General features: G+C 35.5%; 12 protein-coding genes and 3 long non-coding RNA genes across 27 annotated transcripts; 7 read left to right on the top strand and 8 right to left on the bottom strand.

Moving 5' to 3' along the window:
• The first annotated feature begins 16,343 nt into the window (after positions 1-16,343).
• LOC126810901 (uncharacterized) lies at positions 16,344-27,020 on the top strand. Its single transcript, XM_050536260.2, has 8 exons — positions 16,344-16,600; positions 18,573-18,831; positions 19,325-19,384; positions 19,669-19,864; positions 22,445-22,552; positions 22,970-23,186; positions 23,587-23,714; positions 24,317-27,020. Exons 1-8 carry the CDS (start codon positions 16,417-16,419, stop codon positions 24,548-24,550), a joined length of 1,386 nt encoding a protein of 461 aa, XP_050392217.1. The 5' UTR covers positions 16,344-16,416; the 3' UTR covers positions 24,551-27,020.
• A 667-nt stretch (positions 27,021-27,687) lies between these two features.
• On the bottom strand, positions 27,688-32,634 carry LOC126810905 (zinc finger C4H2 domain-containing protein). Of its 2 annotated transcripts, none has more exons than XM_056098735.1 (5): positions 32,510-32,634; positions 30,182-30,353; positions 29,237-29,409; positions 28,738-28,897; positions 27,688-28,196 (listed from the first exon to the last, which is right to left on the bottom strand). In XM_056098735.1, the coding sequence occupies exons 1-5, from the start codon at positions 32,566-32,568 to the stop codon at positions 28,083-28,085; spliced, it is 678 nt and encodes a 225-aa protein (XP_055954710.1). In that variant the 5' UTR covers positions 32,569-32,634; the 3' UTR covers positions 27,688-28,082. The 2 variants fall into 2 exon arrangements, with proteins under 2 accessions (XP_055954710.1, XP_050392225.1); XM_050536268.1 differs by having other exon boundaries at positions 28,738-28,894.
• An 89-nt stretch (positions 32,635-32,723) lies between these two features.
• On the top strand, positions 32,724-56,817 carry LOC126810892 (DNA mismatch repair protein Msh2). The gene is made up of 27 exons (XM_050536235.2): positions 32,724-32,779; positions 34,680-34,729; positions 34,981-35,016; positions 35,485-35,572; positions 36,416-36,561; positions 37,272-37,382; positions 38,167-38,253; positions 38,592-38,712; positions 39,181-39,267; positions 39,482-39,540; positions 40,095-40,215; positions 40,649-40,762; positions 41,110-41,246; positions 41,797-41,913; positions 42,292-42,406; positions 44,165-44,220; positions 44,548-44,637; positions 45,280-45,451; positions 46,157-46,282; positions 46,866-46,961; positions 50,412-50,476; positions 51,124-51,291; positions 51,483-51,574; positions 53,392-53,546; positions 54,871-54,938; positions 55,504-55,617; positions 56,296-56,817. Exons 1-27 carry the CDS (start codon positions 32,746-32,748, stop codon positions 56,470-56,472), a joined length of 2,802 nt encoding a protein of 933 aa, XP_050392192.1. The 5' UTR covers positions 32,724-32,745; the 3' UTR covers positions 56,473-56,817.
• Positions 56,818-69,115: 12,298 nt separating this feature from the next.
• Positions 69,116-77,770, top strand: LOC126810910 (chromatin modification-related protein MEAF6). The gene is made up of 7 exons (XM_050536269.2): positions 69,116-69,209; positions 70,942-71,057; positions 71,289-71,376; positions 74,094-74,127; positions 74,526-74,718; positions 75,102-75,189; positions 76,575-77,770. Exons 1-6 carry the CDS (start codon positions 69,135-69,137, stop codon positions 75,139-75,141), a joined length of 546 nt encoding a protein of 181 aa, XP_050392226.1. The 5' UTR covers positions 69,116-69,134; the 3' UTR covers positions 75,142-75,189; positions 76,575-77,770.
• An 8,757-nt stretch (positions 77,771-86,527) lies between these two features.
• LOC126810912 (baculoviral IAP repeat-containing protein 7) lies at positions 86,528-105,560 on the top strand. 5 transcript variants are annotated; one of them, XM_050536277.2, is made up of 9 exons: positions 86,741-86,985; positions 87,288-87,404; positions 96,638-97,778; positions 99,536-99,699; positions 100,444-100,495; positions 101,673-101,783; positions 103,066-103,191; positions 104,878-104,922; positions 105,302-105,560. In XM_050536277.2, exons 3-9 carry the CDS (start codon positions 96,677-96,679, stop codon positions 105,499-105,501), a joined length of 1,800 nt encoding a protein of 599 aa, XP_050392234.1. In that variant the 5' UTR covers positions 86,741-86,985; positions 87,288-87,404; positions 96,638-96,676; the 3' UTR covers positions 105,502-105,560. The 5 variants fall into 5 exon arrangements, with proteins under 5 accessions (XP_050392232.1, XP_050392236.1, XP_050392234.1 ...); XM_050536276.2 differs by having other exon boundaries at positions 87,285-87,404; XM_050536275.1 differs by lacking the exons at positions 86,741-86,985; positions 87,288-87,404 and adding an exon at positions 86,528-86,623.
• Positions 105,561-107,922: 2,362 nt separating this feature from the next.
• LOC126810915 (uncharacterized) lies at positions 107,923-120,030 on the bottom strand. Of its 3 annotated transcripts, none has more exons than XM_050536289.2 (3): positions 119,385-120,030; positions 114,436-115,415; positions 107,923-108,997 (listed from the first exon to the last, which is right to left on the bottom strand). In XM_050536289.2, the coding sequence occupies exons 2-3, from the start codon at positions 115,247-115,249 to the stop codon at positions 108,846-108,848; spliced, it is 966 nt and encodes a 321-aa protein (XP_050392246.1). In that variant the 5' UTR covers positions 115,250-115,415; positions 119,385-120,030; the 3' UTR covers positions 107,923-108,845. The 3 variants fall into 3 exon arrangements, with proteins under 3 accessions (XP_050392246.1, XP_050392247.1, XP_050392248.1); XM_050536290.2 differs by lacking the exon at positions 119,385-120,030 and adding an exon at positions 117,869-119,376; XM_050536291.2 differs by lacking the exon at positions 119,385-120,030 and adding an exon at positions 115,945-116,077.
• LOC126810913 (uncharacterized) lies at positions 116,735-168,041 on the top strand. Of its 5 annotated transcripts, none has more exons than XM_050536283.2 (6): positions 116,735-117,025; positions 149,636-149,827; positions 150,371-150,913; positions 156,349-156,417; positions 157,607-157,732; positions 157,873-168,041. In XM_050536283.2, the coding sequence occupies exon 6, from the start codon at positions 161,679-161,681 to the stop codon at positions 162,645-162,647; it is 969 nt and encodes a 322-aa protein (XP_050392240.1). In that variant the 5' UTR covers positions 116,735-117,025; positions 149,636-149,827; positions 150,371-150,913; positions 156,349-156,417; positions 157,607-157,732; positions 157,873-161,678; the 3' UTR covers positions 162,648-168,041. The 5 variants fall into 5 exon arrangements, with proteins under 5 accessions (XP_050392240.1, XP_050392239.1, XP_050392242.1 ...); XM_050536282.2 differs by lacking the exon at positions 116,735-117,025 and adding an exon at positions 120,001-120,052; XM_050536285.2 differs by lacking the exon at positions 116,735-117,025 and adding an exon at positions 120,767-120,880.
• On the bottom strand, positions 134,601-140,274 carry LOC130010742 (uncharacterized). The gene is made up of 4 exons (XR_008786026.1): positions 140,200-140,274; positions 138,394-138,443; positions 137,363-137,456; positions 134,601-137,173 (listed from the first exon to the last, which is right to left on the bottom strand). It is a non-coding gene; the product is annotated as an uncharacterized LOC130010742 (long non-coding RNA).
• On the bottom strand, positions 140,435-142,959 carry LOC130010741 (uncharacterized). Its single transcript, XR_008786025.1, has 3 exons — positions 142,394-142,959; positions 141,182-141,225; positions 140,435-140,506 (listed from the first exon to the last, which is right to left on the bottom strand). It is a non-coding gene; the product is annotated as an uncharacterized LOC130010741 (long non-coding RNA).
• On the top strand, positions 145,096-147,962 carry LOC126809647 (uncharacterized). The gene has a single exon (XM_050534317.2). It carries the CDS (start codon positions 145,638-145,640, stop codon positions 147,960-147,962), a length of 2,325 nt encoding a protein of 774 aa, XP_050390274.1. The 5' UTR covers positions 145,096-145,637.
• A 124-nt stretch (positions 168,042-168,165) lies between the features above and the next one.
• Positions 168,166-201,623, bottom strand: LOC126810911 (receptor-type tyrosine-protein phosphatase eta). Its single transcript, XM_050536270.1, has 35 exons — positions 201,504-201,623; positions 197,718-198,393; positions 196,875-197,138; positions 195,701-195,958; positions 195,265-195,549; positions 193,083-193,343; positions 192,672-192,860; positions 191,413-191,499; positions 190,511-190,696; positions 189,302-189,388; positions 188,393-188,578; positions 187,971-188,057; positions 187,267-187,469; positions 186,217-186,367; positions 185,897-186,058; positions 184,284-184,403; positions 183,820-183,981; positions 182,539-182,658; positions 180,874-181,019; positions 180,138-180,233; positions 179,576-179,819; positions 179,188-179,304; positions 178,576-178,669; positions 178,202-178,269; positions 177,402-177,504; positions 176,388-176,474; positions 176,120-176,201; positions 175,736-175,826; positions 174,973-175,049; positions 173,232-173,366; positions 171,977-172,099; positions 171,663-171,814; positions 171,024-171,159; positions 170,229-170,325; positions 168,166-169,969 (listed from the first exon to the last, which is right to left on the bottom strand). Exons 1-35 carry the CDS (start codon positions 201,549-201,551, stop codon positions 169,950-169,952), a joined length of 5,400 nt encoding a protein of 1,799 aa, XP_050392227.1. The 5' UTR covers positions 201,552-201,623; the 3' UTR covers positions 168,166-169,949.
• A 12,908-nt stretch (positions 201,624-214,531) lies between these two features.
• LOC126812571 (uncharacterized) lies at positions 214,532-234,722 on the bottom strand. 2 transcript variants are annotated; one of them, XR_007675990.2, is made up of 7 exons: positions 234,507-234,722; positions 227,310-227,411; positions 225,960-226,040; positions 220,880-220,969; positions 216,818-216,877; positions 215,899-216,003; positions 214,532-214,671 (listed from the first exon to the last, which is right to left on the bottom strand). It is a non-coding gene; the product is annotated as an uncharacterized LOC126812571 (long non-coding RNA). The 2 variants fall into 2 exon arrangements; XR_008785970.1 differs by lacking the exon at positions 234,507-234,722 and adding an exon at positions 233,689-233,711.
• Positions 234,723-246,624: 11,902 nt separating this feature from the next.
• LOC126809652 (probable inactive peptidyl-prolyl cis-trans isomerase-like 6) lies at positions 246,625-253,208 on the bottom strand. The gene is made up of 8 exons (XM_050534322.2): positions 253,097-253,208; positions 251,233-251,328; positions 250,920-251,108; positions 250,726-250,788; positions 250,109-250,259; positions 249,032-249,088; positions 248,629-248,764; positions 246,625-247,290 (listed from the first exon to the last, which is right to left on the bottom strand). Exons 1-8 carry the CDS (start codon positions 253,178-253,180, stop codon positions 247,173-247,175), a joined length of 894 nt encoding a protein of 297 aa, XP_050390279.1. The 5' UTR covers positions 253,181-253,208; the 3' UTR covers positions 246,625-247,172.
• Positions 253,209-255,088: 1,880 nt separating this feature from the next.
• Positions 255,089-271,464, bottom strand: LOC126809653 (staphylococcal nuclease domain-containing protein 1). Its single transcript, XM_050534323.2, has 22 exons — positions 271,161-271,464; positions 269,616-269,762; positions 269,251-269,374; positions 268,813-268,894; positions 268,290-268,450; positions 267,360-267,451; positions 266,743-266,901; positions 266,213-266,319; positions 265,933-266,023; positions 265,673-265,761; positions 264,591-264,708; positions 264,151-264,233; positions 263,369-263,552; positions 262,927-263,068; positions 262,441-262,550; positions 261,867-262,055; positions 260,542-260,677; positions 259,433-259,559; positions 257,952-258,018; positions 257,496-257,603; positions 257,028-257,279; positions 255,089-256,788 (listed from the first exon to the last, which is right to left on the bottom strand). Exons 1-22 carry the CDS (start codon positions 271,218-271,220, stop codon positions 256,723-256,725), a joined length of 2,694 nt encoding a protein of 897 aa, XP_050390280.1. The 5' UTR covers positions 271,221-271,464; the 3' UTR covers positions 255,089-256,722.
• An 89-nt stretch (positions 271,465-271,553) lies between these two features.
• On the top strand, positions 271,554-277,795 carry LOC126809655 (transmembrane protein 216). Its single transcript, XM_050534324.2, has 6 exons — positions 271,554-271,691; positions 274,414-274,430; positions 275,108-275,201; positions 275,616-275,708; positions 276,453-276,654; positions 277,609-277,795. Exons 1-6 carry the CDS (start codon positions 271,658-271,660, stop codon positions 277,622-277,624), a joined length of 456 nt encoding a protein of 151 aa, XP_050390281.1. The 5' UTR covers positions 271,554-271,657; the 3' UTR covers positions 277,625-277,795.
• The last annotated feature ends 10,525 nt before the right edge of the window (positions 277,796-288,320 follow it).

Below are 288,320 nucleotides of genomic sequence, written 5' to 3'. Positions count from 1 at the left end.
AGCAAAAGCCCCGGGGATCGTTAAACCAGTTTAACTTAAAGGGACAATAACACTCTTGCTGGGTTGACAGCTCCAGAATATAAAAAAATAGCCTTATTCTAAGTACTAGATGTGTTAGTGTCCTACCTGTTTAGTAAATTATCCATTAAATCCTATTTTACTTGTCCAGAGGGTTCAAAAATATTTTTAAATCCAAGTCACATTTGAAAAGCTTTACGTCAGGCTTTTCAAATCATTTAGTTGAATTTTTCCAATTTTTTAAATTAGGTGTGTTAAAATGAAATTTGTATCATCAATTAATTGGAATATTGTAAAATAGTACAATTTGTTGACCAGAATAAAGATTGGGACATATTATTCAGTTACAACAAGAGTGGTATTGAGCCTTTAAGCGTCTGAACGCAGATGTTGGGCAAATAAACCAGTTTTAAAAAACCCAGCTAGCGACCTGTCTTTAAACTGGTTCATCTTAGCCGTCTGAACGGGTTGGCTTAAAAGCCTCGGCGGCTCCAGCTTGCTTTGAGCATGCGCAGTACGCAGTAAGTGACAATATCGGTGTCAGAATCCTGCAATGGGGATTCCGAATTTCATCCGAAAATTTCATCGGATTCACCCGACACTGTCGCCCGCAAATTTACTAATTATTAAGTCACCTGCACTCTGTGAGGATACGCCAGAAACGTCTGTCGATGGTTCGTAACTCCCCCAAAAAAATTCAGTTTTAAGGCCTCGGCAAAATTTGGTGATAGCTGGTCTGTTGGCTGACTTTGACAGAGATTATAATCAGATATGCCATCAAATCGCATATTTGGGGTTCATATTCAAAATTTTCCCGGGGGAGTGCACCCGGAGCCCCCGTCCGTGCTCCGCGGCCAGTAAAAGGGGCCGCTCCGACACGGGAGACCGGGCCGGTTCCCGGCTCCAATCCGCCCCTGCTAGATAATATACGATATATGACGTAATGGTGCGAGCTATACAATTAAATAGAACCATTTCTATAATGGCGCGTGCATTGTTTACATGAGACGTAAATGGTTCGGCCAGAATGGTGTATTTTACTCATTTTAATACCCATTTACACCAAATAGGAGATAATTTTTACCTACAACTACGTCAAATGTATTTCTAATACATAAAAAAATCTTTTAGAAATTAATTTGTTGGAGGAAAAAATGTTAATAATATTTGTGGCTCATTAAGTCGCATCGATGTCATCCTTGTCAGTAATCGTAGCGGGCCAATCTGTTTCACAGAGGAATACGAATATTAGGATATATATATATACTTTCGTAATCATAGAGGTATATATATATCTTCTAATATCTCTGTAAAAGACGACTATCTTCAACACGTGACGTCTCATCACGCGGCGTCAATCATTGGCTCAATGGCGTGTGCATAAACATAAGACGTTAGGCCTACTAGTTCGGGCGGAATGGAGTCTTTTACTCATTTTAATACCCATTAGTAATAGTAATCATTTTCTATAGCGCTGAACATTAGTCTGACTGCTCTTTGGGGCTCTATATAGGCTTATACGCACAGATGTCGCAATTCTAATAATTTTCGAAATTTAGCGATCTGTATATTATAATATACGAAGCTGACCATTCAGAAAATTTCGGAATTTGGAGATCTGTATAATATACGAAACTCGAAAATTCAGAAAATTTGGGCATTTGGCGGTCTCTATAATATAATATATGCACAGATGTCGCAATTCAGAAAATTTTTGAATTTGGCAATCGATATAATATACGAAGCTCACAATTCAAAAAAATTCTGAATTTTACGATCTGTATAATATATACGGTGGCTTATATCTGGGGACACCTCACTTTCCCCACATCTATTGTTTAGGGTCTAAGTCCACCCGGCCATGACTAATCAACCAACAAAGGGGGTTTAAGGGGATTTAAAGTATAGTCTGTAACAAGTTTGTGACACTTCAACATAGTAAATAAATAGATAAATACATTTTTTATAGTATAAATATTTATAAACAGTTTGATATATGATAAGTACAAATATATAATGAATAATTATATATGCATATATTAACTAAATAAATAAATATAGTAACTAAATAAATACATAAATATATTAATTACATAAATACATAAATACAAATATTAACTATCTAACTAAATAAATACATTTTTATAGTATAAATATTTATAAACAGTTTGATAAACATGACAATTCACAGTCCAACAAAATTCTTAACAGTGTTGAGGTATTCAATGGGGGTCTTGGCTATGACGGGCGGATGCGGTCACAATGGGCCATTTATATGACTTACTAATTCCATTTATAAAGCTTTATAATTAATTACTTACTTAGGCACGTGCGAACGCTGAAACCCCTCGAAGCGTGTGACTGAATTGAATATTATTTTCATAGCTTGATAAATGATTTATAAAGTCTTGTAAATAATATGGTAGCTATATAAATCTATTTTCTAAGTCTTATAAATGAATTATCTAACGAACTAAATATTCGGGAAAGTTCGTACATCTGCCCGGAAATTTCCGAGGATGCTTCGGCCAGCCAATCACAGGTCGTCTTACTGAATGGCAAGCCCCACTCCCGTCCGCGGTTTTCGAGTTGTGTGCGTCGGTGTCATAGGGCCTACATCATTTTATTCGTACATTTTTTCCTTTAATGGAATTCGGACGCACTAATCTTCCTGCAGAAGATGACCATGGTCAGGATGAGGGTATGTTGTCTTCAAGGGCTTGGGCCCACGCGTGCCGCACGGCACGTTCAGAAAACTTCCCTCGTGGCCCACGCGTGCCGCACGGCACGTTGTACACCCTCTCATACGAAACCTTCATTTTTTCGCCTAATGCTCCAAGTCCGAAAATTATAAAAAAACACAGTTATCTTCCCCTACTTCCTGTTTACATTTTCGCTATTTATAGCTAAGCGATCAAAATAAAAACAAAACTACAAATTGCAATCAAAAACGGATATTATTATACGAATTTACGTCAAAATGGCTAACCGAATGACGTTAGAGGAAGTCTTACAAGAAATTGTGGCTGATAGGGCCTAATGATTCGGATTACGGAGATTTTGATGACGAAGCCGGCGGAAATTTTGTCGCAAAAAACTCCGTACGCATCTCTAGATTGACTAGAACCTGCGGACATGGAAACACAGTCCGATCATGGTGCCAATGGTGGTAGTGATGATGGTGAGGGGTATGGCCCCCCTCCCCCCGAAGTTCAGCACCCCCATTTTTTTGTGAGGGGGGTAAATATGGAAACAAATTGTATTGATGATGATGATGATGATGATGATGATGGATGATGATGATGATGATGATGATGATGAATGATGATGATGATGATGAAGGATTTGTCCGACGTGTATCAGTCATGTCATGTCAGTGGGTCGGTGGGTGGAGGGGGAGCGGTGACCTTAGCAAAGTAAATTGACGCTAGGATAACTAAAACATGCATAAAACTTATTCTCGTCATTTTATGTTTACAATAGCCGCCATGAAAGGTAAAACACCGCAAGATGTAACGAGGGATTTGATTGGCCAATTGGCCGACTCAACGAAGGAGTACGGAGATTACCGATTATTTTCTAAGTTAAATAAATGGATTTATAAGACTTGATAAATAATTACGTAGTTTCATAATTATTTATCAAACTATGAAAATAATATTCAATTCAGTCACCCATTTCGATGGGTTTCAGCGTCCACACGTGCCTAAGTAAGTAATTAATTATAAAGCTTTATAAATGGAATTAGTAAGTCATATAAATGGCCCATTGTGACCGCATCCGCCCGTCATACTTGGCACCAGTTATTAATAAATTCTTCTCTTCTATCATTCTCTCATCAAGGCAACAGTACTAAATTCTGACCACCTTTAGTATTAGCAATGTATTTAAAGTTAACCAGAGCGTTTGCCATTTTGGAATGACCATTTGCGATTCAGTGGAGATACATAATATATCAGCTGATGAGCCGTGATTAAATATCAGTAGTTTATTTCTTTTTATTTCAAATTAATTATTACATCAAAACAGCTCACAATGTAAATTTATTTGTAAACTGATTTAACTAATTTGCCCAATCTACTGATAGTGGGAAGTGTTCACCAGTAACAATAATTGGGATGTTCTCATCCAGCTCAAAATATTGATTAAGGGGATTAAGTGTTTAGGGCTGGGGATTATGGTCTGTAGCTGAAATGTGTTCACCTAATTAGATATGGATTAACCGTTTAATAAGTGTCATGTGAACTCCGAATATCTATAAACTTGTTACTGTGCTGAAAAGAGAGCAGACGCTGACTGAAATAAGAATTGTACAGCTCAGTGCTAACGGCATTTCCAGGCCAAAGAAGAAAGCCTACCGTGAACTAGAAGAGAGACTTCAAGCATTGAAAGATCAGTTCCAAAATGGTCAAAGAGACATCATGCTTTATGTAGATGCGGTATCTCATCTTGTCCATTTAGAGTAAAAAGTATGAAATGTTTACTTGCCCATATGAAATATATATTTTTAATGTTGATGCTCATTTCATAGTGCTATTTAGTTATTTATTTTTTATATTAAGTTTTTCCATTTACATTAAAAGTGTTAAAATAAACAGGTTTTACTATAATAAATGTTGAATAAAACATTATCAAGTGATTTTGTTTTACTATTAGGTTTAACCAAAGGTACATGGGGACAGGAGCGCCTTTCTTATGCCTATGGCGCACCAAATGACCTATGTCACATGTGATGTTTTCAAAGATTTTTACATCGTTTATTTTCTTCATATTTTTAATAATTTTTTTTTTAATCTTCTTTACTTTTCTTCCTATTTGTTGTTAAATCATATAATATGTACTATCAAACATGGTCGTATTTAAAAAAATACCTGCTGATGTAGGCCTATATAATAAAAGAGAAAGGTAAGACACTTTCGGTTGACATTTTTTTCTCCGTGAGGTACTCCTGTCAATATTTAATCTTAATCTCAAGGTAACAAGTGACAAACCAAGCAATGACCTTCAAGAATCTCATCATTTTATGGTTACTTAAAACTAATATATTTTGTTTTAGAGTCATGCTGAATAATTTACCAGTTATTATACAATATATTATAGAAAAACTATTTGGACTGATTAAAATTTTTTAAAAATTACTTAACGAAAATACAGTTAATTAACTATAGTTTTGATTCATTTTTCAAGTCATACAGTGAAAATGTCAGTTTTTGTCACCACTGCCCGTCACTATAAAATTTGCCTTGATGTTATAATTGCTAGAAATAAAAATTCATAAACAAATATCTATTAAGTGAATCAAGGATTATTTTGAGTTTGATTTTGTAGGTACTTCATGGAAGAAAAATAAGGTTGTCTTTTTAATTTCTATGAAAAATGTTTTTTTTATTTATATAGTCATAAAGTAATGGTAATTAATTACTTTCAATGTATAATGGGTAATGGTAATTAATTACATTGCTAAAAATGAGAAAGTAATTGTAATGATTGCATTTAAAAAGTAATGGTAATGGTAATGTAATTAATTACTTTGGCAATGTAATGGCCCCAGCCCTGCTTCTTAGATTTGAAAGAAAGCAATGATAATTCGACGGAAACAAACAGACAAAAACTTACTAAATCAAATTGCTGCAATATTGAAATTGAGATTTTAAAATAATTACAATGCAACTTTTTTTTGTAATAGTTTATTTCCTTCATAAACTACACATACACACACGATGTAAAATGGTCTTAATATATATTCACAGTTGTTACTGAATTCTGGGGTAAATGAATACAGCGGCCTTTATAATATTTACTAGAAAATCTGTCGATAAATACATGTATTATGAATAGTCACTGTGATGTTATAATAAACAACTTTATAGGATACATATTGCATAATATTAAAACGATAGTCCTTATATATTATCATAAAAAGCTGCAAATGTACTGATGAATAATTGCATACAATTAAAGAAATAACTTCTATGAGTTATTATAAATTATCGATGAATACTATATGTATTATTAAAAGAGCTAGCGCAATATTAATATAAGTATTAACCCTGCGACATATGCATTATGAACAGTTTTATATTATTAAAGCATGTCTCTTTTCAATATTATGGGATGAAGATTGTATACTTGATAGCCCTTATGAGATTTACAACTTTATAGTATGAATATTACATACAGTTAAGATATATTATAATACTACACATATTTAAAATGGTAGACATCATGAGATATTATAAGTTATAACATTATAGGATACATATATTAAGAAATTTAAAATGATAGTCCCTATGCTATATTATAATTTACAACTTCATTGGATGAATGTTACATAATATAGTTAAAGTGATAGTCACTGTGTGTTACAATAATATAGGATGAATATTACTTACAGCTTAAAGTGGTAGATACTGTGTGTTACAATAATATAGGATGAATATTACTTACAGCTTAAAGTGATAGTCCCTTTGGGATAATCTACGTTACAATATTATAAGATGAATATTACACAGTTAAGTGATAGTCACTGTTTGCTATAGTGGATCAATTGTATATACATAAAAGTGATAGTTCTATCGGGTATTATAAGTTACAATAGTAAACGATAAATTTACATTTGGAGTTTTTTTAAAACAACGCCCATTTATAAATCGTGCCAGAAACATAATACTATAGGTAATCACATGATCAGAAAAACACCAAAAACCATAAAACCTTGGGCATCCTCGTGCAATTATTCAGATAAAAAGCTTTGCATGATATCCTCACATATTTTGTACCTTATAATGTATCTAAAAACATTTTTATTAATTTATTTGTTAGCACCCGTTTTAGTATAGATAGTATTTTAAGTTTAAATATTCTAGTTAATAACCATACATTATGTTATAACCTCTATATATTTATGTATACTTATATCAGGGGAAGTATTCACATAATCTTTTTTAGTATGAAATGGCTAATCTGACAATAACTTCGTTGAATGCTATTGGTATATGCGACAAAAGGTTAAACGCATCAAGCTATTTCATTGGTTGAAAGAGCAAACATCAGACATATTCTTACAGGAGACGTATAGTATTAAAACTGACGAAATTAAATGCCAGCAGGAATGGGTGGGGGTGTCTATAATTTATTCCCACTGTACGTGTAATCCAGCTGGCTATTCTCTTTCGAAACACGTGTGATGAGAACATATTATCAAAAGCAGTATATATACTGCTGTTGTAATTCTCAATACTTCTCAAGAAGTATAGCCCTATCTCCGACATTAGATCAATATAAATATTTTATCAGTCACTGTGAATTGATGCAAAATCTTGAAGAAGAATGATTCCAACACATTTATCGTGTTTGTGTGGGTTGGGGGGGGGGGGGGGTTAACAATGTAATGGATGTAAATTACAGGGGGAGTATAATTATAAAATTAAGAAAAACGGCAGACAGGCAATTAATATTATTCAAAAATTTAACCTTGTAGATATTTTCCGAATTAAATATAACAATGTAAAGAAATATACTTGGAAGCAATGGAAACCCTTAATTGTTAATACAATAAACGACTATTCAGTGGGATTATAAAATTTTAAAATAAACATAGTAATATTAAATATTGCAAGAAACGGAAACGCCTTAAAATGGGATTTAAAAGTGTATATTAGATCAATTAGAATCGCTAGAACATGAAAAATTAAAATTTATTACTACCGGTTGAAAAAGAATATCAATTTCTGTTTAACAGACTAGATCAAATTTATGAAGATTGAAGCAAAGGGAGCCATATTGAGATCTAAAATTCAATGGTATGAACAAGATGAAAAGCGTTCAAATTTTTTCTTAAAATTTACAAAATCCAGAAAATAATATAACTTTGAATAGAATAACCCGGTCTAATGGTGACGAAGTTAGCCATTGTAGTGATATATTAAGTTGAATCCATGATTACTGTAAAACATTATATTCTCCGTGTGACAAAAGCTTAAATTTTAATCTTAATATTAAAAATGATCAATTTACATAAATTGACTAGAACTTACCAAAACTGAACGAATGCAAAAATCAGATGTTAGAATGCAAACTATAGATTAGGTGGCTAGGGCTTAACAGTGGAATTTTATCGAGCATATTTGGACATAATTAAAATCTATAATACGTTTTAAATTCATTACAGTACCGACGCAAAGAGAAGCAATAATAATACCTAAACCCGGAAAAGAAAAATTCTGCTATTGATCAATGTAGATGTAAAAATTATAAGTAAAGTTCTTTCAAATAGATTAAACACTTTTTAAATTTATTAATACATCATAATCAGACAGCTTTTACAGAGCGTAATATACAGGAAAATATAGGAATAATATAGATGATTGTTTCTATCTGTCATAATTGAAGACAATAAAAGGCTTTGTCTTAGCTATATCGATTTTATAAAAAGATTTCGACAGTATTAGTCATAAATGTTTGTTTAAAGTTCTATCTTCCTTTGGATATAAACGTAATTTTAATATTAGATACAAAAATGGCTGAGAAATTAAACTATGACAATAGATTGATTGAGATTATATGATTACATATTAAACTTGGAGAAAGGGAAAACTTATACATTAATCGGCAAGATTCAAATAATAAAAACTTTCTGTATATCAAAAATACTGTCCCGAGTCAGCTTTAGCAATGTCGGAGTATGTAATAAAGAGATTTAATATTAAGATATTTGCGTTTTGATGGAACGGACCAGGTAAACGTAAAGGAAATGTAATCAGTCAAATGAAGAATATGGGGGGATTAAATACGATAAATTCGAATAAAAATATGCAAATTAAAAGTTAACCGCATCCATCCTCTGATATAGATATCACCCCAAAGTTCTCAGCACCCGGATTTCGGACAAACTTTTTGGGTTGATTTTTTAAAGGGTGCGTCCACGCTGCTTCAAAACCCATGAACTGAATGAATATGTTGTTGATAATGATGTGGATTTATTTATTGCAACTGAGTCGTGGATTCGCAATGAAGACACAGTTATCATCAACAAATTAGTTCCTACCAACTTTGACTCAATATTTGAAAATAGAAAACATTCTAAAGGAGGTGGAATTGCTTGTCTCTTCAAAAAGTCTGTAAAAGTTTCCCGAGTAAGTAACTTTTGAAATACTACAATTAAACCTACTCCTTGGCAAGAATCATGTAAGAATAGTGTCAATATATCGGCCTCCTTCAACAAGTGTTGAGGATTTCCTGACAGAATTTACTGAACTACTCAATAATCTGAATACTGGACCTGGACATTTACTAATTCTTGGAGATTTCAATCTTCATGTTGATAAAGCCAATGATTCGAACATTAAGAAATTTTTACTATTGTTAGACGCATTTAGTTTAAAACAGCATGTGGATGTGCCAACCCATAGACATAATCATATTCTTGATCTCGTGATAACGAGAGAACATGATTCCATTATTCAAACATGTGATGTTGTTGATCATCAGACCAATAAAGAGGACAATAAGTTTCAGAAAAACAAAAAACATTTCTATTGATAAATTTAGAAGTGATATTAATAATTCATTACTTCTGAGTACCATTGCCACCAAGCCGGATACCCACCAACAATATAAAACACAAATTTATATGGAAAGCAATCACTGGGTTTATTTCACACTACGTTTCAACATGTTCCTCTTGAACAAGCAACACCCAAGAATTAAGTTCACGATGGAAAAGGAAGTTAACGCAGCCATACCCTTTCTAGATGTGCTGGTGAAGAGAGAAGATGGAAACATTAAAACCAGTGTCTATAGGAAACCCACACAGACAGACCAATACCTAAATTTTCATTCCAACCACCCACTCGAAACAAAAAAGGGGATCATCGCCACCCTCACCCACCGGACCCTCAACATTTTCAGTGATGACCACCTAAAAGAGGAGTTAAACCATATTAAGAATGTCTTTATTAATCTAAATCAGTACCCCAGTGAGCTCGTTGAGAAAATCATTACATCAACCATCAACAACAGAAACAATGCCCGACCCCCTAAAGAAGATCTCCCGATAGCCATTTCAGTACCATTCCAAGGAAATATATCTTACAAGATAAGAAGGATCCTCAAGGAAGCCGGTATCAAAGTCTTCTTCAAAACTGGTAAAACCATAAAAGATATCCTTGGTGCCAATGGAAAGACGGAATCCTCAACAGGTAAACAACCCAAGGGCTGTGTGTATCAAATTACGTGTTCCTGTTCCAAGAAATACATCGGTGAAACTAAATGTCCACTAGTTAAGAGGTTGAAACAACATCAATCGAGAAGCACAGACAACAAATCCGCTGTTTATGAACACCTGAAACTGAACAAACGCCACCAGAAAACTACAAGAAGCCATCCAAATCAAGAGATTTAAACCTGAACTAAATAGAGACGAGGGATTTTTTCTCCCAAGGAGTTATGATATCTTAATTTATCCTTAATTAATAACTTTCATGTCCATTTTGTAATGTTATTACTGCTCTGTTTATTACCCCTTGGATGGATTCAAATCTTAATTAATTAATCCTTAATCAATATCTTTGATGTTCATATTGTTATTACGACTCTGTTTGTCAGCCCTGTGATGGATTCACATAGTAATTTTTAATTAATTGTTTAATCAATATCCTCTATGTTTATTTGGTAATGTTATTATTGTACTTTTTTAGCCCTTTGATGGTTTCATATTAGTTATTGTTTTTTGTTACCTTGTTGTATATAATTTGATTTCTTGCCATTACACTGTCATTACTTACTTGAGAACGACAAGAGGAACTTGTTGAAACGTAGTGTGAAATAAACCCAGTGATTGCTTTCCATATAAATTTGTGTTTTATATCATATGTTCAGTTATGTTCAGCCGAGAAAACATGGAGAAAAACCAATCTGGAAATTCACAGACAAATTTACAATAAGGCTCGAACTACCACTAATAATTTAATTGACTTGGCTAAACGATCCTTCACTAAGATCAAACAAGCATAATCCACGTGAAGTCTACAAAATTACAAACAGTCTGCTAAAACCAAGAGAAGTAAAGGTTCTGCCATCGGTTCAAAATGATGCTAGCTTATCAGATCAATTTTCTGAATTTTTCCACGACAAAGTCTCTACCATTCGACAAGGACTCAGTGTAAATAAACCAACAAACATATTCAATGAGAAAAAGTTTGAAGGTTGCACGCTTGAGAGCTTTTGTCTAGCAACAGAAGATGAGATAAGAGAAACAATTCAGAGATCAGCCTCAAAATCATGTTCCCTCGATCCTCTGCCAACATGGATACTAAAGAAGTCTGAAGTGGAGTTAATTCCAGTGATCACCTAAATCGTGAACACGTCATTAGTAAGCGCAGAAGTTTGTGAAACGCTTAAAACAGCCCATGTGACACCCCTCATTAAAAAATCAACCCTTGATCCTAATGTGCTAAAATATTATCGACCTGTGTCTAATTTATCTTTCATTTCGAAAATTATAGAAAAAATTGTCCTTAATCGTTTTAAATATCATTTGTGTGAAAACAATCTCCACGAAAAATTTCAATCAGCATACAAAAAACGGCACAGTACGGAATCCGCCTTACTTCGTGTTCACAATGATATCGTATGTAGCTTGGATCAGAAGAAACCAGTGTCGCTAGTTTTATTGGACTTGAGTGCGGCATTTGATACGATAGATCAATCAATCTTACTCGGGAGACTTGAAACTCGATATGGTATATCCGGAGATGCACTGAAGTGGTTTGAGTCCTATCTGAGTGGAAGACAGCAGAGTATTGTTATTGACGCATGTCAATCAATGCCTAAAGTCCTTGACTTTGGTGTTCCCCAGGGATCCGTATTGGGACCGATTTTGTTCACAGCATACACTGCACCAATTGGAGATATCATCCGTGAGATGGGTCTTAATTACCACCTCTATGCGGATGATACCCAGTTATATGTTGAACTTGATCCTTCACCAGATACCACTACATCAGAACTGGAAGCATGCATTGAACGAATTAGAATGTGGATGCACTGCAATTTTCTGAAATTGAACGATGACAAGACAGAAAATATAATAATCGGGAATAAAAAGAACATTGACATCAACCATGTGATTATTGGAAGCACAGCAATAACCCCATCCAACTGTGTCAGAAATCTTGGTGTGTTCTTTGACTCGTCCTTAGATATGAAAACCCATGTATCAAGACTGTGCAAAAAGGCGAACTTTCACCTGTATAACATTGGCAAAATTAGATCCTATATTGACCTTGATGCCACTAAAATGTTAATAAACGCTTTTGTTATGTCATCTTTAGATTATTGTAATTCATTATTGTATTCTCTTCCTAAAACTCTTGTAAGTCAGCTACAAAAAATCCAGAATAAAGCAGCTCGAATTGTATCTCTCACCAAACCATCTGATCACATTACACCTGTTCTAAAACAGTTACATTGGCTACCGGTTAATCAACGCATCATTTTCAAAATTAACACAATCACTTTCAACTGTTTAAACGATCCTTTGGCACCATCCTATTTATCCGATTTGATTAAACAATATGTACCTTCTCGTTCCTTACGTTCATCTCATAAAAACCAACTTGTATGCCCAGTACAGAAGTCAAAATTTGGCTGAGAGAGCTTTTGCGTACGCAGCACCAAAAGAGTGGAACAAATTGCCTCTGGAAGTCCAAAATAGTCCAAACTTAGCTATATTTAAACGACGTTTAAAAACCCTGTTTTTTACCCAAACTTTTAAACAATAATTTAAATGCTTCACTTTCCATTTGTATATTGTAACTATTCCTTTGTATTCTTTTGTTTATTTGTATATACATGTATGCTTGTTTTTGTTTTTTATAATCATAAGCGTCACAGAGCAGTCAGACTGACTGAATGTTCAGCGCTATAGAAAACAATTATTATTATTTATTATTATTGTGCACCTGTTCGGGACCATTATCTATATATATATTTGTGACTGTCGTTTGTCTGTCTGTCTGTCTGTTCGGGGTTGGCGGCTACACTAGGTCTGCCCCGAGTCTGAAATTTGGGGTATTGGGTTAGCTCGGACCGGGGAGTAACATAGGCCAGGTGGCGTTAGTCTACCACTTCCGGTTTCGGAGTTATGACCCCCGGGCGAAGCCGGTCTGTTCGGGGTTGGCGGCTACACTAGGTCTGCCCCGAGTCTGAAATTTAGGGTATAGGGGTAGCTTGGACCGGGGAGTAGAATAGTCCAGGTGGCGTTAGTCTACCACTTCCGGTTTCGGAGTTATGGCCCCCGAGCGAAGTCTGTGTGTTCGGGGTTGGCGGCTACATCTGCCCCGAGTCTGAAATTTGGGGTATAGGGGTAACTCGGACCGGGGAGTAACATAGGCCAGGTGGCGTTAGTCTACCACTTCCGGTTTCGGAGTTATGACCCCCTAGCGAAGCTACACTAGGTCTGGCCCGAGTCAGAAATTTGGGGTATAGGGGTAGCTCGGACCGGGGAGTAACATAGGCCAGGTGGCGTTAGTCTACCACTTCCAAACAACATCGAACGTGATATGGTTTGCAAAATTTAATACTATTTCAAATATAAGCTAAACAGCATTGTAAGTGTAGGATTTGGAGAATTTATTTGATTTTTTTTTCAATTGAGCCAATTATTATTTATATACTGTTGGTCTATATTAACACAGTGTACAATTTTATGGATACACAATTACTGAGTTTATTAAAACTGGGCGACGTTTCGACGAGGATACACTCGTCTTTATCAAGCCCATCTCTCTCTCTCTCTCTCCCCAAATGGGGTTGAACGTCCACTCGACACAAACTAGGTCATTTCGGGACTAACATATGGTTTAATTTTATTTCAATAATTCGCTTGCGCGTAGGGGTCTTTAGCAGTGGGAGGAAACCGGAGGACCCGGAGAAAACCCACGAGGTTGGACAGGCGACCCTACTCCTTGTCACGTACAACGGGGGATTCGAAACCACGCCAGTCGACTCAATGACAGACTTTATGATACAGCGCACGCACGCTAACCATTCAGCCATCCAACCCCCCTGCTAGGTAGAAGTATCAAAATTCTAAATTTGTTTGACGTTCATGCTTAACATGTAAAGCGACAATGAAGTAGACATTTTTCGAATTAATAATAAAAATAAGATGAAACAGAATTAAAATTTACACTGAACAAATAAAGAAGTTGGATTATACGTTGTCTTAATTTAGAAATTACATGAATGGAAGTTAGAAATTACATGAATGGAAGTAAGAATTTTGAATCTAATATACCGCCATATAGGGCAAGATCACTGCACATACAGTTACTTCTAAACTAGCTTTGGTGGCTCGAAGATGTTTATATCTCCACATTGACAGATGACTAAGGATGAACATGAAAAAGCTCATGAACTTTCTATGTTGCATTATCCAGTTATCGCACCTCAACGTTACAGCATCAGGATTCGAGGCGAAGTTGGTGGGTTCGGTAAACAAAGGTACGTCCACGCGGCATCAAAAACCACCTAAAGGGGTCTTTAACAGTGAGGGAAACGGGGTAGGCCATGCGACTCTCTACTTGGCACGTACTTGCGGGGAATCGATACCGCGCCACTTGATTCAATGACAGACCTCAAATGCAAACGCTTTAAGCATACGACCACCAAAGCCTCTACTGTTCTTCTCCCACCGGGCTAATGAAGACGATTATACGCCATGCAGTGTACTATGAGGGCCTACTCTTATTTCGAATTCCAAATGTCAATGGTTCTTTTACGTACACACCAATGTGTACACGGGATCTCGGGTTTTTTTGTCACATCCGAACAACTATACGTTGTCCCTTCTCAGGCCTTCCGTTCTACACCACTGACAAGGGTGAACCTAGCTACGAGAACGTAGCTAAAACGTTGAGATAGGGTTGAGAGATTAAGGTTTGTTATCTAGGGTGAACCCCGCTAGAAAAAAAACCGTAGCTCCGACTTCATTTCGAATCCTGGGCACTGTTTCACGAAATCTTATTTAAAGCTAAAATCCAAATTTTAGTTGATACGTCAATTTTGATTGGCTAAGCACTAAAATCAATCTAATATTATCCAATCAAATTACTAAAATTTGGATTTTATCTTAGTTAAAATTTCGTGAAACAGACCCCTGATGCTGGCATACGGGTGATACATTCCGCGCGGTCAGAAATTTGTTGATCCTCTTCATCTGATTGGAAAGATAGATTCGACTGAACAGAATACAATAGGCCTACTATTCGCGAAGATCAGATTAAAGACGGCTAAGACTATTAAACTTTCTAAAACCACAAATACTCCCGACTAATGGAGTCCATGACCAAACATAAATGGACATGTCATAGTTGGAATTCAGTTGCTGTCCGGTAAAAAAAAATCCCTCATTGATAGCACACTGTGTGGCGCATCCCGTCTTCATTAATAAAACCATTGACCCGTGAATTGCCGTGTTTTTTCAGCAAATCGGAGCCGTATACATTATTGATAAGAAATTTACAATAAATTTTGAAAATTAATTGTAAATCGATTTATATTCATTCATGTTGCATTAATATGATCTTTTACAAACACCATTTCTCATTTATTCATTCATTAAAATCGTTGACCCCAGAAGCCGTGTTTTCACACTGATCCGCAGTGAATATTCGCTTGGCCGCTACAATCACTGATAAGGATGACATCGATGCGACTTAATGACTACAAAATATTAACTTTTTTCTTTCGACAAATTAAATTCTGAAACATTTTTTTTTAGTATTAGAAAAATAAAAAAAGGTGTTTGAAGTATATCTTGATAAAAAATATTCCATATTTAGCGTAAATAGGTACAGAAAATAGTACGCGGAGGCGTAAAATGGGTAAAACGATATAATTCTGCCCGTACCAGTTCATATTACTACGTTCGATGTAAACAACGCACGTGTGACCATCAATTTGACGTTTTTTCTGTTTGTTTACTCTGAATTCTTTCAGAAGTACATTTTTTACCGTTTAATCTGATTGACCTGCTCGTGTTTGTTTTAAAACAACAAAAACAAGCCACAGAAGTAATGTTTTTTGGCGTTATCGATGCCATCTTGCTTTGTTGGTAAACATTGTGATGTGACGTCACCCATAGAACTCCAGCGGCCTGACCTTTAAAAGGTCAGTCATCTTGGACAGAGATAAAAGACGGATGTCGCATTAGGTCTGTAAAACAGATTGCAAATGACCCCGCCCTTTCTAAGCTCCGCCCATTTAACGTCTTGTTAATCGTTCTTAAATAATCCGGGGAGACTACTCTTTTCGATTCTATTTGTTTTTGTTTTGTTTTTCTACCCAAAGCCGATTCAATTTTGAGAAACTTATTATAATTTTATAATAATCTCCATGTCTTTAGAAAGCGCAACGACCTTTCTGCTAAAGATTGACTCTCTACGGTGCCAAGTTATAGATCACGAAAGTGTGTCTTGTAATGGTACGATTTATAAATTGGAAGAGAAGAAACTTGATTATCTTGACGAACAATTTTGGATTTATTTGTCAATTTATGCAGGACTTGTTATAATTGCAGGTATAATGTTTTTATTTTTTGTTATCCATATTTCAATAATCTATCACTTCCCACTGATGTATCATTTCTTAGGTCGTTTAAGAATTAGTGAGCTCACAGTATTGTGTAGCTACGAGAACGTAGCTAAAAACGTTGAGATATACTGATGTGTTTGTTTTTAGCTACGATTGGATGCCTTTAGTTCCAAGTGGCAAACTCAATTTCTTTATTAATGCATGTAACATCTTTAAAATAGATAAGTTTATGATATTATGATTAATTAAACTTACAGAGGCCAATGTAGTGGCACAACTGGCCTAACTTCAAATATTCGCGTTTAAATTAATGAAGCGTTGTTTTTGTCTGACATTTCACCGCCATTGAAATCCATTCATAGTTACTGTGCTTTCGATTGTCCTTTTGATTGGCTGTTATAAAAGCCTTATATTAAGCCCCGCCTTCATGATGACAGCGTATCGTTTAAAAAGATGGTGGTCTTAGTAACGGCTTAACGCCTCAATTTTAAAAACGACAATTTATACCCATTTCAGGTAGGATTTTATGCTTAATTGTAGTTGGGTGTTGTAGAAATATTATAAATAACAATAATCAATTGTTGTTTTGATTAAAACTATTGTCAATTTTGTTTAAAAATGCCGGGTGTGAATCGCTCCCGCGGGTGCAACATTATAGGTAATGGCCTCATGTCTTATCTTGAAACACGGAGGTTGAGAGATTAAGGTTTGTTATCTAAGTATTGTGTAGATAAGAAACCTCATCATCTCTATAACCCTCTGGCACTGCAACAAATAACCCCATATCAAATATTACATGTCAGTATGAGTATAATTACTCATAGTTCAGCTCTGAACGTAGGTCTCATTACACTTGCCCTGTACGCTCAGGAACTGTCTGATTGAATCCTTGTCGAAAATCTAAAACCAGTATGACGAGACAACACGCTGTTAAAAAATACAGAAGACGGAGATGTCTTTTTAACAGCATGTTGTGTCGCTCATACTGGTTCTAGCGAGGTAAGCAAAGTCTTATTTTCTCAGGCATTCACAGGGACTGACACGTGACTGTTTAGTAGTAAAAAAGTTGCCCAGTAAAATTGACTGGGGAGCCATTAGATTTTCGACAAGGATTCAATAGGACTGTTCCTGAACGTACAGGGCGAGTGTAATGAGACCTACATTCAGAGCTGAACTAAATTACTCACTGCAGCGATTAAAAAAGTATCATCAAATAGTAGCATACCAGTATATTTACTGCAATGTATCTGCGGTAATATGCAATTAATGAAGTTGAAATAAGGAAAGACAATTGTGCTTTGTATAATATTTTAATCATTAAATAACTAGGAATGGTGAGAGAACATTGTCCATCACTAGTTGGTGAATATGAATAGACTATTTTTTTGCATTAATTATCAGCTTATTTCTCCTATGGAAAGGGTAAGATATAGTTTATAAGGAGGTATTTGGGTAGAGTTTCACTACCAGGTATCGTTACATCAAAACCTTGGCTGAGTTCGATTGTGAATATTTTCTGCTTAGTTAGACTAAGTACAGATCAGTTTGATTGCTTGATGCTTTTCAAAAAGATACATAGTTACATGTGCAATTAATGGATATGTATCATCTATTTATTTGTGGGATTGCGGCAGTGGACAGAAGCCTCACTGTTGGCTTATTTTATTCAGAATCTGATGGAACTTCTCATTCAGAAGTACATGTACATACATGTAGGTTCTTTTATATAAATCAAAAAATTTTAGACATCTTCAAGTCACATTTGAAGACACATCTAATTGATGAAAATAAACACTAAAAAATCTGCATAAACATTATTGAACTATTTTTTGCGCTATACAAATTCTGTGTTGATTGATTGATTGATATTAAAAGTCCTATCATGTTGGCATTTTCCCTTTGTTTTATTTACTTATAATTTTTGAAAATTTTAATTGGTTAGACTTTGTCTTTTGTAGGTTTGATGTCTGGATTAACAATGGGGTTATTGTCACTGGATATGATGACACTGAGAATATTAAAGGAGAGTGGAACTAAAATGGAAAAAAAATATGCATCAAGAATTATACCATTAGTGAGCCGTCATCATTTATTACTGGTAACCTTGTTGCTGGCTAATGCAGGGTGTGTTGAGGCCATGCCGATATTTCTAGACCGTATATCCGATCCAATAATTGCAATATGTGTTTCGGTATCAGCTGTGCTAATATTTGGAGAGTAAGTTGTTACAGCTTTTTAAGTTGCTAAATTGTAGTTATTCCCCTTCACTTTAATTCCAGACAGTTAATTGTATATGACTGTAAATAATTGAATCATAGAAATGATTATGTTTCTGTTGAAATTTTGAAAAATATAATGGGCAAGCATCTTCTGGCTTGCAATCAAAAGATAACTGATTCTTGCCCATCTGATAAACTGCTATATAAATTAAGGTTGTACCTGGATGACCAAGATGTAATTAAGTAAATAACTGAATAATCAAACAAAACAAATTGCTTGTATAATTTTAATTATACTGATAGGCACAATCTTTAGATAATTTATCTATTTTAACTCAACACATGGTCTTAAATAGTTCATTTTCTTTTTGAAAAGGTCCAGTTCTAAATCATGTGGGTCATGCATTCCTATTTTTAGAAAATCATTTAAATGTATTGAACAGATATCTGTCTTTTGATTGTGTAGAAACAATTCATTTATTTATTTATAGGGTTATACCACAAGCTATATGTACACGGTTTGGCCTTGCAATAGGTGCTACACTATCACCGTAAGTTAATTAATTGTCTTTCAAACTTATGTTAGCTTTTATAATTGCAAATCCATTATTTATATTTTGTAATTATTATGAAAAGGTAAATTGAACTGTGAGAATTTCTGATGGTTTTAGTGTTTGCCAGATTGTATTTTAATTTTGTATAATTTGTCAGCAGAGCCCTGGGATTCTGAACCTTGAAATTTAATTTAGAAATTAGAGAGCTTAAAGATCTATGGACAAACTACTAATCTTTTCGAAGATTATGTGATTGAATACTGGAATGTTTTTCTTCACAGATTAGTTTATTTCTTGATGGGTTTGTTTTTCATCATCTCCTGGCCATTGGCGAAATTGTTAGATTGTATATTAGGAAAAGATCATGAAACATTTTATAGACGTGGTCAGCTCAAAGCTTTAGTAGATCTGCATGGTAATGGTGAGGAGACACAGGGTGTGGATCCTCTTTCTGTTGATGAAGTTTTAATTATAAAGGTAAAAGAAAAAGTTCCTTATTTCAGTACAATGTGAGAAGAGCTTTGTAAATGAATTCATCTGGTTCTCACCCTTTTAAGGTTTATGATCAATACATATGTTTATTTGCAATATGATCCGCCCTTTTCCAACTCAACATGTCTTACAAACCCATCCTTTGTGGAATCCTTGTATCCAGAGTCGGATTAAAATATTTTCGACACCAGGGCCCGATTCCTAGAAAATTCTTAAGCACGTTTTTGTGCTTAGACTTTAAGTAGATTTTGCATTTAAGTAAACTTATCGTATTTTGTGTTCCCAGAAAATTCTTAAGAACGTTCTTGTGCTTAGATTTTAAGTAGACTTCAGTGTAAGCACAAGCACGTTATTATGTGTTCCAAAAAAAAACTTAAGCACAACTTCGTTTTTAAATGTGTCAATCTAAGCACAAGTCCCAAGCAAGGTATACGGCTTGCTTACCAACCTTAAGCCTGTTTCTGCTTCAAACAAGATGACTGACCATAGAGTTATTCGACAGCATTTCCTACATCTTTTGATACCAAAGAGACAATTGAAAGACAGAGAAAATCCTTTAGAAACATATTCTCGAGAAGAAAGCTATAGAAAATTTCGCTTCTACCCTGAAATCATTATATTTTTTTACAAATTAGTAAACAACACAAACACAGGCTACTTTAAGATCAGGCGCTCTCACAATTATTCCGTGTGAACGCTCTAGAAGCTTGTGAACGCTCTAGAAGCTAAAGTTAATATACGATTGACTTTAAATTTATACTTAGTGTTTAAGGTTATGAAACGAAGAAGCCGTTGATTTTCAACGATATCCGATAATTACTGCCAGAGTTACGACCCTTGATCACTTTGAAATATCTTGTGGACGCTCTAGAGGCTAAAGTTAATATCCGATTGACTTTAAATTTATACACAGTGTTTAAGGTCGTGGGACGAAGAAGTCCTGTGATTTTCAATGATTTCCGATAATTACTAGCAGAGTTATGGCACTTGATCACTTTTAAAAAATCTTATGGATGCTCTAGAGATCAAAGTTATTATCCGATTGACTTTAGATTGATAAACAGAGTTAATGTCATTGATCTATTTATAACTATGCAGCCGACCAATTTATGACGTAATTCGCATATCAAAAATGGTTTTATGACGCTAGAGAGCATCGTAGTCTTAGTTTACCAGTCACAATGTGCTTAGACTCGTACTTGACTTGTGCTTATGTATAACAGTCTTGAGAATTTTCTAGAGACGGTATTTTATAAAGTTTCTTACGTAAGCAAAGGTGAAGCATGACTTTGTGCTTACTTTTAAGAATTTTCTAGGAACCGGGCCCTGTTCTGTGACGACCCCGGTATTTATATTTAGAAGCAGTTCTGTGCTTTATTTCCTTCCCAAAAAATATCTTGATTCAGTATTCACAATTGAAATGAATTTTCACTTAATTTCTGGAGGCCATACAGCTGTCAGAGGCCCTGGGCTGCCGCATATGCCTTAATCCATATTCAAGAAGCAATGGCCCAAGAAATCCCCCTCTAGCCATTGCTGTACTGAGACTAAAATCTTGTGTTTTTGACCGTCAATCAAATCTCTCCTCATGGGAATTTTCACAACTAACCACTTAACGGGAGTGACCTCTTAATAAAAACTCATAGTTTGTTAGTAGGCCTACTGATTCAAGTAAAACTGGATGCTGGAACGAAATTTCTTTGACTAAAATCTCGGAAATAAGCCTCTGATATAAATTCTGTAAACTTTTCTTTGTCTGTTTGTACCTACATCAGTTACTGCCCATGTACCTTTGTTATGTATTCAAAAATATTTATCCATACTTGTGAAGAAAATCCATGAAATATTATTATTTTATCAAAAAAAGCACAAATAAATAAAATTAACTGTTGGAAGTTGTATTTCCATATTATGCTACCTAACATGATAGTCCGTCTCTTTGGTCCGGGGTTTCTCTAAATCTAGGACTGTCACTTAAATGTGTTCAAAGATGGTAGAAATATTGTTCGTCTGATGTGTGGTCCGACATATTATAAACAGACTCCATGTGTGGTGGTTATACAATGTTTATGTTTGTAGCTATTTTGAATAGCCTTGTTTGTCACACAATTAGTATGTGTGAAATATTTATGCACTGGTTAATTGAACATAATAAATGTAACCGCAATTTTCATTATATACTTTTACATTAACATAGTAGCGCTCTGGTAAATCCCAATTGATTTGTTACTCTGTAATGTATTGGTTGTTGGCAGGACTGTTAACCAGTCAGAATTTGGAACAGAAATTTGCTTTGAGTCTGACAGTGGTTGGTGGGATGAGGCCTAATAAGTCGAAACGCTGCAAGGAGTATGGCCTTAATCCTACCCAGCTTTCTCTTATCACTCATTAGTTATATATTATTATTTGTAAGGGCAAAAAATTTCCAATTGCCTATCTTCAATAAGACAACAAATCAATTTTTATCACATTTTATAATTTACCGGTATAAGTATAACTTATTTGTTTATGCTTTCCATTTGAAATGGAGCTGAAGTTAATCACTATCTGAATGTCTCATAACAGGGTGCTTTAGATATGAAGTACAAGACTGCCATTGATGCTATGCTTCCACAGAAGAAAATATTTATGCTAGATGTAAATGCTAAAATGGATCACAAAACAATGACGGAAGTAAGTTTTCATTTGATTTTCATAATTGAACATTCAATTCCAATGAAGAGTATCTCTTATTTCGAATCAACTGTGGTCTAAGGGGAGACAACTTGTTGACTGTATTAAAGTACATCAGCTTTACTATTAAGTCTGATATGGCATAGCTGTTTTTATTTGTAATGAAAAAGATTATTTTGCCAAGGCAGCAGTTTTAGCATGAGAACTCTTTGGTCTCAGACGCTCAGGTACATTATGGATTTCAGTATTTTTAGATGAAAGTTAAATTGATAATCTATGGATTAGAGGATTAAGTAATGCGGTCAGTGGAGAACAATGGAAATGATATCAACAAAATACTACCATCTAATAATTTTAATTTACAAAGAATTTTTCCCAAAATATTTCTATACCTATGATGTTGTTTATTTTTTTCAGATTTTGGAGAAGGGCCATTCTCGTATACCTGTATATGATGGTAATGATAGTAATATAATAGGTTTATTGATGACAAAAACATTAATTAAACTAGATCCTGATGATTGTGTACCAGTAAGAACTCTAGTAGATAGTCCAGTACATGCTAGAGATGTTATATTTATTAAACCAAATTTACCACTCTTTGATCTGCTGAATCTTTTTCAAACTGGAAAAGGTTTGTTAATTTAATTAATTAAAGGGGCAATATCGCTTTCACCATGAAAATAATTTTATATGGTTCCATATTGAAAAAAGCTCAGATTCACCTAATTATTGAAAATTCAAGCACTGGCTCACTTAGAAAATGGTAATTTTAATAAGTGTTTGTTTAACTTCTAAAAACCACTAAAGAAAAACTGTTTAAAAAGACGTGGCTCAGCAATAGTGCCATAATTTGCATACAGTCTAATCTGAACATCCCCAATGTAACCAAATAATCAAATCACGGGTTGTTTTTTTACCAATCTGTGAATATGTCTCATCTAACAGGAAACAAATTTGGTGTCATTGCTGTGATATTATGAATATTGTATGTATTTAATATGGTTTATTATTATTATTATTATTATGATCAGGTCATCTAGCTATAATTAAAGGTATAAAGAAAGATGTGATAGAATCTAGTATACAACAAACAGATGACGATACATCACCTTTATTAAGAAGTGAAGTAATCGATGCAGCATTAGACACAGAAGATCAAGTTTGTATTTCTGTCTCTATATTTAATACTGGTAGATTATACTCTCAACCGATATGATCATTTGATGAAACATTGGAATTTGAAACTATATTCTTAAAAGTCCAAGTACACAGTCAGATTTTATGTTAATGGTTTTGATTGGCAACTTGTTAAAATTTGTTATCCTTAAAATAGTGTACTTTAGTTATTTATATGGTTTCACTTTTACCATCTGCCCTCTTACTGCTATTGTTAGAAAATATTGAGTGGGGGCAGCTTTTTGTTATAGCATCATTCTATATGAATCGTGATTAACAAGGTTTTTAATGAAAATTATTGGTAACATCAGTTATATGTTTATATATTTATTAGATTAAAGTCTGACCCTGTGTCATTTGTTTTTGTTTTTGTTTTATTTCTTTCATCTTTTGTTCTGTATTTTATATTTTACCATCTGACACGTTTTATCACGGAGTCATGTTTTTACTTGTGTAGATTTCAACGGCAGTCATTCTGGATATAAGTTAGATTCTATATGTTGTGTAAAAAATGACCCATAAAAAAAAAAACGAATTAAAAGTTATGAAGATTAATGTTATTCTTTTTTGTGTTTTTTGTTACAGATCTTAGGAATTATAACACTAGAAGACGTTTTAGAAGAACTACTACAAGAAGAGATAGAAGATGAAAAAGACGTGGTTTTGGAAATGCAACGGAGATTAAATCTGTCTAAATCAAGATTACCAAGACAGTCGAGTCGGCAACAAACATCAACATCGGGCGAATCAAACATTCTTCTAGATACATCTACAAATAATCGGCCATCATCATCAGATACTAATTTATTAGTACCATGAAACCATTTTAGTTATCAAAATGACACAAAACTCATAGTTCTTGTGTATTTGACTCATGAGTTAATATTATCATATGTACAGCCTATATATGACAGTAAAGGAAGAAAAATCATGATTTTTTTTGTAATTTAGATCTTTAAGCGATGTTTACATTGAATCATTTTGTTATTGTTATACTGTATTTATCATCTATTCTATATAAGTAATGTAAATGTTATTTATCAGACAGGATGTATGTCAAAAAGGTAACTCTGTAGTTTCAGTCAACCAGAACCTCCTAGTCTTCATCGAATGGAGGGCCATGCATAACCAATAGTTTTTTTTTTATGTGGTTGATTATCCAGTAAATTAAAATCATAGATATGCTTCATGAAGAGAGAAATTTTACAATACAATAATTAAGAGTGTTGCATATTGAACTGGCAATGCAAATAGATTTGTCTGAATGATAGAGACTAGTAACTCTGTGCAGTATCTAATGCATTTATAAAGCTGTCATTTGGGTAGATGGCCTGGGATGATATTAAACTGTTTTGATCTAATACTATTCCACATTTCAGATCCAGTGAAACTTACTGAAATATATTTTGTGTGACTAAGCCAATGAAATGCCTTGAATCCCAAAATATCACCATAACAACCTGGATAGTTCCTGTTAGACTATAGTCTCTGTACTGTAGGCGTATTTGAATACTAAAAACGATGAAAAGAAATATCGATCAGACTTTTTTCACCATACACAAACTTTGATGAAGTTTATCAAATTTCAGTACTCAACTTGATTGTCGTCTCCTTTGACCCTAATCCACCCCTTAATAGTATTCTTCCAGTGTGTAGAGTTATATTTTTCCAGGGTATTCTAAATTAAAATGCATCAAGCTCTGATTAATTTCTTGGATATCTTGGACCAACTATCAACAAGGGTTGCAAAAATTTTGAAAAAGGACAATAAGCAACATTTGAATTTCTGTGAATAAGGGTCATTTTATAGAATATGTGTGATGCAGTCATTAGTGATAACCAATCAAATTAATCAATATTTAATAGTTCAAAACTTGTAGCCACATTTTATTGTAGATAATGAAAGATGTCTGTTGTTATATACAATCTGTCAAAAAAGTAGAGCTTTTTTCCGCTTGGAAGATTTTCTACCGGTTGGGAAGTGTTTTTTTATTTCCAACATTCATAATCACATAATCTTGTGTTGAGACAAAATATATAAATAGTTTGTTATGTATCATTTTTATAATAATATAATTCTTTGTTAATATTTTATTGTGATAATGTTATTATGTCTATGTGTCAGTAAGATATTTTTAACTGCAGTGCCAAAATTTATGAGGGCCTTTTGCTATTTTCTCTAGCTAGTGTGTACGGACTACTATAAACATGATACTACAGTATGTTTCGGTCCAATTGAAATTATACTATCATTACATTCCATTTTACTTTTTGGTTGTTAACTCCACTTTATCTTGGTCGAAAGTCATTTCTTTATTAGAGGATGTGTTCAATAATGCACAGATCCAGTGTGGCTGAAGTAAACCATAATTGAGCTTTGATATTGATCTATGCAAATGGTGAACTCTTTTTTTTTATGCACATTCATTTAACATCAGTTTAAGTAAATATGGGGGTTGGATGGCTGAATGGTTAGCGTGCGCGCGCTGTATCATAAAGTCTGTCATTGAGTGAACTGGCGTGGTTTCGAATCCCCGGTTGTATGTGGCAAGGAGTAGGGTCGCCTGTCCAACCTCGTTGGTTTTCTCCGGGGCCTCCGGTTTCCTCCCACTGCTAAAGACCCCTACGCACAAGCGAATTATGTAAATAAAATTAAACCATACGTTAGTCCCGAAATGACCTAGTTTGTGTCCAGTGGACGTTAAACCCCATTTCTCTCTCTCTCTCTTTAAGTAAATGTTCTGAAAGAGAGTGAAAATTTGAAAGCTTAAAACACTAAGATGAAAGAGGTTAAAAAACTTGAATCTTTTTACACAAGACATCTTTGTGAATGTCTTGTATTTTAAAAAGTTGTAGTTGTGTCCTCAGGAGTCACAGTGAAATGTCACAACTTAATGCAGCATCTTTTCTTCATGGAATGTAGTGTAGATACAGATACAGGCTGCACTAGTGATGTGGAGTTTTAGCAAAAGGTTTCAAAAATAGACAAGCTGTAAGAATGTGGTACAAGTTTTATAGATAATATTCTATATCCACTGTCTGTTTATAACTCTCATCTGGTATTTGTTTCTATGTACATTTGTTATATCTATTTATATATTCTGTGTTTTTGACCGTATCCAGTCTTTGTAAATTACATTTGTAATTTTGAAATTACATTCAATCATTTCAGAAGTATTACTTTAATGAATTACCTTCATTAATCAGAGCCATATTTAATTAAAATCAATTTGAGGACCTTATGTATATGATTTGAAAACATGCTTGAATTAAATATTTTTTTCTATGAGCTTGATCTTTTTTTTATTTGAAGTCTCATATTGTTACTTGCAAACAACAATATTGAATCCCTAAATGGAAAATCAAACAACAATATTGAATACCTAATAGTAATAGGAATATCAGTCCAAAATGGTTTCAATCCATTCAATATTTACAACTATATGATGAACTGAAAATTACTCAACATTCTGCAGAGGGTATAAACAGGATATGGTCTAAACAAGCAGGTGCCATCAATAGTCTTTGTTAAAATCTTTTGATGGGCCTCTTTTTAATCGGATTAAATCCAAGTCTAAAGATCATCTGCTGTTGATATTTTGATTTCAATTTCCTAATTATATGTTAATTAACCAATCCGAACCATATGTTAAATCCAAAATGACCTAGTTTGTGTCAAGTGGGCGGTAAACACATTTCTCTCTCTGGTTGGCAAGAATGGCCTCAAGAGATTATGCCTCTGCTTTACTACTCAAGCTTTGGGCCAATAATCACACTCATTATTACAAGAAAGCCCCCATGTTCAATATTTTTAAAGCGTAAGTTCTGAATTTCTTTCTGTACCAAAAACAAAGCATCAGGCTCTGCATACTGATTGTGTTACATAAAATCAGAATGTAATCTAATCTCAAGGACATAACAAGTGGGGGCAACTGGTTCTTGAAAAATTGAATGACTTGTGACTATTTATTTTGTTTATTATATAATTCTAAATGCAATAATATAACATAGACTCTATCACTAATACTAATACAGTAATACTAATACTTGCTAAATTATGATGTAAATAAACATATAAATGGATACAACTTGATGAGTACCAAACCAAAAACGAACTTGTATACTCGATGAAAAAAATGTTCTAAAATGTGTACATGTAAATATACATTTATGTACAAAGAAATGATGAAAAAAAACATTAAACATATGAATTGACTTACATGGAAAAGATAGAAAAGTCATTACACACACTCACAATATGCATTCTTTATAAAGATAACAAAGTCATGTTTAATCTTGACACATATATCTAATGATGACATATCTCACTAACACCTAATACACTTCAATCTTATTCATCTAACTTTCTCTTTGGTTTCTTTGGATTGCGTGATCGACTTTTAGCTTTACATAATGGACATATTGGAGCATTACGATGAATTTGTTGATGACAAGACAGACATGCCTGTAAAAATAAACACAGAATGAAAAAAAATTATTCCTATTGTCAAATATCTATCAGTTTCATCAATTTACATGTAACAAGATCAGCTTCTAGATAAAAATATCTAGTATTATTTTTACATGACAATAACTATCTTACTAGAAGTATAATTTTTACCTGATAATAACAATCTAGTAGTAGTTTTGTCTGAAAATTATCTTTGCTTGATAAGAATGTCCAGTATCAATTATGCCTGATGAGAACTATCAAGTATTATTTAGGAGCATGTGATAAGAACTATCAAGTATTATTTAGGAGCATGTGATAAGAACTATCAAGTATTATTTAGGAGCATGTGATAAGAACTATTTAGTATTATTTAGGAGCATGTAATAAGAATTATATAGTATTATTTAGGAGCATGTAATAAGAACTATCTAGTATTATTTAGGAGTACCTAAAAACCATTATACTTCAACTTTACCTAATACAACAGAAATCAAAAAATTCTAATACAGATACCCATTTTAATACTAACAGTAAATAAGAAAATAAAACTTACTTTCATGGGAGGGGGTTGTTGACGGAATGCTTGACGTTCAGTTTTAGATCTAGGAACCTGAATATTTTGTGCTGCTGCTGCGGCTACTTGTAGAGTTTGAGGGAGAGGAGGTTCTGGGGGTTCCTGCTGCCAATCGCTATTCTGTTTCTCAAAAAACCTGCTAAAACACATTGTAGATACATGTGCCCGGTACACAGCTTTAAACAAATTATCAGGGTGCCCCAAGAAATTAAACAAAATTTCAAAATGTACAGATAATTATGCCACTATAATCACATACATAATAAATATAACCCTGATTCTTGCATTTATTATCAATAAATATCTGACTGTGCTGTACTTCATATGTAATAACCATTTTAATGTGGACTTCAACTTGGAAACAAAAATAGTACAGTGAAATTGCCTTGTGACTACAAAAACTCAGTTCCCCGAAACTAGCAACCAAATATATAATAAAATTGTCTTGTGTTTTTCTCACTAATTACCCTACACTTACTCAGAGTTTAATTTTTGTTCTTCTTCCTGAAGATCAGGTAATCTATCTAACCCAACATTAGATCTCATAGCATCCACTTCATCTTTCAAAGGTTTATATTCCTCATACAATTTTTTGGCACTTTCCAAAGCTCTATTCCTTTCTTCTTCCGCTTGCTTAATGGTGGCTTCCATCTTTAAAAAATATAATTTATTTTTAAAAGTTAAAGAGGTGTTAGCTCTTTAAAGAACTTCATCAGTCAGTAAAAAATATTCACATTAGACAAAAAAAAAGAACGAGAAAAGCATTTAATGGTCGACCTAGGAAGAAATTAGCAAACAAGGAAAGGCTTAAAAATACATTATGCAAGAGCTTTATCTGCCTATTACAAGTCCTTCTTTAGGCCTGAAATGTTTTCTAAATTATTAATTAGACATTAATTAACTTATCCAGGCCATAATCAACTCTTGATGGCATCAGATTTCTCCGATATTAAATAGATTAGAACAGTTCAGCCATATTTTGATTTGAGCTAAAAATGGAGGAGCGAGACTTAGCTTCGAACAACCAGTACGATGGTTGAAATTATTGCACACGTCTTGTCAAACCTTCAAAAGCTAAATTTTCAAATTATTCATTTTACATTATCTATTTGTGAACTATTATAGCCCAAATGGCTAGCTCTTTATCTAAATCTTACATAATGTATCTTTAACTTGAAACAGATTTACACTGTATTAAATCGAGTGAAAATCTAGGAATTTTTGTACAGGGAAACCATCTTGAAAGGAAACAGTTGCTTGAGAATCACCACAATGTAATGTATACATTCGTCACAATGTAACATACAAAGTCCCTGTCTTTACCTGCTACAAAACTTCCAATACATGAACATAATTTTTTACGTCTAAAGACTGATTTGTAATTACAAAGATATGTAAAAAAATTAGTGTATGGAAAACTTACAAGATTAATATCAGCATGGATTAGACGTAATTCTTCGACATGTGCCATCTTTTCTTGTAAAAGTAATTCCATTTCTTGCTTGTATTCATGAAGATATTTTTCTTCGTTTTCAGTAATGTCGACATCTTGTTTTAGCTTTGATTTTACCTTTTCAAGTTGAATAACTCTGGATCTATAGAATAGAATTAATAATAATGATATGCAATTTTTTTCTGGTTTGATGAGCATGTATGACATTACTATGCGTTCCATTTACAAACAAGACACGTCATTATTGAATCTACATGTATATATTGCATGTACAATGTATCTCAGGAGTCTCCGTTTTCAAGATCACTTTATAAGTAACTAGCTGGATACCCGTCTTTGTCCGTCTTTCTCGGAACTATTAAAACAAGAGTAAAGTTTAGCTTAAGGAATATAAATGATTACATGACATTTCAGACTCAAAAAATTATGTCCCTAGCCATTCGGACTCAGGAAGATGACATTTCGGACTCATGTACATGTACATGATGTTTTGGATTTGGGAATAAGTTGAAAGGTAGAAAACAACAGTGAAATCAGTTTATAATAAGCCAAAAAGGATATTATAAAAATAACATGCAGGTAAAATTTACTATTCATCATCGAGTACAGTACATAGATTATCCATTGTCTCTTTTGGCAGGAACGGCAAAATATCCAATGTTGAATGTTTTATATAATATGTATTTCTTTGTACATGTATCTTTTTTTTTTTGTATATTTGATTTTGAAAAAATATCTGATAAATTTATTTGAAATAAGCCAACTCAAAACATGAAAGAAAATATTAACATGAAACATGTGGTTATCAAAAGGCTCTATCAAACGATAAAACATTTGTTGCACTTACAATTCTTTGATAATCATTGTTTCCAGTAAAGCTAATATATTTTAAAGAAAGGAATATGCTGATGAATTTATTTAAAAATGATCTACTCAAACGCACAAAAAAATATATTTACACGACATGCACAGTTATTACAAGTCCCTACATATCTTTAAGGCTAATCTGTAAACTGCACTTTGACATGCATTCGACGAAAAGCGTGCAAAAGAAGGCAGCACCAATCGAAAAATTAGTGGGTAAGTTTACAAAGAAAAGTCTTTTCGGAAAATATTATATATGGCAAGGACCAAAGTGGAATAATAATAAATTAACGCTGATTAACCCATAATTCTGATGCTATTATAGTATGTGCAAAGAAATCTTGTGGTTCTTTGGTGGATGAGGAAAAGCGCAAGTTTTCAATCGTGGATAACCACGGCCATGTGTTGATAGCAATTATTTAGTTTCACATAATTGACATTAAAGTAGCTATGTCTCTAACTCAATATCATCCAAAGTCTTCGACATTGAAAACACGAATTATTTGACAAATTAAATCAACATTGATGTTGTGATCTTACCAGGAAAAGGTGGACTTCTGATATCCAATATTAAAGGTAAAATAAACATTTTACCATTGGTACACAAATCGTGTGCCATAATGCGAAGAACGAGGCTAGACATATCAAACAATAGCGCTATATTCTTATCTGGAGAGCATGCACAATAAATACTAACAGTGTAGACTGGAATCACCAGACGCTAGAGATTGCCATTCGATTAAGACTTTTGGCGTATTTCGCTGAACATAACTGATTAGAAATTACAGTTAAAGTAGTAACAATTGAATGTATATCACTTTATATACATTCATATTACATTATTATATGCGTTGCGATCCATTTGCAAGTGTCAATTTCTAGTTCCCAAATATCAGAGAGTTAGCTCCTTTTAATAAGGCTTTCACAATTATACACTGGCCGTGATCTGTCAATCAAACTTGTTTACTATTTGATAAAAGAAAAACAACATGACTAAATATACATATATTTTCAACAACGTTTTAGTTAATCATCGTTTATTATTGTCTGAAACCTCGTTTATTATGATTTTGAATTCTGAAAAATCGTCAGTCAGACCGAGTTCGAAACGTTGTTTGTGTGCCGAGTCTGAAAAGTCAAGCTACCATATATAAATCGTCTATAAAAATAAGGAAGAAAAAACATAAAAGTATGTTGTTTTAAGAAAAATAGATGCTTTTGGGGGTAAATCTTTGCCATAGACACTATGGACCGAACGAATAAAACGATGCTGAGATTGAGATTGTCTCAATGATTGTGCACAGCTGCATTTCGATTTCATAAACATTTTTCACTTAGAATCTAATTCAAAATCTACTGTTTCTGTGGTGGGGACCGAGTAGAATATTGGTGTTGTCTTACAAACTAAATATAACAACATAAAAATACTTGTACCGTAATTCTTTCAGGCTATCTAATCTGTTCATTATTTCGCTTTCTTTTTCATCCGCCATGTTTGTTTAGATGGCTTCGTTGTTTTTGTTTTCCCGGAAGAGAAGAGTTTTCGAAGTCGCGATTATCCAGACGTTAATAATACCAATGGTGATTACTATTGGAAGAATAGTTGAGCTGTCTGGATAATTAGGTCTTGACATTAAACCGCGCCAAATTTAGCTACTTGTAATTTCAATATGGCTGTGCAACCAAAACAAGAATTACAACTTGGTAATACCATGATCGCCCATTTTCAGACAAAAGCTTATCATAGGAAAATATTTTGTTTAATTTACTGTTCTAATTCGATAGATTTAAATGTCATATAAGATTTTTATTGGTTGATCGTAAATTGCAATATACATGTAGATATCAATGAATTAAGAAATATTGAAGTAACACTTTAATAGTTTAATCCTTATATAATTAAATATAATATATATATAAATAAAATAGATTACTAAATGAACACACTTAAATATATATACTACTTCCGAATTTTATTAACATGCTTAATAAAATTCAGAAGTAGTATATCCGTATAAGTGTGTTAAATTTAAGTAACAACTTGTTGTGTAGAACACTGAACAGTACAGTACAATTAAATTAATATAGTAATATTTTTCAATATTTGTACTTAGAGTAGACTGTAATTAATTTTCAATTTCAATTGAATAAATGAGATTGTCATCAAAGATTAGTGCTAGTTAGTACTCAATCAGTCAGTTTGATTAAAAGCCAATTAGAAAGTCCCATTACAAATTAATCTCAAGATGACGACTAGTTCAGCTCTGAATGTAGATCACAATCTCATTACACTTGAGTGTAATGAGATTGAGATCTACATTCAGAGCTGAACTACACTTGAGTGTAATGAGACCTACATGCAGAGCTGAACTAGGTGACTAGTAGCACGTACCCGTATGTTTGGACATCTACATTGTTAATTTTTTTATGTCTTGTTGAGATTTATCCAACACAGCCAAAATTTGAAATTGATAGTTAATAAATAAAATGATATTGGGTGTAACATTATACCTTTCAGCCCTATCTGGGTTGCTGGTCCTGGGGACCTTTTCGTGGGCCCTGGACAAACTCGAGAAACAAATATATACATTGACTTATAAGAGTGACTTAAAGGAGCTAAATCGCTAATATTTGGGACCTAGAAATTGACCTAAATGGGTCGCAACGCATTTAATAATGTAATCTGATTGTATATAGACTGATTTACATTCAATTGTTTCCGTTTTGACTCTAATTTTAATTCAGTTATGTCCAGCCAAATATGGCATGTGTCTCAACCCTATAGCAATTTCTAGCATCTGGTTATTCCAGCCTATTGAGCAGGCTCTCCAGTTGAATATGTCTAGCCTCGTTCTTTCTGGTCACTTGTTGCAAAGGACGCTAAATCGCACTATGGTACACGATTTGTGTACCAATGGTAAAATGTTTATTTTGTCTTAAATGTTGGATATCAGAAGCCTACCTTTTCCTGGTAAGATCACAACATCAATGTTGATTTGAATTGACAAATAATTCGTATTTTCAACGTGTAAGACTTTGGATGATATTGAGTTAGAGACTTAGCTACTTTAAGTAATGGCTACTGCCCTCCAGGGCCAGTTCTATAACATTGATTATCAAATCTAAAATTCATTTTTGGTATTTTATTGAATCTTTGACTTGTCATTATTATCAAGTAAGGAGGGCTCTTCAGTGTGAATGTACGTTTTGACCACTAGAGGTTATAACCCCAACCCCGATGCGATGGTTGCAAACCATCACTGTCCGAAACATTGTTTCACCATGGAACATAGAGAGCTTTAAAGTTTGAACAACATTTCATTACCCCACATCCATTGTAACTACTAACTACAGGCCTACTTCTTACACAATAGTTAAGGAGATGGCAATGCACACATAAATTTGTCGTAGCCATCCTCCTGTCAGTATTTTTGTTTAATTTATCAGACTAGTTTTGCTGATACATAATAAATAAAGAAAACAAAGACTTAGTGAGAAGTCCCTATGCTTGGAAGACTAAATCAAATTAATGTATCTATGCAGATATTCATTAGATCTATACCAGTATACATGTATATTGATTTATGCATTCTATTAATTGCAGATTTTTCACAGGAACAAGGATTTCTAGCTTTTCATAAAGGATTGCCAGAGGTAAGTACAATAATGTCAAAATTAAGCTAAGATATACTGAAAAGTATGAATTTAGTGATGGAGTCCCTTTAAAGAATTTCTAACACAATCATATTTTCTGCATATCAGACTTGGGTAGATGTCATTTGTTTTTTTTAGTTGTTCTTAAGTTATAGTTTTGAAATTGTGAAATTTTGTCGTTTTAACGGCACTAACTAGCATATCATGAATTGTGTGTTAGGTCGATATTTAAATCAATCTTTATATTTCAGAAACCAAATACAACATTACGTGTGTTTGACAGATCAGTAAGTTAGGGTTTTTTTTATAGTAATTTATGTAAAACCCATGATATTATAAATTAGAATATAATTTAACCCTATCTTTTTCTCCCAGCCATTAATATTTTTGACACTATAACCCCCTGACAAAAATTCTGTGACAATTAACATTCAAAAAGTGTGGTCTGAAGTACCACTCTCTGTGTAAAATTTATATCCCTGTAGAGATCCTAAAATACTGTTTATCCCCAGAAATTAATTTTAATCCCAAAATAACAAAAGTATTTTTTATTGACACATTAATCCGTAAAACAGGGATTCAAACACTTAGATGTGCTTAAAAAAGTATTTTAAAAAAATGTCTGAATAAATGAAATAGGTTTTGTGCATAAACATATGACAAGTCATCTTACTTCATGTTTTGATCCACTATACTCTATTCCTTTTCTTTAAAAGATTTGTGGTAAATGCAGTGTGTATACATTTTTATTTCAGGATTATTATACTGTTCATGGTCAAGATGCTTTATTCGTTGCGAAGGAAGTTTTTAAAACAACCGGTGTTGTCAAATACTTAGGAGGAGGTAAGTACCTCCATTCAACCACTCGTGTTATAATGTCTTGCAGCAAGGCTTGCCACAAGATGTAGGTACTTAAGAACACTCACCCTACCATTTTTGTGACAAAACAAAAAGATATATACACAAACAGTTTATTATTCGCCAAATGATATGGTAGTTTCAGATGGTTGTACTCTATTAATACAATTGTAAGATTCTTTCACACAGAACTAACCAACTTTATTCTCTAAAATATATTGGAGCAGACTCCTTTAACATTACCAGTAATTCATTTTGTAAACAAGTTTGAACATACTGTTGACCAGGAACCAAGTATGATGTCATCACAGCCATCTTAGAATTGTGACATCACATCAAAAATCCACCATTCGATGTGCAATTGTCCCAAGGAAGATGCATTCAAAGTAGTATTAATGTTACGATGGTCAAAATTTTGAGAATTTACTGGACCCTAGAGAAAAACATGTATTAGGGGAAAAGGGTAAACCAATATAACAATGTCCTTCTTCAGGATCTACATAACAATAAGGTTATGTAGTACATGTTGACCACAGACTCTTTTAATATAGTGATTTGAGCATGGGTAAATAAATGGATTATTGAGCGCATCATAAATACATTAATATGATTATAATTAGAAGCCTGATGGTTACATAGAATTGTAACCTGCTTTTTTTATGTTCCATTTCTACATGTCACTGAAAGAATTCCATAATCCCAGTAATTTAAGTTGAATTGATGACCTCAGAAAGTGGAATTAAAATAAGCTCTAAATAAATGATATCTGGTTCTTCTGTTAGTAAGAAAACAACTTATGTTAATAAAGCATGTTATTCTATTTTACAGGAAGTAAAAAACTAGAATCTGTGGTACTCAGTAAGATGAATTTTGAATCTTTAATGCGAGACCTGTTATTGGTTCAACAGTATAGAGTAGAAGTATATCGTAATAAAGGATCTTCTAAAAATAATGACTGGACTTTAGCTTTAAAGGTAAATATATCCAATATATATTATATATAAAATGGACTCTAGCTTTCAACAAATATTATATATAACATAAAAAGTAAAAAAGTTCCCTGTGGTGTGTTAATATGACACCATGACTCGTTATTCTGTTATTACCAAGTGTCTATTTTGAATATATCTTGTATCTTATTTCCAAGTTACTTTTGACAGAAGAGAATATATCAGCGGATGGTTAGATTGATTGAAAATAAATTTTACCAATCAGAGATCTAACCTTTAGTACCCTTTAAATAGTTTCAGAATAGTTGTAAGAAGTCAATATCTTTCTTGTTAATGAACTGAATTTTACTGTAAGTTTGAAAAACTTGTTGTTTTGTAGAAGGGAGCCACACTGGCTCAGTGATTAAGACATTGGCTCGCTAACCTGAAGGACCTGTGTTCGATCCCTGCATTGGCCAAGAAAGTTCATCTGGATTTTCCAGCGTGACTTCTCCATTGTCAGTGGGCCAAACAAAAATTATAGTTGTTCAGATCGGACAAAAAATTGAGGTCCTGCATGCACGTAAAAGATCCCTTGGAAGTTGGAATTCAATATAAGAGTAAGCCGTAGTGAATATGTCCAATCAAGATTTCCCTCATAGCACAATGTATGGCGTATGCCCGTCTTCATTAGCCCAGCAAGGAGCAGAACAGTAGGAAGTTAAATCCCATGTCATTTTATTTTATGTTTGTAGGCTTCACCAGGTAATCTAAGCCAGTTTGAAGAGATATTATTTGGAAATAATGAAATGGCTGGATCAGTAGGTGTGGTCGCTATTAAGATAGCTACAGAAAATGGACAGAAGGTGAGAAGTATTTTATGATCAATGGACAATTTGTCTAAATATGTTAAATCAGACAGGACAAATATTATTCACCAACCAGTTCTTATAAATAGAGTTGATACTGCACAAAACCTATAAATCTGTTCTTGACCATAATTATAGGATGAAGCTGGTTAATAAATGCTTGTATGGTGCTTCTCGGACTACAAAATAACAGTATACATTGTATGGCAACTGGTCATGCATTCATAGAAATAAAAATACATTGCTATTAATTAGATTTCTGTAAGTTTTGGCACCTGATCAAGGAATCAGAAGAATGGAAAGACATTTCCATTAATCATATTTTTGTCTTACCCTTAAGTTTTGATCTCTGGGTTTTGATAATGGACTCCAGGACTTGCAGGGTTCCCGCGGTCCTTGAAAATCCTTGAATATCCTTAAATTTAAAATTTCATTTTCAAGGTCTTGAATATCCTTGAATTTCGCGGAAATAGGAAAATATCCTTGAATTTCTGTTGAGATCCTTAATTTGGTTTCAAATGTCTTCAATTCCTTTTAAATATGAGATTATAACGATAGTTGGTAATGTTTTGGTTATTTTTAAGATGAACAATTGTAACTTTAGGCTAAAAATTGTCCTTGAAAATCCTTGAATTTGACGTATATTTATCCTTGAATATCCTTGAAAAAATGTTTGACGAAGCCGCGGGAACCCTGACTTGTACCCTGCTATGCTCTTGGCCTTGTGGGCACCGATTTGATTGTCCTTTATATGGCATGTATTTTAGTTTTTTCTATTAAGATGGTTGGTGTTGGATATGCAGATGCCACTGTGAGAAAATTTTGTGTCTGTGAATTTCATGATAATGACCAGTACTCTAACTTAGAGGTAAGATGCTGTTATAACTATAATTGGAAATTTAAAAATAGATTCTTAACAAGTTTGCCTGCTATGTGAGAGTTAATCATGCAACTTTTTTTTCATTGAGTGGCTGTTACTTCATCATTTACAATTTGTAATAACTTCATGGCTAACTTATTTTAGACTCTTTTGTATTTAAAAGATCTATTATATAATGTGCTTAAAGAATGTTTTAAGAATTTCGTACAATTGAATTCTTATTTAAGGGTACTTTTATCTTATAGTGCGTGTGTTAGAAAAATGCCGATCCGATCAACGATTTTAAGCATTCAGATATATCATTATAACGTGTTTGAAACTTTCAGGCTTTGTTAGTTCAACTTGGACCAAAAGAATGTGTTTTAGGAACCAGTGAATTGACTGCCGATACGAAACTGAAGCAAGTTTTAGATCGAAGTAACGCACTCGTAACTGAGAGAAAGAAAAGTAAGTGATGTGGAACATTTGAAAAACTTATGATAAAAGCGATATGTCTTTAGATTTAGACTTTTGGTGGTAACTATTTACTTCAAAAATAAAACTGACCACTACTTATTTGATTTATATGTAGAGGTTATTTCTTCTCAATGTATGGCCTACTCTTTTTGGAACATCTGATGCCACTTCTCATTTGATTTATGAAAATCAGGCCCTTTAGTGGCAGTGTTTTCATTACTCTTTCAAGAATATACAAGACCATGTGAACATTGCACTACTTTACAAATAAATAGAATAGGTATTAACTGAGCAGAGTTACTGAATAGTTCCAGCTTTTATTGAAGCAGCTATTGCAGGTAAAACTTAGGATATAGTCACATATGAATATAAAGCACAAATTCAGGCTTTATCAAGCACAGTCTGCCATTTTGTCTAGCAGAGATTATTGATATTAATGCATATTTTATTTTCTTACAGCCGAGTTTAATAATAAAGATATAGTACAAGATATGAATAGATTATTGAAAAAGAAAAAGGGAGAACAAGCTAATAGTGCTGCTTTATGTGAGTTACATTTACTGTAATTCTATGACTTCAATAATTTGACTAATGCCTCTTCCAAAAACGAAATTTCACAAATTTGTGCGATGTCTGAATTTGCATTCACCTTGGAAAAAATAGTTATCTTTTCTTATCACTGAAAATATGAACAATTTCCTTTCAATTAACATATAGTATGATATATTTGACAGTTATGTATTGTATATTTATCTTTTAGCTGAAATGGATAAAGTGCATGCTGTTGCAGCTTTAGCTGCAGTTATCAAATACTTAGAGGTAAATGTGATTTAGTATTGTTCATGAAGTCTATGAATTTAAATTTGAGTTTAAACTCATGCTGCAAGTGGGTGATCGAGTATTGTATTGTGTGCACTTTACATCATAAGGTCTGTCATTAAGACAAATTGTACATGATGAGGTGTAGGGTCATCTGGTGACCAATCTGGTTGCTTCCTACGTCTAAAGCCCCCCCCCCCCCCCCATGTTCCTGAATCAAGGACTGCAAGTTTTACAACATCTAGCCATTGGTACATTAGTCTGAAATTCCTGATCGCATAGGTACATTATCTCCCTTTACTGCAGACACCTGAACAATAGCGTTGTCCAATCAGAGGTCATGACACAAACACACTCAAATCAAACATAAAACCTTGACTTTGAACGCACCATAATTTTCAACTTGATTATCACAGGAAAACATTTTACCTGAAAAGCGTGGGACTTGATATTCATGATGATATGGAATGAAAGTGAAATCAAGCCTTCTATTGATAATGAAGTCCCCTATGCACTAACAAATTATTGAAATAAAATCTTACTTGTAATTTCAGGTTTTGTCGGATGAAAGTAACTTCGGTCAATATACTTTGTTAACCTTTGACCTCAAACAGTATATGAGATTAGATTCAGCTGCTGTTAGAGCTTTAAATCTGCTTCCTAATCCAAATGAAAGTAGGTAACTCAATAAATAAACATGTGTTTGTCTATAAACAGTCTTTGTAATCAAATTGGATAAACTTGTTTCTACAAAATAAAAATTAATGGTAGCTTACATTCCCTGTTGACTAGATTTATAGGTGCCAGGTGAGCAAGGATTTTCCAGCCTTATTTCCTTAGTCAGTGGTGTAGGACAGACTACCAGACATAGAAAAGTGCAAAGTTCTTAAGATGAGACGAAAAACCAAGGTCCTGTGTATACTATAATTGGCAACATGTTACAAATCCCACGACTAGTTGGAAATCTAAATAAGGGCTGGCAGTAATCCTGCTTATACTGCACAACATCTGCCTGTGTTTATTAGCCTAGTTGTAAGAAATAAAACGTTAAACCTTGAGTGAAGTTTTATCAATTGATGAATGAAAGAGTGAACTTTATATTTTACAGGTGGTAATAAAAATCAAAGTGTGCTAGGGTTACTCAATAAATGTCGTACAGCTCAGGGTCAAAGGTTAATAGCACAATGGGTAAAACAACCATTAATGGATATAAACAAGATAGGTAAGTCTTTTAATTGTAGACTGTATATCATGATTCAACTGATTAGGTTTGATCATCTAGATGGTGTAGGATTTTACAGACCAAAAAATAGCATGAATTATCTTTCAGGTTATGCAAACATTTTATTGAACAAAAAAAAAACTAAGCAAAAGGCTGCCCATTACCCTATTTGTGTATATATCCATCTTTGCTGGCATATTCATTAAACTAAAGGCAGGTGCTATTGCTCCAGAAATTTATCCGTCTTCAGGTGCATTGAAACTCTTGTTTTCAATGATTTATATTCCAAATTTCTATGTTTTAGCAATTCCTAAAGAATAAAACATTTATTTGTGTTTAACTTTCAGAGGAAAGATTAAATGTTGTAGAAACTATGTTAGAAAATACAGAACTACGGCAAACACTTCAGGAAGAACAACTGCGTAAAATACCAGATTTTCAAAGACTAGCGAAAAAATTCCAGAGAAAAAAGGCCAATTTACAGGTACATCCTAATTACTCCCTCTCCCTCTCCAAATTATTATCATTGGTAAAGCACAGCAGATAATAAATTGTTAAAAAAGTATATTCAAGAATACTTCTTATGATGATTTATATTGGTAGCATTAGCTAGCAGAAGACAGGGAAAAATCATCAGGGTTGAGGGGTCATCTCTGACCATTACATGCAATATAATAGGAACTATCAAAGCTTTGATTGAATGTTGATATGAATTTTGTATATATTAGAGGGAGAAATGGGGTTTAATGTCCATTAAACATTAACTGTCATTTTGGGACAAAAGGATGGTCAAGTTTTATTTTGATAATTCACTTAGCACAGGGGTCTTTAGAAATGGTAGGCAGCCGAGAAAAATCAACTAGGTCAGGTATTTGACAATAAAAATGTGGAATTAAACTCATAGCTTGCAAAGGTAAAATAGATTATAATCTACATTGCAATGTGTTACATCACTTAGCCACCCAACCTATCATATAAATTATAAAATGGAAATAACATTTATCTAATGATCTATGTAAATATTTTTCCACTAGGACTGTTATAGAGTATATCAAGCTATAGATAAGATGCCCTATCTACTAGAAACATTAGAAAAACATGAAGGAACTCATCATGCATTACTCATGGAATTGTTTTCAAATCCATTAAAGGTAAATGTGCCAATAAAGTCATGACATCCTATTAAATGCAGAAATTGAATAATTATTGTCCCGCAATATTATGCTGTCCAAGGTAACCTGAGAAAATTAGTTAACTTTTATGCTGTTCAAATGATTTTTGCAATACAAAAGTTTAGTAATTGTAAAACCTTAATCTGTTGTACAGATTGAATTCAGAAAATCTTTGGTTAAGAAGAGAAAAATTCTGTTGGTTTCCAAATTTCATGACCGATCTGACTGACCAATTAGAAATAATATTCTTGTAAGAAGTTTAGTAAATGGTAAGAGATAGAGCTCTTTATTTGCAGTCAACAATGTTTTAAGATTTGGTCTTGCTTAGTATTTTATTCATATCAATATTATTAACAGGAATTGTTGATGGATTTTGCCAAGTTTCAAGAAATGGTTGAAACAACAATGGACTTAGATCAAGTAGAAAACCATGAATTTGTTATTAAGTCAGATTTTGATGAAAACCTTGCAGGTAAGATATATCAACAAATGTATTAAAGGACATTTTTAAAAAGAACATATTTGGGATACTCAGTATCTTATATTTTCTGATTTTTATACACCCACATTTTAACAGATTTTTTTCACAATTTGGTGGGAAGCATTGAGATCAGATTTTCAGAGTCCCCCCATTGGGCTCATAAGAGGGTGAACCCTATTAATTTCCAACCTTTTGGTGACTTTCCATTCCGGTGTTATCCTCCCTTTACCGAAAACCTTGTGAACATGTTAAAGGCTGTAGTTTAAACGGATAGGTTTCAAATTTGGTGGGAAGCATTGGTGTCATGAGAGGAAGATCACTTGATTTTCAGTGGTTCCAGAGTTATCCTCCCTTTCCTGAAAACCTTGTGAACAATATAGAAGCTGTAGTTTTTAATAAATGGTTTTCAAATTCGGTTTGAAGCATTAGGATCATGAGGAGATGAACCCTTTTGATATTCAGCATGTTGTGACTATCCGTTCCAGAGATATGCCACCTTTTCCACAACCCTTGTGAATGTGTTAGAGGCTATATATATATATAGTTTTTAACAGATCTTTTTCAAATAACATCTTCATTAGCCCAGTCGGAGTAGGACATTAAATTTCATTTCATTTCTTTTTCAAAGTGGCTATCTTTTGTTAATATTTGTGGTTTAAAACTTTTCAAGAAAGTGGGAGATCTTGCAGATAGATTTAGAATATCATTTAAAACAATATATAACGAGGGCTGTCGGTAATTTTTCACAGTTGATTAATAGCACTGCTAATCAAAAAGTCCAATTTTGCCAAATTTGATTAGCAAATTTAAAAATTGATTAGCAGTTTTTCAGTTTCAACGTAAAACACCTAAATAACAAGATATTACTTTAATTCATAACAAATATGATTAGATTCCATTCTGACTATTCTTTAAATTCTTAGATTTTTTAGCACTGCCACAAGTACTTGTGACAGTTTGTGAATGTGATGTAGACATTTAGTTAGGTTTATGTCTGAAGCCAATTCTTGACAGTGACTTCCGAAGCCCCACTCATTTTAATTGTTATTTTTTGTCACGTTAGAAATCTTCATTAGAAAACAATTTGTCTGCTTTTTATCGTGTATTAGTCGTATTACTATTTTTTCGTTCAATCAGGCGCACCTCGATTAACTAGACACACGCGATATAAACAATAATATCTTACGGGAATTTTTACTTTGATTTATCATTTTACAATACGTTAACATGTATTTATTTTTTTATATTTTATTTACAATGCGTGGGGGATACACTGGATTTATTTCTTTCAAAATGAATATGATATAATTACTTGATGTCTCGCAATGTGAGTGGTACTACTTGATTCCCTATTTCCAGTTTAATAGTCCCTATTCATTGAGTTATGTCCCTGTGTTATATAGTGTTGTGTCTGGATAGTTCGAGAAGAAAATGTCACGCGGAGAATTCAGTTTTGTTTATAAAATTTTATTCAACATTTTATACACGTTGAAAGTGTTTAGTAAGCCTTCTAGTCTTCAAAATGTGGATTATTCTTGTGTCAATATACAAAATGACAGGCATATTAATGATTCGCAGTAACTGCGAATCAAAAACGTTAGATTTTAATTTTTGGTTAGCAACAGACAAAATATGTGTCGCAAATTGCGCTGCGATACTGGTTGTTGGCAGCCCTGCCTGTAACCAGTGTAGATTAGACGAACTCCATGGTTAGAATAAACAATAACTATAAATACATTTGCTTTTCAGAACTAAGAGAAAGAATTGATTCATTGGAAAGTGATATCAAGGCTCAAGTAAACAAGGTATAGTTGAAAAGTTATTTTAGATGTATATTGCTTACAAGAACAGTCCAATATGTATTTCGTGAATAAAACTGATTAATTAGTGGTGAAAGACTTTCGCAATCCTGTATCCTAATTCTGTGAAACTATTTATCTTTGTTCCCTATTACTCTTTGAGAAACACTTGGTTACATAGTTAAACCCACCATTTCTTGACATTGTTAAGTGAAATCTAGGATGGCCTGTTTAATGCTTCTGGAAAAGCTTTGAAATATTTGGATGTTGTATGAAATGATAAAGATAATTTCTTTATAATGAGTGTAATGGTTATATTTTTTTTTATGACAGGTTGCACGTGATTTGGGATTAGAAGCAAATAAAACTTTAAAACTAGAAAGTAATAATCAGCTAGGTTATTATTTTAGAGTTACAAGAAAAGTAAGTTTATTCTAAATTTTATTTAAGTTTGAGTTGCATCAATTATTTTGATTAGCAACATAACTGAACATAAATGTTAGAAAAACTGGCCATGGTACACCTCCTTTCACTATGTTAAACAACCATAATTAACATAACATATTATGTTCCCATTACATCATATTTTCTGTCTTAAAATATTTGTCAGCTACAGAAGAATTGCGTATTTCTATCCATGCACAGGGGGGCTGTGTGTCATGAAAAGGAAATGGGTCGCCTTTCCAAGGAGATGGGTTTTCTCTGGGTCCTCTGGTTTCCTCCCACTTCTAAAGATCCTTAAGCACAAGCGAATTATGGAAATAAAATTTGACCATGTGTTATTCCCGAAATGACCTAGATTGTGTTGAGTCGACATTAAACCCCATTTCTCTTGCTCTATCCATGCACATGAAAATCAAGATGGCCTCTAACCTAGCTAGTTTTGTTTATTTAATTGTCTAGATTGTTATTTAAAGAACATATATCAGCTCTTATTTGTGTTAAATTTAGGTAAGGCAAATAACTATTAGCTTTTTGGCACATTAACTTAAGGCTTTAAATGTTGAAATAAAATTTAATTTACATGTATTATTGATTTAATTGTATGTATTGTTTTATTTCAAGGATGAAAAGGCACTGAGAAACAATAAAAATTATAGAACTATTGACACAAATAAAAACGGTGTTCGTTTTCGTAATTCAGCTGTTCAAAAACACAACGAAGAATATCTAAAAGCCAAAGAAGAATATAACGAACAACAGAAAAGTGTTGTAGCTGAAATAGTAGAAATAGCAGGTTTGTGTTTGGTAGTTGTTTCTAGAAATATGTAGGAGGGAGGTTAGGTTTTTAACATGCTTTGCTGTTGATCATTAGGCTTGTCATATATAGTCTTTATCCAAATCCTGTGCAACTATTCTTCATAGCACCCAAAGTAACACAAGGCTTATTGTTTTTCTCTGGGTTGATTGGTAAAATTCTTAAATATTAAAAATTCAATTTTTATGAGCCATTTACAGAAAGCATCAACCCATTGCAATGTACCTTTTCTAAAAAAAATAAAATAAAACAAATGTATTTGTGGAATTCCATATACTGTTGGGTGTTTTTATGGATAGATCAGTGTTACTGGTAGTATTGGAAGTATCGCTTGCTATTTACACACACAAAATAAAAAAAAGTTTCTCGGTAACTACATAAAATACATATGCGATCAACACATTTTTCAAGACAGATATGCAACCAGCACATTTTTAAAGGCAGATATGCTGTATGCAGCCAGCATATTTTTTTTAACACAGATATGCTTGAAACTCAAACTTGGTGAAAATGTTTCTTTACTATTCTCTTGATTTATCTCACATAATTATATAATTATAATAACTACAGTATTATTTTAGCTGGCTAATAATATCTACAGTATTACTTTATTGTTCTTGTTTTAGCTGACTATGTTGAACCTATGTTAGTTATAACTACAGTATTACTTTATTCTTATTTTAGCTGGCTATGTTGAACCTATGTTAATAATAAATGATGTGGTAGCACAGTTAGATGTATTAGTTAGCTTTGCTCATGTCTCTGCCAGTGCTCCAATTCAGTATGTCAGACCCAAGATGCTCAGTCCAGGTGAGTATTTCTTAAATTTGTATAATCTAATCTATTGAAATGCTTCATTGAATCTTTAAAACCAAGTTTGATATGTCATGTTGGTTGTATTTTGTCTTTAACCTGTCTTTCCATCCTTCTGCGCTGCTTAATCTGTAGGAGAGGCTAAAAGTTATCATTCGATTAACTTGACTTTCATACACAATGTTTCTGTTTATGATCAGGTTTTGGTGTCTTGTAAATGGTTCAAATACCTAAAAAAAAAAAAAAAAAAAAAATGTGACAGCCTACCAATGATTCGATGTCTAGCCATCAATGTATAGTTTACTTGATAGTGTCCCAAATTTAGCATGTGGGTTTGAATATGCAATTCAAATGCCAAGATGTAATAGTGACCTATTTACCCTGTGGAAAGTTCCAGCTAAAAATATTGACCTGTTTCTAATAGAAGTGCTCTTTCTGGGCACAGATATAGTAAGCAAATATGGAACCACTTGAAAGATTCCCAGATAATTGATATACAGATTCGCAAATATTTCATGTAATAAAATACTTTATCATTAGATCCATTGCTAACATTTTATGAAATACATATATTTTCCAGGTAGTGGAAGTTTGAAACTTAATGAAGCAAGACATCCATGTCTTGAAATGCAGGATGATGTCTCATTTATTCCAAATGATGCTGTCTTTAAGAAAGGTTGAATTTAAGTTCTTTTATGTTTGAAAGATTAATTAATCAAGCGGTTGTCATGCAAGATAGAAGTAGGACTCGTCCTCATTGTTTCAATGCTTCACATAGGATTATAAATAATTCAGTCATAAATTGAAGCCTCTATCGCATTCACAAAAAGGTAATTTTGGAACAGAATATCATGGATTGATGACTATTGATAGGGTTAATCCTCTTATGAACTCAATATTTCACACCAAATTGGAAATAAATCTGTTAAATATTGGTTTTGGCTAAAAGGAGTAACTCTGGAACAGAAGGTTGCAGAATGCTGAATATCAATAGGGTCTGTCCTCTCATATGAATCAAAAATCTGAAAAAGATTGGATAAACACTGTGGCCTCTATCACATTCACAAAATTTTTTGGCTATGGTTGGGCTGTTGGGGTCACTCTGGAACTAAAGGTCACAGATCACTGATATTGATAGGGTTCATCCGCTCTAACAAATTTTTAAAAATTCTGTAGAAAACTGTAACCTATCCTATATCGCAGTCACCAGGTTTTTTGGCATGGGGGATAAAACGGAAAGTCCGATCTACACTTAAGGGCGTTCAGCAGATAAAATGCATATTTTAAAGCTAGCACTGTAATTTTTGTTCATAAGGCAATACAAATAAAATAACTTGTTTCTCGGGCACCGCCCGCACGCAAAATTGGTTGCGCGTGCAGTCTATTTATTAGTCTTGATGAAAAAAAATAAATATGTAACGCCCGCCCGCACATCGACAAGCAAGTCGTAAAAAAAATATCCCGCATGTACCTACATCCGCCATACATGTATATCTATTCGAATGTATTAAAACTGATTCAGATGAACATGCTGTCTTTTTTATCCGAACAATGGCGAAGTTTGGCAGATTTGCCTTTTTTATTGATATCGAAAGAACCTCCATTTTGTATCACGTGATATTAATTACCTCCCCTGATAAACTAGAATTTGATTCGTGTTAAAAGTCATTGGCGACAATATTTCAATCATTCGATCGTAATCGGCTCATTATTGCCGGCTTCAGTCGGTCCTTGTTTGGAAAATCCTATTGATAAAATAATGAACCGTAGAACAGGTTAATTAATTATAGCTAAGAATACGATACGATGACGATAGTCGTCATAATGCATACCTTAGAATCTGGGTCATTATTAGCACATTTACGGTAGTTTCGATAATCCGGAAAATAATAATTGGATTACCGATTTGATGGTTTTACTGACCAGTTGTTAGTTAGATTTAAATAGTCATTCAATATAAACACCGGATAGAACACCGAATATCCTGAGAAACACACCGAATATCCCAAGAAACAGTATTTCCGGCAATCTCCAATACCGATGACACGGTGTGACATGCATTGGTTGGAATTCGGTAAATAATTATAAATAAACCGGCGATACTAGATTGAGTTTTAAATACTGTTTACCATGATTATTATTTTTGATACACCTGGTGAAAGAGGCTTAGTTTTTAAAAATGTTGTTGTCTTTATGGAGGGCTATTACATAGTCGTATGGAATTTTATTTTAAACCAATTTCAATGTGAATTAAATATGGAAAATTATTTTCCTTTCAGTCAGTGTTCAGTCTCAGTGTTTTAGTAGACTTGATTTTGGGTTTATGTTTTAAGTATGTACAATAAAGTTGAATATAACGGAAAGCAAAAACGTAAACAAGTAATGACTTTCTCATTTAAAAAAAAAAAAAAGAAAGACCGCCCTCCCGCCCCAACAATTTTCAGCAATAGCCAAATTTTATTTTGCACCATCAATGAGTAAAAAAAAAAAGAAACCGCCCTCCCTCCCTACAGTTTCAGCTGTCAGTTGCCCGAGAAACAAGACATTTATTTTGTGTGGCCTAAGATATGTAGTTTATTTGGGGTGATAAACTGCATATTAATCACCAAAAAAATACCAATTTTATTTAACAATAATGTTCCAAACTTGGCCCAAAAGCATGATAATAAGGGTATTGATGACAACAAAAGTCGAATTTTCTCAGTTATGCCTGTATGGATTTGCGTCAAGTTTGGCATGAACAATGCTAATTGCAACTCCAAAAAAGCCACAGAACAATTTTTGCCTATAGGCTGTGGTTTGTCTAGTATCCAAAACGATGAGTTTTCTTGGAAATCTTATTAGTACATGCTAAAAAGAAATATCGATAATCCCTTCGGTTGATTGAAAGTAGAGGTTATAAACAACATTTCGACATCAAAAACGTTATAAAATATCAACTCAAAGTATTTTAAAATCTTTGTTGATTATTTACCTTCAAACGAGATTTTGTGATTTCCGGTAAATTCTTTGTATACGTCTACGACAAGTTTTAAAATACAACAATTCGGATGTAAAAAGTAATATTTACTTCAGTGCACTACTCCGCCGCTCTCTAAATCATTGTATACATTCAAAAATTATAGTATTCGACCATCAAAAAATGAAATTCAGCCATGTTCCAGTCCTGATAGATAGTAGACCTGGATAATCATGTCATAGAGGCAATTCCTTCTGACATCATATATAGATAGATGTCAATGAAAATCTATTTCTATGATGATCCAGTGTGAAACTGCAGCTGGAGGCAGCCATGATTGTTTATTGCAGATGAAGTGAACGATGTGTACCATGTCATAATTTATCCAAGAGCTGATCTAGGTCTGGGAACCTTCTCGTTTGCTATAAATATTTTTTTTCTTTCCGCTTGTACCCCCATTATTACACAACAAACGGTCGGCCTGTTATGTGTTCTCTGGGTTATTTTACACATGGAACAGGTGTGCAAAGTCTTAATAAGATTGGTATTGAAAAGTTTGTGTGTATCTTAAGCGGCCCATACACGTTCAATTCTTTTGTCAAATAATTGATGAAATTGACTTTACCCACACACAATCAATGTTTTAGAGTCAATTTTCATTCTGATCGAAAACATCGAGATGAATGCATCTCTGGCACTAGCACACACGGTCAATTTAATTGACGAGCCGTCAATAAATATCAAAGGAACTTTGATCCGTCAATTAATTGATTCAGTTAAATTGTTTCAATTAATTCACCGTCAATGTCCTCCATACACTTTTAATTTCTTCGTCAGTTAATTGACGGTGAATTAATTGAAACAATAGTTTTGAATGGGAGACAATACTGGATGGAGGAGGACTTTACAACAAAACAAATTAAACAAGACCACAGCAGAATTAGAAACATATTCCAGTAGAAACAAGTTGCCATCACTCAACGATTTCTTTTTGCTAATGCTCTATAAGAGAAATAACTGTTGTTACCAGATCATTTTACACAAATATATGAATTTATTTTCATTAATGTGTTTGTCATCATGCTAGGTTTTTTAAAAAGTTACTGTATTGTAAGGCCTACATGTGCAAATATTCATCCATATCTTCTTTTTTTTAACCACCAATAGATGAACAAATGTTTCATATTATTACTGGACCAAATATGGGTGGAAAATCAACATATATTAGATCAGTAAGTGTTTTTCTTAGTTATCTGGGGAGCCACAGTGACTAGGTGGGTAAGACGCTGGCTTGCTAGTCTTGAGGTCTTGTATTCAATCCCTGCATTGGCCAAGAAAGTTCATCTAGATTTTCCGACGTTTCCACGTGTCAGTGGTGCAGGACAGAGGGCTTGACAAGGACAGCTGTCTAGTCATTCAGATGGGATGAAAAACCTGTGGATACATTGGCATGCATGTAAAAGATTGCTTGGCAGTTGGAATTCGATATAAGAGTAGTGCCGCTGCCCGGGCAAAATTCCCCTCATAGCACACTGTTTGGCGTATGCCCATCTTCATTAGCTCAGTCGGAGTGACTCGGAGCAGAACAGTAGAACGTTAAACCCCATTTCATTTCATTTCTTAGTTATAGACATGAATTCAAGTCCTAGTATGTAACAAAACTGGTCCCTTTTTTCATATTCTGAACTATTTAACTTCATGACGTGTCATTCTGAAAAATATCTATGAATTCTGATATTTAAAATGAGAGATTGATAAAATAACTTTTATTATTATATTCTGTAATGGTTCTTAAATTTCAAAACAGTTAATTTGTGAATATCTAGAAATCAAACAGTGGACTGAGTGGAGTGATTAGATCAGATATTTATATTAATAGGTTGGAGTTATTGTATTAATGGCACAACTTGGTTGTTTTGTGCCATGTTCAGAAGCAGAAGTAACAATAGTTGATAGTATATTAGCTCGGGTTGGAGCAGGTGATAGTCAACTTAAAGGTGTATCCACATTCATGGCAGAAATGCTAGAAACAGCTTCTATACTAAGGGTCAGTTGTATTATTATAAAGTGTTATTTCTTCTTTTAGTTAATCGGAAAAACAGGTTTTAAAGTGGAATTGTATCCTAGAATAATTAAATGAATAAAAACCTCCCTTCCACATCAGATATTTTGGAAGGATTGTCTGCGAACCAGAATTTATTTGTTTGTATGGGCTAACTATTGTCTTTTCTTCTTTAGTCAGCTACAGAAGATTCACTAATTATAATAGATGAATTAGGGAGAGGAACATCCACATATGATGGATTTGGTTTAGCTTGGGCTATTTCAGAGTAAGTAGCTAACCCACGCCCTGTAACAAACATTTAACTTCAAAATAAAGAATCAAGTTAGTCAAATTATTTTCAGTTGATTAACATCAATTGTCTCTCATTTGAAAATCTGAGAAAATTTTAATGAGTTCTTTAATTTTTAAATCCTCAGCAAGATCTATAGAGCAGCCTTTCTCTAATTTATCTACTAATAATAATAATAATAATAATAATATATATTGTTTATAGACCGTTACACACAAATTGTCTCAACCGTCTTTACATGGGCGTACTACACATAGTATATACATAATAATAAATGAATAAACACTATCAATAACTCATAAAAAATCTCAATTCAAGATATACAAATGTATGCCTATAAAAACATTAGATTGACTAGTAGTTATTGCCTAATTGAATAAATATGTTTTGAGGTTGGATTTAAACAAGCTGAATTTGGTGAGTGATCTAAGTCTTAGTGGCAGCTCATTCCAGAGAGTAGGCGCGGCACGACTGAAGGCGCGATCGCCATACAACTCACTGGTTTGTTTTCCATGTGTTTTGTGGGAAAAGCGTCGCAACTTCACCCCATCACTGCTTCTAGTCCGATAGGATGGAACTTGAATACTAATGATATTAGTGAGGTAGCAAGGCGCTGACTCACTATGGCGTATTAACTTGAAAATTATACATGACAGTTTGAAATGAATCCGCTTCTCAACTGAGAGCCAGTGTAGTTCCCGAAGAATGGGCGTCATCTCTGCGTGACGCTCCAGCTTCCTTCGGATCACCAGTCGAGCAGCGGAATTCTGAACATGTTGTAATTTCTTTAACTTGTATTTCGGGAGACCATAAAAAAGACTGTTACAGTAATCCAGTTTTGATGTCACAAAGCCATGCACCAATTTCTCAGTACTGGCCTGGTCTAACAAATGCCGGATTCGCCCTATACGCCACAGTGAGTGAGAAGCCCTGCTACACACACTCTTGATCTGATCATCCATTAGTCCAGCCGAGTCCATCATCACCCCCAAGTCCCGTGCGGAAGCCGATGGCGAAACAAGCACCTCACCAACTCGTACATCACCCGCGACAACCTGCGGACTCGCATTTTTCCTGCACGATGAGAAACGGACAATTTCAGTTTTATCATCATTGAGTGCAAGTAAGTTTGCACGCATCCAGAGACGAATCTCATCTATACAGGCCTCAATACGACCGGCAGAAATCGAGTCCGTTCGCGAGTCACAAGTGATGTAGAGCTGGGTGTCATCAGCGTATATTACGGCATTTAAACCATGGCGGCTGATAATATCCTCGACTGGAGTCATGTATAATGCAAACAGAACCGGTCCTAGGACCGAGCCCTGGGGAACTCCAAATTCTAGGGGGTGGTCCTCCGACACCACCGATCCAACTGACACTCTTTGTGTTCTTCCTCGAAGAAAGGAATTGATCCAATCATAAGCCTGACCACAGACGCCAAAACGCTTACGCAATCTGTTCATGAGGATGCTGTGATCGATGGTGTCGAAGGCAGCAGAAAGATCCAGTAATACCAATATGACATCATGTTGCCTATCAAGAGCAAGCACAACATCGTTCAGGACTCTAAGGAGCGCCGTCTCGGTGCTGTGCCCCTCTCGATAAGCAGACTGAAATTTGCCATAGAGTCCACCACTGGACAAGTACTGGTGTAAGCGTCTTTTCTAGAATATGAAATTCTGGATGTCAATTTTCAACCATCATCCATATATTCAATGGAAAAAAATATCAACTTATGTGCTAAAAATACTGAAATACTAAAATACAACTTGCTAATTTTTGCTTTTCAGACATATTGCTACAAAGATCAAGGCATTTTGCTTATTTGCCACCCATTTTCATGAATTGACAGCTTTATCTGACAGTGTCACTACTGTTAATAATCTTCATGTGACGGCACTGACAACAAACAATACATTAACGTTGCTATATCGAGTAAAACCAGGTAAAATCACTCAACTCAATTTTTGTCCCCCGCCTTTCGAAGAAAGCAGGGGACTATTAAAATGGGTTCGTCCGTCTGTCTGTCTGTCCGTCTGTCTGTCCGTCACACTTTTTGGGACACAATAACTCTCTTCCTAATTGAGCTAGAATGTTCAAACTTGGTGTATGTGTTTATTAGGTCAATGCCTTGATGGAGTTCGAAGATGAGCATTTTCCGCTTAGGGTAAGCAGAGATAAGCAATTTGATTGGTTGATGCTTTGGGACACGATAACTCTCTTCCTAATTGGGCTAGAATGTTCAAACTTGGTGTATGTGTTGATTAGGTCAATGCCTTGATGGAGTTCGAAGATGAGCATTTTCCGCTTAGGGTAAGCAGAGATAAGCAATTTGATTGGTTGATGCTTTGGGACACGATAACTTTTAATTGAGCTAGAATGTTCAAACTTGGTGTATGTGTTTAGTAGGTCAATGCCTTGATGGAGTTCGAAGATGAGCATTTTCCGCTTAGGGTAAGCAGAGATAAGCAATTTGATTGGTTGATACTTTGGGGCACGATAACTCTCTTCCTAATTGAGCTAGAATGTTCAAACTTGGTGTATGTGTTGATTAGGTCAATGCCTTGATGGAGTTCGAAGATGAGCATTTTCCGCTTAGGGTAAGCAGAGATAAGCAATTTGATTAGATGAGCATTTTCCGCTTAGGGTAAGCAGAGATAAGCAATTTGATTGGTTGATACTTTGGGGCACGATAACTCTCTTCCTAATTGAGCTAGAATGTTCAAACTTGGTGTATGTGTTGATTAGGTCAATGCCTTGTTGGTTGATGCTTTAGGACAAGATAACTTTGATAGAGAGTGATGAAACTTAAGTGTATAGTTGATAATCAGTTTGATTGCTTGATACTTTAAAAAAAATAAATGTGCGATAAATTAATGTGTCATCTATTTATTTTGGTATTTTGGCGGGGGACATCAGCCTCACTGTTGGCTTGTCTTCAATTCAAACAAGGGAAAATACCTAAAGTTCCTTTGACTAATATGATATACTGTATTAAACATACCAAAGAATATAAATTAATTCGGTAGGTTGGGCAGCCAACATGTGCTATATATCATAATTAAAGTTAGTAAGAATATACCATACATTAGTCCTAAAATGACCTAATGTTTGCTATGTGGCGTTAAACACAGACCATTTCTCTCTCTCTGAAATCAAGTGTAACTTGGAAGAAGTTTTATTATAATTTTTAAAAACAATGTAATTACATTATTAGACACTCTTAGTTGGTTGTATTAAAAAGTATTACTGATGTATTTCTCTTTAAGGTGTTTGTGATCAGAGTTTTGGTATTCACGTAGCAGAACTGGCTCACTTTCCTAAACATGTTATAGAGGTAAGTTTACAGAACTAGACCACTTCCCTAAACATATGTTATAGAAGTAGGTCTATCTGTCAGAACTGGCTCACATCCTAAACATATGTTATAGAGGTAAGTCAGAACTAGCTCACTTCCTTAAATATGTTATAGAGGTAAGTCCGCCTGTCAGTCGAATAAATGTGACTGGCTAAAAGAGTTACATGGGTCAAAAATTAAAAACTAGTCATAAATTTAAATTCAGTATTTAAAGCCCGTAAATTGTTATATCCCAAATCCTTTGGAGTTTTATTGAATCTCTGCCTTGTCATTGTTATCTATCAAGCAAGATGGACTCTTGAAGGTGAATGTACAATGTTTCCATGCAGCTGCTACAATATTCGACCGTGAAGTTGTTACACACCATAACATTAAGAATCCGAAGAAAAAAAAGTTATTCAAAATTACTAAAACAAAGCGAGAATCAATAGCAGTCAAAAACAGTAAATTTTGTGCATTCCATCACAATATATATTGGATATATAACAATAAAGATGTCTATGTGATATTTATTGCTTAAATAATGTAAACATGTATATTTCAGTTTGCTAAAGAGAAGGCTAATGAATTAGAAGATTTTCAATCAGTCAGTTTAGAAGGAACAGATTTTGAAGGTGATGGTGAACCTGCTATTAAGAAAAGAAAATTGGCAAAACAGGTTTGTACTGATGCGATCATAGGTGTACGAGCCAATTTGCCCCGGATATGATTAGTTATGTTGGATTTTTCCCATTTCAAGATATTCAATATCGGTGTCATTGCCAAGCACCAAGCTTTAATTAACCGCAAAAATACTCATTTTTCTGTAAAAGGAACGAAAAAATAAGTTCCTGAAAGGTTTCATAACACTTTAAGCAAAACAGTACAAAGGGAAAGAAATGAATTTAATATTTTACTATAAAAGGATATTTTCCCCATATACGTTATGGCCTACACTTATTTTAATTTTAAACTGTCATGCTGCCAATGGTATAGTAAGTGCAGGACTACCGCACTACACACAAAACAAAACCAACAAGATATGGTGGGACCTCAGTTTATCATAACATTAAAACAACTAGAAGCTTCTACATTCCAGGCCCTGCACCACTGACAATGGGAAGCAAGGCTTGAAAATTCTGAGGAACTTTCTCTGCCAACATAATGATTACTCCCAAGACCCCCTGATTCGTGAGCCAGTGCAATACTCAATGTGCCACTATGGCTCCCTCAAACAGTACATGAATACAAAAATAAAGTTACAAAGCATCAAATTGAATCAGCTTTTCACAAGTCCTACCTTATCTTGGCTCCTATTACAAAGCATGAATAAATTTAATTCAATCTTACTTTACAGGAGGGTGAAGAATTAATCCATGATTTTCTACAAAGAGTGAAAAAATTACCTATCAATTCTATGACAGAAGAAGATTTAAAAAAAGAAGTTGATAAATTAAAAGAAGAAATCAGTGCTAAAAACAATCCTTATATAAAAGACATACTAGCTAAAACAAAAAAACAACAGTGCTCATAGCCATTGTCGTCTGCTATCTTTATCATAGGTTAAATTAGAAAGACTTGTGTGCACTATCTGTAATAGGGTTACATTTCATATCAATGTTCCATACAGTAGAAGATGACATCTGACCCCCAGATTCTTGCAATGTCCATGTTTTGCCTGTGTCTTGTATGTTTGTATTGTATTTTTCTAGATTATAATTACCAGTATAGAAGATTCTGTGACATACTATGAAAGTATTTTCTAAGCTAAAGTATCATTAAATATGGTTATACATTATTGTTATCTATATGAACAAGCCAACAGTGAGGCTGATGTACTTTACAGCAATGCAAATAAATGGATGACGCATATTGATAATTACGCATTTATCTTTTTGAAAAGAATTGAGCAATCAAACTGCTAAGGTATCTATACTTCGCCTAAGTAGAAAGATCTTATGATCGAAATTGGTCATGGGGGGTTGGATGGCTGAATGGTTAGCGTGCGCGCGCTGTATCATAAAGCCTGTCATTGAGTCGACTCGTGTGGTTTCGAATCCCTGGTGTACGTGACAAGGAGTAGGGTCGCCTGTCCAACCTCGTGGGTTTTCTCCGGGTCCTCCGGTTTCCTCCCACTGCTAAAGACCCCTATGCGCAAGCGAATTATTGAAATAAAATTAAACCACATATTAGTCCCGAAATGACCTAGTTTGTGTCGAGTGGACGTTAAACCCCATTTCTCTCTCTCTCTCGAACTTGGTCATGGTTTTGATGTAGCGAAGCTATACATCAAGATTCATCATTCTCTCTTAAACACACATAATGCAAGAGCTAAATCCGCCTATTGCAGGTCTTTCTTTAGATCTGGAATGTCATATAAATTATTGATTTCAGCATAGTCTCATTTCATTATCTATTTTTATATTTCCACACATTCAATATGTGGATGTATGTTGTCATCACCCCTGTCTGTGTGTCGCCTACAGGCCACAGTTCTTAACTGATCGTCTTGAAACTTTACATACAGATTCTTATACCCCCAGAATGATCCCTATTGTTTATGGTGCATGCCCGACCCCCAGGGGCAGAGTCATGTCCACTTATTTGTATTTGTTTGTTCCACAGGTCACATTTCTTACCAGATCATCTTGAAACATTTCATACTTTTTCCTTATACCCCAAGGTATATCAATCATTTCATGACAGGTTTGTACCTATTTATATTGTCCCATGTCCAATCCCCATGGGCAGACCCATGTCCAATTTTATTTATTTTGGTGCATGCCCCAACCCCCTGGGGTGGTGTCATACCTGCTTTTTGTTAATATTTAGTCTGTTAATTTGGCAAAAAAAAACCAACGTCTAGCCTTCTTTGCCTCTTGTCATATTAGCCATTTAATAATTCAATGACTTAATTTTAAAAAGTTCCATATAAAAGAATTGCGGACGTATATTGCAGCGATAGGGATGCTCTTGTTTAACTATTATAGCTAGAACTGTAAGCTCTTAATTATCTAATCTTACCTAATGCTGCATTAATTAGAATAAAAGTTATATTATCCCAAAGGATCAACCAATCAAATTGTTTATCTCTACTTAGCTTTAACGGAAATTGTTAATTATGACTACTATAGGGTCCACAATCAGGGGCCATAATTCAAGAAGTTACAGTCCGATATGCGCGATTATTGAAAGGAATCGATATCTTTGGGTCATAAACTTACATTTCAGTTTCATCAAAATAGGATTAAAATTGTGACCTCTATAGGGTCCACAAGCTAAAAACGTGATTTTTCGTACAATCAGGGGCCATAATCCATGAAGTTTCGATCCGATACATGCCAATATCGAAAGCAACCGAGATCTTTTGAAGATAAACCTATATCGGATAAGAATTGTAACCTGTAGAGTGTCCACAAATAAATTGTGGACGTCGGACGGACAGGGGCGACGACAATATACGTCCACATGAAAATGTGGGTGTATAAAAAGTAGGGGATATTCAGAAACAATAAAAAACTGCGGAAAAGACACTGCTGCTTTTATTAGTGGTAACTAGTGTATGTTAATAACAGGCCAATTGCCTACACATGAACATAAACAGTTCATATGGGCGGCTTATCTGACGGCCCCATTTCACTGGCAAAGAGATACACCGTCAAAAGTGAAAATGGACGTTTTTATACGCCCACATTGAAATGTGGTCTTATATTGTCGTCGTCCCCCGTCCGTCCGGCGTCCACAATTGCTTGTTGACGCTCTAGAGGCTAAAGTTAATATCCGATTGACTTTAAATTTATACACAGCGTTTAAGGTCATGAGGCGAAGAAGTCTATTGATTTTCAACGATAACTTTGAAAATTCTTGTGACGCTCTAGAGGCTAAAGTTATCATCCGATTGACTTCAGATTGATACACAGAACTTTATACGCAGAACTTTATAAAAAAAAAAACCAACAAATTCTAATGGTTTACTGATAATTACTTCATGAGTTGTTACTCTTAATCAGATTTTAATGTATTATAAATGTTTCATTACCGGAAAAAAAGTAAAAATATGCGACAACACTTGTTGACTACCCGGTTGATTTAGCTGCTGTGGGCAACCTATCTTTGATTTTTGTCTTAATGAGTAATTACTCCACCAATCCTCAGACATTCAACAATTCGTCGTGGTATGCTCCTAATCAACCGTCCAATCACGATTTGGGGCAATCTGACCCATTCCCCTTGCAGTGCCATGGTCAATTCTTACTGTGTTGCCCGTTGACGTCGACGAACACGTCTCCCGATGAAAATAAACGTAACACACTAAAAGCAAAGATACGCTAAACAGTAAATCTTATGCAAGAACCCGTAGGAATGCTAACATGGATAGATAAACCAGCACGCGGCAGTTTTCATCAAACCTTCCTTGAAGTGTCAAATTAGGCAATGAACCCCTCTCACGTGTATGGCGCTATTGCGCGTCACATGTGCAGCTCAGTGGTTCTTCATCTGTGAACATACTCTCAAAGCAAGTCAAGTGTCCAAGACTATTTATCATATCACAACCTGCATAGGTATTTGCATTTCAATATCCCCTACTTTTTTTGAAGAGTATAATATATTGTCGTCGCCCTTGTCATTGCTTGTTGACGCCGTTGAGGCTAAGTTAATAACCAGTTGACTTTAAATTTAGACATATTGTTTAAGGTCATGAGATTCTCAACGATTTCACTTTGAAAAACCTTGTGGACGCTCTAAAGGCTAAAGATAATATTCGATTGACTTTAAGGGGTCACGGTGCCTAAGTGGGTAAGACGCTTGCTCGCTAGCCTGGAGGTCGGGTGTTCGATCCTTGCATTGGCCGACAAACTTCACCCAGATTTTCCGGCGTGGTTCCCCCATATCAGTGATGCAGGACGGAGGGCCTGACAAGGCCAGCTGTCTAGTGCTCCGGTTTCCTCCCACTGCTCAAGACACCCATGTGCAAGAAAAGTATTGAAATAAAATTGAACCATAATGTTAGTCCCGAAATGACCTAGTTTGTGTCGATTGGACCTCTCTCTCCTTACTAGGTCTCCAGTATTTAACATATTTTTGAAGTGTTCGAGGGAGTAAAGATGTGGAATCCGACCCCGAGTCCCGACACACTGTCCTTTAGATCCGTGTTTCCCAGTTTGGATAGCCCTGCCCCCATCTCTGGAATTACTTGTTACCACTTATACGAATTTTGTTATGTTATATCAAAGCCTTATTGCAACATTAGAAACAATCGCATGTTGGTTTTTTTTATACCTATAACGTTTAGAGACCCTGTAACAATAGTGGTGGGTCCTTTTAATTCATATGACGTCATAATGGAAAATCGTTTATGACAACGTTTACTGTTTATTCTTCGAAGCAGTGTCGTTTGGAAACTTGGTTATATGCCTGGACAGAAAGCTAGCAAACGTAAATGGTTTCGTAAATTGTTTAGCTGTTTGTTGAGAAGGTCGGATAACTTCACGTTAGAGAACGAGTATTCAAGAGAATTTTTACCAAGCGTAAGCTCTACATCTGTTAACAGTTTTGAGCTTGCATTGAAAGAGGAGGGCCTCCTATATTTGAGTTCCACTGTGGATACAGAACCAGTACTAGACTTGTGCTTTGGTTTTACTGAGAAAGACCTGACATGTAGAGTTGGTTTCTTTTCTTTAAGCCCATCTTATCATCGGTCTACGGAGTTCCTACAACCTGGTTTTGAGAAGATTGTAGAAGAGTTTTATTTTAATGAACCTATTATTGATGGACTGCCAGCCACTTTATGGTTAGAGTGCATTGAACCAACTTTATCCATTTTAACAACCTTAAACAGTTTGAAACATCGAAAATCCAACTTGAGCCTCAAACGCCAACATCCACCTATTTCTGATAGTCAGTACAGTCGTCATGGAGATTTTGAGTTTCTACCTATGGCTTTGCTAGCCGTGCCAAGAAGACTTACCATGAGATTAGATTTGGTTCATCTTGGACAGCGCACTGATGTCGGGACAACATATCAGGTAAAATAGTCCACCTGTTTCTATATTTTTACAACAGACAGATAGCATTAATCATGTCAACTAATAGAATTCTGGAGAGGAGTCAACTTATAGCCTGTTCCCCAATCCATATTCAATTGAAATAAAATATTGTTTATAACAAAAAAATAGAACCAAATTTTAAAAACGTTCTTGGCGCCTTTGTTCAAACGCCTTAAGAAATTCAAGACAGCGTTCATACCGTCATAGGAAGAATCAGAAAGTTTTGAAAAGTATGAATAAATGACATGGGGTATGACTCAATTATTTAAACGTGCAGTATTTTGAACGTCAATAATTGGTGTAATGGTTGGGGACATGAGAGCATGAAACCTCTTGATTTTCGTAGGGACTTTGCATTCTACGACCTTCTCAGAAAACCTTGTGAAAGATGCTATATTTTTTAACAAGTTGTTTTTCAAATTTGGTGTGAAGCATTGAGATCATGCGAGGACGAATCCTATCGATATTCAGCGTCGCGGTTCATTCCGTTCTGGTGTTAACCCCAATCTCCTTTGCGGAAAACCTTGTGAATGATGGTACAGTTTTGAACGGATTTTCTTTTTTTTTTTCAAATTCGATGTGATTAAACATTGGGACGAGAGGATAAGCACGATCGATTTTCTCTTGTCATCAGTCCATCTTTTGGAAAATGCGGGTGTATACTGCATGGTAACCGCTGTAAATTTAATTTTGAAACCCTTATATAAGTTGTTTAATTTTTTATGTATTGAAACATTGGTGTTGCAAGCTTAATTTTTTTATTTTTTTTTATTTTTTATTTTTTTTAAGATACAGGCTAGGTCTCTGGACAGGCCTCAAAACAGGAGACGACCCAGAAGATATTCAATAGAATTGTTAGATATTGTGTCGCTTACTCGTAGTTTGGAATTGGATATTAATCAGTCTGCCAATTCTTCTAATGACGGAGCCACTAATCAATGTACAGTATACAGTAGAGTTCTTGTTCCAAGTGATACTCGCCAAACTTCGGTCGCCCATGAACCATCAGATGATGTAGACGATGAGTCAGCCCCTATTGATGTTATTGATGATTACGACAATTCCTATGAAGAAATAGAAGAGGAAGATATTCGAAGAATACCGATGTTCTCAAACCCCAGAGATTTGGTGAGTCATCTTTGTGAAGCACGCTTCGCCAGGGAGGAATTGCGGCAACGTGCGATGGAACTTTTAAGCCAAAGCAACATCAATCACACCCAAAACCGAAGTAGTGAAATAAGGCCAAATATCACCTATACCTTTCAAGCCAGTGCAAACACGTCCAGTCATCATATTCCCTACGTTTATAAGTGGAACGCCTCTGCCAGGTTCTTCTCTCGTGAACATTTCGAAGATTATAAGTTGGATTATATGAAAATTGTTAAAGCCGGAATTAAATATTTCCTCCAAATGACTCCAGATTGTGATAACTATATCGAGTACAGTGATCGTGTTGCTATTTTTGTCATTAATGATTTCTTTTCAAGACGACTGTTAATGCTTAGTGCACAAGAAGCTTCCGGTGTGAAGGTAAGCATGACCTGGTCTCTTTAAAATAAACTTATCGAGTAAAGACAAATGGAATGGGATTTAACGTCCTACTGTTTTGCCCTAACTGGGCTAACGAAGACCGGCATACGTGTACACTGGCCTGTGTAGGACATTTTGCCTGGACAGCGGCTCTATGGCCTACTCTTATATCGCATTGCACGCCAATGTGTATAAGGGACCTCGGTTTTTCGTCCGATCCGAACGACTTTACGTTGACCCTAGACAGGGTCTCTGTGAACTTTCTCGGCTAACACCTGGATCGTGCACAGGACCTCAATGTTAGCGAGCCAGCGTCTTGCTCACTAAGCCACCCCTGCTCTCAAGTGAAAATATTGAAATCAAATAAAGAAGACACAAAGAGGAAATGGGGTTTAACGTCCACTGGTCACAAACTATGTCATTTCGGGACAAACATTGTACATTTTTTCTTCAATAATTCTATTGTGCATAGGGGTCTTTAGTTGTGACCGTGGGGCAGGCGACACTACTCGTTGTCGCCTACAAGAGCGGAATCGAAACCAAACCATTTTTACGCGTTAAAATGTGGCCACTCAATACTGGGATATATAAGATTGTGGGGGTAGGACAATGCAGGAGGGATAGCTGCCGACACGACAATTGCCGGTCATACCGTTTTGTTTTATACTATTCAAAAAAAGTAGGGGATATTTGATTTTTAAGTGTTATTAAAGTCACCTAATGAAACTGACGAAGAAACAAATGACAAAATGAAATGAAGTTCACATTCATCGATTTATTCCAAATGATCGTTAGACTATGTAAGGCACAGACTGACCATTATAAGGGTAAAATGATACCCGGGGTCAAACAGCAAAGTTACCACAGCATCACAACCAAGTCAGTAATGGGTAAATCCTCCTCTGTTTGCCAAACAAGCATTGATCCGACGTGGCATACTCCTAATGAGACGTCTAAGGTCATTTTGGTCCAGATTGTCCCATTCCTGTTGCAACGCAGCAGCAAGTTCTTGGACATTGGCAGGACGTTGTTGACGTTGACGTAACCTCTGTCCAAGCATGTCCCAGACATGCTCGATGGGGGAGAGGTCGGGACTCAGTGCTGGCCAAGGTAATGTGGTGATGTTCATTTGTTGGAGGTAACCTGTAACGATCCTGGCCCTGTGACATCTTGCGTTGTCATCCTGGAAGATGAAACGGCGGCCATGACGTCGTGCGAACGGCACAACATGGACTGCCAAGATGTTGTCCCGGTAGTACTGGCCTGTAACACGCCCTGCAACAACATGTAAAGCCGTTCTTCCAGCAACAGTGATGCCTCCCCACACCATAACAGAACCACCCCCAAATCGATCATGTCTGATGACGTTAACGTCTTGGAAGCGCTCGTTTCGACGACGCCACACCCTCCTACGTCTGTCCAAAAAATCAACAGTGAACCTTGACTCATCTGAAAATATCACATTGCTCCAGCGTCGATTATCCCAGTGTTGACGATCCCTACACCAACGACGTCTTGCCTGAATGTGATGATCTCTCAAACAAGGGATCACGCGAGGACGTCGGGCGCGAAGGTGACCCCTATGCAGTCGATTCCGAATCGTCTGGCCACTCACTCTCACACCAGTGTCTGTTTGAAGACGAGCGCTGATCTGATTTGCTGTGATGACACGATTTCTCAAGGCCAAGGTACGGATAAATCGATCCTGGGCTTGAGCGTGGTCTGTCCTGTACAGATTGTGTATCACGGTATCTGGACTATAGCCTGCTTATGACAGACTGAGAAACATTCATCGTCCGCGCCACAACCGCCTGTGTTGTGCCGATCTGTAGCGTGCCGATCTGTAGCATGCCAAGGGCACGTAACCTTTCATTTTGGGTAAGCCGACGCATATCAAAATTTGTTTTCTGGTCACTAAAACAATTAAACTGATGTTTCCACCCTGGAATTCAATGCCACAATGACTGTAACATTCAAAGTCAGGGTCGTGCAAATCTTGGGTTGGACCCCCATGATGATCCCAAGCATCACCTGCATTCCATGCGGTAGCTATTGGTGCGTTTGGGCGTCACATGTAACTGGAAATGTTTCTTCTGTTAGGTTCTATAGTGACTTTTTTCGTAGTCATTTGCATATTTTAGTATTATGCCCCCAAAATCAAATATCCCCTACTTTTTTTGAATAGTATATTTTGTTTATAATATGATGTTTTTGTTACCAGAATAAATTGAGAATAACCATTATCATATCATTCACATCTGACAAGTCGTGTAGAAAGCATTTCAATTTGGAGCACAGGTTCAACTATGTTTTTGTTTGAATTTATTTTTTAGAAGAATCTTACGGACGAAGAAATGGTCGACGCAAAGTCATTTTTAAATCTAGAGGAATGCTTGGATTCTAAATTTACCTTAGTAGAGAAAATAACACCAGTATCATCAACTCCTGCTAGTAGCGATAAGAGTAGCACTAGTGTACAATTTGATGAACACCAAAGTCGCTTTGCCAGAGTTAGAAATCAAATAAGACAATTTTTCAACCGATTTCGGGAACGTCTCCAGAGAAGACGGCTATTGCATCCATGAACAGCAGTTCGAATAATGAATTTGGACAAATATACAAATATAGATTTATTTTATGTGTGAATTTTTGAGGTATTAAAAGTAGGGTTACGTGTCAAACGGAGGATTTTGACAAACACAATGACCATCTCGGGCTGCACACACTCTAGGTACTCCAATTAAATAGTTAAATATGAACCAAGATACAGTATTGTCTGCTAACATAATTTAAATCTGTAAAGCCCATTTTATACCACGTCGGACTCGTTGCAGTCACAGAAATCAGTTTTGAAGATATTATTCAGCTACTCAAACACATGGACCATATTGAAATTCGGAGATAGTTTAGCTAATGATAGATATAAAGATGAAACTTATTGAGTGGCATATTAATTATTTAGTTATTGTCCTTACAAAACTTTCAGATCACTACAATTCTTTTCCCAAACTGGAACTCTCCGATTGGTTACGCATCAAAGTTGGAAATGTCAACTTATCTCTTTTTTTGAGAAATCACACCTTTCCATCACCGCAACTGCGCCACACCACATGCTACCCGCTGTTAGGAACTAAGATACACTATTATTAAATATTTCCACTGTCCACAATAATGCAGGGTTTCCCCTTGTCAATGGTGCAGGGCGGTTGGAATTCAAGAGTAGGCCCTAGCGCTGCTGTCCGGACGATATTTACCTCATAGCACACTGTGTGGTGTATGTCCGCCTTCATTAGCCCAGTCGGAGCAAAACAGTAGGACGTTAAACCCTATTTCATTTCATACTATTAGGATGCCAGTCTATTCGTCTGTCGGATGTCTTGGAGTGTAAGAGTGTGTTGTTGATCTGTTGGGTATCTTGGTTTGCCAAAATTGACGATCGACAGTTTTCCGAAGATGAATTAAGGGCAACCTTATTTTAATTGAAGAAAACGCGCGTTCCTTGCGGTCCGACAGCCATGTAAGTTGTTTGCGTTAGAAATACTACAAACTGTTTTCTCTATTGGTTCAAAGGGTAAAAGTTACGGCAGCCATGTCAATTTCCAACGAAACATCATCTTACCCTAATATCCACTCGTCCAGGTCAAGGGAGGGAATGGATGACTTTGCTTCGGATATTTCAGTATATATTGTTCTTTGGGCAAAAATGCCACAACCAAATTGGTTGCATTATTGTTGCAAAAATGAAAAGAAATGAAAGCGGCACTACGGCCTACTCGTATATCGAATGCCAACAGCCAAGGGATCTTTCACGTGCACGCCAATGTACACACGGGACCTCGGATGAGATTGCTGCCCTTGTCAGGCACTCCGTCCTGCACCACAGACAAGGGGAAACCACGTCGAAAAATCCTGATGAACCATCCTTTTAGTCAAATGGCCTGCAGTCTTTACCCAACCTTAATGACATAAGAGGCCTACAAGAAATCTTTTATGCTTGATAAATTATAAGGGGGTTGTTTACAGTATTCAAGAAGCTTAGAAAGGGCGGGGCCAAAGAATTCAAGCATTTAAACACAGTAACAATATTTTGTATTCTGTAAGAATGTAGTGATATGCACGTAATGAGCATTTTGTTCGAGAAATCTTGCAGTCATCATGTTGTAGGGAATTCTCCAACTTGACGCCGGTTTTGACTTTTTGCGCCCCTTCGCAAAGGCTAAAAATCACGCGGTTTCATTGCGGTTTTGGACATTATAATCATAATCATAATGGTCAAACATATACCGCTGGTCAGATATGCTACAAATCGACTCTAGCATGTACCACACGATCCAATATAACCGGGTGGCAATGGGAGGGACTGTCATCCGCCACCCCCAGCCACCGCTTCCCCCGCACACACATAAATATTGTTGGGGGGGGGGGCGTACGGAATCTTGTTCCTCACGCAAAATCGTGGGTCACCACGCCACTGAATGAAGATTAACGTCCCTGCACGATGTAGACTAGGTCGGTCGGTTCAATTGTCAGGAAATGTGACCTGTCACCTCCATACGCATATATGCTAGAAACCCCATAGATAATAACTTGGGTCGTTCGCTAAATCATGGATCTGAAAAATTATTCAAAGTTGAATTCTGGGGAAATGGATTGTGTACTCATTGACCATCGACTCTAAACAACAGTTACACAAAACATCCTATGCTTTGATATGATATTCATATTACGCCATCGTCACGTTAAGGCTGGGTAATTCCATTTGGTGTTCAACATTACATGTATTCATTTATAATCGGCAAAACGTACACCAAACAAGCTATCTCATTTTACACATATTGTACTATCTGCATCGATCACCCCGGTGATTCTTAACCAGTGTGCCACGACACACAGGTGTGCCGCGAGATCTTCCTTAGTGTGCCGCGAAATTTGAAAATGCGAAAAACCAGGTGATCCTAATTGAGCATTTACTCGAGCCGGTGTCTACTGGTAAGTTCATAGATGTGGAAATTTTTTTTTTATATTATTTTTTATTTAGTTTGAGTCATTCTATGTGTCTGACTAGTCTGTGTCTACGGTTGCATGCCGTGTTCAAAGGTGTGTCGTTAACAAAAAAAAGTTTAAGAACCACTGATTTACCTGTATCCTTTAGACTTGAGTTTAAAGCATTTCCTCATAGATGCTGAAACACACGTTTCCCTCATTAATACATTCTGAAAACTTCTCCAAATATTAGAAGCTGTTCGTCATTTTGGTTATTCAAGAAATATTTGAAAACGCCCTGTTTTTAGAGGCCTTTCCTCAGTAATGTATAAGTCATTTTATATGTGAACCACGTTTTAATTTTAAAAATACACAGGCCTACATAGCAAATAAGTTTTAAAATGATTGGTTATTGATTAGTAATGCTGGCTGTAGCCTAAGTGTTATAACATTTAAGTAGATAAACGCCCTGTTCTTAGAGGCCTTTCCTCAGTAATGTAAGTCATTTTATATGTGAACCACGTTTTACTTTTAATAATACACAGGCCTACATAGCAAATAAGTTTTAAAATGATTGCTTATTTATTAGCAATTCTGACTCTAGCCTAAGTGTTATAACATTTAAATAGATGAAATGTAATTTACTTTATCTTTTTTATTTGTTTACTTTATATGTGTATTCCATTAATTAAAACACGAGTTGGAACTTAATCGTTTAACATATTCTTTTAGTGGCATTTAGCGATCGGGGAACACATTAACAGAACACAGTTTTTAAGGGATACAATCACTAGTTTATTCTAAAAGCACGACGTTTCTACAAGTATCCTCTTATCGTTATCAAGCACAAATGACAATTTAGTAACTTGTGGACAATATATATGAAAATTAATACTCTTATATATTTATCTTCAAGTTTACTAATCTGGCGAACACACTTAGTTGCCACATCCCCATATTGACGTTGAACATATTCTTTTAGTGGCATTTAGCGATCGGGGAACACATTAACAGAACACAGTTTTTATGGGATACAATCACCAGTTTATTCTAAAAGCACGACGTTTCGACAAGCATAGGCGTAGGAGCCGGGGGGGGGGGGGAGGCAGCCCCCAAAAAATAAATTTATTTTCGGGCAATGAAAAATTCGACGACCTTTTTTTTTTCTATTAACGTTTAGAGAAAAAATATAACTAACTTATTTCTATGAGATCCACACTGCCCGAAAAGTATTTTCTCGTCTTTTTCTTGTCCACTGCATGCCCAAAAATATGCCCGAAGCTCTCTTATGATATGTATGCCCGAAAAAAGCACAACGTCAATATGGGGATGTGGCAACTAAGTGTGTTCGCCAGATTAGTAAACTTGAAGATAAATATATAAGAGTATTAATTTTCATATATATTGTCCACAAGTTTACTAAATTGTCATTTGTGCTTGATAACGATAAGAGGATACTTGTCGAAACGTCGTGCTTTTAGAATAAACTAGTGATTGTATCCCATAAAAACTGTGTTCTGTTAATCGTTTAAGGTGTGTGGTATGAAAATGTGCTATAGATATAACAACTCGCACCAATTAATGAGTGGGTCGACACGGCGTACGTGCGAGTTACCTCCCCTTATTAATTATCAAAATGGCGACGAAAAATTCTCAGATTGATTCTAGGAGCGAATTAATCGAATTGGTCAGAAGGCGTGCTGAGATTGCGGTATGAAATGACATTGAAATGCTACAACAATAACGAATATATAATTTTATTTCCATAAATCTGCCATTTTGGTATTTTACACTCGAAAATGTATGTGCTATCTCTATCTCCTTGACGAAAAGAACTTTTCTCCTTTCCATTTCCGTCAATAAATGGCGCAAAAATTTGAAGTGAGGAACACGTTGACGTAACACCGATCATTGTTGCTGTATTATTCTATTGCGATTTGTCAACCTGGACCTGTAACCCGATGAGGGAGGTAACCCAACCAGTTTGGGCCAGAATTTGTCCAGAAAAGTAAGACGTTTAATCCCCACGGCCACTTCCTGTAGGGTAGGCTGTCTGTAGTGTAATATCATTTAGTGACCAGAAAGTTCAGAGTTCAGTGACGGTTTTGGCCAATAAAGTTCCTTGGGGGCCTATCATACCATGGAACATCGTCCAGTTTTATCTTTCCTTACAAATAAGTCCATGTAATGCTGGCATGCCATTCTCCACACAAATCTCGCTATCCAGCATTTAACTCTGCTCGCGTACTACACCGGTGGACCTAGAGGTCATTCGTCACACTCACATGATTTACTACATGATGAAAATGGCATTTGTCAGAAAGGTTTCTAGCATTATAAACACGTAAACTAATGAGTTTTGGTCAACTTTAGGGGAAAATGTTATCAATTTCTACCCGAAAAAAACCCCACAATCCCAATCTAAATTTGCATCTTTCGTTTGTAAATGTATTAGGCCTTACGATCGCGTTATAAGGGTAAACAGATCCATGTGTACATGATTCTAAAATTAACAGGATGACATAATAATATGCAGTTTGTATTTAGGCTATAACCCTTTAACCTGTATATTTGTAAATACTTTATTATTACGATAAATATGACCCAATTTCTATTTTATTATAGTAATAGAATGAAATATATTATCACTTATTTGGTTTCAATAGTATTGTTTATCATTGAGTATCGATGCCAAGAATCTTGGTGGCGTAGTTAAATGAACCGTTAGCAGAGGTTAGTGTGGACTGCAAGGGAAGACAACTCTGTTTGGGAGATTGCTGGCATGTCCAAGAAGGAGAGGACATTCAAATTCTAGTCAAAGATTTAACTCCCCTCATTTATGCTCCCAGAGCTGTATAGTTATAAGATGTTGTTAACTGAAACGAAAGTACTATTTTTTGTTTAACAGGCAATCTTAAACTTATTTTATACCAATCTGATTAAAACACTGATCCGATTTCTTTGTTTCATTTTCTTATAGTTCAAAATTTTGTTTTACTTGTCTTTACTACACTAGATAGGACCTGGAAGAGTTGTTATACATGTACAGACGTATAATAACCCACATTCTTTTTGATGTGAGGGACTTGCCAATGAAACGATCTGTTACGGTGGGTTCTTGCCTTGGCGTGCGATGCACAGAACTTTGGGTAACCCACTAGAAACATCAACACTGATAGATTAATCTTTGTCTCACGTCATAGGTCAAAAGCTGCTCGTTTGACCCTTGACGCGACCATCCACTACAACAGGTCAGATATTCATGTAGTGGAAGTCATCGAAAGTATAAAAAAAACGAAACAAAATATAGATCGGTATTTTAATCAGGTTGGTTTTTATACAAAGAAACTATTTTGATGTAAGATGAACATTTTGTTTGAATCTATGTTCAATAAATTTTAGATTTTGGTTATTTATATTCAAAGAAACTATTTTATTTTCAGGAAACATTAGCCAATCTAGAAAGACAAATATATGCCTTTGAAGGAAGTTATCTTGAAGATACCCAGTTATATGGAAACATTATCCGTGGATGGGATAGATATCTCACAAACACAAAGTAAATTAACACAAAGTACAATTAAAATTGTAGACTACCTATTATTAAGAAGAGAACTAGATCTTTCGTTTTGAAAAAAAAAAACCCAAAAAACTTAAATTTTCTTTCTCATTAATATTTTTGTTAGGTTGTTGTCTGTACATTGGTAATCCAATATGAAAATTAATTTTCGTTGGTCATGTTACAAAATTTGGATATGTGTAATGAACTTCAGTTTCCTTTTATTTTCAGAAATACAAATAGTAAGGCAGATAAAAGAAACAGAAAATTTAAAGAAGCAGATCGTTTGTTCTCCAAATCATCGGTAACATCTGCAGCTGTAAGTTTAATTTTTTTGGCTATCTTTAAATAAGGTCAATGGGTGCATTTTTTTTTTTAATCCTCTGAGCAAAAATAAACGCATACATTGAATATAGATCAAGTGAAGTTGGTACTGTCATATGCTAGGGAAAAAGCTTAAAGCTGCATTTTGGTCTCAAATGCTATATAAATTATTTATTGGACATTTTATGTCAATCCCATAAATAATCAACTCGCTAGATTACTGGATGGTTGTGATTTTGTACAGATTGAAACCCAATTGCAATTTAATAATTTTATTTAAAAATAGATAATCGGTAGCAATTAAAAAGTAAGACTACACTGTATTTGACTTTCCAAATATTCCTTATTATGTTATCTATTTTTAAACTTATGACAAAAACGGCCAGCTCTTTATCTTAATTTTACATAAGGCAGTGGTCATTAAGGGATAAAATTTACTTACTATTATGCTCTTATACTCTTAATATCTAGAACAATTGGACCAAGGGGTATTTTTAATTACCTAATCACTGACTATTGGGAATAGGGGAGTTAAGGGGCTTTATGATCAAATATAACTTCAGGTCCAATGTGTTCATATATTGCTGTTCACAATAGAGGCTGCAATATTTCATAGATCTTTTTGAAATTACAATGAAAAAGCCTTTTGATTTTCAAGGATCTTTGATGATAACTTAACTTCTAGAGTTACATATATACTTACTTTTTTATGAAATCTTATTTACACTACCCATTCCTCCATTCCAAAATAAAACAATTAACTTTCGAATATCATTATTTAATGAGATGATAAATTACATGACCCGGAACATTTTTGCTTAATTAATTTTGGTATTTTCTTAATTCAATAATCCATTATTCCAACTTATTAAGTAGACAGAGAGAGAAAGAGAGATTGATACAACTTTTATTTATTTAACTGGATGATTATATTATGTTGAACAATTTATTTATTGATAATTATCACACTTCTGTTGTTGGTGGTTGTCATATAAAAATATATACTGAGCGCGCATAACTTTTTTTCCCCAAATATTTTATTACTAGGTGGTTTTGTATGTATAATATTATGCAATACTATGAACTATTGTTTCACACAATGCTCCCAAACGCAAAAAAAATATCGGCCCGTGTGCAAAAAAAAAAATTGCACGAGATGCACATGAAAAACCCAATATTCACGTGCAGCATTGTGTGTGAGCCCTTTAAAAGCATGTTTTCAACTTAATGTGCAGTACATGAACTGTGAAACGTCAATCTGTCGCAATCTGTTGTTGGACGTGTGAAGGAATCGAGCTAGAGATGCTGAGACTTACTGAAAATCAACAGAATGAAGCCATGGGAATGTCCAGGGCTGGCATGTCTACACGTGCTATTACCAGACACTTCTATTGTCATCAGTCCACTATTGTAAGGTTGGTGGAACGTGTTTTGAGTTACTGGATCCACACGTGACCGTCAACGTCCTGGTCCACAACGCGTTACAACCCAGGCTCAAGACCGCTACATCCGGGTCACTCATCTGCGTGACAGATTCCGCCCAGCGACTGGAACAGATGCAGCAGTCGTCAGAAGACAAGGACCAGTAAGTGCCAACACTGTAAGACGTCGTCTAAGAGAAGTAGGACTCCGTGCACGACGACCTTATGGAGAAGAGTGGACTGGCAAAGTGTGCTTTTCAGTGATGAGAGTCGCTTTCATCTTTATCATGCTGATGGCCGTCAACGTATGTGGAGATGTCTTGGGGAATGTCTTGCAGACTGCTGTGTCTTCAAAACGAATCGATGGGGTGGCGGAAGTGTGATGGTGTGGGGAGGCTTCATATTTCATCACCGTACCGCCCTACACATTTGCAGGGGTTGCGTTTAATGCTGTAGCCTACCGTGATGATGTCTTGCAACCAATTGTTTCGAGCGCACCCACAACTTCAGCACTTCCAACAGGATAATGCACGTCCGCATACCGCCCATTTTAGTATGGACTACCTGACTGCTAACAACATCAATGTCTTGGACTGGCCAGCCATGTCTCCGGACATGGCACCGATAGAACATGTCTGGGATGAGATTGGACGCCGTCTGTATCGGAGACCACAGATGCACACCATTGCTGCTTTAGAAGCTGCTCTTGTCCAAGAATGGAACAATTTGCCCCAGGCCTTCTTTCAAACATTGGTAAATTCCATGCGACGTCGCTGCACAGCGTGCGTAAGAGCCTGTGGAGGACACACGAGCTACTGACATCTGTGTCATACTTTTGGTTTTGACCCCTCTGACTTTGTACCGTTGATTACAGATTAAACATCCATAAGTGTACAAATGTGTTCCCATTTGATTATTGTTCACAATAAGAAGCAAAATAAATAAGATATGTTTACAGGATCATTTTGTTATACGAAAAACTAAGTGATGCGTTTTCCATGGCGCTCAGTATGGTGTCAGAGCCATTCAAATGTAAATTCGGTTGATCATGGGTCTGACAAAAAAACTGGTCTCTAAGGGTGGGACACCCTTTTTTCTGGAAAAGCACAAGAGTTCTTTAGTTCATATACTGGTTCATTGCCTGGCAATCTACTAAGAATCTGCCATTTCTGACTATATCTACAGTTAATGGTCACGGAATCCTTCATTAAAGATTATGAATGGCTAATTTGTCACTTTCACATTTTAAAGACTTTATAAATTACGATTTATTATTTATCTTTATTATCAGGCTGTCAATGGTGTTTCAGATCAAGTCGATAGAAGTAAGTCAAAAATAGCTTCTTTATAATTTCATATTATGTTAAATTGCTGGCATATATATTGGATACATGTTTAGAGCTATTACTGATAAAAAACTAAATAGACTTTTTTATGATGTGTTTCTTTCAACAAATTGACTATTGTCCAGCTCAAAAGATCCAGAAAAAGAATGTCTAGAATTTCGATATTTTAAATATATCTTTAAAATGATTCTTAACAACTTCCCTGTACAAATTAGAAGCTTTAGATGTTATGATGAGTTTAAAAAATTTTAAGTGGTTGATTATATCTTTGTCTTGCAGCCTATCTTTTCATGGATTTTCTGGCATAGAAATAACCTTCATAATATTCTCCATTTTGACAGGTTAAAACTGTGTGAAATATTTTTTATGTTTTACAGGACAGTCCCCTAGTCCAGATCCACCCAATATTCCATCAGGAGCCAATACTCCCAGCAGTCAGACTAATGGAAGTGCCTCGCCACCATCTATTACTAATAATGGTTCACACATACCATTACAAACTAATCACTCAGGCAAGGTTCAGAAAAATGCTCTTCGACACAAAAAGAATAAGAATAAATCAAGACATAGGTAGGATTTTTATGGAGTACTTATTCATCTACATTGTTGGGCTCAGACTAGGGCTTTCAAAACTCTACAGTACAGGTTTTTAGATAGACTGTTTAATTGTTTAATTATGTTTGATATAATTATATGGAAACATGCTTTTTTTTTTATCTATTTCATTAAAATACATGTAAACACTAAACAGTTGCATGATAAAAGATTTTTGTACAATATTGATGATTTTATATATTTCTTGTTAAAAATTTTGTTACTGTATTGAAATCATACCTTACATCTCCATGATTCTAATTCTGATTGAGTTGGATTTAATAGATATCGGCCTACCTATACCTTTATTCATATGACAGCATCTGAAATATATTCTTTGTTTTGACTGTGAATTTTAGGCCAGATGTAAAATTAAGAAAAGGGAAAGATGTTAAATGAGAGTTGTTCATTGATTGAAGAAATCAAATAACTTTCCGAATAAAAGTGGTAAGTATAAATTCATTTACATATTTATAATTATTTTAACCCTCATTAAAGGAAAAGTCCAGCTGTTCTAGATTTGTTATATTAATATCTTCAATGATTTGAAATCACCCAGTAATGATTTGTGTTTCTTCAAATTCCTTATTTATATTATTAGGCTATAAGAAGTAATATGGGTGTGATGCATGTGTTGGTATTCTTACTGTGAATAGAACCTCACACCACTTCTCAGTTTAAAGCAATAATTGCATTTTAAAATAAAGCCTTAAAATACATGGCATCTATACACACAGACCACACAATCCTACATTGTTAAAGAATATTCCTAAATCCTTTAATTCACTTGTGTCAGTTGAGAAATTGGCAAATATATCCTTTTCTTTTAAAATCCAACTTTGCTTTTTTATACGCCCACATAGATAGGTGGTTGTATATTGCCATCGCCCCTGTCCGTCCGTCGTCCACAATTTCTTGTGAACGCTCTACAGACTAAATTTACCATCTGATTGTTTTGAAATTAATATATGTTGTTTACATCAGTGGGATGAAGAAGCCTATTTAATTTCCATAATTTTCACTTTGTTGAACCTTGTGAACACTTAATTGACAAAAGTTATTGTCCGATCTGTATGAAATTTGTATGCACCATTTAAATTAGTGAAATGAAGAAGCCTATTGAATGTCAGCAATTTTCATTAATTACAAATGGTGTTATTGCCCTTGTTTCACTTTGTTGCTCCTTGTGAACGCTCTTACGACAAAAGTTGTCATCTGTTCTGTATGAAATATATGTGCATTATTAGAATATCAATAATTTCAGTACTTCCAGAGTTAAGTTCTTGTTTTAGTGTGTAGAACCCGTGAACCTTCAAACAACGAAAATTAAAATCTGATCTGTATGAAACTGCCATGTAAATGACCGCTTGGACGATTTAATGGCAACCTATCTTTAAGGTTTGATAAGTCTTGCTCAACCAGGCGTTATTATCCTTATCTGTTTAACCACGGACCTTGACAATCGAGACAAGTCACGCTTCCATTGTGTAGACTTAGTTTACAATGATACAATTTCCAAATACCGCCAGCAAGTAGAAATTACATGTATTTCATATTTTTATGTGAATGTTTTAAGTGCTAGACTGATTCCTATGATTGTATAGTAGTGATTTGACAATCTATATCGATGTGAATGTTTTTTAAGTGCTAGAATGATTCCTATGATTGTACATGTATAATAGTGATTTGACAACCTATTACATCTAAGTAATATAGAAATAATTATGTTTTGAGTTTCTTAGAAAATATGCAATTATCGCTTTAATAAGAGTTCACACAAGTTAACAATTATTTTTGTATTTCGGTCAGGTTGTTTTTTTTGTGTATTTCAGTTCTGTCAATGCCCAAAATTTGTTAATAGAGATGATTGGTGAGATCAAGATAGTCGTTTGGTGTACAGATTTTTAAAAACAAATACATCATGTTATACTGTTTACAGAATGATAATTTAATAGTTTGAGACATGGCCATTGGCTATATATAATTTGATCATGTGATATATGGCTGTTATAAATTGTAATAAAGATGTCTAAAGGAATTTAGAATCAAATATATAAACTGAAATTCATTTATTGATAAAATTGGACTAGGAGGGACTCTTCTAGTCCAATGTTGGGATTTCAAAATTTTTCTTGTCAGTTTTACCGAAAATAAAGGGACATAACTCTTATCGTTATTTAAGCAGTATTTAGTATATATCAGTTATCTCTATCTGTATGTGATAATATACTAAATACTGATTTGCATAGACCGCAGAACATCTGGACACCTCAAAGGTACAATTAGTACAAAAGACTCCCTAATATCATGTGAATATTAATAGGACTGGTAGCTATATAGCCCTTTGTAAACAATTGTTATATTTTAGAAAAGAGAATAGGATGTTAATCCCATTTCAATTTCTATATTTTAGAAATTCAAAATTCTTTAAACAAGGTTGAGATTCACTTCTTTAAAATGCAATCAAATGTAATATTTATTGTGTGTAAATTGATTGTTATCACCCTTTCTCCTGTATTCTATTATAGTTGTTGGGTATAACCAGTAGTATTTGTTTTGTGCAGATAGCAGATTTTTTCTAATGGCATGTGAATTACCTACATCCCTTCATTATCCCTCATTTACACTTATATTTGTCTGTTCATCCACTGTCCACAATTCATTGTGATGGTTCAAGCTGAAAATTATTTACAGATTAATTGAACACGCTTGTGTTCTTGGGGACCTTTATAGACTGTTATTTAAAAAAAAAGGTGTAACCTGGTCTGGTGTGTACTCAAAATTGTTTGTCATATTTTTTGTTTATAAAGTCTTTCAGTGACAAAACTGTTTTAATATTGTTTACTGTGTGTACATATTTTATATATACCTACCTACCTACAATACTTATTGACCATGTTAAAATAAACTGCTAGATATAGCATGTAAGATATGTGTCATGACAGATCAGATTTTTAATCTCAATTTTTAAATATTCATTGTAAAAACTATGTTACTTGTCATGTAAATAAATTGTTATCTTGTTGAATTTTTGTTAGTACCAGTCATATTACTTAAACATGCATTATGCATGTGTTTCTTTAGGCTTGAAATGTTATATAAACTATTAATTCGACATGTATTAACATAATCAACTCTCGATGCCATCTTATATGTCCAATTGTCATTGGATTTGTTAATTATCTTGACAGCGCTAACGATGACAATTGAAGCTACAAAGATTTTTAGAACAGGACTTTCTCGACTTAAGTGAAGCAATTTGACTGAAATTTTCAGCTTATTCCCTTTACATTATCTAGTTTTGATGATTAAAAATAGATAATCAAGACTTTGTTAACAAGCCAACACTGAGGCTGATGTCCCCACTGAAATCCTCAAATAAATAGATGACACATATTAATAAAATTAATCGCACATCTTTTTTTTTTTCAACAGTATCAAGCAATCAAACTGATTATCAACTATACACTAAGTTTCATCACTCTCTATCAGATAGAATCAAAGTTATCTTGTCCCAAAGCATTGACTAAGGAAATTGGTTATCTCTGCTTAGCTTTAGCTCGATATGTTAATCATTGAACTCAGTCAAGACAAACATCTACATCCAAGTTTAAACATACTATCTTAATTAGAAGCAGAGTTATGTTCCAAAGTCTTAACCAATCAAAATGCTTATTGCTCCTTGGCCTAAGCAGAAAATTCTCATCATCGAACTCAGTCAAGGTATTGATGTAATGAAACTATACACCAAGTTTCATCACTCTCACTTAATTAGAACTAAAGTTATCGTGTCCCAAAGCATCAACCAATCAAATTGCTTATCTCGGCTTACCCTAAGCAGAAAATGCTCATCTTTGAACTCCATCAAGGCATTGACCTAATAAATACCTACACTAAGTTTGAACATTCTAGGTCAATTAGAAGGAGAGTTATCGTGTACTAAACAGTTTGACGGACGAACGAACCCATTTTAATAGTCCCCTGCTTTCTTCGAAAGGCGGGGGACAATTATCGTGGCAGCACTAACAATGACAATTGAAGCTACAAAGATTTTTAAAACAGCAATTTGACTGACATTTTCAGCAAATCCCATTACATCATCTAGTTTTTATCTATTATAGCGAGAACTGTCAGCTCTTTATCTAATTTTCCATAATGTATCTTTAAGCTGTGGGCACATTAGCTGAATCATTCGGCCGAATCAATTAGTGCCAAATTTTATTCAGGCGAAAGTGTGGACACATAGGCGAAACCTTCGGGCGATTTACCAGTCAATTGCATCACATTTCAAGTCACGTGATTAAACATGGCAGCAACCATGTCTTGAAACAATCACATGACTTCTCAATACAAGTGGTGATTGGCTAATGAATAATAGAATCAGGCGAATGCTTCAGTGAAGCGTACACATTAGACAAATATAATTCGGTTGAATTAAAATTCAGCCGAATATATCAAACATGTTTTCTTTGGGCAAATCATTTGAGGCGGATTGATTCAGCTGAATCATCGGCTAGTGTGTCCACCGCTTTATGTTATCACTTCTGATATCTAACATGTTTTCAGGTAGACTTCAAAGTATATAGCGATTCATGACCAATGAATTTAAGTAATAATGGCAAAGATAAAGATAGGTTGCCAGGTAACGAAACATACGCCCACAGCAGCTATATCGTCCGGGCAGTCAACAAGAGTTGTCGCATATTTTTACTTTTTTCTGTAATGAAACATTTACAATACATTAAAATCTGATTAAGAGTAACAACTCATTAAGTAATTATCAGAAAACCATTAGAATTTGTTCGGTTTTTATAAAGTTCTGCCCCATGCTAACGTTTAGTATACAAAACTTTTAACATCATGGATTTAGCTGTTCAAGTCATAAAGATTCATTGAAAATCAATATACTTGTTCGTCTCAAGACCTTAAACACTGTGTATAAATTTAAAATCAATCCGATATAAACTTTACCCTCTAGAGCGTCCACAAGATTTTTCGAAGTGATCAAGGGCCATAACTCTGGCAGTAATTATCAAAAATCGTTGAAAATCAATAGGCTTCTTCGTCTCATGACCTTAAACACTGTTTATAAATTTAAAGTCAATCGGATATTAACTTTGACCTTTAGAGCGTCCACAAGATTTTTCAAAGTGATCAAGGGCCATTACTCTGGCAGTAATTATCGAAAATGGCTGAAAATGAATAGACTTCTTCGTCTCATGACCTTAAACACTGTGTATGAATTTAAAGTCAATCGGATATTAACTTTAGCCTCTAGAGCGTCCACAAGATTTTTTGAAGTGATCAAGGGCCATAACTCTGGCAGTAATTATCGGAAATCGCTGAAAATCAATAGGCTTCTTCATCTCATGGCCTTAAACACTGTATATAAATTTAAAGTCAATCGGATATTAACTTTAGCCTCTAGAGCGTCCACAAGCAATTGTGGACGCCCGACCGACGGACGGACGGGGGCGACGACAATATACGACCACATTTCAATGTGGGCGTATAAAAAGGGCACTAGTTGAAAAATAAATAACAAAACAAAAAACATGTACATACATTAAGACCTAATTTAATCAGAATTACACTCTTCATAACAAAAAGAAGTGAATTTAAACACTTATTACACATTTCTATAGCACACAGCCACATAAATGTTTTACAAAGACATAGAGCAAAACAATATTACATTTAAATAAGAAAACCATTTAACAAAAAGCATACAATTGTACTTGATAAAATATGAAAGTAAAAATTCTTATTTAAATAAAATTAGATGTAATTCAAATTATAATAGCTCTGGATAATTTATTAAAAAGATAACTGGGTGAAAGCCTCTTTAAATAAATATATACTGAGCGCCATGGAAAACGCATCACTTTTTTTTTCCAAATATTTTATTACTAGGTGGTTTTGTATGTATACTGAGCGCCATGGAAAACGCATCACTTAGTTTTTCGTATAACAAAATGATCCTGTAAACATATCTTATTTATTTTGCTTCTTATTGTGAACAATATTCAAATGGGAACACATCAATAACAACACATTTGTACACTTATGGATGTTTAATCTGTAATCAACGGTACAAAGTCAGAGGGGTCAAAACCCCATCCCCTTTCTTCGTTCATATCATATATAGGGACTCTATTCTTTTCGAGGCGGACAAGGACAGCTGTCTAGTCTTTCGGATGGGACGAAAAACCGAGGTCCCGTGTATACATTGGCGTGGACGTAAAAGATCCCTTGACAGATGGAATTCGATATAAGAGTATGCCGTAGTGCCGCTGTCCGGGCAAAATTTCCCTCATCGCACAGTGTATGGCGTATGCCCGTCTTCATTAGCCCAGTTCCAAGCAGAACAGTAGGACGTTAAAACCCCATTTCATTTCTTTTCATATCTTGAAACTAGTTGGGAAGCCCCCCGGTCCCTACCCCATGCCCCGGCTCCTTCAGCTATGTCTACGAGCATGATTTGCTACTATATTATGTTAGCCCGCTGCCACCGCTGCTTAATATTGAGCGACTTGTTTATTCGACTGAATTATTCGACTGGATTATTCGACTGAAGTATTCGACTGAACTTTTCGACTGAATTATTCGACTGGTTTATTCGACTGGATTATTCGACTGAACTAACTGACTGATTTTATCGACTGGACGAGGCCACATGAAAATGTCAAATACCTCACCCCCCCCCACCCCATCCCCTTTCTTCGTTCATATCATATGTAGGGACTCTATTCTTTTCGAGGCGGACAAGGACAGCCGTCTAGTCTTTCGGATGGGACGAAAAACCGAGGTCCCGTGTATACATTGGCGTGGACGTAAAAGATCCCTTGACAGATGGAATTCGATATAAGAGTTTGCGGTAGTGCCGCTGTCTGGGCAAAATTTCCCTCATCGCACAGTGTATGGCGTATGCTCGTCTTCATAAGCCCAGTTCCAAGCACAACAGTTGGACGTTAAAACCCCATTTCATTTCTTTTCATTTCTTGAAACTAGTTGGGAAGCCCCCCGGTCCCTACCCCATGCCCCGGCTCCTTCAGCTATGTTTACGAGCATGATTTGCTACTATATTATCTTAGCCCGCTGCCACCGCTGCTTAATATTGAGCGACTTGTTTATTCGACTGAATTATTCGACTGGATTATTCGACTGAACTATTCGATTGAACTATTCGACTGAAGTATTCGACTGGTTTATTCGACTGGATTATTCGACTGAACTAACTGGCTGATTTTATCGACTGGATGAGGCCACATGAAAATGTCAAATACCTCACCCCCCCCCCCCCCGCTCCACCCCATCCCCTTTCTTCGTTCATATCATATATAGGGACTCTATTCTTTTCGAGGCGGACAAGGACAGCTGTCTAGTCTTTCGGATGGGACGAAAAACCGAGGTCCCGTGTATACATTGGCGTGGACGTAAAAGATCCCTTGACAGATGGAATTCGATATATGAGTATGCCGTAGTGCCGCTGTCCGGGCAAAATTTCCCTCATCGCACAGTGTATGGCGTATGCCCGTCTTCATTAGCCCAGTTCCAAGCAGAACAGTAGGACGTTAAAACCCCATTTCATTTCTTGAAACTAGTTGGGAAGCCCCCCGGCCCCTACCCCATGCCCCGACTCCTTCAGCTATGTCTACGAGCATGATTTGCTACTATATTATCTTAGCCCGCTGCCACCGCTGCTTAATATTGAGCGACTTGTTTATTCGACTGAATTATTCGACTGAAGTATTCGACTGAACTTTTCGACTGAATTATTCGACTGGTTTATTCGACTGGATTATTCGACTGAACTGACTGATTTTATCGACTGGACGATACCACATGCAAATGTCAAATACCTCACCCCCCCCGCCCCCCCGGCCCCATCGCATCCCCTTTCTACGTTCATATCATATATAGGGACTCTATTCTTTTCGAGGCAGACAAGGACAGCTGTCTAGTCTTTCGGATGGGACGAAAGACCGAGGTCCCGTGTATACATTGGCGTGGACGTAAAAGATCCCTTGACAGATGGAATTCGATATAAGAGTAGGCCGTAGTGCCGCTGTCCGGGCAAAATTTCCCTCATAGCACAGTGTATGGCGTATGCCCGTCTTCATTAGCCCAGTTCCAAGCAGAACAGTAGGACGTTAAAACCCCATTTAATTTCTTGAAACTAGTTGGGAAGCCCCCCGGTCCCTACCCCATGCCCCCTGGCTCCTTCAGCTATGGCTACGAGCATGATTTGCTACTATATTATCTTAGCCCACTGCCACCGCTGCTTAATATTGAGCGACTGAAGTATTCGACTGAACTTTTCGACTGAATTATTCGACTGGTTTATTCGACTGGATTATTCGACTGAACTAACTGACTGATTTTATCGACTGGACGAGGCCACATGAAAATGTCAAATACCTCACACACCCCCCCCCCCCCCCGCCCCATCGCATCCCCTTTCTACGTTCATATCATATATAGGGACTCTATTCTTTTCGAGGCAGACAAGGACAGCTGTCTAGTCTTTCGGATGGGACGAAAAACCGAGGTCCCGTGTATACATTGGCGTGGACGTAAAAGATCCCTTGACAGATGGAATTCGATATAAGAGTAAGCTGTAGTGCCGCTGTCCGGGCAAAATTTCCCTCATAGCACAGTGTATGGCGTAGGCCCGTCTTCATTGGTCATATATAGGGACTATTCTTTTCGAGGTGGGGGCCAACAATAATAGTATCTACTTAAGTACAATTATCTCCTGCGACGGGTGAGGACCAAACCCCGCCCAAGCCCTCGGCTTCTACAGCTATGGCAACGAACATTGAGCAACTCAATATTATCTTGGTTCGCTGTTGGGCTGTTTTTCCGACTGGTTTCATCGACTGAAGTATTTGACTGATTTTATCGACTGAGATATGTGTGGGATTTTATCGTCTGGACGAGGCCACGTTAAAATGTCAGATTTATGTAAGATGAATCATTACTTGGAAAGACCTAGGAAAACTATATACTACATGTAATTGGGGATCCGATTTATAGGAAGTTATAAGTTGTTTAATTGTTGCTGTTATGTGGGCACTATTTGCTCCTGAAATAAAGTGTTGAAGATCCAGTCCAAGAAACTGCCAAGGGATCTTTTACATGCACGCCAATGTGTACATGGGACCTTGGTTTTTCATGACACCCGAAAGACTAGACAGCTGTAGTTTTTGTCACACCCTCCGTCCTGCCCTACGGTTAGTCATTAGAAGCAGACAGCAATTAATTTGTCAGTCGATTTAAATAACTAAAGTGGGTGGTCTGTTAAGTTTCTTTTACTATTGTTTAAATGACTTAATCCTTCAATAATTATATGTTTATGTCAATACTTTCATAGTAACTAATTTATATAAAAAGAAAAATGTATGTAAGATGAATTATAGTTGGAGAGACCAGCTGAGGGAACCTATATACCAGTTGGAGGACCAATTTATAGGAAGTTATAAGTTGTTTACTTGTTGCTGTTATTTATTTGCACTTGAAATAAAGTGTTGAAGATCTATTCGAAAAATCTGTATTCATTTCCGATACTTAGAGAACACTCTCGACCAGATACATTCCCTGAAAGTGGAACCGTGTTATGAGCATGAAAGGGCTACTCAATGAAATAAAATGGGCTTTAACGTCCTACTGTTGTGCACCAACTGAGCTAATAAAGTCAGGCATATGCCATACAGGGGATCTTTTACATGCATGCCAATGTGTACATGGGACCTTGGTTTTTCATCCCATCCAAACGACTGCCCCACTGACAGGGGGAAACCACCCGGAAAATCCTGAGGAACTTTTTCGGCCAATACCAGGAACAAACCTCCAGGCTAGCGAGCCAGTGTCTTACTCACTTAGCCAATTGGCTTCAGGCTACTTATTGTTATCTTAGTTCACTCCAATTAGTGATTCATAAAGTATGGTCCTCCACCATCAAGTCAAGCGACTGCTTTTTTTCGACTGAAATATACACTGAAATATTCGACTTGACGAGGTCACAAAAAAAACCCTGACTCGTCCAATACCCCCAGCCCCTGACTACAGGCCTATGTAGGATTCTATTCACTTAGATGACGGGCCAAAAACATTACTCTCCGTTTAGTACATGTATCAACTAAATACCTAGATCATAAGACTTTTGCCCGAAAAATCTGACTTTAAAGTAGTTGGGAGGGGCGGGGGGTGAGGCCCCTGGATACGACCATGATTGGGCTATTCTATATTACCTTAGCTCACTGCCACCGGTACTTAATATTGAGCGACTGGTTTTATCGACTGGGATATTTGACTGTTTTTTCGCCAGGATTATTCAACTGGTTTTATTGACTAGATTATTTGACTGTTTTTTTTCAACTGGATTATTTGACTGGTTTTGTTGACTGAATTATTCGACTGGTTCTGTCAACTGAATTATTTGACTGATTTTATTGTCGAAAAAAGTCAAATATCCCAGTCAATAAAACTATTTTCTTGTGGCCTCATCCAGACGATAAAGCCAGTCAAATATCTCAGTCAATAAAACGAGTCAAATAATTCAGTCGATAAAACCAGTCCGATAAAATAAGTCGAATATCTCAGTCGATAAAACAAGTCAAATACCTCAGTCGATAAAACCATGGACCTTATAATACCATGATAAAACCAGTCGAATATCACAGTCAATAAAACAAGTCGAATATCTCAGTCAATAAAACTAGACGAATATCACTGTCGATAAATCCACATCCCAGATCAAGTTGGGTCTTCATACCAGATCAAGTTGACAAAATGTGCTTTTGACAGTTATATGATGAGAAGTTAAAAACAGCCGTTCAATAATAAGCAGGAATTGCAGTGAACTAAGATAATACCGAGTAGTTCAGTCATACCCATAGCCATAGCTGTAAAAGAGCCGGGGGCTTGCACCTCCCTCCCCTGCCAAATAGTTTCAAGTTCAATTTATGGGGCAAAAGTAGTCTGATAATTAGGTATTTAGGGCCGGGGATAGCCGAAAAAACAGTCAAATAATCCGGTCAAAAAAAAATCAAGCAGATAATTCAGTCGAATAATCCAGTCGCTCAATATGACGAGGAAAAACGTAAAGCTTGACTTTATTAAGCAGTGGTGGCAGTAACTAAGATAACAACATGTAGCCTACTCCTCTATAAATCCCTCCACACGGTTGTTTTTATTCCGAAGCGACTAGATACTATGCTGTCATCAGTTTTATGCATCGGACACAGACTTAATTCAAGTTGTTTACATTAGTACGGCCATTGTTTTCAGTTGATGACGTCAGTCGTTGACCCTTAACCCTAGATGACGACCTTACTCGCAAAGAGAGGTCAACACGTTGTTTAGGGGATTGCTATTGGAAGGAAAATCTCAATAAAGTTGTGACTTCAACTGTCAGATTTGAACTTGGGGGAAAATAATCAAAATAGACAAAAAACGATGTAATCATATTTGAGTTAGTGCGTTTTTTATTTCAGTCAAACAAACTATTCCCAAATTTTAGCCCAACCATCGACCGAGTTTGTTGACTGGAAATTCTAGTGGTACTTAGGGGTAATTGCTAATTTTAGTCAATTTAATACCCATTTACACTAAATCGGAAATAATTTTTACCTGCAAATACGTCAAACGCCTTTATTTATTTTTCCAATATATACAAAATATGTTTTAGAATTTAATTTAATATTTAAGTTAATATTTCTAGCTCATTAAGCCGCATCAATGTCATCCTTATCATTAGCAAATATTCACTGCGGATCAGTGTGGTGCGGTCCAACTGTACTTAGATCTATGATTGGACAAGAGTCTAGTATAGTTGAGGCGTAATTTGTTCACGGAAGTATTTCCAGTGCAACGCCAAGTAGGCCATTTTCTTACTAGAATTAGCAATACCTGTAGGACTAGGAGTGTAGCCCTTTTTATATAACCTTCCTTGAGGTTTTATATCCTTCCTTGATTTGGCAAATAACTTCAAAACAGAAGATGAATGACAAAGACTGAAGAGAATGATATAGATTGATCAGATGCCGACTCATGAATTCTCGACGTTATGTTGCGAAACGCGTGAAACGGCGAGAAAGGTGGTTCATCACTTCCGGTCTTCTGTTCTCGCTGTTTGTTTACTATAGGCCCAGTAGCGATATTTTTATTTAGCGCTTTCTTGTAGTTTAAATGTGGCATCATCTGGTTAAATGGAAACGAGAAATAGAAGGAATGTTCGAGGTAAGAATAAAAATGATTATCTTATAATTTTGATATTATATTGTATTATAAATAAGTATTACATTTCATGAAAATCTCGACACGTGTGTTGCCCAGTTAAGGCAAAGTTTGACAGCTTTGACCTACTTTTAAAAATCGGCAAAATAGAGTTTTCAATTCATTAATTTGTAAAATAATACTTGCAGATCATTAATAAATCGTAAATACATAAAATACAGTTTGGTATGAATAATAACATTGCTATATATAATATAAGCTTTTAATTACACAATTTTTTTAAAAATCTTTTGTATTTTCAGCAGAACTGTACTGCCTGGTAGCCTACCTGTCTTTTGTTTGCTACCTTGGGGCCTAGGGGAGTACCAGCTTGTGAAGCAAATATATTTCATGATGATTTATTGTGATACTGATAAATAATTGTATGTTTTATTTATGTTATTTACTTCTTTTCATATTGTGTGGGTGGGTGGGGGGTATAAATATTGAGACATTAGACACTAATATATTGATAAAGTATTTTATTTTATGTATCTATTTATTTATATTTTTATTTATTTTTTTTATTTCATTTATTTTTTTTTTGGGGGGGGGGGGGATATTATTATTTTCATTATTTTATTTGTTTTATTTTAATACTCAACAAGGGATTTGGTTTCAATTGTTTGATTGTATTATATCATTATTGATTTTAATTTTGTATAGTTGAATTAAGCATAATTATTTAATTTTATGTATTTCAAACATCAGAAAATAAACCATTCAAGCTATGTGTAATGTGTTTGTATGGTTATGTTGATGGTTAAATAGGTTGAGAATTGAAGTCAAATGACCCAATTTTCGCGAAAAAGGGTTCTGCCAGTTGGTGTTACAGAATTCAGTCAATTTTGCTCCGATATTGATAAGATTGGTTTTGTTACAATGCTGAGATGTATGGCTTTTTAGGAAATAACACGGTTCTGGAGAAAAATTAATATTTAAAAATAGCTGCCATTCGATATTTAAGGATATGGGTTTACTGTTCCATGTAATTAAATTAATCATTAAAAATATAACCTACAATTTTTGTTTCAATTAAATAAGTTAATCTTAACAATAATATTAGGCTATTGCATTTTTTGATTTAAATAATTTAATCTTATCAGTTGAGGAAGAAAGAGTTGGTATTTCAATCTAATAAGGTGCCTATAAATTATATAATTATTCATCCAATTATGTAACATTAACATTGTTTGATCGCTTTATTTAATAATACATTTATTAATTTATCATAAAAGTATTGTTAATTAAAGATGCGTTTTTAAATGTTAAACAGGCATGATGTAAGAGCTAAATCTGCTTATTGCAGGTCTTTCTTTGGGCCTTAATGTTATGTAAATTATCAATTAGACATTTATTAACTTGAAAAGACCATAATCAACTCTCGATGCCATCTGATTGCTCAGATTTTAAATAGATTAGAACGGTATGGTGGTAAATTTTCAATATATTCAATTTGCATTATCTATTTTTGAAATGTTATAGTTAATAGTGAGAACGACCACCTCTTTATCTAAATCTTACATAATTCCCCTTCAAATTTATGTCTATTGTTATTGTATTATTTTAATTTAGGACATAAAGAAATATATTTTGGTTCTCGCTTGGATGACGTGTTTTAATTTTTTTTTTTTTTTAAAAAAACCCTAACAAAACAGTCTTGTTAATTACTGCATGTAAATAATTTACCCCGGTTACACGAAGTAACTCTGTAAAAAAATTTGACTAGATCTATAGGCTAATTTGTCAAGTATGCAAACAAGTTAAATGTTAATGACATGAATGATATTGGATACCGTAATCATATATTCATATAAACAACATGATGAGATAAATGTAGTGCCTTACAATTTTTAAAAACTCATCTGTTACAAACAAGTGATAACTTAGAGCTAAAGACTTTGTGTAGGTATGTTTTGCCAAGCGCTATGAACACAATTTTTGCGGAATTTTGGCGCTATAGAAATGGACGTTTATTATATTTATTTATTTGGTTCTTCTGGAAAAATACATACATCTATTTAAACACCAAAAGTACTTGGCTGTTCTGTTCAAAAGCTTATAGTTCCAAATTTTTAAACAAACCATCTTTCACATGATTTAATTAGCTATTTATTTTTATATCGAAGCCCGAAGAACAGAAAATCAAATTGGTGTGGCCAACATTGAAATATCAGATATCAAGGATGAAGTTGCCTTTATCAACTCTTGTAAATCTTTTAATGTACAGGATTCCTGGAAGAATCTATTTTAGAACAAAAATTCCTTTTCATTGATAACTAAAGCAATAATTCCTTTTTTATTTAATACCAATAGTGTTTTCTTTTTCCTTATATATAATTGTTATATCTACTGAAGCTAATTTAATTTCTCAACAAAGCCTAGATCAAAAAGACTATGAAATAATTGCTTACATTGGGGTGGATTTATATAAGTAAACTTTTTTCCAGTTGTGCAAGCTGAAAAAAAAGTATGTGTGTATTTTTTTTATTTTTTTTTTGGGGGGGGGGCTGCATTTATAAAATTAACTAAATTAAATGACAGAGGGACTTAAAATAAATAAATGGCCATTTTCTAAAATTATTAATTAGGCCTAGATTGGAAAAGAATTTTGTAGGGATATTTACATCTTTATCAACTAAAGTATACAAACAAAGCTGAATTTATTTAAAAAATGCACATTTGAATATAAACAAGATTTTTAAAACTGTTCTAATATACCATGCAATTGATAATAAAATGCAACATCTAATTTTATTAATCATACTATAGATAGGCCTATACCGTAGGCCTGTGTGTGGCACAGAGGTGCGGGTTAGTTAGCTCGCAAATTAAATTGTAGAACATTTTTTTTGAAGTATTAGAAAAATAAAAATAAAGGTGTTTGATGTATTATCTCTATATCAAAAATATTTCCTAATTTTAGTGTAAATTGGTACGGTACATGAATGAAGAAAGGCATTTTTTGCCCATTTGTAACCTTTTTGTCCCCCGCCTTTCGAAGAAAGCAGGGGACTATTAAAATGGGTTCGTCCGTCTGTCTGTCTGTCTGTCCGTCTGTCTGTCCGTCACACTTTTTGGGACACAATAACTCTCCTTCTAATTGACCTAGAATGTTCAAACTTGGTGTAGGTGTTTATTAGGTCAATGCCTTGATGGAGTTCGAAGATGAGCATTTTCTGCTTGGGGTAGGCAGAGATAAGCAATTTGATTGGTTGATGCTTTGGGACACGATAACTTTAGTTCTAATTAAGTGAGAGTGATGAAACTTGGTGTATAGCTTCATTACATCTATACCTTGACTAAGTTCGATGATGAGGATTTTCTGCTTAGGCTAAGGAGCAATAAGCATTTTGATTGGTCAAGACTTTAGAACATAACAACTCTTCTTCTAATTGAGGTAGAATGTTTAAACTTGATGTAGATATTCGTCTTGACTGAGTTCAATGATTAACATATCGAGCTAAAGCTAAGCAGAGATAAGCAATTTCCTTGGTCGATGCTTTGGGACAAGATAACTTTAATTCTATCTGATAGAGAGTGATGAAACTTAGTGTATAGTTGATAATCAGTTTGATTGCTTGATACTTTGGAAAAAAATAGATGTGCGATTAATTAATATGTGTCATCTATTTATTTGGGGATTTCGGCGGGGGACATCAGCCTCACTGTTGGCTTGTTTCAACTTAACGTCACACAGTAGCTATTTAATCTTTTGCAATAATCTAAAAATATTTTGGAAGGAGATATCTTGTTCTTTTTTTCATATAATTTTTATATACGTTTTCATTTTATTAATTTCATAAACCTAAGTTTCAAAAACGTCAATTTCGCGTGTCACTGTGCGTACGTACATGTGCTGTCGAAAGCTAGACCGGAAGTAAACAACCCCCCCTGCGCAAAAAAATATGCGCACGAACCAGAACGCAACATCACGTAAGGGCTAAAGACGAGTCGGCAATCATACGGTATTATCTCTATGATCAGATGAATTGACTCACTTAATGTAATGTTGTTATCAATAGGCCCTAATATTAATTGTCGGATTTTAATATTTGATACATTTTGACATAGCCAGAGACAAGGCACATTGACATACCGGTAGCTACAGTTCTTTAGATTTTTTTATCTTCGGAGATATTGTAGGCGCCAAATTTGAAAATTTAAATTTTTATGAAAAATTTTTTTATTAATGAATATTTTTATGTGGTATTTTACCCAGGGTTAAACAGCCCTCTGATTTGACCTTGGCCCCCATTGGCTACTTCAGTTTTTCAGTCCTGGATTATTTATTTATTGTTCGATTTGTATAAAACAAAGTTCATATGCTCCGTTTTCCGAAATGTCATTTTTTTTGTTACCTAAATATTTTCCTGTCGGCACCGAAAGTGATATAATTTTACCAAAAACTACAATTTTAACAGTTCGGAACCACTTTTTGAAAGCAATATACAGGTCACAATTCTATGGAATACTGCTTTTTACTGAGCGACGTTTTGACTGGGCTTCTCTAGTCATTATCAAGCTATTATATTTTTTTCAAATCTGGTATAACTGAAAGGGTGTGCCATTTAAAGGTGCACAAAATGTCGGGCTCGTTTTTTTTAATTTCGATTTCATTTTCGGGCTATTTCGATTTAAAGGTGAAAAAAGGTGTAGAATTAAGCTATTTACAACCCATCCAGCGTTTTCATATTTTGAAATATTTCTTCGTAACTTTCATAAACTCGTAGCAATAATCTATACGGAGAGAATGTATGTGAAAATTAATTTGTAATATGCGCAGTTGCCGAGAAATAAGCAATTTTGCATGCGTCACTTTTCACGTTATTTAGCCTGTAAAAGAGTCAATTATCATTGATTTCAATATTTTTTTTACAATTTGATGCCTAATGCAAATTTTGACTAGGTCGAACCATCTTAACATTTACACTGTCACCGGAAATGACCTCATGTGGGCAAAAACTGTATTTTAAGCATTCAGAACAGATATTTCATTCAAATGAGTCTGATTTGTAATGTTTTTCAAATTATGATATTTAATTGAAATCGGGGGATCACGTGGCTAAGTGGGTAAGGCGCTGGCTCGCTAGTCTGGAGGTCAGGTGTTCGATTCCTGCATTGGCCGAGAAAGTTCATCTCGATTTTCAGGCGTGGTTTCCCCTTGTCAGTGATGCAGAATGGAAGGCCTGACAAGGACAGCTGCCTAGTCGTTCGGATGGGACGAAAAACCGAGGTCCCGTGTACACATTGGCGTGCACGCAAAAGATCCCTTGGCAGTTGGAATTCGATATAAGAGTAGGCCGTAGCGCCACTGCCCTGGCAAAATTTCCCTCATAGCACACTGTATGGCGTATGCCCGTCTTCAATTAGCCCAGGTTAGGTGCAGAAGAGTAGGACGTTAAACCCCATTTCATTTCATTTCATCATTTAATTCAAATCAACAAACAGAATGAACCCATACGATCATACAGATACCACAAAATGGTTTCTAACTTGTACGGTTGCAGAGAAATGGGCGATTTTCTACAAGTCACTTTTCAAGGTTTTTGGTCTATAAAAGTGGCAATTATTATTCGATTTTCATAAAATTTTCACCATGTGATGCCTGATGCCGTTTATGATTTTATGGAACTAATTTAACATTTTCATTATCACCGGAAATAATGTCGTTTTGGCAAAAACTGTATTTTTAGCCTTCAAAACAAATGTTTTTTTAAGTGAGTTACATTTATTATTCGTTTAACATTATGATATTTGATTCCAATGGAGATATAGATTGGATCAATATGATCATATAGATGGCCAAAAATTGCTTCTACCATCTTTCTTTGTCGAGAAATAACCAATTTTGTCAGGATCACTTTTTAAGACTTTTTTCACATTTTAAGTTCCCATTAGCTAGTCAGCTAACTTAATGGTAATTTACACCCGACAAACCTCAACAGATTCCAGTACCCTACATCTAATCTCGGCTGTATGACAAAGTCCGCCATTAGAACTACTTTTAAGTTCCCGGATTACAATGGCATTGTCCATGACGACCAATGACATCATTGATGACGACGTATTTGAAGAATGTTTTATCTTACAAAATTTTCAAAGTTTGAAGCTGTTTTTCTTTCAAGTTTATCCGATTTTCTTTAGAAAAGGACAAATTTGCACTGAAAATTCACACACTCTTCGAAAGACGCAATTTTGAGAACTTCTTTCTAAACGCGGGCTAGTTTCCCTTATAAGTAAACCGGTGCCGCATCGCAAATGTATAGGCGTAGGTACATATCACTTACTGTCATACAGCCGGGGCTAGATGTAAGGTACCGGAATCTGCCGAGGTTTGCCGAGTGTGGTAAGTTAGTAATAAATTTTGTCATGATTACTTTTTTGACATATCTAACGCATGGTAACAAATGTATAAATGGAAATGATATTGCTGGATTTGGTTGATTCTGCGTCCATTTCATAACACGTGTGCAATGCTTATGTGGAAATCTCTTTAACGGTTTCATTGGTACCGAATGTGACATAAGTTCAAGGGTAACGAGGCACCGGAAGTGACATAAGTTCAAGGGTAACGTGGCACTGCAGTTCTAGTTCCTTTTCTTTTGGTGTCTCTTTCATTCACCTGATGTGGGCGGGGGTGGGTGGATGGCCGAATGGTTAGCATGTGCACGCTGTATCATAAGGTCTGCCATTAATAATAATAATAATAATCATTTTATTTCAAAATTGAGTCAACTGGCGTGGTTTCAATTCCACGCTTGTACGTGGCAAAGAGTAGTGTCGTCTGCCCAACCTCGTGGGTTTACTCCCGGTCCTCCAATTTCCTCCCAATGATAAGAACCCTACGCGCACGCGAATTGTTGAAATAAAATTTAACCAAGTGTTAGTCCCGAAATGACGTGGTTTGTGTCGAGTGGATGTTAAACCCCAATTCTCTCTCTCTCTCATTCACCTTTTCTGCACTCTCTTTATTATGCACACCTAATGAATCTCTGCCATTTGTCATTCATCTTCTGCCAGGGCTTTAGCACTATCATTGTCATATCCATCTACTGGTAATGAATTGTCAGTCATTCTCTTTGTCATTCCTCTGGTGAACTTTGTCAATCTTCCAGTGGGCTACTGTCATTTGTGAACCTCTGTCTTTCCCTAGAAATGGTTCCACTACTGATGTCTTCCGCCTTACTCCAGCCACACTAGTGGCTCGTCCTACGGAGTTCCTTTGCGCAAGTTTTTTTAGTCAAATGACTACATAAAGGTTACTGGCCTATACATGTAGCTCCCTTAATTTACACATAAACTGACCCCAAACTGTACTGTACATAATTCCCATTGAAATAAAGATGAAGCCTTACCGCATAATTATATGATACAATTTTTTTACCCCATCCAACTACTTTACCGTACATTGTCCATTTTAGGACTAGCCGTCCTACACAACTGGGGGAAGCAAACCAGAGAATCATGTATAATGTATCAATGGGTATTGTTTAAACAAAGTTTATTAAAAGTCATATCTTTGTCGGTCTCTTGTAAAATTTGCTTTGCAAATCCACTTACACAAGGCTACAATCACTCTTTTTCGAACACTAACCAAACCATAGGCCTTGATGCCCCCATCATTGGCCTTGGTGCCCCTAAATTTGGCCAAAACCCGAGGCCAAAATGGCAGGGCCCTAAAAAGATTAGAATTCGAGGCCTGTAGGCGTAGGTACATATCACTTACTGTCACACAGCCGAGGCTAGATGTAGAGTACCAGAATCTGCCGAGGTTTGCCGAGTGATCTCAGCCAATATTAATGCTTAAGTCATATAATAACTTTGCAGTTTTACATAAGTTTGTACCGGTATGTACTATAGCATGAACTTTTTTCATAATTTTTGGAGGGGATCGCCTAACAACTTTCTGAGAATTTGGTCCACTTGACAGGAAATGACCCAAATGTGCAATTAATTAATATGTATATGTCATCTTGTTTGGGATTGTTGCACTGCAGGGCTCATTAGCACTGGGTATTGCCACTGCAGTCACGCCACAATATGTTTTGCGATTAAAGTGCTACAATGCGTTCGTATCACGTACCAGGTGAATATATACCAAGAAGACAACAGGATAAATGAATAATTAATATTTTTAGTCCTGTCGATGTCGAAGAAATAAAACTGTTTTATAACACAATATTGTTTTGGATCGAAATAAGGATCAAAACTATTGAAGAGTGTGTACCTATGGATAATGTGTGACATTGATAATTAAGAGTGACAGGTTATTTACTAAAATGACAAAAAAAAAGCAAAAAGAAAGAATTGCGACACATCGATTCAACGGTATATCGTGCCGACACTAGGGTACATACACCTCACTCTGGTTGTTAAGACTGTAATTTTCCTTCCTCAAAACATCCAACATATTTCATAACTCTTTGCAGTGTTAATTGTCTCCTGACTACCTTTCGAAGAAAGCAGGGGACTATTAAAATGGGTTCATCTTTTTGTCCGTTAGTTCTAATTAAGTGAGAGTGATGAAATTTGGTGTATAGTTTTATTACATCAATAACTTGACTAAGTTCGATACTGAGCATTTTCTGCTCAGGGTAAGCAGAGCGATAAGCAATTTGATTGGTCGAGACTTTGCAACACAATAACTCTCATTCTAATGATGAGCTAGAATGTTCACACTTGGTGTAGGTGTTTTTTAAGTGAATGCCTTGATGGAGTTCGAAGATGAGAATTTTCTGCTTACAGTAAACAGAGATAAGCAATTTGATTGTTTGATGCTTTAGGACACGATAACTTTAGTTCTAATTTAGTGAGAGTGAGGACACTTAATGTTTCCTTTTTATCACATCAATACCTTGACTAAGTTTGATAATGAGTACTTTCTGCTCAGGGTACGCAGAGTGATCAGCAATTTGATTAGCCGAGACTTTGGAACACAGTAACTCTCCTTCTGATTGAGGTAGAATGCTCAAACTTGGTCTAGGTGTTCATTAGGTGAATGCCTTGATCTAGTTCGATTATAAACTTTGTCTGCTTACAGTAAGCAGAGATAAGCAATCTGATTGGTTGATGCTTTGGGACACGATAACTTTGGTTATAATTAAATGAGAGTGATGATGTAAATGGTGTAAATGTTCATTAGGTGAATGTTTTGAGCAGAGCTAAGCAGTTTCATTGGTCTGTGCCTTAGGACAATATAACTTTGATTATATTTGATAAAAACTTAGTGTATAGTTGATAATCAGTTTGATTGCTTGATACTTTTGAAAAAAATAAATGTGCAATAAATTAAAATGTGCCATCTATTTATTTTTTGATTTCGGCGGGGGACATCAGCCTCACTGTTGGCTTGTTTTATTTCATACTAGCAGGATACCCGACTTCGCTCGGGGGTCATAACACCGAAACCGGAAGTGGTAGACTAACCCCACCTGGCCTATGTTACTCCCCGGTCCGAGCTACCCCTATACCCCAAATTTCAGACTCGGGGCAGACCTAGTGTAGCCGCCAACCCCGAACAGACAGACAAACGACAGTCACAAATATATATAGAGATTTTCCTTTTACTTTGTAAATGTAGCCGAAATTATTTTTTTTAAAATTTTTCTTCCAGATATAAGGGAAAAATAAACAGATCTTGTTGGCTGACAAAATGATGACCGTAGATTCAAGTTATGTTGCACCTTTTACATCGGCAACAGTGTTTCCAGAACAGTCCCATGAAGAAATGATGGCGTATGAAACTTGGAGACTGAAATCATTTGATGAATGGCCACCTGAAGCATATGACAAGGCACGACCTATGGCATTGGCTAAAGATGGTTTCTATTATACTGGTACTGAAGATATTGTAAAATGTTTTAGTTGTGGTGTACAAAAAGGACAGTGGATTTTTAGATCCAAACCAAATGTTGAACATCAAAGATTAAATCCAGAATGTCTGCACCTACGTGGACAAGATGCCAGAAATATTTCAGTTTATTTACCTGACCCTGAAACTCATCAGACAATTTTGGCAAATCTTCATGAAAGATATTGTTCAGGAGACTCTTCACATTCTAATTCTATTTCTCAATTAGAAACAATTTCTTTTAGGACTAACAATAACATGGATAGACCTAATAATATTAGTAGTCAAAATACAGTGATGAATCAACCCAGTCTATTATTACAGTTAAATACCTCTTCATCTTTTAATTCAAATGTTATTAATCGTAGTGATAGCTCGGGTAGAGGTCCTGTAACACAACTTAGTACACCTTTAAGAGAAGATAAAGTTATTATGTTGTCAGAAATGGCCCGTTTACAGACTTTTAAAGACAGCTGGCCTCATTGCAGTCCTTCACCAAATGACTTGGCTAAAGCTGGTTTCTCCTTTACTGGTGCACCAGATAGAGTTCAATGTGTGTTTTGTAATGGCATTTTAAAAAACTGGCAAGATGTAGATATACCTATGATAGAACACAGAAAACATTTTCCTTACTGTCCATTTGTTTGTGGTCAACAAGTAGGTAATATACAAATAGATGTTAGAAGTCCTGTTAGTACAAGTTATAATGAAAGACTTGATGCAACCCAATCTCATGGAACAGGTGCCACTAATCAATTTACTCCAGTATCTGGTATTCATACAGAAAGACCACGTCATCCTAATTATGCTACTGAAGCATCCAGAATTGCTTCTTACACTAAGTGGCCTAGTGGTCTTTCACAAACACCTCAACAGTTAGCCAAAGCTGGATTCTTCTATGCAGGTATATTTTATATTTATTAATTTTTAATAGCAACATTTTCTTTTTTTCTTTGGGTTTTGAAAATAACAGCCGCATTAAATACACTTATTTTATTATATGCCCACATTTTCATGTGGATGTGTATATATTGTCGTCGCCCTTGTCCGTCCACAATTTGTTTGTGGACACTCTACAGGTCATAATTTTTATCTAATTTTGACAAAACTTGAAATATAGGTCTATCTTCCAAAGAGCTCGGTTCATTTTGATATTTGCATGTTTCGGACCTTAACCTCAATGCCCCTGATTGTACAAAAAATCACGTATTTAGCTTGTGGACACTCTAGAGGTCCCAATTGTTATCCGATTTAAAAAAGCGTTTTACTATATCACTGTTACACCCTAATGATGGTTGAGTTCAAATTTTGTTAAAATCGGACCAAAACTGCCGGACAAAATGGCTGCCCCTTGTACTCAAATAGTGTAGAAATATGTTATATCGAGGTTGTAGACACTCTAGAGATCACAATTTTTTATCCGATTTTGATGAAACTTGGAATGCATGTTTATGTCCCAAAGATCTTGGTTCCTTTCGATATTCGCGCATATCAGATCGTACCTTCCTGAAATATGGCCCCAGATTGTATGTAAAATTGCACTTTTAGCTTGTGGTCCCTCTAGAGGTCACAATTTTTATCCAGTTTAAAAAAAACGTTTTAGTATATCACTGTTACACCCTAATGATGGTTGAGTTCGAATTTCGTGAAAATCGGACCAAAACTGTTGGACAATATGGCCGCCCCTTGTATGCAAATAGTGTAAACATCTGGTATATCAAGGTTGTGCACCTCCTACTCCTAGAGGTCACAATTTTAATTCAATTTTGCTGAAACTTTAAATGCATGTTTATAACCCAAAGGTCTTGGTTCCTTTCGATGTTTGCGCATATCGAATCGTAACTTTCTGAATTATGGCCCTTGATTGTTGTACACAAAATTGCGTTTTGAGCTTGTGGTCCCTATAGAGGTCACAATTTTTATCTGATTTGAAAAAAAATGTGTGAATATATCACAGTTATACACTAATGATTGTTGAGTTCGAATTTTGTGAAAATTGGACTAAAACCGACGGACATAATGATCGCCCCTTGTACGCAAATAATACAAAAATATGGTATATCAAGGTTGTTGACCCTCTAAGAGGCTACAGTTTTTATCCGATTAGAATGTATATGTTTTTATCATAAAAATCTTGGTTCCTTTTGATAATCACACACATCCGAACGTAACTTACTGGATTATGGCCCCTGATTGGTCGAAAAATCTAATTTTTAGCTTGTGGATTCTCTAGAGGTCACAATTTTTTTTCCGATTTTAAAAACCGTTTAAGATATCACCATTCCACCATAATGAAGGTTGAATTCGAATTTCGGGAAATTCGAAATGAAACTTCCCGACAAAATGGCTGCTCTTTGTACGCAAATTGTCTATACTGTAAGTATGTAATACAAAGGTTATGGACCCTCTAGAGGTCAAAATTTTTATCCGATTTTGATGAAACTTATATAACATATCTTTATATTCCAAAAATCTCAGTCCCTTTTGATATTTGCACATTTCAGGCCATAACTTTCTGGATTATGGCCACCCTGATTGTACAAAAAATCGTTTTTGTTTTTAGCTTGTTCTATATCCATCTCTTGCAAAATGTGGGCGTATCCTGCCTGGCAGCCCCTACTTGTAGTTATATCATGAAATGAAAATGTTGGTATATCTTAGGATTTGATGATAGTGTAAAGTGTTTTTATTGTGACGGTGGATTAAGGACCTGGGAAAGAGGTGATGACCCATGGGAAGAGCATGCCAAATGGTTCTCCAGATGTCCATATGTACTACAGGTCAGAGGTGAAGCCTTTGTTCAACAATTTCACAATCATAATAATGTAAGCATATGTTATCATTTAAATGATTGGCCAATAAGCCAAATTGTTTATATAAAAAAATTTCATACAATTAAACAAATGTTTACCTTAACAGAACACAATTTTTATGGGAAAACAGGTTTTCCCATAAAAATTGTGTTCTGTTATTGTGTACCCCAATCACTAAATGCCACTTAAAGATAAATGTTTACCTGTTTGGAACAATTTTGTTTTAAATTAAGTAATTTCAAATTTCTGTAGAAGTCCCAAGATAGTCTGTTTAATTATAAAAATCAAATGCCAGAAAAGTAATAGAAATAACCTTTTTACATTTACCTTGTCTCTAAGAGTTTCAGCTCAAAATATAAATCCATTTGGAAATGATCATTAAAACAGTGAGCATGGGCTCCGGATTAATTACCAGGGGGTGTTTGCCAAGAAAGTTCCCCATGATTTTCCAGCATGTTTTGCCTGGTCAGTTGTAAAGGACTGGCAAGGAAAAACTGTTTAAAGTCATTTAAATGGACAAAAAAAGCAAAATCAACACTTATATTTGACATGCAGGTAAAAGACCTGTCTTCATTAGCCTTGTTGGTCCCGAAAAGTAGGAGGTTATACACAATTATTCAAAACAGTTTATAGGCTGCTTTTATACATACATGAATATCGCTAGCAAGGGTTGGCACCCGGGATCTTGGTCCAGTCATATTTACCAATTTTGTCTGACAGTCAGAAGATAAAATGTAATATTTTTGATTTTGACAGGCATCACAAAATACAGCTAGTGGAGATAATACAAATGATCCAAGTACCATAGGTAATTATATGTTTATATATTAATATTATGTCATACATTTTCTATTGCATTTGCACTGAGATCCAAATGTCCAAGCCCATTTTTGGCAACAACAAAAAATCATTTGTAAATATTGTAATAAGTCATTTTGTCTTTAAAAGGTTAAAATTGTAATTCTATTGTTCCAGAGTTACTTTCAGTTGTCTTATCTGACAATACATTTGGTCTTATTCTATTAATAGAATTTATTACAATAGACTAAATAGCATTAGTTTGTATTTGATTCAATCTAATTAAAATATACATTTATATCTATATTTCGTTTCGTTTTTTATACTTTCGATGGCCTACACTACATGTAGATCTAACAAGTTATAGTGGGAGTTCGCGTTCTATGACGTCAGGTACCAAGCAAGCGACATTTGACCCGATTACGTCAGTCATTCGATTAACCAATTAGCGACCGACATGTATTTTTTATCTACTTTTACTTTGTTTTGATTTCTATTGCCACTAATGTCTACCCAAAGTTCCGCGCAAAAAAGGTCAAACACTCGATTTGACAGACCATTTGATTGGCTGTCGCTGACCCCTCATTTCAAGCAGAACACGAGTTAAATAACAACGCTTCCAGATCCAAGTGTTGTAAAGACAAGTAAAATCGAAATTTTGAACTATAAAAACGAAACGAAATTGGATCTGTGTTTTAATCAGATTGTATTTGATTACCAGAAATACCTGATACCACATAAATCCTGTGGCAACTGACTTTTGTTTTACCTTGAAAATTAGGTTGTTTTAGATAATTTGTGTTTTTTTTGAGGGGGTGGGGGGGGGGGGGTGTAGTGCTTAGATATAATATTACAATTTTCTATTAAAGATATCGACAGCTTGTAATCCATTAAATATATCAAAAGCCTATAATCAAATCTCTAGCCATTGAATGGCAGAGATTTAAACGGGTTGAAAGATGGTCGCCATTTAATGATTTAATTTAAGTGTCGAATAACAAGTTCCGTTATTCTGAAACAATCTATGCCACATCTTTCAAAATTTCAAATAGTGATAACTTCTCTCAGAATAAGTAATTTGAATGAAATTTTCAATATATTCATTTTCCATTATCTATATTTGAATTATTATAGCAAGAATGGCCAGCTCTATCAAAATTTTACATAATGTTTTTATTTTGTTGCAGATCGTAATGTTTCAGCCAGAATTGATTTGCCTGTAGTGCAAAATGTATTAAAAATGGGTGTTCCTCGAGAAGTAGTGATAAATGTTATCAAAACTAGATTACAAAACACAGGTAGAAAGCCATTCCTCTATTGGTGAATTTTTATTATCCCCCTGTGACAAGGGTGTTATTAATATCTTGCTATGATGTGTAATATAATACCCTGCTAAATATCACTGTCCGTCGCCTTTTGAAAAAAGAAGGGAACTATTAAACAGGGCATCATTTTTGACGGGCGTTTGCGCGCTCGCGCCCGTCTGCGTCTGTAATCTTGAAAACACAAGCGCAGGTTAAAGCTCCTGCTAAAAATTCAGACAATTTCGACAGTTTTATCAAGAGAGTCGAGCTTGAAAAGTTAAATAAAATATTATTGTATCCGAAATATCGTGAAGAGTAGTTTTGTTATGGTATCGAGACATTTGGGTTGAAGATTATTAGCTCAGTTGTCAAGTCTCTCCATGACGATAGATTATTATTTATTAGTGATAGACTGATAGTATTACATTAGTAATAAACGATTGATCGTTTTTAAATTAAATGCTTTCCGTGTTACGGCGTTAGTTTTGTAAGAGTTTTTGATTGTGAAATTTGAATAAATATAACGTTATGAATTTCTGTCGTGGTCATATAGAAAGCGTCTGGATAATCACGATATATATACATTCCTTTCCCGCCTTTGGCATTGAGCCAGAGATTTACTCGAACGTCCCAGGTAGTGTTTTCTGTTGTAAGCATAACACCGGTAAATCGAGTACTTGACAACCAGTGGCATGTTGAATGAGCGTATTCGTCTGCTAGAATTTGGATACAATCAATAGAAATATTGACTAAAAGATGGTAAAAAAAAAAGCTCTTGCGAGCAAATTTGCGGGTGCATTTTTATGTGCTCCCGGAAATTTAAGTGCAAGAGCTTTTTGTGACTCCTGCATGTTTTACAGAAATAATGCCCTGATTAAAACTATCTGTCCTTCACAACTCTGCTTCTATTTGAGCTAGAATGTTCAAACATTAGATGAATTTATTGACATGATTTCCATGATGAGCATTTTCTGCTTAGGCTAAGCAATATGATTTGGTTGATGCTTTGGGAGATGATAACTTTGATTCTAATAAAGTGGGAGTGATGGAGCTTGGTTTATAGTTTCATTACCTCAATACCTCGACTAAGTTCGATAACAAGCATTTTCTGCTCAGTGGAGTGATAAGCAATTTGATTGATCAAGACTTTGGAGCACAATGACTGATTCTGAGTGACATTTGTGAATCTATGAGTTCTTATTGATTCTTCTGGGTGTAGGTGTTTATTAGGTACGAACAATTTGTATGCTAAAAATTGTGTCTCCTTTATTTTAAGGTGATGATTTTCCTAGTGTGGAGATGTTATTAAATGCTATTTATGATGCCAATGAAAAGACCACTTCAAAAGCTCAAACACCACCCCCACAAGATCAACAGAAAAATGCAGATGATAGTAATAAGGGTAATTATAAGATACAAGATGTAAACAGAATAATTTATCATCCGCAAACAGACCATTACCATACTAATTGTAAAATATAAGCTCCATGGTTATTTAGAAATAGAAATTAAGCTTAGTGGTATCTCTAATAGTGCTAAGTTCATCCTTATGCTTTCCCTGTTGTCATTGCTGCAGGACAGAGTCCGGGCTCTATAAAAGTTGAGTGTGCCTGTGCACACACTTGAAAATGTGCCTGCAGGGTCATACTGAAACACAGGGATGTAGCCAGGATTTGGTGAGTGGTGTAAAAATATATTTTGGGAGGGGGGCGTGGTCTTTAATGAAAATTAAACCCTTCTTAGTGTATTTTCAGAGCATCTGCTGCCTTTTGTATTTGGTTCAGTGCAAATCAAATTTCCATTTATATATTCTAATTTTACCAAATTCACTTAACTTTCATCAATGATACAGGGATCTAAAAACTTTTTGACACCACCCGACCGAGCATAAAATTGTCCCGCCCCACTCTGTTTCTCTGGATAGATAAGTTGAGGACCTTTCGGTATTTGTTGGTTTTTTTTTCAAATATTACTTTATTACTTTGAGAGTAAAAATTAAAACGATTCTTAAAACGGTGTTTGTGTTTTATTTGAGCACAACGAATTATGACAACAGGTAGATATTGATAATTAAAACACGTTGTATTATTTGACTTGTTTGTAAAGTTGTTGTACGTGTCTCACGAATATTATTATTATTACGGTGGAATGAGAATCAGGTCAGGCAGAAACTGAGAAAGCTCTCATCGTCCTCCTAGTCCTACTCTCGGGCCGTAGCAAATCCACGGTCAACACAGGTAAGAAATAAAATAAGAAACATCGTGAAAATTTGCAGGCACGTGTTGGACAATTACGACATTCAAACCTTTAACATTGGAGTGCCGGAAATTGGTCTGGGTGACCTATTTACGGCAAATAAACAAATATAAAGACCGTAGAATAATTGTAAAATGAATAGACCTAGGCCTACACATCTTCTAAGTATGAATAAACAAAATACCAATACATAGATCTTTAAACTAATTTGGGATGATAGGGTCTACTACGGCACACAAAAATAAATTATGCCGTGACAGACATGGTTTGCGTACGTCGGCTTTTACCATACCATGGCTTTGCCGTTTAATTGCCGTGGTAAATTTCGAGCGCCGAGTTTGTGTACAGAGAAGGACGAAGGGGTTTAAATACGGCTGGGCGACTTTCTTCGATTTTTTCTTTGTGCTGGGCGGCAAAAAATAGTGCCGGGCGCAGGCGCCGCCCGGCGTGGCTGCATCTTAAAAATGTGCCTGCAAAAAAGGTTTTTTAAAGCAAATGTGCCTGCGCAAGCCGTGCGCATGTGCCCGGAAATATCGATGCCTGGACAGAGTGTCTGGCAAGTAACAACATCTAGTCGTTCTGAGGGACAGAAATATAGCTCTCGTCTACGCATTGACTTCCAGCCAAAAGTATCCATGTCAGTAGGACATGTATGCCTGTCTTAATTAGAAAATAACAAAACAGAAGTGTTTTACTTATTTCTAACCAATTTCAAGTAGCCTAACTTCATAGACCATAAAGAAATTCTGTCTGGCTTGGTGAAATATTGGGAGTTCACAAAACAGTAAAAAATGACAAAAGTAAATTAATTCTATATGTGTCTTTTTATTAGATTTACCTAACAGAAATGATGAAGAGATAAGTGGTGAATCTAATGGTAATTGTATTAACTTCATGTATATATATCGGATGAGCTGCAGTAGACATAGCTGCTGTGTGGATGTGGCTATCTTTTTAATTACGTAAAGCGCAAACCCAGCTTTCATGGAAACAAGAACGTATCCTGGCAGACGATAAATCTATTCCATGTGACAGTATTATTCTCATTGTTAAACCTATCAATTGTTAAGCAGAATATTGAAGCTGTTAGAAAACAAACCCTGTATATTTTCTTTCCATCGAAACTATGCATGGTTTTCCAATATTATATGCATATTTGGTACATGATGGGAAGTCTTTTCAATTTTCTGATTCAGCAGTGTCCTAAGAAGTGTGTAGATAACTGAATTTTAAAAAATGTATTTGTTTTATTACAGCTGATCATGAATCGCTGATTTTAGAGAACCAGAGACTAAAGGAACAAAGAACATGTAAAATTTGTATGGATGAAGAAGCTAATATTGTGTTATTACCGTGTGGTCATTTGGTTAGTTGTGCATCATGTGCACCAGCTTTGAGAAAATGTCCCATTTGCCGTGCTAATATTAAGGGGACAGTGCGTACATATCTCTCTTGACTGTTAATGTTTGTCATTTTTGAAAATAAAAGAGGTATTGAACCTCATCTCTGGAGTAATCCCCCCTTTTTCTATGCCCACATAGAAATGACATGAAATGGGGTTTAACGTCCTACTGTTCTGCTTGGATAGTATGAAAAACCGAGGTCCTGTGTACACTTTTGCGTGCATGTAAAAGATACCTTGGCAGTTGGAATTCGATATAAGAGTAGGCCTTTAGTGCCATTGTCCTACCAAAATTTCCCTCATAGCACAATGCATGACGTGTGCCCATCTTCATTAGCCCAGTCAGAGCAGAACAGTGAACATTAAACCCCATTTCAATTTGTTTCTGACAAAGGAGAATCCATGAATTGATTTCAGGATTAAAATTAAAAGTTGTACTACCACTACTATCGGGGTTAACATCCATTTCCAGCCAGTGTGATATTGCAGATAAAAGAAATTCACTAAGATTAAGTAGTCAACCAAGACAGACTTGCATAACGCTAAATTACTTTATTAATCCTCTACATCAAATTTTTATACGCCCACATTGAAAAAAGCCTGCAAGAGTTATGGCCCTTGATCACTTTGAAAAATCTTGTGGACGCTCTAGAGGCTTAAGTTAATATCCAATTGACTTTAAATTTATACACAGTGTTTAAGGTCATGAGACGAAGAAGCCTATTGATTTTCAGCGATTTCCGAAAATTACTGCCAGAGTTATGACCCTTGATCACTTTGAAAAATTTTGTGGGCACTCTAGAGGCCAAAGTTAATATCCGATTGACTTTAAATTTATGCACAGTGTTTGAGGCCATGAGATAAAGAATCATTGATTTTCAACGATTTCGGATAATTGCTGCCAGAGTTATGGCCCTTGATCATTTTGAAAAATCTTGTGACGCTCTAGAGGCTAAAGTTATCATCCGATTGACCTCAGATTGATATAAAGAGTTTAAGATCTTGAGACGAACAAGTATATTGATTTTCAATGAATTTTTATGACTTGATGAACAGCTAAATCCATGATGTTAAAAGTTTCGTATACTAAACGTTAGCATGGGGCAGCAGAACTTTAAAAAAACAAAACAAATTCTAATGGTTTTCTGATAATTACTTAATGAGTTGTTACTCTTAATCACATTTTAATGTTCATTACCGAAAAAAGTAAAAATATGCGACAACTGCCCGGACGATATAGCTGCTGTGGGCGTATGTTTCGTTGCCTGGCAACCTATCTTTATTAAAAATAAATGAGATTGGTAATAGTTTAACTATCTGTAGACGGGCATTCCTAGTAGGAGATCGATAAAAAGAAATCACTCAAGAAAGGAAATAGTTGGGCTTATAATGCTTTGCAAAAAGGTGTAAGCCGCTGCAAGTTAAAATATAAATCTCTCCAAAACTCTGACCATTGGGAATTTGTGGACTGACAAAGAAGTGTGACTGCAATATAGGATGAAAAACAAGCTATTTCATAATAACATTTTAATATACAATTAGGGTTTTTCTTGATGATGAAAGAATTGACCCTTCAACTCCTTAACATAGTTGTAGTGTTTATGTATATAATAATAATAGTTTATTTTCAATAAGTATTCAGGCCATATATGTACTATGTATATAATAATAATAGTTTATTTTCAATAAGTATTCAGGCCATAGCTAGTACACTCAAGAAAAGATCATAAAATTACAAACATAACAAACCAACACTATTTACACAGATTCAACATGACCTCCCATCAAAGCATGGTTAAAAATTTCATTAATTTAGTTTACTCAAGTAATCTCTTCTTTTTATAGTATTATAAATAAACGCACTTATGTTACAGATTATATCACAGCAGTCTGCAAGGATAGCGTTTTATATAAAAGTAATAAAATAAACAACAATAATGGCATTCAGAACCTTGGGTAAACAATTTAAATTTGGATACAAAAATATCAACAGAGAATAACAGAAACTTGATTTGTTTACAAAAGTATGAAAAATATATTTGTTTAGCTATTTGCTCCCATCTTACATGTACTTAATGATATCAATTTAATAAATTCCATATAAAAGTACCTTACATGATAACTTTTGTTCTAATTAAGTGAGAATGATGAAACTTTGTCTGCTTAGGGTAAGCAGAGCGATAAGCAATTTGATTGGCTGATGCTTTGGGACACGGTAACTTTAGTTCTAATAAAGTGAGAGTGCTGAAACTTGGTGTATAGTTTCACTACCAGGTACTTCAAAACCTTGACTAAGTTTGATCATAAACATTTTAAGCTTAGACTAAGTAGGCCTATAGATAATTAGTTTGATTGCTCGATAAAAGTACAATTAATTAATATGTGTCGTCTATTTATTTTTGGATTTCGGAGGGCGACATTAGCCTCACTGTTGGCTTGTTACACATTAACATTACATTGTGTCACACATTTTGGACAAGGATTTGATGTAAAGTTCCACATTTATTTTAATAAGTATGTATGTGAGTGCAATTTTGATTCACATTAATGTCAGTGTATCTAATATTAACATTTTCATTGCTTCCCATTTTTAGGCAAAATACTGAGCTAAGATTTAATAATGTTTAGTACATGTATATTGTATTTTATTATCAGTTAATTCAACATATTCTAACAATTACCTCAATAAATTATGTTTACAAATGTACATAACCACAGAATTTCTTTCAAGTTTCCTTGATGGAATTTGACATTTACAATTTAGCACATAAATATCTAGTTTCAGAGTACTGAGAGTAGGCAACTTGCCATTCATCTTTGATACTCTACAAGGTTTTGCTACTTTTGATGCATATTTCTTGATAGAAATTTGGCTAAATTAAAAATTTATGATTTCTCTCATGAAGCGACTATAAGATTTAGTCCCAAAGGGTCCCCACATTCTTCATATTATATTGACTAGTTCATATTCTTTCAAATCTCCAGTAACTCGGGGGATCTCAGCTTCATCACTACTCATATTCATAATCTCTGTAAGGCCATCTTGCATACATACACATGGATAATCAACACCAAACATGTTTATGTCTATTACACATGCAGGTTTGTAAATAATTTCACCATCCTGAAGATAACCTCAATCTGAAGTGTCCCACATAAATATACTTTCTGAAGTGTCTCACATAAATATTCTTGATGTTTATCTTCAAGGAGTAATTTAGCCAAATGAACACACATAAAAGTTAACCATGTCCGAAACCAATTATAAATTGTAACATGTGTCCAACAAATTTCTACCAATGCCACAATAGAATTTATAAATTGCATCCTGAATCGTCTTCGGAAAAGACATAACCTTTCATTCCATATTGATCAGTTTATACAGGAGATTGTCGTGACTAACCAGACCGTAGAAGGGGAATGCCAGTTACATAAAATATATGATTAATGTGATGACAGTTTGGAAACTCTTCCTTATGTTTTGTATATGGATTGTCTCCAGGAAGCCAGTCATCAATCACACCACGGCAACTAAAGCACTGAACAGAACCTGTAATATCAAAAGAAAAACAACAGAAATCAGACTTTAATAACACAAAGAATTAGCTTTTATTCAAGTCTCATGTGACCATGGATTGCTGTTTTTGCAATAATTAAATATATTGTCTTACTCAAAACATACTGACACTCCACCAACCTTGAAAATGTGAATTGTTGAAACCCAAAAGGCTTCTTAAGATCACTAATCTAAATAATGCATAGTATGGATATTAACTTTTGTCACTAGATGTTCACAAAGTGTTCAAGGGCAGTAACTCTGGAAGTTAATATCAGAAATGGCTGAAATCCAACAGGCATAATCAAGGGCATAATCCATGAAGTTATGGTCCGATATGTGGCAATATCAAATGGGACCGAAATCTTTGGGTTATAAAAATACATTTTAAGTATGGATGAAAACTTTTGCCACTAGATGTTAAAGTATTCAAGGACAGTAACTCTGGAAGTTAATATCAGAAATGGTAGTCACGCTCACCCAGAACCTCCTAGTCTTCAACATACGGAGGATCTGGGAGGTTGTCAATATTTGATGTAAAGTCCATTCCCATGCGTAACCGGGAGTTTTGGTTTTAATGTGGTTGATTATCCAGTCTCTTTAGCCAAGTCAAGTAAGAGTTGCACCCCTTCCCACAATAAATCCTATAATTCTTGCATTAATATAAACAAACATGAATCGTGACGACGAATTAGGATTAATTTTAAACCATAGATATGGCCCATGAAGAGAGAAATTTTACAATAAAAAATTAAGAGTGTTAGATATTGAACTCGCATGCAATCAAATGGATTTTTTGAAATGACATTCTTAAATTAAATAAATGGGCGTAAACATCTTGTTTTAAGAGGAGTTACCTCCCTTAGACATTGTTTATGATAATGTGAAAGACCGGATTATCTAGCCAATTTTTCTCAAATGTTGACAACCTGTCCAGACTAATATTCGTAGAATATTTTTCTGGATGATAGAGACTACAGAAATGGCTGAAATCCAATAGGATTCTGCTCATTAAAGTAGCAGTTGCCATGCCAGATACACTCAGATTTTGCAATAGATGGACAGAGAATTACATGCTTTTACACTATTTGCTACATGTACATTGATAGAAAGTTTCGGTCTGATTTTCAAAAAAAATTGTTACCTCTAGAGAGTGTCCACAAGCTATAAACATGATTTTTCGTACACTTAGTTAGGGGCCATAATCAAGGAAGTTACGGTAAATATGCGCGAATATCGAAAGAAACCCAGATCAAAAACAGATGAAAATTGTGACTTGTAGAGTGTCCACAAGCTAAAATATAAATTTAAAATCAATCGGATATTAACTTTGTTCACTAGAGCATACACAAGATTATTTAAAAGTGATGAAGGGCCATATATCAATGTAAAACTGTGTACGATATTAAACTCTTTCTATATTCCACCTGTATTCTTGCATGTCAAGGCTTTAATCATGTTTCACACCACTGTCATTTTGGAGGTAGCACAACATTTCGGTCCCGCGACCTTTCAGACTCAACACAAATAACTTTTCAGACTCAGTTTGACGACGGTTCGGATTTACCTGACGATTTTTCAAACTCGATTTGGCGACATTTTAAACACAATCAGGGGTCATAATCCAGGAAGATGCGGTCTGATATGAGCGAATATAGAAAGATACCGAGATATTTCAAGTTTCATCTAAATCAGATAAAAATTGTGACCTCTAGAGTGGGTTGGATGGCCGAATGGTTATCGTGTATGCTGTATCATAAGGTCTGTCACTGAGTCAACTGGCGTGGTTTTGATTCCTGGGTTGTACGTGACAAGGAGTAGGGTCGCCTGTCCATCTTCGTGGGTTTTCTTTGGGTCCTCCAGTTTCCTCCTACAGCCTAAGACCCCTACACACAAGCGAATTATTGAAATAAAATTGAACCATATGTTAGTCCCGAAATGTCCTAGTTTGTGTCCACAAGCTAAAAACGTAATTTTTCATACAATCAGGGGCCATAATCCATGAAGTTTCGATCCAATACATGCCAATATCGAAAGAAACCAAGATCTTTCTAGTCTGTAGAGTGTCCACAAACAAATTGTGGACGGCCATCTAGACAGACAGACTGGGGCGACAACAATAAAATACATTAATTTTCATAAACATTCAACACTGGAAATATTGCTGTTCCTTAAGAAGTTTCTCGTAGAGACTCTCTACAGTGTATGATCCAGGTGCTGTACATGATGACAAACAGTAAATTTTATTGCATGTTATTTTTAAACCACATTTCGCAAGAGATGGATAGAGAACAAGCTAAAAACAAAAGCGATCTTTTGTACAATCAGGGGCAATAAACCAGAAAGTTATGGACTGACATGTGCAAATATCAAAAAGGAGAGAGAGAGAAACGGTGTTTAACTTCCAGTCAACACAAACTAGGTCATTTCGTGACTAACACATGGTTCAATTTTATTTCAATAATTCGCTTGCACGTGCCACGTAGGGGTCTTTAGCACTAGCAGTTGGAGAAAACCCACAAGGTTGGACAGGCGACTCTACTCCTTGTCACGTACAACCAGGGATTCAAAACCATGCCAGTTGACTCAATGACAGACCTCAAGATACAGCGCGCGCATGCTAACCATTCGACCATCCAACTCACTATATCAAAGATAGGTTGCCAGGCAACGAAACATACGCCCACAGCAGCTAAATCGTCCGGGCAGTCAAGAAGAGTTGTCTCATATTCTTACTTTTTTCGGTAATGAAACATTTATAATACACTAAAATCTGATTAAGAGCAATAACTCATGAATTAATTATCAGAAAACCATTAGAATTTGTTTGGTTTTTATAAAGTTCTGCCCCATGCTAACATTTTGTATACAAAACTTTTAATATCATGAAAATCAATATACTTGTTCATCTCAAGATCTTTAACTCTGTGTATCAATCTGAAGTCAATCTAATGATAACTTTAGCCTTTAGACTGGAAATCATTGAAAATCAAGGGCCATAACTTTGGCAGTAATTATCGGAAATCGCTGAAAACCAATAGGCTTCTTCGACTCATGAACTTAAACACTGTGTATAAATTTAATGTCAATCGAATATTAACTAGAGCGTACACAAGATTTTTTGAAGTGATCAAGGGCCATAACTCTGACAGTAATTATCAGAAATCGCTGAAAATCAATAGGATTCTTCGTCTCATAACCCCAAACACTGTGTATAAATTTAAAGTCAATTGGATATTAACTTTAGCCTCCAGAGCATCCACAAGATTTTTTGAAGTGATCAAGGGCCATTACTCTGGCAGTAATTATCAGAAATCGTTGAAAATCAATAGGATTCTTCGTCTCATGACCTTAAACACTGTATAAATTTAAAGTCGATCGGATATTAACTTTGGCCTCTAGAGCATCCACAAGATTTTTCAAAGTGATCAAGGGCCATAACTCTGGCAGTAATTATCGGAAATCGCTGAAAATCAATAGGCTTCTTCGTCTCATGACCTTAAACACTGTGTATAAATTTAAGGTCAATCGGATATTAACTTTGGCTTCTAGAGCGTCCACTAGATTTTTTGAAGTGATCAAGGGCCATAACTCTGGCAATAATTATCGGAAATCGTTGAAAATCAATAGGCTTCTTCGCCTCAAGACCTTAAACACTGTGTATAAATTTAAGGTCAATCGGATATTAACTTTCGCTTCCAGAGCGTCCACAAGATTTTTTTAAGTGATCAAGGGCCATAACTCTAGCAGTAATTATCGGAAATCGCTGAAAATCAATAGGCTCCTTCGTCTCATGACCTTAAACACTGTATAAATTTAAGGTCAATCAGATATTAACTTTGGCCTCCAGAGCTTGTGGACGCCGGAGCAACGGACGGGGGGGCGATGACAATATACGACCACATTTCAATGTGGGCGTATAAAAAGGACTGACATCTTTGGGATATAAAGAAATGTTTTAAGTTTCATCAAAATCAGTTAAAAATTGTGACCTTTAGAGGGTCCACAGCATTCGTATTACATACTTTTATGGACAGTTTCATTTCGATTTTCACGAAATTCAAAATCAACCTTTATTATGGTGTAATGGTGATATATTTAAACGGTTTTTAAAATTGGAAAAAAAATTTAGGACCTCTAAAAATGCAATTTTTCAGACAATCAGGGGCCATAACATAATCCAGGAAGTTACGTTCAGATATGCGTGATTATCAAGAGATATGCACGATTATCAAATCGGATAAAAATTGTGACCTCTAAAGGGACCACAAGCTAAAAGCGTGATTTTTTGTACAATCAATGGCCATAATTCAGGAAGTTACGATCCGATGTGCGCGAATATCAAAAGGAACCAAGATCTTTGGGTCATAAACATGTATTTCAAGTTTCAACAAAATTGTGACCTCTAGAGTGTCCACAACCTTCATATACCAGATGTTTACACTATTTGCGTACGAGGGACGGCCATTTTTTCTGGCAGGTTGGGCCAAAACGTGATTTTTTGTACAATCAATGGCCATAATTCAGAAAGTTACGATCCGATATGCTCGAACATCGACAGGAACCAAGATCTTTGGGTCATAAACATTTATTTCAAGTTTCATCAAAATTGTGACCTCTAGAGGGTCCACAACCTATACCCGACGTTTACACTATTTGCGTACGAGGGACGGACATTTTTTCTGGCAGTTTTGGACCAATTTTCATGAAGTTCCTACTCAACCAACATTACGGTGTAACAATGATATATTTAAAAAAAAATTTATTTCAAATCGGATAATAATTGTGACCTACATGTATAGAGGGTCCACAAGCTAAAAACATCAGGGGCCATAATTCAGGAAGTTACGAGCCGATATGCACGAATATCGAAAGGAACCAAGATCTATGAGTTATAAACATGATTTCAAGTTTCATCAACATCGAGTGTAAATTGTGTCCACAAGCTAAAAACAAGATTTTTCGTACAATCAGGGGCCATAATCCATGAAGCAATGGTCCGACCATTCCAATATTGAAAGGAACCGAGATCTTTGGGAGATAGACCTAAAAATCGTATAAAAATTGTGACCTGTAGAGTGTCCACAAACAAATTGTGGGCGGACGTCCGGACAGGGGCGATGGCATAATACGTCTGGATGAAAATGTGGGTGTATAAAAATTGGCGTATATAATTGGCTTATTATAAATTGATTTTATGGTTGTGTTCAACCTTTCCTTTCAACTTATTCCCAAACGCAGAGGCCATATTTTTTGAGTGCGAAAGGTTGAAAGTCTGAAATGTCGCGGGAACAAAATGTCCATGTAATCAGTGAAATTAAATATGCGGAGAAAAAATTACTTAAAAGTTCAAAGGCTCGTTATCGCACTAAAAGACAATAAAGAAATTCTTAAATGTATTAATAAAAAACTCTGTTGAAATTCCAAATTACCTCGCCCAATACAGGAGAAACCGGAATAAGCCATATTTTCTGGATTGGGCCATCGTACATGTAGGTCTTGGAAAGTTGACAGCCTCTGTTGCAATGTAGGTTGTTGTTGAGATAACCTTACATGTATGTCCTGTGCTGATATTGGAACTGCAGATACATTTGATGTGATCACCAATTCTAGGGATGTCTCGTTTGTATCATTTTCTCTAACTAAATGATGATCGGTTGGTATATTGGTACTCTCTGAACTATTATCATCTCTAGTTCTGTCTTGATCAATATTTATACCGGTGGCAAGTGTTTCTGGATGATCAATGTCCCTTAAATATCCATCTTCATCACTAATGTTGGAATATAATCCAACATTATCTGGAGAATTAAACAGTGACTTTTGAAGTGCCAACACTATTTGAGACGGATCATTCTCATAATCTCTACTATGAAATTCATCTAAGAAATTTTTGAAGTGTAAAGGAGACAATGTATTACGATGTCTACTCAATTCTGTAAATGCCTGTTCTTGTTGCAATGGTGTGAACTCAACCGGTACATCGTCCTTGTATTTCTTGTCATCATGACAACTTAAATGACCAAACTCAAAATTTCCTGTCTTTAATTTTGAATGGCCATTGCAAAACATACATCTCAATGATACTTCAGTTTCATTGTCTGATTCACAATATAAACCCTGTTTAGACAATTCTAGAAATGATGAGGGATTAGTGGATTTAAACAGTTTGTCAGGTAGTATGAAAAAAGTAAGCAATCTTGCTAGCTGTCTATTATAAATCATTTTTGGTTGACTGCAGGCCATTTTGAGATCTTTTCTGGTAGACGTTGATTCCAAACTAAGACTGGTAAAATATTAATGGCAAAACATCCATAAAAAAGAGAGTCAGACTAGTCCTATAGTCTACATGTATAGGCCTACCGTACACAGATAATTTTGAATATGGATATGATGAGGTGGTAATGATACACTGAAAAACAAAGAATAGTAAGTTAATGAATGAAATTAAATTGATATGTGTCGTAATGAATATTGTCAGATTTTGAAAACATGGCTTGTTCAAATGACTCTCCCCTTGCTGTTTCCAGTGACCGCCCTAGACTCTTAAAACCTTTAGCCAAATTTTTAGCCAAATCAAAATTTTATTAGCCAATTCAGAAAGTTTTAGCCAAATATTTTATATCATTTTTATTCATATGTTTGTTAATTAAAAATGAAAATAAATGTGTGTGTGTTAGTTGTATTTTACGTCTGCTTCCACCGAGGTGATATCGCAGACAAAATAAATGTTTAAGAATCCTAGCGTATTCATTACCAGGCTAATTCATTACCGGTAAAATCGGCGTATTCATGACCAGTATATTAGGTGCTAATTAGTAATCATCAGTGCCAATGTCTATGGGTGTTAATTACTGTCTGTTCCAGGCGACACTACGACTCGAAAATTGCTTGCTATTTCTTCAATTTTTAATTAAAATTGTTAAAACTTAACGACCTACCTGGAATTGTCATCCCTTTACTTTCTACCGCACGTTAACTAATTTCAGATCAAGCTATATAACATTTCTGTCTTGAAAAATCGTTGTTTATTTACGTCGCGGCATATATTGAAGACAGGGGTGTGGATTTGACTTTGGGTCGTTTCGTCCTACTTGCATGTTTAAATAGTTGTTTCGACCCAGTAGAATATAACTTGCTTTAATGAGCTATTTACGGGAGGTTATATATGAATTTGCTATTTGGTTTCGGACCACACTTGTTTGCTCCACTGCCTTAGATATTAAATTGGTGGCTTTCTGAAATTGATATAAACTACATACAAAGTGTGACCTAATATTGTTGTGACACGTCATGGAAATTTAGAAGTATCTAGCTTTGGGATAATAGATATATAACTGTCGCTTTTATTTGGCTTTGTACGACTTTTAATACTATTTTCTTGTTTTGTTTTTTTTTCTTTTTTAAAAGTTTTAATCGAATTGAAAAGGGGGCGCTCCTAAGATATTTTTATAGATAGCCTACTCTATTTCTTGTTTGATTTAGTTTTTTTTTATTTTGTGAAATGCCCCTAACCAATCGATAATATGATAGAAAACGCAACGGGGTAGTAGCCACACAAGGTCAACTCCTGATATTTACAATATTTACACTTTATCAGAAAGGTTACCATGCCATCTAATGCTGAAAATAAGTGTTCTGTGAGGAATATTTTAGGAGACATGCAGAACTATGAATATCTCTAAGGAATATTAAATACCGATAAACCTAAACACACACACATACGCACACAATCACACGCACACACATACACTCGCACACACATACATTCGCACTGCCGCAAAACAAACCTGCGAATCCTCCCAGGCTAAGCATTATTAACCGAATGCACCCGATTGTGGAATACCTTATACCCCTACATGATATACGAGTGACCCAACTTACGCAAGCGCAGTGATAATGTTTATGTTTTGAGAAATTGATTATTGTCGAAAAATGTGAAATTTACAAGAGAATAAAGGATTTTATCGAACTTATAGGCGTTAAGGCTCGACGAAGAAAGTAACGGGGTGACAATTCCAGGTAGGTCGTTAAGTTTTAACCATTTTAATTAAAAATTGAAGAAATAGTAAGCAATTTTCGAGTCGTAGTGTCGCCTGGAACAGACAGTAAATGAAATGAAATGAAATGAAATGGGGTTTAACGTCCTACTGTTTTGCTCCGAACTGGGCTAATGAAGACGGGCATACGCCATACAGTGTGCTATGAGGGAAATTTTGCCCGGACAGCGGCACTACGGCCTACTCTTATATCGAATTCCAACTGTCAAGGGATCTTTAACGTGCACGCCAATGTGTACACGGGACCTCGGTTTTTCGTCCCATCCGAACGACTAGACAGCTGTCCTTGTCAGCCCCTCCGTCCTGCATCACTGACAAGGGAGAACCACGCCGGAAAATCAGGATGAACTTTCTCGGCCAATGCAGGGATCGAACACCCGACCTCCAGGCTAGCGAGCCAGCGCCTTACCCACTTAGCCACCGTGATCCCCCGGAACAGACAGTAATCAATTAAGACAAGACAATAGAAGGATTAACAAGGTATTTATTATATTATTTAGATAGTCATAAAACAAACAACAGTTGAAATATTTCATATTCGAAGACTATATTTACATATAAAACATCGTATTCAGTTGATGCGATTAATAATAGCCATAGTTTCGTATTCATCTTTGAACTGTGTATTGTGTATAACTTAAGATGTTAGGCCCTACACATAAGAATATTGAAGTTGACTAAATTAAAACATCAAATACGGTGGTAAGAATATTAAATACGGTAAGAATATGAAAGATGTTTCGTTGCTTATAGAAATTGATGTTTCGGTTCTGTTGATTTTTTAAAAGTTACTTATTTTACGTACGGCTTTATACAAGGAGTACATGTCCATTTAATCTCTTCTAACCCTTTCACCGCTCTTCTATATGCTGCCTGAGATATATCTAAAGAGAACAAAATTATTTAAAATTTAGTGAATGGGTTCAATATTTTATGAATATAAGTTCGAGTAAGTATAGCTAGCAAAACTTGTATAATTATTTCAATACTTATGATTTATTTCAATACTAATGAAAGCAAGCAAAATCTGTGAAATTATAAATACATACCTGTACATTTTCTATGCTGCTATAGATTACACTCTTCACACTGAAGACCTTCTTGTCTGGGACGCACGGTGGAGAGAGAGAGAGAAAGAGAAATGGGGTTTAACGTCCACTCGACACAAACTAGGTCATTTCGGGACTAACATACGGTTTAATTTTATTTCAATAATTCGCTTGCGCGTAGGGGTCTTTAGCAGTGGGAGGAAACCGGAGGACCCGTAGAGAAAACCCACGAGGTTGGACAGGCGACCCTACTCCTTGTCACGTACAACCGGGGATTCGAAACCACGCCAGTCGACCCAATGACAGACTTTATGATACAGCGCGCGCACGCTAACCATTCAGCCATCCAACCCCCCTGACGCACGGTGGAACGGCAAGCGATACAAGGATCCATTGGAATTAGGCTATAGTTAACTTGATATGTATCTGAGATATCGATATCAAATGGTGAAAGTTTCATATTTTATTCGAAATATATACAAATTCCAAGCTTGCATCGGAATTGGTTTGAAGTTTAAAATACAAAATAACAAAGCTGGGATTTACAATCTCAAGCTTAAGATTAAATAATTTAAACAACTCAATAATAAAAAAAAACAATTTTAATACATCAAACACCAATCATTAATTAATAATTATCGTATAGGCTTCTATCCACACTGATGATTACTAATTAGCACCTTTATACACCGACCAATCAACCCTATAATATACTGGTCATGAATACGCCGATTTTACCGGTAATGAATTAGCCTGGTAATGAATACGCCTGATACCAATGTTTAATATGTACTTTTATTTTATGATCAGTAGTGGAATACCGCGTTTTATCAGTGAAATAAAAGTGTTATTCCACTGGCTAGTTGTTTTTACCTAAAATGATTGTAAAATCATAAAATAAATAGAACATTTGTCGTTTTGTGAAAATATAAGTTTTCTTGCTTCTCGATGAAATAAAATATGTTATTTACTCTAAAACGACAAATATCCTCTATATATAGTACACAAGAATATTATTTTATCTCCTTGTCCATGCAAAAGTTCACATTATTGTAGGGCTATGGCGGGGGAAAGCGGCAAAAACCTAATGCCATGTAGAAATGTCTAATTCAAAACACACATGTAACATAATGCCATACCAAAGACCTAAAACGTCTAATGCAAAAAACAAAATACAAGAAACCTCTAATACAAAATACCTCATACGTCTATTGCAAAAGACAAGAAACCTCTAATACAAAATACATATAACCTCTTATTAGGGTGACCCACCATAAATAAATATCTCCATATATCTCGACAATTTCGCCACAATATTTATATATATGCTTAGCCTCAAATCAGTTTCACACAATTATAGTCACTAAATAAACGATCATGTTGTACTTAATAAGCTATGACCATTAATCATCTATAAATAATAGACTGAAAACTGGTTCCATGTGTCGTCCATAGCATCCAGACACTTTTGGCACAATACTGGATCTTCAATGAGTTACATTCTATTTTTCACTCGGCAACCGGCTGCAGATTTCACTCGGCCAACTTCGGTTACTCCTCTACACCAAACCATGTTTCCAAACAGAGTTATCTTTCCGTGACCCGCAAATTATATTTTTAACTGGTTTGCTTTTGGCGCGATATTCTGATGTTTAGGCTAACACTGTTTTTAACGGCGTCAGCTTCTTATCCCAAGCTATAACTGGCAGACATCAGACAAATGGCTGCTAGACGTCACCAAAAGCTAGCAGACAAGAATAAATATAGGTCAAAATATTCACCTCTTTGCACAATGGATTGATCTGCTCTAATCACGTGATCAATTCTGTCCAGTGGTCGCCGTCGATACTGATTTACAGTAGAAAACGCAGAATATAACAAAAAGAAACGAAACGAAATACAATATTAATAGTAGTTTGAACCTTACAATTCACCCTAAAGTGAGTAGTGTACCAGGATAATGTTTATATTAAAAATAAAACACACTTATATGGATATACTACTTCTGAATTTATTAACATGCTACGTTTCGATACACATACAGATATCGTTTTCAAGCAAATAATGATAATCAACAATAAATGTGGTACAATATATAGGTAACAAGTGGAAACCATTTAACAGAATAATCAATACTATCAACAACGCATTATCAAGATCAAAGAAGTTATATGAATTAACATGATGAAAGAATAACACTAATAATACAAAAGGAAGAGATTAGAGGATAATTGACTACTAATAATACAAAAGGACATTTCCTCCCAAATCTTTGGGTTGATTTATTTAATTCTTAATCAGTGTTAGTGATGAGAAGTGTCTGTGGTCATAAGTGTATGACACCCCCCCCCCCCCCTTTATTTCATCTTGTAGTTAAGGTTTCACTTGTGATGATTGTTTCTATCTCTGACTTTCATCTCATCTTATAGTTATGGTTTCATATAGTTAATTAGCGTCTTGATGTTACGGTTTCATGTAGTCAATCATCCTCTAATCTCTTCCTTTTGTATTATTAGTAGTCAATTATCCTCTAATCTCTTCCTTTTGTATTATTAGTGTTATTCTTTCATCATGTTAATTCATATAACTTCTTTGATCTTGATAATGCGTTGTTGATAGTATTGATTATTCTGTTAAATGGTTTCCACTTGTTACCTATATATTGTACCACATTTACTGTTGATTATCATTATTTGCTTGAAAACGATATCTGTATGTGTATCGAAACGTAGCATGTTAATAAATTCAGAAGTAGTATATCCATATAAGTGTGTTTTATTTTTAGTGAAATCTATTTCTATATGTCTTATAAGGATAATGTTTATATTTTATGAAAGATAATAAATTGTTCTTTCAAATGGTATGTGATAATATAGTTGGAATTTGATTTTTCATATTGCATTCCACTGCGACAAGACAGCATCCTATATCAATATGGCCTCGAGGTCTGCTACCCCACCCCTCTTATACTTTACAATTCACCCTGTAGATATTAATGTGCCAGAAAAATGATTACATTTTATAAACGATAATAAATTTCTCTTTTAAATAGTATATGATATTATACTTGGAATTTGATTTTTTATATATCATTTCGTTGCCGCAAATGGCAGGATCCCGTATAAATACCGTCTCAAGGTTTGCTACCCCACCCCTCTTATACCTTACAATTCACCCTGCAGATATTAATGTGCCAAGAAAATGGTTACATTTTCTGAAAGATAATACATTCCTCTATTAAATGGTATGTGACAATATACTTGGAATTTGATTTTTCATATAGCATTTCGTTGCCGCAAATGACAGCATCCCGTATAAATACCGTCTCAAGGTATGCTACCCCACCCCTCTTATACCTTACAATTCACCCTGTAGATATTAATGTGCCAGGAAAATAATTATATTTTCTGAAAGGTAGTACATTCCTCTATTAAATGGTGTCTGACAATATACTTGGAATTTGATTTTTCGTACAGAATTTCGCTGATGCAAATGACAACATCTTATATTAATATAGCCTCAATGTCGGCTACCCCCACCCCTCTTATACCTTACGATTTAGAAAGAAGATATCAATGTGCCAGAAAAATGTTTATATTTTATGAAAGATAATATTCGACTGAACTTTTCGACTGAATTATTCGACTGGTTTATTCGACTGGATTATTCGACTGAACTAACTGACTGATTTTATCGACTGGACGAGGCCACATGAAAATGTCAAATACCTCATCCCGACACGCCCTTCCCCCCCCCCCCCCCCCGCCCCATCGCATCCCCTTTCCATGTTCATATCATATATATTGACTCTATACTTTTCGAGGCGGACAAGGACAGCTGTCTAGTCGTTCGGATGGGACGAGCATGAACTAACTGACTGATGTTATCGACTGAACTAACTGACTGATTTTATCGACTGGACGAGGCCCCATGCCCCCGGCTCCTTCAGCTATAGCTACGAGCATGATTTGCTACTAATTATCTTAGCCCGCTGCCACCGCTGCTTAATATTGAGCGACTTGTTTATTCGACTGAATTATTCGACTGGATTATTCGACTGAATTATTCGACTGAAGTATTCGACTGAAGTATTCGACTGAACTTCTCGACTGAATTATTCGACTGGTTTATTCGACTGGATTATTCGACTGAACTAACTGGCTGATTTTATCGACTGGACGAGGCCACATGAAAATGTCAAATACCTCACACACCCCCCCCCCCCCGCCCCACCCCATCCCCTTTCTTCGTTCATATCATATATAGGGACTCTATTCTTTTCGAGGCGGACAAGGACAGCTGTCTAGTCTTTCGGATGGGACGAAAAACCAAGGTCCCGTGTATACATTGGCGTGGACGTAAAAGATCCCTTGACAGATGGAATTCGATATAAGAGTATGCCGTAGTGCCGCTGTCCGGGCAAAATTTCCCTCATCCCACAGTGTATGGCGTATGCCCGTCTTCATTAGCCCAGTTCCAAGCAGAACAGTAGGACGTTAAAACCCCATTTCATTTCTTTTCATTTCTTGAAACTAGTTGGGAAGCCCCCAGGTCCCTACCCCATGCCCCCGACTCCTTCAGCTATGGCTACGAGCATGATTTGCTAATAATTATCTTAGCCCGCTGCCAGCGCTACTTAATATTGAGCGACTTGTTTATTCGACTGAATTATTCGATTGAACTATTCGATTGAACTATTCGACTGAAGTATTCGACTGAACTTTTCGACTGAAGTATTCGACTGGTTTATTCGACTGAATTATTCGACTGAACTAACTGACTGATTTTATCGACTGGACGAGGCCACATGAAAATGTCAAATACCACATCCCGACACACACCCCCCGCCGCCCCACCCCATCCCCTTTCTTCGTTCATATCATATATAGGGACTGTATTCTTTTCGAGGCGGACAAGGACAGCTGTCTAGTCTTTCGGATGGGACGAAAAACCGAGGTCCCGTGTATACATTGGCGTGGACGTAAAAGATCCCTTGACAGATGGAATTCGATATAAGAGTATGCCGTAGTGCCGCTGTCGGAGCAAAATTTCCCTCATTGCACAGTGTATAGCGTATGCCCGTCTTCATTAGCCCAGTTCCAAGCAGAACAGTAGGACGTTAAAACCCCATTTCATTTCTTTTCATTTCTTGAAACTAGTTGGGAAACCCCCAGGTCCCTACCCCATGCCCCCGGCTCCTTCAGCTATGGCTACGAGCATGATTTGCTACTAATTATCTTAGCCCGCTGCCACCGCTGCTTAATATTGAGCGACTTGTTTATACGACTGAATTATTCGACTTGATTATTCGACTGAATTATTCGACTGAATTATTCGACTGAACTATTCGACTGAAGTATTCGACTGAACTTTTCGACTGAATTATTCGACTGGTTTATTCGACTGGATTATTCGACTGGATTATTCGACTGAATTATTCGACTGAACTATTCGACTGAAGTATTCGACTGAACTTTTCGACTGAATTATTCGACTGGATTATTCGACTGGATTATTCGACTGAACTAACTGACTGATTTTATCGACTGGACGAGGCCACATGAAAATGTCAAATACCTCAAACCCCGCCCCCCCCGCCCCACCCCATCCCCTTTCTTCGTTCAAATCATATATATGGACTCTATTCTTTTCGAGGCGGACAAGGACAGCTGTCTAGTCTTTCGGATGGGACGAAAAACCGAGGTCCCGTGTATACATTGGCGTGGACGTAAAAGATCCCTTGACAGATGGAATTCGATATAAGAGTATGCCGTAGTGCCGCTGTCCGGGCAAAATTTCCCTCATCGCACAGTGTATGGCGTATGCCCGTCTTCATTAGCCCAGTTCCAAGCAGAACAGTGTAGGACGTTAAAACCCCATTTCATTTCTTTTCATTTCTTGAAATTAGTTGGGAAGCCCCCCGGTCCCTACCCCATGCCCCGGCTCCTTCAGCTATGGCTACGAGCATGATTTGCTACTATATTATCTTAGCCCACTGCCACCGCTGCTGAATATTGAGCGACTTGTTTATTCGACTGAACTATTCGACTGAAGTATTCGACTGAACTTTTCGACTGGTTTATTCGACTGGATTATTGAACTGAACTAACTGACTGATTTTATCGACTGGACGAGGCCACATGAAAATGTCAAATACCTCATTCCGACACGCCCCCCCCCCCCATCGCATCCCCTTTCCATGTTCATATCATATATATTGACTCTATTCTTTTCGAGGCGAACAAGGACAGCTGTCTAGTCGTTCGGATGGGACGAGCATGAACTAACTGACTGATGTTATCGACTGAACTAACTGACTGATTTTATCGACGGGACGAGGCCACATGATAATGTCAAATACCTCATCCCCATATGCCCCCCTAACCCAACATATCATATATAGGGACTCTATATTCTTTTGGAGGTGGACAAGGACAGATGTCTAGTCGTTCGGATGGGACGAAAAACCGAGGTCCCGTGTACACATTGGCGTGCACTTAAAAGATGGGGGCATATGGGGATGAGGGAAAAAGTAAAGCATGACTTTATTAAGCCGCGGTGGCAATAACACCTTAAAGTTTTAATTTGAACAATCAAATTTGAACATGAGGGGACGTAAAAAAATAAACAAAAACAATGATAAAAGATATTGGAATTAGTGTGTTTTTTCTTTAACTTATACTGATTACAAACGATTCCAAAATTTTAATAAGCCATCGACCGGTTTATTCGACTGACTATTTGATTTGGACTTAGGGTCGAAAAGATAGGTTACGTGTCCTTGTTTTGAAATTAGTCTCGCTTAACCAGTCTATCGACCATTCTAGGGCTGATTGACAGGTCGGGATAATCAAGACTACTTTTTTACGAAACATAACAGAAAGCTAGAACAAGAAATTGAATTTAGAAATGAGCAGGTTAGCTAGCTCAACAATTGTTTTAAGAAGCTTTTAAAAGTAAAATGAAACTACTGATAGTATCATGTTCCTGTCTAACCCGAGTGTTTCAGAGATATTATTTGTACTAAACCAAAAGATGCCGCTCTTAACGGTACAGTTAATGATAAAGCGATTTAAAAAATGAAACGAACGTAATTTCTAAATCTGCTGTAATAACCAAGAAGCTTAATTTTACTGCTTTTCAAAATCGTCAACAATAATTTTTTTACGGCTGTAATAGTTGATAGATTTGTAGAGAATTGCACGTGCCATGGCTATTTATAGTATCATACTGTCAGAAAGTTGGCCTCGACACGGCGAATGTGCACGCTTCAGTGGTAGTCTCGAACTATCAGCGGTTGACTGTATTTCTGTAGGTGCGTGGGTCACCCTACTCTTATGCACAATTGATTTTACAATCTGAAACATCTACCATAAGCATTAGATGACGTTTCTCCACTGAATTATCTTTATTTAGGTCAATGTCAAGGTCGAACTATTTTCTAATCGACACAATGATTTCTCCCAAACGAAGGGAGCTAACTCTAGTTTATTGTTCTCGTCATGGCTGTCGAAATTATCAGCGAACTCAAACGACTGATAACAAATTTGAGTCGACCCTAAGTCCAAAACAAATAGTCAGTCGAATAAACCGGTCGATGGCTTATTAAAATTTTGGAATCGTTTGTAATCTGTATAAGTTAAAGAAAAAACGCACTAATTCCAATATCTTTTATCATTGTTTTTGTTTATTTTTTACGTCCCCTCATGTTCAAATTTGATTGTTCAAATTAAAACTTTAAGGTGTTATCTTAGTTATTGCCACCGCGGCTTAATAAAGTCATGCTTGACTTTTTCCCTCATCCCCATATGCCCCCATCTTTTAAGTGCACGCCAATGTGTACACGGGACCTCGGTTTTTCGTCCCATCCGAACGACTAGACATCTGTCCTTGTCCACCTCCAAAAGAATAGAGTCCCTATATATGATATGTTGGGTTAGGGGGGCGATGGGGATGAGGTATTTGACATTATCATGTGGCCTCGTCCAGTCGATAAAATCAGTCAGTTAGTTCAGTCGAATAATCCAGTCGAATAAACCAGTCGAATAATTCAGTCGAATAAACCAGTCGAATAGTTCAGTCGAATACTTCAGTCGAATAATTCAGTCGAATAAACAAGTCGCTCAATATTAAGCAGCGGTGGCAGTGGGCTAAGATGATATGGTAGCAAATCATGCTCTTAGACATAGCTGAAGGAGCCGGGGCATGGGGTAGAGACCGGGGGGCTTCCCAACTAGTTTCAAGAAATGAAAAGAAATGAAATGGGGTTTTAACGTCCTACTGTTCTGCTTGGAACTGGGCTAATGAAGACGGGCATACGCCATACACTGTGCGATGAGGGAAATTTTGCCCGGACAGCGGCACTACGGCCTACTCTTATATCGAATTCCATCTGTCAAAGGGATCTTTTACGACCACGTCAATGTGGACACGGGACCTCGGTTTTTCGTCCCATCCGAACGACTAGACAGCTGTCCTTGTCCGCCTCGAAAAGAATAGAGTCCCTATATATGATATGAACGAAGAAAGGGGATGGGGTGGGGCGGGGGTGGGGGGGATGAGGTATTTGACATTTTCATGTGGCCTCGTCCAGTCGATAAAACCAGTCAGTTAGTTCAGTCGAATAATCCAGTCGAATAAACCAGTCGAATAATTCAGTCGAAAAGTTCAGTCGAATAAACCAGTCGAATAGTTCAGTCGAATAATCCAGTCGAATAAACAAGTCGCTCAATATTAAGCAGCGGTGGCAGCGGGCTAAGATAATATAGTAGCAAATCATGCTCGTAGCCATAGCTGAAGGAGCCGGGGGCATGGGGTAGGGACCGGGGGGCTTCCCAACTAGTTTCAAGAAATGAAAAGAAATGAAATGGGGTTTTAACGTCCTACTGTTCTGCTTGGAACTGGGCTAATGAAGACGGGCAGACGCCATACACTGTGCGATGAGGGAAATTTTGCCCGGACAGCGGCACTACGGCCTACTCTTATATCGAATTCCATCTGTCAAAGGGATCTTTTACGTCCACTCCAATGTAGACACGGGACCTCGGTTTTTCGTCTCATCCGAAAGACTAGACAGCTGTCCTTGTCCGCCTCGAAAAGAATAGAGTCCCTATATATGATATAAACGAAGAAACGGATGGGGTGGGGCGGGGGTGGGGGGGGATGAGGTATTTGACATTTTCATGTGGCCTCGTCCAGTCGATAAAATCAGTCAGTTAGTTCAGTCGAATAATCCAGTCGAATAAACCAGTCGAATAATTCAGTCGAAAAGTTCAGTCGAATAAACCAGTCGAATAGTTCAGTCGAATAATTCAGTCGAATAAACAAGTCGCTCAATATTAAGCAGCGGTGGCAGCGGGCTAAGATAATATAGTAGCAAATCATGCTCGTAGCCATAGCTGAAGGAGCCGGGGGCATGGGGTAGTGACCGGGGGGCTTCCCAACTAGTTTCAAGAAATGAAAAGAAATGAAATGGGGTTTAACGTCCTTCTGTTCTGCTTGGAACTGGGCTAATGAAGACGGGCAGACGCCATACACTGTGCGATGAGGGAAATTTTGCCCGGACAGCGGCACTACGGCCTACTCTTATATCGAATTCCATCTGTCAAAGGGATCTTTTACGTCCACTCCAATGTAGACACGGGACCTCGGTTTTTCGTCCCATCCGAAAGACTAGACAGCTGTCCTTGTCCGCCTCGAAAAGAATAGAGTCCCTATATATGATATAAACGAAGAAAGGGGATGGGGTGGGGCGGGGGTGGGGGGGGGATGAGGTATTTGACATTTTCATGTGGCCTCGTCCAGTCGATAAAACCAGTCAGTTAGTTCAGTCGAATAATCCAGTCGAATAAACCAGTCGAATAATTCAGTCGAAAAGTTCAGTCGAATAAACCAGTCGAATAGTTCAGTCGAATAATTCAGTCGAATAATTCAGTCGAATAATCCAGTCGAATAATTCAGTCGAATAAACAAGTCGCTCAATATTAAGCAGCGGTGGCAGCGGGCTAAGATAATATAGTAGCAAATCATGCTCGTAGCCATAGCTGAAGGAGCCGGGGGCATGGGGTAGTGACCGGGGGGCTTCCCAACTAGTTTCAAGAAATGAAAAGAAATGAAATGGGGTTTTAACGTCCTACTGTTCTGCTTGGAACTGGGCTAATGAAGACGGGCAGACGCCATACACTGTGCGATGAGGGAAATTTTGCCCGGACAGCGGCACTACGGCCTACTCTTATATCGAATTCCATCTGTCAAAGGGATCTTTTACGTCCACTCCAATGTAGACACGGGACCTCGGTTTTTCGTCTCATCCGAAAGACTAGACAGCTGTCCTTGTCCGCCTCGAAAAGAATAGAGTCCCTATATATGATATAAACGAAGAAACGGATGGGGTGGGGCGGGGTGGGGGGGGATGAGGTATTTGACATTTTCATGTGGCCTCGTCCAGTCGATAAAATCAGTCAGTTAGTTCAGTCGAATAATCCAGTCGAATAAACCAGTCGAATAATTCAGTCGAAAAGTTCAGTCGAATAAACCAGTCGAATAGTTCAGTCGAATAATTCAGTCGAATAATCCAGTCGAATAATTCAGTCGAATAAACAAGTCGCTCAATATTAAGCAGCGGTGGCAGCGGGCTAAGATAATATAGTAGCAAATCATGCTCGTAGCCATAGCTGAAGGAGCCGGGGGCATGGGGTAGGGACCGGGGGGCTTCCCAACTAGTTTCAAGAAATGAAAAGAAATGAAATGGGGTTTAACGTCCTTCTGTTCTGCTTGGAACTGGGCTAATGAAGACGGGCAGACGCCATACACTGTGCGATGAGGGAAATTTTGCCCGGACAGCGGCACTACGGCCTACTCTTATATCGAATTCCATCTGTCAAAGGGATCTTTTACGTCCACTCCAATGTAGACACGGGACCTCGGTTTTTCGTCCCATCCGAAAGACTAGACAGCTGTCCTTGTCCGCCTCGAAAAGAATAGAGTCCCTATATATGATATAAACGAAGAAAGGGGGTGGGGTGGGGCGGGGGTGGGGGGTATGAGGTATTTGACATTTTCATGTGGCCTCGTCCAGTCGATAAAACCAGTCAGTTAGTTCAGTCGAATAATCCAGTCGAATAAACCAGTCGAATAATTCAGTCGAAAAGTTCAGTCGAATAAACCAGTCGAATAGTTCAGTCGAATAATTCAGTCGAATAATCCAGTCGAATAATTCAGTCGAATAAACAAGTCGCTCAATATTAAGCAGCGGTGGCAGCGGGCTAAGATAATATAGTAGCAAATCATGCTCGTAGCCATAGCTGAAGGAGCCGGGGGCATGGGGTAGTGACCGGGGGGCTTCCCAACTAGTTTCAAGAAATGAAAAGAAATGAAATGGGGTTTTAACGTCCTACTGTTCTGCTTGGAACTGGGCTAATGAAAACGGGCAGACGCCATACACTGTGCGATGAGGGAAATTTTGCCCGGACAGCGGCACTACGGCCTACTCTTATATCGAATTCCATCTGTCAAAGGGATCTTTTACGTCCACTCCAATGTAGACACGGGACCTCGGTTTTTCGTCTCATCCGAAAGACTAGACAGCTGTCCTTGTCCGCCTCGAAAAGAATAGAGTCCCTATATATGATATAAACGAAGAAACGGATGGGGTGGGGCGGGGGTGGGGGGGGATGAGGTATTTGACATTTTCATGTGGCCTCGTCCAGTCGATAAAATCAGTCAGTTAGTTCAGTCGAATAATCCAGTCGAATAAACCAGTCGAATAATTCAGTCGAAAAGTTCAGTCGAATAAACCAGTCGAATAGTTCAGTCGAATAATCCAGTCGAATAATTCAGTCGAATAAACAAGTCGCTCAATATTAAGCAGCGGTGGCAGCGGGCTAAGATAATATAGTAGCAAATCATGCTCGTAGCCATAGCTGAAGGAGCCGGGGGCATGGGGTAGTGACCGGGGGGCTTCCCAACTAGTTTCAAGAAATGAAAAGAAATGAAATGGGGTTTAACGTCCTTCTGTTCTGCTTGGAACTGGGCTAATGAAGACGGGCAGACGCCATACACTGTGCGATGAGGGAAATTTTGCCCGGACAGCGGCACTACGGCCTACTCTTATATCGAATTCCATCTGTCAAAGGGATCTTTTACGTCCACTCCAATGTAGACACGGGACCTCGGTTTTTCGTCCCATCCGAAAGACTAGACAGCTGTCCTTGTCCGCCTCGAAAAGAATAGAGTCCCTATATATGATATAAACAAAGAAAGGGGATGGGGTGGGGCGGGGGTGGGGGGGGGGGGGGATGAGGTATTTGACATTTTCATGTGGCCTCGTCCAGTCGATAAAACCAGTCAGTTAGTTCAGTCGAATAATCCAGTCGAATAAACCAGTCGAATAATTCAGTCGAAAAGTTCAGTCGAATAAACCAGTCGAATAGTTCAGTCGAATAATTCAGTCGAATAATCCAGTCGAATAATTCAGTCGAATAAACAAGTCGCTCAATATTAAGCAGCGGTGGCAGCGGGCTAAGATAATATAGTAGCAAATCATGCTCGTAGCCATAGCTGAAGGAGCCGGGGGCATGGGGTAGGGACCGGGGGGCTTCCCAACTAGTTTCAAGAAATGAAAAGAAATGAAATGGGGTTTAACGTCCTTCTGTTCTGCTTGGAACTGGGCTAATGAAGACGGGCAGACGCCATACACTGTGCGATGAGGGAAATTTTGCCCGGACAGCGGCACTACGGCCTACTCTTATATCGAATTCCATCTGTCAAAGGGATCTTTTACGACCACGTCAATGTGGACACGGGACCTCGGTTTTTCGTCCCATCCGAACGACTAGACAGCTGTCCTTGTCCGCCTCGAAAAGAATAGAGTCCCTATATATGATATGAACGAAGAAAGGGGATGGGGTGGGGCGGGGGTGCGTGGGATGAGGTATTTGACATTTTCATGTGGCCTCGTCCAGTCGATAAAACCAGTCAGTTAGTTCAGTCGAATAATCCAGTCGAATAAACCAGTCGAATAATTCAGTCGAAAAGTTCAGTCGAATAAACCAGTCGAATACTTCAGTCGAGTAATTCAGTCGAATAAACAAGTCGCTCAATATTAAGCAGCGGGCTAAGATAATATGGTAGCAAATCATGCTCGTAGACATAGCTGAAGGAGCCGGGGCATGGGGTAGGGACCGGGGGGCTTCCCAACTAGTTTCAAGAAATGAAAAGAAATGAAATGGGGTTTTAACGTCCTACTGTTCTGCTTGGAACTGGGCTAATGAAGACGGGCAGACGCCATACACTGTGCGACGAGGGAAATTTTGCCCGGACAGCGGCACTACGGCCTACTCTTATATCGAATTCCATCTGTCAAAGGGATCTTTTACATCCACTCCAATGTATACACGGGACCTCGGTTTTTCGTCCCATCCGAAAGACTAGACAGCTGTCCTTGTCCGCCTCGAAAAGAATAGAGTCCCTATATATGATATGAACGAAGAAAGGGGATGGGGTGGGGCGGGGGTGGGGGGGGGGATGAGGTATTTGACATTTTCATGTGGCCTCGTCCAGTCGATAAAATCAGTCAGTTAGTTCAGTCGAATAATCCAGTCGAATAAACCAGTCGAAAAGTTCAGTCGAATAAATCAGTCGAATAGTTCAGTCGAATAAACAAGTCGCTCAATATTAAGCAGCGGTGGCAGCGGGCTAAGATAATATGGTAGCAAATCATGTTCGTAGCCATAACTGAAGGAGCCGGGGGCATGGGGTTGGGACCGGGGGACTTCCCAACTAGTTTCAAGAAATGAAAAGAAATGAAATGGTGTTTTAACGTCCTACTGTTCTGCTTGGAACTGGGCTAATGAAGACGGGCAAACGCCATACACTCTGCGATGAGGGAAATTTTGCCCGGACAGCGGCACTACGGCCTACTCTTATATCGAATTCCATCTGTCAAGGGATCTTTTACGTCCACTCCAATATATACACGGGACCTCGGTTTTTCGTCCCATCCGAACGACCAGACAGCTGTCCTTGTCCGCCTCGAAAAGAATAGAGTCCCTATATATGATATGAACGAAGAAAGGGGATGGGGTGGGGCGGGGGTGGGGGGGGTGAGGTATTTGACATTTTCATGTGGCCTCGTCCAGTCGATAAAGTCAGTCAGTTAGTTCAGTCGAATAACCCAGTCGAAAAGTTCAGTCGCATACTTCGGTCGAATAAACAAGTCGCTCAATATTATTTAATCTGACAGTTGAAATCAAAACTTTATTGAGATTTTCCTTCAATAGAAATCCCCTAAACAAGCTGTTGAACCCTCTTTGCGAGTAAGGTCGTCATCTAGGGTTAAGGGTCAACGACTGAGGTTATCGACTGAAAACAATGGCCGTAGTGTACTATAAACAACTTGTTTTTAGTCTGTGTCCGATGCATACAACTGATGACACCATAGTATCTAGTCGCTTCGGAATAAAGACAACGATGTGGAGGTATTTATAGAGGAGTAGGCTACATGCTGTAATCTTAGTTACTGCCACCACTGCTTAATAAAGTCAAGCTTGACGTTTTTCCTCGTCATATTAAGCGACTGGATTATTCGACTGAATTATAGGCCTATCTGGCTGTTTGTTTTTTCGGCTGAATTCCTTGACTAAATTCCTTGACTAGTTTTCTTGACTAATATTTTATCGATTGGATTATTTGACTGGTTTTATCGAATGAGGTATTTAGCTCATTTTACAGACTGATTTATTCGACTGAGAGATTTGACCGGTTTTATTCCCCACCCCACTCCCTGACTATGAGCGCTATACTCAATTCAGACGGATCTTGCAGGGTGGGGGATGTAGGTCTATTACTAGCTATCTACTGACTACTTAAGTATTGCCTTAATGCCTTATTTTGGGCTAATCTGTATTATCTTATAGTTCACTGCCACTCGATCAGCTTAATATTGTGTGAATGGATATGATGTTATATATATATATATATGACTGATATATTCATATTCGACTGATAAATACGACTGACTTAATCGACTGAAATATTTGGTTGGTATTATAGTCTTGACGAAGCCACATCAAATAACACCCACCACCACCACCACCACCTTCACCTTCACCTTCACCTTGCGCGCACACCCCATCCCCTATTAAGTACAGCGAGGGCATATGTAGGATTCTATTTTATAGGGGGTAGGGGCCGAAAATGTTACTCTGTACATTTTTATCACCAAAGTACCTAATTATCAGTCTAGTTTTGCCTGAAAAATTGAAATTGAAACTAGTAATTGGGAGGGGGGGGGCTATGACTAGCTTGACTGGGCTACTCTTTTATCTTAGTTCACTGCCATTGCATCTTAATATTGACCGACTGCCATTGCTTCTTAATATTGACCAACTGACTGATATATTCGACTGATAAATATGACTGATATTTTCAACTGTTTTTTTCCACTGGATGATTCAACAGGTTTCATTGTATGGACTCGACCACAAGAAAACATCTCCCCCACACACACACACCCACCATTCACAAATGAGCTGGGCCCAAAAACATTAGTTTCTACTAAAGTATCGCCTAAATACCTATTTCTGGCCAACAAACAAACTTTTTGGAAAGGGAGGGGCTTGAGCAACACCACACCCCACCTCCACCTCCAGTCGCTTAATATTTAGCGACTGGTAATATCCTACTGTTTTTTTTCAAATTGATTATTTCGATTTATTTGTATGACTGGTTTTATCATTTGGTCAAGACCGCAAGAAACTGTATTATCCAATACTCAAGCAAATATCTTATCAAATACCCATCCAACAATGTAACTATGGGCAGGTGTAGGGACACTATTCTTTGGGAGGCCGAAGCCAAAATGTTACTCTGTACCAAAATTGTCACACACCCCTGGTCAGTATTTAAAATTATGATATGTTTTCCCCCCTCCTCTCCTCCTAACCTATTATTAAGGAAAAGCATGTATTAAAATCTCAAGTCTCTGCATCTACATCGCAACATCATAGCTTTTTGTTTCTCTTATTCCCTGGCTAAGTGTGTAAGATGCTGGCTAGCTAGCCTGGTCGTCATGTGTTTGATCCCTGCATAGGTCTTCAGTATTTTCCAATGTGGTTTCCCCTTGTCAGTGGAGGGTGTGACCAGTACAGCAGGGATAAAAAGCTGAGGTACCATGTACAAATCCGCGTGCACGTTAAAGATCCCTTGGCAGATTGACTAGGCCATAGTGCCACTGCCTGAGCAAAAATTCCCTCATAGCACACTGTGTCGTATTCCCGTCTTCATTTGCCCAATTGGAGCAGAACAATAGTAGGACAATAAACCCCATTTCATTTCTTTCCCCCCCCCCCCATTAAACTCTGCACATTAATTAGTCATCTGCATTTCCTGAACACATGGATAAACAACCATGGGAACCATATAATAACAGTGCTTATGATATTACCCAATGGCCAATTCACCTTTTAAAAAAAGACAAGTGTATAATATAATTAATTTATTAAGTACAGCATAAAACTTAAAGATACATTATGGAAGATAAGATAAAGAACTGGCAGTTCTAACTATAATACTTAACGATAGGTTCCAGGCAACGAAATTTACAACACATGAAAATCTGATTACGAGTAATAACCAATGAAGTAATTATCAGAAAACATTTGAATTTGTTTCGATTGATTGTCTCATGACAATTTATATTAGTGAATGAATGAATGAAATGGACTTTTAGCCTTTAGAGCGTCCACTACATTCTGTAGTAATTATCGCAAATAGGCTTCTTCATCTCATGACCTTAAACGGTGCATATAAATTTAAGGTCAATCGGATATTAACTTTGGCCTCTAGAAGACATTAACTATAGCCTCTAGAAGATATTAAGGGCCATTACTCTGGCACTTATTATTGGGAATTGTTGCAAGTCAATTTAAATTAAAATTATATAGTACAAAACCCCAACAATTTTACAAAATTTAAATACGACAAACAATGTACTAAAATTAGCACATTTGTAAACAAAATAACCACAAACATTACAATTTTACAATGATATTGTAAATCTGTATTTCGAAATTAAAAACACAACTTAAATTCAATATTGATCAATTTCAAGCAATATTGATGTGAAAAGATATGATCCTACTATCCAATATTTATCCAATGGTTTCATTTTGTAATGAACAAATAAAAACATATCCTACAACACCAGGTACAAGTAATTAGTAAAGACTCATTCACAAATAACAAAATAATAATTTAAATTTAAAAAAACATGTTCCAAAAACACAAGGACATTAATTTCACTTTGTCCCTAGCTATAGAAATTACTGAAATAAATTTACAGTATGAAATTTATCTATGTGAAGTACACAGTTAAAATATAGTATAGGAATTATACTTCATGAAAATAAAAATATAACAAATCTTAAAGATACAAACATTACATAGTTCAAATATAGTATAGGAATTATACTTCATGAAAATAAAAATATAACAAATCTTAAAGATACAAACATTACATAGTTCAAATATAGTATAGGAATTAATATAGAATTATAATTTATGAAAATGAAAATATAACAAATCTTAAGATACAAATGTTACATATAAAATTTTGAGTCAACTTATTATTCACTGGACAACATAATCTTTTACCCACCACCACTTAAGTTATACAAAACATTATTACAGAGTGTTTTTATTCAAATTTAATTAAAAAAACTTTATAGCAGACATTTTCTCACATATATTTAAATTAAAAACATGAATTGGAATTCAATATTGACCAATTTCATTCTTGCCGGAAAATATAGGATCCTAATATCCAATATTGAAGACACAATTAATATTTTATAATCAGTAGTGTACGCGAGTCATGTACCTTATGGCTTGGGGTACCATTTTGTAATGGTACACACAAAAACATATCCTATAACACAATGTGGAAGTAATTCACAAACAACAAAATAATAATTTTAAAAAACGTGTAGGATGCACTAAACAGTCAAAAACAATGTGCATTCATTTTGAGCTGTTCGCATATTTAACTGAACATAATTGGTTACAAATTACAATATTTTTTCAAAGATAGGCTGCCAGGCAACGAAACATAAGCATGCAGCAGCTTCGTCGTCCAGCAGTCAACAAGCATTGTCACATGGTTTTTTTTTGCAAGTAATTAAAATTTTTACAAGACATTAAAATCTTATTCTGAATAACAACTCATTAACTAATTATTAGAAATCATTTATTAGAATTTGTTTAGCTTCTAATAGTTCTGGCCTACACAAACGATTACTATGACACTGGAAACAATCATATATTATCTTTAGCCTCTAGAGCTATAACAAGATTTTTCAGTAATTATCATAAATTGTTGAAAATCAATAGCCTTTTTTGTCTCATAGTAATAACTGTAATAATTGGATAATAACTCAGCCTCTAGAGTATCCACAAAGAGTTTTCAAAGTGATCAAGGGCCATAACTCTGGCAGTAATTATCAGATATCATTGAAAATCAATAGGCTGCTTAATCTCATGACCTTTTTTAATGTGTGTAAATTTAAAGTCAATCGGATTTAGGAATTTTCAAAATCATCAAGGGCCATAACTCTGGCAGAAATAATCGAAAATTGTTGAAAATCAATAAGTTTCTTTATCTCATATTAACTTTGTGGAAACCGGATGGATAGACTGTCAGGGGCGATGGCAATATACAACCACATTCATATTACAATATTGTGCTTTTAGAACCATTTTCATCTATTTAAATGTTCCACCACTTAATTTTTACTTGATTTTTCCGTTGAAATGCATACATTATTGGCTTCCATGTAGCTTAGGTTTTGCTTGAATTTTAAAATGAATATTACAGCCTCTTTACATATAATATCAAAAAAAAATGTGTATATTGAATGTTCCCCGAAGTCGGCAAAGTATTGTTCCAAGTAGGGGCTGATTTTAAAATTGAAAAAAGGAATTGGTCTTGCGAAGATTTTTGATTTTCTTTTTTTGGTCTTCACAAGTTCTTTAAGCAGTAAATTTGGTAGTCTGGTAGTGTAATTCTGAAAGGTGAATAATACATAAGTTTATCACATTAACCACGTACTGAAACCATTTATTTTATTATAATAATATGAACTTTGACTTTCTAAAGTTTAATAATAATACAACCTCCTTTTGTTATTTGTCTTTTTATTAATCAGTGCCTAATTCATGAAGCTAATAGGTAACAAAAATCTAAATGGTTTTACCTTCTGATGGAGTACTTTCTGTCCAAACCCAATTTTTTTTCTGGTTTGCTTTCCAAACAATAAAGCATGAATTCTTTTCAGTTCAGGTCTGTTCCTACAAATGCATATATTTCATATTAGAACTGGTTTTACAAAGAAGGGTTGAAGTAATGAGCATAACCAAAATCTATAAATATATAATTTGCATAATTTGGATTACCAGAATTTAAATCAGTACAAGTTATAAATAATAATAATACACCAACAGTTGCAAGGCAAGATACACCCACATTTTGAAAGAGATGGATTGAGAACAAGCTAACAACAAGGGGTCATAATCCAAGAAGTTATGGTCTGAAATGTGCGAATATCGAAATGGACTGATATATTTGGGATATAAAGATATATTTTAAGTTTCATCAAAATCTATAGAGTCCATAACCTTAGTATAAGTATTTTATACTAGGCGTACAAGGATCGACCATTTTGTCAGGCAGTTTCGGTACGGTTTTCAACATCTCAACCGTCATTCGGGTGTAACTGTGATACATATAAAAGTTTTTTAAAATCGGATAAAAATTGATACCACAAGTTAAAAACCTGATTTTTCGTTCAATCAGAGGCCATAACCAGGAAGTTACAGCCCGATATTCACAAAGGAACCAAGATCTTGGGAATTATAATCATACATTTCAATTTTCATCAAAATGGGATAAATATTGTGTCCACAACCTTGGTATTACATACGTTTACACTGTGTGCGAACATGTAGTGGCCATTTTGTCCATTAGTTTTACGAAATTTGATTGATGTGTAACGGTGATATATTTAAATGTTTTCTTTAAATTGAATTCAAATTGTGACTTCTAGAGGGTCCACAAGCTAACAACGCGATTTTTCAAACAATCAGTAGCCATAATCCAATATGCACAAGATCTTTGTGATATATAGGCATAAAACAGCGTTCCCTCTGTCCCATACATATATCAAGGCTAAAGAAAGAAATATGCAACTTAACCGTTGTTTCGCAAATAACTTATAAGTACACGTACCATTCAGTATTCAAACATATTTCTTTTATGAATGTTATCAGGTTTTCTTTCTGGATAAAAAAGGAGAAACAATATAATAAAATTACGCTAAAGATACCATGAAAATTAAAAATTAAAATACATTTTATACTAAACATTGAACATTATGAAAATTGCTTTTATTGCTTATTATTTCATTCACATTCTCAATATAGTCTAAGGTATCCTTACAGATACACATACCATAAAAATATTCAAATTGATGGCGCATTTGCTGAGATAAGGGGAATCCTGGTCTTAAGCTGTTTTCTTTCGAATGCTCCATATGCTAATATACTCAGCCAAATTAAAAACCCGGGATTTTTGGGACTAGATTTTAAATATTTGTTTTAAGGCAACTATTTGAGTGTTATGTTGTGCACAGACGACCTTGACATCAGCAGAAAGCAAAGATACGTCTCGCCGAAAGTCCTTCACATTGATAACGTTCGTGATGTCACAGTACCCCCCAAAATGAAATTCACAGACTTGGAGAACAATCGGAATAAAGTGTTTATTAACGGTTGTGGCCTCCTCTAGCGTCTCGTACTGCCACACAACGTCTTCTCATGGATCTCAGAACAGGACTTGGACACCGGCATTTCTTCAAAAATTCTGGGTAGCAATTGCTGTATGGAGTCGAGCATTGTCTTGTTGAAACGTTAGTCCAGGCCCATGTCTCTGCATAAACGGAAGAAGAACAGGTTGCAAAATTTTATCCCTGTACTGGACAGCATTTAAGTTCCCTTGGACAACAACAAGGAGAATGTCCATGTGCACAAAAAAATCACCCAAACCATGACGCTGCCGCCACCAAATCGGTCAACTTCTCTGACGCATACTTGCTCGTAACGTTCACCTCGTCTTCGGTACACTCAGGCCCTGCCATCGCCAAATCTCAAAGTGAATCGAGATTCGTCACTAAAGACAACCGAATTCCACTGTCTTTGAGTAAATCTTATGTGTCTTGTGGCCCACACAAGTCGGTTACGGCGATGAAGAGGTGTCAATATTGGTCCATTATAGGGCCTCCGAGCTCGATGACACACAGCCTGCAAGAGATTTTGAACAGTTTGTGCAGTTACCCTTCCACCAAACATCTCTGGAGGTTGCAGTGACAAATTTGTTTCTAAGATGACGTAATCGTATTGCTTGATCTTCCTGGAGTGACGTCACATGTGGCGCTCCAGCCCTTGGGCGGTTGGCAATAGTTCCAGTTTGAAGCACTCTCATTCTAAGATTAATTATTGTCTGGCGTGAACAATTATAGAGCCTACCTATAGCACGTAGACGTTCTACATTTGAAAGGCGCAGCATTTTCTAACAAAGATGAAAATAACAATTTTAATTTGTTTTTCCAGTTCAAGTTACGTGTGCGTGTTCAGTTTAAGCAAACTTGCATTGATTGACCTCACGAGTTTGTGTTTGCATGTGTTTTTCATCTTTATATGCTCAAAAGTCACGTGATCCACGTATCACGTGACTTTACAATTTTATGAAATTAAAGACTTCTTACTACTTACTATCGTTAGAAAAAAAAAAATTTGTTGAAATTCATCAGTGTCAAGTTTTTAATTTGGCTGAGTATATATATAAGATAGATTGGTGTGCGGCGAACTTAACGAACCAATTAAGGCTAATTGGCAATAGCCAATGACTGTGAGATGTTATTGACACAAATAAATAAAAGGGATTTCCCCCATAATATGGAAAACCTAAATAAACTTTTTATACTAAAAGCATTTGAAGCCATCTCCAAGTATAAAGCAAATTTTATGGATTACTTACATTTGTAACAAAATCTATCCAGCTTAATGGATAGTCTGTATCACTATCACTGCTATCAGATGCAGAAGGAAAACTGAAGAAAAGAAAGAAATCATGAAAATATACAAGAATTAAACCTCAGAGCGAACCATTACTAATATAAATGATTGTAACTGCTGCTTCTCTTGCGGTTGCAATTTGAACATTTTGCTTAATACTGTATTAAATGGTTGACCTAACACCATAAAATATTTTCCTTGGAACAGATTTTACATTATAACTTGAAGAATCGCTTTTCTCAGCATCGGTTTCGGTACATGGTTTGGATCTACAAAAATAAAACAGGTATAATATTGAATTATACCATTTAGTAATCAAACTCAGGTATATATCCTAAAGCAATGGAGCGAGAGAAATGTGGTTTAATGTCCACTCGCCGAAAGCTAAGTCATTTCGGGACTAACAAACGATTCAATTTTATTTCAATAATTTGCTTGCATGTAGGGTTCTTTAGCAGTGGGAGGAAACCGTATGACTGGGAGAAGACCCTCCATTTTAGACAGGCCACCCTACCCCTTCTCACCAACAACCAGGGAATCGAAACCACGCCAGTTGACATATTAGGTCAATTCAAGTCTTGGGTTACACTTGTGTTAAGGTTGTGTCTGATTTTTTGGCCATATATGGGTTTAACAAAATCATTTTAAGCTTTAAAACTAAATCTAAAAGCTTTAAATGAATTCCCTTTTGCTGTCTGCTGTTTCACACCAGTGTTGTAATAAATGACTTTTATTTAACAAATATTATGTAATTAGAAATAATATAATCGGAAAATTGATATTGAAAATAGACAAACTGGGGGGTCTCAGGTATAAGTTAGTGTTTGGGTAACACACTGGTATTCATGTTGTGTAAATATATGCTTGTTTAACACATCCTCAACACCATAGATTGACAATATACAACCACATTTCATTGTGGGCGATTAAAAAGCATGACTTACAAGTCTATTGGTGCTGTTTTTCTTTTTTTAGCTTTTGAAACTCCCTGCAATACAAATTGAAACAAGAGCATCGCTAACGCAGCAATATACGTCCACATTCCTGTTTTGTTTGATATGGTCCAGTTTGCATTGAGGGTCTGTGAAATAAAACTGGGTTGTAGGACTGCTATCAGTATAACATTTCGTTCACATTAACAGAACACAATTTTTATTTTAAAACAATCGATGTCTTTATTCTAAAAGCATGACGTTTTTTTTTTGTTTTTTTTTGCTTGATTGATAACGATAAGAGAATACTTGTGGAAACGTCGTGCTTTTAGAATAAACTAGTGATTGTATCCCATAAAAACTGTGTTCTGTTAATTTGTTCCCTGATCGCTAAATGCCACTTAAAGAATAACTAGAAATGGGCGTGGCTCTGCCCCTGGGGGTCGGGCATGCACCAAAAACAATAGGGATCTTCCTTGGGGTATAAGGAATAAGTATACCAAGTTTGAAGAAAATCCAGTAAGAATTGCGCCCTGTAGGCGACACAAAGACACACGAAAAGAAAATGGGCGTGGCTCTGCCCCTGGGGGTTGGGCATGCACCCCAAACGATAGGGATGTTCCTTAGGGTACAAAGAATGTGTATGCAAAGTTTCAAGATTATTAGTTAAGAAATGTGGCCTGTAGACGACAAACAAACAAATACTAGAAATGGGCGTGGCTCTGCCCCGGGGGGTCGGGCATGCACCAAAAACAATAGGGATCTTCCTTGGGGTATAAGGAATAAGTATACCAAGTTTGAAGAAAATCCATGAAGAATTGCGCCCTGTAGGCGAACCACAGACACACACACACACACACACACACACACACACACACACACACATACACACACACACACACACAGACAGGGGCGACGGCATAATACGTTCACATTATGAATGTGGACGTATAAAAAGAATAAAGACAGGCAACTAAATGGACATACAGACAGCAAAAAGTAGGATGTTCAGAGCAGAATAAAAGAAAGAGAAAGCAAGGAAGAGAGGGACAATACAAAACGAGACAAGGGAGAGACAGAAAGACAGATGGACATACAGAGCAGAGCAAAGAGAAGGAAAGCAAGGAAGATAGAAATATTGCAATGTTACAATTTCAGAATACAGCTGTTTTTATAAAATTAACAACATTTACACAAATCCACACAAAAAAATATATATATTACCGATTCTTCTTCAAACTTGGCAGTTTCACCTTGTAGCAAGATTGTACAAATTATTACGTATCTAAAATTTAAGATGTCATGCACAGTTTGCTCTGGAAACTTTTCCTCAACGTAAAAGATCCCTTTGACAGGTGGAATTCGATATAAGAGTAGGCCGTAGTGCCGCTGTCCGGGCAAAATTTCCCTCATCGCACAGTGTATGGCGTCTGCCCGTCTTCATTAGCCCAGTTCCAAGCAGAACAGTAGGACGTTAAAACCCCATTTCATTTCTTTTCATTTCTTGAAACTAGTTGGGAAGCCCCCCGGTCACTACCCCATGCCCCCGGCTCCTTCAGCTATGGCTACGAGCATGATTTGCTACTATATTATCTTAGCCCGCTGCCACCGCTGCTTAATATTGAGCGACTTGTTTATTCGACTGAATTATTCGACTGGATTATTCGACTGAATTATTCGACTGAACTATTCGACTGGTTTATTCGACTGAACTTTTCGACTGAATTATTCGACTGGTTTATTCGACTGGATTATTCGACTGAACTAACTGACTGGTTTTATCGACTGGACGAGGCCACATGAAAATGTCAAATACCTCATCCCCCCCCACCCCCGCCCCACCCCATCCCCTTTCTTCGTTTATATCATATATAGGGACTCTATTCTTTTCGAGGCGGACAAGGACAGCTGTCTAGTCTTTCGGATGGGACGAAAAACCGAGGTCCCGTGTCTACATTGGAGTGGACGTAAAAGATCCCTTTGACAGATGGAATTCGATATAAGAGTAGGCCGTAGTGCCGCTGTCCGGGCAAAATTTCCCTCATCGCACAGTGTATGGCGTCTGCCCGTCTTCATTAGCCCAGTTCCAAGCAGAACAGAAGGACGTTGAACCCCCATTTCATTTCTTTTCATTTCTTGAAATTAGTTGGGAAGCCCCCCGGTCCCTACCCCATGCCCCCGGCTCCTTCAGCTATGGCTACGAGCATGATTTGCTACTATATTATCTTAGCCCGCTGCCACCGCTGCTTAATATTGAGCGACTTGTTTATTCGACTGAATTATTCGACTGAAGTATTCGACTGAACTTTTCGACTGGTTTATTCGACTGGATTATTCGACTGAACTAACTGATTGATTTTATCGACTGGGCGAGGCCACATGAAAATGTCAAATACTGAAGCGACTAGATACTATGCTGTCATCAGTTTTATGCATCGGACACAGACTTAATTCAAGTTGTTTATATTAGTACGGCCATTGTTTTCAGTTGATGACGTCAGTCGTTGACCCTTAACCCTAGATGACGACCTTACTCGCAAAGAGAGGTCAACACGTTGTTTAGGGTATTGCTATTGGAAGGAAAATCTCAATAAAATTGTGACTTCAACTGTCAGATTTGAACTTGGGGGAAAATAATCAAAATAGACAAAAAACGATGTAATCATATTTGAGTTAGTGCGTTTTTTATTTCAGTCAAACAAACTATTCCCAAATTTTAGCCCAACCATCGACCGAGTTTGTTGACTGGAAATTCTAGTGGTACTTAGGGGTAATTGACAAATTTAGCTTATAAACTTGAAAGTAGGCAATCCATTGAGTATGTTGCAAGAGAATTAGACATGGTGTCTGGTATCTTGTCAGAGGTATCGGTGGAGTTTGAAGATTCTCAAATAGACCATGCCATGCAGGGCTGCCGACAACCAGTATCGCAGCGCAATTTGCGATACATATTTTGTCCGTTGCTAACCAAAAATTAAAATCTAACGTTTTTGATTCGCAGTTACTGCGAATCATTAATATGCCTGTCATTTTGGATATTGACACAAGAATAATCCACATTTTTAAGACTAGAAGGCTTACTCAACACTTTCAACGTGTATAAAATGTTGAATAAAATTTTATAAACAAAACTGAATTCTCCGTGTGACATTTTCTTCTCGAACTGCCCAGACACAATACTATATAACACAGGGACATAACTCTATGAATATTGTCTGCGATATCACTTATGTGGAAGCAGACGTTAAACACCAAGAACTACTACTACTACTCTATGAATAGGGACTATTAAACCGGAAATAGGGAATCAAGAAGTAACACTCACGTTGTGAGAGATCAAGTAATTATATCATATTCATTTTGAAAGAAATAAATCCAGTGTATCTCCCACGTATTGTAAATAAAATATAAAAAAAATAAACACATGTTAACGTATTGTAAAATGATAAATCAAAGTAAAAATTCCCATAAAATATTATTGTTTATATCGCGTGTGTCTAGTTAATCGAGGTGCGCCCGATTGAACAAAAATAATAATACACGATAAAAAGCAGACCAAATTGTTTTCTAACGAAGATTTCTAACGTAACAAAAAAATTACAATTAAAATGAGTGGGGCTTCGGAAGTCACTGTCAAGAATTGGCTTCAGACGTAAGACCTAACTAAATGTCTACATCACATTCACAAACTGTCACAAGTACTTGTGGCAGTGCTAAAAAATCTAAGAATAGTCAGAATGGAATCTAATCATATTTCAATTCGTTATGAATTAAAGTAATATCTTGTTATTTAGGTGTTTTACGTTGAAACTGAAAAACTGCTAATCAATTTTTAAATTTGCTAATCAAATTTGGCAAAATTGGACTTTTTGATTAGCAGTGCTGCTAATCAACTGTGAAAAATTACCGACAGCCCTGATGCCATGCAATGTTTGTCTTCTGCATCTGATCTTGTGAATACCATGCTTCAAGTTGAAGTTCAACAACAAGCGCAAGGAGAATCTTTTGGAGTACAACCAACTTATGTGTACGGGAAAACGGGCAGGCCAAAGACTGAAATACCATTGAGCCTGCTGGAATTTTTGATAGAGTGTAATTTCAAGCAGAAAGATATTGCCGAACTTTTTGGAATTAGTGTCAGAACCTTGAGGAAAAGGCTTTCAGAGTATGGCATCAAATATGGAAATAAATTCAGTACAATATCTGATGAAGAACTGGATGTAAAAACTGAGCAGATATTAATAAACCATCCAGATGTTGGCTATAGATCTGTGAGGGCACACTTACTTAGTGATGGAGACCTGTTGTTAAACTTGCCACAGAGAGCAAACGCCATGGTTTAGCATCAGTAATAGAAGTTCAGTGCCAGGGTTGTGGAGACATATTTAAATTAAACACCTCTCCCAAAACATCCACCTCAGAGAACCGAAACCGCTATGACATCAATCTTCGTGCTGTATGGGGAAGTATGGTTACCGGAAGCGGATTGGCCCATTTGTCTGAATGCCTGGGAACTATGGGAATTCCTACCATGTCCCAACCTACCTTTTCTGCCATAGAGAGTGAGATTGGACAGTGGTGGTGTGATATCCTGAAAAAAGACATGTTAAGAGCAGGGGCTGAAGAAAAAAGACTTGCCATAGAAAGAAAGGATTACCACCAGGGTGTTCCAGCAATTACTGTTGTCTGTGATGGAGGGTGGAGTAAAAGAAGCCACAAGCACACCTATAATGCACTTGGTGGAGTAGGCATTGTCATCGGTTTGGCAACACGAAAACTTCTTCACATAGGTGTCCGCAACAAATTCTGTTACATCTGTGCTACAGCTGAAGGTCAACAAAGAGATCCAGTGGACCATGAATGCTTCAAAAATTGGGAAGAGTCGAGCCAAGCTATGGAAGCAGATGTAATAGTGGAAGCATTTTCTAAAGCAGAACATGATCACAGTGTTCGTTATATGCGTCTCATTGCTGATGGTGATAGTTCTGTGTTTGCCCGCATTCAAGAAACTGTTCCTGTGTGGGGGCCCTATGTGACTAAACTTGAGTGTGCCAACCATGCCTGTAAGTGTCTTCGGAGCAATTTGGAAAAACTTGTCGATCGAAAAAATCAGTATAAAGGTAAGGGAAAACTGACCCAAGCAGTTCGTGTACGACTGGTATCTGCTGTGCGTTGTGCAATCAGGATGCGGTCAGAAGACTTGGATCGCCAGTCCGCTGCAAGAAAATTGGCTCATGATATCCAAAACTCTGTATTTCATGTATTTGGTCAACATAACAACTGCTCAGAGTTCTGTAAAAGAATACAAAATGACCAGCAACAACCAACTTTGATGAGCAGCACAGAAAGCCAATATCATGAAACAGAAGAAAATGAAATGGTGATCCAAGTACTTAATAACCAACATGCATTCTGGACAGATGGATCCTCATTGTTATCACAAGATCAGTCTCGAATAGCAATATCAGGAACAACCCTTACCTCTATTGAGAAAGAAATCATTGATGATGTTAGACCAATTCTACAACGAGTAGCATCAAAATCATCAAGGCTTCTTGGAAATTTTACAACCAATCTGGCTGAAGCGTGGATGAATGTCCGAGCCAAGTTTGACGGTGGTAAATTCTTCAACAGATGTCAACGGTGCTCGTGGCATGCAAGATGCTATGGTGGAGCGCTCCGACAAAATCTAGGTGTTGCTTGGTCTCCTACTGTGTGGAAAAAAGTGACCAATACAGATCCAACAACTGCATTCACTGTATTATATGATACTAGAGAAAAGAAAATCCAGCAGACTAGGATGCTAGCAGCAAGACCTGTGCAAAAAGCAAGACGATGGAAGAAAAAAATGCAAAAAAACAAAGTTAGTGCTTCTCAAAAGGCTCAACAGGAATATGGACCAGCAAGACGATGGAAGAAAAAAATGCAAAAAAACAAAGTTAGTGCTTCTCAAAAGGCTCAACAGGAATATGGACCAGCAGCAATTGATGTGGTTCCTGATGTTAGTCCAGATGAGTTGAATGCAAGAATGACTGCTTTTGTACAGAGCCATTTAAACATTGGTGCTGAAGTCAAAAAGGCAATTGAGGAAAGCACCCATGCTCAATCTCGGTCTGATTTGTGGCAAAGTGAGAGGAGGAAAAGACTGACTTCATCAAACTTCGGGGATATTATAAAACGCAACACCCATATCCCAATTCTGTACGGGACTTTCCAAGGCAACAAATTCACATCTGTAGGACTTGCATCAGAGGCTGCCACAATAGTTGAATACAAAACCCTTAAATATTCACAAGGTGATCCTGTTTCGGTTGAGCCTAAAGGCTTATGCATTGATGATAACCATCCATTTCTTGCTGCTAGTACCGATGGTCTTATAACATCAGCTACAGATGGACAACAAGGCCTACTGGAGGTTAAGAACTTGCTGCAGAATAAAAAACTTACCTTTACAGAAGCTGCCAAATCTGTTCAAAATTTCTGCCTAGCTGTTGTCAATGGAAAACTACAACTGAAGACAAGCCATCAATATTTCTTTCAGATTCAAGGACAATTGAACATTTTTAATCTAGATTGGGCTGATTTTGTAGTGCAAGCTACCCATCCACACCAGCTACATGTTCAGCGTGTTCCTCGAGACGAAAATTTATGGCAAACATCTATGCTTCCAAAACTTAAAGCATTTTATTTTAAATGTCTTTTGCCAGAATTAGCTGTTCCGAGATATGGAAAGAGTCCTGGAATTCGCGAACCTGGCAATTGGGTCCATGCTATTCTTTATCATATAATCTAATATAAACATTTACTAAGATATATTTCAGATACTGTAAAATTGATTTTGTAAAGGTTATAATTATACTATTCAAAAAAAGTAGGGGATATTTGATTTTTAAGTGTTATTAAAGTCACCTAATGAAACTGACGAAGAAACAAATGACAAAATGAAATGAAGTTCACATTCATCGATTTATTCCAAATGATCGTTAGACTAAGTAAGGCACAGACTGACCATTATAAGGGTAAAATGATACCCAGGGTCAAACAGCAAAGTTACCACAGCATCACAACCAAGTCAGTAACGGGTAAATCCTCCTCTGTTTGCCAAACAAGCATTGATCCGACGTGGCATACTCCTAATGAGACGTCTAAGGTCATTTTGGTCCAGATTGTCCCATTCCTGTTGCAACGCAGCAGCAAGTTCTTGGACATTGGCAGGACGTTGTTGACGTTGACGTAACCTCTGTCCAAGCATGTCCCAGACATGCTCGATGGGGGAGAGGTCAGGACTCAGTGCTGGCCAAGGTAATGTGGTGATGTTCTGTTGTTGGAGGTAACCTGTAACGATCCTGGCCCTGTGACATCTTGCGTTGTCATCCTGGAAGATGAAACGGCGGCCATGACGTCGTGCGAACGGCACAACATGGACTGCCAAGATGTTGTCCCGGTAGTACTGGCCTGTAACACGCCCTGCAACAACATGTAAAGCCGTTCTTCCAGCAACAGTGATGCCTCCCCACACTATAACAGAACCACCCCCAAATCGATCATGTCTGATGACGTTAACGTGTTGGAAGCGCTCGTTTCGACGACGCCACACCCTCCTACGTCTGTCCAAAAAATCAACAGTGAACCTTGACTCATCTGTAAACATCACATTGCTCCAGCGTCGATTATCCCAGTGTTGACGATCCCTACACCAACGACGTCTTGCTTGAATGTGATGATCTCTCAAACAAGGGATCACGCGAGGACGTCGGGCGCGAAGGTGACCCCTATGCAGTCGATTCCGAATCGTCTGGCCACTCACTCTCACACCAGTGTCTGTTTGAAGACAAGCGCTGATCTGATTTGCTGTGATGACACGATTTCTCAAGGCCAAGGTACGGATAAATCGATCCTGGGCTTGAGTTGTCGCCCTTGGTCGACCTGAGCGTGGTCTGTCCTGTACAGATTGTGTATCACGGTATCTGGACCATAGCCTGCTTATGACAGACTGAGAAACATTCATCGTCCGCGCCACAACCGCCTGTGTTGTGCCGATCTGTAGCATGCCAAGGGCACGTAACCTTTCATTTTGGGTAAGCCGACGCATATCAAAATTTGTTTTCTGGTCACTAAAACAATTAAACTGATTTTTACACCCTGGAATTCAATGCCACAATGACTGTAACATTCAAAGTCAGAGTCGTGCAAATCTTGGGTTGGACCCCCATGATGATCCCAAACATCACCTGCATTCCATGCGGTAGCTATTGGTGCGTTTGGGCGTCACATGTAACTGGAAATGTTTCTTCTGTTAGGTTCTATAGTGACTTTTTTCGTAGTCATTTGCATATTTTAGTATTATGCCCCCAAAATCAAATATCCCCTACTTTTTTTGAATAGTATATTTATTTGTGAATGGGCATAAAACTACAAAGGTCTCAAATTATATAAAAATATAACTGATATTTATTTCTATTTCAGTTTTCTTCTTCAAATCGAAACCAGTCAAAAGCACATACCAGTACACATATTGCACAGGGATCTGTAACCTCTGAGTCTCAACATCCAATAACGCTGCTGTATTGCCAAGATGGTCATCATCTAATCGTGTCAGACATCCACATTTAGTTGGACGTCGGATATCACACAAGTGGTTTGTTGATGAAGCTTCGGGTAAGTAACAATGTACATTCTTTATATTAAATGCAGCTGTCCAGAGTTCGTTGCTGTTCATTTGAAGTGGCTGATACAATGGACAAATAGTTTAGCATGTTGTCTATATTTTTGTAATCCAACTGTTTAGTCAGACTATTTAATTCCAGGGAGTGTATGCTTAATCTTTTCAAACACCAAATACAAGGTTATATAATCACATGCCTCCAAATCGTCTTTGTAATTTCGGGGGGGGGGGGGGGGGGGTTGGATGGCCGAATGGTTAGCACCTGCGCTGTATCATAAGGCCTGTCATTAAGTCAACTGGCATGGTTTTGATTTCCCGGTTGTACGTGACAAGGAGTAGGGTTGCCTGTCCAACGTCGTGGGTTTTCTCCGGGTCCTCCGGTTTCCTCCACTGCTAAAGACCCCTACGCGCAAGCTAATTATTGAAATAAAATTAAACCATATGTTAGTCCCGAAATGACCTAGTTTGTGTCGAATGGACGTTAAACCCCATCTCTCTCTCTCTCTCTCTTTGTAATTTCATATGATTTCTTTTAGGCATAGCCAAGTGGTATGATGGGACGGTACTTCAACTTGTCCGTGGTGTTGATGGTCATGAAGGAGCTGTATATAACGTGCAGTATGATTCAGAGGATGATGCTATTGAAGTGGATCATTTGGTTGAAGATTTTGAAGAGAAATCAGTGACATTTATAGATGTCTAGTCAGTTGTGGTTACAGGAAGTAATACCATCATATAATACAATTTCCACGCGTAAGGTCTCGATCTTCATAGTACAACATAATGTATGCCCCTGTCGACTCTGTCCATTGTGATCAACAATTTGTGAGTATCCTTTATGTAGGCCATTACACTGTATCAGGGTGTCCGGATTTTATTAATTGCAACTTTATTTGAAGTGAGGTTTGACATTAAAATACCATTCAGTATAAGAAAATTGAAAAGGGTCATAGATTGATGTTAAACACAGTTCTATGGGAGACAAGTACTTTTTATTACTGAGTGACGTTTCAACTAGGATTTACTAGCATCCATCATGCAATTAATGATGTCCATTCTGTCAGCGACATGCCATTAAGGTACCAGTGTGTTATTTAAGGGTAATCAGAATCCCTTGCAATCTACAATATCTATCCCAAGAATGGCTCAATTCCATTATTATTTACAAAGATATGTTGAATTGAAATTTATTTTTTCCGGGCTTCTCACTATGTAATACATTTTTAAGCCAGTCATCATTTTATTCTCGGTGAATAATTATTGATTCCAGGCCAAGAGATTATCCTGCATTGGTATTTTTATTTTTTGTTTTTTTACTTACATGTGAAATAATCAAAGTAAATACATATTGGCGGGTTTAAACCATGAGAAATTAGATATTTTATTACAAATGTCATTGACACATCGTTACTTTACTAAATATATATTGTAAAATCATATCATTTTAGTGTGCTTTCAAGATGTGAGTAATTATTCTCATGCCTCTGATTGGTCATCATTAGCTATGCAAATTCCTTTTGTTTTTACATATTTATTATGGAAAGGGGGGAGGGGGTATGTCCACTTGATACAAATTATTGCATTTCTAGACAAACGTAATATGGTAGAATTTTATTTCCATAATTCACTTGTGTGTAAGGGTTTTTAGCATTGAGAGGAAAGCGGAGGGCCCAGAAAAACCCACAAAGTTGATCAGACGACCTTACTCTTAGTGACACAAAAGCTTGGGATTGAAACCCGCGCCACTGACTTGACTCAATGACAAACCTCATAATTCAAAGTGCAAACATAAGGCCACCCCACCACAAAGCTCGGGACCACTGTTTTTCATCCTACCCAAACAACTAGACAACGTAAAAATCTGAGGAACTGTCTCAACCAACTCAAGTTTGGGACTCCGGAGTAAGCGTCTTTATCACTGATCCATCGTGGGTCTCTTTGTATAATGGTATCATTTGCTTGATATGGTATATATGTCTGAAATGAATCCAAATTTCAATGTAAATTTGTAGTAAACAGTAATTGTATTCCATAAAATTATGTGACAATTATTAAATTGCACTGAAACAGATTGAGTCATTTGGTCTGTCAGTGAAACGATGAATATCCTAGATTGTTGTGGTGTAAACGTCTTGTTACAAAGGACAATACAGACAAATGGCAAGTGACAAATTGTAGAGAGAAAAGAGTTGATCTTGGAGAAAATTAAAGAAATGAAATGAAATGAGAGGGACAAGGTGTCCAAGTCTGTTTGTCAAATGTACATGTACCTGGTCTTATAATATACTTACTGTTAGAGAATCTGTTTCGGATAACTTATTTGATATATTATGTTATCTTGCTTACGAACACAAGTGTAATAGATTTTCGAAATAATATATATAGTTACATTATTTAGGAAAGAGATTTTCCATATTGTGTTTGTCCACCCTAACTACTCCATGAATTAAATATCTGAAACTTTGAACACATTTGTATAAACGGTATAGGTCATTCACTAAAATGGCAATTGACATACAAAAAAAAATTCGAGCCAGATCAAAAAATTGATATATAATTCTATATACAGTTCATCATTTTGTGACATTTTTTGAACGTATGTTAAAGCTGTTGCTGGCTGTACGGTGTTGGTGTATATAAAGTTGAATTCTTTCAAAATGACTACCTGTAATTGAAAAAACTATTTTTACACTTTTAATGCTGCCTACATATATATAGTATTGGGGGAATAGGTGTGATTGGTACTCAGATTGGCACAAATATTTTGATCTCATCGTGATCACTATTCATCCATCCCTTCCAAATTTCAATGGTGTATATATCGAAATTATGCTTTGTAAATATTTGGGTTTCAACTAAATGGAAAGTTAAACTATTTCCAAATTCCATATATAATTTATTAACATACAAATCTCTTGGTATCCTCAGTGGTCTTATTATGTTCCACTCCACTATACACTGGGTTCATCCATGGGGTGTTCACATATTCAAATTATCTGCCCTTGATGGTAGTTTTATTCTACAAACCAGTCTTAGCTTCACTGTTTATGTTCACAACAATATTGTGTTTTTTTAAATAGCTTATTTGAAATATTACAAGAAATTTTATATAAAAGAAGAGACATGCACCCAAGGGTATATTCTAAAACATCCTTTTGATGGGAAATATGTTTTTATGTCAGTTTTTATGTATTTCTTTGATTGGTCTACAAAAATAGGACAATCATCAAGGGTATATTATTTGAATATGTGTCTCCCCCATGGATGAAACCATGGTATAGTGGAGTAGAACGGAATGTCACCACTGGAGACACTGAGGATTGTATACATGTAGCAGTACTATTAAATTACCTTTCTGTGGAAACTATAGATATTTGGATGTTATTAAAAAAAGAAAAAAGGATATCCCACTGCAAAATTATTTAATGATTTTTTGAATTTATCATGAAAATACTGGACAATTTGGTGATGTTCATTTTGCATGGGACCTTAGAAGGATGACCCCTATAGAAATAAGTGTTGCATTATTAACCTATACTTTGTAAACAAGTGTCCTATACTGCAATTGGATTTTATGTTATTTGGCGTGTTCATAAAATAATACCAACTTGAATCAAGGAAAAGATGTTTTGTTTAAAATTTCAAATCTTAAAATTTTGGAAAAAGAACATGTTTGAACCAAATATGCAGTAATTTTGGTTTTTCCAGAAGAAATAAGAATAACCTTTTTAGGGCCACATTGAAAAATGGTCCTATATTGACGTCAACCCAACTGCCTGTCGGTCCATTCATCCGCTCCTCTGTCCGGCATCAACAATTACTTGTAAACGCTCTAGAGGCTAAAGTCATTACCAAATTTACTTAAAATGCACACTCAGTGCGTATTGATTTTCAAAAAATTATGATAATTACTGCCAGAGTTGTGGCCATTGAGCTCTTTAAAAAAATCTGTCGGATTATCAAGAAAACAAAATTAGCACCCGATTGACTTTAAATTTACAGTGATTACAGTGAAGCGTATTGATTTGCCTAGGTTTCTGTTAAATAGCACAGCTGAACTCGTGAGTCTATATGTTTTGTATAGAGGTACTAAATGTTAGGATGGGACATAAATAGAAGCCAAATAAATTCTAATGATTTCTGCTAATTCTAATTACTTTCTGGGTTGTTACTCTTATTTTATTGTGTTATACAATAATCCTTCTTCACTGCTTGGACGACTTATCGGCTTTGGGTATATGTTTTATTGACTGGCAAAGTATCTTTTTACATTTTGTCAAAAATAACAGAAACTCAAACTGGTGTGGTCTAAGTGCGTTTAAGCGTCATTTGCAACAAGTGACCAAAAAGAACGAGGCTAGAAATATTCAACCGGAGAACCTGCTCAATAGACTGGAATAACCAGACGCTAGAAATTGCTATAGGGTTGAGACACATGCCGTATTTCGCTAGACATAACTGATTTGAAATTAAGAGTCAAAATGGAAACAATTGAATGTAAATCAGTTTATATACAATCAGATTACATTATAATATGCGTTGCGACCCATTTGGGCCAATTTCTAGGTCCCAAATATTAGCGATTTAGCTCCTTTAAGTGTTGCATTTGCAACAAGTGACCAAAAAGAACAAGGCTAGAAATATTCAACCGGAGAACCTGCTCAATAGACTGGAATAACCAGACGCTAGAAATTGCTATAGGGTTGAGACACATGCCGTATTTCGCTAGACATAACTGATTTGAAATTAAGAGTCAAAATGGAAACAATTGAATGTAAATCAGTTTATATACAATCAGATTACATTATAATATGCGTTGCGACCCATTTGGGCCAATTTCTAGGTCCCAAATATTAGCGATTTAGCTCCTTTAAGTGTTGCATTTGAGCAAATAAGCAGATAACGCCTTTAGAAGCAAGGAATTATCAACATGGCGTATTATATGTTCAATACCTTGTTTAATCCTTAAAACTAGAAAGTTCTTATTGAGAACATTAGTTAAGGTAGACGTGTTGCTTTAATTATATAAAACAACCTTTAAAAAAAGACATTATGACATTAAAATCCTGTAAAGACTCGCTGTAATCAGTAACAAATTACACAAGTGGAGAAGTTATTCTGTAATATTATGGTGGACGTGTTGCTTTAATATTGTGTGATTAGCCAGATATGCAGCATTTGAAATTTCAAGGCATTCACAAGGAAAATGAATTTAAAATGGTCCTTATAATCAAATTATATGGGGAAGAACTGACAAAAAACTCACCATTCCTATTCATTCCTATTCATACCAATGTGCAACTTTAAAATCCTGTAAAGACTCGCTGTAATCAGTAACAAATTACAGAAGTGGAGAAGTTATTCTGTAATATTATGGTGGACGTGTTGCTTTAATATTGTGTGATTAGCCAGATATCCAATAATTGAAATTTCAAGGCATTCACAAGGAAAATGACCTTAAAATGGTCCTTATAATCAAATTATATGGGGAAGAACTGACAAAAATCTCACCATTCCTATTCATTCCTATTCATACCAATGTGCAACTTTAAAATCCTGTAAAGACTTGCTGTAATCAGTAACAAATTACAGAAGTGGAGAAGTTATTCTCTAATATTATGGTGGACGTTGTGTTAATATTGTGTGATTAGCCAGATATGCAGCAATTGAAATATCAAGGCATTCACAAGGAAAATGATTTTAAAATGTTTTTTTTATAGTCAAATGATATGAAAACAAACACCAGAACATTAATACATTCCTTTTCAAATAAAACATGTGACTATGTGTGGATGTAAACTTCCCCCAAACAAAGGAATGGTATATCGACAATGGTAGCTGTCCTTAAAACTAAATAGCATACCTTAAGCAACAGTGGCAGCTATGCAAATCAAAATTATGGCATATTAAGTCAGTAAAATGACATTTTTGGCAAAGTGGTGAGTGTTGTGCACAGGCAGGGTATGCTCACTCTTTCTAGAACACCAGATATCACTATTACACAAACTCTGTTAGAGGGTTTACAAATTTACATTGTACCAGTAGTGTACAAACAACCATTTTTGAATGGATATTATTCATGTATGTGCAATTAAGTCATTATCTACTTCAGTGAAGCAAACCATGAATAAAGCATTCCTCTTTAATGTAGCAACGGGTGCCGTGCACATGCCAGAGGGCTCTAGAACACCTGATACCACTTTCCATTGGAAAGTTGCTCATAAACCTTTGAATAATAGCGCCTAACAGGCAGCTGTGTTTAATTATGTTCTCCTGATTTTGATTGTTTCTGTGTGTTTGAAGTATATGTTTGTGATATGCGCTTAGAAACACTTCACGTGTAATGAAGCGCTATATAAATCGAACAATAATAATAATAATTAATTTGAATACTTTAGACATGATACATTGAAGCATGTACCTGTACATGTATGTCAATGTTTCATTATATAATTTATGCATGTGTTTGATTCAAAAATTGAATTGAAAAATATGTCTTTATGTTATTTTTCAGAAATGATGGAATACTTGTCTAATGTCAGGAACTAAAATGTGATTTGGGATATGTTTACTAGAATAACAGGTGGGTGTAACAAATATTTGTAAACAATGTGGTAGGGTGACCCACCATAAATAAATATCTCCATATATCTCGACAATTTCGCCACAATATTTATATATATGCCAAGCCTCAAATCAGTTTCACACAATTATAGTCACTAAATAAACGATCATGTTGTACTTAATAAGCTATGACCATTAATCATCTATAAATAATAGACTGAAAACTGGTTCCATGTGTCGTCCATAACATCCAGACACTTTGGAGTAAAAGATAGGTTACGTGCCCTTGTTTTGAAATTAGTCTCGCTTAACCAGTCTATCGACCATTCTAGGGCTGATTGACAGGTCGGGATAATCAAGACTACTTTTTTACGAAACATAACAGAAAGCTAGAACAAGAAATTGAATTTAGAAATGAGCACGTTAGCTAGCTCAACAATTGTTTTAAGAAGCTTGTAAAAGTAAAATGAAACTACTGCTAGTATCATGTTCCTGTCTAACCTGAGTGTTTCTGAGATATTATTTGTACTAAACCAAAAGATGCCGCTCTTAACGGTACAGTTAATGATAAAGCGATTTAAAAAATGAAACGAACGTAATTTCTAAATCTGCTGTAATAACCAAGAAGCTTAATTTCACTGCTATTCAAAATCGTCAACAATAATTTTTTTACGGCTGTAATAGTTGATAGATTTGTAGAGAATTGCACGTGCCATGGCTATTTATAGTATCATACTGTCAGAAAGTTGGCCTCGACACGGCGAATGTGCACGCTTCAGTGGTAGTCTCGAACTATCAGCGGTGGACTGTATTTCTGTAGGTGCGTGGGCCACCCTAAATGTGGATTATGCTATTTGAATTTGTACATTTATGTAGATGGATTGAGTCTTAGCAGACATACATGTACATATAGAGCCCTGTATTCATTTTATAATTTTAAAAAATGAATAAAAAAATAGTATAGAGTTATTATTATAATATATTTAATAATTTGATCTCATCTCAGAAATATGAAGGTCATTTGTAGTACAGTATGTTACATTCCATCAAACTAGTAGCTGCTTGTACCTCATATCAGTAGGTGCAATGTCAAAGCAATTTCTGTTCACTGTGCCACTAGTGGTACACCATACATCTGCAGTGAAAGTAGTCCATGAAACAAAATGGCCTTTTGAACCTGGAACTAAGTTAAGATAATTTTTTTTCAGATTTCAAGTCTTGATGGTTTGAGTTTGTTTATCTGGGCAACTTTTAGCCAGTTTAATTTTCCTGTATTTTGATTCATAAAGCTTGTAGCTGCGCAGTCCTGACTTAGGAATTTGCTTCAATATTTGGTAAATATTTTATTTAAAAGTCAATTTTTTAAATTTTTATCCATTTTTTTTTTGTTCTATATCATCTCAGGCACATGTAGATACCAACATATTTGCATTAAAGCTAGTGTAAATGCCTTTTTGGGAACCTCCCATTTCAGGTGTTGTGACAAAATGGTGTCACTTTACCTTGCCCTTAAGCCAACCGAGGGAGGCATTAGACTGTTTTGGAATGCTGGCCACTATGAAGAATTTCGGCGGGTAGCCCATATTTTCTATAAAGGCCTAAAGAAACAGGGGCAGCTCGAGTTAGAAAAAAAAGATCTTACCGACAGAACCAATAAAGTAATTGAATCAACCACACTTAAAGTATACTCAGTTAAAAGAAAAGGTAGCTTCAGATATACAGTGAATATGTTTCACACAACATCATCCGCACTAAACAAAGCTGTTCAACACAACCTATCCACTGGTAGTAGGGCTGACCTTAAAAATATCTTTGTTTCGCCTAACGCGACCGACTAACTAAAACCACCCCCGACTTTATTTTATTGCCCTTTTCCGCTATCTTTTTATTTTATTTTGTGTGTCAACCTGAAATATATCATGAGAGTTATTTCCCTTTACTATGGCTATGGTTTGATTCATTATTGAAACTGGTTGATCAAGACGAAAGCGTCATAGGTGTCGCTTCTCAACAAAATGGTTGCAGACGAAAGCACGTCCATTCCCACGAAATGATTCTGCCTCTATGTCTGTGGGGCGTCGTTTTAAACATGACGAAGATATTTTCAATATCCGTTTTCGAGAAAAATGAAGGCACAACCCGCACGATCGTTAAATACGTGTTGAAGGGGTTTCACACTTAGAGTTCGTGGCAAATTGTGTGCGAATCTCTGAGTCGTGCATCACGAAAAATCCCGATGTCATACTCATTGATTTGTTTGACAATAAAAAAAGACGAATGTTTCCCCCTCCAGAAAATTATCAAGCTGTCAAATTAGCTCTTTTAAAAAAAATCTGAAAAAAAAACCCGACCTACCGACCCTTCTCCTCGATTGTGGGTCGGGTTTGGCGAAACACAGATATTTTTAAGGTCAGCCTAGTAGGCCTACGATCAACCCAAAGAAAACCCATTCCAAATCACCAGTGCACAATTGCTTAGATAATCTTTCTACAAAGACAGTTGCTTTACAACATAAACCACACTCTACTCCCATTACATCAACGAAAGACCAACAAACTGATACTAACCCAAGTAAGTTTTCAGTCTCCCTATCACGTAAAAGACCAGTAGATAGTCCTACAGAGACCAGTACCACCAATAATAGCCCAGCCCTGTGTATTGATGCTGTGACCCTAGGAGAACCATCGTTGGAAAATGAAAATGTCACACCAAAATTACTATATAAGCCGATACCAAAAGCAAGAAGATTAAGGCTTACATCTACGGTGAGTGTTAATACCACCATTTTCCTCTCGAGTAAGTTAAAAACCAATTCTGGCAGTATGGTAAACTCCACTCAACTTACTAATTTACAGCTAACTGTAACCAACCTGGAGTCAGACATCTTGAGGTTAAAAAAAGAACTAAGGGAGAAGACAGATAAAATTACGGCCATGAATATAGAAGGTGTCTCTTTAAAAGAGCGACTGTTCAAACTTGATGATGATAACAAAACTTTTGCTGCTGCTTTTGATGCCCTCACTCTAGAAAATGAAAATCTGAAACTGGAAAATCAAGCATATAAGGAAAGCAACAAAACCATCAATCAACGCAATACCATCAATCAACGCAATACCCCATGTAGTACCGACAGCCAGTCAAACTTTCAACCAGAGACCAGTCACAGCAGACCGATAAATCAATTAACGTCAAGGTGCTAGAGCCGTGTTCAAATGTCATCATTGGATCCTCAATACTGAAGAAAATATATTTCCGCAGGCTTGACAGAAGTGGTAATACTGCAGTTAGGGCAATATCGGGTGGTAAGATAACTGATGCTACAAGCCTACTTCAAAGATGTTCCCCGTGTAGTGAAGTTAAGAAATTAATCTATCTTATCGGTTCCAACAACGTATCACATAATATGGACTTGTGCAGCTGCCAAAACGACTACAGACAGCTGATAGAAACAAGTAGGTCAAAATATCCTAATCCCGAAATCAATTTCATGAAGTTACTGCCTAGGAGATCTTCAACTTTTAATGAGCAGTTAAAGTTACTTAATTCAACACTTGAAGAGACATGCATTGAGACAAACTGTATCTTTTTATCAACGCATTTTACATGTTTTGCAAATAACAACACAACAAAAGAATATCTATATGAAGATGAAGCACATTTAAATAACAAAGGCTCTGCAAAACTAGCTACACATCTTAAAACTGCTCTAAACCTTGAAACCAGAATAATAGAGAAATATGATAACCAAAGACCGCATCAACCACGTTCAAAACGTAATGCAGGAAATAACATAGGTACAGTCCAACCACAAAGTCTTCAACAATTACCATATTGGTTACCCCCTTTGTTCCCAGACATGCGGTTTCCACCCCCTGGGTTTTCCCCGTCTTTTAATAATACCCGAACCTACAGATACGGATCGCCGGTAAAGAATGCAGCTTGGGGTAAATCTTATCTTCAAACAGCTATTTGAGGTTTTCTGTGTACATGTGAAATCTGTGATTATAATAATTCCATCCATTCATGTTCAGCTATGTGGTGTTTTACTTTAATGCAAAGCTGTGTGTCCATGCTCAATCTTAAGTTTATTTATGTTTATCTACATGTGCATTTGTATGTACAGCTACATGTATTAGATGTGTCCTTATAATATTAGTGCTTTTATGAGTTTATTATTTATGGTTATCTACATGTGCATTTGTATGGACAGCTATTAGATGTGTCCTTATAATATTAGTGCTTTTATGAGTCTATTATTTATGGTTTTAATCTACATGGGCATTTGTATGTAAAGCTATTAGATGTGTCCTTATAATATTAGTGCTTTTATGTGATATGCCCAGGCACAATCTGTGTTTTCTTTAATATGTGCTAATAAGTAGTAAATATTGCAAAATGTGAAATGAATTGAAGATTCAATACATGTCAAATGAACTCTGGCTGCAGCTTACATGTATTGTATCCGACATGCATCAGGTAGTGCTAGCTGCTCCAGACAAAAAAATAGGATACTGCATTTAAGTAAACTGTGATATAATTAATTATTTTCACCCCCCCCCCCCCATGTAGGCATACTGTTGATCTGTTTATGTAATGAACACAATCATGATATTCTGTTGAAAATACATATTTATAGATGTATATTACTAATTCATAATCTCTAGCAAAGGAATGTATTACATGTATGCCTTAACCTTTTAAGGAGTTAAGTGTAAACTGCCATGGTTCTGTATCATGTACATGTATGATACACAAACGGTATAGTACAATGTAAACGTATATAAATAAATGCAGTGTAAATCAATCATTTTATTTCACCAGCCTCATTATATTATAATTCCCACTTAGCATGTTTTGTACATAATTGTTTTCCACTCGTGATATTTATAGGTTTTTGTATTTGTAAGTTTTTTGTAGTTTGTACGTTTTCACTCTCATTACTTTAGTGTCTAGTTATTTGTGCTAGAGGTTGTTTTTTAAACAGCCATTTTCTGTCTAACTTATTGTGTTAATCTTGTTCAATTGTTTTACATCAAGTACTTGTGTGGGTACATATATTTCATTTTTGGTTTCCCATGCTTTGTATTTATGGTCTGTCTTTTTGTAAAATATCTATATTTGTGTAACTTAAAGGACTGCCATCAGGCTTTAACCCATATGCATGCTGTAACTTTAAGATATATATGTACTGGAGTGAATGCATCTAGGCCTCTCTTAAGTTATCAACCTATTGTTTTGTTTTGCAAATAGCTTTAGTATAGTTCGAGTTATTTCCCCTTGATGTTTAACTTCTTAAAACAAAGAGGAATTCACTGCGGTCACCTAAATGTTTGTCACATAATTAATAAGCTTGATGAACTTAAAGAGTTAATCAGAAATTTTGATATATTTGGTTTTTCTGAAACCCATTTGAATGCCTCTGTGAATGATGAATACATTAGTATTCCTGGCTTCCATGCACCGTTTTGTAAAGACGGCTGTAGCAATAGTTCATCAGGTACGCTTTTATATGTTAGAGATACGCTCAATTGTATTAGAAGAAACAATCTTGAACACCCCGATATAGAGTCAATCTGGCTTGAAATAAAACTGAAAAATACGACCCTTATTTTCCTATGCTGCGTTTATCGCAATCCGGCCTCGCGCTGTAACTGGCTTGAAAACTTTAAACAAATGATTGAACTACCTTGGAACTCTGGGTCTGAAATAATAATGTTTGGTGATTTGAATATTGATATTTTAAATCATAATAATTGCTACTGGCTAGATGTACTGGATTTATATAACCTCAAACAAATTATTACTTCTCCGACAAGAGTCACAAGTCACTCATCTACCTTATTTGATTATGTCATCGTGTCCTCACCTAATAATATTATTGAAACTAGTGTTCCTTCATATTCCATATCGGATCATTATCCAACATGTTTTACATGGAACAAAAAGGGCATAAAAATCCCCAAAACTAATCATATTTATATTACATATCGATCTTTTAAATATTTTTCTGAACCTGATTATATAAATGATTTACAACTCGCCCCATTTGATAATGTTTATAGCACAAATGATCCCAATAAAGCCCTGGAGTTATGGTATAATACTATAATTCCGGTTATAAATAAACATGCTCCACAGAAAACCAAACGTGTTAGGAATGCTACGAAGCAGCCCTGGCTTAAAGAAATTTTTAATATGATGCGTCAACGCGATTACCATAAAAAGAAGGGAAATATTACTCAAGTCTAAAATGTATAGAAATTTGTTAAAGAGTATGATTCGGAGAGCAAAAGCTATATATTTTCAAAGTCTTGTCTCTAATAATAAAAATTCTAAAACTATATGGAATGCCATAAACACAACTTTAAATAGAAACAATAATAATTCACAAACAATCCCCATTGATTCGGAAGATTTTAATACTTATTTTACAGAAATTGCCAGTAATTTACTCGGTAGTAGTACAGCAATTGATAATATCGATAGGACAAAAATTTCTGACTTTGTTAATAATCATGTGCCTTGCTCAAGCAACAGAAGTTAATAAGTCCCTAAAAGCTCTAGATATCACAAAAGCCGTTGGACTAGACTCGGTTAATGCCCTATTTCTTCAAAAAGGTGCACACATAATCTCTGAAAGCCTAACCTATATTTATAATATTTGTATTGATCAGAATGTTTTCCCTACTGTTTTAAAAACTGCTAAAGTTTTACCTTGGGGACACATCAACTGATTTCTACAATACAGAAATGTGGAAGCTTACATATTAACGGCAACGAAGCCTAATTGCGTCGAAGTGGGTGACATTGAACAGTGTAGTATGGTAGCTACAGCTCTCGGGCACCGTCAGCTGCACCTTCAGGGCCAGATTTAGAATAAGAGAGGCCCTAGGCAAACCCCCTGAACAGGGCTCACGACATGGACCTTGGGGCCCTGGGACAAGCAACTCGGTGAGAGGGTGGGTCGGGGGAAGTCATGCGGTTGGTGATTCGAATCTCACTTTTAGGTGAATTTTTCATTTTCGTTGGATTATTTTATTTAAAATAATGACTATTTGAGAGTAATGGATATGTTTGTTAAGATTGAGCACGTCGAAACTCCAATGGAAGGTCGTGGACAACTGCCGAAGTCAATTCCCGTTGACGCCAGATGAGCCATGAACGATTACAGGCCTTTGAAAGTATTTTTTTTCAAGATATTTTTATAAAACAGATACTAATGTATTTTAGGGCTGGTAGTAAACACCATATGAATGAAAAGGAAATAAATTGTTAGTTTTTTTTTTTATCTACTACGGTTAATTATCTCCAAAATAGGGAAATTACAGGTTAATTTCATGGGTTATTGTTTCCTTTACCTAGTTTTTGTCAAGTCGATTCCGGTCATTTTTATTTTTTATATCAAATGTTTGGAGGTTGCTTGTTCACGTGAGCATAAATTTTTTAAACCCACCCCATGAAAGAAGTAGCTATAGGGCGTCAAACTTTGGGTGACGAAAAATGGGGAATTTAGACAGGCTTTGATATCCAGTCCGTATACAGATCTCGTTCGCCAGAATCGTCTGAAGTTAATATTGTGGTAACAGCACTGAGTCATCGATAAACTGTGTGAGTTTGGTCTTTCTGCTACGTATAGTAAAGGTGTAAGGACTTGCCAAAGTTGGTGTTTGAGAAAAGACAGATTTTGGCAATTTCACCATATGAAAAATGTTTTTTCAATTTTCTCATACAGGAATTGAAAGATTTATCTAATATTGCACATTTATGTGTTTTGGGACTATCCCAACTTATAAACCAAATTTGGTCAAAATCTGTGATTGAAGCCTTAGCACCTTCTGCATGGTTTTCTCGCAGACACGCTCTTAATATTCTTTTGTAAATATTGCTCTTCTGTTTTCAAATTTCATTGTTCACTTCTTTAACTTCTGTTATAAAGGGCAAAATGTAAGACAGGCCTCCTGGCCTAATTTTCAACCCTTTGAAAATAAAGTTATTATTATTATTATTATTAATTAGTATTAGTAGGCCGAGATCATGACCAGTGCTTGAAATGAGGATTCTTCTACAACGGCACCAAAAAATTATAAATGCCGTAGCAAAAATTAGCTGACAAGGCACGGCTGCCTTTTTTCATATTGAACAAATATACTGTAACAGTTGTCATTTTCCGTCACTGAACGTGCAATTTTTATATTTGTAGATAGACAAACGGTCCGTGCAATGATTTTCCGTGTCAATTAATCTGGTTCTAATTGCGTTTGGTTGTACGGTCATAAGTATAAAATTTACAGATTCCTCTTGGAGTAATAAAGTCATCGACATTTGTTTTCCTTTCGATCCTTTAGTTATTCGTGTTCCCAATGGTTGCCATCATGTCAACCATAACTAAAATTGATTCATCAAATTTCCCACGGCTCTGCCATAACCTTCTATAATAAGGGCACTATTTTAGAAAGTGAGCATTCTTATGAAAAAAATGAACTATAAGGATAGGCTTGGGACACTATTTTCAACTAAATCTTGCATTCCTGAATTATTGACCTAATCCCAAGCCCAGCCGCCCCTGAACGACTGTATGATATATTGAAAAGTTATTACCTATGCATTTCATACGTCTACATGTATATAAAAGGCATAATTTTTTGATACGTGTACACGTGGACAACAGCGCAATTTGGGCTATTTTTATTACCGTGGCAGTCCGTGTTTGCTTCATCTTTTAATTTTTACGACAGTTTTGCCGTTATGCCGTGGTAAATTCTAGCATAGGCGGTATGATTGAGATTATAATTTATAAAATGTTATTAAATGTTCATTACAATATAAATCCTTAAATTTGTCGGCGTTCGTAGAATGTTTCATCGCTACCACTTGATTATGATAGCTTCTGTCTTGTCAGTGTCACGTGACATTTTCCCCGCTTTTCTATCGATAGAGTTGAAAAGATCTAATAAAGCATTGAGTCTTGTATCACACACACGGCAAATAAATAATAGGGCCGAGTGCCATTTTAAGTAAGAGACGTGAGAGAATGCTTTGTTCACCATTTGAATAATATTTTATGAAAAGATTTATTGGCTGCCGAGTCATTTTGAACAGATATCGGCTACAGAAATATCGGTAAAATTTCTTCTGATAGGCCACTCATCGGCCAATTAGGCTACTGAATAGTGAAACCGATAATCGGACCATCACTAAAAATAAATTTAAAATGATCGCCTTCAAATTATAGTCTCATGATTTCGATTCGTTTAAAGAATTCCGTTCGTAATATGCACCATGCCAGATTTCAACTTACGCCAATGTAGGTCATTTCCTGTTTCACCATAGAACTGTGGTTTCACTGTGCTGTTTTGTTGGTTGTAGACGAAGATTTTTGTGAAATCTCTTAAAATAGACAGCAAAAAATATTTTTTCGGAACATAGATGGATATGATATGTAAGTTTAATGTGTTAGCAGTGCAGATAACTGAAAATTGTGAATTTTGCCGTCCGCTGAAAGAAGTAAACTAGTTATCCACTTTTGCGACGAATTTTTGACCCGGGATGTAGTCATAACGGACCTATGCCATAACGGCCAAAAACAGGTTTGGTCAAAACGGCCATATTTTAGACATAACGGCCAAACAGTTTGGTCATAACGGCCAAAAGATTTGGTCATAACGGCCAAACATTGTAATTTAATGAAAAACAATATGATAATATTATGGACAGGTTGATTTAAGAGAATTATTTACATTTAATGGGTTGAAAATTGGTAAAAACATACAATACAAACATCTGTTTATATCAAAAGTCTCCATAGTGGTCATAACGGTCATAACGGCCAAAAGATTTGGTCATAACGGCCAAACATTGTAATTTAATGAAAAACAATATGATAATATTATGGACAGGTTGATTTAAGAGAATTATTTACATTTAATGGGTTGAAAATTGGTAAAAACATACAATACAAACATCTGTTTATATCAAAAGTCTCCATAGTGGTTAACACACAAAATACAAAGTCCTTGTATAAAGCATACTTATAAAATCGCTGATGTTGGCTCACTGATGTTGGCCGCCATCAATGCGGATAGAAAAAAAAACGTAGATTTCATAAGCCATTTCATAATCTCCCTTGATCACTTTGAAAAATCTTGTGAGACTCTAGATTGACTTCAAATTGATACACAGAGTTTAGGTCTTGAGATGAACAAGTATATTGATTTTCAATGAATTTTGATAACTGAACAGCTAAATCCATGATATAAAATGTTTTGTGTATACTAAATGTTAGCATGATGGGGCAGAACTTTATAAAAACAAAATGGTTTTCTGATAATTACTTTATGAGTTGTTACTCTTAATCAGATTTTAGTGTATTATAAATGTTTCATTATCGAAAAAAGTAAAAATATGCGGTCTGAGCAAATATTACTTATCTTTGATAAAATAACAATTGACTTTTATCATTTGACAAAAATAACAATTCACTCTTCAGACAAAGGAAAGAGGTGAGTACTAATTAATCAACTGATTGAATAATACCTAATTAGGTACTTCACACCCTCTGATGAGTGATTAGGTAATAAAGGTAAGACTTATTTTGTGTTTATAACAATTTTCAAGTGTAAATAATTTAATTAAACCATCCTGTATTGGACGTTAAATCTTTAATAAACAACAACAACCAATCCATTCAGTTTGGGTTTTTTTCATGTATTAAATTAATGTTTAGCTAATGTATGTATTTATAGTATCTGTTAGGCAATATTTGTGTGAATAAATATCATTTCCTGCATGTAAAAAATTGTTTATATTTTCTTGGCGGTTATGACCAAATTGTTTGGCCGTTTCGACTAAATATTTTGGCCGTTTCGACCAAATCTTTTGGCCGTTATGGTTTAGGGCCATTATGTCTATAACCCTTTGACCCTTCGGATGTTAGATGTTACGTCCTCAGAATATCAAAGAGTAACACCTAACTTGTTGGATTACACACACGGGTAATCCCATATGGACACTATATTGGCCCCAAATGTACAAAAACAGAGTTGTTAATGTGGGAAATCCCATATAGATCCCATATTGGCCCCAGATACACACACTATACGGTCAGATTATCAATGTAAAAAAGAAGTAACCATTATATCATTTGGCTTGTATAATAATATATAAAGTGTATTTGCGTACATTTGTATGTGGTAAGATAATATGGGTCCTATATGGGGACCTTGTGGTATCACCTGGGCCCACAGCCCATTTTTTCCCCATATGGTCCCCATGTGGCAATGTTTATGGGGGGACAGAGAACAAGCTCAAAAAAAGAAGTGATTTTTCGTACAATCAGGGGCAATATTTCAGGAAGAAACGATTCGATATGCACGAATATCGAAAGTAACCGAGATCTTTGGGTTATAAACTTACATTTCAAGTTCCATCAAAATCAGAAGAAAATTGTGACCTTTAGAGAGTCCACCACCTTTGATATATCATATTTTTACGCTACTTGGGAACGATTTTCACGAAAATTGAACTCAACCATCCTTAGGGTATAACGGTGATATATTAAAACGTTTTTTTAAATCGAATAAAAATTATGACCTCTATATAGGGTCCACAAGTTAAAAACGCGATTTTTCGTACAATAGGGGCCATAATTCAGGAAGTTACGGTCCGATATACGCGAATATCGAAAGGAACCAAGATCTTTAGGTTATAACTCAACCATCCTTACGGTATAACGGTGAAAATGTGGGCGTATAAAAATTACATAAAATCATTAATTATGAAACTATATAATATGGTATATACAATATAAAAACAATTTAATGAATTATCTCGACTTAAAATAAATTAATAAAAATTTGACCAATTTTAAGAATAAAGAAGAACATCAGCAATAATATCAGAAAAACAATAAGAAACAATCCAACAATGAGAATGATGCCCCCATCCCCCTAATCGCAAACACAAAATAAATAAATTGCACTCTTAAACATACATTATGCAAGAGCTAAATCTGCCTATTGCAGGCCTTTCTTTAGGCCTGAAATGTTATCTAAATTATTAATTACACATTAATTAACTTATCCAGACCATAATCAACTCTCGATGTCATCGCTAGCCTGCGATGTTTATTGGATTAGGTTCCGATGTTTATTGGATTAGGTTCCGATATGTTCGAATTCCATTCATGATTTAATCAAGAAATGGATAATCAAGACTATGTTTTTTACCATACCGACTTTAGTAATGATGATCGAGGCTAGGCCGAAAATTCAATCGCTAACATCTTGGTTCAGAGTGGATCAATTTGACTGAAATTTTCAACAAATTCCCTTTACATTATCTAGTTTTTAACTATTATAGTGAGAACTGCCAGTTCTTTATCCAGTCTCCCATAATGGATCTTTAATTACTTGCATAGTTATATTTCATAAAGAATCAAGTAATTCATATACTGTTTATTACACTGCTTAACCTGAGCAGAAAATATCTGCCGAAGTTTAAATAATATCCACCACATTATATCTACTCTGTGATGTGTAAATTATCCTAAAATATCACCAGTGTTTTTACCAATCCACGTTAAATATTTATATCAAATTAATTAAATACACTTTAAGGCATTCCACTTCAAGCTATGCAAACCAATAGAATGGAATAGTAAACAAGCAATTTATTGATATATAACAAAAACAAGCCAACAGAATAAAATACAAGCAATTTATTTATATATAACAACAACAGTAGGGCTAATGTCCTTAATATCCCAAAAATATATTGATGACAAAGTTAACATTAATTACTTGTTCAGTTATTGTTTTATCATTTCTAGGCCAATCACTTGATCAGGGAATACTCATTTTAGAACATAGTCAAACTATCCTTAAAGTTATCATGTTGAAAAGCATCAAAAAATCAATTGATTACCTGTCCTTAGACATAGTAGAAAATACTTATAACAATTATACCAAGTTTGAATGTTCTACTTCAATTAAAAGCAGAGTGGCAGACAAACCCATTTTAATACCCCCCTGCTTTCATGAAAGGCTGGCGGAGGACAATTATACTTAGTACAGGCTTCACACTGTGGGATTCATAGATACGATTTACATTTTATTTACTGTTTTCATTTTCAGACATACACAACAGACAATACAGATACTGTACATAATAAATCAAAATGGGTAACACAAAATCATGTGTATGGGGGTTTCTGGAATGGAAGCACATACTATATCAGTGATACCTAGCTAATCATACAGTTTGTGTTCACCTGTATCAATTTATCCCCTTAAGGAACACACAGATCTTTTCAGAGAGGTTCAACATTGTTCAGTATTAAATTCAACAATGTATGTAAAGATATATTATAAATAATAACAAAACCAACAAATCAAAAGTAAAGATGTCTGTGTATATATATGAAAAAATAATGATATTTTAATACATTGATGTATGATGTGGGTTATATTTTCAAAGCTCAAAAGAAGCTGGTTCTGTTTTACATTTGGAATTGGAATGTTTACCAATTGCTCTAAAAACAAATAATAACTTTCTTCATGTGTTTTCATAGATCACTGAAACAAAACAAAATAAAGTCCATTATTTAACTGTTCAAAAATATTAATTTAAAAGGTTATCCTGTGGATATACTCTCTCTGCTTGGGTCGTCTTTATTTAAGCAGAAGTTGTATCTATTGAAAAGTTTGTGCAATAAATAAAATTCTTCAAGAATAAATTAACATTTTGGTATCTTTTCCCCCAGATTCAATATGATTATTATTTTTAAAGAAGAAGCCATCCAGAATAGGGCATTTCATTATGCAATGTACCAACCATCATTCTCATATATATTTTCGTTGAGAGATTCTTCATCTTCTGTGTCATCCATTAAAGCATCTCGTATACAGTCATGTATGTACACATACTGGTTCTGTAACAAATACATAAAGTAATACAGAAGAAACATCAGGACAAAGTGTAGATACAGGAATTTTGCAGGTAAGAGAAGTAACCCAATCTGTGCACTTGTGGATTTTTCCCTTGCCCCCTCACCGAGACCCTCAAACACTCACTAGACAAAGGGCTATTAGCCATCGGATTGACATTCGGTCCGATTTTCACAGAATTCGAACTCAACCATGATAATTATGGTGAAAAGGTGATGGGTTGCTTGCCAGGCAACAAAATATACGCCAACAGCAGCTATGTCATCCAAGCAAACAAATATGAACGAATGCACGAACAAACAGCATATGTTCACTTGAAAATGTTTGCCTATAAAAAAAAGGGTGTTGTAGTGGGGACGGGGGCACTCTGGTTCACCCTGACCTACCCTTCGATCCATTCTTGATGCAGTAATTATGCAAATTTTTGTCTACCTTCAATCAGTCATAGTAATGTCCAGATTCTTAATCTCTATAGATCGTAATGGCTTAAAATTCTTTGGTTTTACACCATCTGATTTCTAACCTATAAATAAAGCATATCTAGCAGCCAAAAACCTTTTTACACAAAATCTGGTCATAGGTTTAAGATTTATATCCTCCTGCCAGAATCCCTAAATATGCTTCAAATGATCCAACTAATGCAGTAAGAAAAACAATAGGCAACACCAAAGTTTATAAATACCTCAGTTTGCACCATAAGTGGTCTATTTTCTCTCATTTCTAACACCAGATCAAATATATCTACTTCATCTGAATCACGAATCTTTTGTAACAAAACATCTACAGCCACAAATGTTCCTGTTCTACCTACTCCAGCACTATAAAATAATTCTGTATCATAAATCATAAATTCTAATATTCTACAAATTGTAAATACAGGTTCTATAGTTTGGATTATGAATTCTAAATTACAAAATCTAGAAGCTGAATCTGAAATTCTAAAATCCAGAATACAAATCATGATACTACTAGAATATGGATTATAATATTTAGAGCCTTGAAAGTGTTGAAATTTTAAAATTTAGGATACAAATTCTAAAATTTGGTATACAAATTCTAAAATTTAGTTTACAAATTCTAAAATTTAGGATACAAATTCTAAAATGTTAGATTCTGAATACAGATTTTTAAATTAAATTCTGAATACAGATTTTTAAATTAAATTCTGAATACAGATTTTTAAATTAAATTCTAAAATATAGATTTTTAAATTAAATTCTAAAATATAGATTTTTAAATTAAATTCTAAAATATAGATTTTTGAATTCTAAAAGGTTGTAAGTCCAATTGTCTAGTTGATAAAATGCCATGAGTGTCCTACCTGCAATGAACCAACATTGGTCCATTAGGAGTATTTGGAATATGTGCCCGCACTGCAGTAACAAAATTTAAAAGAAGCCATGTCTTTTCAGGACAACCAAAGTCTGGCCATTTCAAGAAGTGGAATTGTTTTACAGTTCGTTTCTTAATGCCCTGTAAAAATAAAAAAAAACTGGTGTGTTCAAAAAGCCTACAGTGACAAATACAAGTTTAATTTTATTTCTTTTAGTTTTATTACTGGTAATAATAAATTGAAATGTTATGTTCATATTAATGGTAAATAAAATGAATGCTTTGAAAATTTTTTTAACTTACCAGCTGAACATCTATTATACGAATGACATAATCTGGTAATACAGACTCTGATCTCATTCTCACAATCAAATCTCCAAAATAAATTGGTTCATTAGTCTCTGGCCAATATCTTTCACATTTAGTCTATAAAATAATGCATAAAAATAGAGAAATTAAAGATCGGTTCCCAGAAAAGTATTTATCGGGTGGTTATTTCCAATAAAAGTATGGTAATTTTGGTATATATGGAAAGTAGAGATATCCAATCTTACTAGAAAAATACTGGATTCCCTGAAAAACACTCATGGAGCGTATACAGGACAAAAATGTAAGGGTTCCCCTAATCGACAGCCCAACGATTAGAAATTTCTGCAAGCGTGATGTCAAAGGTCACACGCGAACATTGTGTGCTTGATGTACAAGTTGATAAACTTTATGAAGAGTTAGACGTACAACACTTTCTGAGATAAAAATGACAGAAAAAGACGTGGGTAGTGGATAATCGGAGAATTTAATTAGGATTCGATATTTGTAATAAATAGTAAGCGATTAAAAACAACATCGTCTTATGTATCCAAGAGAGATAAGTCATGTGACGTAAACATGACCTGGTTTGATCAAATTTTTATAGCAGGAATTCCTTCGCAATTACAATGTTTGAGAAGGATTTGAAGCAAAATTATGACAAATTAATTAGTTTGAATATGTTTTTAGTCCATATATACCATTAAATCACCCAGTTTGTACGCGGGAACCCATCTTTAAATGGGGTTTAACATCCTACTTTTCTACACCAACTATGATAATGTTGACAGGATAAATAGAGAGAAACACGATAAAACCTCAATTTGACCAAATCACCAGTTTCATGCAGTATTAAACAAAATATATAATACAAAAGTAAAGAAAGAGAGAGAGAGATTTGGGTTTAACATCCACTCAACACAAACTAGGTCATTTTGCCCACAAAGTTGGACGGGGGACTCCTTGCAATTGTCACGTACAAGCTGGGAATCGAAACCACACCAGTCTACTCAATGAAAGACACTTTTATCTAAAGCGTATGCGTAAGATCATATGGCTACCCAAACCCCCCAAAAGTAAAGAAAACAATGTTAAAACTTATATAGCATGAATTTAATATTCTTTCTCTTTTGTCTTACATTTTGTAGTTTCTACCTGAAGCAACAGGTAATTATTTCGATTGTTCCATAAACATGACCGATGCACAAGGAATATGTTCAGTGTTGAAATCTGTTGACAAATGATAACTTACAGTGTTTTTTTCTTTACATTGTGTTAACATAACAGCAACAGAAATATGATGTTCCCAGATCATTCTCCAAAAATCATCTAGTGTAGCTGGTAGTGGGCCTTGAGCTGCTATATATTCTCTTTTACTATTATAACCCTATAATTTATATTCAAAGACATAAGAATATTCTATAATTTATTTTCAAAGACATATAAATATACTGCAAATCGATATGAGTTTGTTAAAACAGATTATAAATGATGGAATTGATAAAACAGCTTCTTGCACAAGCTAAATAGTGCTCACTCATTCTATAAAATCTTATTGATGTTTGGAAATTTAATATTTTTAATAGGAATATATAAGTTAACCTAACTCTTCTGCTTTAAACCAGGCAATATAAGAGAATCTATGAATGTGGGGTAACAAAATGGTCAAAGTGGGCACCATCAATAGCTACTTCTAGTAAAACCAGCGGCTGCCAGGCAGGATACGCCCACATTCTTTGAGAGATGGATAGAGAACAAGCTAAAAAGAAAGTGATTTTTCCTACAATCAAGGGCCCTAATTCATGAAGTTACAATTCGATATGCGCAAATATCGAAAGGAACCGAGATCTTTGGGTTATAAACATGCATTTCGAATTTCATCAAAATCGGATTAAAACTGTGACCTCTACAGGGTCCACAACCTTGATAACCATATTTTTACACTATTCGCGAACAATAGCAGCCATTTTGTCCAACAGTTTTGGTCCAATTTTCAAGAAATTTGAAATCAACCTTTATTACGGTGTAACGGTGATATATTCAAACAGTTTTTAAAATTGGATAATAACTGTGACCTTCAGAGGAACCACAAGCTAAAAAAGGCTATTTTTCATATAATCAGAGGCCATAATTCAGGAAGTTACGATCCGATATGTGCAAATATCGAAAGGAACCAACATATTTGAGTTATAAACATGCATTTCAAGTTTCATCAAAATCGGATTAAAATTGTGACCTCTAAAGGGTCCACAACCTTGATATACCATAGTTTTACACTATTCGTGTACAAGCGGCGGCCGTTTTGTTCGGCAATTTTGGTCCGATGTTCATGAAATTCAAACTCAACCTTCAGTACATTGTAACGGTGATATAATCAAACGTTTTTTTAAATTGGGTAATAATTGTGACCTCCAGATGGACCACAAGCTAATAAAGTAGATTTTTCGCACAGTCAGGGGCCATAATTCAGGAAGTTACGATCTGATATGTGCAAATATCAACAGGAACCAAGATCTTTAGGTTATAAACATGCATTTCAAGTTTCATCAAAATCAAATTAAAATTGTGACCTCTACAGGGTCCACAACCTTGATATACCACATTTTTACACTATTCGCGTACAAGCGTCGGCCATTTTGTCTTGCAATTTTGGTCCGATTTTTATGAAATTCGAACTCAACCTTCATTACGGTGTAACAGTGATATAATCAACGGTTTTTTTAATCGGATAAAAATTGTGACCTCTGGAGAGACCACAAGCCAAAAACGCAATTTTTCGTACAATCAGGGGCCATAATTCAGGACAGACGGACAAACAGGGGCGACGACAATATACGTCCACATGAAAATGTGGGCGTATAAAAATGGTTGGTTACATTCTTATAATCCTCCAAAATAAAGTTTCTGTCTGACAAAGTCAGGACTAAGACATTAACTTTTCCAAGAATACAGTAGTGAGAATGCTAATTTTTAATGAAATTTTTAGAACTTACAGCCAGATAATTTGCATTAATGTATTCTGAACCTTCATCATCATCAACTGGTAGAAGTTTAACTCTAGTGTGATCAACTGTTATCAAATAAGATAATATTATTTTCTACTATATATTAACAAAATAAAACATTTTAATTTGTTTAATTAATTTCAGGATAACAAAGCTAGATTACCTCCTGGCTTGGATTAAATCTTATTGAAACTAAGCCCATCATCAGGTTTCTCCGCTACTAATAAAAGATGACGGTCTTAATAGAAATAGTCCGTACATTCCCTTGTTTATATTCATTCTATACCTTGTAAAAACATGGTAATGCACAGACTTTTTCTGTTTTTATTTCGTGTTCTTATCTAGTGGCAGTCAATTCTTTTTATGAATTGTCAGATATCCTCTCACAGTCTCACACAACAACTTTTGGTCTTTGAAGGAATTATTAGTGAGCAGAAATTCGGCCGTGTATCTGTTATCACTCGTCACATCAGTCAGTTATATAGAGGATCACTCGTGTTTTCCTTTGGCGATCGTCACTTCCGATTCAGGACGTACCGGTACCTGTATTACTCAGCTATCGTAGCAATGATCTCTGTGTTAAAATTATATTTGGAACGTGTTTAACCAGCTCTATCACATATGTGATAATGACTGACACCAATATTGTCCTTTAAATGATGCATCAAGTCCTTAAACAATGGCACAGCTAGAGTCCTGCTTGTTATGTTACAAAAATCTAGAAGTGAACTTAACAAATCACATTACTTACACGGCAATACATTAGTATATCTGTTTTTAATTCGACAGGATTCACGTTCCGCTGCTTTAGTGCTGTATTTAGGACTCAGACGTTTAATAACCTAAAACGAAATACAAGACTAATTTATTTACATCTGTTCCTGGTGTTTTGAAAGCATCCCTCAAAATTATGCTGTGTGTTTCTAAACAGAGCAGTCTTTAATAATATGTAAAGTAATAGTAATTGATATATTCATAATGGACATAATTCCAAAAAAAAGAGTATAATGGTTCTAACAAATCTTATTTCTAAACAATATACATGTATATAGCCCTGTTGAGAACATTTATAATGTTATTTTTAATGGTTTATATCAGTTAATGTTTATAATGTTGAAACAATTATGGAACTTACCTTATATTCTTCTGAAAATCCTATATTAGAATCTTGATGTAGTCTAGCAATATGATGTTCAAAATTACATAACTTTATTGGCCTGAAACATATAGACATATAATAATAACTTTTTTTTTTATTTGTTAACCTAACGGTATTATATGGGCTCTGCCATTTTATTTTTTAAGTCATACATGTAGATTTGTTTTTCTACCAAATGGTACAAGTCATAAAAAGCATCTGTATTGGTGCTAGTGTAGTTAGTTTAAGGTTATAACAAAATTACCTGTTACGATTAGCTTCCACAGAAAGTTCAACAGTTCCAGTCACAGTATGTTCCGGTTCCAGTCTTTTGACGAAGCGGCAAGTATGTCTGAGTGAAAAAAAATTACAATATTACCTATAAATAACATGGAATGTGTAAATAAGTAACTGTAAATGTTTTCTAACTCTACATGGTGCAAAAGGGGATATAGAAAATAAGGAACTCTCGACCAAAACTATTAAACTGTAACTGCAAAATGTAACAAAAGTAAAGAGGAGAATAAACAAATCCTGTCCACTATTCCCTCACTCCACAAAGAGATTGATTATGCTAAAGTAACAAAAAGGGATAAAATGTTAACAAGTCTCCAAGATCAATTACATATCTTTGAACAAAAATATGTTTTTTGGTTCCTTTTCAGGTTAAAGGTTTAAATTCAAGTTGATTAGATAATCAAAATAACACATCTGTGACAACTCTATCTGGTGCCAACAATTAACCATGTGTAATTATATCTAGAGATGCCCATCATACAGTACAGTGGAACTATTATAGCAAGAACGTCGGCTCTTTATCTAAATTTTATATAACGTGTCTTTAAAATGAGGTAGATATACATATGTTTATGGATATAGGATTATCCGATTAAAGGCAAGATAAACAAAGTGTACAACAAAATCAGTATAATTTTACTTATATACAATAACCGGAGGGGGGGGGGGGGGGGTATTATTGAAGGTGGAAATTGATTGACCATATTGAATTGTTTTCATACATATGTTTATGGATATAGGATTATCCGATTAAAGGCAAGATAAACAAAGTGTACAACAAAATCAGTATAATTCTACTCATATACAATAACCGGAGGGGGGTTATTATTGAACGTTGAAATTGATTGACCATATTGAATTGTTTTTTATTTTTTTCTCACCCAGCTTAGCAGAACACCACTCCCTTCATGTCTTCTTCCATGAACACTGAAGACATTGATTAGAAATTAATTAGAATATGAATAAAATAAAACTGTCTAACCTGTTTCTTATACGATATAGTATAAATCCTGCTATACCTATTATAATCAGTAACAAAGCTACCCCAATACATATTGTTAACAAGTTTGAACTTTCTTCCGCATCTACAAAAATAAAGAAACGAGGGAATGAAGTAATAAATAAGCAATCAAAATATATTTAATCATAGGCATAGGGGTATAATCTCAGAAAATTTTCTTTGTCACCCAAACTTTCAGAATGAATCAATCATTAACTAAAACAAGTTTTCCACTAATGTTATTGCGTGAGGTCTTAAGTATCATATTATTCAAAACGTAAATCGTAAACGATTTCACTTCACAATTATTTTCTATGATATATGGTCTGATTCTCTGAAGTTTGTGCCTGAAAAACGGAAATACATTGCCCGAAAAATGGCCGATTCACCGAATCCCCAGACCCCTCGGCTTCTATGCCTATGTATTTAATTCCTGGGACAAAAAGAATCCTGACAGTAAAAACAAAAGTCAACAATGTATATTTGTAGCTTTTATTTTTCAGATAAAGAGAATTTAAGTTTTAAATGAGACAATCTGTCCTTGGGCTTAAATATATCCCTGGTTTTAAATGTTGATAATTGTTTGATTTTGCAAATATTTAGATAAAGACATTATGATAAACGTAATAAAACACTTGTAATTAAAGTACAATTATTTGGATGTGCTCGTAAAAACAAATATTGTATGCATATTATACAATTAGGTGGATGCGATTGTAACAACATTTATTAAAAGCATACAAAAACATCTATTGAAAGCATATTATACAAAACCACAATACCTGTTGATATAGGTAACGAATAATCTAAGTAAGTACATCCAGCCTCAGTACAAACAAATACTTTAAACCTAAAACAGAATACAACCATAAATAATGATCACCACCATAGTCATGCTTTAGTGTCTCATCTGTATTGGAATCTTTTGGCTATAATTATTTTATCCCATCCAAACTCCTTTTCCTTGTTATGTCAAACCAACAAGTGCAATCATGGCAACTGGGAACTGGGCTTGAAAACCCCAAAAAGGTTTTAGGTCAAAGTTGTGTTTCTGGTCGTGAATCTAGTGTACTAGCCCTGCACAGAACAATTTAGATAGACGTGTGAAATATTGGTACATGGAAATTGTTAAGAAATACATAATAGGATTATTTACCTATATTTCGTGTTAGGTCTCAGGTAACCATTACAATGTAGGTGGTGATTGTTTTCACAGTTTCTATCGTTACCTACCACAAAATCTGTCTTTGCTGAGAGTAAAAAATAAATTGTAAAATTATTTATCTTCAAATCTTTTATATAAAATTTTGTGTAATTCACTTTGCTAGACATTACAGCAGGTTTTAACACTGTGATATACGAAAGAGAAATGAAATGAAATGGTGTTTAACATCTTACTTTTTTGCTCCAACTGGGATAATGAAGATGCCATTTTGGAAAATTTTGCCTGGACAGCGCACTACGACTTACTCTTGTTTCGAATTCAATTTGTATACGGTTCTTTTACGTGTACACTAACATGTAAGCGGGACCTCGGGGGGGGGGGGGGTATCCCAAACAAACTGCTAGACAATGTTCCTTGCTAGGTGAAACGGTCCATAAAAATACTTAGAAACTTTCTAGGCCCACATCCGGATCCAAATCTATCATTAGACAAAGTAATACTGATTGTTATGGGAGAATTTAAAAATTGTGTAATGCATATAATAAATTATTACCAAAATAATTTTTTTTTTTTTTTTTTAAAAAATACAGAAATTCCCCTTACTGAGACCAGATTGACAGTCAGGTTTCCAGCTTTCACCAGTAACTCTGTACGTTAAAATGCTGACTGAAGTTTGACTCCATTTTGGATGGATTCCAATGTCATCACCTTCCATTGGAGCTAAAACATACAATACAGAAAATAAATCCTTCTTGGCTTGTATATCACTGCATGGTGGATCTGCTAAATCCATTGCCCCGAAACAACCATCGAGGTACTGGTACCTTACATTTTGTTTCAATAATTTGCTTCATAACCCCTGAACATTATATGGACTTCCAACAGCTAACAAATTTTGGTGTACCTTTTTACTTCTATAATCACCGATAAAAAATATTTAAAATTTTATAATCTGTTTCATCTTTCAAAAGCAAAATAATTATACACTAACCTCTTTTAATGGCAATAGTTTTTGTAGCCAATATACCGGTGTGTTTTATCTCACCATATGTGTTATCACATAGAAACATCATAGGTAATTCTATAGCAATTTGTCGTTTACGGTCCGATACTGGATGTTTTGTACTTTGTCTTGTCATTGGAGTTCTTTCTTTTGGTTTTGGCAATACTCCTGCAGGAACCTTTATAATCCGCTCTGTTTTTTGTCCATAACCAGCACCATTTACAGCTGCAATCTTTGATAATAGATTAAAATTTGAATTGGCTCTCAAACAAATTACATTCAAGACAGGTAGAATTGAAAGTAATTTTATACCACTTGGTATACTGGGTTAAAGGAAATGTGTTCATTCAGTAGAAAGACAATATCAAAGAATAAAATTGCAGTTCAGGAGACTATCTGAAAGGGGAAAAAACACTTCAAAACTTTACCCCTTCTTGGCATAGCATATAATAAATTTGCAAGAAACTATCAAACTAAACTTAACAATCGCTACAGAAAGGCAAAGTAATATTTTTAACACTCCCAAGCACATAAAAACAATGTCACTTACTTGTACTATATATTTCTGTTCAGGTGAAACTAAAATGGTCCTTGTGCGAGAATCTTCAGATACTTTCAAATGATCAGGTCTTCCAACTCCAACATTCTGCATTAAAAATAGATGTAAAAAGTAGCCCAAATTTATTAATGACAAGAGTATCCAACAAAAACCTAACCTTACCAGGCAACAAATTTATACCCATTATAGTTGCATTTTGAAAGGAAAATCTCAAGGTTTTGGAGTGTGGGGTAAGAACTACCAAGACAACTGATGGGCCACTCCGAATTTTGATAAAGTACATTTCTCTTCACGTATAGCCAAACAATAATAACGAGTTTAACAAAAATCTCAAAAAATTTAACCCAATTAAGACTTTCAAGTTTTCAGTTCTAGGAGCAAAATCTTGGCATAACATTTAAGAATAAGTCAAAATTTTGCAATGGTTCCTCAACAGGGTTTCGTTGACTGGGGCAACATACTGCGAAAAAGTATTACTCGACCCTGAATCTAGGATGGGTTATTCCTCACAACTAGTCAAACAATCCCAAACAGACAGATTAATCGACTGATGTAATGATAATATGTGGGTAAATAGAAAATTGCAAATACTGCCATTCATTAAAATCCAGCCAGTTTCATGAAAAATTTTAATTTCCAAATTACTTCCCATCCAATTGTTTCCTCTATTTTTTTTCTTTTCATATATCACACTTTACATGCATCAAAATATTGGTTTTATACTTACAAACAGTTGTTTCGCCTTGTAGTGTATTTCATAATTCAGAATAACACCATTTTTTTGAGTTGGTGGTTTCCAGTTTAATACAATAGTCCTTGGTTTGAATCTATCATTTTCTGCCCAAACTGTAAAACTCTCCACTGGTCCCGGTTCTAAAATATAAACCAGTTGCTTAAATTAAAGTTACCGTGGGGGAAAATAATATCTTGAGGTCATTTTCGATTTTTTAGTATTTTTATATATCACAATTGTACTATAAGATGTCATAATAGTATTTATTTTATGATCAGTAGTGGAATACCACGTTTTATCAGTGAAATAAAAGTGTTATTCCACTGGCTAGCAGTAGTCCATGTTGTTTTTACCTAAAATGATTGTAAAATCATAAAATAAATAGAACATTTGTCGTTTTGTCGTGAATAACATATTTTATTTCATCTCTAAGCAAGAAAACATTTATATTTTCACGAATGCTAGACAAAACGACAAATATCCTCTATGTATTAAAACACAGACGTGACGTCATCCTTTGATGTAGGCGTACCATTATTTCCAATAATGTACGGGCAACTTGCCAATCATACATTATCTATACTAGATGAAATATTGGATTCGAGTGACGTATTTCATTGAAAAGCATGTGCGGGATAGTGTCTGTATTTTAAGTTGTTTAATGGTCTTGAGCTAAAGACATTGAGTAATATATTGAAACAACACTTGGCTAACACCTTGTGCAGTATCAATATATTTAATGTCTCGCTCTCGACCATTAAACCATACTTATTAAATATATATGACTATGTCTAAGTGAATATGTATGCATGCTGTCCTTAATGGACGTTTTGATGCAATAAACATCTTATCTTATCTTATCAAATATAAAGTACAACCAAACAATTTCAAACATTATGATTAGGACTAATCAAATGATCGTGTATACTGACATCATGTAACTTTGAGATGTCAAAATAACCTTTTATGTATTTTTCATGCATAATGTATAATTTACATGCTGACCGAAAAGGGAAGTACAACCAAACTGTCACAAACTTTATGAGTCAGACTAATGAAATGATCTTTAGCAGTGGGATGTGACCATACTCCTTGTTATGTACAAGCTTGGTATCAAAACAAACCATGCCACTTGACTCAATCACTGACATTATGATCTAAAGCGAACATAGACCACACGTGTTCGATCCCTGCATTTGCAGAGAAAGTTCATCCATATTTTCCGTGATGCATGAAGGAGGGCCTGACAAGGACAGCTGTCTAGTCTTTCGGATGGTACGAAAAAACGAGGTCCCGTGTACACATTGGCATGCACGTAAAAGATCCCTTGACAGTTGGAATTCGATATAAGAGTAGGCGTAGTGGCACTATTTGGGCAAAAATTGCCTCATAGCACACTGTATATGGCATATGCCCATCTTCATGCCCATCTTTATTAGCCCAGTTCTGAGCAGAACAGTAGGACGTTAAACCCCATTTCATTTCATTTCATTCATTCCTGTAGACCACATGATGACATGTCAATTTTATATGCAAACAAAAGCTAATTTGTGACAGTATATATATCCCAAGGGAATATCTAACAATAATTTTATGGCAATAAGAGTCTGTTTTCAAACTCTAAATCCAAACTGGCAGATCTTCAAAAAATAAACTAACTGGCTTCTTTGGTCTGAATTAATCGTGGACTTCCTTGGGTATTCCCTATTGTATTGGCTCCAATAACAGTTAGTTCATAACTCCGATAAGGATGTAAACCTTGTACCTCACATCTGGTAACTGAAACCAAAAGAAAATGATGCATGATTACCATTAATACATTTACTTTCAATTTATCACCAAAACAAAACTGATTTACTACAATAGCTGTCTGCATATATTAACACTGAACTAAATTTGAAAATTTGGTTTGATATTGGGAGAAGACAATAATTAACATATAGCAGCCACTGAATAAAAACATCAATGAACATTACAAAAAATTACTGAATTACCAGTTACACTAATAATCAAAAATTGCAAATTGCTGCAGAAATCAAAATAATAATTTAATATCAATTAGATGTTATTTTCGTTCCATTTAATAAATCTGATTAAATTCATATTTTAATTGCAATTCGTTTTATTTTCTATGTTTTCATGTTGTACTTCCATGAACACTTGTCAAAATTTATTTGAAGTCAGATTTCAGATAACTTAAACATTTTGACTAATGTTATTGTCAGTATTATATATAGGGCTGTGCATTGTAGTGAATTATGGGAATGAATGATTATATTTGGAACACAATTCTAAAAGAACATCACGAAAATCGCAGGTTGGTTACCGCACAATATAGCGTCAAAATCAGAATAAAATAACTATGATTAATAGTGCAGGTTTTGATTAGTAGGTGGGGGGGGGGTCCATGGTGGCTAGCTAAGTGGGTAAGATGCTGGCTGGCTAGCCTGGAGATCGGGTGTTTGATCCCTGCATTGGCCGAGAAAGTTCATCCAGATTTTCCAGAGTAGTTTCCCCTTGTCAGTGATGCAGGACAGAGGGCCTGACAAAGACGGGACAAAAAAACACAAGTTCCTGTGTGCACGCAAAAGATCACTTGGCAGTTGGAATTCAATATAAGAGTAGGTCATAGCGACGCTGCCCGGGCAAAATTCCCTCATAGCACACTGTATGGCGTATGCCCATCTTCATTAGCTCAGTTCGGAGTAGAACAGTAGGTCATTAAACCCCATTTCATTTCATTTCATTTCTCTGAATGGTAGGTTGCTGTGGACCATTACGGAAAACACAACCTTTAGACAAAGATAAAGCGAAGAAAACAACTGGGAAATGAAACTGAATGTAATGTTGGAATAATATCAATAATTAGACTGAGTAAAATACAATCATTATGACCTATATAGCACTATATAAGTATAGTATATCTTATTAATTTTCTACCTTGATAACCACATTCCTTGACTGAAGTTTTCCTGGAAATGGAATCTTGCACTCTAACTGAGTAACTTGTATTTCCTTGGTATTGTTCTGGTTTACTCCATCTTAATGTAACACTAGTTGATGTTACCGTAGTTACAGTTACATTTTTTATACTACTAGGATCTACAAGGAATAGTACAATTGAAGTGAGAAATAGTTAATGAGTACTATGATATATAAACAATTATTGTTCAATTATTAAAACAAGTTTATTGATTTACCTTCTGAATTAAATATATTGTAACAAATAAAACAACAAATTTACTGAGATATTTCGATTTCACGCTTATTCACTTCAATCAAAATAAAAATCCTAAGATATTAACTTATTTCACTATAGACATTATGAGATTTAACAGACCCCAAATACCCCTGGAAGCATTTTTTTTATTTAAAATTTTTGTTTTAAATAATTTAATACATACTATCCTCTTTCGTCGTAGTATTCAAAGGTTCGGTTTTGCTATACCCAGCCTGGTTGGTAGCATTGACAATAAACCTGTATGACCTGTATGCATCTAAACCATCAATGAGACATTCAGTAACTGGAATTAGATATAATATAGGTGAGGTTGCAATTGGTATCTATTGGACATACCAGTAGGTCTTCTCAGAAATGGACATATTGGACATGTATTGAGATACCAATAACATTTTCAGCTACATGCTATACATGTATTTTGAAAAGTTACCACATTATCATAAGAGCCATAGTATGTTAAAGTTGCCACAGTATCACTACATTTATATGTAATTGTTGTCAAAGTTATCACAACAACAACATATGTATATGTAAAATCTGTCAAAGTTATAACAACCACATGTATATGTAGAGGATAAGAAATTTTTACAGGGTCTGTCATAATTACATCCTGCGAAATCCAATGATAACAAGCATACAGCACCAATGTAAAAAATAAAAAGATCAGAGGCTGTCGCAGTCCCAGAACCTTAATCCGATGGATTATGCCATCTGGAACCTTCTCTCGAAAAAGATTTGTGAAAGGAAACATGAAACACTTTACAGAAAATGAACTTAAGGGCTATTTGCCCGAAAATTCTCTTTGTCACCCGAATTATATAGTATTCAAACTGTAAACCACAAGTAATTTCCTTTTACAATTAAAATCTATGATATATAATCTCATATTCTGATGTTTGTGACCGAAAAACGGAAATACAAATTTAATACGCCATAGCGCCGCTGTCCAGGCAAAATTTCACTCATAGCACCCTCTATGGTGTATACTCATCTTCACTAGCCCAGCCGCAGCAGAAAGGCAAAACATTTTATTTCCTTTTTGCATATTGACCAGTTGTTTTTGTAACCTAGGGTGGGTGTGATGTGATTTTTCTGTCCGGCAAAACGATTTTTAACATTCTTTATCAAAACTTGTACTATTTTAATACTATCTGAGTGATAGACCTACAATCAAACATCCATATTGTACCATCTGTAGAAAGAGAGATAATGTCCACTCGCCATAAACTAGGTCATTTCGGGACTAACATATAGTTCAATTTTATTTCAATAATTTGTTTGCTGCACCCAGGGTCTGTAGCAGTAGGAGGAAACCGGAGGACCAGGAGAAAACCCACGAGGTTGGACAGGTGACCCTACTCCTTGTCATGTACAACGGGGAAATCGAAACCACACCAGTTGACTCAATGACAGACCTTATGATACAGGGAGCATACGCTAACCATTCGGACATCCCCCCCCCCTGTACCACCTGTGGAATAGAAAGTTAATGATATAGGTACAATTAGTTTTGAATTATTCCATTTGAAATATTGTACTCCGTTTTTTTTTTCTCGGACACCCGATATTTGAGAAACTTAACATGATATGTTTGAAAGAGATGGTTAACTACGCCATCAACTATACATATTTGGAGGTTATTTTTTCAGGATGTATCAAATATAATTGTTTTAAATAAACTGAATAGCAGTATATAAGTTATTGACTTGCAAAGCTGTTGGAATTGGAACTGATTTGTGATAAAATGTAAGTTTATTGGGTTTATTGGTTTTGTACCTTTATATCCACAGTCGTTAGTTGTAATATCGTTAGACACCAGATCTGTTACAATAACTGTGTACCTTGTATTTCCTCTGTATTCATCTGGTTTACTCCATTTTACTGTAAAACTTGTTGATGTTACATCGATTACCTGGACATCTTCTACACTATGCGGAACTAATGTAAAAGTATAATATATAATACAGTATAAAGACAGTTAATACAATACTACATAAAATATTTATAACTGTGCATGTAACTTCTGATAATGTATGATATTATTAATTAGATACCAGAAATAAAGATATTTACCCAAACAAAAAATATAAACATACCATCTTCACTTGTTTCAAATACGGCTTCTTTTGTTTCACTATATCCAGATAATGCATAGGCTTGAACTACTATAGTATAGTTTGTGTATGGCTTGAGGTCAGTAAACAATATGTTGAATGTTTCTTGATTTCGAAAGAAATTTCTTTGATCCTATAGAAAAATACAGTATTTTTATTATGCTTAAAGTAAAAGTTTCAGCCTGTGTTAGTAAATTTATTTACCTCTGTGATTTCTCACTCAAAATATGCTTATTAGCATTATATGAGTGTGTCATTTGGTACAAGGTAAATGGCTACCGAAAGAGCTACAAGCCAAGTTGATCCTCCCCTGCCCCACCCACCTTTTGCGGAATTTTGTTAGGTTAGCTATATTATGAAGTACACAAATGAATGAGTAGTGAGTGGTATAAATAAATTAAGTATCAAGTAACAATAATACAAACAGAATATAGTTCACATAAACTGTTTTTCTTATATGCTGTTTTTAAAAGAAATTATTGATGATTATAAACTTTCTTTCCATCAAAAACATTGTTATCTAGAATTGGATATTGAAAGTTTGGGAAATGAAATGGTGTTTAACGTCCTACTGTTCTTCTTCGATCTTTGCTAATGAAGATGGACATATGCCATACAGTGTGCTATGAGGGAAATTTAGCCCAAACAACCGTACTACGTCCTACTCTTATTTCGAATTCCAACTGCCAAGTGTCAAAGGATCTTTTACGTGTACACCAATGTGTACACAGGACCGCGGTCTTTTCGTACCATCCGAATGACCAGACAGCTGTCCTTGTAAGGCCCTCCGTTCTGCATCACGGACAACGGGGAACCACGCTGGAAAATCGGATGAACTCTCTCGGCCAATGCAGGGATTGAACATCCGACCTCCAGGCTAACGAGCCAGCATCTTACCCACTTAGCCACCGTGACACCAAGAAAGTTTGGGGTTGTGATGCCTACTCAAGCAATAGTCAACACAAACACTACTGGATCATTATTCACAATGTTGGATAGAAGACCAATTAATGATATGTCAAATGTTTTTACCGGTACACTCTTCTTGTCTGTATTACATGTTGATTGACAATCAACACATTCCAGGTGTCTTGTAAATTCACGTTTTTGATCATCATCGACAGATATGCTGTATTTATTGATGATTCCATTTGATATGTTCGGCCGTCTCCAACTGATATTTAAAGAACTAGATGTTACATCCAAGGCTTGCAGTTCTCTTACAGGGCTTGGTTCTGGCAAAATAAAATCAAAAAGGATGTATATAACACGACTCATTTTGAGTAACAAATGAAATAAAATGGGTTTTAATGTCCTTCCTTTTTGCACCGACTGGGCAAATGAAGATGGGCAAACATACATGTAATGCAGAATGCAATGAGAGAAAGTTTGCCCAGACAACAGCATTTCTGTCTAGTCTTCAACATATTCTAACTTAGCTGTCTTAAGTGCACACCAATGTGTACGTTAACGACTAGACGCTCCTCCTTACCAGTCCCTAAATCCTGCACCACTAACAAGGGGAAACAATACTGGAAAATGCCCATGCCCATGGTTAGTGTGCCAGCACGTTACTACTGTGTCATCCTGCGTTATCCTGCTTGTAGTCACATTATGCTTAGCAACCTGCAATCTATTAATGCGAGTAAAACACCCTTGACAAGCAAAGATATTTTGTCATTCTCTGTTCAAGCCACTCAGAATTCAGGAAATGCTAATAAACAGCTGAAAATTACCTTCACTTTGAATAGTAATAGTTTCATAACTTAGTTCCCCAGGTCCAGCACCATTTATAGGTATAACACTTACATTATAGCAATTCCCTATAAATACAAATCAAACATTTCTTACTAATACTATGTATCTTACCATATAATTTGGATTCTGTATTGATCTAAGCATGTTAATTATGTATAATACTACTATATAATAATGGATTCTAAATTGATTTAGCTATGTTAATTATTAATAATCTTACCATATAATAACTATAGCTTAATTTATCTTAGATACTTTCTATTTTGATTTAAGAATATGGCAGAAAAATAAAGTTTTACCACATAAAACATGTGTTTAATTTTAATCAATTTCAATATCAAATCATATTTCATTGATATGTTTTACCATGCAATACCTGACATTTATTTTATATTCTTACCATATGATACTTCATATTCTATCCAATGATTCATAGTTATATTGGTTATAGTGGTATTACTGTCCAGATTAACAAGTATAATATTATAAGATGTTATATTTCCATTAGGTCTTTCTGGTGCACTCCATTTCACCCATAGTTTTGTGTCATTAAGTGTCAACTTTAAATTAGTAACACTACTGGATACTGAAATTATAAAACTAAAGTCATCTCACAGGATGGCAAGTGATTTGTGTCTTATATATATATTAATGAATTGTGTGTGCTATAGTATATTTATATTCTGAGTGAAATATAATTAAGATAAATTGTCAAATAATTTATAAGGGTGAAATATAGTACCAAGTGCTAGTTTAGTCATGGTTGTTAGTTTATTGAGATTTAGCACTTACAGACTGAAATAAAATAAGAACTGAAATGAAATGGACTTTAACTGTTTAACATCCTATAATTTTCTGCACCAACTGGGCTAATGAAGACGGACATACCCGACACAGTGGGCTATGGGGGAAATTTTACCCAGACAGCAGCACTATGGCCTATTCTTATTTTTTTATTTGCACGCCAATGTGTACACGGGACTCATTTTATTGCCCATCCAAAGGATTAGTACAGATAAGAAACAGCAAACTGCATAATAATGAAAAATGAAACTTTAAGACAGATCAAACATTCCTGATTAATATACCAACCATGGAGCAATAAAAAGATCGCATTTATATTTGATCCAACACGATGTTTCAGTTTTAAAATTATGGCAATGGAGGGTGTGGAGGCAAGACAGGGTATGCTTACACTTGGTACTAATTCCATTATAGAATTATGTGTCAACTTGTCTTTTGGACTTTGTATTTTTACTAGAGGTTATAGAATTGATTATGCTTGATTTTTCTTTTTACTGCCACTTACTTCCTTCGGGAATAGTTATTCCTTCTTCAGTTGCCTCCCCCAAACCAGCACCATTTACAGGAACTACTGTAACCTTATATTGTGATCCTGCCAATAATCAAATATTACCATGTTATAAATCGGAATGGTATGAATAGTCCAGGATTTTATTCACTAAATCTTTGAAACATAACAATTGACAAAATCGAGATAACAAGCATCTGTGGATAATTTTATGAGAAAATTCCCTACAAATGCACAAAACCGAAATGTCAGAGAACCATGAAATAAATATCGGGTATGTCCACCCTGAGCTCTTACACATGCCTGAAGTCGCCTTGGCATGGACTGGCACAGATGTTTCACTACACGCTGTGGGATTGTTTGCCTGTGCCAACTCTGCAACAGTTCATGGTGCCATCTTCCAAGTTCACCCCAAAGGTGTTCGATCGGGTTCATGTCGGGAGACATAGGGGTCAATCCATAACACGGACATGATGATTGTTCAAAAAGTCTCTTGTCAACATGGCAGTGTGGGGTTGGGCGTTGTCATGCTGGAAAACCATCTGTCCACGGATGGCATGTTGGGCCAACAATGGAAGCAACACCGGAAGTAGGATGTCGTCAACATAATGTTCAGCATTGAGATTGCCTTGGACCACCACCAACTGGGACCGGAAGTTGACGTTGATAGCGGCCCAAACCATGATGCCACCTCCCCCGAAACATTCCCTTTGCACAGATGCTGTAGTCGGATGTGGCGATCTTGAGCAGCGTTGTTACAGGTTGCCTCCAGGTCGGGGTCGATCAGCAACTCTTCAAGTGGCGTGGAAGCGTTGTCTGAGGCGAGCAATGGTCGATGGTTGGACATTATAGTGTCTGGCAACGGCTACCTGTGAAGCCCCCTGATCCAGCACGTGGCATTTTTCCGAAGTGATGAATGTTGAAATTTTGATTTGTATTTAAAGAGCCAGAGTGCGTGGAATGCATGTGCAACACGTGTGACATGGGACTGCTTAAAATCGTGAAAAAAGACAAGTGCTGTGTTTGCACGAACAAAGTTCATTACCGAGAACTGATATTGGGTTCAAACCCAGAACTCCACAAAGAGAGACCCATCACAAGTTTCACCTATGTGCCATAAGATAGGAAAGCCCAAGAAAATGTTTACCACAAATATTTCATGAATTAGGCATTGCGTTTTTAATGGCTTTGAATGTATATTCTTACCATATGATACTTCATATTCTATCCAATAATTTGTAGTTATACGGATTATAGTGGTATTACTGTCCAGATTAACAAGTATAATATTATAAGATGTTATATTTCCATTAGGTCTTTCTGGTGCACTCCATTTCACCCATAGTTTTGTGTCATTAAGTGTCAACTTTAAATTAGCAACACTACTGGATACTGAAATTATAAAACTAAAGTCATCTCACAGGATGGCAAGTGATTTGTGTCTTATATATATATTAATGAATTGTGTGTGCTATAGTATATTTATATTCTGAGTGAAATATAATTAAGATAAATTGTTAAATAATTTATAAGGGTGAAATATAGTACCAAGTGCTGGTTTAGTCATGGGTGTTAGTTTATTGAGATTTAGCACTTACGGACTGAAATAAAATAAGATCTGAAATGAAATGGACTTTAACATCCTATAATTTTCTGCACCGACTGGGCTAATGAAGACAGACATACCCGACACAGTGGTCTATGAGGGAAATTTTACCCAGATAGCAGCACTATGGCCTACTCTTATCTTTTTATTTGCACGCCAATGTGTACATGGGACTCATTTTATTGCCCATCCAAAGGATTAGTACAGATAAGAAACAGCAAACTGCATAATAATGAAAAATGAAACATTAAGACAGATCAAACATTCCTGATTAATATACCAACCATGGAGCAATAAAAATATCGCATTTATATTTGATCCAACATGATGTTTCAGTTTTAAAATTATGGCAATGGAGGGTGGGGAGAGCAAGACAGGGTATGCTTACACTTGGTACTAATTCCATTATAGAATTATGTGTCAACTTGTCTTTTGGACTTTGTATTTTTACTAGAGGTTATAGAATTGATTATGCTTGATTTTTCTTTTTACTGCCACTTACTTCCTTCGGGAATAGTTATTCCTTCTTCAGTTGCCTCCCCCAAACCAGCACCATTTACAGGAACTACTCTAATCTTATATTGTGATCCTGCCAATATTCAAATATTACCATGTTATAAATCGGAATGACATGAATAATTCAGGATTTTATTCACTAAATCTTTGAAACAAAACTACTCTAGTTATTTATTTATTTATTGTCCTGGATATGAGATAATGTAATGTTAATCAGTTAGAATAGTATTTAAAATAAATTGTATCATCAGATTTAGTTTGTTATTTCGATATGCCGTTCTCAACTATTTTATTTTGTTACCTATTTAGAATCGTAACATATTTAACAATTAACACTTTAGTCATTTTCCAATCTGATTAAAACACAAATCCTATTTCATTTCGTTTTTTTTTTTTATAGTTCAAAATTTAGTTTTACTTGTCTTTACTACACTAGGTAGTGTAGGCCATCGAAAGCATAAAAAACGAAACGAAATATAGATCTGTATTTTAATTATTTTCAAAAAAGAAATTTGGAATTCTAGTTAAGAGTCTGAAATGAATTTGATATAAATCATATGCCTGTTACTCATAATATCAAGCCTTAACTAACACATATAGTTTAGAATTTTCAAACATCAATCCAGGAAGAATGTGCATTGGTGTAATTTTCATTCTTCTGATGTAGTTAGGAACAAAAAAAAATATCCTGATATGGTGTAAAATTGGATTTGTAGTTTTTTATTCACGAAATTTCATTGTTATCGAAATGATGAAATACACTGCTTATCTTAGTTTATATAGATACATCTTAACATATTTTGATACATAAAGTTGTGTTATTTGATGCTATTTATTATAAATTGTTAACTACCAGTTTTTATACCTTACCATCTAATAAAGTATATTCTACTGTCGTAGATGTAGTTAGTTATTTATAATCATACCATATAATACAGTTTATTGGATAATCGATTTTCTTAAAATATAATACATGGCATTCAAGTTTATTTGCATACTGCATGCAGCGATCCATCTATGTCATACTCCGAGAATAGATGAGGCGGAGCTAGCTGTAGACCGGCAGACTAAGTTTGGGATAGTTATATATTTGAGGTACGTAGTTTAGTTAAACCTCATTTACAATCTTATAATTACCATATTCCATATAATATAGATGTTCAAGTATGTTTGATGTATCGTATATAATATGCTATATTGAAATATTTATAATGTAGTTAATAAGTTATCTATTGATAATCTTACCATAAACAACTGTGTAATCGAATATAATATCAGTTTGAGTTTTGTTGACTATGGTATCTTTACTGTCTAGATCAACAAGTGTAATGGTATATGATGTTATATTTCCATTAGGTGTTTCAGGTGGTGTCCAAGTAACAGATAAATTTGTACCATCTGAAGTCAGTGTAAGGTTTTGAACACCACTTGATTCTGAAACAATATTTTTATTCACTAATTAATGGAAACTGAAGGGTCACAGATTACATAGTGACAGCTCAAATAACTTATAATGGAAATAACTGAGGAAAAATGTTGTACTCATTTATTAATGTAAAAAGTACTAGGGTAGTTAGAAAATGAGGAATTGTATCATATGTTTTAGTTTAACATTAATCATCTGTTATGAATGAATAAATGAAATTAAATACTCACTGCCATCCAATGTTGTAAAAGAAGTCGTGTTAGTTGTATTACAACCATTAAACTCTGTTTGTACAGTTAAAGTATAATCTGTAGCGGGCTGTAATCCTGTAATCTCTTGTACACTGGTGGTACTACTGGTGGTACTACTGTTATCAACAGTCCCTATATGTCTTATGTAGGTAACATTATCCACGTTCAACAAATTACTACATTCAACTATTAAACTGCTTTCTGTTATATTCTTGATACTTATAGAACATTCCAGTGGATCTGCAATAAAAAAAGTTGATCAAATCTAACACACTGCATGATGAGAGAGGGATCGAAATGTTAACACTTTCACCAATAACAGGCATTATAACCAAAGGCGAACGTGTTGTTTCACTCAGCATATAATGTGCCAGTAGACGTAGAATCTCCCCTATAAATCGAAGTGGCATTAGACCTTGTAGTTGTCTGCGACATCACCTCGGTGGAAGCGAACGTTAAATAAAGATATTCCACACACCAGAGGCGTAGCCGTGAAATATATATTGGGGGGGGGGGGGGGTCCGCAAATAAAATAATAATAGACCTATCGTACTATGTAATTTTTGGGGGGTCCAAGTTTATTCAGACACCCCCCCCCCCCGAAAAACAATTGGGGGGGGGGGGGCGGACCCATGCCATACACAGATTTTATAGAAAGAGTAGTAAGGTCCGTGGAGTAACCAACTCTGTTTCATATACAACACCCATAACCAGACTAATGGATCTCAACATTAGAAGCTGAAATTAGTACGTTTTTAAAACATTAAATAGCAAAATAATATGATGGTTTTAAAAAGAAAAAGAAATGGTAATGTTGGTTGACTGCACCACCCCGATTTTAACAGAGCCTTAGAAATAAAAGTCTGTGTACGTATGAAATTTAAGCGCCAAAATATAGAGGAATGGTCTAATAATTTCAGCTCAAAATATTGAGTCGTTTGCATGGGCGTGACCGTCAAACCCGCTTGTCCGGACACATAACCCTTGTAGAATTTCGGGTCAATACTTCCGTTGGGTGACCCGATAATCTATTGCCGTTCCTTTAGAGGTTTATATAGTGCATGGCCCACGTGCATTACTTGATAACGAAGGCTAAAACGTTATTTGTTTTGTTTGGTTTTTTTTTAAAAAAAAGTCTGGTTATATAGACACCGAATAATACAGCTTGGGACACCGGTCGCCATTTCTAGATGAAGACTGACGGGATTAAATTGTTTGAAAACGTACCACGTATTACATATTGAGTTAGTTGCTTGGCCTAAAAGTAAAGGATTTTATGGGCTTTTATCACAAAATCAAGCAGTTTTTCTCCAAATTATAATCGACATTGACCCTTTAATTAACAACATACAGTTTTGACCGATAAACACTGCTACAATTCAAAGCTTTGTTAATCCTGGCTTGTAAAAGAAATATCTTTTATAATTTATCCATACATTGAGATTGCATTAAGATCAGTAGATGTGTTAAGATTCATTATAAGGTCTACACATCATAGTCTATTATGGTTTTCAAGGAGTTCAAAGATTATCGATAATTAGGTTATTTTAATCTATATATATATTTGTGACTGTCGTTTGTCTGTCTGTCTGTCTGTCTGTCTGTTCGGGGTTGGCGGCTACACTAGGTCTGCCCCGAGTCTGAAATTTGGGGTATAGGGGTAGCTCGGACCGGGGAATAACATAGGCCAGGTGGAGTTAGTCTACCACTTCCGGTTTCGGAGTTATGACCCCCGGGCGAAGCCAGTCTGTTCGGGGTTGGCGGCTACACTAGGTCTGCCCCGAGTCTGAAATTTGGGGTATAGGGGTAGCTCGGACCGGGGAGTAACATAGGCCAGGTGGCGTTAGTCTACCACTTCCGGTTTCGGAGTTATGACCCCCGAGCGAAGCCGGTCTGTTCGGGGTTGGCGGCTACACTAGGTCTGCCCCGAGTCTAAAATTTGGCGTATAGGGGTAGCTCGGACCGGGGAGTAACATAGGCCAGGTGGCTTTAGTCTACCACTTGCGGTTTCGGAGTTATGACCCCCGAGCGAAGCCGGGTATCCTGCTAGTATTAGATAAAATGATATTTTCCATTTATTTTCTTGTGCCTTGTTAATAGTGTTTTATTTATGAATTACATAAGAAAAACAATAAAAAGTGATAATTGATATTTTACTTGCCTGTCTGAATTGTATTTGGCCATCCATGTGTACTTGTAATAGTATTACTGATCGTCTGTATTTGGATTTGGTAATCTTGACATGGTTTCAGTTGACAAAAAGTCTTGTTAAATGTTTCTTGGTTATTAGTTCTATCTACAGATATGGTATACGTAGGATTGTTATTTAAAGACAATGAATAGCCATCTCTATAACCAAATCCAGAGGACCAGGATACTTGAATACATGTTATATTACTTACTCTAAGGCTTATATTCTGTGGTGGGTCAGGTTTCTTGGTAAATTCTGTATTGAAAAGAGCATAAATAAAAACAATTATTTCAAATTAGTTATACTAGTTGATTGAATCAATTTTGAAATGGAAAATTTAATCAAGTAAAATAAAATTATTTTTAAAAAATTAATTTAGATAATCAAGAACCTAAAATGTACTTACCAAAACTTAATGGCCCACTTTTCATTATCTGTTTTCTTCCTTTGTAAAATCTAACAGCAGTGACATTAACATTGAAGTGATCTCCTGGCAAAGCTAAAGTTGAATTTAAGACATAGGTCGTTGATTCAGTCGTAGTGTTGATGTTAAATTTAGTCGACTTGATCTGGATCTCATATTCATCTGTTTTACCAATTCCTTCTTGCCAGTTTAACTTGTTATTTTCTGGTATATATTCCAAGTTCTTGGATGATGGCGGATCTATGTAAGCAATACAAAAATTATTTAATTTAAAGTTGCAATTTCATATTTTTAAGTTATATTTTTAAAATTTATTAAAATAAAGCCTTAAAATAGATGGTATCTATAAACAGTCCTACCTTGTTAAAGAACAATCCTATTAATCCTATAATTCACTATTGCCAGTTGAGAAATTGGCAAAAATATCATTTTCATCTTCAAATTCCAACGTTTGAAGATAACTACTCCATGGAGGAGAATAGAAAACAAGGGAGGTAATTGGGAGGTAATTGTGTTATTATTTCCGGTGTAAATGAGTTTTAAGTGTGAGAATGATACCTATGATCGTATAATAGTGAGTTGACAACCTATTGAGCAAAAGACATAGAAATAATTATGTTTTGACTTTCTTAGAAAATATGAAATTGTAACTTTAACAATTTTCCCAATATTGACATCGTGTTACTAATGTTGAAATCGTGTTACTAATGTTGAAATCGTGTTACTAATGTTGACTTGATGTTACTAATTTTGACTTGATGTAACTTATATTGACTTGATGTTACTAATTATTAACATCGTGTTAATAATATTGCCCCCATGTTAATAATATTGACAGCATTGTTATATACATTGACATCACATACTAGTACTGTGATTATGTTAAAGTTCCCAATATTGATTTTCTGTTAAATGCCAGCACAATTCTATTACAAATATTTACATAATACTATTATTAATGGCCTATTTTGTTTTGAACCTATAAATGTTAATCCTTTTTAGCGTGGTAAATGTTACAAGTTACAAGTAACCTATACATCTCATATTTAGGATATATCAAATAAATATTTATAGGTTACATGTATGGCCGGCATATACAGACGAAACAACATCCTTGTTGTGTATTTATTTTAATTACTCTATGATATTCACTCACTTGTTAAAATTGCGTCTTTTTCTTCGAATAAATCATTTTCTCCTCTGACTCCTACTAATTTCACTCTCATTTTTTTGCCCTGTCTTACACCCTTTCCACACACGGTTGTATTATATGTATCACCTTTGTGGCTTGTAACATTCTTTACTACCCCAGATATATTTACACGAAAATAATCAACATTATTGACCAGTTTCCATTTTAAACAAAAACAAGAGTCGTTGATGAAGCTACCCGTTATGTTTTTAATTGCTGGTTGTAAATCTGAAAGAGATGTCAATTTAACAAAACTATTGATGCTGTTATTTGAGATAGAAGAGTTTGTGACATATTTCTGTTTCCTATAGATCTTCGTAACCTACCAAGCAAAATGAGCCAAATAAATTCTAGTTCTCTGAGCCTTTCTTAAAATCCCTCAAACACGAAAAAAATTATTGCAAGTTTATACAGAATTGACAAATAAATTGATGAGGACAATAAAATGATAATTTTGTAGTAAACAATGTTAACCGCAAGAAGCATCTTATCCCTGAGAAGACAAATATATCAACCCTCCTCTGTATCCGCCCTAGATAAGAAACCTTATCTCCCACCCCTCTGTCGCGGTGTATCTTTTCTTCTTTTTTTTGCCTAGCTGTGTTGGATTTGAAGATACCATTACATTATGTTACGGCAGTGGTATACTGGCCATTCTTTTTACTCGTTACATGCAAAAAGTTTCTTACAAATTATTATTTTCATTGTTTTCTGAATCCTTATATGCTCAAATAAATACATATAGATAACGAAACAAACACGGGTAAATTAATATTAAATCCAGTTTGTACTGTCTTTAAAACCTACCCTTTTTGTTAAAACTACCAACGGGGGTCGATGGTGTTGAACTCAAACTACTGGACGGTGTCGATGAGGACGCTAAAAGGGTATTAGAGATGAATGCATTTTCAGAAGTCAATATTCGATTTCTGGTAACTTCTCCGTCTATTGTAGAATATGTCTTTGATGGGCTGGTTGGGCTGGTATCAATCAAGTCAGATTGCTGGAGATCCTCTGAGGTTGAAGTATCGAGTGTAGATGTCGGAGAATTGGTAATCCTACTTGCTGATGTGGGCAACAGTGCACCACGGTTCGTTGATGTTTGGGGTGTTCTGAAGTGTTCTTCTAATGTATCTTCATATGTCGTTGATGGACTGGTTGGTTTGGTATCAATCAAGTCAGATTGCTGAAGATCCTCTGAGATTGAAGTATCGAGTGTAGATGTCGTAGAATTGGTAATCCTACTTGCTGATGTGGGTAACAGAGCACCAAGGTTCGTTGATGTTTGGGGTGTTCTGAAGTGTTCTTCTATTATATCTTCATCAATGTAAGGTGTATGTGTTGAATAAACAGTGTTGGAAGAACCAGACCCCGTTTCAGATGTATCTATAACATCATTTCCACTAGACGTTGTCGGTAATTCATTATCTTCATTTAAAATGGTCGTCGGCAGGGCAGTATTTCTCATCCCACTTATTTCATACTGTACATAAAAAAGATCATAAAAGCATCCATATTATGAGATGGTATAACTTTGGTTACTAAGGAATATAAGTCACCTTTAATACATTGACAAAAACAAAATAAATCAGTTTGAAATCTTTTCAAAAATTATTATTTACATCTTTAACTTGCAGAAAGATAGGTTTTCAGGTAACGATGTATTCGCCCACCGAGGGCAAGTCCACAAAAGGTTTCACCAATGTATAGATATTGAGAGCATTTCCGAGGTACTAAAATTGATCAAACTGACATTATTCTCTCCCAGTATTTCTAAGCAATGCATATTTGTTATCAGTTTATGTTTTTTAGGTGAATAAATGGATATTTCGAGGGTATTGTTTTATTGGTTGAATAAATGTGGGAACGTATAAATCATTTAGGACTGAAAACGGAACACACTGCGAGCACAGCAAGGAAACACAATTATCAACATCAGAGATAGACAATCTATGTGTTATTGGTAATCAACAACAAACTACTAGTGCGAAGATGTACAGCAAATAGTATCTGGTTATTGTGGACAATGGCTATGAATATGTCCCCGAAGAAAAATGTATTATACCAAAATCTAAGTCAAATTTGTTTCCATGGAAACACAAAACTTGTTAAATCCGAGAAATTTCTAATTAGTTAAAGGCACGTATACCGTAATAGGTTGATTTGCGCATAAAGCTTCACAAAGATATCTTGGAATGTTTATGAGATATTATGCTAGATTGATGCGTGTTCAAAGTTTTGTAACGATGTCTTGTATGGTTTATGAAATATGTTCCGGAATGAAACTTGTATACCAAAAAACTAAGCCAAATTGATTAAATCCGAGAAAATTTCTAGTTAGCAAAAGGTACAACTACTATCAAATAGGTAGCTGTTTGTTCAAATTTTCTGAAAGATGTCGTGCATGGTTTATAAGATATCATCCGGAATGAAACTCGCATATTCGTATAATTTGTTTCCATGGAAACGCAACAATTATTAAATCCATAGAAACGCAACAATTATTAAATCCATGGAAACGCAACAATTATTAATTCCCAACAAATGCCTAATTAACAGAAGGCACAACTACTATAGAACGTTCATATGTGTTCCAATTTTCATAAAGATATCTTGCATAGTTTATGAGATACTGGTATATTCTGGATTGGAAATTGTATACAAAAAACTAAGTCAGATCTGTTTCCATGAAAATACAAAAATGAATAAAACCGAGAACTTTGTAAATAGCAAAAGGCACTACCACTATAGGCCCTAAAAGGTTGATATCTTGAACGGTACACAAATTCGGAACGGACGTAGTCAATTTCAATATCCCTATCCAATTAACTTCGTTTCGGCCGGGGATTAAAAACATTTCGTCTTCTTGTTTTTTTAATGATGATTGGAAGGCTATTATAGTTTGTTCGGCTGCAGTTTGTCTGCATATGGTTTGGATGAAAGCTTATGAATACTTTAAATTTCCTGTGTGCGATAATTTACGGATTTCTGGCCATGTTCCGACATATTTTGTTAGCATTTCTGACATAGCGAATAGGCAATTGGGAGCTTAAATGTTAATCAGAAACATACGAAAGATATTGATTGTAAGTTAGAATCGGAAAATGAAACAAATAATCGTGAACAATTTAGGAAGAAATATAGGTAGGTGGAAATTGCATTACTTAACCGTATCATTGAACAAAATATGATCAGCTAAAATATGCCAAACCATAGACCGTATATTTTAAAGGAAAGGGAGGTTAAAAACCTTATTTTAAGCAGTGGCCTACATTTGAAATAAAGAGATCTATTTCTAGAGAGAAATGGTTCTTTGTCGATTCATATTGTTAAAAATCAAAGTGTCTATGAATAGAATAGGTCATTTACATAATATTATGACCTCTGATGTGACATACACATGAACCGGTGGGTATTTTAAAAGATATGTATAGCATATGCGTGGTGGGGGCCATCGAAATGAAAGGAAATTTTTAATCTGTATTTTAATCCACCGGCATTTGAAGGGATTAAAATAAAACCTTTTACTACTGCTTGACTATATACTACAATATAGTCAAACAGTAGTAAGAGCTTTTATTTTAATCCCTAATGCCCTTAATTAGATAGTTGTCCACCGCATTTTGGAGAAACCTTGATTAATTGTATAGTTTCATTGTATAAAGGTCCGGGTGATGAAATAATGAAATGGTGTTTAACTTCCTGCTTTCTGCACCAGACTGGGCTAATGAAGATGGGCATACACCATAAAGTGATGAAGGAAATTAATTGCCCGGACAGCGGCGCTATGGCCTACTCTTATTTCGAATTCCAATTGTCAAGGGTTCTTTTACGTGCACGCCAATGTGTAAACCTGACCTAGGATTTTTCCCATCCGAACGACTTGACACCGTTCCCTGTCAGGCCCGCCATCCCGCATCATTGACAAAGAGGACACCGCACCGGAAAAACCTGATAGGCATTCTCGGATCGAACCCGAAACCCAAGCCAACGTCTTATTCGCTGTGCCACTACGGCTCCCTGGGTACTATACATGGTACCTTGACTTTACTGAATGTCGCTTGACTTTACTAAGATGATTAAAACTGATAGGTCATACCATCATAAGCTAAAAAAAAATAACTAAGCTGTGTAATACGACAGGGGGGCCATATTCAAATATTTTCATTGTTCCAAATTTAAAATATCTAATAACGTTATTGGACTATATATTATGCAAATTCTACACCCATTTTCCTAAGTTTTTGAGGGTTATCAGGAGTTTTTAAGAACACACAGAATGGAATGTCAAAATATATTTTTCAGATACTCTCTTTATAATTTTATTTTTGTTCACATATAAACTACCGCATATTTTATCTTAACATCACAATAATTCGTAATGACCTAAGAACAATATTAATTAAAATTCAAATTAATTTTCATCTTCAAATTATTGTCGAATGTGTGTGTATATGCTACCCTGTGTTATATAATATTTGGGTAGACACCCCATATTTACGTTGCAGAGTAAAAAAAAAACATTACCGTACCAAACATTTACATTCTGTGTCCGAAATGTGTGTGATAAGTAATAAAGAAATGGCAACTCACCAAAGATAAAACAATTAAAATACACAAAATCAAATGTTTATAAGTCATCTCTACATAATATAACTACCGCGTTCAATTTTAATATTAACTATAAACTATACATCTACTCTGTCGATTAACTAAAGACAACTAAAAGCGTTCATTTCCGCCAATACTAGATTTCAACAGGATGCCATAAGTCAAAAGTCTCATTTTTGCGTCGCATAGAGTGCCCTTCTCCGGTATACAATACAATATGACGCACCCTAACGTGGAAGTATTTATATTCTGTTAAAGTCTGTGGTATAATTATGCAATCAAGTGTCATTTATCTACTTTATAATTTATATATTTGAGTAAGTAATCAATGAGAAAACTATCTCTCGTTATGTATACTGGAATTCGAAAATAATAGGCCATGAACGACTACAAATATGATGACATGTACTGACTGTGTGATTTATAGATAAAGTTTTCAAATTATTTAATACGTGTAACTTTTTGATCCAGCGGAGTTTGGGGGGGGGGGGGGGCTATCCATTCTTCAATAATTTTGAGCATGTTCAAAACAAACGCCAAGATTCTGGAAAGCTGTGAGAATATGGCTTTTTCAGGTTTGCAATTTTTTGAGACATTTTCTCACGCTGTGTCCACGTTTACCGGCGACCTTGTGCATTTATTTATACGGTAGCAATAGCGCAGTAAGGACGCCACCCCGTTCTGACGGGAGCATTAGTAATTGTGTCTACCAGAAATCGCCCAGAAAGCGTCTCTAACGATTTAGCCCCCCAGGAGCTTCAGGGGCCTAGGATGGTAGCCCCCATTCAAGAATAATTGCTTCCACCGGCCCTGTTGATTATAAAAACCATACTGAGTTTGTGGGTTTTTTTCCCATTGACAATTACTTCCATCAAATCCATTTATTTTAAATGGAAGGTGGAGTTGTTTATTCTTTATTCATATGTATTCAGATATTACACTACACAGTATAATATTCTTAGATGACGGATGTATATTAAATCGGTCAGCATTATGAGAAGTAATATACAAGCGATTTTACTTTTATTGATAAATTTATGCCATTTACATTATAACTATATAGATATAAGATCTTTCGAGGCCATACGCCATGAACAGATTATGGTGCCCCGTGGATCCTCCTGTAATATTTTCAAAATCCGAACTTTCCCATAGTGTGCTTGAATGAGTTTTGAATCTAGGAATTTGCGTACCCACCGACCGCCCCTAGTAGGACACAGTCCACTGGGTTTTTTTTGTATCGTATGTTAACTTTAAATACAGTATATTGATGTAACAATTGCTTCATATGCGTTTTTTTTAATATGAATTTCTCACGGCTTAATCCACGCTAATATGTATTCAGATTAATTATTTAACATTATAAAGGGGAATTAGGTAAGATTTGATAAAGAACTGACGGTGCTCGCTATAATAGTTACAAAGTAGATAATGAAAACAGAATATGCGGAACATTTCAGCCAAATTGTCTGACTCTGAGCCGAGATATTGTTTGTGGTGCTAGTTCCAACTCATTTATGGAGTCCGTGCACAGCGCGGTTGCAATTCTGAAATCAATACACCGGATTATCTATCATGTGCTTATGATTTTATGTTCTCTTTCGTGGATCATTATCGTACCCATAGAGGCTATAGGTTTTAACGGATTTCTTTTCAAAATTGGATGAAGGCAATGTGGTCATAAAAGGATGATATTCCAAGAGATTAGATTGCCCCAAAGAGCTTAGATCCTTATCAAATTTGCTCAACATCCAAGCTTTCCTTTTGGACAAGCTGCAGTTATGACAATCAAGATCACAGTGGTTCGGGTGGGACGAAAACCCGAGGCCTCGTGTACACATTGGCGTTCACCCTTGACATTTGGAATTCGAAGTAAGAGTAGGCTTTAGCGCACACGTCCGGGTAAAATTTCCATCACAGCAAACTGCATGCCCGTCAACATTAGCCTAGTAGGAGCAGAACAGTAGGACGTTAAACCCCATTTCATTTCATTTTGTAAAGAGCAGCTGAATCTATTTATCGTTGTTGATTTAGTCTCTAGTATAGCTGCTGATTAGGATTTCCTCCTTCAATCTTCAAGGGGTTTATTTCTCTGTTATTGATTTGTCAGACAAATAGACAGGGCAGTATGGGCTTTATTGGGCAAAACCTCACATAATTTACTTTGTCAATATGTTCATTATATTGACCGAATTTAATTTTCAACCTTTGTAAATTATTGGTTTCTGAGAAGCATGCAACAGTCCACATCAACTAGTTTACTTACTGGTCCCTTTATGTCTATAATGCCGACACAGCATCAAACTGTATCATCGCATTCAAACACCTTGTGTTTTATTGGGGTTTTTTAATTCGTGCAGATAGGGTAAATAACTTAAGGAAAAATCAAAAGTTAATTCTCCAACGTTGTTCGTTATTTTAAGATATCTGCACGATGAAAATAGCATTTCAATGAACAATTTCCTTATTTGAAGCAGTGATGTAATGTAAGTAGTGTGTGAGAGTAGGAAGTATATGAGAATGTAATACGACTCCGCATTCTTCCTTGTTTATAACTTTAATAATTATATAGTATTATTTTAAAAGGGACGTTAACCCCGAACCCATGCGCTTGTTGTATGCTCGCGAAAAAAAGCAAAAAAACGTCACAGTAGATTTTCTATAATTACGCGGATCTAGGATTATACTTAATTATACCCCCCCCCCCCAACAAAACAACAAACCCACCCCCCCCCCCAATTATCACTGCACGACAGACCGAAACTGACTCTGGTGTCATCGCAGTCTTCTTGGAATTGTGACGTCATATCAGAAATCGAAGACCGTCATTCAATACTCAATTGTCCAAGGAACAAACATGACATTCTCTATCGAATGGTTTAACGCGTTGTTTCAATCCCATTTTTATTTTGTGCGTGACAAGGAGTAGGTAGTCGCCTGATAACCTCGCTGGTGTTTCTCCGGATCCTCCGCCCCCCCCCCCCCCACTGTTAAAGTTCCCTACGCGCAAGCGACTAAATGGATATAAAATCGAAACGTGTTAGTCCCAGAACGACGTAGAGTGGACATTTTTTTTCTTGGCGAGAGGGAAACTACCTCTTTAAATTCTATTAGGAAAATCTTTTCGTGATAAGTGTGTGAATTATTAGAAGACAGAGTAAAGTTTAGCAGTTTTTAATATCCCTTCGATTGTAGTTTAAATTGTTTTAGAAATAAGTTGGGACATCCTGGGCGGGAATATCAATTCAGTAATATACTAAGCAGCAAAAGAAACGTCAGGTTGGTATGTTACTCTGAATAGACGCGTTGCATAAAATTTGTCAAATGTTTTTATTGTATATTTGTGACCACATCTCCAACTTTACCTGAGCAATAGGGCTCCTTCCCAAACACAGAAATGAACCCAGGAAATTTTCTCAAAAACGCAACCTGACTTCTGAGATGGTAATGTGTTCTCCATGATTTTCATGTAACTCATGCTGCATGTGCTGTTCACCGGGACCAGCCCTATAAAATGCACCCCCATACCTGGTTGAATCATTCATACTACAACGTCAGCAGCATACCACGACTCACGACATCTCAGGGGAACCAGGCGCTTGGAAGACTCGACGCTGACCACACTACCCAAGCCGTTGCCAATCACTTCCAGGTCAATGTTCGGACCATCTACAGGCTTTAGCAATGCTTTCGGGCCACCATCCCTTCACACAGACCAAGCGTTACCACAAGGTGACAAGACCGCCATGTTGTGTGACAGCACGTGCAGAATCCCTTCACACAGGCATCTGAGACAGCACGCCAGATAGTGGAAATACACGGAAGACCCATGCAGTACCGATACAGTGCGCCGACGTCTCACCAGAGAGAACATCCATTGCCGTAGACCTTACCGTGGACCGATCCTCACCCCTCGCCATCGACGTGAACGTCAACAGTTTGCCCAACAACACCAGAACTGGCGACACAGGCAATGGAGAACTGTTCTGTTCACAGATGAGAGTCGGTATTGCGTATCAACTGCAGATGGCAGGACCAAAATATGGTGTCAACGTGGCCACCATTATTCTGACCAATGTGTCATGGAACGAGACTCGTGGGGAGGCCCAAGCATAAATGTTGGGGTGGAATCGGCCTGAACCAAAGAGTGGGTCGGTCCAGTTGTGTTCCAAAATCTTGGTCCAGAGAGAGGAAGAGGCATCACAGCAGTGCGCTACATCGATCAAGCTCTCAGACCCCACGTCATACCACATTTCGCACGTCATCGAAACAACATTTCCAGCATGACAACGCCCGTGCCCACACCGCCACTTTCAACAGCAGAACGGTGTCAATGTTATGCACTGGCCAGCCCTTAGTCCGGACTTAGACCCGATTGAACATCTTTGGGATGAAATTCAGAGGAGACTTAATAACGTCGTACCGAGGCCAAACACAGCCGATAGATTGCGTCAGGCTTTTCAGAGAGTGTGGTTCCAGGTGCCAATGGCGGTCATCAATCGCCTGGTCCACTCCACTCTGCTTTTCACGGTCTAAGAAGGAAGATTCTACATTTTCACATCCAATTTGATCTACCCCCAGAATTATTGTCTAAAACCGTTGTTATGTAACCCAATGTGGTTAACCGTTCCCTTTCGATATTGCTGAAATTTGGTATGTAATAACCTTATTTTGGTTATTGTAGCTTGATCGGACATGGTTCCTGTGATATGGATCATTCGATATTGGCGATTTTGAAGAAAATGGGCGTTATAGCCAGAGATATTCAAATTCAAATGATAAAGCTCGGTAACTGGCATATTCCTGAAGCAATTTTAAATGCCCGAGAAATCCCTCTCTGGGATTATGTCTAATCAAACGAAATACTGCGAGGAGTATGGGTAACTGGTTGGTCAAAATAATGATTCCTAATCTGCCACCATTGTTGACATAAGGGTGTTTTAAAGAATGGTGTCCTCATAATTTTTACTTTGACCTTGAATCTTACCTTGTAGTCACTGTGACCTTGCAAAGACCTTACTGTAAAATATAGTCCTGCATGTTTTCTATTTGATTACCCAATCCCAAAAATCAATGTTTTTACATCTAGTAATCAAGTCTGACTTTATTTTACAGACAAATGAAAATTTCTATTACAGAGTTATCCCCATTTGTCGAAAATCTAAGGAACGAGATGAGCTAGATTTTAAATTTTAACTGATCTTTCAAATTTGGTGTGAAGCATTGGGTCATGAGAGAACGAGCCTTATCGATTTTCAGCGTCCTGGAGTTATCACTCTTTTTCAGAAAACTGTGTAAGCGAGATAGCGGCTGTAGTTTTTAACCGATGTTTGTCGAATTTGGTCGGAAACATTGGGATCATGGGAGGATGAATCCTATTGATATTCAATGTCAGTGTTCCGACAACCTTGTTAACGCAACACAGGTTATAATTTTAACAGATTGTTTTTAGGTTTGGTGATAAGCATTATAGTAGAATATTTCTTGGATATTCTCTTTCCCTTTGTTGAAAACTCTGCGAAAGCAATGGATGCTACAGTTTTTAACGGATTAAATCTTTTCAAATTTGGTGTGAAGCCATAGGCGTACGGGCTCAATGACAGTTAGGGGGGCAGAACCCGAAATGCCCGAAAAAATTTTGGGTGTACAGACAGCGGCGCTGATATTCCTCGAGAGGTGAAGAAGCAGAGCTTCCCTTGTATTGTACCCCCCCCCCCCCAAGAAAATATCTGAATATTTGATGGCTGCAAACATAGTTTCCTGCTATTTCAGCCCGCGAACAAAGCAACTTCAAAGTGGTCTAATATAGCCTAATTAAGATGGCTGACTCGAATTCCAAACAAAAGATCAATCGTTTACAGTCCACGGAGACGGGAACATTTGGAGAAAATTTTGAAAATTTAACAGCCGCATACGCGTTTTCCTGCTATTCCAGTCTGTGAATACAGCAACTTCAATTTGGTCCAATATAGCCTACCTGGCTGACCCGAATTCCAAACAACCAATCAATCGTCGTGGAGTATGGGGGGCCTCAACCTCCCAGAGAAAATTTTGAAAATCTAGCCACCGCAAATGCGTTTTTTGCTATTCTAGCCCGTGTAAGCAACTCCAAAAGTATCTAATGGTTTGGTAACCGAAATCCCAATCTGAATTCCAACCATCCAATCAGACCATTGCAGCTGCATTCACAAATAATAATCGATGCTCGAAAAATGTCGCACAAAGTAGAGTGGCTCCAGACAATTGTTTCAATCCATAGTCAAGAAAAGTAAAATTAGTGTTTTATTAGGGCTAAATGACAGTTAGGGAAGAAAAATTAGAAATGCCCGAAAAATTTCAGGTTTACAGACTGCGGCGCCGGTTTTCTTCAAGAGTTGAAGAAGCAGAACTGACCTTGTATGGACCCCCGATGAAAATTTTAGAATATTTGACGGCCGCAAACGCGTTTTACTGCTATTCCAGCCCGTAAAATTAGTGTTTTATTAGATTTCGGGCACTTAATTTGGCCAAGTAGATGAAATAAAAACTTTGTGAATGCAAAATAGAGACTATAGTTTTCAACACATTCTTTTTAAATTCAGCATTTAGGACAAACCCTATCAATATTCGCACTCAGTGACTTTCAGTTCCAGGGTTATCCCCCCTCCCCAAAAAAATTTGCACAAGGAAAACTGGGGTTAGTGCTAAATGATAAGGCCAACTCAATTCTTCGTCATAGGTCACAAGATTTAAACAGGGCTAGCGCTAATCCCAACCTTAACCCTGGACCTAGCCCCAATGCTTACCCTAACCCTACCCTACAATCTCGCCAACAATCACGTGCCCTAACCTTATTTACATCTCAGCGACCTTGTCAAAAATTGAGCCGGCCTTAACAAATAGATTTAGAAACTGGCATAATACAAATCTAATGTGCCATTTGCTTATAGCTGGCAGAAACCCATACTTGGAACATAATGAGTTAGAATAAACCTTGGCCAGTATCAAAATAATCATCAACAAATAATATGTGGTGAACATTATTTTATTAATATATATAATTTTATAATGATTACATGAAGGCAATGGAATGTTGCTATATTCAAATCATATGGCATCATTTTCAGTTGTATTGGAATAATAGCACTTTCTGAATAATTCTGAGAAAACATGATTATTATGTACAGATATTGATCTAATTAACAACCCAACACATGTGGATGCCATAAATTCTTGAAAAAAATCAGAAATTTTAACAAATTTAATTCTGGATTCCTAGTAGAATATTAATTTCAATATATTAATGTTAAATCTGCGACCAGAATCAAACAGAATTTGTTAAATTTTCTAAAAGAATGTTTCACAATTATAGGTACCTATCCAGATTATGTCCTATTTCATAGATACAGTACAAATTAAATCAATATTAATACAACACAAAAATTTTCATGCTATTGTCAGCAACTCCCTAAATTTCTATCAGAATATAATAAGAAAAGAAAGAAAATTAAAATAATGACGCAAATAACTTACAAGCAAATATCTCACCATCTGCCTCTAGGCAATTAAAACTGACACTAAAAAGGTCTCTTAATACGATTCTTGATTTAAGCAAATTGAACAGAATTATGCACAACCATAAAAAGTTTAAATGTTAAGCGCAAAAATGATACATGATTACAATGCCAAAACTAATTCAATTCACAAACAATCCGGACAAACATGAAAATAGTGTAATAAATAAAACACCTTGATATTTAATATTAACCAATTTACTCCCCGAAAGAAAAGATCAGATTTTGTTGAAAGTTTGTTCTTACCTTTGCTTCAGATATCTTGAATGTCAAAAACTTTGAAACAAAAATATTTATATATAATAAATCTTTGATTGTGACCTGCTGAAGAAGATTATTTTAAGAATATGTGATTCAAAATGACATATTACCTGGTCAATTTCCCACCTAAGTTAAATAATATCCACCACATTATATCTACTCAGTGATGTGTAAATTATCCTAAAATATCACCAGTGTTATTACCAATCCACATTAAATATTTATACCAAATTAATTAAATACACTTTAAGGCATTCCACTTCAAGCTATGCAAACCAATACAATGGAATAAAATACAAGCAATTTATTGATATATAACAAAAACAAGCCAACAGAATAATATACAAGCAATTTATTGATATATAACAACAACAAGCCAACAGTAGGGCTAATGTCCCCCTGCTTTAATCCTAAGATATATAGATGACAAACATTTTAATTACTTTCTGATTATCAAAGTAATGAAACGATTACACCAATTTTCATTACTCTCACTCAATTAGAATCAAAGTTACCGAATTTCTCTAAATATTACACACTTAGTCAAGACATTCTCCTAAGGAATATATCACCAAGTATGGACATTTTACCTCATTAGAAGAATACACTAGGGACCGGGTATCATTCAGATTTGATGAAAAAAGGAAAGAAACTGAGCTTACCATCTATAATCTAATACACATATTCAGTTAATAGATTGCCATGCAGAAAGTGTTAAATACCATCAAGATTCATCAAATAACTCCCAGTTTGTGCTACCGTTTAGTTTAAGAAACGCCATTTAGTTTTGACATTGGTCATCTAGTTTATGACCATTTAGTTTAGTTTTGATATTGGTCATCCAGTTTATGACCATTTAGTTTCATAAACTTGACAACCGATGTCAAACTAAACGGTAGCACAAACTGGGCGGTTTTTGATGAATCTTGATAGTATTTAACACTTTCTGCATGGCAATCTATTAACTGAAGATGTGTATTAGATTATAGATGGTAAGCTCAGTTTCTTTCCTTTTTTCATCAAATCTGAATGATACCCAGTCCTTAGTGATAGTTATTGTCATTTTAAAAGTGTGATAGACAGATAGATGCACAAACCCATTTTAATAGTCCCGTTTTCTCTAAAATGCGGTGAACAAAAATACAAATGAACCATTTCCAATATGATAACATGATAATTTGAAAACAATTTTAGTATATTGTCTATGCTTTTGTTAACATTAGTAATTATGATATTTAATGAGATCTAATTTGCATGGAAGACAACCCAATTACCATTATTATACAACACAGTATTTAATATTTCAACAAATATAAAATGTTTTCAAAAAGAAAACCGTCAAAAGTTGACAACCGAATATTTTTTTTAAAATTATTTTATCTGAAAAGCACTTAACAAGATTTAGACATCCCTCTTCCAATTTATATACACAAGTATCAAATAAATGATATTGGATTACTATAAAATAAATATAATCATTCCGTTATACTGTAGGATTAGAATTACATGTACTTATATCTATTACTAGTATTAGTCTTATAGTTAAAACAATGTTTATATATATAACACCCTTTCTTGGCTAAGGGTCAATAGGGAAGACACTTTCATGAGGAAATGTACAAATATGTCAGGCAACTAGGCATAACAAAAATCAACTCTCTGGAGAAATGACTTCAGCACCATGGCAATCGAAAGATTTTCGGGTAATTTCTATAAAATTATAACGTGATTTTATGAGAAACAAGCCAAATAGATGACACATATTAGTTAATCGCCCATTTATTTATTTCAAAAGTATCGAACAATCAAACTGCACACTAAGTTTCATCCCTCTCTACCAGATAGAATCAAGATTATCTTGTCTCAAAGCATCGACCAATGAAATTGATTAGTTCTGCTTAGCTTCAACTCGAAATGTTAATCATTGAACTCAGTCAAGCCATTCACTTAATGAACATCTACATCAAGTTTAACCATTCTACCTCAATTAAAAGCAGAGTTGTTATGTTCCAAATTGCTTATCTCTGCTTACCCTGAGCAGAAAATGCTCATCTTCGAACTCCAACAAGGTATTGACCTAATAAGCACCTATTGTGTCCCAAAATGTGTGACGGACAGAAAGACAGACAGACGGACCCATTTTAATAGTCCCCTGCTTTCTTTGAAAGGAGAGGGATAAAAAAAAGATTACTAAGATTGTCCATGTATATCATGAAATATATACATGTACATACATTTTAATATTATAACAAGAGAAAAAGGCTCAGTATATCTTAAAATTTCAATAACATGATTTTAATTAGTTGTCAGTAAACTAGTGTATATGATGATTGAAACATCCTCTTTATGCATTCTACATCCTTGTAATATTGAGCTGTGTGGAACATTATGATTATAATCTTGAAAACCGCTATGTAACTGCATGATCTTTTGCCATTTTCGAAGGGGTGCAAAACCATGACGCAAAGCTCGTCATTGCGTCCCTCTCATTTAGCCCCTGATATCACCACCATTCAGTCACGACTGGCAAATATGACTAAAAGATGACACACCTTAAATTGTAAATAATATACCAAACATAATTACTTTTCCCAAACAGATAAATATTAATATATTAAGCAACTATTTAACTTTTAAGCAATACAATGCATAAAAATAATACAAATACAAAGTCAGTCCTCTTGACCATCAAATTAAACATCAAACTGTTAACAAAATAATCACTTATATAGATATTATATTAACAAAATTAAAATCTATACATAAGTATTTGATACTTATAACAAAGAGAAAATAACAACAAATATTATATTTTTGTTTAATCTAATGTACTACAAACGCTCTAAATATTCACATGTATACATTACCTGATGTGAAAGTAAAGCATACTTTCTCATTTTTAATGTATAGGCCCTTTGTGAATCCATCAATCTAATTAAAATTGGTCTTTATTTTATTCCCATTTTAATTTTAGCTGGCCTAAAACATACGAAAATCTCAAAGACTTCCATAATAAATTCAATGTTCTCTTTGAAGTTTGAATCAAATTGTCTGTGCGTTGGCAAAATGGAAGGTCAATTATGGTCACTTGAACATAAACCTAATCCTGATTGAAGATGTTGTTAGACCTTTCTGTAGTGTAACTGTTACATTTCTACATAAACCAAAATGAAAAGTAAATGACAGTCTGAATTAATTTTAATTAAACTGGTGGATTCAGGTACATTTCTTTTCCATATCAGATAAACTAAGGAATTTTATTACATCATCAAAATTTACCCCTTTATGTTAGTTACATAGTTCTTTCAACTGAATCAGCACAGTGACAACTAAATACTGACAGAGACAGAATGTATAGATCCAACTCATTTGGGCTTAACACAGAATATTGGCATGTGTACAGGGCTGTTTATATGTTGAGTTATTGGAGGAAAGAAGGTTTGGCAGCTAATCGACCTACATCTACACCTTGGTAATTATTGACCCTATTTCCAACTATATTGAAACCCATAATCAGATTTGTGCTGATTCAGTTGAAATTTGTTTACCTTGTATACATCATAGTTTAAAATACCATGAGAGAAATGGGGGCAAGGCTTTATAAACAAATGCTAAAAATTTTGAAAACTGGATTAAATGTCTATTAAGCAGTTGCCAGGGATATATTGATTTTGACAGAAATGGCTTCAGAACTGGCAGCAAATTTCAACTTTTTAATCATTTAAACACATTAAACCTCTTTGATTTAGGTCAACTCTATATGATTTAATTCCTATTTTGAACAGTTAACTAGAAGTCTGTTAGGTTTAGTTTCATATTGGAATCCCTGTGTAGACACAGAATAATACAATCAATAATATTTGAATAATGGCTTTACATGCCTAATTTGAACAAAGAGACAAATCAATCAAAATATAGAATCAATTATTATATGTTTGACCCAGATCAAAGTGGTCTAGTCATTTTAAGATTTGGATAATAGAGCAAAATCACAAAAATTCAGCCATTTATTTTTCTATCTATTTATTTTATCCCTTGGTCGCATGCAAAGCACACAATTTATTTTATTCACTCACAATGTTCAGTAACAAACCTTTATAACAATGTGATCACATATTTAAAGAGATTTCAGTCATATGTTTTAAGATCTTCTGTTAATGATGATCGCTATGATTCAATTACCATTTTCAATAAATTTACAAAATTGTTAAGAATGTACAAGGCTGTTTCAAACAAACATAATAGAGAATAAATTGGCTAGTTTTGTAGTTACATCATAGCTGTTATGTGACAATTTAAAAACATCTTTAAGTACCACTAGTCATAAAAAAAATTCTTAGTGTGAAGCATGAAAAATTTATGTACATGAAAAGATTGTGAACAATGGAAGTGTGGCCATTGAAATTGTTATATCTTATTTCATGCTGAAAATAAATATTATGAGCTACCTTAAACTGAGTAACTGCCTGTGTTAAAATTAAATTGATGGCAAAAAAACAATTTTGAGGACAGCCCTGAATTTTGATACTTATCAACATTGCAATCTGAATTTCAACATCTTGCAGGTTTTTTCACATTTGTTATGTTTTGTTGGGGTTTTTTCATTAAGGATACAATTATTTTGATAAGAAATGAAACCATGCCCAAGATTTAAGAGTATATTCTCTGCCAAAATAAATGTCTGGTTTTCAAATCAAAATGACTCTGTAATCATATTATTTGTAAATTTATAAATTATTGAATATCCCAAATTAACGTGATGAAGAATAACAGATCATCACTATCTATCATGTCACATGTATTTTGTGTTTTCATGCGGCAAGTCGCAATGAATTCAATTAGTAATTCTTTCTTGCTTTACAAGTACACTGATATATTTTAAATAATGTAAAAAAAAAAAGTAAATACACATAATACGCTGAAAATTTAGGGGAAAATAACTGGTTTGATTAATTTGAAAGGTTACCTTGCTTCAAAACAAAATAAGAAAATTACTCACTTTTTCTGTTCCAAATAAATGTTTTCAAAAAATATCAATAAAGAAAAACTTAAAAGCACTGAAGGTTTTCAAGACATAATCTGCATTGATCAGATTCTCTTGATATAATCCAAACAAAACGAGGGAAAAAACCCAAACGGAACTAAAGAAAAAAAAGAGATCTAGATAAAGAGGATTTAAAGTGGAATCTAATGTTTTTATAATGTATGGTAGTTTCTTTCTGTACGGGCTTTGTAAAATTTGCATCCAAAAAATGTGATGGCAACGAGACCTGCACATAAAACAATGCCACCAATGAAAGATGCTGCATCAAAATGTTGACCAAGTGGTTTTCCGGCTGAAATGAAAAGTCAATCAATCAATTACAAATGATCCCCAAAAATCAAATATGGTGAAAAACATTGCCAGACAACAAACACTGGTATATCGCAGCAGCAACTTAAAGGGACCATGTAAGAAATACAATGTTATGTAATACTGTTCCCCATGGCAACACACTCTCACCTCGCTAGGTGATGCTTCGTTTTCGGAACTCTTCCTCAATTGTCAGACCAGCCTCTGGATAACTATGGTCTCTACAGCATCCACAAGAGGTCAAGGGCCATAACTCTGGAAGCCATTACCAGAAATTGTTGGAAATGTATAGGTGCCGTCGTCACATGTCCTTAAACACTGTGTATAAATTCATGAAGTTATGGTACGATACATGTCAATATTGAAAGGAAATGAGATCCTTGGGAGATAAACCTTTATTTCAAGTTTCATCAATATCGGATAAAAATTGTGACCTGTAGAGTATCCACAAACAAATGTGAACGAACACACGGACGGTCGGACGGACTGGGGCGATGACAATATATGTCCATATGAAAATGTGGGCATATAAAAAGTCAAACATCTCAGACTTTTTTTTTTTAAAATCCTCAGATGTTAACTGAAACCTCAACAGGGAAAACAAATTTCATAGCTAAGGGACAAAACTCTAGCAAGAAATTAATTAAACAATTTATAAAATTTTAGAAATAATGGATGATAATTAAGTCTCTATGGTGCATAAAAGATTGCATAGAAACTGGGAACAACTGTGGGAGATTTTATCAAAAATTGTTTGACCGACGAGCGACAATATACGACCACATTTCAATGTGGCCATATAATAAAAAGAACATAAAACCAAAAACATTTTCAAAATACAGTGAAGAAATCTAATGCTTTTTGTCTCCATTAGAACCTCTATCTAACTCCAAAAATAGTAGCCAATCATAATTAGCGAGTTACTGGTATGTCAGTGGATAGGATGTACATGTAGTTTTATTATCTATCAAATAGAGGCTTGTTTTTGTTCATTATTGCATGTAACGTGATAGTAAATAAACAAGTCAACAGTGAGGCTGATAACCCCCCCTGATGAACATGAGCTTACACCAACACCAGTCAACACAATTCAATATTCATCAATGATACACACACCCATTAATAGCATAAGCTACACTGCATCAAAATAATCACACGCTTTTAACATGATTAATCAGAACATTGTAAAGTATAAGAAAGTTTATCTTACTTTCTGGTACTGACGTAGATATTGCTTGTGTCGATGATGATGATGATGATGATGTTGATGTAACTATACTTGTTGGCATTAAAGATGGAGTAGTAGAACCGTTTACTGGAAATTGAAATGTAGTCTAATTCAAATTTATATACATTGGTTTAATAATATACATCAAAATTTGGGCATATAAAAACATTATTTTTCGTACAATCAAGGGCCATGTTGTCTGATATGCGTGAATATCGAAATGATCCAAGATCTTTAGGATATATTATAGGTTTCATATAAAAGTCGGATAAAAGTTTTGACCTTTAGTGGGTTCACAACCTTCGTATTACATACTTTTACACTATTTGCATACAGGGATTTTCACGAAATTCAAACTCAACCGACATAAGTGTATAACAATTAGAATGGTTTTTAAAATCGAATAAAAATTGTGACCTCTAGCGGGACCACAAGCTTAAAAGCTAAAACTGAGATTTTTCATACATAATCCAGGTCGGATACATGTATGTGCCAATATCGAAAGGTTTCAATATCTTTGGGTTATAAATATACATTTTTAAGTTTCATCAAAATCGGATAAAATTTGTGACCTTTAGAGCGTCCACAAGCTAAAAAAAATGATTTTCATGCTATCAAGGGCCATAATCCATGAAATCACCGTCCAATAAATGTCAATATCGAAACGAAAGGAACCAAGACTTTTAAGATAAAAACCTACATTTCAAGTTTTGTCAAAATCAGATAAAAACTGTGACCTGTTGAGTGTCCACAAACAAAATGTGAACAGACACACAGACGGGCGGACATGGACGACAACGATATACATCCACATGAAAATGTAGGCATATACAAATAATGTCACTAAATGGCACCAACATCAATACACTACTTATTCTTACTTAATTTGCATCATACATACCACAATGAGTTACATTACAAGGAGCTGGTTTGGTTGAATTTTTTAGCTGACACACTGTTTCTGAAGAAAAAATAATGTAAAATTCCAATTAATTTAAATATTGAAGGAGATGGTCCACAGGATAGATAACAGCGATACTACTAGAACAACTTTAACAAGCAGTTGAAATACAAGATACGCCCATATTTTGGAAGAGATGGACAGAGAACAAGATAAAAAAAAAAAGATTTTTCGAATTATCAGAGACCATAATCCATGCGACAACATCAAAAGGAACCAAGACCTTTGGATTATAAAAACATATTTTAAGTTTCATCAAAATCGGATAAAAGTTGTGAACTCTAGAGAGTCCACAAGCTAAAAATATGTGACTTTTCATACAATAAGGGACCATAATCCATGAAGTTACGGTCCGAGATCTTTGGGATACAATCAAAATTACATAGTTTCATCAAAATCGGATAAAAATTGTGATCTCTACAGCAGACAAAATTTGATGGAATTTGCGAATTGAGTTTCTTATTCAAAATCAAGCGTAAAAAACTGTTTAACAAAAGTGATTTACCGTTTAAAAGCGTTCGGTTCACCATTTATGTAAGGGGTGCAAAACTTCTATTATTAAAGATAGTCGTGATTGACCATATCAACTTTTTTTGTACCTCATTAGTAGGGAACATTTATTACTGGATGATTGTAACACTCTGGATTCACGCTGTTGATTAAAGATGGCATTGTCCGCGCAATTGTGATATTAAAAGAATGGAAACGTAAATATGATGTCAATGATAGTAAATATGATTCCGATGATCACTGATTTGATTACAAATTGAGTACAAATTTCATTCATTCATTCATGATGTTTCATTTCTCTATCTTGCGTGGCACTTTACAGGATAGGTTGATTTTTTAAAAAAAAAGCCTCCTTCATACTTTATAAGATTAGTTATTAAAGCATGCTGTAAAAAAAACCAATCATACGTTGTTGAGGATTAGCGTAATTTCTATGCTGTTTTTATTTAATTTGACGGTTGGATTTGAAGAGCAGTACTTCATATCAATTGCCCTTTTTTTTAAAATCATAATTATCTCATTTACATTGTGTGTGACCGCAACAGACGTAAAGCAGCTTTGTTCAAGAAAAATGATACATGGACAGGACAATACATGGGTGTTCAAATAGAGTATGACTAACAATGAACTGCTTCACATCATTGGATTCCCATTGAACAATAACTTTTATAGTTCTACTACCATCATTAATTATTAAAACAACACTCAGCATAACAATCATGAGATTATATGGCTTCTATACGTGTATGTTTGGCGCAATATAGCCCGATTGGAGCTGACCTGCCATTAAACAACATCTCATTTCATTTCATTTCTATACGTGTGCATTATTCTGTACAGACCATAGAATTTTATAGTCACATTGCGGCTGTCGATCATAGCCATGTTTGAAAATTGGGTTTTAAAAAATAAGCTATTTTTTGGCGTGAAAATTGATCGATGGGTTAGATCTAGTTTCAGTCATTTTTCATAGGCCTCAGTCTTGACCGGCATATACGGCCAACGTGGAACCCAGGGTCACAACCTTTGTAGAGAGAGAGAGGAATGGGGTTTAACGTCGACTCGACACAAACTAGGTCATTTTGGGACTAACATATGGTTTAATTAATTTTTTTATTTCAATAATTCGCTTGCTTGTAGGAGTCTTTAGCAGTGGGAGGAAACCGGAGGACCCGGAGAAAACCCACGAGGTTGAACAGACGACCCTACTCCTTGTCACGTACAACCGGGGATTCGAAACCCCGCAAGTTGACTAAGTGACAGACCGTATGATACAACGCGCGCGTGCTAACCATTCAGGCATATACCCCCCACCACAACCTTTGTAATGCATACTCGTTCACAATATGTATACAAAGAGTGGTTATTTTGTCAGGGACTTTCGGTCTGATTTTTACAAAATAAAAACTCAACCGTAATTAGGGTATAACAGTGATATTTTAACAGTTTTTAAAATCTGATAACAATTGTGACCTCTAAAAGGTCCACAAGTTAAAAACAATCATGGACAATAATTCAGGAAGTTACGGTCCTAACAGGGGCGTAAAAAATTTTTTGAATCCACTAGCCCAGGGCTAGTAGTCTATTGTCAGGCACTAGCCCTGCATTAATATCCACTAGTCCATAGTTTGACAAGGTACAAGATTTAATTTTCAATATTTTGGCACATGTTTTGTTGCCTGCCAACCTATTGTTTTTTTAATAAAGATCGTAAAATTGATTGCCTAATAAACGGTTCAAAAAACTACAATCCGATATTCGTTTTCATATATCTGACCTTCAAAACCAGGAATGGTAGCCACAACAATGTTTTCTTTCACTAAAGACCATATAAATACTTCATATAGCACATGTCATTTATAATATATCACGGTAAATTAACGTCCTTTAATTCCCGCTCAAAGATTTTACGTTATTATTAGCACTGACTGCAAAGCACAAGATAGCCTCGACTGATTGACAAATTAATTGTTTTACCGTATTTATTTACCTGGTCACTATAAAGATTCTCAAAATGAAACAAATCAGTTTGATGTGCTGATATAATATTAAAATAGACAGGATAGTAAAATTGTTTATAGTATCACTCGAGTGCCATGCTGCGTGCCGATAGGGTCGAAGTTGACGACACACGGGTCACTGGAACCATTCATCATGGCGTGTGTGTAATGAACACGTGTAGTAAATTCTTTGGAAATACCTGACATGTTAAATAATCAAAATTATCTTGTATTTAAAAATACAAAGGTATGCTTTCAAATATTTATGTCAGAACTAATCTAATATAAAGTATAAGTGAGTCTTTTGTTTTTAAATCAACTTGAATTCAACTGGTTTATACCTGTCCTGTCAAAGCGTCCAAGATGGAGAAATGAAATGTCAAGAATGAATGAATAGAAGGGGTACAAAAAATGTCCATATGGACATTTTACTACAGAAAATCTATTGTTATGATTGAGTTTTCCTTGGAATTTGAGAAATAAATGTGGGATGTTTTACAGTTTATTTATCTATATCGTCACTAGTTTAATTCACAAACCGGTGAAAGGGCACTAGCCCAGGACTAGTATGGCTAAATAGATCACTAGCCCGTAAGTTATTTTTGGTAGCCCCGGGCGTCGGGCTAGTGGATTTTTACAACCCTGCGGTCCTATATGCGTGAATATCGAAAGGAACCGAGATCTTAGGGATATAAACAAATATTTGAAGTTTAACCAAAATTGGATAAAAATTGTGACCTCTAGAGTGTCTATGGGCGAAAAATGTAATTTTTCGTACAATCAGGGGCCATAATTCTCGTAGAATATTTGTCTGAATGATAGAGACTAATAAAAATACAATTTTTTAGTATTGAAAAATATTTGTGACCTCAAGAGCTTCCACAAGCTAAGGACACAATTTTTCTTCAATAATAAGGGTGCATAATCCAGGAGGTTATGGTTGGATATTTGCGAATATATCGAGACGAACCGAGATCTTCGAGCTATAAACATACATTTTAAGATTCATCAAAATCGGTTAAAAACTGTAACCTCTTTAGTGTCCACAAGCTAAAAAATGATTTTTCGTACAATCAGGAACATGCCAATATCAAAATGAACCAGGATCTTTGGGAGATTAACCTGTATTTCAAGTTTTGTCAAACTCAGCTAAAAATTGTGACCTGTATAGTGTCCACAAACAAAACGTACGGAAAAGGGCGATGACAATGTACATCCACATGAAAATGTTGGCTTATAAAAATGACCAACAGTGAAAATTTTGAAGTAGAAGCCCTGGTCGAGAGCAAGACATTGCGTACCATATTGATGGAGTTCTCAGACTAACATTCTTGTGCATAGCAATATATAACTTAATGTCTTACTCTTGGCCATTAAACCACACATAATTGTGTTTAATAGATATGTGTAGTAATTATAGAATTGTGTTGTAATTGTATTCAATAGAATTGTATCCTGTATATAAATATGAAAAAGTAATTTAAAGATTAACCATTTTCTGCTGTACAATTATAAAATGAACAAGCTTCGTTTCCACAACAAGCTTCTGAATCTGTGCTGTTAACATTGCAGGGATCTGCGACTGAAAAAAAAAATACATATACTTTCATTATGAAACACAATCAGTACCGTTATCTATTAGTAAGTAGACCTTCATCGCAGAATGCTGATAGCATCCTAAGAAATATGTTACACATATCTTACATGCAATCTGAAGTGTTGAATCAAGGGTAATTGAAGTGCATAATGTGCAGCTGTGTCATACAGGTGAATTTTGATTTTTATATCTAACATTCGTTTTGTTCTCAACTGCATTAAACAGAGCACGTCTTTGCCATAATCCTTCAACTTGTTTTAATTTTTAAAAAAGAACCAATATTCCAGATCCTACTTTCATGATAACAATTAACACAAAATATGTATATAAAGTTTAGAGAAGCATATAGGAAATAAATACCAGATACTTTAATTCAAAATTGCTTAAAAACAATCATGCTGTGCTTAAATTGAGAAATTCAAAATGGCTGCAGTACAATTTTAACTTAAAGACCACGTAAGATCAAAAATCTAAATTGCATGTATGGATAGCCCATGGTTACTATATCAACTTTACGGCAAATTCATACCAATCTGATTAAAATTAAGTCCGCTGTTAACGTTTAAGTATCCCACACGCCAAAACGCTTTTCGATTTTTCAATTACGACCTTAATCCGGTTGATTGGCTGGTGACGTCACAGGCACTACACATAGGATATACATTATCTATACAATATCTCAATGTCCGTACAATATAGCACTATCAATACACACGGCAACTGGACAAGCGTCTATTGACGGTCCAATTACCACGTGACTGGCCTCATCATAATCACCGAATTATCGTCTTTCATTGGTATAGATAGATTAGACATTTGTGATTGGAATATTTTAGAGTGAATTTAAAATGCTGTATCATGCCGTAGATCAATTTAAGCTGCCTTTGTTTAAATAGGCCACGTGTCAAATGAAGATGACTCAAGAAATTAGCGCATTTACCGGTAATTTGGATAACCCTGTAATACTTGATATCCCAAACTTAAGTACAGAAATACAAATGGTGTCAGTCATTTGTCGATATATTCATTATTAGCTATATATAATAATAATAACCATTTCTATACATAAAGAACAACTACAGTGAATATGTACAATAGATCGCACTCATTTCTCTGCCAATCAACGCTTGGTATCTTATTATCATGTACCGTTCCATGTACTACGGGTGTAGTAAATGAGGTTAAACTTCGCCGTGAAAATTGCACGGGATCATTCGTGGAGTTCCTGGTGCCGTTTGGTGGGTGATTAAACTGTCAATACAATTGTAAAATACTTCTATTATAACGAAGATAACCAATGTTAGACATTATAACCTAATCGTATCAAAAACGTTAATCCATCCATCAATTAAATGTTGTTTAAACGCCAATAAACAACTTATACGAGGCTACTTGATTACAAAAAAAACGGTGAGCAATAATTATTGGGTATACAGTAATTTTAAACAACTTATTAGTAAAACTTAATTATTTTATACAATTAATGTGTGTGTGTATGATTCTACCATTAGTTCGTTCGTGAGGTATTACGCACACGTTCCACATAGAGTGATGTCTTTGATCTGGCCGGCGTAAAAAAAGATAATTACCTAATCAACATTCTTAATCCCACTAACACTCACTGCTAACACCAACGTGTAAATTAATTTATGACCCATGCCTGTATAACTTTTATAGTCGGATTGATTAATTAATGACAGATATCAACGACACTACACTTTATGTGGAAAAGCGAAGTGCTCGCAGTAAAAACCACATAGCTGGACCCGTATATTATTTACATATTAAAAGTGTTCGTCCAATAAGTTCCATATTGTAAAAAATTAATTAAGAGTTCAAGAATTCAAAGGTTAAAAGTTGCAGGCACTCTAAATTGGATCTTAAATTAAAATGAATTACAAAACAAATTATTCCGTAGTCAATTGTTTTATTTAATTAGGGGGATTAAGGAATCCTTCAGACGTTAAAGAATACACACGCCGGCAGTATATAGGTCATTAAGGAATAAACATTCCGAATGCACTGTGACGTCACTGGCGTCTTAGGGGATTAAGAGTGTTTTCAATAATTGGCAAAGTCGTTTTTACGGAAGGTCTATTTTTACGACTTTGAGTGAAGATAACTGAATTAATTTCAACCAGATTGGCGTGAACTTGCCGTAAAGTGGATATAGTAACCATTGGCTACACGTATCCCAAAGTTTCCAAGCCCATCTTATGTGCACTTTAAGTAAGTGTGCTGTATAGGAGGATCCTAATAGTTATTGTCTGCAATCACACAAAATCAGATAACCAATCAAAATTTCATTTTAAAAAAAACACCTTAAATTATTGAGTAGAACAAAATTTCTATACACTGGTGAAAGAAGGCTTTCGAATTACCGCCGTATAATAGTTTGCCTTCTTTATCCAGTGACACATGTAATATTAACAAAGTTTTCATAATCGATGAGCAGAATCCTTGTTGTAGTTAACGGTACTATCAGAAGTAGTTTAGTATCAGAAACTGTCTTCCATCATCCAAGCTGAACACATGTTACAATGATTCAATGCAGTTATTTTACTTCAAAATATTGCTAGCTGGTCAATTTTTGATGTACCAGTAGAAATATGCATTTCATTCACTCCTGATAAGCAAGATATTTTTTAAAGAATATAATAAACATAACGCTAACGCTACAATATACGTCCACATTCCAATTCTGCTTTGATTGACAAGGTACTTTGTCAAGAAGGCTAGGCTTTTGGTTTGTTTAGCGTTGAGGGTCGTGCATCAACATCAATAGTTCCTGTCCTTAGAGTATAACTTATTAATAAGTATACCAAGATAATGCATTCAGAATTGTGCCTTTCACATTCCAAAGGCAAAAAGTGGGCGTGACTCTGCTCCTGGGGGTTGAGACATTCACCAAAATCAATAGTGGACTCCCTAAGGCAATAAGGAATACATATGCCAAGTACCGAGCGGCTTCATTAAGAATTGCGACCTGGGAGTCGGCTAAGCAGTTATCCTGAGGCTATAAGGAATACATAACCCAAGTTTAAAGACGAATGACACCCAAACATAAGACTTTTTAAAAATGTACATCCTGAAAACGCACATGTACTTGCAGTTACATGAATTTATAATTTATTTAGTGTGAGAGAGAGAGAGAGAGAGAGAGAGACATTGTCATTGCAGTACCAAAAGGTCTTTAGCAGTGGGAGGAAAGGGGGAGAAAACGGTGGTTTGAAACGTCAACAAATAACCGGTATAAATACTTCTAACACTTACAAAGCGTTCTGAAAAATAAGTTGAACAAAGGCTCTCAGAAACCACTCACAAAAACCCGAATGTTACATGGGTGACAACTATTTAAAGCATATCACGTCAGTTTGACATTGTTAAATGGAGTTTGACATTGTTAAATGGAGTTATCTCCCCAAAATCGGGCATGCACCCAAAAGAAAAGGGACCAACCTCAGGGTATAAGGAATATGTATTTTAAGTTTCAAGATGATCGATTTAGAATTGTGGCCTGTAGGCGACACACAAAAAGAAAATTGGCATGGCTCTGCCCCTGGGGGTTGGGCATGTAGGGCCTACTCCAAATGATAAGGATGTTCCAAATGATAGGAATGTTCCTTAGGGTACAAAGAATAAGTATATAAAGTGTGGCTCTGCCCCTGGGGGTTGGGCATGTACCCCAAACGATAGGGATGTTCCTTAGGGTACAAAGAATGTGTATGCAAGATTATAAGTTAAGAAATGTGGCCTGTAGACGACAAACAAACAAATACTAGAAATGGGCGTGGCTCTGCCCCTGGGGGTCGGGCATGCACCAAAAACAATAGGGATCTTCCTTGGGGTATAAGGAATAAGTATACCAAGTTTGAAGAAAATCCAGTAAGAATTGCGCCCTGTAGGCGACACAAAGACACACGAAAAGAAAATGGGAAATGGGCGTGGCTCTGCCCCTGGGGGTTGGGCATGTACCCCAAACGATAGGGATGTTCCTTAGGGTACAAAGAATGTGTATGCAAGATTATAAGTTAAGAAATGTGGCCTGTAGACGACAAACAAACAAATACTAGAAATGGGCGTGGCTCTGCCCCTGGGGGTCGGGCATGCACCAAAAACAATAGGGATCTTCCTTGGGGTATAAGGAATAAGTATACCAAGTTTGAAGAAAATCCAGTAAGAATTGCGCCCTGTAGGCGACACAAAGACACACGAAAAGAAAATGGGCGTGGCTCTGCCCCTGGGGGTTGGGCATGCACCCCAAACGATAGGGATGTTCCTTAGGGTACAAAGAATGTGTATGCAAAGTTTCAAGATTATTAGTTAAGAAATGTGGCCTGTAGACGACAAACAAACAAATACTAGAAATGGGCGTGGCTCTGCCCCGGGGGGTCGGGCATGCACCAAAAACAATAGGGATCTTCCTTGGGGTATAAGGAATAAGTATACCAAGTTTGAAGAAAATCCATGAAGAATTGCGCCCTGTAGGCGAACCACAGACACACACACACACACACACACACACACACACACACACATACATACACACACACACACACACAGACAGGGGCGACGGCATAATACGTTCACATTATGAATGTGGACGTATAAAAATTGTTAGTATTATCCCAATCTTAAATTAAACTGTAAATACATATATATTTATAGTGTTTTATGATATAATTCATTGAAAGTCTAATTTTATGGCATATGAATTGATTGACAACTACATGGTCAATTTCACTGACATTTAGACTGGCTATATGACTGAAACATAAGCCTGTATCCAATGATATATATATCTAGGGATGTAGTGTGCTATTGTGATTTGTTTACCCAATATGTGACAATGTTCCTAAAATACAATAATGAGCCTGGCATTATCAATAGATCTACATATTTGCTTTCTTGTATTGCAATGATACATTTTGACATACATGTAATTAATTTCTGTAATCTATCAATAGCTACTTACCAAATTTGCAGATGGTCTGATTTATATTCAATGTACCATTGGTATTGCACGTTGTTTCCGTTGTTGTCAAGTTTACACAGACTAAATATAAAATAAATTTCAATGTCTAATCACTCAAAAACATAAACTTAGAATTGGTAAAATTTGGGTCGCCAAGTGCATATTGCTTTGAGCGTAACAAGGTAAGAAGATCAGTTTAATAGTGTTAAATATTACTCTCTGACTGACAGAAAAAACACACTTTCAAATACATAAAAGATAGTTTGTTTGTTTGCTTGCTATAGTAAACTAAATGGTCGACCTTACAAATCTTATAAGATCTTAAAAAACTTAACTTACATATAATCTTCTTAAAGCGAGAATTTCATATTTTTTAAGAAAGTCCAAACATAATTATTTCTATGTCTTTTGCTCAATAAGTTGTCAACACACTATTATACGATCATAGGTATCATTCTCACACTTAAAAAATCATTCACCCCGGAAATAATAACACAATAACCTCCCTTGTTTTTCTATTTCCCCCCATGGAATAGCTATCTTCAAATGTTTGAATTTGAAGTTGAAAATGATATTTTTGCCAATTTCTCAACTGGCAATAGTGAATTATAAGATTAATAGGATTATTCTTTAACAAGTTAGGACTGTTTATAGATACCATCTATTTTAAGGCTTTATTTTGATACATTTTAAAAATATAACTTAAAAATATGAAATTATCGCTTTAAAACTTCATAATATCCAGTATTTTGCATAGTATTTACAATTTAAGGATGAAAGTAACAATCGATGTTTATTGCATTATTATGAATGGAGATAAACTCATCTACAGACAAATTTTTAACCCATGCAACTGTGCGTAACACAGATAGCAATATATAATCAAAGTAGAAATATGTGTACTATATGAACCAGGAACCATGCATGATGTCATCGCAGCCATCTTGGAATTGTGAAATCATACCAAAAATCAAAGTCTGGATGTGCAATGGTCCAAGGGACCAGCATGTCAAGTTCCATGTCAATCATCTTTGAAATGTAGGAGGCTTGGGCTTTTTTTGAACAAGAACAGCAAGATGAGTTGGGCTTGGGGCACAATTCCTGGTCCAAAAATCTAAATTGTCACCATATAATATCTAAAAATACACAATGCTCTTACATCAGCAACATTGACACCGTTTGGATTTTTTAGCCCAGAATATTACACTTTTCATTTTTGACTTCAAAAGATTTTACAGACCACTCTAGTCATCGAACGATGCATTGGCAAATGAAATAAGTGAATTATTGGAGGAAGTATGAGGTTTTAAACACTGTCTATTGAATATATATATATAGCTATGAACATACCACTTGTATTTCCACTATCTGTTGTACAATTGGTTAACATACATTCCAAAACAGATGAACAACATTTGTCATTAGTTTGGTTTGAACATGTATCAGCTGAAACTAAAAACATCATATAACAAATTAGACTAGAAAATTTGGTCTTTACTTGGCTGTGAATTTGTGGCTCAAACATTCAGAAGGCTATAATACTTAGTCCTATGTACCCAAATGAAAAAATATATATTCACGCCAACAACCAAACAAACTTCAATATCTATAAAGAGAGAGAGAGAAATGGGGTTTAACGTCCACTCGACACAAACTAGGTCATTTCGGGACTAACATATGGTTTAATTTTTTTATTTCAATAATTCGCTTGCGCGTATGGGTCTTTAGCAGTGGGAGGAAACCGGAGGACCCGGAGAAAACCCATGAGGTTGGACAAGTGAGCCTACTCCTTGTCACATAAAAACGGGGAATCTCAATATCTATAAAAAATATGATCAACGTAAAGTTTGCATCCTCTGTAGACGATATACATTGTAAATAAGCTAATGCCACCTATAATTGTTGTATGAATGATAAAAAAAACAACCTTGGATGGGCCTTATTATAGTCAATTAAATCCATGCCGGGAGACTATCTGCCCTTAAAAGTAAAGGACAATATTGGTGTCAGTCATTATTATATATGTTACAGAACTGGTTAAACACATTTCAAAAATAATTTTAACAGTAACACAGAGATCATTGCTACGGTAGATGTGTAACAAACACTTTAAATAAACAGGAAGTGACGACAAAAATGACAAACACGAGTTATCTTTCAATATAATAAGTAACTGAAGTAACAAGCGATAACAGACACACGATCCAATTTGTTGAAAATGAAAAGTTGTTATATGAGACGGTGAGAGGATATCTGACAATTCAAAAATAGTTGGCTGTCACAAGAAAAGAGAAAACAAGAAAAATAGGAAAATGCTGTGCATTCTCTTTTTTTATTTGTTTTGTACTTAATAAAAACATGAGAATGCACAGACTTTTTTAATTTGTTTGTACCATTAAAATACTCTGAATTGAAACCTTTGTACTGTCGGGCTTGAAACTGCATCACTTGATTTGTTATCGCATAAATGTTTGGTCCCATGTTTACAAACTCTGTCTTGATGCCAAATTGATTTGCATTAATGACACCCAGCATTATTGTGAATTTCCTTAAATTTATTTTGCTTTTTGATTCATGTATGTTTGTGTGATTTTATTACCCTACTTTTGACCTGGTATGTGTGGTACATGTACTTATAATGTGAATTCACAAATTTAACATAGTCAACATGCCTACCTATAGAAAAGCTGATACAAATCCTGTAAATAATTATTGTGTGAGACTGTTAGCCCTAATAACATGAATACAGTAATAGACCATTCAGGATTAACAAAAAACAACAATATAAAATATATGTTGCTTTACACCTAGCTTGTTAAGTTGACTGAATTTGAATATACAATGTAATCATCCTAAGATGTACATGTATATTACATTTACATTTTGATATACTCACTAAACCATGCATTTACAAACAAGCTGTTGCCATGCAAGATACGCCCACATTTTGCAAGAGATGGACAGAGTACAAGCTAAAAAAAAAAGAAGTGATTTTTCGTACAATCAGAGGCCAGAATCTAGGAAGTTACAGTCCGTTATGTGCAGATATCAAAAGGAAATGAAATCTCTGGAATATGGATATAAACATATAAATATTCTGACCTCTAGAGGGTCCACGACCACAACCTTGGTATTACACTGAAACATGACACAATATATGGAATACAGCAAGTTACTTGAAGAATCAATCTAATACGTATGGGTGATGGGTCAGTTCTTGGTAACTTAATGGTAGGTGTCGGGAGGCTATAGTGGAAATGATGGTTTTATTGATTACCTGCTTAGGATACTGGTTAAATGTGGAGAAGACTTGTCTGAGGTGTTCAATTTCATGCTGTAGTAGATCATAGTCACAGATATTGAGGGCGTGGTTAGTGAGTGTTGTAATGATTGCTTTCTTGGTTTGGAAAGGGTGGTTGGATTTAAAATGGAGATACTGATCGGTGTGGATCGGTATCTATAAACAGTATAAACTGAAATACGGAGAGAGCTGTTGATTCTTTGGACATTTACATCTAAGTAGGGGAGGCTATTGTCTGTTTCCAATTCCATTGTGAACTTAAAGATGGGTTCCCGCGTACAAACTGGGTGATTTAATGGTATATATGGACCAAAAACATATTCAAACTAATTAATTTGTCATAATTATGCTTCAAATCCTTCTCAAACATTGTAATTGCGAAGGAATGTCCTGCTATTAAAATTCGATCAAACCAGGCCATGTTTACTTCACGTCTTGGGAGTCAGAGGAGAATTCATTGCATACATAAGACGATGTTGTCTTTAATCGCTTACTATTTATTACAAATATCGAACCCTAATTAAATTCTCTTCACGTCTTGGGACTCAGAGGAGAATTCATTGCATACATAAGACGATGTTGTCTTTAATCGCTTACTATTTATTACAAATATCGAATCCTAATTAAATTCTCGGATTATCCAGTACCCGCGTCTTTTTCCGTCATTTTTATCTCAGAAAGTATTGTACGTCTAACTCTTCATAAAGTTTATCAACTTGTACATCAAGCGCTCAATGTTCGCTTGTGACCTTTGACATCACACATGCAGAAGTTCTTAATCGTCGGGCTGTTGATTAGGGGAATCCTTATATTTTTGTCCTGTATACGCTCCATGAATGTTTTTCGGGGAATCCAGTATTTTTCTAGTAAGATTGGATATCTCTACTTTCCATATATACCAAAATTGCCATACTTTTATTGGAAATAACCACCGGATAAATACTTTTCTGGGAACCCATCTTTAAGAACTTAATTTCGATGTGCTATGCGTTCATGTCATTTAATAGGGCAAGGGGCTAATCTCCATTGTTCAGCATGACAAAAGTGTTGTCAACTCTTCTGTACCAGCAAAGGGGTTTGATGGGTGATGAATTGAGGGCCTGTTGTTCAAAGGCTGAGATAAACTTTAGCTAACAGAGGGGATAGTGGGCTTCCCAATGGACAATCCTCTAGTTTGTTCATAGATGTCGTCTCCCCATGTGAAGTAGGAAGACGAAATACAGGAACTTACTGTCCAATATGCGAGAATATCGAAAGGAACAAGATCTGTGGGTTGTAAACAAACATTTCAAGTTTCATCAAAATCAGATAAAAATTGTGACCTCTTAGAGTGTCCACAAGCTAAAAACCAAAACATGTTTTTCCGTACAATCATGGGTCATAATCGATGAAGTTATGGTGCGATACATGCCAATATCTAAACGAACTAAGATCTTTTGAAGATAAACCTATATTTCAAGTTTCGTCAAAATCAGATTAAAATTATGACCTTATGATCTAAAAATATCTACTCAAATATATTGTGCAGATTTCACAATAGTGGGACATACACATACATGTACACCTTTAGTTTATTCTTCTCTGAACAATGATGAACTTGGGCAATGAATAAGACTTTTATGGCAATTTTAAAATGAAAAATTTTCATATGTATAAGATCCATTGAAGTCATAATTCTATTTCTAGCTCACGCTTGCTACAAATGTATATATATATATATCACAAACATGACCTTCAAATAGCATAGATTTCACTATCTATGACATGATATAAACAATAATAGCCAAACTTTTAGAGATAGGTTGCCAGGCAACAAAACATAGGCCTACCTCAGCTAAATCATCCGAGTGGTCAATAAGAGTTGTCACATATTTATATACTTGTAGGGTGGGGGGGGGGGCATTTACAAAATCATTTCATACAGATCAGATTATATTTTACGTCGTCTGAGGTTTCAAAAGGTTCTACAAATTGAAACAAGGGACTTAACTCTACAAGTAAATTACAGAAATTGTTCAAATTTGACAGGATCTTTCGTCTTACTAATTTAAATAATGCTCATAAACTTCATACTCTAGATGTAATTAACAGAAATTTCTGAAATTCAAAAGACTAATTTAAAGCGAGAATTGCATATTTTCTAAGAGAGTCAAAACATAATTATTTCTACATCTATTACTTAACAGGTTGTCAAATCTCATAGAATCAAGTCTATGAATTCACAGACTTTCTGCTGTGTTCAATTTTTCTTGATCTTTATCAGGAATTTCTTTAACAATGATTGGTACACACAGGTATATTAAAATGGAATGCTATACATGTATATGGGGGGAATGGCCAGATTTTTTAAACTTTATATTACTGCTGTGCTTATTAAATCGAGTGCTGAAAGGAGTAATGGTTTGGCCTACATGTACATATTGCATTATACAGGTTTTACATGTTAAACAATAAACAACAAAAGTACTGGCACAATTGACAGGGTCTCTAATCTTGAATGATTTTATGTCTTCTTCTTGATTTGTACACATAGTCTCAAAGGTTGACATTAATAATGTTATTATTGTCAGTAGTTCTCAACTTAAAGTAGCTAAGTCTCTAACTCAATATCATCCAAAATCTTCAACATTGAAAACACGATTTATTTTTCAAATTAAATCAACATTGATGTTGTGATCTTACCGGCAAAAGATGGGCTTTTGATATCCAATATTTAAGACAAAAAAAACATTTTACCATTGGTACACGAATCGTGTACCATAATGCGCTTCAGCCCAGTTGTATCAAGAGACTCGAGGGACGAGGCTAGACACATGGTGCACTAAATCAAACGGCACATGTAGACTGGAATAACCAGATGCTAGAAATTTGCACTCGATTGAGACTGCTAGCTTATTCCGCCGAACAAACCCGATTTGAAATTGGAGTAAAAACGGAAACCATTAAATGTAAATCAGTTTGTATACATTCGTATTACAGTATGCGTTGCGACCCATTTTTGTCAATTTCTAGGTCCCAAATATTAGCGATTTAGCTCCTTTAAATTCTGTCAAAATATTGCCATTGGTGTGGTTCCTTCTCTCTGCTAGTATTATTTTGCTGTTATCCATAATTTTTGTCATTCGCGAACTCGTGTCTAAAATACTTCGGTCTTTAGTCATTTGGTGAAGGTGAGGGTCAAGGGTCAAAGGTGCATAGCCATGGAATAATCTTCACATTAGTATCAGTCTTGGATTGGTAGGTCAATAATTCAGCCCAAGTCTTCTGATCTGCTCTTTGAAATGCCTTTGTATAATTTTCTTGGGAGTTCTGGATTGTTTAAGATAGGATGCAAAACTTTTTAGGTTTGATTGGGATGACAATTTGATGGTGGAAGATAATGATGGCAATCTGTTTTCTTGGAATATAGATTTGTCTCGAACTTACATGTATCCCTTTCTTTGACAACTTTCACATCTAAGATTCTAAGGAATTAACTAAGTTGCTATTTATATCCATAGTAAATTTGATCTTTGGATGTTGTTGATTGAATGTTGAAACGAAATTATTACATAAGTATCATCAATGAATCTGCATGAAATATCTGGTTTATTAGGTAATGGTTCATAGTAGGTCCAGTATGACATATAAATGTGAGCATATGTCACAGCAAACGGAGCTCCCATGGCGGTCCCAAATATTTGTCTATAAAATATACCACAAAATTTGAATTCATTGTTGTGAAGAACAAAATCTGCTATTTGTAGAATTGATTCTCAGTCTTCATTGATCACAACTTTAGTTTCATGTAATGCGTGTTCCAGTGCTTCTAAACTTCAGAAATAACAATATTCTGATATAAACTGATAACATCAAGAGTCATAAGATTGCCATTTTTAGGAATAGATCCGTTGTTTATAGCATCTGTCTTTTGAAGTTAACTTTAAAATGGCACATTATCTTTGTGTTTTTTAGAGTTGTGGAAATTATAGCAAAGAGAGGGGATATAGTGTGCCGCTGGTTCTCTTCCGTCAAAATTATTCTCGATCAGATTAAATGAGAAAGGGCAGATACAACTGACCACAGGGCTCAGTTTGTATTTGATAACCAAAGCCGAAAAATGAATATTACAAGGTTTGTGTGAACCTACATGTATATCTTTGACCTGGCCAACATACAAAAGATAATTACCTAATCAGCGTTCTCAATCCCACTAGCACTCCTAACATCGAGGTGTTAATTAATTTATGATCGTATGGTTGTGCAACTTTTAGTCGGTATTGATTAATCTGAGATATTATTACCGACACGTGTACACTTGCTATATAAATACACAAACATAGTTAGAATTAGATGCCTCTGTGGTCTTAAGTTTTCTCAGAACAACTCAAACAATCCCACCCAGTTGCAAGAAATCTAAAAAAATCTGACCTTGTCCGATGTATTTACCTTTTACTGGAGTTATGAACAAACAAACGGACAGCCCAAGAGAAAAATCAACAATATAGGTCTACTTGCAGGCTATAATGACTAATGTTTTCTTAGTTTGGGAGTTGGAGATACATGTACATGTAAAAACATTGTCATTTTTCAACTACCCGGTATCTTTAATAAAGAGAATACTGAGAAGTTGCAATTCCAAGTAGACATCATGAATTCTTGAAACAAAGCCAGGATAACAACCTTAAATAGTACAGCAACCACAATATATTTTACTATTATTATAATATTAATGTATTCATTAGCCCAGTCGGAGCAAAACAGTAGGACATTAAACCCCATTTTGATTTCATTTCATTTCGTAAATATATTATAAATCCCAAAACAAACTGCACTGACGGTTATCATGTTATTTCTACATTGCTACTTGAAAGTCTAAATAATAGGGCAAGTGGTCTTCGGTGGTAAAAAGATGTCTACATTTCACTAATATGACCGTAATTCATAATAGTTTCACTAATATATTATTAACTACGCACTGACGTCCTGTTTTTCAGTTAAAAATGAACCCATTCAATTAAATCGGACCATTATATCCACTACAGGTTATCCTTATAAACTGTTTATACCATATATAGTAACAGTTCGGTGCTGGGTAAGATGCCTCTGGCCAAAAAAGGTCGCACGATATAGACAGAATGAAACTCAATCTTGAAAGTTAAAGTTGTCGCCTGGCTTCTTCTGGCCATGCCCTGTGGAGGAAAAGTTAATAAAACACAATCGTCGTTGAATCGAATCTGAAGATCACTATTATTATTGATACTTACCACCACCATTAGATACATCAGTCAAAGTAATTAAATAAACTGCATATGCTACAAATACGCTTGTTAACAAATTGGTTATCATTTTGTCAGACTTAACTCGAGATTTTCTTTCTTTTTCCAGGAAGAAAATAGCTCTGTGACTATTATTATTTCTCTCTTTCAACGTGTGTCATGTGACAGCGCACTCTACCGTCACAAATAACTTTGGACCAATTCCGCAGAAAAGTTGAATATTAATAATAATAATAATAAAAATGTTCAGAAGTTATACTGTACAACACAAGTATTTGTATATGTGTATCCTTCTTAAAATTCAGTTCATCCAAAACTGAACTCCGCAATTTAAGATAATTACTTAATGATAAGGTGGTAAAGGGAGAAAACCTGTTTTAATAGCTGGATAAAGACCACTGTTGATTTATCCTTTGACGAGTACTGACCATAAATCGACAGAATATTAATCTTTTTACACCCTTTTCTAAGAAGAAGTAAATATCAAAGTAGCACAACTATCACTAAACTTTGCTCTACTGGACAGAAGAATAATTTCATATCGTATCATAAACTTTTGACAAAAACTTCCACGGTGGATATGCCTAAGGTACCAATATAGGATATGAATAACCTCACCAGCAACAAATGTTTGGAAAGCCCCCCCCCCCCCCTCGGTCTTTAAATGATCGGAAAAAAACTGAGAATGAAACATTCAGTAAAGGTTTCAAGACGAGCTCTTCATTTTCGGAAGAGGTCACTTTTCATGGAACTATATTGTTCTATGTTCCGTTATTAGTTCTGATATGCCTAGAATCTCTGAAAAATATTTTCCAAAGTGTGCTCCTGCAGTCAAAATGGCCTTGCCGTTGATACCCAGGGTCGGATTTAAAAGAGGGTAATTGTCCTTTGGCGGTCTGCTAGGTGAGGGCATAATTTTAATAAGATACGATGCTTCTATAGAAGATACAATAAATTTGTACTGTATTTCTCATCTGCAAGTGTGGCAACACTGATCGAACTGTATATTCACGATCTGCACCCAGGAGTGCTACAGCATCAACACCATAATATATTTTAAAGAAATATAAAGGATTCACAATGTAACAAACTGAACAAGCCAACAGTGAGGCTGATGTCCCCCGCCAAAATCCCAAAATAAATAGATGACACATATTAATTAATCGCACATTTATTTTTTTCAAAAGTATCGAGCAATCAAACTATACACTAAGTTTCAGCAATCTCTATCAGATAGGATCAAGATTATCTTGTCCCAAAGCATCGACCAATGAAATTGCTTATCCCTGCTTACCCTAAGCAGAAAATTCTCATTTTCGAACTCCATCAAGGTATTCACCTAATAGACACCTACATTCTAACTCAACTAGAATGAGAGTTATTGTGTTCCAAAGTCTTGACCAATCAAATTGCTTATCTCTGCTTAACCTAAGCACAAAATGCTCGTCTCCGAAATCCATCAAGACATTGACCTAATAAACACCTACACTAAGTTTGAAAATTATACCTCAATTAGAACGGGAGTTATGTTCCAAAGTCTCGGCCAATCAAATTCCTTATCACTCTGCTTACCCTAAGCAGAAAATGCTCATTATCGATCTTAGTCAAGGTATTGATGTAATGAAACTATACACCAAGTTTTATCACTCTCACTTAATTAAAATTAAATTTATTGTGTCCCAAAGCATCAACCAATCAAATTGCTTATCTCTGCATACCCTATGCGGAAAATGCTCATCTTTGAACTCCATCAAGGTACTGACCTAATAAACACCTACACCAAGTTTGAACATTCTAGCTCAATTAGAAAGAGAGTTATTGTGTCCCAAAAAGTGTGATGGACAGACGGACAAACCCATTTAATAGTCCCCTGCTTTCTTCGAAAGGCGGGGGACAAAAATTGATTCTTTTAATATGTGGTCGTATACATGAGTTGCCCGTAATACTGATACATATACAGATAACCTGGCAACTTGTCTCTTTATCAGTTATTTATGACATAAAATGGCAAAACATACAAGGTTCTTTTTACTAAATGATTATCTTATATTGCACACTATGTTAAACTCCGTTTCAATCACATAAATGAATTTCATTAAACTACTATAACATGTTTGTTTTTAATCTTTCTGACAATTTTTATGTTGAGTGTTTTCAGTTGAATTGATAGTACTTCAATTATTATTTATCACTTACAATTCTGGATGTTGTATGTGTTATGTGTCTTGTCCGTGAGTTTGTCTTATAGATAGAGATAACTAGTTTAATTATCCGGATAGATAGTACTATTTGCCAGCATATTCTTATGAAAGAGAAAATAAAGTTATTACCTGAGCTATCATTTTTTTATAATCTTTGTTAATATAGCGAGTTAAATTCCATAATGTATTACCACATTCTTCACTCCATTTATCGCCTGTTTACAAGAAAAACAAGGCATTGACCTAATAAACACATACACCAAGTTTGAACATTCTAGCTCAATTAAAAGTTATCGTGTCCCAAAGCATCAACCAATCAAATTGCTTATCTCTGCTTACCCTAAGCGGAAAATGCTCATCTTCGAACTCCATCAAGGCATTGACCTAATCAACACATACACCAAGTTTGAACATTCTAGCCCAATTAGGAAGAGAGTTATCGTGTCCCAAAGCATCAACCAATCAAATTGCTTATCTCTGCTTACCCTAAGCGGAAAATGCTCATCTTCGAACTCCATCAAGGCATTGACCTAATAAACACATACACCAAGTTTGAACATTCTAGCTCAATTAGGAAGAGAGTTATTGTGTCCCAAAAAGTGTGACGGACAGACAGACGGACAGACAGACAGACGGACGAACCCATTTTAATAGTCCCCTGCTTTCTTCGAAAGGCGGGGGACAAAAATCTAGTCAATAACTTGTTTATTTGTCATGTATTTTAATTTCTATGTCGAAGGGCCTCGGACATAAATTTGCGTAAGCTAAATAGAGCCATGTTATTTTTCTCTTGTACCTAAAATTTCAATTTAGTAACTTTCAATTGCCGCACTGTCACCCAAGTCTCATGTGGCCCACTTTGCATTTCCAGACCTACCGACGCTATAATCAACATCTTTCCCCTGTTCATTTCCACTACGTCTCACCACAACCTCCGCCTCCACAACCTCCGGTCTTCCGAATATTAGGCGGTTCCGGACTAGTATGAGGTAGTTAGCCTAAAAGGTAACAACACAACTGTGGTTTGTTTTGGGGTTTTTTGTGTGGTTTTTTGTTTTTGTTTTTTTGGGGGTTTTTTTTTGGGGGGGGGGGGTCGTTTTTTGGGTTCGGTTTTTTTTTTCAAAAAGAATTTATTTTTTTTTAAAGAAAAATACAATATACAGCCTACACCTTTTATATAGGAACCCCAATTGTTGATGCTATTTTGATAATATGACTAATAATTTGCTGTAAGGTACAATATAAAAATAATCTACATATATAATACATAATACTGTGGCGAATATATATATATTATGTTCAAGTTTTAAAACGGCACCATAAAAACTGCACGCACAGAAGTCAACCGCACACCGTGCTAGATGAGCAGTACACTGGGATTATTTTTTTTTTCAAACCATTAATGTCCGAGTAGCCCCGGGCCCTTACAAATGAAAATGTATGCAGTTCTATTCTACACACCTTACTGATCACAAAACAAACTCCCATCAAATTATGGTGAATAGTACATTGTATATGAGATATACAGTTTTCAATTTTAGGATTTCCTTCTACTTATTAGGTGGGGTTGTCGCTTTTGGTTTTTATTACAAAATAACATTATTGGTATTACGCCATATTTACTCCTGCAATGGTAACTGATATACTCGATTTGCATTACATTGATGATTCACAAATGATTTTGACATTTCAACTATTAAACATTTGTTGTAAACTTGAAAATAGGAGATTGGCAAATTGCACAATTATCATCTAATTAATAACAAAAATAGAAGATTTGTATTATGTCAGTCTTCATTAGATAGAGTATTATAGTACTGAAATAAAAAATGTAAACAGGACTCTGTGATTTCAAGACGACTTTTTAAAAAGAAAATGTTAACTGCATTCATGGACCGCTGAAATATATCATCATTATTATTATGCTACCAAACATTCCGCAACGTCTTATATGTGGTTCAATGATTTATATTGTTTCCAACAGTAATGGATAATAAATAGTAAGTCATTTGTTTCAAGTCAGTTACCAGATGCACAACACATAAATTGGGATTTATTCTGTCACTTTAAGAACAAAAAACGGTCTCTACATCGCTTTGTAATTCTGTTGTCCATTTTTCCTTAACGTGTAGCATCGGTATAACGCAAAACTGATTATTACAAGACCGACACCCAAAGCTATTCCACCAGCAAAGGAACCCCCGTCAAAACCACTTGATGATGGGGCTGCTGTGGTTGAACCTGGTGGTAGATTTGAAGCAGAAGAACTAGCAGGTGGTGCTTGTGATGATGTACCCGAAGAGGGCGACGATTGGGGTGATGTTTGGTCACTGGATGTGGGTCCTGTGTAGTCTGTCGTTGTCTCTGTACCTTCTGACGATGAGGTTGTTTCGACTGTGCTGTCTGAAACTGGTGATGTTGGAGACTCGCTGGTAGTTGGATCTGAGAAATCTGTTGTCGTATCTGATGCCATAAACTTCTGTGACGGTTTTGCTGAAATTACATAAAATACATCAATAAAAAACTTAATAAACAAATGCGGTAAATGTGCGTTAGAATTTACGTTATTGTTCAAATAAATTTAGATTAATCGGAGAAACTGAAATTTAAAAGTCACAGAAATGTATGTTGTTGACGTCATCATAAGATATGAAAAACAATATTTTTGTTTGAGTACATTGAAAATATGAAAGAAAAAATACTTCAGTTTTATTTGTTATCAATGTCATGATCATTCTAGTGGGATCGGGTTGGGATTGTTGGTTGTTAGGGAGAGTGGCTTCCTGTAGCCCGTCAAAGAGAAATTCCTGTTAGTATCAGTTAAAGTAGCTAAGTCTCTAACTCAATATCATCCAAAATCTTCAACATTGAAAACACGATTTATTTGTCAAATTAAATCAACATTCATGTTGTGATCTTACCGGAAAAAGATTGGCTTTTGATATCCAATATTTAAGACAAAATAAACAATTTACCATTGGTACACGAATCGTGTACCATAATGCGCTTCAGCCCCAGTTGTATCAAGAGACTCGAGGGACGAGGCTAGACACATTGTACAAAACCAAACGGCGTATGTAGACTGGAATAACCAGACACTAGAAATTTGCACTCGCTTGAGACTGCTGGCTTATTTCGCCGAACATAACTGATTTGAAATTGGAGTAAAAACGGAAACCATTGAATGTAAATCAGTTTATATACATTCATATTACAGTATTATATGCGTTGCGACCCACTTTTGTCAATTTCTAGGTCCCAAATGTTAGCGATTTAGCTCCTTTACATTAATTTTACAACTTCGCCCCCCCCCCCCCCAACTCTCAATACATCACTGATATACATCATTGTTATATTAATCCTCATATCGTTTTCAGGGGCAATTACCAGGCCCGTAGCTAGCGGGGGGGGGGGGCAAGGGGTGCGGGCAGCTGCCCAGCTAGAAAAAATCTGCGACCCCAATGGGCTCCGAAGGGGCCCTTTCCATTGGACGCGATATACGAAGCCAACGACCAACGTACCCATATGGGTGCACCATGAATCACACGATGATAGGGGCACCCAAAACGGCGTGATCTGTTTGGTGCCTTATCCCGAAGGGGCGCCCATAATGACATGATTGGTGGGACGCCTTATAATGACAATATAGTTATGATTGTCGGGCCGCACATAATGCCGAGTGAGTTTGGTTGGGCACCCACAACTTGATCAATGGGGCGTACAAAACGACATGATTGGTTGGGTGCCTCATCCCGGAGGCGGGGGGGGGGGGCATAATGCCGAGATTGGTGGGCCGCCAACGACGAGATCATTGGCGCCCATAATATAATTGGCGGGGCGCCCATGATATAGTTGACGGGGCGCCTATAATGCCGAATGAGATTGTTTAGGCGCCCGCGAATGAATTGGGCGCCCAAAATGGCGTGATAATCTTCACAATACCAACAAGTCGCACTCTAACCCTATTCCGAATTATTATAGGTACGCTTAAGTCGTTTGTCTTCCTTAAAATTTTTATAACGTGCATATCAAAATAGCATAATACACCAATATCGCAAATTCAGTCTCAAGATTGAAATTTTCAACCATTTCCATAGTTCCTCTCCTCAGGTGCAAACCCTATTTTCCAAATCTTTTGGGGAAGAGAGACCCCACCCCCACCCACCCACACACACACACACACCCAACATTATTTGGCTAGCTACGGGTCTGTATACGCCATATAAAAACTTCTTGACTTATGCAATAAGTTTATTTATATATTCTTTTGTTTTAGAACTCCTTTTGTATTCGTTTTCAGAACAAGTTAAAGATACTTGAGTCATGCAGCACATGGTTTGGGTACAAAAAAATCATGTGATGATGTTGAATCATAATCTACATATTGTTTGACATCACATGGTTAGGGTTTTAAAAAATGTGTGATGATGTTAAATCATACGTATTTCATTTCTCCCGTCAAAAGGCAAAACCTAGTAACTCACTTTTTTCTTATTTTGAGAAAACAAAGGAAAACGTAATGAATGAATATTAAACCCCAGCTCATCCATTGATTTGACTATTGAGTTACTAGGTTTTGCTGTGGTATACTAGGCAAATGAAGGGAGTTGCTAGGTTGTGTCATGGGTGTAACTGCTTACAAAATCAAAAGATTGGAATATCTAGTACAAAAACAAGAAGCACATACCCTACTTACTACAAGTTTGGTCCTAACTCAACAACTGCTTACAAAATCAAAAGATTGGAATATCTAGTACAAAAACAAGAAGCACATACCCTACAAGATTGGTCCTAACTCAATTTTGATAAAAAAATGAGTTACTAGGTTTTGCCTTTTGACGGGAGATTTATAATCTATATTCTTGAATAAAATAAAACAACGATCAGTTAAGCGATTGCCACATCATCTTGACATGATGAAGATGATGCAACAATATTAAATACAGAAATTATTTCTTTGGGATTTTCTAGCCCAGTTTCTCGTCGTTGGTGGTGTACACCGGGTGTACACTACAAGTTTGGTCCTAACTCAATTTTGATAAAAAAGTGAGTTACTAGGTTTTGCCTTTTGACGGGAGATTTATAATCTATATTCTTGAATAAAATAAAACAACGATCAGTTAAGCGATTGCCACATCATCTTGACATGATGAAGATGATGCAACAATATTAAATACAGAAATTATTTCTTTGGGATTTTCTAGCCTAGTTTCTCGTCGTTGGTGGTGTACACCGGGTCCGACAAGGAAGAGCGCCCAATCCTTCGGACGAGATAATAACCGGAGGTCCTGTCTACAAGACAGAAGTTATGTCTATGATTTTTTAATGTCGATTATGATTTTAAACTGACACACAGTTTTCTTTAATTCATTCTAAACAAAATGATCAGTTGTATAGCAAAGCCTATGTTATTTTTTGTAAATTCAAAAGAAAGTATGTAAAGAGGTCAAATATAGCGATTTCGTTTATCCTATTATTCAAGACGGGAGCATTAGCGCGTGATTTCATTCATTATTTTCCGCTCTTCAATTTTAATGTTATTACATAAAAAAATATATACAAAATTCATACTAAACAAGAAACATTAATCTTATCACGTCTCAATTCATTTAATGTATAGAGAGGTTTTTTTCTTTTGCTATATACCCACCTGTTACGCCCACAAATAAACAACACACCACAGCTGTTGAACATATCAATAAAATAGAAGAACGGTCTAACTTCATGGTGATTCTACAGAGTATTAACACAGTTTCTTTGGATCAATTAATCAATGTCCTTGTCTGCCGAGGATAAGATTTTCTATCGGGAGAGTAGATCAGAGTAAACCATTAAACATGTATTATATATCGAAAAAGACTGCTACACACCTTCGTTTCCACCTTTATCAGTCTATATACCTATATCATGAGACTATGACCCTATATTTGCCGATAAAGAATATGATACGTGTAAAGTCCAGCCTAATTACTGACATTTATTTCAGTATAATTGATAATGATATGCAGATTTGACAAGTCACGCGAATTGTCTGATACATACAAATATTAATTGTCACAATGCTGTAGTCTTCTTTTTTTTATCATTCTCCCACCCCCTTCATCTTTATTTTTTGTTGCCTTATGTTACCTTAATTTTTCGATTATACTGTATGTGTAAGAAATATACTAGCACGAGTTAAATCATCATGGAAACTAATAATATCAATTCGTAGTTGACATGATCTGGTGTGTAAGAATAGATTGTTACTTGTCTTGTCTTTCACCGCATAAATGATTAATTTTATATATAAATTTAGAATAACCTCGCTTATAGATTACGAATAATCCAAGCACTGAAGAGTAAGGTATTTTTCATTGTCGCCCGAATTTTCAGAATGAATCATGAATCAATCATGAACTAAAACGAATTTTCCACAAAACTGTGATGGTTGTTTAACTTTAATTAATTACACAATTACACAATATAAATTTACAATATGTTAAGTAAAAAACAACTTATTGTTTCCCATTCTCTGACGTTTGTGCCCGAAAAACGGAAATAAATTGCCCGAGCCCCCCGCCCCCTCCCGGCTACTAGGCCTTCGATGTGCATATCTCTACGGTGGTCGAGTGCAGATTTGTCTCAAAGTTTGCATACAATCTAGGCTGAACATTCTCGGTGAAATGCGGGATTTGAGGTATATCCTGAATGGGGAACACTATATCCAGGTAAATCAGTACATATTAAATCATCAATTAGAAAGATGGAATATTGCCCATGGAGCTTGAATATCGCCACAAGCTTTAAACGCTAGATGGATTGGCGAGCCCGACCCTATCGCCACCGCTACATACTAATCTGATAAGGACTCCTGCGCAGTAAAATCTGATAAAACTGAAACACTGTCGAAATGTAAACAACATATTGTGCAAGACTTAAAAGTATAATCTTACACAATCTTATCTTTAACGAGAGTATAAAAAATCTCACATTATCATAGTTCGTTTACCCAAATCAGTAAATTATATAACTTCAATCACACTGATTTTCTGCGAAGTCTTCATTTCAACATTCACAGATCAAACTATGTCATTTCTGATCAACAATTTGAGATTGGGAACTAAAAAATATTTAGCCAGTGAGAAAATTACATCACATTATGTCTCTAACAATGTCACGAATGTTGGTTTTTAGTATCAAATTAATCAAAATGACATATTGGCACCAGGAATTATCAAATGGGAAAAATTGATAAGAGTTTAATGACTTTGCATGCTTCATAATGTCCACTTGCCATGTCTTCATTAGCCCAGCATAGGAGCAGAAAAGTAGGACGTTAAACCCCATTTCATTTCATTTCATTCCACTTGCCATTAGCGTAATGATTGACTTCTATAATATTGTCGTAGCTTCTCGGTCGGGGCAACATTTAAATTCTGTTTTAAAAAAATAATATTTATTCTAACAGACAACAACGGTAGTATAATGCAAGAACAAAGTATAAAACCAACACGTGTGAAAGACGCGTGTTAAGTTAGTCATTTATAAATTGTGTGTACAAAGCTTGACCAAACCATATGATTTTGTTCGTTAAATAAGATAACGATAATATTTTATGGTATCGAGATTTTATTGTATCAAATTGCCCCTTATAGCGCATCACATCTTGGTTTAAACAATATATTATTCATTTGAAAAAGATAAAACAACAGACAAAGCCTATAACATAAGTTCTTTCCCATCTGGCGACATTCCAATCTGATTATAATGCAGATCCTATTTCGTTTCATTTTTATAGTTCAAAATTAGGTTTTACTTGTCTTTACTACACTAGGATCTGGAAGAGTTATTATCATTAACGTGTTCTAGGTGATGTGAGAGATTAGCCAATAAAACGGTCTGTTACGGTGTGCTTTTGGTTTGAACTGCACGGAACTGTGGGTAATCCACTAGAAACATCAATGCTGATTGGTTAATGAAATATCTGATGTCATAGGGTCAAAAGCCGCTCGTATGACCTCTGACGTCTCCAAAACAACTGGTCAGATCTTCATGTAGTGTGGCCCACCGAAAGTATAAAAAAAAACGAAACGAAATATAGATACATATTTGAATCAGATTGGCGACATTCATAACTAATAGCAGTCTCATTTTAAGATTTATTCGTATAATTTGGATCTACTTTTTAAACATTTGCTTTTCTACACATTGCCTGTCAAGAATTACATCCCCCACACAAAAGATAAATCAGTTAAATAATAATTCGATACTTTAAATTACATTGAACAGTATATAGGGTTTGGTCATTAATCTTGATGGAAAATATGTATATCATATCATGACATGTAGTATGGTCTTAATTTACCATGTGGTTTAAATATTAGCATGGTCATGTGAATGTCACCACAACTAAGCTCAACCGGTTAATAGATCAACAAACAAATTTCATTATAGTTGTTAAATAGCCGATTATCTCTAGAGACTTTCAAATAGATATTGATTAGTTAACCCTTACCTTTGTTACACGAACCTCCTCAATATGACTAAAGGTAGAATCAAATATATAATACTGAAAACTCATTTATTTTGCACACTGAAGGAACCATAATATTCAACTGATGACATAATTATTATTTTTAACTTGCAACTGCATTCCATCTTATTTTGTGTGTAATTATAGTGTTCTTCCTATATTCTACTTGTATAATGTATATGTTTTGTAGTTTGGGAGTTTGGGAGTGACTTCCCACAAAATGCTATTGCATTTCAAATGATTTTGAATTTATCCTGATATTATGTATATATGTATTTGTAGCTTACGAGGGACCTATGGAAGATTAGTTTTTTTTTGCAAACTAAATACGTTGAATCATTAAATAAAGTTTTTATTATTATTATTGAAATTTAGTCTTACCAAAAAGAACAGTGGCCCAAAAATTATTAATATCATCAATTGTAACTTGTTTTATATAGATTTCATGGGCTCATCTTTTTCTGTCAGTCCCCTACAAGAGACCAACTTGCTTCTGTCTATCAACACATGATCAAGATGGCAACTTACCAAGGATGCTATTTCGCCTGTATATTCTGGACATGTCATAGCCATTTTCAAAATATTGGACCAGGAATATGAACTTACAATGTTGTTTTATTTAATAGTAAAAATAAATATCTAAAGAACACCCTTTCTCTTTTTGTTAATTTAAGGAAAATGTCTACTATAATTCTAGGGCATTAAGGCTTTAATGAATATGAATTTTGTTATTAAAAACATTTTGTCATTATAATCTTTGAATGGCATTTTGTCATTATGTTGGGCATGAATATAGAAACCACCATGTTTGCCCAGATACCTAACATAGGGTATGTATGTTAAATAGCTTTATGCAAGACAGCTAATAATATCTTTATATCCAAAAAATATTTGAAGCTCTAAAGGGCTAAGATTTTCAGATCTAATACATATATTGTCTGATGTATCCTTAGAATTGAATTAATATTATTTCCCCACACCACCACCTGATCGCATTCCCACCCAATATCCCCACAAGTTAAAAATGTTATTGAAATCACTTGACAAGTACAGCTGTCTAGTCATTCGAATGGGATGAAAAACAGAGGTCTCATATGTACACATTGGCAGGCACGTAAAAGATCCCTTGACAGTTGGAATTCGATATAAGAATAGGCTGTAGTGGCGCTGTCCGGGCAAAATTTCCCTCATAGCACACTGTATGGCATATGCCTGTCTTCATTAGCCCAACTCGGAGCAGAACAGTAGGACGTTAAACCCCATTTCATTTCATGTTATTGAAATCTCTAAAAACTCGAAGTCAATACACAGTAAAAAAAAACAAAACATTCTTTTAATAGTAGATATATTATCATCAATAGTTAAAATTACAGGAGAAAAAACAGTCTTATATTTTAACAAGTATCAAGTTTATGTTTCTTAATACATTTTAAAACCATTTTACTATATATTCCAAGTAACTTCAACTAAAATAAGCTCATAATAGAATTAGAAGTAGACCGTATAAATATTACATAGAAACATGAAATATTGAAATGAATAATAGTCAGCATTGAGGTAATTAACCAGATGTTAACATAAAGATACTATGTTAACTACAAGGACAATATTTAAACATATTGTATAAAGTTGTAACAAAAACAAAATAACAGAATGATTTATAAATAAATTAAATGATATGAATTTATTGCTCTGCTTCAGCTGTGAAAAAAAAAATGACAGATCTGCACAATCTGTTACAAAATATCAAGTTTTTACATGAATTTAGCAGTTAAAATCAAAGGCTTTAGTAAACCAGTTAAAAACTTTAATATCTCATATCCATTCATATTGCATTATGATTTTTGTAGCAACAAACAGAAATATCACAAATGTTGCAGTAATCCTATCTTAGTGTAAAACTGACAAGAGAAAACTTTCAAGATCAAGATGGTCAGATTAGAATTCATATGTACACACACCACTTTCTGTTATTTTAACTTCTTTTACAGGTCTTTCATTCATAGTCTCTTGTTCTTCAATCCTCTTCAGTGTTTCAGTACCTTCGATAACTTGACTGTAAATAGGAAATAAATATTATTTCAATAGAAGTTGATATATTCCACAAAAAATATTTCAAAGAGAGCAAGCTGGACCCAAAAAAATCAACCTTGAATCTCCAGATCATGAAACTGACCAAAAGAAAGAAATACCAAGGATCATCCCTCCTGCCACCATTCACTACATCTACACCCAATTTGCATAGGGGTATTCACTACCATATTTTGAAATAACAAAACTGTTAGAAATAGTACAGTAATCATTTTTTAAAGACATGTTACATGTACATAATATTTTTTCTTTTTATTTAACCCCCTTCTCCCACTAAATCCTACCTCCCTATGCAGGTATTTTGAACTTTAATTTTATAATTGGTTTGTAAATCAGCCAGATGGTATATATACTGGTACTAGAACTACTTAATATTCGTTAATGCTCCATAATCTGTTTAAAATCTTAGTTTATAAAAGATTTGAACAAATTTCCTCTGCTGAACTAGAAATTAGACACTTCTTTGTAAAGTGTCTCATAGCCTATGCTTCGGGTGAGTTTACTGTGCATATTTCCCAATACAGTTATTGGGATATGTTCTTACTTTGATTAAGTGTAGGCCTATCATTATTTAAATTTGATTGACATCTGTTCCTCATCTACATATTATCTCATGAATATATCAATCAGAAATGTATCTAAAATTAGCTAATGGTCATTATGTATGTGATGTAAATATAAATCAATAGTTCTATTATTTGGTTAAAGCAATTTGTATGAAACTTTAAATCTGATCTAAATCATAATTAAGGGAATAAATGTAACAATTATCAGATAGTTAATAAACCAAACAACCCATGCAATATATACTACATGCCAATCTATTGTACTAGAGATATTCATATAATGTACCATCACAAATATTTAGGTGGATTTTTTTCTGACTTTTATTACTATTGTTCAAGACTATTTAAATAACTCTCTCAGTCAACCAGGCCATTCTTTTTATGTAACTTTGCTAAATCCTCTTTTTTGAGACAAGCTATTTTTCTATTTCCAAAACACTCTGTTTAGGCAACAATATTAATATTTTGTATGCAATGATAAATCCATAGAAAGCTATTGAAGCCCGATAGATAAGTATAAGGCATATTTTATAAGGAAGAATTTCATCCTGTATCAATGTCATACAAGATCATGGGATACATCGTTTTGATTGAAAATTGCCCACTGCAAATCGACATGCATTTTATTGTAAAGAAAATCTGATCAGTGCCATTCAGCTCTCATGGAGTGTCACATTTACCAAAAATAAACAGGTAAATCTCCACAGAACAGTACATAATTATGTATTGGTACCTACCCAAATGCTACATATTTGGTGTTCATCCAAGGTGCTGGTTGAAGTGTAATAAAGAACTGAGAACCATTGCTATGTCTTCCTTTGTTAGCCATTCCAACTATACCTCGATTTACAAACGGAATAGCAAAATTTTCGTCTATAACAAAAAATGGCAAAATAAAAGCATGTAAGAAATTCATTTTAAAAAAAAAATCGTTGTAAGCTTCAGTCCTACATTATTATGGGTGCAGGCCCATATTTCACAGAATACTGGTTGATAAAACTATTTGATGATCCTGTGAAATTTGGTAACTTATCACCAACAGTTGTACAGGACTAGGACAAATATTTCTAAGAGTCGTATTTATTATTAATGTTTATTATTAAAAGTATGGTAGAAATTATTTTCAATCAAATTTTTTACCTTCAAATACTGTTCCAAAAGCAGATTCCCCACCATTTCCTCGACTGTGATAAACATCTAAAATTAAAAATAACAAGTTTGATTTCTTTAATTATTAAACAAATCTATAATAATAATGGTATATCTTGGAGAATGGTCCATAGGTTTACAAAATGTCCTGGGACCCACACTTGTTCTGTGAGTAAGGAGATCCCTGGTTCAATCCCGGTGTTGGCTTACCAACAATCTGATTAAAACACAGATCCTATTTCATTTCGTTTTTTTTACACTAGGATCTGGAAGCGTTGTTATATTACCAGCATTTTGGTTGAAGTCAGGGATAAGCCAATGAAACAGTCTGTTACAGCATGGAACTGTGGGTAAACCATTAGAAACACCAACGCTAATTGTTTAATCGATGTCTGACGTCAAAGGGTCAAAAGTCGCTTGTACGATCCGATACGCCCTTCAAGTACAACTTGTCAGATCTTCATGTAGTGTAGGTCATCGAAAGTATAAATAAAAAACATAATGAAATATAGATTTTCCAACATGCTTTCCCCTTGTCAGTGAAGTAGGATGGAGGGTTTGGTATGGAACAGGGTCTAGTTCATGGGATGAAAATCCATTGTTCTGTTTACACATTGGCTTGTAGGTAAAAGAAACCTTGGCAGTTGGAATTTGATGAAAAGTAGATTGAAATGCTGCTGCCTGGGCAAAATTTCCCTCATAGCACACTGCCTGGTATATACCAGTCTGCAATAGCTCAGTTGGTGCAGAAAAATAGTACATTAAACCACATTTTATTTACAAAGTTTTCACAAGGAAATGTATCAACTAACTCTCATTCTGGAGAACAGTTCACATATTCCATAATAAAACTATCTCATATTCCCAGAACTATTTTTACATTAATTACAAATATTTCAAATTATTAAAATAGTATTTATTCATAAAAGCACAAATGAAATATCATTCTATTTTTGCCCAAATTTGGAATGGAGATATTGTATTTTAGGAAAGAGTTCTCTATACTTTCCTTAGCCGCCTAATCCAAATCACAAATATCACCATATAACAGAAGAAGTCAAAACATACCACCACCCTGGATCCAACCATTGGGAACTATTCTATGGAATAGAGTATTCTGGTAACATAATTTACTGTCTGTTTCAATACATGTTCCTTTATCTCCTATACACAATGATTTAAAGTTACTACAAGTTTTTGGTACAATATCTGTAAATAGCTGTAAATAGAAAAACCAGACCAAATTATTAAAAGCAATGGACTGATTTAGTGATGAAAGATTGGATATGGTTTGATTATGAATTGATGATTTTATGCTGAATGGATTTAGTTTAATCGTTTGATAATGGATGAATTCGATTAATGGTACAAGAAAATGAATGGAAAATTTGGTTTCACAATAGGGAGAGAGAAATGGGTAATATGCAAAGGAACTAGGTCATTTCGGAGTTTTAACTGGTAACTCTAGTGCTTGCCACGCACATCCACTGGATCAAACTCTTACATGGACTACAGACCTTGTGACCTACATTACATGTGTTTGTGTCACACCACTCCAACATGACCCCACAGGGAAGAAAAAATGAAATTTCCCCTAGATGTATGCAAAGTAACTAAACAAAAATATTTTCAAATTATTCTAGTGGTTATTTAAAAATTAAATTCATCACTAATCAATTACTTACTTCTATGGTAAGCCTTCCAACTGGTTCATCTCCAATAGAAACATCTAGATAAACATATTCATGCTGAAATATGCAATGTTTATTTTTAATATTATACTTACAACATTACATAAAATTTTTTAGGATTTTCTTTTAATCAGAAAAATACTTCAACAGATTGGGAAGAAAAATATTCATATATATTATAAACATACATTTCTTGAATTGAGCAAATTTTTAAAACCTTCTTCTGTGAGGGTTTCGTATAAAGGTGTTGGACGAAATTCTTGAAATTGGTAGTTTTCCTCTGCCCATGTTAAGAATTCATTTGGACCACCTATCATCTGGTTATTTACGAAAGTTATTGCTGTCTCATTAAAAGACCAAGCTTCACCTCTCAACTCCTGAAAAAAAAATAGTGTAGTAATCAGGGAAATGAAAATATTAACTCTGACATGTAATGAACATTTACAAAGTTTCAGTGACTGAAAATATGATCTATTTTATGTTCTAGTAACTGATTTGTACCTTTTTCTTATTTTCTATGAACAGATCCCATTCGAACTGTACCATTCCTCTGATAACAGGTTCGTTGAAAATGCTTGGGTTCTGTTTGAATAGATCCTAAAAATAAAAATATAACATAATATATTAAAATATAGTAAAAGTATACATCAAGATTCTGTTGGATGTAAGGACAAGATATCAGAATCAGTTCACCACCAACAATATCTATACTGTATGTGCAGTGAACAAAATGAACCCCCAGAATATCAGAATCATAATCCAATATATTATCTGAATATCTCAGATAGTCATCTTGCTGACTATCTGATACTAAATTTGAACAAATTTCTGAGCTTGTTTTCGCAAATGCTAAACATTTATTATAAGTGAAGTGTTGTAAAAGAAGATTGGTACAAATAATACCATGAGATAATCCATACTATTACAACGTTGGTATAAATTATGCATTAGTTCATAACTGATGTCTACTCAGTTGCTATTTGCAGCCCTAGGTAATGAATTGAAATGAAATGCGGTTTAACGTCCTACTGTTCTGCTCCGACTGGCCTAATGAAGACTGGCATACTCCCATATATTGTGCAATGTGAGAAATTTTGCCCAGGCAGCAGCACTATGGCCTACTCTTATACTGAATTCCAATTGCAAAGGGATCTTTTACGTGCACGCAAATGTATACATCCAAACGACTAGACAAGGGGAAACCATGTCGGAACATCCCATAATGAACTATCTCGGCCAATGCAGGGATAGAACAAGCCTAGCGAGCCAGCTTTTCACCCACTAAGCCACTAAAGCCACCGTGCCCCCCCCTCCCCCAGGTGATGAGAACATAACAGAAGCAGACATCAGGTTAAACCATTTTCACTAGATGAAACTGCCAATTTAGTTAGACTCTTAGAGGTAAGAACGATAATACATATTGAAACAGTCAACTAAAAGCTATTTTTCTTCAGATATCTTAGACCCTTCTACACTATCTATGTTGGAATGGAACATGTGTCACCTGTCAGCAAAAATTTATTAACATTGACAATGTTTAAGTCAAAACAAAAATTACCTGTGTTTACGGTTACTCGGCCCTATTTATTTGTGCCCAAATTGCTGACCCTAATCTTTTCTCTGCTGTATAAAGTTTTCACACAGCAGAGAAAAGGTTTACACCGCGAAGAAAACTTTATATTATACCGCAGACAAAAGGTTTACATAGCAGAGAAAAGGTTTACCCCGCAAAGAAAAACTTACACCGCGGAGAAACCTTTATTCTGCGAAGGAAAGGTTTACACCGCAGAGAAAAAGTTTTTCATGTTTTTTCATTTATCATAGTTTTCACTGCAATTTGTCTTTTTTAAGTTATTATGAGGTAAATTGCTAGAAAACAAAAAAAAGTATAAATCAACGTATGGTACGAAAAGGCCACCGCAGTCGGCGTAGATCATTCTTACATCATCATTACTCTTTCGATCTCTCAGTCTCATCAAAACTTTCTCATCTTATTATCATGTAGCCTAACTTTATATTATCACCTCTATACCTTTTGTTGGAAAAATAAATAAATGCCGGTACTAATTTGCAATAAATTAATAGGCCTAGTACTAGGCCTAGAAATTGACATTATGGTACACGATTCGTGTACCAATGGTAAAATGTTTATTTTGTCTTAAATATTGGATATCAAAAGCCCATCTTTTTCCGGTAATGTTGATTTAATTTGACAAATAAATCGTGTTTTCAATGTTGAAGATTTTGGATGATATTGAGTTAGCTCATAATTTTTGATAATTAATAAATAAGCCGTAGAAAGGTAGGAGATGCACTGTTGAAAATATAAATGCACGATGTAATAGAAATGTGACAATATACATACCTCTGCACAACATTTTGCTCTTACAAAGTTAATATCGTTCAATAAACCGTAAATTTCCAAATTTACTGGAACCGACTCCGCCATGATGCTAGTTTCTATGGAGATGTAAATAATCACCGAAGGGAGAACACTCTGATAATATAACAAGTGCCCGTAGTATTGATCACCCAGTCTGTAAATAAGTGTAGAGAGTCCTCCATAATGCAGGATTAATAACACCATGGAAACCGCAAAAAATACAATTCCGTATGAAACAACATTGACGTTGTTTGTTTTTGTTATGTGTGTAGCTGAGAACAAATAATTCAAATTAAAAATATTTAAGATCAATAACTGAGCTAAATCTCAGCGGCGGCCTGAGGCTATTTCAGTATTTGCCTGAAAATTTTCTTTTGTCACCCAAATTTTCAGAATGAATTGATCATTAACTAAACCGAGTTTTCTACAAGTGTTATTGCTTTTATGATATATGGTCTCATTCTCTGAGGTTTGTGCCCGAAAAATGGACGGTTCACCGAATCTGGAGGAGGGGGGTGGGGGTGATAGGGCCGAGACTGATTTACATTCCATCCTTTCTATTTTTACTGTCATTTCTAATCAGCCATGCTTGGCGAAATACACAAAGGCTCGAAATTGAATGGCAGTCTTTGGCATCTGGTTATTCCAGTCTACATCAGTAGTAATTTCCTGTGTGTGATGTGTTTAGCCTCATTTATCAAGTTGCTTCATTACAATTGGCACTAGAAAGTATTCTGGCACGATTCGTGTGCCAATTTTAAAATTTTCACTTTGCCTTAAATATTTGGGATCAGAAGCTGGTCTTTTAACGGTAAAATAACATCAATGTTGCTAAATTGACCAATATGTCGTGCTTGCAATGTCGAAGACTGTGGATGATATTGAGAGAGAGAGAGAGAGAGAAATGGGGTTTAACGTCCACTCAACACAAACTAGGTCATTTCGGGACTAACATATGGTTTTAATTTTATTTCAATAATTCGCTTGCACGTATGGGTTTTTAGCAGTGGGAGGAAACCGGAGGACCTGGAGAAAACCCACGAGGTTGGACCCAACTCCTTGTCACGTACAACCGGGGATTCAAAACACGCCAGTTGACTCAATGGCAGGCCTTATGATACAGCACGCACGTGCTAACCATTCACGTGCTAACCATTCGGCCATCCAACCCCCCTGATATTGAGTTAAAGACTCTTTAAATATTGTAGCAAAATAAAAAAATATATATATACATGTATATTTATCAGGATCAATTTTATGACAGGGTTAATTAGTTCATCACAAAATTCAATTTATTTGAAAATTTGTTTCCAATGAAGGGGAATGGAAAAATATATTGACATTCAATTTTGAAAGTAACTATTATATATTGTTATTTGATAAAACAAACCTGGTCAGGTGTTTAAGTTAAAACATTATATTTATGGTCATGAATCTTAGAAACCACCACATTTCTCAGAAGCAACATTTGTAACATTGACTTTGTTGGCTGGCAACAAAGATAACATTTCTGTACAGTAAATAACAAGCATTATTCAAGAACATTAATCTTACCTACCAAGCCTAGTGTCCATTCAGTCACATAACCTAGGTTTGTGGCAGCCAGAGGCAGCAGACTCGAGTTTGTCACCCCCAACCCCATAAACATGCTTTCTAGCAGTAAGCAGGGTTTTCCTGACAAATAAAATTGTGGAAGGCGCATTGACTGGTATCCTTCTGGTGTCCCAACAGAAAAACAACTTATTTCATGTGCCTTAAGAGTCTTTAGACCCAAGTTGCCACCCCCTTTCCAAACAGGATCTGCATGCCAATGTATGTTAATTAAATATGTATACCACTTGACTGAAGGTATTACTGGAGGAAAATAAGCTATTTCCTACTAAGTTTAAGTGCCTCTGATTACAGCGTGCAAAGAAATGTTCCATCTCAGTTCGGATGAAACAAAGTTATCTAAGACAGAAAACAAAAACATCATCAGGATTGAAAGATAATTTATTTGATTTTCTTCAAATTGCTCTGTCAGATCAGAAAATAAACCTTTTGAATCATCAAAAAAAATATCATTTGGCTATTTTAACAATTACCATTTAGATATATCTTCATAAAATGCATATCAAAGAAAAATATAACATTGGCATTTAAACAGTAAAGAATCATTTAGGAAGTTTCATTCATAGCTACCATAATAAACAATATAATCTATATGTACATAATTTATTGTTACCTAGCTCTTCATAGAAATAAGATATTGTAAATTAATACATTTTAAATCACATCAATAGAAATTAAAGTTAATACCAGAATATGTAATAAAATTAAAGGGACATTTTATTGAATGAACTGTTTGATTGAACTTTATGAAATAACCATCAATATTCATTGTAAAAGAACTAATTTAATGTGATTCTTGACTTGAACTAACAAATACATAATCACACTGTTAAAATGAAATAATGTGTTATTTTTCAACAAAATGTCCCTTCAATATCCACTAGAAGTGTCTGGATGCATTGGTTCATCTTATAGTTTTATCCAGCATCCACTAGAAGTGTCTGGATGCATTGGTTCATCTTATAGTTTTATCCAGCAAACAGGCTGATCTTAAGTTCCCATTTCTCACCCGTGGAATGCTCTTTATTTTCTCAATACTGAATGTGAGTTATAGGAATGAACACTTGTAGATGACTTAAATAAATGATGTACAATTGTACATTTCTATAAATACAATAAATAAAAGAAATATCTTATCTGTTTTAACTGATGTGTAATAATTATTAACTTAAAGTAAGAATATATTAAATATATCATTACAAAAATGATTTTTTCCTCTATTAAATAAATCTTAACGCAAGCATTTCATTCCATAAAAATTAACTACTATATACAATTAACTCATCAAAAACAAAAAAGAGTTTTGACTGATCTGACAAGGCAATATCACTTATAAACCCACACCAACAAGTACAGTCAGAAAAACTTAATTAAACTGCATCATTTAGTGATAAGAAATGATGTTGAGCATGTAAAACAATGAAAGGGGTGTTTACAAGATTGAAACTTTTTAATGTATAATAAATTATTTCATAATTTAAAACCTATATAACCTCTTTTTTTAAATATTGCAATAAGAGTGACTCTAGATAACTATCTTAATTGAATAGACATACACTACTTTAAAATAATAGGTCTAGTATATCTTTAAATTCAACAAGTTATAATATTATAAGACACAGCTATTGAAGTTGATAAATATAAACCGTCGTTGATTACGATATGCTACAGAAAGTGCATTAAATGCTAACTGTAACAAATGACTTGTTTAAGTAGAATTATAATTTTCAGCCAAATATACATAAAATAGCTGATGAATTAAAATAGTATTCAATACATTAAGATCAACTTACAGCAATTACTCAAGACAAGGTTATATTTTAAAGAGAAGAAAACAAATGTGCATGTTTAATGAGGTTTCCTGAGTGTACTGTAAAAAGATTCATACAAAATAGTCCAGAGTCTTTATTTCTTTAAAAATTGATTAAATATCCTAACTTCCACTTGTGTTAATTCAGCAGGGCAGTAGTAAAGTCATGCTGTAATAGACTGCAGCTTTATCGCTTGTAACCAAATTCTTTGGCATCATCTTCAGTGAAATCACCATAACGCCATAAATTACGCTGTAAAATAAGTATGAAATAATAATCTCTGAATTATAAGATTTCAATGAAAGAATTTGTATAGAGCAACAGGTTAATGAATAATTACCACATTTTATCTAGACTTTAAACATGAACTTTGTATAATTTTTTAATGAAGTTCCCAAAATCATAATATGAATGATTATATATTTTCAACAAGTAATCGTACATGAATAAATAAAATACACTCATCTGATATAAGACTCATTATTACTTACTCGCTCAGATTTGGCCTTTTCTTGAGCCTTGGTGTAATCTCCCACCATCTTAGCTAGCCGCCTTTCTCTTCTCCTTTCAGCAAGAAGATAACCTTGTGATATCAATGATTGTGCCACATCATCTTTAGTATCAGGATACTGTAATGATGCATGTTCTGGCATACCTGGTAATTTATACTCCACGTTTAACGAGAACTGTTTATTGACTATTTCGTTAAACAAAGCATCTTCTGCATCTCTTTTGGCATCAGGCTAAAATATAACAATAGAAAGATTACCGTAAGATTACCATTCCAAAGAATATAATCATTATTTGATTCTTGGATTTGAGAACAGAAGATATTCTGAGTTGATGCACATTAATGGTATAAGTGCTTGAAGATATTTGAAATGGTAACAACATACAGCTAGACAGAAGAATTGGTCATTAAATTCTAAGTTGATCTATGTATTATCTATAGTACTTACATCAGATGGTAAAGCTATACAAGCCAGTGAATATTCTACTGCTTGAGCTGGTAATGTCTGATAACTAGATGGTAAAGTCGCCACTTCAGATGTTGATGTAACTTCTTTCTGTTAATACAAATATATTCAATTATTATAGCAAATTCAGGTAGGCAATACATTCGTTTGCAATTATTACAATCATGGCATCATATCACAATACTGGATGACACTAAAGTAACAAATACCGGCATACTTTTACTCAATTTTGTGTCTTGTTTTGTTTATGCATGTGCCCTTTGGTCGCGTGTTTTGTTTTTGTTTAGGAATGTTGCTTTGTTAAGGTGCATGTGCTTTGGTTTTGGTTGGTTGATTTTTTTATGTTAGAAAGTACAACAACACATAATAAATAAAACAGCACTCTCTATATTCATTATATATCTAATTTCATTAGTTCATATATTAAATATAACTTACATTTCCATAATCTATAAATTTAACAGTTACTGTAACTCCATCTACTCTTAAAACTTTTGCTCTGTACCTGAAAGAACATCATTAATAATTAAAAATAATATTCAAATTAGTACCAGTTTGAATTAATCAAGATGAAGTGACCCAAGTGCATACATGCCAACCTGAGGAGATTGAAAATCAGAATGCCTTGTATTGAGGGTAGAGCGCGGACCGCAGGTCCAAGTTCGATCGGTGCAAAGCACCGTGACTGCTGGAGGCGCCGCAGCACCTTTTTAAAGCAGTACCTTGTATTATTGGATAAAAACAGCTGGTGATTTGGGTCCATGCATCTGAGGTTTTTTTACCTATTTATATACGAAAGACTAAACAAAATGCGAATTCGTCGCCTCTACGCGAGGACGTAATGGTTCCTGGAAATTCTTTGCCGTAAGTTTCCCGGTATTTTTGTCTGACATTTGTTTTGGAAGCCATTTTGTTTGTCTTGACGACCGACACGGAAGTAGAAGTTGTAAATTATTTATACTGGGTTTTATTTATAATTGTAATTTGGTTTTTTTTCACACATGGAAAACAGCTTGAAAACATTTTTTATCAAGTCAGAAGGAAATATGGCTAAGAAAGAAGCAACAACGTAACTGGCAACTAACGGTAAACCCGCCGTGTACTGTCCGAGTGTGTGTATGCGAGAATGGCTCCGCGTAGCAAATAATATCCGCGAAGCAAATAATATCCGCGAAGTATGCAAATTAGGCACGGCCTATGACAAAATAACCACATGACATTTTAATCTCGATTAGTCCAGACATATTAGCTTATTCCATTTTATATTAATAATAATCGAGAAAACTGGAGACATGTTTTCGGCTATTTCCGTCGTTTTACCGCGAATTATGCAAATTAGACACGGCAAATGACGGAAATAACCACATGACATTTTGATCTTGATTAGTCCAGACATAATAGCTTATTCCATTTTATATTAATAATAAGGAAAACATGACACATGTTCTCGACTATTTTCGTTGTTTTACCGACTCATACTACGACAAACAGTATCGCCATCAGATTCACAACAAACAGCGAGAATGCCGAGACAGTCGTCAATGTAAAAATAAAACGAGAGGGATTTTATCAATCAAAAAGGTCAGGCATGAAATATAATAAATTTCTTCCAATAAATTTTAAAAAATGGAATTATAAAGAGTAAAATCGGAATTCAGAATTAGACTCAGAAAATCGGAATGATTCCGACAAAATCGGAATAGTTGGCATGTATGCAAGTGGCTATTTATTTATAAAGCCCCCCCAAAAACTGCAAATTAAATTGTTTTGGCCTGATTATTAGAAATCTGTCTCGTGTTGTTAAAATTGCAAAAAGTCATTTCCAGCATTCATGGTCTTGCATTAATTAAAACAGGTAACAGTGATTTCATGACATTCATTTTTATACAATATACTGACGGGATATTCATTTAACATACCATTGTCCGTCAGCTGAGAATTTAGCTGCGCACAAATCACCAGTCTTAGGTTTATAGGCCCCGGGAAGAGGAGGGTTAGCTTCCATATCTTGACGTAGTTGTTCCATCATTTTTTCTAACTGTGGTCCTGCAAAAAAAATAAATATTAGACATGTATTTACAATTCATTAAAGTTCATAATAAACGTCCGTTCAAGTGTGTTTCTCAGATTGTCCAAATGATTCCAATTATCCAAAGCATCAATCAGAATTATACCAACAAAATTCTAATACCCCAAAACATACTATACCCTCTATACACTTAATATAATAACACCCATGTTCCATTAAACATATTCAGGTTGTTGTTTTAATACTATTAGAGTACTTGATTTTAATTCAAATTAGACCTTTTTTTTTAAAATGTTATTTACAGTTACACCACAGTAAGTTCTAAGAATATCTGTATGAAGTCTGTATTCGAATGACTAAACTTGACCCTCATTTAGTCAATGAATTGAAAACATACCTTCCATCGGTCTTAATGATTGTATTCAATCATACTGGCTCAAGTTATGCTTTAAAAGTAACTGATAACTGACAAATAAGTGGTTAGATCTATTTAGAATAGTCTAACAATATATCCAAGTCAGAAAAAATTAAACATCTAATTTTGATAGAGAGGGAGAGAGAAATGGGGATTAACGTCTACTCGACACAAACTAGGTCATTTCGGGGCTAACATATGCTTTAATTTTATTTCAATAATTTGCTTGCACGTAGGGGTCTTTAGCAGTGGGAGGAAACCAGGGGACCCGGAGAAAACCCACGAGGTTGGACAGGCGACCCTACTCTTTGTCACGTACAACCGGGGATTCGAAAGCACGCCAGTTGACTAAATGACAGGCCTTATGATACAGCACGCAAGCATTAACCATTCGGCCACCCAATCCCCCCCCCCTAATTTTGATAAGATTGCGAGTACTTCTGAGTTTCATCTGCTGTGAAATGACAGTAATTATCAAGTGTTGATCAAGTTATTGTTCCTTCATGCTACAGATAAATGGAAGTTGCATTTTTAAAGGTTCATTCATACTAACATGGTAATTCTATAAAATCTGTGAGCCTTACCATTATCAACATTCTGTACATAGAAAGTGAGAGCCTCAGTAACTTCTGTTACTATAACTGTTTTGTAACTAATTTTTCTATCTGTTGGTTCTTCTTTAATTTCTTCTTCCTTTGGTTCTTCGTAATTTGACCAGATCTAGATGAAATTTAGTACAATTTTAACAACATTTAAAGAAACTAGAAATTTTTTTTTTATATTTGGTCCTCCCTCTGTTTCATAACTAAGTGTAATTGATTGAATTTATTTATCACTATTCACTAAAATATAACAGAAAATAAAATATTGCTTAAAAAATGCAAAAGATCATCAGCAATTTTAATTCAAGTTTCTGTCATCTTTATCTATATGTTTGAATATAGAAATAGGGAGATCAACAGCAGGGCTGTCGGTAATTTTTCACAGATGATTAGCAGCACTGCTAATCAAAAAGTCCAATTTTGCCATATTTGATTAGCAAATTTAAAAATTGATTAGCACTTTTTCAGTTTCAAATCAACTTAAAACACCTAAATAACAAGATTATTTTAATTTTAATTGATAGCAAATGATTAGATTTCATTCTTAAGATTTTTTTAGAATGTTAGCACTTCTACAGCTAGCTGTGAACATTTCTGAATGAATGTAGACTTTTGTTAGGCCTTATGTCTGAAGCCAATTCTTGGCAGTGGCTTCTTATTTCTTCGTTAGAAAACAATTTCGTCTGCTTTTTATCGTGTGTTATTATTTTTGTTCAATCGGAAGCACGCGGTATTTTACGAATAATCTCGATTAACTAGACGCACGCGATATAAACAATTATAGTGTACGGGAATTCTTACTTTGATTTCTCACTTTACAATACGTTTACACGTATTTATTTTTTATATTTTATTTACAATACGTGGGGGATACACTGAATTTATTTTTTTTCAAATTGAATACTGATATAATTACTCGAAATTGACATGTCTCGCAACGTGAGTGGTACTACTTGATTCCCTATTTCCGGTTTAATAGTTATGTCCCTGTATTATATAGTATCATGAATTGAGTCTGGGTAGTTCGAGAAGAAAATGTCACACGGAGAATTCCGTTTTGTTTATAAAATTTATTTGATATTTTATACGTGTTGAAAGTGTTGAGAAATGTGGATAAATCTTTGTGTCAATATCCAAAATGACAGGCATATTATTGATTCGCAGTTACTGCGAATCAAAAACGTTAAATTTTAATTTTTGATTAGCATCGGACAAAATATGTATCGCAAATTGCGCTGCGATACTGGTTGTCGGCAGCCCTGATCAACAGGTATATACATTTGACATTCATTTATTCCTTTACTTACATTAAGTTTTTCTTTTTTGGCTTTGTCTTCAGCTGCCTGCAATACTTTATAATAATTACTTCTTTCTGCTGAGAAATGTACTTTAGCAAGACCAGCTTCAACTAAACTGACTGACAGATTAATATCATCAACAAATAACCAACCTATAAAATTACCTCCCTTATCTATCGTTTCTACTTCCACGTTTACCTGAAAATATAAACAAACATTTAACACTTTAAAACTCATCAATTTATAAAAGAAAACCAATCACCTCATTCATTATGGTCAAAAAATATTAACCCATCCAAAGTCAGTCAGCTACTGAAAAAAAACTATTTCTGAACATCGCTGTCAAGGTTTTATTTAATAGTTTAGATTACTATTTAAAGAAGACATTTGTTTCAGGTCGTATTTTCTTTAAGTTAAAGAAGGAAATGGCTATTGACAATCTGGTGGCATTTATGCTAACAGTTTGGTCATTTTGAGACTAAAATTCTCTTTTCTTGGGTAAAAAGTGCAATATGTGGACTTCCAAAATAAATGGTAAGTGGTATTTGATGTTCTCAAATCTTTTACATTTTCATTCACTTACTTCACGTTGAAGACATAGTTCTTTAGTAAATGCTAGAGCCTCTTCACCAAAAGGATCAGCAGGTACTGTTACTCCACCCTGTGGTCGAGCTCCTCTTGGACAATCAATGCCTAAAATGAAGTTAAAATCATAGTCATTTTTAAAATTTCTGATATATCTAAAGTCAAGTGAAAAGAAATGAAATGGTGTTTAAAAACCTCCCACTTTTTTTGCACCAACCAGGCTAATGAAGATAGGTATATGAAATGCAGTGGCCTGTGAGGGAAATTTTGCATGTATCTCTGCATAATCTTTGTCAAATTCTAACTGCCCAGGGTTTTTTTCCTTATATACATGCCAACATGTTCACGTGACCTCAAATTCTCATCCCATTTGAATAAAACTAATGTAATGGTACCGACAGATTCAGAACTTGTTATGAGTAAGGTATTACTGACATTTACCTGATACAAGTAATGTAATGAGACAGGTAGATTTAAAACTTACCTGATACAAGTAATGTAATGAGACAGGTAGATTTAGGTAGATATAAACGTAACCTAGAACCACTAGCAATAAATTCAACCAAGCCTTCTGTTTTACCAGCCCGTTGTAATGAAGGAAGAAACTGCTTTGATTTCATTACATCCTGAAATAATTATAGTATTCATAGAATCAGAACATATGTATATCTAACAAATTGAATAAAGCTAACAATGAAATTAATCAAGTTATTTATTTTTCACTTCCTGGTAGCTTTATCAAGTAAAACAAACTACAGCTGATATAAGATAATGAATTGAAACATAAATAATCTGTAATAAATTGAAGATCTACTTGGCCCATGCTTTGAGTCAAACACAGGACATTCTAGTAGAGAGTATATTGACCACCACACCCCACTCTTTTAAAGCACTGATGTATACACCAAGACAAACTGTATACTTACTCCTGATAAATCTGCTACTCTATGAATTGGTGCATCTTTCTTAGCGTGTAATCCAACCATCTTTTTTTGAGCTCGAGCTTCAGCTGCTAGTAATAAATCATAGTGTGCTGATCGCTGGTCATCATCTTGTCTATATCTGATAACTGTAGCTAATCCTTTACTGATTATAGCTTCACCTACATTACTGTAACATTATAACATTCTTCAATAACTACACAGTTAAGGTTATTAATTGTCACTTGACAGATTCTGAAATGGTCCTATTCTGTTCAGCATTTTACACAGATATCATGAATTGTTCATTTGCGCAACATATATCATTCACTACCAAAGATATAAACAAGCCAGTGATGGCTTTCTTTTTAATCTGATTGAATCCAATACCAGATATTATATATTTAGGTTTTTGCTTTCTTAATTTAAATCTTAAATAATCAATCTGAGTACATTTTAATGTTGATTAAGTTGTGAAATATTAGATATCGTCCGAAAAAATGCAAGAGCAGGAACATAGACTTTTATTAGACTGTGTACAAAATTTAGGATAAATCAGCCAATCCATTTCTAACATCTTAAATCACACTATACATTGATGAAACTCAACAAATGTTCATACAAAATATGTTAGTGCTTTGAATTTCAATAATTAAGGATTATTCTGGGGTTAATTCTGAATATATTATACAAAAATTATAACAACAAAATGTCATGTTTTAGAAATAAGCATGAGTAATTATATTTATAAATTATAAAATGTGTAAGTTTATTTCATATTTACTTACATTCCACCAATGGTAACGGTACAACATGTCTTTTCAGGAAAGCCTTGATTAGCTGGCTGTACATAATCTACTTCAACATTTACCTAAATAAAAGTAATATATATTTAAGAATTGAAATGAGGTGATGTGTCTCAATATAGATGGTTATTTTGTTTAAATCAACAATGGGTAATAGGTACAATCTGAGAAGGATAGCATTGTTTGCACCTACAGGCTGTTCCAGAAATAGATGTCACAGTTACTCCCAGCGAGAGCACTGCCTTTATCTTACTATTGGTGGTTATATCATTTGTAACTTGGCCTACACAATATGTGTATTGACAGTTGTGCGATGTGTTGTCTTCCTGAACTTATTATAGATGTGTACAATCTCTCAAGCTCATGATAAAACAATGGGATAAGCAAAACTCCTCTCTCAGGTGAAAAACTGAATATTATACCTTTTTGCCTGTAAGTTTTTTTCTTAAGAATTCCCTCGCTTCAAAAAGATATGGTACGTCATATAATGGTCGAGATCTTTGCTTTGGATCTTTATTTTCATTGTCTTGGTTTTGTGCTCTGAAAAAGAAATGAAATAAACATAAGAACATGAACTCAAAATTAGAAATAAAATATTCATAAAAAGAAATTTTTTGATCACAGAAACCCAATACATTACATGTCAAGAGTTTTGCATATTTTATAATGATTGAAATTTAACATTTTAAGACTAACATATGGTAATTATTAATTTCTATGATTAAATAGGAAATATGAGGTAGAAGAATTCTCCTGTCAAAAGACAAAACCTAGTAACTCACTTTTTTATCAAAATTGAGTTAGGACCAAATTTGTAAGCAGTTACACCCATGACACAACCTAGCAACTTCCTTCATTTGCCTAGTATACCACAGCAAAACCTAGTGACTCAATAGTCAAATCAATGGATGAGCCGGGGTTTAATATTCATTCATTACGTTTTCCTTTGTTTTCTCAAAATAAGAAAAAAGTGAGTTACTAGGTTTTGCCTTTTGACGGGAGAAATGAAATACGTATGATTTAACATCATCACACATTTTTTAAAACCCTAACCATGTGATATCAAACAATATGTAGATTATGATTCAACATCATCACATGATTTTTTTGTACCCAAACCATGTGAAAACGAATACAAAAGGAGTTCTAAAACAAAAGAATATATAAATAAACTTATTGCATAAGTCAAGAAGTTTTTATATGGCGTATACAGACCCGTAGCTAGCCAAATAATGTTGGGTGTGTGTGTGTGTGTGTTTGGACCAAACAGCGATGTTTCTGTCGACTCAATTTCCAACTGTCAAGGGTTCTTTTCTGCCCATGCCAACATGTTCATGGGTGGACCTCATTTGTTTGTTCCATCCTAATGACTAAGCACACCTTTCTTGTCATCCACACAAGTACCACCCCTTGAGAGCTGCTATAGGTTCTTCTTGTAAGACATGGGGATCCAACACCGGGACATGCAGACCCCAATGATATAAGAAATAGCTATACTACCTACCGTGGTGGTTTAATGCTGGATAAGAAGATTTTCTTATAACCACTGTCTAATTTTATTAACATGCTATCACCTCCAACTACTTCTACTACCTATAAAATAATAAAAGAAAAGACCTTAGAATTTCTATTTTATGTTTGTGTGTTCTATTGTGATCAAAATGTTCTATCATATTATTTTATTATCAGGGAAGCTGTCTTCACTGCATGCATTATACACAGCTGCAATATGTGGCAATAATCTTTTAATATAAGAAACTGTACCTTTCCAGAGAAAGACTTTTCTTTTAAATTCAGACTACTGGTAGATGGGGTATAATCTTTCCAAATTCGAGCTTTCTTTTCTTTAGCAACCCTATATAGAAATTGATAATAAAGAATACTAGCATCTCTTCACCAATAAATGTAGTAATAATTTTTATGCAAACAATAAATCTTGCTTTTCTTCATAAAATAATATATTAAAATGCATTTTTAAAAAGTAGTTCTTAGCAGCCTATTTTGAATTTATGACATAGCACCAATATTTAAGAAAATAAATTACTTTTCTGCTGTTCTTAGTTTTTCTGCTCCACATGTAACAACACCCATACTCCAATCAACACATCTCGCAAAACCCTCTCTCAATAATACTTCAGCTATATTACCATTCTATAAAAATACATTTTAAAAGATAAAGTTAACAAAGACAAAAAGAAATACTTTTTATTTTTATCCAATAATCATTTATGTGTACACAAATGTACACACCAGAGAGAGAGAGAGAAATGGCGTTTAACGTCCACGCGACACAAACTAGGTCATTTCGGGACTAACATATGGTTTTTAATTTAATTTCAAGAATTCGCTTGCGCGTAGGGGTCTTTAGCAGTGGGAGGAAACCGGAGGACCCGGAGAAAACCCACGAGGTTGGACAGGCGACCATACTCCTTGTCACATACAACCGGGGATTCGAAACCACGCCAGTTGACTCAATGACAGGCTTTATGATACAGCACACACATGCTAACCATTCGGCCATCCAACCCCCCCTGCACACACCAAATGTTAACAACATGAACATAGTCCACTTACTGGATGAACAACAGTACCAAGTAAATTTTGATTAGAAACACCCTCTAATATAATCTGAATATCTCTCTGTAACAAACGGGATTCTGTGTAAAATCTAGCCTCTTCAGCAAATGGTTCTATTATTTGTTTTCCTTCAGAATCTTGTCTAAACATAGGACACTGTAATTAAAAAGTTAAAAGTATTCAATACAGCATATTGTTTCTAGTTTAAGTGATAGCAAATCACCATGTTCATTGTCAGAGAAAGAGGTTGGCAAATTCTTATGAACAGCTTGTAAAGTATACAAAAGATTTTTGGTTTTTTTTTTGCATTTTGGAATTCTTTAATCTGTTATGTCTTTCTTTATAAATCAAGTGCAAAGCATTTTAATAGGTTTTTTTTTTTTTGGGGGGGAGGGGGGGGGGTAATTTTTTCGGTGATATTTATTTTGTCAGTAACACAATTATATTACTATGTTGGGGCTTTGTAATGGTATCAATATGTCATATCTAAAATCCATCATAATTAAGTTTTTGCATCACATCCCTTTAAACTATGTCAAAGAACAATATCGCTAATATTTATGATAAAAATAATAAATTTCATTAAAAAAAAATTTCAACAGTAAACCAATTACCTTGATGCCAGATAACATCACTGTGACATATTCAAATGTTGGAAGTAAAAATGCTCTAACAGTACATCCATCTCTTACATGTTCAATCACAGCTAAAACAGAACACATATGTGATGGGATCATTTTTAAATATAGGGTTTAGCCTGGTGTACATACACAGAACAGGGTTTCCCAATCTGGGATCCATAGATCCATTAACATGAACTATTTTTTAGAGGTGAGCCAAGTTGAAGCAGTTCAAAGGGTATATTGTGTGGGTGAAAAAAAAAAGAGAGTAGAATTCAGTATGAAATTGTTGGTATTCGGAGAATGAATTTCAGTCAAATTATTTGGAATGGTGATCATCTTGCAATGAGTTGATGTACATGTACCATAACGGTACATGTTAGGGTTTAGTATAGATTTATGTGAAAAGTGTTGTCATGCATCATTAAGTCCAAATGCCCCAAACATGGAAAATCTGACAGAACAGAACAACTGGAAAAGGCAGATGTCCCAACGGGTCTGCGAGTGGAAAAAATTGGGAATTGACATAGAATAAAGTTCAAATGAAATCTTGACGATTTTAATCATTAGAAATTATAAAATCAGGGCATTGTTGGCTGATCTGACTACTTTTTTAGGCAGCCCTTTTTTCACAAAGATGATACCAGAAATGGAAAATCTCTTTGAATAAACAATGGTGTGATGGGCACTAACCCTAACCCATAATCCACATACAAACCCAAGACTGAAAGGGGGAAAATGGAGAGCCTTCACGCGAAGGAGGGCCGGCGGGTTAGTTAGGATTTGAAAGGGGTTAAAAGAGAATGGATAAAAGAGAAGAAAAACAGAAATGAAAAGATGAATAAAAAAGTAGTCAGATCAACCAACAGTGCCAAAATCAGATTGGATAATGTTTAAAATATGCAATGAAAAAATAAAATTTACCATCAATAGGCTTATTGTGATGTGAGTCCACAAAGTGTCTGGGGTTTTCTATCACCCATTTGATATCTCGTACATGTTCTGAATCTTTGCTATCTCCAAATTTTCCTTTCTTAGACTGGGTTGCTGCCTCCTCTAATTGAATAAGTCTTTGCTGCGCTGGGCTACAAATAATAAATCAATCAGATTTTACTCAATGTCACGTACAAGGCTGGGATCCAAACCATGTTGTCTGACACAATGATAAACCATGATATATAATGTGCATGCAATAGGCCACTTGTCTAGACACCCTCCTTGCTCTTTATGTAATAAGCTTACTTATTTCTAGAACACTGCCATACAGATGAATTTGCTTGGGGTTGTTCTTTTTAAATGAACAATCAGAAACTTTCTGGTTATTCAAACTATCAAAATAAACTATTTCATTACTGTATTTATTTTGATGTCGAAGAGATCAAGAATACACAGAATCACCAGCTGTCACTTAGGGACCATGTAAAGGAAAAATATTTTAATATCTTACTCATCCGATTTCAATCCCATTTTTCTAACTTCAACAAATCCTTCCATGATCATGGCTTCTGTAAGATTTTCACCAGATGTGTCTGAAAAGGAATTTTTTTACAATTATTAACCAAATAATGTGAACAACTCAGAAGTGTGCTGACACAGATAACCAGCTGACAGATCAAGCTGTAAAGAAAACATAAATTTTTAAAATTTACTTTAACAATTCCGAATAACTTTGCAAGATACATGTAACCAAGTAATTCTTTTCATTATTTATACTTTGGTTCTTCAAACACAAAGGAATAGGATCAAGCTTCTAGGTCATGAATACCTCATATTATATTCATTAAATAAACCAATATACAAGAATGAACCTTGTTTAATTATCAACTAACAGTATACACAGCCCTTCAAGTACATCTAAAGAACTGGGATACATTAATAGACCTACCTTTTCCCAAATACACACATCCATATTCTCGACCAGTTCCTGGTGCTTTATATTCCACAGTAAATGCTACTTCTTTTCCAATTACTTTCTTCCTTAGGAATTCTCTTGCCTCCCAGGCCCATGGCTAAAAAAGGCATTTGTTAAGAAGAATAATTATATTCAAAAATATTCTATGTACAATATTTGTTATAAGAAGTAAATGAATTGCAATGTAGTGTTCCGGAGTAGAACAAGAATTTACCTCCCACCCTAAGAAATCAGTGTCAAACAAAATTCAAGTTTGTAATTTTCTGGTATATAAATTATAAAATATAATTTTACTTCATTGGGAGGGACAATACACATTGTATGTTGGAATAGCTTACCTCATCTTTCGTTTCTGAACCTTCAACATTAGGATTAGCTCTCCTTGCCAATTTAGGGGCTTGAATATTTGAAAAACAAATTGTTCTCTCTGGTGGTGGTCCACCTTTTGGTTGTCCTCTGATTACTAAGGCATCTCCAGAGAGGACCTGAAATATAAAACACAAGGTAAATGTTGAACAATGTTTGCTAAATTTTGTATAAGAAAGATTTTCAAAGTCAATACACAACAAAAAATTGCTGTTAAGACAAATGAGATGTGGCAGTCAAACTCATCGATCAAATGCAAAAAAACAGAGGGTAAGTCGATAGAGGACGTCCTATATGGGACGTCTGACACACTACTGTTATCTTTAAAAACATCCGAGTAATCAGCGCAAGTTGACAATCTGTGCACAAGTTTGATACAAGCAGATGTAACACTATCTTAGTATAACAGAGATCAGTTTCGTAAATATATGCTTTATTTACATAGGAACAGAATATAACATTACTACATCAATACTACAGATACTAGACTATACTGGAAATAAACTACATCGGAACACATATAACTATGTTAAATCGTAACTGTCAGTAGACTCCTGATTATATACCTTCGGACACATGGTCATACATGCAATTGTCTTTTTATCTCATCACAGCATGCTTACTGACCAGAACGTATATCCTTTGAAGTAAAGCGGAACATGTTCACAGATCATATGTAGTTTGTAAATGACATATGGGATTAATTACATGTTTAATTAGAACATCGCCAGTCCGTGCCTTAAGAGAAGTTTATACAGAGTTAAAAAGTCAATATCATATATTATCAGCTGAGGCCATAAAGTTCTACGCACCTAAATGACCGTTCAATTTGATGAAAGTTAAAGAGTACTTTGTTACAAAGATTACAAACTGCACAGACTGAGTAACTTTGCACAACACGGCAGCACAAATTGCAATCTGTCCAAGGAGTGAAGAATGCGCCCAACATAAACAAGGGAATATCATTTATAATATTTCAGATCCCCAAGGAAAAAATCACTGTAATTTTTTTTTTTTTTTTTTAAATCTTTAAGAATTCAACATATAGTATAACCAAAACAGATTTCGGATATCCGACGAGGTGACACACACACATTGAATTTGTCCAATTTGACTTATAACAAAACTAACAATACTTTAAAATTTTGCTTTAAATAACATGATGATCATGATCATCAGTAAAGAAAAGATCAGCGTTATTTATTGCCTAAATGACCTATATTCTGATTTCATTTTATTATAATTGTTACTTTAATTTATTCAATTATGTTCACAGAGTAACTGATCCTTATTTCCATCAAATATTCGTTATAGAACATAGTTTTTAATATCAAAATAACTATCCATATGGCAAAGATCCCGTTTGTTTACACAGTTATACATATGATGACATGACATGTGTTTAGAGTTGGAAGTTTAAAAGCCCACGTGAAAATATAACAGAAACAGGCTTAATTTTCTAATAAAGATAACATCTAACATCAGATAAATGTGGACATTGTGAGAAAATATATCACCTGTTTAACAATTCCACGCTGAATTGTAGCGGGTTGTTGTGGTGGGGCTGCTGCACTCATGACGGCGTATACCCAAAAGAGAGGTAGGTGAAAAGGAAGGAAGTGGGTTTTACGAGCTGTGCAGTCACGTGATCTACTAGTTGGCTGTTTTATGTGGCAAATTGCATAATTAATTGAACAATAAAACGTTTGACAGCTTTATTCAGGACCAATTAAAGGGTGTGGATTCCAACAAAGATATTAATTGTCGTTTTTTGGGAGTAGAAAGGTGAAAACGCTGCAGTCACGTTGATGATGTGGCGTCTACCATGTTACTGCCCCACAGTAAATACCCGATGTAAAACTAAATACTAAATATGACACAGGCCTTAAAAGATGTATTTCTACAATAATTGAGTGAATTTGTACATAAGGAATTTTATATCTCTTCTATATTAAAAACTGTCATTTAATAAAAAAAAAAAAACGTCAGGAACGGGGTAAATCATGGTAACAAGATGGCGCCCGGCCAAACTCAAACTCAGCAGAGAGGTTATATTTTATTTCAATTATGCTGTTGTCGTTGGGATTTTATTTATTTATATTCAAGATAATGAAACCTGACAACATTTCAGTTCTAAGTTTTGGAAAATATTTCGTAACTATATACTATTGTTTTTGAAAATGCTGGGTTTATGGTGTTGTTTACATTTTGTTCGTGACAGGACATGTCCATCTTTAATATGTAGGCCGAACAGGCATTGCCTGAGTAGAGCGAAGCTGATTATTGTCAAATATAAAACCTTCATAATTAATTTTCTCAAGTGATACAAAAAATGTTAAATAATTTTTTTTTTCCAAATTGATTTTCAATTAGATCTAAATTGTATACATTAATTTTGTTTTTTAAAAAAGAACAAAAAAGTGTGAGAATTATTTTCATTGACGTCAAAAATATGTGACGTCAGTGATTAGACGCGTCATAGAAATAGTTCTATGAGGCGCGTAATCTCGCTTGGGCGAGATTTGGTAAGTTGACATGCGCATTGCCTGTTTTGCCCAGTGTATCTGGTTCCGGTCTGAATTTTTTTTTAATCAACAGTCTGTGGGTGACAATTTCAGTTACGCTCCTGTGTTACCGGAAAAGAGCTTTGCTCAAGCACTGCGCTTCGCGCGATGCTGTAGAGCTTCGCTCTATCTAATCATTATCAGTCCATCATCATTCCACGCCCGTGCCTTTAGGTCCCATAAGTAGGGTGCCCCACCATAAATAAATATCTACACATGAAATGAAAGGTGGCAGTTAGTAATGATAAATTGCATATGCAACCCCTAGCTTATTTCCTACTATATCCATTCCATATGCACCACCTAGCTTATTTAGTTATTACCTCCTGAGTCCTAGTCCTACTGAAGTGAAATGAAATGAAATGGGGTTTAACGTCCTACTTTTCTGCTCCTAAACTGGGCTAATGAAGACGGCCTACTGAAGTAACTATCCATCATATTAAAACAACTTCAAGACCTTCATCTTTCAGGCACACTTTCGCTCTCACGTTCCATCGCCCACCGAAATCCCAATCTATGTACGTTATTTAATTGCTCTCATCAGTCCTCCATAATCGCTGTCCAACCTGCAAATTTTATTTTCTCAAAAAGCATCAGAAATTATGGTGGCTGATTGGTATCATGTTGTGATGTCGTCCTTCACAAGGCAACAATCCGACATCACGACATTACACCATTTTCACCACAACGTTAAAAATGTTGTAATGTTGCATAAATATGTCGGGTTGTCGGCCATAATTTCTCTCAATACTATGATTATATACACTAATCCTGGTGTTTGTCAAGAAAGTTCCCCAGGATTTTGCAGCGTGGTTTCTCCCTGTCGGTAGTGCAGGACAAAGGGTATGGCAAAGTACAGTGTTTAGTTGTGTAGATGGGACAAAAAACAAGCTCCAGTGTATACATTGACCTGCACATAAAAGAATCCTTCACAGTTGAATTTTGATGAAGAAATGCCATCATAGCACTCTGCATAGCATATGCCTATCTTCAATAGCCCGATTGGTGCAGAAAGGTAGGAAAATTGAATGAAATAAAATTGTGTTTAACATCCTGCTGTTCTGCTCTGACTGAGCTAATGAAGACGGGAATACGCTATACAGTGTACTGTGAGGGAAACTTTGCCAGGATAGCGGCGCTACGGCCTACTCTTATATTGAATTCCAACTGTCAGGGGGTCTTTTACGCGCTCGCTAATATGTACACGGAACCTCGATTTTTGTCCCACCCAAAAGACTATACATTATCCCCTGCCAAGCCCTCCATCCTGTACCACTGTAAAGAAGAATCACACCGGAAAAAATTCCCAATGAGCTTTCTCATCCTACTGTTCTGCTCCGACTGGGCTAATGAAGACGGGCTTCCACCATTCAGTGTGTTATGAGGGACATTTTGCCCGGACAGCGGCGCTACAGCCTACTCTTACATCGGATTCCAATTGCCCAGGGATCTTTTACGTGCATGCCAATGTATACACGGGAGTTGATTTTTCATCCCATCCTAACAATAAAACAGCTGTCCTTGTCAGGTCCTCCTTCCTGCACCCCTGACAAGGGGAAACCACTACGGAAAATATTGGTGAACTTTCTCAAGTAACACCAAGGGCGAACCCACAGCCAGCGTCTCACTCACTTAGCCACTGTGGCTCCCGGAGCAGAACAGTTGGACGTTAAAACCCCATTTGATTTCATTTCCTACTTTTCTCTTTTCTGAACCAATCAGACTATTGAAGATAGGCATACGCTATGCAGAGTGATATGACAAAAATTTCCAATGAACCGCAGCATTTCTTCATCGAATTTCAACTGTGAAGGATTCTTTTATGTGCACGCCAAAGTGTACACAAAAGGTTGGGTTTTTTTTTGCCCTATCTACAATACTAGACACTGTTCTTTGCCTCAGCGTGTGTTATTCATGCTTACTTTCTGTTTTTCTGGAGGGGAGTCTGTGTGAAAAGTTTCAAAAGCTCTTTACCGTTGAATGTTTGGAAAGATGACATAAAACAGTTCCATATCATCCTGAAACTCTCCTGGCCATCAGTCCTTATGATAACCATAAAAATCTTTTTAGTGGTATTGACACTGGCTATATGTTTTCTATTTTATTTTTAAACCAACACACATTTTACAATGCAGATTCTAATTAACATGGATCTGTCAAATCTTTTGCAAAAATAATTACCCATGTATTTATTTTCACATTACAGGTAGAGTTCAAGTGGTTGTATCCTTGCACAAAATTAAACATCATAAACCTTTTATAGAAAAAATAATATTTAAAAGACCTTGCACAGAAGCTCACTCCAGCAATACCTATTTTAAAAATATTTCTGTGTATAGTCAGATACTAAAGAAACTTGGCCATCAGAAAGACCACAAGTTATGAAAGACTATTGTGAGCATGTCTCTTGTCAGGAATCTATTGCTCTGTATTGTATAATTGGTGAAGAATGTTATTTATTGATATTCACTATATTTGTATTATGCTTGCTGCTTGTGCACTTACAGATTACATATAAATATAAAACAAGTTATGAAAAATTTGTGCATAAAAGATATCAACATTTTCTGCTATTCTGTATAACCGACATTGCTAAAACCCTTGGCCGATACTTTGTTTATTTTTAGCATTTTTAATGAAATTTCCATGTTTCACTTGATTTGTAGATGTTTTTATTTATGAGATTCAGACCTGTGCATCAACAGGGCACCTCTTAAATGTTAACCTCATGAAGCACAGTGCTGCACACAAGTTTATGTTCAACATATGTATGTCTTCCTTCTATTTATTTTTTATAAACAATATTTTATTCTCAGAAAAGGATTTTGGAACAGGCTAGGCCTATATACCGTTCATTTAGATAACAAGTCTTATTATTATATTCCTTGACAGTACCATAGAGATCATCTCTACCATATCAAATACTTCTTTATTTAAATGGATGGTACTTTGGTTTATTTTTCCTAGCAGAAATTCTTATTTATATTTTTAAAGGTAAGCTCTAGAATGTAGCCTACATACATGTACTATGTCATCTTGTAACATGGACGGGAAATCTTCCTTTGTTCTTTTCGTTGTTAAGCAGATTGTTTTCCCTCTAGTAGATTGGGTGGAGCTTAACCATGCATTAACTAGACATATTCAATGTTATTGCACTCTTGCTGGTTTACACTAGTTTTAGTAGAAATCATATAGAGAAGTGGGGTGGATTTTCTGTGCAATAACACCATGCATGTTGAGCAGGTGTCAATGTTACAATTTTAATTTGCAAATGTTGATCCGAACCTTTGTGAATGCAGCCCCAGTGTGTTAACTCTAAATCCATGTCTAGATCTAAAACAAATCGTATTCCTAAAATAAATTTCATAAAAATTATATATGTTATGGCTATGAATTTAATTTTTTCAGCTGAAACTCTACCATTTGCCTCGAACACACTTGCAGCAGAAATTATCTTAGTTTTTTTACTGGCTGGTCTTGAGGGTTTACGACTATTTTTTGGTGAGTATGGAGCAGGAATAGTGTAAATAGAAGCCCTTAACACGAGTCCAATCAGTCTGAAGAGTTCAATAAGAACAAAACTAGTCACTGATACTAGGGATAACCGAGTCTTAATAGCCAATTTTATCTTTTACCTCATTAACATTAATTTTGTCATGATTCCGATATGCATATTTTCATAGAATTACTGTACAAATTAACAAATGAATCATTAATCTAGAGTCCACAGTATTCCACACTGCAAACCAGGTTAATCCCCCTTACGGCCATGCCAAAAAAATATTCTTGTTGTCAGACAATCTGTCCAAAAAATCTAATGCAGGAGGGAGGTTTTTATTTTTGTGTTTATATTTTTGTCAAAGGATCACTACTTGACTAAATTTCATGGCACTATATTTTTAGTTTAGGAATGTATGATTATCCAGTACCATTTACTCTGTTGATAACATTTACCAGAGTTGCATAGTAATGCATAATTGATAAATGAGCCTACATAACATTTTTGGATTTATTCAAATTTTTTATAAAGTTACTTCCTGTGACCAGGGTAAAATATTTACCTGAGGTAATAAAATAAACTATTTTTATATATTTTTTGAGATATAAACGGGTCATGCATCCCAATTTAAGTGACGCAGGATTAGCTGAGAACCTGAATTTTTTTTTTTATATAGCCTAAATGTACTTCTGCTTTTCTTATACACTACATATATCTTTAAATAGATTCCTATTGTAATATTACAGGAAGGAAGGGAAATCTCACAGAACAGACAGTAGGAGTCATTATTTCTGTTCTACTCAGTGTACCGGCCATACTTGGTGCTGTATTTATTTTATTATGGCAGACATATGTTTTAAGAATTGATGTTATTCTGGCAGCTATACAGTTAGCATTTATTGGGTTAGAGCTCATCTTTGGTATCATTTCAATTATATCTTTTGCGAGGTAACCAATTATTTTCTTTACAAAAATTTACAATTCATAACCAACGAAAAATTCTAGTTCATTATGATGATAAAAAATACTCCTTCAGGACTTAATGAATATTGAATTCTTTATTTAGGCCTTATGATACCTCTGTTAGAAGTTAGATACTATGTGCATACTCTTCTCCCTATATTCCTGGAGATTAGGTGCCAATAACAAAGTGGTGACCTAATAATCGATAGGCTTAAAGCCGCCTTCTCAGATCCTTTAATTTTTCATATAAAGGGCTTGATCTCCTATCTGTTACCTTACTCCTCGCAGTGTTGTGTTTGGTTAGACCAAATCCACTCAAGCACTGCTATACTCAATGCAAATTTCTGTCCCAAATTATGACTGGTCAATACTCCGATTAACAACCAATACCTAACTGCATAACAATATCATTCGGGTTTAAACAGAGCTCCAAATTTTGTTTGCATGACTCATGAAATTTATTACACCCAGTGCATAGCAGAATATTGCAGAAAAACTAACTGCGTGACAAACGAGGCTATCAAAACAGCTACATTGTAAACAATACTTTTGGCGACAACCATACTTTCACTGTTTTTAATACCTTAAATCACTGTCCAAAGTTTTAAGGAAGACCCCAGATTAAACGAAGGGCTGTCATACTCATGTTCCTGTACTCAAGTATCAGAAGTCAATTCAGCAAAGGCCAGAGAGGGATTTCTTGGGCCATTGATTCAGGAATATGAGCAGTTAATAATACTTATCAGTGTTGAATACCCATAATTAAATGTAATACAACAGAGATATTATTCATTTTGATTCATTTACTGTAAATTTAGCCTTCTTAACTTTGACAGTATCTTATGTTTGTTGTTTTTATAAAAATGTCAGCATGACTATTCAAATAAACTATTTAATTGTATTAAAATATTAGTACAATGATTTGTTCTTTTATTTCAGAGCTGCAGCATATTGATTATTGGTAGAATATTGTGAAGAATGGATAAATTTATTTAAGGATGACAGTTCTCTCTTGTTTAACTAAAGTACATATATCTTAATGTAGATATCTTTAAATGTATCCGTCCATTAACATTCCTATGTTTTTATAATCATGTATATAAATTTCATTAAAAATTGAAATACAGTTATATTTTTCTTAAATTTAGGAGAAAAAGGGTGACAAGGTAGCTAATCGATTAGGTAAGACTTCTTCTGTGTGGTACTATTATTCTGGTCACAGATTCCGATACAGATTTGTAACACAGCTGCAATACGTAACCAGACCTGATATGTAGCACTATATCCTGTTTGAGCAACAAACTTAAGGCTTCAATATAGACTTACAGTAAAAATGAACTTCGATATGACTTCACATTGTGGTTTTTTTTTGTTTTTTTAATACTAACCAGCGGCTGCCAGGCAGGATACGCCCACATTTTCGAGAGATGGATAGAGAACAAGCTAAAAAGAAATCGATTTTTCGTACAATCAGAGGCCATAATTCAGGAAGTTACGGTCCGATATGCGCGAATATCGAAAGGAACCGAGATCTTTGGGTTATAAACTTATATTTCAAGTTACAACAAAATCGGATAAAAATTGTGACCTTGATATACCATATTCTTACGCTATTTGAGAACGAAGGGCGGCCATTTTGTCTGTCAGTTTTGGACCGATTTTCATGAAATTCAAACTCAGTCGTCCTTAAGGTCTAACGGTGATATAATAATACGTTTTTTTAAATCGGATAAAAATTATGACCTCTATGGGGTCCACAAGCTAAAATTGCAATTTTTCGTACAATCAGGGGCCATAATTCAGGAAGTTACGTTCCGATATGCGCAAATATCGAAAGGAACCGAAATCTTTGGGTTATAAACTTACATTTCAAGTTTCATCAAAATAGGATTAAAATTGTGACCTCTATAGGGTTCACAACCTTGATATACCATATTTTTAAGCTATTTAAGCCGATTCTCACGAAATTCAAACTTAACCGTCCTTAGGGTGTAAAAGTGTTATAATAAAGGTTTTTTAAATCGGATAAAAATTATGACCTCTATAGGGTCCACAAGCTAAAAACACGATTTTTCGTACAATCAGGGGCCATAATTCAGGAAGTTACGGTCCGATATGCGGAAATATCGAGAGGAACCATGATCTTTGGGTTATAAACTTACATTTCAAGTTTCAAAAACATCGGATAAAAATTATGAGCTCTATAGGGTCCACAACCTTGATATACCATATTTTTACGCTATTTGAGAACGAGGGGCGGCCAATTTGTCTGTCAGTTTTGGGCCGATTTTCACGAAATTCGAACTCGGTCGTCCTTAGGGTGTAACGGTGATATAATAATACGTTTTTTTAAATCGATTAAAAATTATGAACTCTATAGGGTCCACAAGCTAAAAACGCAATTTTTCGTACAATCAGGGGCCATAATTCAGGAAGTTACAGTCCGATATGCGCGAATATCGACAGGACCCGAGATCTTTGGGATATAAACATACATTTCAAGTTTCAACAAAATCAGATAAAAATTGTGACCTCTATAGGGCCCACAAACTTGATATACCATATTTTTACGCTATTTGAAAACGAACGGCGGCCATTTTGTCTGTCAGTTTTGGGCCGATTTTCACAAAATTCGAACTCAACCGTCCTTAGGGTTTAACGGTGATATAATGATACGGTTTTTTAAATCGGATAAAAATTCTGACTTCTATAGGGTCCACAAACTAAAAACGCGATTTTTTGTACAATCAGGGGCCATAATTCAGGAAGTTATGTCCAGATATGCGCGAATATCGAAAGGAACCGAGATCTTTGGGTTATAATCATACATTTCAAGTTTAAAATAAATCAGATAAAAATTGTGACCTCTACAGTGTTCACAAGCTAAAAACGTGATTTTTCGGTCAATCAGGGGCCATAATCCATGAAGTTACAGTCCGATACATGCCAATATCGAAAGGAACCGAGATCTTAGGGTGATAAACCTATATTTTAAGTTTCATTGAAATCGGATAAAAATTGTGACCTGTAGACTGTTCACAAACAATTGTGGACGGACGTCCAGACGGACGGACGAACAGACAGGGGCGACGACAATATACGTCCACATGAAAATGTGGGCGTATAAAAACTCAGGAAAACCTTGCTCTTCTAAATGGGGGGGGGGGGTAAATAAACGACCAATTTCCAAATATAACCGTTACGAACATATAAGCACAAATGATGGTCTATAGAAAATAGAAAAAAGAATTTTCTGGCAACCTGCTTGCCTAAGCGGTTGTCTGAAACCAACGTCATCAGTCACCTCTCCCACACCTTGGAATGAATGAGTCCTGGGATTAGCGATTTACTAATTAACTAGATAACAAACCTCATCTCTCAACCCTCCGTGTTTCGAGATAAGGGATGGTCCTATATGTTCAACGTAACAAAGCCGAACGCGAATCGCATCGGGCCTCAGTAAGCAAAATTGACAATATTTTTCATCAAAACAACGATTGATTATTATTATTTATAATATTTCTGCCACACCCAACTACAATTAAGCATATCTGAAGCGGATATAAATCATCGTATTTAAAATCGAGGCGTTTAAGCCGTTACTAAGAACGCCATTTTTTTTTAGATTGGAGACATTTGACCAACTGTCAACATGAAGGCGGAGCTAAATATAAGGGGTGCAGGCTGTTTCGTTACCTGGCTGTTTCGTACTTAGTTCATTCGTACCTCAGTTCGTACAGCCAATCAAAAAGGCAATGTCTAAAGCACCTAAGTATGAATAGACTTCGATGCAGTGGCGGCGCCAAGGGGGGGGGGGGCTCTGTTTGCCCCCCCCCCCCCCAATAATTTTAGAAAATAAAAAAAAGTATTTGTGATACGTTTCAGTAATCAATACCTTCTACGGTGAATAAATCCCACATCCCCACTCAGTCATAAACTTGCATGTTGTAGAGCATTTCCGACAGTCTATTTTTCAAAAAATTTTCTTAGGGATGTCCCCAATGGACTCGCTAGTTTGGCGCTCACAAGGGGAAATCGTTGAGGTTCGCAAGTCCGTTCGTTTGACATTTTGTTCTCTGGTCGGATAAACTAGTGATCAGGCAACGGACAGTATCTGGTAAGATCTATTTATCTCGACGATCGGTGCCTGACTGAATACTGACAGACAGCATTTCCGGCAGTCTATTTTTCAAAATTTTCTTGGGAGGTCCCCCATACCCTCTGTAAGGACTCCCTACTTTGACGCTCGTGAGTGGGCTTCGTCGAGATTCGCAAGTCCGTTCGTTTGACACTTAACCTCAACGATCAGTGCCTGAAATACTGCCAGACTGCATTTCCGGCAACTTGTTTTTCAAAATTTTCTGGGGAGGCCCCCCTACCCGAGCAGGTAGGGCTCTCATATTTTCGTTACTAAAGTAACTACCCCTACCCCTAGTTGAAGCTCGTGCCATTGCCCCCTGAACCCTAGACTTTGCCCCAGCTTTGCCCCTCCAATCACCTACGGCTGGCGCCGCCACTGCTTCGATGGCGGTGTATGTCGGATAAAAACAATGCTTCATTAATTTAAATGCGAATATTTGGAGTTAGGCGATACTTGTGCCACTACATTGGCCTCTGTAAGTTTAATTAGTCATAATAGTATAAAATTATCTTATTTTTAAGGTGTTACCTGCATTAAAGAAACTGAGTTTGCCACTTTGAACTAAAGGCATCCAATCATAGCTAAATGCAAGGAATTTACCAATATGGAGACTGTCTAACCAACTTATAATGCCATATTTGTAAAACTAAGAAACTGCGTATACAACTTTAAGCTGTTGATAGATATATTTTACAATATATATAACTGCTCATTAACCCATACAAACAATAGGAACCCATAGTTAATTAGTATTAATCACACTGATTGACCAGCGGTTCTTTGTGGAAAGGGTTAGCGACAGTAACAGCTTACCAGCCCTAATCAACGCTTGATAACTGTTCATTATCTCACAGAAGCAATAGGAACCCACAGTTAATTAGCACTTATCACACTGATTGACTGGCAGTTCTTTGTGGAAGGGGTTAGCGACAGTATCGGCTTACCAACACTGTTCAGTCCCTCCTTTTGTTTTAGATCTTTTTCGGCAGTAATAAGAAATATGGCGTCAGAGGCGACTTCTCCCATGTCCATGCGTTGAAGCATTTAACAGCAGCCCTGCGCCGGAGTTTTTTCCTGCAACAAAAAGGAGAGAGGAACCGACCGACGTCGTTCAAGTGAGGCCACTGGAAGGCAAGTCTTTCCAAGGAGCCAAACTTACGGCGGTAGGAAAAGAACTACATGTACGTACAAAGTGGGGTATTCCCGACATACTAGTAACGGTGCCTGGACATATGAGACTTAATCTAAAAAGCAAGACCGACGTGGACAAGGCACAGCTCCAGGACAGGCTGCTCGGTGTGACCGTGGCGGTATCCGAACCGAACACCTTGTTAATAGACAAGATGGTTGCTCATGGGATACCGGCCGAATATACCGGGGAGGAAATACTGGATGATCTCTTAGAAAGGGGCTACGAATCCACCGAGGTATACCGGTTTAAAGTGGACGATGGGAAGGTACAGCGCCCGAGGCCCTTAAAATCGTATATCTAAACAGGCGGACCCCCCCCCCCTATGTACAGAGGGTGCGGCCATGTGCCAACTGCCAGAATCAGTCAAGGGAAGACAGTGTGTGCCCAGTGTGGAACCACGCGCTTGTCGACTGCGAGGCGGGTAGGAAAATCAACTGTCCGAACTGTAAGGGCAACCATGCCGCGACCCCCCCCCCCACCCTGCCTCAACATAATAACAACAAAGCAAAAAGAAAATAAGTTTCAGAGAGGCGTCACAGCAGGTAAAAACCGAGGGGAGGGAAGCAAAAGTTGTCAGGGACCCGGCTGTGGAGCCAAAACTAGTTCCAACACCGATTCCCTCGACGTCGGATGCTACCCCACCTCAAGGGCAAAGGTAAAGGCAAAGGAAAAGAAACTAAGAAGACAACTACCAATCCAAAAGAAGCACCTACCAAACCAAAGTAAGAAAAACGAAAGATCCAGGAACAGGTTAAATTACATCAACCATCCTGCAAGATGGCGGACTAGAGAGGTCGAGTAGATAGCCTGAGAGAGTTTTTCCAAAACGTTCAGTGATAACATAAGGATAACTTACAGAAAATAGGTATGATGATTATTATACCTCAGTGACACAGATTATGCATATATTTCTAAACAATATATACCAGATTATTTGATATATCAACTTTTCCTGAATATATACAGTCTCAATACAGCTCACCAGAGTTTTTGTGAGTATCGTTTCTGTTAAAACAAGCAAGCGTCTACATATAATGGGTAGAGACAGAAAAAAACGACCAAGACCCGATCACTCAAGTACAAATTCTGCTAACAGCAGTATAACTAATTTTTTCTTAGATAGTGTGATAAAGGATGATGAATCCATACGATATTTTTTAGCTGAACTCTTAAAAAGGGACGCAATAGTAAATAAATTGGCAACCCTCATCCAGCCTACTCTAACAACGCCATTGATTGAAAAAATTTCATCACTAGAAGAACGAATAGATGATCTTGAGCAATACTCAAGAAGGACGTGTCTTAAATTCTCTGGTCTGATAGAAAATAATACAGAAAATACGGACCACTTAGTATTAGACTTAATTAATAATAAAATCCTGGGGGTTATTATCCACAAATTACTTTAAACCAAATTGGACGTAGCCATCGAGTTGGAAAGCGTGTTCCTAATAAAACCAGGGATATCATTGTCCGATTTATCAGCTATCGTGACAGGGCCGCTGTTTTTGGCAACAAACGTAAATTAAAACCTTTCAACGAAGGACGTAGTCCTAAAATATTTGTAAACGAAGCATTAACTCATAGACGATCGCTGTTGTACAAGAAGACTAGAGATCTGTTAAAATCAAAGCATATTACTAATTGCTGGACATACGATAGTCGTATGTCCAACCGCTGGTTGGCGTCAACACCGTTATAAACTTAGAAGTTGAAACCAACGTCATCAGTCACCTCTCCCACACCTTGGAATGAATGAGTCCTGGGATTAGCGATTTACTAATTAACTAGATAACAAACCTCATCTCTCAACCCTCCGTGTTTCGAGATAAGGGATGGTCCTATATGTTCAACGTAACAAAGCCGAACGCGAATCGCATCGGGCCTCAGTAAGCAAAATTGACAATATTTTTCATCAAAACAACGATTGATTATTATTATTTATAATATTTCTGCCACACCCAACTACAATTAAGCATATCTGAAGCGGATATAAATCATCGTATTTAAAATCGAGGCGTTTAAGCCGTTACTAAGAACGCCATTTTTTTTTAGATTGGAGACATTTGACCAACTGTCATCATGAAGGCGGAGCTAAATATAAGGGGTGCAGGCTGTTTCGTTACCTGGCTGTTTCGTACTTAGTTCATTCGTACCTCAGTTCGTACAGCCAATCAAAAAGGCAATGTCTAAAGCACCTAAGTATGAATAGACTTCGATGCAGTGGCGGCGCCAAGGGGGGGGGGGCTCTGTTTGCCCCCCCCCCCCAATAATTTTAGAAAATAAAAAAAAGTATTTGTGATACGTTTCAGTAATCAATACCTTCTACGGTGAATAAATCCCACATCCCCACTCAGTCATAAACTTGCATGTTGTAGAGCATTTCCGACAGTCTATTTTTCAAAAAATTTTCTTAGGGATGTCCCCAATGGACTCGCTAGTTTGGCGCTCACAAGGGGAAATCGTTGAGGTTCGCAAGTCCGTTCGTTTGACATTTTGTTCTCTGGTCGGATAAACTAGTGATCAGGCAACGGACAGTATCTGGTAAGATCTATTTATCTCGACGATCGGTGCCTGACTGAATACTGACAGACAGCATTTCCGGCAGTCTATTTTTCAAAATTTTCTTGGGAGGTCCCCCATACCCTCTGTAAGGACTCCCTACTTTGACGCTCGTGAGTGGGCTTCGTCGAGATTCGCAAGTCCGTTCGTTTGACACTTAACCTCAACGATCAGTGCCTGAAATACTGCCAGACTGCATTTCCGGCAACTTGTTTTTCAAAATTTTCTGGGGAGGCCCCCCTACCCGAGCAGGTAGGGCTCTCATATTTTCGTTACTAAAGTAACTACCCCTACCCCTAGTTGAAGCTCGTGCCATTGCCCCCTGAACCCTAGACTTTGCCCCAGCTTTGCCCCTCCAATCACCTACGGCTGGCGCCGCCACTGCTTCGATGGCGGTGTATGTCGGATAAAAACAATGCTTCATTAATTTAAATGCGAATATTTGGAGTTAGGCGATACTTGTGCCACTACATTGGCCTCTGTAAGTTTAATTAGTCATAATAGTATAAAATTATCTTATTTTTAAGGTGTTACCTGCATTAAAGAAACTGAGTTTGCCACTTTGAACTAAAGGCATCCAATCATAGCTAAATGCAAGGAATTTACCAATATGGAGACTGTCTAACCAACTTATAATGCCATATTTGTAAAACTAAGAAACTGCGTATACAACTTTAAGCTGTTGATAGATATATTTTACAATATATATAACTGCTCATTAACCCATACAAACAATAGGAACCCATAGTTAATTAGTATTAATCACACTGATTGACCAGCGGTTCTTTGTGGAAAGGGTTAGCGACAGTAACAGCTTACCAGCCCTAATCAACGCTTGATAACTGTTCATTATCTCACAGAAGCAATAGGAACCCACAGTTAATTAGCACTTATCACACTGATTGACTGGCAGTTCTTTGTGGAAGGGGTTAGCGACAGTATCGGCTTACCAACACTGTTCAGTCCCTCCTTTTGTTTTAGATCTTTTTCGGCAGTAATAAGAAATATGGCGTCAGAGGCGACTTCTCCCATGTCCATGCGTTGAAGCATTTAACAGCAGCCCTGCGCCGGAGTTTTTTCCTGCAACAAAAAGGAGAGAGGAACCGACCGACGTCGTTCAAGTGAGGCCACTGGAAGGCAAGTCTTTCCAAGGAGCCAAACTTACGGCGGTAGGAAAAGAACTACATGTACGTACAAAGTGGGGTATTCCCGACATACTAGTAACGGTGCCTGGACATATGAGACTTAATCTAAAAAGCAAGACCGACGTGGACAAGGCACAGCTCCAGGACAGGCTGCTCGGTGTGACCGTGGCGGTATCCGAACCGAACACCTTGTTAATAGACAAGATGGTTGCTCATGGGATACCGGCCGAATATACCGGGGAGGAAATACTGGATGATCTCTTAGAAAGGGGCTACGAATCCACCGAGGTATACCGGTTTAAAGTGGACGATGGGAAGGTACAGCGCCCGAGGCCCTTAAAATCGTATATCTAAACAGGCGGACCCCCCCCCCCCCCCCTATGTACAGAGGGTGCGGCCATGTGCCAACTGCCAGAATCAGTCAAGGGAAGACAGTGTGTGCCCAGTGTGGAACCACGCGCTTGTCGACTGCGAGGCGGGTAGGAAAATCAACTGTCCGAACTGTAAGGGCAACCATGCCGCGACCCCCCCCCCCCCCCACCCTGCCTCAACATAATAACAACAAAGCAAAAAGAAAATAAGTTTCAGAGAGGCGTCACAGCAGGTAAAAACCGAGGGGAGGGAAGCAAAAGTTGTCAGGGACCCGGCTGTGGAGCCAAAACTAGTTCCAACACCGATTCCCTCGACGTCGGATGCTACCCCACCTCAAGGGCAAAGGTAAAGGCAAAGGAAAAGAAACTAAGAAGACAACTACCAATCCAAAAGAAGCACCTACCAAACCAAAGTAAGAAAAACGAAAGATCCAGGAACAGGTTAAATTACATCAACCATCCTGCAAGATGGCGGACTAGAGAGGTCGAGTAGATAGCCTGAGAGAGTTTTTCCAAAACGTTCAGTGATAACATAAGGATAACTTACAGAAAATAGGTATGATGATTATTATACCTCAGTGACACAGATTATGCATATATTTCTAAACAATATATACCAGATTATTTGATATATCAACTTTTCCTGAATATATACAGTCTCAATACAGCTCACCAGAGTTTTTGTGAGTATCGTTTCTGTTAAAACAAGCAAGCGTCTACATATAATGGGTAGAGACAGAAAAAAACGACCAAGACCCGATCACTCAAGTACAAATTCTGCTAACAGCAGTATAACTAATTTTTTCTTAGATAGTGTGATAAAGGATGATGAATCCATACGATATTTTTTAGCTGAACTCTTAAAAAGGGACGCAATAGTAAATAAATTGGCAACCCTCATCCAGCCTACTCTAACAACGCCATTGATTGAAAAAATTTCATCACTAGAAGAACGAATAGATGATCTTGAGCAATACTCAAGAAGGACGTGTCTTAAATTCTCTGGTCTGATAGAAAATAATACAGAAAATACGGACCACTTAGTATTAGACTTAATTAATAATAAAATCCTGGGGGTTATTATCCACAAATTACTTTAAACCAAATTGGACGTAGCCATCGAGTTGGAAAGCGTGTTCCTAATAAAACCAGGGATATCATTGTCCGATTTATCAGCTATCGTGACAGGGCCGCTGTTTTTGGCAACAAACGTAAATTAAAACCTTTCAACGAAGGACGTAGTCCTAAAATATTTGTAAACGAAGCATTAACTCATAGACGATCGCTGTTGTACAAGAAGACTAGAGATCTGTTAAAATCAAAGCATATTACTAATTGCTGGACATACGATAGTCGTATGTCCAACCGCTGGTTGGCGTCAACACCGTTATAAACTTAGAAGTTGATCTCCAAAGTCTGATTGTTACTAATCAAAACAACACTCGAGATTATATACCAAGGACCCGTCAAAAAATAGAAGTCAGTCCATCAGAAGATAGAAACAGGTCAGAGGTCAACATAACCACACATGTCATCAACCCGACAGCAAGTGAACAAATTGGATGTGTCCCAAATTCTGCCGGGCCAAATACAACCTTAAGACAACAATCTCTGTTAGACGTCGGTCTGTTTCCAACCACCTCCACTCCAAAATCTACCGTAAACGATACTTAACTAAGTCTTTAAGAAAATTCCAAGATATCACACAATAGATTATAATAATATATAAAATATCTTTCGGATAAATTGTGAATAATAACGTTATTCATCATAGTATCTTTAATATGTAATCTGTCCAGTATTTTCAATAACAAATTAACTGTTGTATGGCCTATCATAAATTTCCATTGTTGCGTTCTTGCACTCTTTCGCAATGTGTATATCAAATATCTTTACCATATTGTGTATTACTAATTATTGATTTAAGATCACACCCAAGTACATGTCATGACAGTACAATATATATATATTTAATTTAAACATGGTACTAACTCGGGATTCTTTGAAGCTATTAATGTTAACGAAAATGTTAACGACACAAACAAATAAGCAGAAACCCCAATAAAGCACATGTATTCTATATAAGACATGTACAATGGATAAAAAAGAAAAGTCAAAAAAATGAAACTTTATATGATGATTTTTATATTATCGCTTAAGACTAAATGTCATATACGTACTGTATTAAAGGAACACATATATATGTGGAAATGTACAATATATTTACTTTAATATCACAA

Source organism: Patella vulgata, chromosome 2, assembly GCF_932274485.2.
Source record: "Patella vulgata chromosome 2, xgPatVulg1.2, whole genome shotgun sequence".
NCBI lineage: Eukaryota > Metazoa > Mollusca > Gastropoda > Patellidae > Patella > Patella vulgata.
Note: the sequence above shows the minus strand (reverse complement) of the source record. Positions and strands in the feature narration are given on the sequence as shown.

What these genes read in the sequence shown, in the direction of transcription:
- LOC126810901 (XM_050536260.2), top strand. Translation starts at nt 16,417, where the DNA reads ATGTCTTTAGAAAGCGCAACGACCTTTCTGCTAAAGATTGACTCTCTA. An exon ending in ATAGGTGCTACACTATCACC is followed by an intron (nt 19,385 to 19,668) that starts GTAAGTTAATTA and finishes TTTTCTTCACAG; the next exon opens with ATTAGTTTATTTCTTGATGG. An exon ending in TCTTTTTCAAACTGGAAAAG is followed by an intron (nt 23,187 to 23,586) that starts GTTTGTTAATTT and finishes TATTATGATCAG; the next exon opens with GTCATCTAGCTATAATTAAA.
- LOC126810905 (XM_056098735.1), bottom strand. Translation starts at nt 32,568, where the DNA reads ATGGCGGATGAAAAAGAAAGCGAAATAATGAACAGATTAGATAGCCTG. An exon ending in GATAGCCTGAAAGAATTACG is followed by an intron (nt 30,354 to 32,509) that starts GTACAAGTATTT and finishes TCTATTCTATAG; the next exon opens with ATCCAGAGTTATTCAACTTG. An exon ending in TCCATGCTGATATTAATCTT is followed by an intron (nt 29,410 to 30,181) that starts GTAAGTTTTCCA and finishes TATTTTTTAAAG; the next exon opens with ATGGAAGCCACCATTAAGCA.
- LOC126810892 (XM_050536235.2), top strand. Translation starts at nt 32,746, where the DNA reads ATGGCTGTGCAACCAAAACAAGAATTACAACTTG. An exon ending in ACTGGACTTTAGCTTTAAAG is followed by an intron (nt 36,562 to 37,271) that starts GTAAATATATCC and finishes TTATGTTTGTAG; the next exon opens with GCTTCACCAGGTAATCTAAG. An exon ending in TTAGCTTGGGCTATTTCAGA is followed by an intron (nt 51,575 to 53,391) that starts GTAAGTAGCTAA and finishes TTTGCTTTTCAG; the next exon opens with ACATATTGCTACAAAGATCA.
- LOC126810910 (XM_050536269.2), top strand. Translation starts at nt 69,135, where the DNA reads ATGGCGACGAAAAATTCTCAGATTGATTCTAGGAGCGAATTAATCGAA. An exon ending in TTCAGATCAAGTCGATAGAA is followed by an intron (nt 74,128 to 74,525) that starts GTAAGTCAAAAA and finishes TATGTTTTACAG; the next exon opens with GACAGTCCCCTAGTCCAGAT. An exon ending in AAGAATAAATCAAGACATAG is followed by an intron (nt 74,719 to 75,101) that starts GTAGGATTTTTA and finishes TGTGAATTTTAG; the next exon opens with GCCAGATGTAAAATTAAGAA.
- LOC126810912 (XM_050536275.1), top strand. Translation starts at nt 96,677, where the DNA reads ATGATGACCGTAGATTCAAGTTATGTTGCACCTTTTACATCGGCAACA. An exon ending in AGCTGGATTCTTCTATGCAG is followed by an intron (nt 97,779 to 99,535) that starts GTATATTTTATA and finishes GGTATATCTTAG; the next exon opens with GATTTGATGATAGTGTAAAG. An exon ending in AACTAGATTACAAAACACAG is followed by an intron (nt 101,784 to 103,065) that starts GTAGAAAGCCAT and finishes CTTTATTTTAAG; the next exon opens with GTGATGATTTTCCTAGTGTG.
- LOC126810915 (XM_050536289.2), bottom strand. Translation starts at nt 115,249, where the DNA reads ATGGCCTGCAGTCAACCAAAAATGATTTATAATAGACAGCTAGCAAGA. An exon ending in TTTCTCCTGTATTGGGCGAG is followed by an intron (nt 108,998 to 114,435) that starts GTAATTTGGAAT and finishes TTGATATTACAG; the next exon opens with GTTCTGTTCAGTGCTTTAGT.
- LOC126809647 (XM_050534317.2), top strand. Translation starts at nt 145,638, where the DNA reads ATGGTTACCGGAAGCGGATTGGCCCATTTGTCTGAATGCCTGGGAACT.
- LOC126810913 (XM_050536283.2), top strand. Translation starts at nt 161,679, where the DNA reads ATGTTTAACTTCTTAAAACAAAGAGGAATTCACTGCGGTCACCTAAAT.
- LOC126810911 (XM_050536270.1), bottom strand. Translation starts at nt 201,551, where the DNA reads ATGACTTATAAACATTTGATTTTGTGTATTTTAATTGTTTTATCTTTG. An exon ending in TTTTAATTGTTTTATCTTTG is followed by an intron (nt 198,394 to 201,503) that starts GTGAGTTGCCAT and finishes TTTTATGTACAG; the next exon opens with TATGAAATAAGTGGGATGAG. An exon ending in TAACGACTGTGGATATAAAG is followed by an intron (nt 184,404 to 185,896) that starts GTACAAAACCAA and finishes ATCTAATTCCAG; the next exon opens with TTACTGAATGTCTCATTGAT.
- LOC126809652 (XM_050534322.2), bottom strand. Translation starts at nt 253,180, where the DNA reads ATGGCGGAGTCGGTTCCAGTAAATTTGGAAATTTACGGTTTATTGAAC. An exon ending in TTGGAAGGCTTACCATAGAA is followed by an intron (nt 250,260 to 250,725) that starts GTAAGTAATTGA and finishes TTCTATTTACAG; the next exon opens with CTATTTACAGATATTGTACC. An exon ending in ACCAAATATGTAGCATTTGG is followed by an intron (nt 247,291 to 248,628) that starts GTAGGTACCAAT and finishes TCCTATTTACAG; the next exon opens with TCAAGTTATCGAAGGTACTG.
- LOC126809653 (XM_050534323.2), bottom strand. Translation starts at nt 271,220, where the DNA reads ATGAGTGCAGCAGCCCCACCACAACAACCCGCTACAATTCAGCGTGGA. An exon ending in TGATGTTATCTGGCATCAAG is followed by an intron (nt 266,902 to 267,359) that starts GTAATTGGTTTA and finishes TTTTAATTACAG; the next exon opens with TGTCCTATGTTTAGACAAGA. An exon ending in TTGGTACTGTTGTTCATCCA is followed by an intron (nt 266,320 to 266,742) that starts GTAAGTGGACTA and finishes GTATTTTTATAG; the next exon opens with AATGGTAATATAGCTGAAGT.
- LOC126809655 (XM_050534324.2), top strand. Translation starts at nt 271,658, where the DNA reads ATGGCGCCCGGCCAAACTCAAACTCAGCAGAGAG. An exon ending in TCTTATTTATATTTTTAAAG is followed by an intron (nt 275,202 to 275,615) that starts GTAAGCTCTAGA and finishes TAATTTTTTCAG; the next exon opens with CTGAAACTCTACCATTTGCC. An exon ending in GGGTTTACGACTATTTTTTG is followed by an intron (nt 275,709 to 276,452) that starts GTGAGTATGGAG and finishes GTAATATTACAG; the next exon opens with GAAGGAAGGGAAATCTCACA.